The 288,358-nt window shown below is 36.8% G+C and overlaps 24 protein-coding genes, 1 long non-coding RNA gene and 1 other non-coding gene across 39 annotated transcripts in view; 15 read left to right on the top strand and 11 right to left on the bottom strand.

The window, feature by feature from the left end:
- Positions 1–9,925, top strand: part of LOC140746494 (fatty acid synthase-like) — a 21,857-nt gene extending 11,932 nt beyond the window's left edge. Inside the window, exons 18-39 of the mRNA XM_073078648.1 lie at positions 1–61; positions 700–854; positions 1,412–1,645; positions 1,838–1,958; positions 2,050–2,301; positions 2,383–2,814; positions 2,907–3,056; positions 3,146–3,258; positions 3,561–3,711; positions 4,021–4,192; positions 5,778–5,890; positions 6,167–6,331; positions 6,419–6,594; positions 6,857–7,006; positions 7,094–7,282; positions 7,452–7,560; positions 7,649–7,808; positions 8,010–8,160; positions 8,236–8,383; positions 8,509–8,685; positions 8,998–9,100; positions 9,345–9,925. The exon at positions 1–61 is cut by the window's left edge and continues 130 nt beyond it. Of these exons, the coding sequence (XP_072934749.1) occupies positions 1–61; positions 700–854; positions 1,412–1,645; positions 1,838–1,958; positions 2,050–2,301; positions 2,383–2,814; positions 2,907–3,056; positions 3,146–3,258; positions 3,561–3,711; positions 4,021–4,192; positions 5,778–5,890; positions 6,167–6,331; positions 6,419–6,594; positions 6,857–7,006; positions 7,094–7,282; positions 7,452–7,560; positions 7,649–7,808; positions 8,010–8,160; positions 8,236–8,383; positions 8,509–8,685; positions 8,998–9,100; positions 9,345–9,925 (4,063 nt within the window). The remainder of the gene's footprint in view (positions 62–699; positions 855–1,411; positions 1,646–1,837; positions 1,959–2,049; positions 2,302–2,382; positions 2,815–2,906; positions 3,057–3,145; positions 3,259–3,560; positions 3,712–4,020; positions 4,193–5,777; positions 5,891–6,166; positions 6,332–6,418; positions 6,595–6,856; positions 7,007–7,093; positions 7,283–7,451; positions 7,561–7,648; positions 7,809–8,009; positions 8,161–8,235; positions 8,384–8,508; positions 8,686–8,997; positions 9,101–9,344) is intronic.
- A 9,202-nt stretch (positions 9,926–19,127) lies between these two features.
- On the bottom strand, positions 19,128–37,363 carry LOC140746493 (fatty acid synthase-like). Its single transcript, XM_073078647.1, has 39 exons — positions 37,289–37,363; positions 36,450–36,642; positions 34,830–34,950; positions 34,173–34,376; positions 33,687–33,803; positions 33,238–33,416; positions 32,808–32,950; positions 32,415–32,618; positions 32,023–32,209; positions 31,766–31,928; positions 31,366–31,535; positions 31,097–31,248; positions 30,384–30,567; positions 29,927–30,075; positions 29,500–29,684; positions 29,303–29,422; positions 29,119–29,228; positions 28,434–28,624; positions 27,659–27,813; positions 26,662–26,895; positions 26,349–26,469; positions 26,010–26,261; positions 25,497–25,928; positions 25,262–25,411; positions 25,057–25,172; positions 24,376–24,526; positions 23,911–24,082; positions 23,156–23,268; positions 22,725–22,889; positions 22,462–22,637; positions 22,050–22,199; positions 21,774–21,962; positions 21,496–21,604; positions 21,247–21,406; positions 20,895–21,045; positions 20,672–20,819; positions 20,372–20,548; positions 19,962–20,064; positions 19,128–19,717 (listed from the first exon to the last, which is right to left on the bottom strand). The coding sequence occupies exons 1-39, from the start codon at positions 37,349–37,351 to the stop codon at positions 19,137–19,139; spliced, it is 6,840 nt and encodes a 2,279-aa protein (XP_072934748.1). The 5' UTR covers positions 37,352–37,363; the 3' UTR covers positions 19,128–19,136.
- A 3,706-nt stretch (positions 37,364–41,069) lies between these two features.
- On the bottom strand, positions 41,070–61,830 carry LOC140746492 (fatty acid synthase-like). Its single transcript, XM_073078645.1, has 39 exons — positions 61,744–61,830; positions 61,243–61,435; positions 60,844–60,964; positions 60,044–60,247; positions 59,428–59,544; positions 59,149–59,333; positions 58,694–58,836; positions 57,697–57,900; positions 57,099–57,285; positions 56,840–57,002; positions 56,333–56,502; positions 55,896–56,047; positions 54,206–54,389; positions 53,736–53,884; positions 53,201–53,385; positions 52,797–52,916; positions 52,590–52,699; positions 51,993–52,183; positions 51,561–51,712; positions 51,231–51,470; positions 50,859–50,973; positions 50,349–50,603; positions 49,542–49,991; positions 49,314–49,463; positions 49,104–49,231; positions 48,739–48,889; positions 48,023–48,194; positions 47,831–47,943; positions 45,617–45,781; positions 45,182–45,357; positions 44,904–45,059; positions 44,305–44,508; positions 44,092–44,200; positions 43,704–43,863; positions 43,291–43,441; positions 42,761–42,908; positions 42,418–42,594; positions 42,055–42,157; positions 41,070–41,975 (listed from the first exon to the last, which is right to left on the bottom strand). Exons 1-39 carry the CDS (start codon positions 61,804–61,806, stop codon positions 41,395–41,397), a joined length of 6,897 nt encoding a protein of 2,298 aa, XP_072934746.1. The 5' UTR covers positions 61,807–61,830; the 3' UTR covers positions 41,070–41,394.
- Positions 61,831–65,830: 4,000 nt separating this feature from the next.
- On the top strand, positions 65,831–67,143 carry LOC140746541 (uncharacterized). Of its 2 annotated transcripts, none has more exons than XM_073078695.1 (3): positions 65,831–65,901; positions 66,059–66,124; positions 66,324–67,143. In XM_073078695.1, exons 1-3 carry the CDS (start codon positions 65,863–65,865, stop codon positions 66,825–66,827), a joined length of 609 nt encoding a protein of 202 aa, XP_072934796.1. In that variant the 5' UTR covers positions 65,831–65,862; the 3' UTR covers positions 66,828–67,143. The 2 variants fall into 2 exon arrangements, with proteins under 2 accessions (XP_072934796.1, XP_072934797.1); XM_073078696.1 differs by having other exon boundaries at positions 65,834–65,870.
- A 2,036-nt stretch (positions 67,144–69,179) lies between these two features.
- LOC140745988 (uncharacterized) lies at positions 69,180–70,335 on the top strand. The gene is made up of 4 exons (XM_073077962.1): positions 69,180–69,299; positions 69,391–69,440; positions 69,514–69,545; positions 69,628–70,335. The coding sequence occupies exons 1-4, from the start codon at positions 69,207–69,209 to the stop codon at positions 70,251–70,253; spliced, it is 801 nt and encodes a 266-aa protein (XP_072934063.1). The 5' UTR covers positions 69,180–69,206; the 3' UTR covers positions 70,254–70,335.
- A 2,161-nt stretch (positions 70,336–72,496) lies between these two features.
- On the top strand, positions 72,497–80,331 carry LOC140746491 (uncharacterized). Its single transcript, XM_073078644.1, has 10 exons — positions 72,497–72,536; positions 72,720–72,910; positions 74,129–74,265; positions 74,376–74,537; positions 74,858–75,048; positions 75,586–75,800; positions 76,089–76,292; positions 77,650–77,698; positions 78,882–78,949; positions 79,030–80,331. Exons 1-10 carry the CDS (start codon positions 72,497–72,499, stop codon positions 80,329–80,331), a joined length of 2,559 nt encoding a protein of 852 aa, XP_072934745.1.
- A 200-nt stretch (positions 80,332–80,531) lies between these two features.
- Positions 80,532–114,436, bottom strand: LOC140746358 (T-box transcription factor TBX1). Its single transcript, XM_073078480.1, has 9 exons — positions 114,251–114,436; positions 92,557–92,678; positions 92,004–92,120; positions 91,251–91,492; positions 90,669–90,825; positions 90,022–90,177; positions 89,577–89,644; positions 83,674–83,814; positions 80,532–81,848 (listed from the first exon to the last, which is right to left on the bottom strand). The coding sequence occupies exons 1-9, from the start codon at positions 114,300–114,302 to the stop codon at positions 81,791–81,793; spliced, it is 1,113 nt and encodes a 370-aa protein (XP_072934581.1). The 5' UTR covers positions 114,303–114,436; the 3' UTR covers positions 80,532–81,790.
- On the top strand, positions 83,057–92,693 carry LOC140746359 (uncharacterized). Its single transcript, XR_012102761.1, has 3 exons — positions 83,057–83,233; positions 83,667–83,844; positions 92,568–92,693. It is a non-coding gene; the product is annotated as an uncharacterized LOC140746359 (long non-coding RNA).
- An 11,106-nt stretch (positions 114,437–125,542) lies between the features above and the next one.
- On the top strand, positions 125,543–136,658 carry Lnk (SH2B adapter-like protein Lnk). Its single transcript, XM_073078479.1, has 5 exons — positions 125,543–126,261; positions 127,638–127,869; positions 129,326–129,534; positions 130,587–130,772; positions 136,456–136,658. The coding sequence occupies exons 1-5, from the start codon at positions 125,578–125,580 to the stop codon at positions 136,597–136,599; spliced, it is 1,455 nt and encodes a 484-aa protein (XP_072934580.1). The 5' UTR covers positions 125,543–125,577; the 3' UTR covers positions 136,600–136,658.
- A 7,870-nt stretch (positions 136,659–144,528) lies between these two features.
- Positions 144,529–147,675, bottom strand: Rad1 (Radiation insensitive 1). The gene is made up of 6 exons (XM_073078477.1): positions 147,435–147,675; positions 147,200–147,337; positions 146,954–147,057; positions 146,263–146,488; positions 145,615–145,746; positions 144,529–145,283 (listed from the first exon to the last, which is right to left on the bottom strand). Exons 1-6 carry the CDS (start codon positions 147,525–147,527, stop codon positions 145,167–145,169), a joined length of 810 nt encoding a protein of 269 aa, XP_072934578.1. The 5' UTR covers positions 147,528–147,675; the 3' UTR covers positions 144,529–145,166.
- A 995-nt stretch (positions 147,676–148,670) lies between these two features.
- On the top strand, positions 148,671–153,141 carry Gos28 (golgi SNAP receptor complex member Gos28). The gene is made up of 6 exons (XM_073078478.1): positions 148,671–148,831; positions 149,038–149,213; positions 149,668–149,757; positions 150,458–150,609; positions 151,268–151,384; positions 151,757–153,141. The coding sequence occupies exons 1-6, from the start codon at positions 148,804–148,806 to the stop codon at positions 151,875–151,877; spliced, it is 684 nt and encodes a 227-aa protein (XP_072934579.1). The 5' UTR covers positions 148,671–148,803; the 3' UTR covers positions 151,878–153,141.
- Positions 153,142–153,471: 330 nt separating this feature from the next.
- On the bottom strand, positions 153,472–156,292 carry LOC140746354 (uncharacterized). 2 transcript variants are annotated; one of them, XM_073078475.1, is made up of 6 exons: positions 156,035–156,292; positions 155,784–155,960; positions 155,268–155,408; positions 154,508–154,696; positions 154,194–154,292; positions 153,472–153,855 (listed from the first exon to the last, which is right to left on the bottom strand). In XM_073078475.1, exons 1-6 carry the CDS (start codon positions 156,167–156,169, stop codon positions 153,595–153,597), a joined length of 1,002 nt encoding a protein of 333 aa, XP_072934576.1. In that variant the 5' UTR covers positions 156,170–156,292; the 3' UTR covers positions 153,472–153,594. The 2 variants fall into 2 exon arrangements, with proteins under 2 accessions (XP_072934576.1, XP_072934577.1); XM_073078476.1 differs by having other exon boundaries at positions 156,124–156,269.
- Positions 156,293–161,604: 5,312 nt separating this feature from the next.
- LOC140746350 (armadillo repeat-containing protein 2) lies at positions 161,605–183,395 on the top strand. Its single transcript, XM_073078462.1, has 20 exons — positions 161,605–161,915; positions 162,240–162,356; positions 164,224–164,368; positions 164,895–165,024; positions 165,373–165,505; positions 165,583–165,684; positions 165,794–165,950; positions 166,183–166,390; positions 166,621–166,723; positions 166,807–166,979; positions 167,197–167,396; positions 176,886–177,054; positions 177,446–177,560; positions 177,769–177,818; positions 178,102–178,230; positions 178,535–178,688; positions 179,009–179,155; positions 179,685–179,921; positions 181,611–181,693; positions 182,836–183,395. The coding sequence occupies exons 2-20, from the start codon at positions 162,248–162,250 to the stop codon at positions 183,148–183,150; spliced, it is 2,859 nt and encodes a 952-aa protein (XP_072934563.1). The 5' UTR covers positions 161,605–161,915; positions 162,240–162,247; the 3' UTR covers positions 183,151–183,395.
- TRNAW-CCA (transfer RNA tryptophan (anticodon CCA)) lies at positions 180,908–180,979 on the top strand. Its single transcript has one exon. It is a non-coding gene; the product is annotated as a tRNA-Trp (tRNA).
- Positions 183,396–184,223: 828 nt separating the features above from the next.
- LOC140746352 (uncharacterized) lies at positions 184,224–193,698 on the top strand. Of its 8 annotated transcripts, none has more exons than XM_073078470.1 (5): positions 184,224–184,503; positions 185,522–185,576; positions 186,057–186,190; positions 188,907–189,179; positions 193,517–193,698. In XM_073078470.1, the coding sequence occupies exons 3-5, from the start codon at positions 186,083–186,085 to the stop codon at positions 193,646–193,648; spliced, it is 513 nt and encodes a 170-aa protein (XP_072934571.1). In that variant the 5' UTR covers positions 184,224–184,503; positions 185,522–185,576; positions 186,057–186,082; the 3' UTR covers positions 193,649–193,698. The 8 variants fall into 8 exon arrangements, with proteins under 8 accessions (XP_072934571.1, XP_072934574.1, XP_072934568.1 ...); XM_073078467.1 differs by having other exon boundaries at positions 184,225–184,503; positions 186,062–186,190; XM_073078465.1 differs by having other exon boundaries at positions 184,226–184,503; positions 186,075–186,190.
- On the top strand, positions 190,221–192,883 carry LOC140746464 (uncharacterized). The gene is made up of 6 exons (XM_073078616.1): positions 190,221–190,275; positions 190,656–191,053; positions 191,371–191,583; positions 191,801–191,881; positions 192,126–192,185; positions 192,255–192,883. The coding sequence occupies exons 1-6, from the start codon at positions 190,221–190,223 to the stop codon at positions 192,390–192,392; spliced, it is 945 nt and encodes a 314-aa protein (XP_072934717.1). The 3' UTR covers positions 192,393–192,883.
- Positions 193,699–194,358: 660 nt separating the features above from the next.
- On the bottom strand, positions 194,359–198,487 carry LOC140746351 (farnesol dehydrogenase-like). Of its 2 annotated transcripts, XM_073078464.1 has the most exons (7): positions 198,332–198,487; positions 197,841–197,984; positions 196,706–196,865; positions 196,387–196,528; positions 196,026–196,155; positions 195,187–195,312; positions 194,359–194,537 (listed from the first exon to the last, which is right to left on the bottom strand). In XM_073078464.1, the coding sequence occupies exons 2-7, from the start codon at positions 197,979–197,981 to the stop codon at positions 194,493–194,495; spliced, it is 744 nt and encodes a 247-aa protein (XP_072934565.1). In that variant the 5' UTR covers positions 197,982–197,984; positions 198,332–198,487; the 3' UTR covers positions 194,359–194,492. The 2 variants fall into 2 exon arrangements, with proteins under 2 accessions (XP_072934565.1, XP_072934564.1); XM_073078463.1 differs by lacking the exons at positions 197,841–197,984; positions 198,332–198,487 and adding an exon at positions 197,509–197,721.
- Positions 198,488–201,915: 3,428 nt separating this feature from the next.
- On the bottom strand, positions 201,916–210,319 carry LOC140746349 (uncharacterized). The gene is made up of 10 exons (XM_073078461.1): positions 210,157–210,319; positions 208,979–209,110; positions 208,386–208,512; positions 207,094–207,188; positions 206,550–206,639; positions 205,622–205,740; positions 204,915–205,072; positions 204,512–204,657; positions 202,786–202,833; positions 201,916–202,620 (listed from the first exon to the last, which is right to left on the bottom strand). Exons 1-10 carry the CDS (start codon positions 210,190–210,192, stop codon positions 202,555–202,557), a joined length of 1,017 nt encoding a protein of 338 aa, XP_072934562.1. The 5' UTR covers positions 210,193–210,319; the 3' UTR covers positions 201,916–202,554.
- A 236-nt stretch (positions 210,320–210,555) lies between these two features.
- Positions 210,556–217,040, top strand: AMPKalpha (AMP-activated protein kinase alpha subunit). The gene is made up of 7 exons (XM_073078459.1): positions 210,556–211,065; positions 211,878–212,183; positions 213,049–213,348; positions 213,828–214,023; positions 214,601–214,730; positions 215,605–215,724; positions 216,710–217,040. The coding sequence occupies exons 1-7, from the start codon at positions 210,811–210,813 to the stop codon at positions 216,954–216,956; spliced, it is 1,554 nt and encodes a 517-aa protein (XP_072934560.1). The 5' UTR covers positions 210,556–210,810; the 3' UTR covers positions 216,957–217,040.
- A 2,991-nt stretch (positions 217,041–220,031) lies between these two features.
- On the bottom strand, positions 220,032–225,961 carry POLDIP2 (DNA polymerase delta interacting protein 2). Of its 2 annotated transcripts, XM_073078457.1 has the most exons (7): positions 225,782–225,961; positions 225,430–225,706; positions 224,913–224,957; positions 223,791–223,968; positions 222,623–222,786; positions 221,905–222,110; positions 220,032–221,394 (listed from the first exon to the last, which is right to left on the bottom strand). In XM_073078457.1, the coding sequence occupies exons 1-7, from the start codon at positions 225,868–225,870 to the stop codon at positions 221,277–221,279; spliced, it is 1,077 nt and encodes a 358-aa protein (XP_072934558.1). In that variant the 5' UTR covers positions 225,871–225,961; the 3' UTR covers positions 220,032–221,276. The 2 variants fall into 2 exon arrangements, with proteins under 2 accessions (XP_072934558.1, XP_072934559.1); XM_073078458.1 differs by lacking the exon at positions 224,913–224,957 and having other exon boundaries at positions 225,782–225,960.
- Positions 225,962–226,782: 821 nt separating this feature from the next.
- Positions 226,783–230,136, top strand: Arc42 (Activator-recruited cofactor subunit 42). The gene is made up of 5 exons (XM_073078455.1): positions 226,783–226,941; positions 227,057–227,440; positions 227,923–228,338; positions 228,753–228,995; positions 229,468–230,136. Exons 1-5 carry the CDS (start codon positions 226,905–226,907, stop codon positions 229,609–229,611), a joined length of 1,224 nt encoding a protein of 407 aa, XP_072934556.1. The 5' UTR covers positions 226,783–226,904; the 3' UTR covers positions 229,612–230,136.
- Positions 229,971–231,699, bottom strand: Arpc3A (Actin-related protein 2/3 complex, subunit 3A). The gene is made up of 5 exons (XM_073078456.1): positions 231,513–231,699; positions 231,265–231,441; positions 230,780–230,975; positions 230,532–230,593; positions 229,971–230,247 (listed from the first exon to the last, which is right to left on the bottom strand). The coding sequence occupies exons 1-5, from the start codon at positions 231,516–231,518 to the stop codon at positions 230,152–230,154; spliced, it is 537 nt and encodes a 178-aa protein (XP_072934557.1). The 5' UTR covers positions 231,519–231,699; the 3' UTR covers positions 229,971–230,151.
- Positions 231,700–233,780: 2,081 nt separating this feature from the next.
- On the top strand, positions 233,781–234,656 carry LOC140746343 (coiled-coil domain-containing protein 86). Its single transcript, XM_073078454.1, has 2 exons — positions 233,781–234,096; positions 234,278–234,656. Exons 1-2 carry the CDS (start codon positions 233,909–233,911, stop codon positions 234,576–234,578), a joined length of 489 nt encoding a protein of 162 aa, XP_072934555.1. The 5' UTR covers positions 233,781–233,908; the 3' UTR covers positions 234,579–234,656.
- A 3,975-nt stretch (positions 234,657–238,631) lies between these two features.
- On the bottom strand, positions 238,632–251,646 carry SppL (signal peptide peptidase-like protein). The gene is made up of 10 exons (XM_073078453.1): positions 251,466–251,646; positions 249,166–249,307; positions 244,896–245,047; positions 244,353–244,472; positions 243,801–243,986; positions 242,483–242,645; positions 241,805–241,941; positions 241,088–241,203; positions 240,413–240,571; positions 238,632–239,734 (listed from the first exon to the last, which is right to left on the bottom strand). The coding sequence occupies exons 2-10, from the start codon at positions 249,234–249,236 to the stop codon at positions 239,657–239,659; spliced, it is 1,182 nt and encodes a 393-aa protein (XP_072934554.1). The 5' UTR covers positions 249,237–249,307; positions 251,466–251,646; the 3' UTR covers positions 238,632–239,656.
- Positions 251,647–255,942: 4,296 nt separating this feature from the next.
- LOC140746341 (apoptosis-inducing factor 3) lies at positions 255,943–263,777 on the bottom strand. Its single transcript, XM_073078452.1, has 4 exons — positions 263,638–263,777; positions 263,122–263,211; positions 262,221–262,555; positions 255,943–257,323 (listed from the first exon to the last, which is right to left on the bottom strand). The coding sequence occupies exons 1-4, from the start codon at positions 263,699–263,701 to the stop codon at positions 256,016–256,018; spliced, it is 1,797 nt and encodes a 598-aa protein (XP_072934553.1). The 5' UTR covers positions 263,702–263,777; the 3' UTR covers positions 255,943–256,015.
- Positions 263,778–264,638: 861 nt separating this feature from the next.
- Osbp (oxysterol binding protein) lies at positions 264,639–288,091 on the top strand. 3 transcript variants are annotated; one of them, XM_073078450.1, is made up of 15 exons: positions 264,639–264,900; positions 266,050–266,244; positions 266,847–267,120; positions 267,437–267,605; positions 272,632–272,753; positions 273,534–273,611; positions 274,475–274,591; positions 275,993–276,095; positions 277,752–277,938; positions 278,857–278,944; positions 280,516–280,686; positions 281,142–281,330; positions 281,750–281,892; positions 283,748–283,850; positions 284,222–288,091. In XM_073078450.1, exons 1-15 carry the CDS (start codon positions 264,758–264,760, stop codon positions 284,471–284,473), a joined length of 2,334 nt encoding a protein of 777 aa, XP_072934551.1. In that variant the 5' UTR covers positions 264,639–264,757; the 3' UTR covers positions 284,474–288,091. The 3 variants fall into 3 exon arrangements, with proteins under 3 accessions (XP_072934551.1, XP_072934552.1, XP_072934550.1); XM_073078451.1 differs by lacking the exon at positions 280,516–280,686 and adding an exon at positions 279,513–279,686 and having other exon boundaries at positions 264,641–264,900; positions 266,050–266,238; XM_073078449.1 differs by lacking the exon at positions 280,516–280,686 and adding an exon at positions 279,513–279,686 and having other exon boundaries at positions 264,641–264,900.
- Positions 288,092–288,358: the final 267 nt, after the last annotated feature.

Raw genomic sequence — 288,358 nt, 5'->3', positions numbered from 1 at the left:
GCACGACCGTCGCCAGCTGCGGCTCTCCATCAGGCTGCAACGCGGCACAGGACAATTTGAGGTAACACTGGAATACAAACTGCATTCAATACTTAAATGTCAAAAGATCACGATGGTTAGAGCTGCATCTTCATGATACATATTGTTTTATTAGTTTTGACTCTTTTTATCGATGTAAGATTCATGGAGTACTGCTTCCATCTCTGGACATGGGCGTCCCAATACCAACTTAACCAACTTAACTTCATGCAGAAACGCGCAGTCCGAATCGTAAGCAATCCGAGGAATTCCGATCGGCTAGAACCTTTAAGCTTGCGGAGTGACATAGGTTCCTTTTGCGTTTTACACCGGCTTTACAATGGTGAGTGTTCCGAGGAACTATTTGACCTGGTGCCTACGTCACCACTCCTCCATCACATCACTCGTCGAAGGATGAAATGCCATCCACACCGACTGAGTGTCCTCCACGGTTCGGTTTACACGGATGTATTTGCCACGAATGTGCAAGATGTGGGATGAACTTCTTCCTGTGGTATTCCCGGAGCGCTGACATGGGATTCAAAAAAGGTGCAAAAAGAGCTCTCCTTCAAAGCCAGTGATGCATTAGGCACTGTTTTAGTGTTACAAATCGCTCCATCGCTCCACGCTCCATCATCACGGTTAGAGCCTATAAACCTCTAATATAAAAAAATATTTCAGGTTATGGACGATTGCTCAAATGTGACTTCAGGTTACATAACGAGTGTATTCGATAATAACACAACTTCACCTGTTCCGTGTCAATATGGCGCAGAAGATGAACTAGATCAGGATACTATTTATCAAATGCTGTATATGAGGGACTTTTCGTACAGGTTAGTGAAACAAACGTTTATAAATCTGGCATGGAACACTGTAAAGGTAATGGTGGCAGAATCAAGAATTAGAGTTTGGACGGCGGCGACTATTTTTACCACCGTAAAGAATTTCTCCCTTTTCGGTGGATGGATATGCCAGCATCTACATCCTTACTGACTCATTCCCTCCTACTTCTGACTTCTGCTCCGACTTCAACTTTTATTCAGCTTCAATTAGACCCCTTGTAAATAAGGAGGCAATTACAGACATACATGGTTAGAAGTGATGGTGGATTGCCTACTGATTTGCTACTACAATATTATAAAAAAATCAACCTAACCCAAAAAAAAATTAAACTAACCCAATTGACCTATTCTTTCTATGATGACACCGGATAACATCTTGACTTTGCGTTTTGCTTTGCCGTCTTATGTATTTTCGATCAGGTCACGGGTCTTGACGCAAGTTTTTTTATCAATCACAAAAAGTGCACAACGCCGCTAAAGAAGTTTTCAGTTCAATAATATGTACATTATGTATTAATTAATTTATTTATATAATGGCATAATTTTAGGGACGACTTCCGTAGTATTCAGAGTGCTAATGCCTCGATGTCGGAAGCACGGGTACTGTGGAAGGACAACTGGGTAACGCTAATTGATGGAATGTTCCAATTAAACGTGTTTAGAAATCAACATGGATCCGTTTCTCAACCAGAATACGTAAGAAGTATTACTATTAATGTACAAGAGTTCGCTGAAGATAAATCCGACTATAAGATTGTGAATGTGTCGGAGGATCACACCAGGTAAGATACGATTTAGTATTTCGTTGAAGTACCGCCAAGTGAATAGCATAATATTTTAATATTTTCTTATAAGTATCTCAATAAAAACTCTGTGGTCGACCATTTTATTAATAAATATTGTGTTGAAGGTCTACATGACTCGTTACTTTTTGATTTATATCAATCTTATTTAATTTATAAAACTTATTCTAGGTGTAAAGGAATTTTAATTGAAAACATTAGACTACGCGATCTTCAGATGAATATTGACGATGACAATTTGCTTTTAAAATCATTACAGTTTGTTCCACATTTCCAATCTGAAATAACAGATGTAAGTATTTAAGTAGTTAACATTCAAAATAATGAAAATTGAAACAATGAATCGAGTACTTAATTACGTTTCGCTTAAATAATAATTGCAGATTGCTACAACTATGCATGTGTATCTTCAAATAGTTGCTGAAAATGTGAACAAGAATAATATAAATATTTTTGAAATCAAAGACAACAAAACCGAAGTGTTAGCATTCAATGAAATTAAAAACATTGTCGATATTTCTGGCATCAAGGGAGTTTATAAATGTCTTGAAAGGGACAGAGTGTTGGAGGAAAGGGACAATTTCTTGAGTGATGTTGATGTTTTTCTCGTCTCCAATATATCTAGGGATGATACTGTAAGTTTTAATACAATACTGTACAATATTTACTTGTTATAAATGTTCCATGACCATCATTAATGAATGTTTTTTTTCTAGCTATGTCAGATATTATATCGCGTGTTGCCGCGTGAAACATTCCTAATGAACAAAGAAGATCATCAAGTATCCTCCACTGCCCGTCCTTCAGCTCTTTACCGTGTGGTATGTTCACACAACATAGGTAAAGCTGATTTGCAATTAGCGCGCTGGCGACCAGCTTCAGCTGCTGTCCCCACTAGTACCATCAGTGTGCGCTCACCCTCCGATCTCGACTTGTTGTCTACAACACAAGCTTCTCTGCTCCCACGACAAAAACTACTCGTTCTAACCAGTTATCCGCCCATTCCGGGATTGAAGGATCTTATCAAACAGTGGAGAAAGGAGCACGATAGCAAAATTTATCTAGCTATGATCAACCATAAACTTTGTGATGATCAAAACTTAGACCAAATGCCAAATATAGATTTTGCGTACAATATTTTGGATTACGTAAGTGTCAAACAGCAATATTAAGTTCTGCTTCATTATTTTATTATATGATATTTCTAAGTACTTAACATTAACGAAAAAAATATATTTAGGGTATGTGGGGAGGTGAATATTACTTACCATTGCGTCCAAATATTGCAAATAAAGAAGAAGTGATGCTGCAGTGTCCCCGAATAGGAGATTTAAATTCATTGACTTGGGTTGAAAAAGCTAAATCTGATGAATCTGGTGTCAAAGTTACGGTACATATACCATTTTTATAAAAGGCAAAATCGCATTTAGACCATTTATGCCGTATCCATTTATATTCGAATACATTAAATATTCACAGGTTCATTACGCCGGACTAAATAATGTAGATCTTAAAAAAGCAACTGGAATAATTCCATTTGAAAAAGGAGTAAGTGAAGGATTTGGAATGGATTTCAGTGGCATAACTGAAACGTAAGTAAATCTTCAATTTAAGCAATAACTTAAATAGAAGAAACATTTGAATAAACAAACTAAACAATTATGTTTACTGGAAAAATTAAATTGAGAAGCCACTTTCACAACTAAGCTGACGAAAACGAAAGCTTTAAACTGCTAACCAATGTTAACTTACTTAACGTGATGGCTTAACTTTGTTATTCAAAACACGAAGGCAATTAGACAATTTTGCGGCCTCCCATCCAACTTTTATATATCGGTTATGATCTAAAAATCTGCTAGTGTTTTTACTTATTGTTTTAACTATTGTGTTTAAGAGGGGAGCGTGTAATGGGAATAGTTCAGCAAGGGTCAGTGAGCTCCAGCCTACGCGTGAGTCCTTATCAACTGTGGCCGGTGCCGGCGCACTGGACCCTCGAGGACGCCGCCACCGTGCCGCTCGCGTACTGCCTCGCTTACTACTGCCTTGTAAGTAAACTTATTTTAAGTGTCATTGGTTCATTTTCTAAACAATCATTATTCGAAGGATTACAGTAACTTAAAAGGTCTTTCTTCGTGGAGTACCTTATCATTCTCTTTAATATGAGAAAGCTTTTTTAGGATCCTGTCTTGCAAAGGGTCCTATATCTTAAACCGTAATAGATTTTATATTATTAGACCGTATTCTTTGACCGTAATTCATTTTTATACAGACTGTTACACTTATACCACTATAAATAATATCACTGACACGCTAACAACTTGACAAATTTATTTAATAATGTTTAAAAAATACAGGCTTTAAGGCGTCAAATGCTCTCTGGCATCAATATTCTTGTGCACGGGGGAGCGGGGGCGTTGGGCCAAGCAGTCATATCCATTGCCTTAGCACATCAATGCGAGGTGTTTGCTACTGTAAGCACTGCTGCGAAAAAACGTTTCTTACTAAAATTGTTCCCTAACTTGAAAGGTAAGTAAGGCATAGTTCACTGGGTATTCCTACTATATGTAAATATGTACTTACTTACTCGTATAATAGTTATAACTTATTATTATATTTTTAATATACTCACATAATTATGTAAACATACATGCAATAAGTAACTTTTTTGTTGGGTTGAGTTAAAGGAAGACCATTAAGTTAAGTTATTTTTTTTTGTCGTGGAACAAATCTTTATTTTATATATAAAAATAAGTTATTAAATATTTAAAAAAAACCGAAATTACATAAAAATAGCAATAATATACTACTTATAATTCATATCTTAATCATAATCATATTTTAAATTAAATATATTCTGGGATGATTTCCCAGAATACTGACAACGTTACCTCGTTGGATGGCGAGGCTAATTCGCTATGTGTCAACTCTGGTACTCTGGTGATTCGTTGACTCTATCAAACGCTTAAACAAATGCTTGAAAATTAACCTAACATCAGATCCCTATGGCCCCATAGTTTCACCAAATGGCAGAAACACGTAATCTTTTGTACGTAAAATTACGAATTCAGTTCAATTTATTAACTTACTTTTATTCATTTTTCAGAGAATTTGTTCTGTAAGAATGTTTATTTTTAAAAATAATCTAAAACGTGGGCATTTTTGTATGATCTATTTTTGTTTAAAACCATAATAAGTTTTTTTGGTTCATAATATTTTAGCATGCAACTATTACCATGATTGGGACATTAAAAGAAATAATTCCAGTCCCCATTAGCTTCATACGGAATATGTAGGAGTTTATATAACTTTTTTTTCTTCTCGAGGAGGAAACCTTCAAAAGGTACCCGGTACCTTGGGAGCGACACGGAGTTATGTGGGATTTTTACCGCACTAAAACCCCCCCGGTGGCCGTCCTCAGCACTGCGTAGAGGACTCCGGGATCTCCAAAGGAACGCAACCGGAGTCCTCTTAGCGCACTGCCCCGTCAGACTCAACCCAAATGAGATAGAATCACCACACCGTCCGATGTACACGACGACATGCGACCACACATACCCCGTCCATCCCGGGGTCGTTGGCCGGGCGGTTCGAGCTCCCACTCTTGCCGCCTGCAAACTTCTGTTCAATCAATAGCAGCAATATTCCGGCCCTGGAGAACAGGGACAAGGAGTTTATATTATCTACAACTATTTTAACTTCTTCGATATGAAGCCTGTTTTTCACTAGAAAACATGGAAATCCATATGCGGGGTGTAACAGTTACCCCTATTTGACCTCCATACCTAGGACCGAGTTTCATTTATTTTTCAATTACTTACCTTGTTACGCTGAATTTCCTACCCTTCCCAAAAAAAACTGCTTCTATTAATTTAAGTCTTTATTTGCCTTTCTACCTGTATCTGCACAATCTATCTATATAATGATATGTTACCCTTCCGAAATTCGGGCGGTTTTCTAATTTGACATAAATTACGTAGCCAAACGCCCTTAATTAATATTTTCAATTTACATTACTATTTTTTCGGTTATTCATAGGGCTTCGCGATCCCTTATAAAGCCCGTGACCCAAATTTTGAAGAAATATAGCTTACCTGAAGTTTTTTTTTTTTAGCCGCTAACATAGGTAACTCGCGAGATGTGACATTCAGCGATATGGTGATGAGTAGAACTTCTGGTAAAGGAGTCGATGTCATAATTAGCTGCTTAAAGGGAGAATTAAAAACCGTATGTATTTCCATCTATATTACATTTTTGATTTATAAAAACTTGGGACTTTTTAACTAAAGTCATTTTTATTACATATTCTTTTGTTAAAAAAAAGCATTTCATGTGCTGTGAAATTTTTCGTACGTCATCCAAAATCAAACGAGCTATCTATTATATTGTTAGGAGCTTTATCTGTATTATTCATGTTTTTGATCTTGTTGATTTGGCTAAATTATGAATTCGTTGTACGAAATAAAGGTTTTTAAACTATTAATGTTTATATATTCCTTTCAGGCAACTTTAAAATGCGGTAGGATGTCAAGCTTTGTTTTCGATGTGGACACAGTGATCTGTAAGGAAAATTATGATTATGGAATGTCACATTTGAACAGAGAAAGAACATACTACCGCGTCGACTTGTTTTCCATATTTCGGGAAGGAAAAGAAGATGACATGAAGGTTGTTATTTATAATAACTTACTCAGGTTTCCAACAATGTAAGTTCGTATACGGATGTGAAGATAATATGAGTTGTAACGGTGGCAGAGACTGCAGCGGCTGGTGTGCGAGGGCGTGTCTCGCGGCTGGGTGCGGCCGCTGTCGCGCGTGACGTACGCGCCGCTCGCCGCGCCGCGCGCGCTGCGCCTGCTGGCCGCCGCCGCGCAGCGCGGACGCGTGCTGCTGCGCACGCAGCCCACGCAAGACCTGTGTGTCCAGCCACGGTAAACTAACCTGAGATAATAAGGCTTTGGACTAAATTACATTAAAACTTAATTTAAACCAGATTTATTGCAAAATTACAATGTTTCTTGCAGAAAAAGTGACGCCGAAATTTCTGTCTCCTCGTGAGATTGCATGAGGTTTGGTTTGACCCTTTCACCTCCAAATGTCTCACGTCATTTATGAGTGCTCCTAACAAAGCCTTATAAAACTTATCCAAACTCTTTTTAGAAACTACTCCTTACATATTGTTGGCTGTTTCAGGCTCCAATGCACATCTAATCTTCATCACGTTATCTTATGTGACGATGACCTAGTAGGGATACAACTATCCGAAAAATTGATTAGAAGGGGTGTTAATAAGCTAATTTTACGAAGATTTAACTCATCAGTTAATCTTTCCTACAAGTTAAGGTATTTACAGTTTCAAATATTACATACTTACGTATATTTATAATTTGTGTTCAATGCTGTTTGTAATAATTTTCTTCAATATTATAGACAATGGAAAAATATGGGCGTTCAAGTTAATGAGGCTACGGAAGATTTGACTAGTTTCAATATCACTACAATTCGGGAACCATTAGAAGGAATTTACGTGGCTTTATTGAACTGCGACAAGTCTGTCGAGTATAGATCACTGTTATCCAATTTGGATATACAAATAAGGCAATCTTATTCAGCATTAAAGTAAGTTAATTAACATATACATATTATTATTGTATTTAAAATTCGCATCCTGGGATTATGGAAGATGTTACATTACTTGGGACTTTTTACCTTCATGATCTGTTACTATGTATGTTGTGATCATGTGTGAGATTTATCTACATTCTGTTAATAAGTTCTTTCGTTTCAGACATTTTGCTGTCATGTGCACAGATGATTCCTTTGCCACACCAATATGTATTTCAAGAATGCAAGATCGCTTACCTGCTACTTTGATCAAATTACCTCAGATAAGTAAGGTAGGTAATTTCAGTAAAGAAATGTCTGGACATTTAAATTTCGAATCATAGTGTACCTTATGTAAATTCTTTTTTTTTTAATTTCCAGATGGACGATGCTAACACATCGGTCTCACATAAGGAAATATCGGTGCTGCAAGCTACAGAGGCAGTAGAACAAGCACTTTGTTCTTCAGATACGATAACAATCGCCCATGCCAATATATCACCGAAGCGTTCAATAATAACACGTATTGCAAATATAGCAGGTCAGTTAATTTCATTGTCCCCAATTAACATAACATCCTTGTAATTATTGTATTTGTAACTGAAATTTTATGAAATTGTTCTGAGACATTTCTAAAGGGTAATTTAGGTAAGATGATTTCAAGTAAATCACTAAATATAATCCTGATGTTAATGATATATTTATCGCAATTTTGGTATAACATTTTCTAATAATATTCCAGGTGTCAGCATTCCAAAAAAAATACAAAATACTACTACTTTATCTGATTTGCAAATTAATGCAGCGAGTTGTAAAGCCATTCATGCGTTTTTAAGTGACATTTATAATGTTTCATTATCAGAAGTGGAACTTCCAAATATGACCATACAAGCGTAAGTTGTATATTTTTAAATTAAAAATTGTGTTTACAAATGTTAAAAATGCTAACCTGAAGTCTCTTTTTGTAGATTCCTTGATTTAGAAAATACTTTAACTGATGTAGAATTTGAAAATGTAACTGGTTTAAATACATTTTATTCTTTCGTGGACGACGATGAACTACTTGCGACCACTGAAATCGTATTACTGCCAACACTTGTAAATGGTACTACCATGGTAAGTAATTAGAAGTGGAAACGTAGCCTAATTATATTATTACGCTGGAAGTATTCCATTAAACTGCAATTGCTTTACATGTAACGCATGGTTTATTTCACAACTGTGTACTTTTGTTATTTTAGCGCAGCGACGAATTTAACGTATCACAAACGCATTTGTGCATCGTACCAGGCGTCGAGGGGCACCACGGGCGTTTTCAAACGCTGTGCGAACACCTCAAGCTGCCTGCGCTAGCGTTGCAGCCCGGCCTTGACCGTCCATTTGAGACCGTGCGGGAAATGGCTTGCAGATATGCTAAGGTAGGTTTAGTTGCTAACTTTTGTAAAAAAATACCGCCACTATAATAATACCGGTATTGTTCGACTCGGGACGTACCACGGCTACACAGATTTCTTACATTCTACGTGTCGATGAAATAATGTGAATGTATGCTAGCTATTATATGAGTGATCAAAGCATCTGTGATTGACTTGATATGGAACTTCTATTTTATATTTTATAGTTGGTTACAGATGTCCGAGGGATCATCAGATGGACTGCATGCTCATTGGTTACGTTAACCTTACTATAAAATAATCAATCACCTTTTCTGTTGTCATGTTTCTTAACAGGTCCTCAAAGAAAAGACGGGTCTTAAATCCAACTTCTATCTATTGGGATATGAAAGCGGAGTTTTGGTGGCGTTAGAAATGGCAGCCGTGTTGGAAGAATATGGTAAATATTTATACTACATATACGTCCTTTACGTACCTACTTATATTTTTTCAACCTATAATTTCCACCATTAATCTATAATTAATAATTTTTATTAACTTATTAAACTCACATTAAAATACTAATTTATTCAGTACTTGGTAACTTGCAATTTGAGCACCAGTTAAGAAATCTAATTAATACTTCTATCATGTTCTTGTATAAGCTGTTTTCGTTATTTGTAAAATTCATGAAAATGTTTCAGGATTCAGTGGAACCGTATTTTGCATAGGTGTACCGCCAAAGGAATTTAAAAATATTTTAAAAGAACAGTTAAGTGGCTTAGATACGGAAGAATTATTACAAGATGCCGTGGTCCGACACATGTTTACTTTAATGACGGGAAACAATGCCGATGAACTAAATATTGTCCTACAAAATGTGCAATCATGGCAAAATAAGTTAGAGATAACAGTGCGGGCTCTATTAGGACGCGTGCCGCACTCAGCGCAGTATGCGCGGCAGCTGATTCAGACGGCGTACGGGCGTATAGCTACGCTGCTGCGTCATGAGAGCGAGCCGCGTGCGTTACGCTCGCGGTTGGTGCTGCTGCAGCCGCGCTCGCCGCAGCCGCTGGCCGCGCACGCCGCCGCGCTGCAGCCGCACTCGCTGCAGCCCGTCGCCGCGCACGAGCTGCGCGCGCCGCTCGCACACGCCACGCACGATCTGCGCTGCGCCGCCATCATCAACACATATCTTAGTCCGGATATTCTGGAAGACTTTAAAAACAAAAACCTCTGCGAATCCTATTTACTTAATGCAAACTCGTTTATGTCAACTCGTTGATAATTTTCCATATGCAATGTCTTAGTGTTTGTTTTTTTTTAATATTAAAGATATATTTATTAACATAAATGCTTTTATTTTTTTCATTCCTGAGATAAGGTGTTTTTATGTGTAATACCTAACATAAATAAAAGAAGATGGTAGATCCTTTTAGGTTTGACTCCGGTGGCACCCCGCCACATCTATTTTTGCATACTAAACAGTAGTATTAAGCGCTGCTGTGTTCTGGTTTAAAGGGTAAGGGGTAAGGTAAGGGGTCTCCCTTACGATACTATTCGATATAATACAACAACATGGCTGTGTTTTAAATCACTTAGATTGTATACATTCAAAAATCGAATCAAGCGGGTACGACGGTATCCGTGATTGTATTCCAGTCCGGTTAAATAATAATGGCAAGGGTTGACAATTGCAAAATTCTACCATAAATTTACAGCTTTATAAAAAATATATATAAATGTTTTGACTAAGCAATTCAAATTCAAAAAAGTCTTTGATATTGTAAAGTGCAGTCATAGATTTAGAAAGTTTCGCTATGACATCCTATATCTATGAGTGCAGTTATTTCAGAACGAAACAAAACGCCTGTATGATGTATAACCATATTGTATTTAATTTCGGAATAGTTCTTTTAAATATACACTTATATTAAATCCGTAGTATTTTTTTATCCTTAAAAGCTATGAAGTCCAATACGATGCATACGAAGGTAGCAATTTGGTAGCAACTACTGATTAAAAAAAACTCTATTTATTTGCGCAGTTTCTTCTCACTGGATAGGTGACCGGCCATCCTAATGTCAGAATGGCCGGTTACCTTAAAAAGTAGTTTATTTTTTTTAATCGAAGGTAGCAATTGGTAGCAACTAATAGCAACTAGTAGCAACTAGGTAGCACTAGGTAGCAACTTTTAGTAATTATTTCGATGTAAAATATTGGTAGTGACCAAAAAATCTTATTACCTGACAACACCTGATATGATCTTATGATGACAATTCAGTGTTTATGAAACGACAAACACTTTTAAAATGAATTTTGTGTACAAAATATACAAATCATTTTCGAAAAAGAAGGTGCGAAATAGTTTAAGGGGTTCATTTCCCTATTACTATTACTACAACAATGTGCACAAGCTAAGCCTCGATAATTCTGATAAAGCCATTGATATATTTTCGAATACTTTGCACGCATTTAAAGTTTACACTGGTTTTTCTAAGAACCACTAATTTTTAATTGTATTCTTATCTCAATATCTATTTTATAATTCTAATTGTGTGTTAAATCTAAACATCTGTATTGTATTGTGTTTTTAATTGTATTGAATTTTCATAATTAATTTATTATTCTTATAGTCAATTTAATATTGTGTTATAATCTTTTTTATGAAATTATGTAGTTATTTTATATTCTTGTCGCATCTTATCCGATTGATTTTATCAATTGTAGATATTAATGTTTTGATCTTCGATCACTAATAAGAGCTAGATACACAATCAGTGACAAAAAAATGCTTGAATAACTACTAGTCTTGAGTGTGAGGAGGGAATATCTATACGGAACTTAAAATAGGAAAAATATAATGCATAAACTGTTATTTTTTTAATTAAATAGATCCATCATTACATTTAACTTCAAGGAGGGTGATAAACGTAGCTGGTAATTTTAATAATATTCTAGAAATACTTTCTACCGATTTCACAATCTGCATTCAATATAGTTGCATACCCGGGAATACAAAGGATTAATCAGCAGATAAATACGGTACAATATACTATTAAGCCTGGGCATACTGTTCTTGATATTATATCCAAATTATTTTTAGATAAATGTAAAGCAAGATACTAGATACTGGCTAATGTTTTATTAATTATATGTAAAAATAATGGCATTTAAAAAAAATTAAAAAGAGAATAATTATTTTTAAAATTAAAAAAGACAAACCCACTGACAACCCACTGACTGACAAATTCCGTTTCTTACCGGATCTTCTCAGTAGAGGTCGCGTTCCGATCCGGTAGTAGTTTAAGAAAATATTGTAACTGACAATTTGTAAGTGCCGCCGTTGGCCTATACAAATAAATATATTTCATTTCATTTCATTTACAATCGTTGTCAGCTCGTCAATACATTGTGCGTTAGAAGAATTAGTCAGAATAATATGAATACCTTCCATGCATGGGGCCTAATTTACAACTATTTAATAAATTAAGAACATTATTATCGTGCTTCGAATTTTCAAATGAATGAATCGATTTTTCAATGTTGTAACGTGTGTATGTAAATGATCACTTAGTGATATTAATGAACATGAAAGTGCCTTTACGTAGTGATCAAGCGTTAGCTATTTAGGACCCAAAAAAAACGAATAACTACACCCTTTACCCCGTAATAGGCAGCGTATCGACCTGCCAGCAGGCGCTTTTTAATATAGAAGTAGCAAACAAGGATGCAGTTAACCTGACGGTTAGAGGCAACCGCAACCCATGAACATCTGTAATTAGCCCCAGACCTCCTACAGGAGGTCAGCCACAGATGTGTTTCTTGGTGATTAAGTTGAACCTTCTCGGATAATCGGATAATTCTCGGTAAGGTACTTACCCTATAAACCAGAGTAAAGCAGCATTATACCAGCTATATAATCATTAATACCAGCTGTATTTTTAGGCAATCTGGTGTGGCAGAAGTGCCTCCGTAGATGATACGTAGTGGGTTCTACCACTAATGTGTATGTAATATGGACTTAAGCTTGTATTTAGGTACTAGCAGTAAGCCGTGGTAATGCAGCTATAGATAGTTTATATGTTAGGATTTAAGTACTTTTTTACTTATTATTTATTTTCATGCCAACAATAATAAACAAAATACATATAGTACATAACTCGTATAACAAACAAGGCTCGCATGGATGCCAATTATAGGCAGGAACAACGTTTTACTTAAACTTACAAGTTAGATTATACCTTTTTTTTTCTCTTAACGAGGGGGAAACCTTCAAAAGGTACCCGACGACGTGGGAGCGACGCCGGGTTATGTGGGATTCTTACCGCACTAAAACCCCCCCGGTGGCCGTCCTCAACGCTTGTTGGAGAACTCCGGGATCTCCGACGGAACGCAACCGGAGTCCTCCAAGCGCCGACCGGGCTCTGCCCTGGGGGAGCAGTTTTCGCTCCTCCCGCACCATTTGGTGTACACGACGTTATGCGACCACACATACCGCCGTCCTTCCGGGGATCGCTTACTGTACGGTTCGAGCTCCCACTCTTGCCACCCGCAACCCCGGAAGCCCCCTTTTAGTCGCCTCTTACGACAGGCAGGAGTTACCGTAGCCCTATTCTAGTCCCGGAACTACAGGGACAAAGTTAGATTACACCTAGTACCCAAACATAAAAAAGATCATTAAAGGGGATTATTAACTCTAATAACTATCATTTATAAATTTTAAGTTTAATTTAATTTATTACCGATATCCATAGACGGCAGTATCCATATACCATCGGGTGGAGTGCAGGCTTGTTCGATGAAAATAAAAAAATCTATAATATAAAAATAAATCGGGTTTTCCTTCCTGACGTTATAACTCTAGAATGCACGAACCGATTTCCACGGTTTTGCATTCGTTGGAAAGGTCTTGGGCTCCATGAGGTTTATAGTAAAAAAAATCAGGAAAAAATTCAAGAGAAAAGCAGGAAAACAGGGAAAATCATTTTTCACATACAGCGCCATCTCTGATACATAGCATGTACTACAACGGCGCCAGTACGTGGTGTGTGAGTATCCCTCACGAAAATAAGTACGTTTCATTTTAAGCAGATGGCGCCGGTGCGTTATACATTGTTTGACAGCTACTCATTGTACTCTGCTCTAGACTTGAGTAGCTCGCGAGTGAGTGATATAAAAGATATATATCTTCACCAAAGAGCTAATCATTCATCAACTCCGACGAATTTGAATTATATCTTTATATCCGCATCACATGGTTGAGTTCATAGGTCCATACGATTCCGGACATAAGATCTTCTTCAACTCAACAGTTTAATACTCGCTCGCGAGTGATATATGAGTCAAATGAGCGACTGACTGAGAGAGTCTGATTCGAGTCAAATGCATTACGTCTTAAACACTTATTAAAATCTTTTTTCTTTGCTAAGAATATGAAAATAGGGATATACAAATAGTGTTGGCTGTGAAATTTATATATAGTTTCTTGCCAGTTTTGTATTAATTATAGGAATCAAAAATGTTGTCAAAACATTTTGATCTGATTCTCTGATATACTGATATAAAATGTCGCTTATATCTTTACAGAGCTACTGAGCTAAAGTGAGTTACTGAGCTAAAAGAGTGATATATATCACTGAGTTGAAAAGATATATATCTCTCTTTTCACTTCAGTGATATATAATGCGCACCTCTACTCTGCTCAGTTAATTTCATGTGACATTTATTATTATGTGCACGTTCTTTCAAACGCAAACTTAAAACCGGTATTGAGTTCACTGTGAAATTGTGAAATTGAGGTTGAAGTTATTCGTTTCCTAAGAGTTCCATTGGAAACCATCAAATCAATCACGCGTATTGTGCAAATTTTTATTCAACTTCAACAGCAGGCATTTGTCCTTAAGGTGGTAAGTTGAACTGTGTAAATTATGTGGATCGTGCATTTGAGGTTAAATTCACCAGTCTGTCCATAGTCCAAAATGCCGAGAGGACGACGTGCGAACATCGGCCGCCGCACAAGACAACAAGTGTATTCACAGAACTTAAGCGAAGAAAGACAAAATATAATAAGAGAAAATGCCCGATTGAGACAACGCGTGAGCACACGAAGATCATTGGCATCATACGATCGCTTGGCATTCTAATATGATCCCACTGCGAACTACAGTGATGATGACAATTTAGATATTGGACCAATGACGACTGTATGCCGATATTGCAATGCGTTAAAGTTCAAAAGAGAAACGGCTAGACTGTGCTACGCAGGTGGAAAAGTCAAACTGGATCCATTACTTACACCACCACAGCCACTGAAACCATTGTTCGATGGAACTGATACCGATTCCAACCATTTTCTTCAACGCATTGTTGAATACAATAACTGCTTTCGCATGACTTCCTTTGGAGCTAATGTCATTCGAGAAGGCGGCTTCATGCCGACTTGCAAGGTAAAAGATACAACACACACAACCAATCACTCACACCAATCAATCACACCAACACAATCAATTACAACACATAACAACTACACATACACCACACACTACACCATCACACGATCAGAAGTCACACCGTATTCTTCAAAAATAAATAAATTCATTATTCTATCTTAATTGTTTGCCATCACAGATACAAGGACAAATATATCATTTGCATGGTTCCATGGTGCCAACACCAGATTAACCGCTTTAATTTCTGCAAATATATTTCATTTCGTCGATGGTGGATCAGCTGAATGTGCGGTGCAATATACAGGGAACACAACAGTTAAAGAGACGAATTATTGAATAGTTGCAAGCATTTTTTCACGCTAATAACGCTGTGGTTAATATGTTCAAAACAGCATTGGAACGAATGCCATCGGATACGCAAAAATTTGTCATAAGAGCTGATCGAACCCAAACAGGTGAACATGTGCGAAGATTAAATGCACCCATCGTTGATGATGTTGCTGCAATTATTGTTGGCGATCCAACTACATCACGAGACATTGTCGTTCAGCGAAGAAGCATCGTGAAAACGAGACTCATCGTTTGTACGATGCGTTACAATATCCAATCATTTATTGGCAAGGGCAAGACGGATACGACATCACGTTAAAGATGGTCGATCCATTTTTTTACTTAGTGAAGTTCAACTAAATTACACTTCATTTTTGTGATCGAAATGAATTCATTACTGTTGTGAAGTGAAATTTTTTTTTTCCTTTTCAAATATAAAACAAAAAAAAATATTTTTCTTCATCTTTTAATCCCCAAACGAAATGTTACAAAAAACGAAGGTGGCGAAACGGAGTTCGCCGGGTTTGCTAGTATTTTATAAATATAGAGCATTTATATAGATAAGCAATAATGTTACTGTTACATTGTGTGAGGTTACATTGTAAAGCACATTAAATATGTATGTTATTTGAATTACAACTAAGTAATTAATATTCCTAATCAAATAAATAATTTAAAATCTATTTAATTTGCAGATGATAAGGATAGAATAACCAAACTTTTACTTGCGGTTTTGTCCATATGGATAATAGAACATTTATTGTTATTTTATTACCTTTATCTTACAACTCTTATTATTCCAAAAATATTAAGTAATTTTCTGTTTAGGCTGTTCATTACACGTAATTTATATTAAACTACAGACAGAGATATTTTAAATAATAATTTTAATTTATGTCAAATAATTTATAAAATATTTCTTTATAAACTAAATAAGAACATCTATATGCATTCCGATAAAAAATCTATAGCTGCATATTATATTATATTAAATTAAAATGAAATAAAACCGGATAAGTACGAGTTAAACTCGCGTGTAAAGGTTTCCGTACAAATTTAACACTTAGTGAAAAACAGTTTCTCCCATACGTAATGTATGGGAGAACATGTGGATATAAGTATGTTTAGCAACTGAAAATGTATACATCCAAACTAGAGACGACATTCATACATCCGTTTAATGGATGAAATCTATTGTATACCAAAGTTAGCATGTTAAAAATATGTCCCAAAACAGGTTGCCAAAAACTGACCAGACAATGATTTGACGGACAGGAAAATAAAAATGGTTAGTAGAGAGTTTATTAAAATAAAATTTGTTTTTTACAAAGTTGTATTTAATTTAAAATTTACATACATGTATGTATGTTAGTTCGGGTCAAATCATGCAAGTCAAATTTGACCCCCTTCCAGCTATTCGATTGAGTTAAACTTTTGCAAGCATATGCAGATCACATGACGATGCAATATTATTGTGATATGTTCTTATGATGAAGCTGAAGGGTGACCATAGGATCTGTATTAAAACATCCATAGAGTATGAGTTCGTTTGATTTGTTTTGACAAGGACTCTAGACCTAAATGGTATCCAGGGTCTAATGATGGAGCTGCACGATAGCCATGGGATCTCTGTAATTAAAAGACGCAACTTACTTAAGTTTGGTGGACATAGAAATTCTGCATACAATAACGCATTCCTATATTAACAAATCAATCCTCTATTAACTTAATATACAATTTTTCAAATGGGCCTTCAGGGCCAAATCTGAAACTATAAGAATTAGCGAAAAATGCTGATTTTCATAAAACTAAAATTCATCGTTCGTTTTTTTTAAATCTTGTTCCCTAGCCAGGAATTTTAGTTAATTTTGAAAAAAAAATACACATCCAGTATTATTACACCATCAGATAGTGTCACATATTTATTTGATTTTGGTTTCTATTGAGTTCAGACAGTGCATATTTTGTTAGTATTTATACATAATACTAACAAAATATGCACTATATATTATTTATACAGTAATAGCGTCTCCATTCAAGTTAGAACAGAGTCACCATGTTACTCGAACAAATCAAGTGGGCATGCAATAGTAAGAATTGTACGTTTAGTAACAGACTTTACAATTTAAATGGTTTATACATTCTGACCTAACCTAAAAGCGCACCCAAATGTCTATTTGGGTGCTCTTTTCGTCGCGGCATTTTTTGTCGCTGATTGTGTATCTAGTTCTTATTAGTGATCGAAGATCAAAACATTAATATCTGCAATTGATAAAATCAATCGGATAAGATGCGACAAGAATATAAAATAACTACATAAATTCATAAAAAAGATTATAACACAATATTAAATTGACTATGAGAATAATAAATTAATTATGAAAATTCAATACAATAAAAAACACAATACAATACAGATGTTTAGATAAACACACACTATTAGAATTATAAAATAGATATTGAGATAAGAATACAATTAAAAATTAGTGGTTCTTAGAAAAACCAGTGTAAACTTTAAATGCGTGCAAAGTATTCGAAAATATATCAATGGCTTTATCAGAATTATCGAGGCTTAGCTTGTGCACATTGTTGTAGTAATAGTAATAGGGAAATGAACCCCTTAAACTATTTCGCACCTTCTTTTTCGAAAATGATTTGTATATTTTGTACACAAGATTCATTTTAAAAGTGTTTGTCGTTTCATAAACACTGAATTGTCATCATAAGATCATATCAGGTGGTGTCAGGTAATAAGATTTTTTGGTCACTACCAATATTTTACATCGAAATAATTACTAAAAGTTGCTACCTAGTTGCTACTAGTTGCTATTAGATGCTACCAATTGCTACCTTCGATAAAAAAAAATAAACTACTTTTTAAGGTGACCGGCCATTCTGACATTAGGATGGCCGGTCACCTATCCAGTGAGAAGAAACTGCGCAATTAAATAGAGTTTTTTTTAATCAGAAGTTGCTACCAAATTGCTACCTTCGTATGCATCGTATTTGACTTCATAGCTTTTAAGGATAAAAAAATACTACGGATTTAATATAAGAGGTCTAAACGCGTGTATAATTAAAAGAGCTATTCCGAAATTAAATACATTATGGTTATACATCATACGGGCGTTTTGTTTCGTTCTGAAATAACTGCACTCATAGATATAGGATGTCATAGCGAAACTTTCTAAATCTATGACTGCACTTTACAATATCAAAGACTTTTTTTGAATTTGAATTGCTTAGTCAAAACATTTATATATATTTTTTTATAAAGCTGTAAATTTATGGTAGATTTTGCAATTGTAAACCCTTCCCATTATTATTTAACCGGACTGGAATACAATCACGGATACCGTCGTACCCGTTTGATTCGATTTTTGAATGTATACAATCTAAGTGTTTTAAAACACAGCCATATTGTTGTATTATATCGAATAGTATCGTAAGGGAGACCCCTTACCTTACCCCTTACCCTTTAAACCAGAACACAGCAGCGCTTAATACTACTGTTTAGTATGCAAAAATAGATGTGGCGGGGTGCCACCGGAGTCAAACCTAAAAGGATCTACCATCTTCTTTTATTTATGTTAGGTATTACACATAAAGACACCTTATCTCAGGAATGAAAAAAATAAAAGCATTTATGTTAATAAATATATCTTTAATATTTAAAAAAAAAACAAACACTAAGACATTGCATATGGAAAATTATCAACAAGTTGACATAAACGAGTTTGCATTAAGTAAATAGGATTCGCAGAGGTTTTTGTTTTTAAAGTCTTCCAGAATATCCGGACTAAGATATGTGTTGATGATGGCGGCGCAGCGCAGATCGTGCGCGGCGTGTGCAAGCGGCGCGCGCAGCTCGTGCGCGGCGACGGGCTGCAGCGAGTGCGGCTGCAGCGCGGCGGCGTGCGCGGCCAGCGGCTGCGGCGAGCGCGGCTGCAGCAGCACCAACCGCGAGCGTAACGCACGCGGCTCGCTCTCATGACGCAGCAGCGTGGCGATACGCCCGTACGCCGTCTGGATCAGCTGCCGCGCATACTGCGCTGAGTGCGGCACGCGTCCTAATAGAGTCCGCACTGTTATCTCTAACTTATCTTGCCATGATTGCACATTTTCTAGGACAATATTTAGTTCATCGGCATTGTTTCCCGTCATTAAAGTAAACATGTGTCGGACCACGGCATCTTGTAATAATTCTTCCGTATCTAAGCCACTTAACTGTTCTTTTAAAACATTTTTAAATTCCTTTGGCGGTACACCTATGCAAAATACGGTTCCACTGAATCCTGAAACATTTTCATGAATTTTACAAATAACGAAAACAGCTTATACAAGAACATGATAGAAGTATTAATTAGATTTCTTAACTGGTGCTCAAATTGCAAGTTACCAAGTACTGAATAAATTAGAATTTTAATGTGAGTTTAATAAGTTAATAAAAAATATTAATTATATATTAATGGTGGAAATTATAGGTTGAAAAAATATAAGTAGGTAAGTAAACGACGTATACGTAGTATAAATATTTACCATATTCTTCCAACACGGCTGCCATTTCTAACGCCACCAAAACTCCGCTTTCATATCCCAATAGATAGAAGTTGGATTTAAGACCCGTCTTTTCTTTGAGGACCTGTTAAGAAACATAACAACAGAAAAGGTGATTGATCATTTTATAGTAAGGTTAACGTAACTAATGAGCATGCAGTCCATCTGATGATCCCTCGGACATCTGTAACCAACTATAAAATATAAAATAGAAGTTCCATATCAAGTCAATCACAGATGCTTTGATCACTCATATAATAGCTCACATTCACATTATTTCATCGACACGTAGAATGTAAGAAATATGTGTAGCCGTGGTACGTCCCGAGTCGAACAATACCGGTATTATTATAGTGGCGGTATTTCTTACAAAAGTTAGCAACTAAACGTACCTTAGCATATCTGCAAGCCATTTCCCGCACGGTCTCAAATGGACGATCGAGGCCGGGCTGCAACGCTAGCGCAGGCAGCTTGAGGTGTTCGCACAGCGTTTGAAAACGCCCGTGGTGCCCCTCGACGCCTGGTACGATGCACAAATGTGTTTGTTTTACGTTAAATTCGTCGCTGCGCTAAAATAACAAAAGTACAGTTGTGAAATAAACCATGCGTTACATGTAAAGCAATTGCAGTTTAATGGAATACATCCAGCGTAATAATATAATTAGGCTGCGTTTCCACTTCTAATTACTTACCATGGTAGTACCATTTACAAGTGTTGGCAGTAATACGATTTCAGTGGTCGCAAGTAGTTCATCGTCGTCCACGAAAGAATATAATGTATTTAAACCAGTTACATTTTCAAATTCTACATCAGTTAAAGTCTTTTCTAAATCAAGGAATCTACAAAAAGAGACTTCAGGTTAGCATTTTTAACATTTGTAAACACAATTTTTAATTTAAAAATAAACAACTTACGCTTGTATGGTCATATTTGGAAGTTCCACTTCTGATAATGAAACATTATAAATGTCCCTTAAAAACGCATGAATGGCTTTACAACTCGCTGCATTAATTTGCAAATCAGATAAAGTAGTGGTATTTTGTATTTTTTTTGTAATGCTGACACCTGGAATATTATTAGAAAATGTTATACCAAAATTGCGATAAAAATATCATTAGCATCAGGATTATATTTAGTGATTTACTTGAAATCATCTCACCTAAATTACCCTTTAGAAATGTTTCAGAACAATTTCATAAAATTACAGTTACAAATACAATGATTACAAGGATGTTATGTTAATTAGGTACAATTAAATTAACTGACCTGCTATATTTGCAATACGTGTTATTATTGAACGCTTCGGTGATATATTGGCATGGGCGATTGTTATCGTATCTGAAGAACAAAGTGCTTGTTCTACTGCCTCTGTAGCTTGCAGCACCGATATTTTCTTATGTGAGACCGATGTGTTAGCATCGTCCATCTGGAAATTAAAAAAAAAATGAATTTACATAAGGTACACTATGATTCGAAATTTAAATGTCCAGACATTTCTTTACTGAAATTACCCACCTTACTTATCTGAGGTAATTTGATCAAAGTAGCTGGTAAGCGATCTTGCATTCTTGAAATACATATTGGTGTGGCAAAGGAATCATCTGTGCACATGACAGCAAAATGTCTGAAACGAAAGAACTTATTAACAGAATGTAGATAAATCTCACACAGGATCACAACATATATAGTAACAGATCATGAAGGTAAAAAGTCCCAAGTAATGTAACATCTTCCATAATCCCAGGATGTGAATTTTAAATACAATAATAATATGTATATGTTAATTAACTTACTTTAATGCTGAATAAGATTGCCTTATTTGTATATCCAAATTTGATAACAGTGATCTATACTCGACAGACTTGTCGCAGTTCATTAAAGCCACGTAAATTCCTTCTAATGGTTCCCGAATTGTAGTGATATTAAAACTAGTAAAATCTTCCGTAGCCTCATTAACTTGAACGCCCATATTTTTCCATTGTCTATAATATTGAAGAAAATTATTACAAACAGCATTGAACACAAATTATAAATATACGTAAGTATGTAATATTTGAAACTGTAAATACCTTAACTTGTAGGAAAGATTAACTGATGAGTTAAATCTTCGTAAAATTAGCTTATTAACACCCCTTCTAATCAATTTTTCGGATAGTTGTATCCCTACTAGGTCATTGTCACATAAGATAACGTGATGAAGATTAGATGTGCATTGGAGTCTGAAACAGCCAACAATATGTAAGGAGTAGTTTCTTAAAAGAGTTTGGATAAGTTTTATAAGGCTTTGTTAGGAGCACTCATAAATGACGTGAGACATTTGGAGGTGAAAGGGTCAAACCAAACCTCATGCAATCTCACGAGGAGACAGAAATTTCGGCGTCACTTTTTCTGCAAGAAACATTGTAATTTTGCAATAAATCTGGTTTAAATTAAGTTTTAATGTAATTTAGTGCAAAGCCTTATTATCTCAGGTTAGTTTACCGTGGTTGGACACACAGGTCTTGCGTGGGCTGCGTGCGCAGCAGCACGCGTCCGCGCTGCGCGGCGGCGGCCAGCAGGCGCAGCGCGCGCGGCGCGGCGAGCGGCGCGTACGTCACGCGCGACAGCGGCCGCACCCAGCCGCGAGATACGCCCTCGCACACCAGCCGCTGCAGTCTCTGCCACCGTTACAACTCATATTATCTTCACATCCGTATGCGAACTTACATTGTTGGAAACCTGAGTAAGTTATTATAAATAACAACCTTCATGTCATCTTCTTTTCCTTCCCGAAATATGGAAAACAAGTCGACGCGGTAGTATGTTCTTTCTCTGTTCAAATGTGACATTCCATAATCATAATTTTCCTTACAGATCACTGTGTCCACATCGAAAACAAAGCTTGACATCCTACCGCATTTTAAAGTTGCCTGAAAGGAATATATAAACATTAATAGTTTAAAAACCTTTATTTCGTACAACGAATTCATAATTTAGCCAATTCAACAAGATCAAAAACGTGAATAATATAGATAAAGCTCCTAACAATATAATAGATAGCTCGTTTGATTTTGGATGACGTACGAAAAATTTCACAGTACATGAAATGCTTTTTTTTAACAAAAGAATATGTAATAAAAATGACTTTAGTTTTTCGTTTATAAATCAAAAATGTAATATAGATGGAAATACATACGGTTTTTAATTCTCCCTTTAAGCAGCTAATTATGACATCGACTCCTTTACCAGAAGTTCTACTCATCACCATATCGCTGAATGTCACATCTCGCGAGTTACCTATGTTAGCGGCTAAAAAAAAATACTTTAGGTAAGCTATATTTCTTCAAAATTTGGGTCACGGGCTTTATAAGGGATCGCGAAGCCCTATGAATAACCGAAAAAATAGTAATGTAAATTGAAAATATTAATTAAGGACGTTTGGCTACGTAATTTGCATTTGGTGAAACTATGGGGCCATAGGGATCTGATGTTAGGTTAATTTTCAAGCATTTGTTTAAACGTTTGATAGAGTCAACGAATCACCAGAGTACCAGAGTTGACACATAGCGAATTAGCCTCGCCATCCAACGAGGTAACGTTGTCAGTATTCTGGGAAATCATCCCAGAATATATTTATTTTAAAATATGATTATGATTAAGATATGAATTATAAGTAGTATATTATTGCTATTTTTATGTAATTTCGGTTTTTTTTTTAATATTTAATAACTTATTTTTATATATAAAATAAAGATTTGTTCCACGACAAAAAAAAATAACTTAACTTAATGGTCTTCCTTTAACTCAACCCAACAAAAAAGTTACTTATTGCATGTATGTTTACATAATTATGTGAGTATATTAAAAATATAATAATAAGTTATAACTATTATACGAGTAAGTACATATTTACATATAGTAGGAATACCCAGTGAACTATGCCTTACTTACCTTTCAAGTTAGGGAACAATTTTAGTAAGAAACGTTTTTTCGCAGCAGTGCTAACAGTAGCAAACACCTCGCAATGCTGTGCTAAGGCAATGGATATGACTGCTTGGCCCAACGCCCCCGCTCCCCCGTGCACAAGAATATTGATGCCAGAGTTCATTTGACGCCTTAAAGCCTGTATTTTTTTAAACATTAATAAATAAATCTGCCAAGTTGTTAGCATATTATAGTGTTAGTGTTATTATTTATAGTGGTATAAGTGTAACAGTCTGTATAAAAATGAAATGTCTATCTATTACGGTTTAAGAGATAGGACCCTTTGAAAGACAGGATCCTAAAAACCTTTATCATATTACAGAAAATGTTAAGGTTCTTATCCACGAAGAGAGACCTTTTAACTTACTGTAATCCTTCGAATAATGATTGTTAAGAAAATGAACCAATGACACTTAAAATAAGTTTACTTACAAGGCAGTAGTAAGCGAGGCAGTACGCGAGCGGCACGGTGGCGGCGTCCTCGAGGGTCCAGTGCGCCGGCACCGGCCACAGTTGATAAGGACTCACGCGTAGGCTGGAGGTCACTGACCCTTGCTGAACTATTCCCATTACACGCTCCCCTCTTAAACACAATAGTTAAAACAATAAGTAAAAACACTAGCAGATTTTTAGATCATAACCGATATATAAAAGCTGGATGGGTGGCCGCAAAATTGCCTAATTGCCTTCGTGCTTTGAATAACAAAGTTAAGCCATCACGTTAAGTAAGTTACCATTGGTTAGCAGTTAAAAGCTTTCGTTTTCGTCATCTTAGTTGTGAAAGTGGCTTCTGAATTTATACTAATTTTATTTTTCCAATAAACATAAACGTTATTCTTATTTAGTTTGTTTATTCAAATAAACGCTTTCTTCACTCACAGCCCCACACTAGAATTCCCTATGTCGTAGGTGCCATGGACACACACATAGACAAATACACAAACACCCAGACCCAGAAACAGAAATCTAAATTCATCATTTAGATATCTGTCTGGCCGGGGATCGAACCCGGGACCCTTTGCGCGTCAGACAGGTATGGTGGCCGCTCCACCACGCGGGTCGTCAAATGTTTCTTCCATTTAATTTATTGCTTTTAATTGAAGATTTACTTACGTTTCAGTTATGCCACTGAAATCCATTCCAAATCCTTCACTTACTCCTTTTTCAAATGGAATTATTCCAGTTGCCAGTTTTTTAACATCTACATTATTTAGTCCGGCGTAATGAACCTGTGAATATTTAATGTATTCGAATATAAATGGATACGGCATAAATGGTCTAAATGCGATTTTGCCTTTTATAAAAATGGTATATGTACCGTAACTTTGACACCAGATTCATCAGATTTAGCTTTTTCAACCCAAGTCAATGAATTTAAATCTCCTATTCGGGGACACTGCAGCATCACTTCTTCTTTCTTTGTAATATTTGGACGCAATGGTAAGTAATATTCACTTCCCCACATACCCTAAAATATATTGTTTTCGTTAATATCAAGTACTTAGAAATATCATATAATGAAACAAAACTTCATATTGCTGTTTGACACTTACGTGATCCAAAATATTGTACGCAAAATCTATATTTGGCATTTGGTCTAAGTTTTGATCATCACAAAGTTTATGGTTGATCATAGCTAGATGAATTTTGCTATCGTGCTCCTTTCTCCACTGTTTGATAAGATCCTTCAATCCCGGAATGGGCGGATAACTGGTTAGAACGAGTAGTTTTTGTCGTGGGAGTAGAGAAGCTTGTGTTGCAGACAACAAGTCGAGATCGGAGGTTGAGCGCACACTGATAGCACTAGTGGGGACAGCAGCTGAAGCTGGTCGCCAGCGCGCTAATTGCAAATCAGCTTTACCTATGTTGTGTGAACATACCACACGGTAAAGAGCTGAAGGACGGGCAGTGGAGGATACTTGATGATCTTCTTTGTTCATTAGGAATGTTTCACGCGGCAACACGCGATATAATATCTGACATAGCTAGAAAAAAAACATTCATTAATGATGGTCATGGAACATTTATAACAAGTAAATATTGTACGTTATTGTATTAAAACTTACAGTATCATCCCTAGATATATTGGAGACGAGAAAAACATCAACATCACTCAAGAAATTGTCCCTTTCCTCCAACACTCTGTCCCTTTCAACACATTTATAAACTCCCTTGATGCCAGAAATATCGACAATGTTTTTAATATCATTGAATGCTGGCACTTCGGTTTTGTTGTCTTTTATTTCCAAAATATTTATATTATTCTTGTTCACATTTTCAGCAACTATTTGAAGATACACATGTATAGTTGTAGCGATCTGCAAATATTATTTAAACAAAACGTAATTAAGTACTCGATCTATTGTTTCAATTTTCATTATTTTGAATGTTACCTAAATACTTACATCTGTTATTTCAGATTGGAAATGTGGTACAAACTGTAATGATTTTAAAAGCAAATTGTCATCGTCAATATTCATCTGAAGATCGCGTAGTCTAATGTTTTCAATTAAAATTCCTTTACACCTAGAATAAGTTTTATAAATTAAATAAGATTGATATAAATCAAATAGTAACGAGTCATGTAGACCTTCAACACAATATTTATTAATAAAATGGTCGACCACAGAGTTTTTATTGAGATACTTATAAAAAAATATTAAAATATTATGCTATTCACTTGGCGGTACTTCAACGGAATACTAAATCTTATCTTACCTGGTGTGATCCTCCGACACATTCACAATCTTATAGTCGGATTTATCTTCAGCGAACTCTTGTACATTAATAGTAATACTTCTTACGTATTCTGGTTGAGAAACGGATCCATGTTGATTTCTCAACACGTTTAATTGGAACATTCCATCAATTAGCGTCACCCAGTTGTCCTTCCACAGTACCCGTGCTTCCGACATCGAGGCATTAGCACTCTGAATACTACGGAAGTCGTCCCTAAAATTATGCCATTATATAAATAAATAAATTAATTAATAATGTACATATTATTGAACTGAAAACTTCTTTAGCGACTTTGTGCACTTTTTGTGATTGATAAAAAAAACTTGCGTCAAGACCCGTGGCCTGATCGAAAATACATAAGACGGCAAAGCAAAACGCAAAGTCAAGATATTATCCGGTGTCATCATAGAAAGAATAGGTCATTTTTTAGGGTTAGTTTCATTTTTTTATTTATTATATTTTATTACTTAAGTTGTTTTTCGAAATTTTCTCGAGTTTTCTCGAGCAATCTCGGAGTGCAACCCGTTAATTTTTTTTATAATATTGTAGTAGCAAACAGTGGGCAATCCACCTGGTGATGGTACGGCTCAGTAGCGTAGTGGATCAGTTCTAACCATGGATGTCTGTAATAGCCTCCTTATTGACCAGGGGTCTTTTTTTTTTTTTTTTTTTTTTTTTTTTTGTTGACGAGGGGGAAACCTCCAAAAGGTACCCGATGCCTTGGGAGCGACACAGGGTTATGTGATGTGTGGTTGGGAGCGACCAGGGGTCTAATTGAAGCTGACCAAAAGTTGAAGTCGGAGTAGACGTCAGAAGTAGGAAGGAATGATGTAGATGCTGGCATATCCATCCAACGAAAAGGAAGAAATTCTTTACGGTAAAAATAGGCGCCCCCGTCCAAACTGTAATTCTTGATTCTGCCACCATTACCTTTACAGTTTTCCATGCCAGATTTATAAACGTTTGTTTCACTAACCTGTACGAAAAGTCCCTCATATACAGCATTTGATAAATAGTATCCTGATCTAGTTCATCTTCTGCGCCATATTGACACGGAACAGGTGAAGTTGTCTTATTATTGAATACACTCGTTATGTAACCTGAAGTCACATTTGAGCAATCGTCCATAACCTGAAATCATTTTTTATATTAGAGGTTAGGCTCTAACCGTGATGATGGAGCGTAGAGCGATGGAGCGATTTGTAACACTAAAACAGTGCCTAATGCATCACTGGCTTTGAAGGAGAGCTCTTTTTGCACCTTTTTTGAGTCCCATGTCAGCGCTTTGGGAAAATACCTCAGGAAGAAGTTCATCCTACATCTTGCACATTCGTGGCAAATACGTCCGTGTAAACCGAACCGTGGAGGACAGCCAGTCGGTGTGGATGGCATTTCATCCTTTGACGAGTGATGGGATGGACGAGTGGTGACGTAGGCACCAGGTCAAATAGTTCCTCGGAACACTCACCATTGTAAAGCCGGTATAACACGCAAAAGGAACCTACGAGTATATCACTCGGATTTTTTACGATTCGGACTGGGCGTTTCTGCTTGGAGTTAAGTGGGTTAAGTTGGTATTGGGCGCCCATGTCCAGAGATGGAAGCAGTGAATCCTCCATGAATCTTACATCGATAAAATAAAAAGAGTCAAAACTAATAAAAAAATATGTATCATTAAGATGCTCTAACCATCTAACTATCGTGATCTTTTGATATTTAAGTATTGAGTACAGTATTTATTCCAGTGTTACCTCAAATTGTCCTGTGCCGCGTTGCAGCCTGATGGAGAGCCGCAGCTGGCGACGGTCGTGCAGTATGGGCTGGGTATGCAGCACCACGTCGCGCAGCCGCACCGTCAGCTGCCGCCGCGGCACGCCCAGCGTCATGGCCAGCGTGTCCCACACCGCCACCAGCACACCGGCGAACGGGTACAATATCTTTCCTACGTACGTATATGTTCCTTTAATACTGAGCAAAGTACCTTTTATATTACTTATGATTAAGCCTAACGCCTTTTATTAATAATCAATTAATGTCTTTCTTCCAAACACACTAATATACAAATTTGACATTTTTTATGTTTTGATCAATCATGGGCAAAAAAGAAAACTATTTATGTATTTTTTTTATTTTTAATACAAGATTTTACAGACAATTTCAAAGTACTCAACAGAATTACAATAAACACATGTCAAGATCTAATATTTTTTTAAGATTAAAGTTTTGAAGTGGAGGTTTAAAGTCTCATTAGCTGACTACATCGTTCCATAAAGCTTAAGTCAGAGATGCAACTATAACGTAACTAGATCTAATATTTTTTTAAGATTAAAGTTTTGAAGTGGAGGTTTAAAGTCTCATTAGCTGACTACATCGTTCCATAAAGCTTAAGTCAGAGATGCAACTATAACGTAACTGAAATATTCTTTGGGTACATACCCTTTACAACGTTCCCTTGTAAGTAACGATGTTCAACATCATGAATCGATAAGACGAAATTAGTAGCCGCTGCTGTTTCTCTATGAGCTGCTACGTACAGTGGCAATACCCTAAATAGAAAAAAGGTAATTATTATTTTGCTTTATGTGTCATTCTTTTTAACACTTATCTGTTATGTTATTACCATTTCTCATGATGAGCCCATTCAACTAAATGCGATAGCATGGGAGTTCCTGTCGACACTGGAAACTCAATCTTTGGATATAGAGCCTGTAGGCGTGGATTGTAACCTTGCATGTACAAACTGAAAAACGTAGAAAAAAAATTAGTGAATGTTACTTCATTTTTAATCAGATGAAAAATGTTATAAATATTACTAACTGTCCGAGAGCTTCGAGTACCAAACGAACGTTGTCGGGATGTCCGCGGCGAGTAAGTGGTATATTCTTGCAGGAGCTGGGCAGAGATCGCTTGAGGATGGCCTGCAGCAGCCCGTGTGGTGCAATCTCTATAAGCACTGCATTAGCGGGGATCAGGCGAGAGGTTTCCTCGAATAGCACCGGATTCTAAACAAATTATATTTGCTTAATAACTATTAGTCAGTCAGAAGAAAAAGTAAAATCGTGGAAGAAAAAAATGTGTGAATGGTCATGGTGAATCAAGGTTAAAGCTTTCTCTTTCTAAGAAGGAAATCGCATCCAAAAGTGAGTTGACGATAATGACCGCTATCGGTATAGTATACATTAAAATAGTTAAGAACTTGTAGTAAACACAAAACAAGCTAGATATAGAACAGATCACTACTCACCAAAAGGTTATTAGTATGATATTCTGCTGAGGAATACTTCGCACTCTCCTCCCCCCATTTGTCCATTGGGACGGACGTCGACACCCACCTCTCGCTGCGCGCCTTCGGTGATTTTATCACATCCTTTAAGTATTTTAGTAGTTCCGGTCCTTTAAACGAAAAAAGTAATACGTATATATAAATATGCATATCATGTTTGTTATCCTTAGAAATAGAATTTGAAATCTCGATTCAATTATTGCAAGCTTATACCACTTTACTGTTAGGTTAGGTTAGGTTAGATTAGGTTAGGTTAGATTACAATTCAGCTTTCAAGTAGATTCAAAGCTATTTCGAAGAAATTTCTTGTTTATTAGCTAGTTTAACTGGAATACTAAAGGAATTTGGATACTGAGATGTAGTACAGAAATACTGGACTAGGTTATGAGTTCTTTTTACTATTTTTAAAAAACTTTACCTGCTTCGGCGATATACCGAGAATGATAAGCAATATTCGCACACGGTACTTCTTTGGCAAATATGTTCTTAGCAGTTAACTGCGCAACAAATTCACGCATAACGTTTGCAGGGCCTGATATTGTGCAGGAGTCAGGGCCATTGTGACACGCCACTTCTATCTCGGGAGGGCACATTCTATAAATCTAAAAAATATTTAGAAACATTTTATTTTTTTATTTCACCAATGTTATTCCCTTGAGAGGTATAAGTCTCTCTCAAATGCTTCCTTCGTTCTTTAGGACTAAAGCATCAGGACCTGCCTGCAAGCTTTAGTAAGCCTGACATACACCTGTATGGTAGAAATTAAGAACTAAATTCCTTAAAGGGTGACGGAAAACATTGTGAGGAAACTAGCACCCATAAAAATTTTTTAAAAATAGCTTTTAGGGCTGTGTCTAGTCTACCAGTCCACACTTGAGCAGCGCGATAGACTACGACCGCGTTTTCTTGCATTCTGAAAGGAGATCCATGTCCAGCATTGGAAGTAATGGGTTAAAGACACTTATGCCACGTCCATTATTATGAAGTCCAATCTTAAGTTGTCTTCCTTTGATAGATGATTTAAAGGTGGAATTCCAGATGAGCTAGCTTATATTCATCACAATTTTTATCACAGTATCTATCTGTATTCTGCACCATTCTGCACATTCAACAAAAAACAGTCATAGGAACCTGCTCATAGCCAATGCCGACGGCAGCCATGGATCCTCGAATAAATGGCGTTTGTACGGAGACCAGACCTCTGCTGTATGCAGATAAAATCATCTCTTCCGCCGTGAAGCACCCATCAGCATACGCGCATCCCAATTCACCTACGCTGTGTCCTATATTAAAAATATTTCATGTATATTGTTAGAGTTCTTTAAACTTGAATAGGATATCAAAGCAGTCGCCTAATCCTTCTCCTTCTGAGAGGAATTACCAGTTAGAAAGATATTTACCAATAATATTGTCGGGGACGAGTCCTATCTCTCGGAGAACGTCAGTCAATCCTATTTGGATAGCAGCTATTCCCACAAAACAATTCAGGATGTTGTCGAAGGTAGTTTTATCTTGCGATGTGATAATGTTTACGATGTCAACTCCTCTTGGTTCCAGAACTACCCGGCATCTACAAATTATGAACATTTGATATTATATAACATTTGTTTTCAATGTATTAATTTTGATTTGTTCATTCAAGGGATATTAATGATATTATATATTCAAAAGTTTCCGACGTTAACGAAATTATTTAATGCGTTTAATTAATTTACTGTGACCATATATTAACAGACTAGTGGAACGTCATAATAAAATTTTGAAATAAGATTACATCAGAATCATAGAAATGGATGTTACCTTTCGATGGCAGCAGCGAACACGGGAATGCGCATGAGCGCCGTCCCCATGCCGGCCCACTGCGATCCCATGCCGCTGTACACGAACCACAGGGGACATTTTACGTCGTCGAAGTAATCCGCCTTTTCAAATAGACTCACTGTTTTGTTTTCTTCATTTGTATCTGAATATTAATAATCCCAATTAAGTTCCCATAACAATTAAAAGAAACATACAATAACTCATACTATTCTTATTTTAGTTTTTTACTTGCTTACCAATAATAATGAAGCCTCTTCCTAAATGTCCCGATATTCTAGTTTCATGCAAATGGTGAAATAATGTCAACTCTTCAGGATCAATAGGACGAGACTTAAGATCGTTTAAGATTTTGGTAACCGCTGATTCTTGCCGCCCTGATACCGTTACTAGGTACGGAATGTTCGACTTGTAGCGCGACAGGTCCTGGAATAAAATACTTAAGTAAAATTCTAAGAACTAAGGTAAGGAGTCTAATAAATCCAAGCCAAATGCGCTGATAAATAAATGTTTTATTTTTATTTTGCATCAATATACTGGAGTAGTTTTTTTTAGTTTTTGAAAAGAAACAGTTCCAAAAGTCCATTGTTTGAATATACTGTCCGCAATGGCTTTGTTAACTGAATGTAACCTTGGGCTTGTAGCGGCCGTGCAGCAGCACATGCGAGTTGACTCCGGTGACGGACATGCCGTTGACGGCGGTGTACTCGCGGCCGAAGCGCGTGTGGTCGCGCACCACGCGCATGCGGCCGTCGCGCAGCGCCGCCACGTCGCGCCGCGGCGACTCGCAGTGCAGGTTGGCGGCCAGCTCGCCCGTGTGGTAGCCCAGCAGCACCTTACAATTACACCAGAATAGTAAGACACTCCTAATTATGATAATGTATTCCAGGATTTACATAAATACCTATAAAATGTGTTAAGATTTTACCAATGTTTTAAAGGTAATATATTATAATTAGTTATAGACTGTTCTTTTGGAAGTGATTCCAATTAAATCGGAGGAGAATTTTACGGTTGAAATTACCTTGGTAATGGCATTAATCCCGGACGCGGCCTCAGCATAACCAATGTTGGACATGACGCTGCCGACTAGGAGCGGATCCTTACGGTTCTTACAAAATACATTTTCGAGAGAGACCAATTCTGCTTTGTCAGCTTCTGGAATACCTGAAATTCATCAAAATATGGTTAATAAATCTGACAGTTTTCTCTGTACCTGTGATCAGCTTCAGAACCACGGTTCACTCCTGCACTGCGCCGCAGTGACCAGTTGCCAAAGAGTTACGTCTTTTTATATCTTTAAATAAGTTAGGCAAAGTCAAAACAATGCACGACCTACCATTTATCTTTTGTTTATCAATCGAATTTCTATATTTGTTTCAATTGTTTGCTAAGTAATGACAATTGAATTTCGATTGCTAGGCGAACATAGGTTTTCATGAACATAAAAATACCTGAACCGAAAGCTTCGACGTATTCTATTTCTTCAGCAGGAATTTGAGCCTTGTCATAAAACGATTTCAGAAAACGAATCATATATGAAGGATCGCGGTAGAAGCCGTATTTGGGGCCAGTCTCGTCGTCTGGTATCGATGTAAATTCTGTCTTCACATGAACTATTTCTGCGTAAATCCTAAAATATTCAGTAATTATTAAATTTTCACATTATTAGAATTTAATTATCACTTGATTAATCCTTGAAGGAAAACATCATGTGGAAATCTGCACGGTAGAAGTTCTTAAAAATATAACAAATGTCTTATGGGTGTGTGAATTGGCCCTTTTCCCAGCGCGATGGACCACGGCCTGAAAGTCCTTTCACTCTGTAGTAGATTTGGAGGATCCGTAAGGAGGACAGTAATGTGACTTATGTAATAATATTCGAAATATGTTTAAAAATTACCTTCGAGCATATTTTGCTTTTTGCAAAAACAATACGTTAATAGCCTCGGACTTGGCGCAACCGGATGCGTCTTCATCAAACGACTTAGTTTTTCCGTCCTTACTCAACTTCATAATTCTGTAATGATAGAAATACATGAGTACTGAATACACGGAAAAAGAATATGCACAGTGATACCAACTCCGCCAGTTCTTCTTAAGTTTAAATTTAAAAAAATATTTAAGGATTTAAGGAGTTTTTCGGGAGCTACATCTCTTAAGGATATTTTTGGGGATAAAATTTTAAGTTTCTTAAAGGTTACGTTAATTAATTTAAGTAAGTTAGTTAGGTAATGAACTAAACTTATTAAATATTTTTACTTATAATGGGCTTTGTGTAGTAATATACGGTAATCTATGATTTACGTTACTGTCAATTATAATATCACTAAGATGTAGGTATATACGACGTTCATTTATTTCATTTTCTGAATAAAATGATGTTTACCTGTTGTAATGTATGGAAGATTGCGGATGCAGGCAAAGATTGGCGCCACCCACGATCGCCGCCTCACACTCGCCGCGCTTAATGTCCTCGAAGGCCAGCTCCACTGCAGCAGTGGAGCTGCAGCACGCATCGTCAACGGACATCGAGGGCCCCTTCGCATTGAGCCAGTACGAGATACGGTTTGCAAACATAGACTTATTGCACCTGTAGGAAAGTTGTAGGGTTAAGTACGTAATATTGGATTAAGGCACTTATGGAATTATCATTCTTTGTAAGTCTGTTGCTTGTATTTTCTGTATTTGGATACCAAAGCAGAAATATCGTTATCTGAATTGTTTGTCTGTATATGTTTTGAATATAAAGTCAAATATGAATTCAATAGAAAATTCGCAAAAGGTAAGTCGTGTAAGATATAGAACATTGGTTTAGCGAATGTCTTCCAAGTGATTCTCCCACTAGCCCCTTCACCCGATCTTCTACAACACCTCAAATATGATCATATGTGATTTATAACACGCATTATTTTAAGATTCATTTACTAATGATTTTATCAAAAGTATTTGCTATATTTGCTTCAAAAAGATCATTAAAAATGTAGCATAACAGACCAAAAGCCAGAAAAATTCGAATATACCTAATAAGCTGCCTTGAACTCACCCTGCTATACCAAATCCAGTTCTGGAGCTGGCTACATAAAAACATGCTTTTTCAGTTTCGGAAAAACATGTGCCAATGTACACGCCGACCTTTTTCCCATACAGTTGTTCCGGACTCACACCTGAATGTTACATAAAAAACTTGAGTACCTATCTAATCTTATTTTATTTTATAAATTATTTGTTTGTCGAGTAGCGAACAAGAAGTACAGGAAAAGTTTATTGCTCTGATCAAACTTCCAAGCGTGTCTAAAATTTTATAATTAGACAAAAATACTGGTGTAGATAGTGTAAGATAAGTAAGGCTTAATGGAAACGAGAAAGGGAAGGACTCTCAAAAACATTGCCAAAAAATCTTCTCTAACTGTCAAAATTTGTTTGGATTAAAGAACAAAAGCAGTGATAGCCTAATGGTTACGAAATGCGGCCTCTCGAAGGGGTCCGAGGTTCAACCTCTGATTTTTCAAAGTTATGTGTGTATTATAATTAAATATCACTTGCTTAAATCGGTGAAGGAAAACATCGTAAGGAAACCTACATACCTGAGAGATTTATATAATAATTATAGTTCAAAAAACTAAAAAACACGCTTTTATGATAAAATCAACTAAAAAGTAGAAAATAATTTTCAATCTAAGAATCAATTAAGGTTCCATTTATCAGGTTCGAAAAGCACCCCACACTTTTTCCACAATTATACTATTTACTGTTCCTTAATTGATTCTTAGATTGAAAATTATTTTCTACTTTTTAGTTGATTTTATCATAAAAGCGTGTTTTTTAGTTTTTTGAACTATAATTATTTATTAATTTTTAGTATTTCTCGTTATAGCGACCACCATTATTCATCGTTTGTAAAAAAATCAAGTGTCTATCTATTACGATTTAAGAGATAAAGCCCAACGACAGACGAACAGACCGCAGAGGGTTTCGTTTTAACCTTTGAGTACGGAATCCTAAAAATCATTCTACAAGAGGGCATTATAGATATGTTTCAGAACATTTGAGTTATAGGGAAATAACATTATTATTTTCTAAACTAAAAATCACGATATAAAAGTTACGCCTATTGAAACTAAATAGCAATAATTATTTGCAATCTAAAGTTGCGATGAACTTTGCTGAAGGTGTTTGTAAAATCTCGCCTCGAAAATCGTTAATCCAGAGGATGTTGATAAGGACAATGGTACAAAACTATTAATGTTTAAAATATTGAATTGTCATCGGTCCTTAATAAGTATGCCAAATTTCGAGTTAATCCGACGTTTTGAAGGGGGTTAAAATCATGTTCAAAGATTCCGTTACATACTAACATACCAACATACGTCTGAAGCTAATAAAAGCGTGTTAAAAAGGTACGTGAAGTGTACCAATACGCCCTAAGCCAGCGCTTTGGACTATGGCCTAATCCTTCTCATTCTGAGAGAAGACCCGTGCCCGGCAGTGGGACAATAATGACTTGACGACGACGGAAAAATATTTTTTTTATTATTTGAGTAATAATAAAACTCTGCTCGAATTGAAGTACCTTAGAATTAATATAACTAAAATGGTTACTTCCTTTGTTAGCTGTGATGACTCACACAGAATATACAGACAGTGCGTATCATGCTCAACTTACCTGCATCATAGATAGCTTGAAAAGCTTGTTCGAGGATCTTCCGAGACATGGAATCCATGCTGTTGCCAAGGCGGAAGTGCACCTTGAAGAACTGGGCGTCGAAAAACTGCAGCTGCGGTACATTGCCCATGTACTGTGCCACCTCCGGATGCTCATAGTTCCAACGAGAATCTTCCGACGTTACGGGGTTTTTCTGAACATTCAGATATGTAAAATTGGTCAAATCGTACACCCATTTTTTATCACTTGTTTAAACCCAATAAGTGCTTATCGTAGATGTTTAATGTGATAGAACTAAAAAGCGAGTTTAAAACAAAAATAGCAGTTCTATTATAAGTTAATCAGCAAATAAGTTGAAAGAGTTTAATCGTCTTATGTACGGTAGGTACAGGTGACCTCGAACCTAGAACACAATATTAATTAATAATAATTAGATAGCTGGGTATAGTAGGTACGCGCCAATCCGCTCTGAAGTTGTTGCGAACAGATGTAGGCATACAATTTGCTACGGCGACGTGACTTATTTCTATATTCAGAGCGGACTAGCGGTTTTGCGCGACCTATACAATAGTTACTTTTAATAGGGCTCTTCTATTACTAGTTTTATATAGTAAAGCATTTGTAAGTTTTCTAAATCTGCAAGCGAGACCGCTTATTCTCCTCAACATATGTATTTCGATTAACAACAAATTACAAGGTAAGCATTTCTGCACATTAATTAATTGTTTTATTGTAAGTACCTAGTTGTGATGCATTTCATTTTTAAACTTCATTTGGAAATTTGGTAAAATGGGAGACTTGTTTATATGTGTTGATAACTAACAGTGTTGATAACTAACTTTGTTATACAGAATGTCGGCGAGATCCTTGACATGGGCGGAGTTGGGGTACAGCCCGGACATGCCGGAGATGACCACGCGCTCGCCCGCGTCCGCGTCCGCTCCCGCTGCCGCCACTTGCTCTTGGGCCGAGAATTCCTGGGGTGTTGGGGCCATTTTTTTCTAGAAAAATAATTCACTCTGAGTTTATTAATTCCGGGAGGTACACTTCTACAAGACGTTCTCACCCTATTCAGGTGTAGTAAAAAATCTGTGACCAACCGCAGGACTAATCCGCTCCAGATAAGCTTATTATTTAATAAGTTTCTATTGTAGACATTTAACAGCATATGGTTTGCTACTTCTATACAATAAAACGAATCTGATATCCAGGTACACAGTATGCCACATAAAAATATTGTATGTGCTGTGCCCAAGTCGAACATAAAATGGGTTAGAAAAACGGTTTTTACATACATAATTCGTGTTCACACAAACCAATATTAATCACCATACGTAACTTTTGAGGGGTAAATTGTAACCAGAATTAATAATATTTCTCCCTGCTGTTTTATGATAGAAGTAAGAGAGGGCTTCGTTCTTGAGACTCTATCAAGATGTAGAAAGAAGTAAGCGCTCACGTTTTACTTACATTGTATCTTTTTAAAATTCCAATGAGTGTCAGCTTCCGCGATTAAGACCGCACTGGATTGAAACGGTTGAATTTCCCTTATTTATAGTAATGCTTTAGAAAACGATTTACGAATGAAAAAACGTGAATTTGTTAACTAAATTAGTCGGAAATTCATTTCGATTAACATACAATCATATGCATTTATTTATTTATATTTAAGTAGTAGATAACTTACCCGTTACTCGTATACATAAATTAATTTAAGACACTCGGTAGTGCTATTGACCACGTTTAAACCCACCCAAATCTATTGTTATTGATCTGCTTTATAACAATAGGCGTGTATGTATGTTTATCATTTTATTACTTGTTACATTTAATTTTAATATACATAGGAATGGTATATAGATTTTTCATCATCGTTATATTGTTACAGAAACAAGTTGTTTCTTAGAACAAGGCCTTAACACAATTTAGCTACATAACTATGTACTTTAATTGAATTTTTAACAGTCTTTTATTAGCTTGGGTTGTATGTATGTATATATGTAACAGAGTAACGGAACCTTTGAACCCGATTTCTATCCACTTTGAACGTTCAGGTTAATTCAAAATTTTGAAAAAATATCAAAAACCGATGACAATACACGATTTTAATAATTTTGTACCATTGTTCTTATCAACATCCTCAGGATTAACGATTTTCGAGGCGAGAGAAAGGGCCTTAGAGAAAGTTCACGCAAAGTTACTAGATTGATTTTTAGTTTTGAAAAATACTAATGTTATTTCCCTATAACTGAAATGTACTGAAACATGTCTATAATGCCATCTTGTAGAATGATTTTTAGGATTCCGTAGTCGGAGGATAAAACGAAACCCTCCGCTGTCTGTTCGTGAGTCACAGGGCTTTATCTCTTAAACCGTAATAGAATTGTACCGTACCGTAGTATAATTGTGGAAAAAGTGTGGGGTGCTTTTCGAAAACTGATAAGTGGAGCACCCCACGCTTTTTCCACAATTATACTATTTACTGTTCCTTAATTGATTCCTAGATTGAAAATTATTTTCTATTTTTTAGTTGATTTTATCATAAAAGCGTGTTGTTAAGTTTTTTGAGCTATATTTATTTAATTTCGTTCGAATCATTTTATAAATTCCTTGTCTTGAAGTCATTATTTAAGTTCATTATTTAAGTATCTTATATATAAAATTCTCGTGTCACAATGTTAGTTACCGTAGTCCTCCAAAACGGCTTTACCGATTTTCACCAAATTTTGTATACATATTCAGTAGGTCTGAGAATCGGGTAGGTACTATCTATTTTCCATATCCCTAACTGATAAAAGTCGTTTACCCTTAACATTATTTTATTTATATATCAACACAACGTTTGTCGAAGTACTTAGTTAATTATAAAACATGTATAAAAATAGCATTAACAAAAAATGCCTCAACTTTTTTTGGAATAATAAATAAGAGTTGTAAAGAAAAAAGTGCAATGTAATAAAAGTTTTAATACCTTTTAAAAAAAAAACATTATGTTGTAACATCCACATCCACATAGACAAAACCAAAATTAAAAACTAGTTTGGCCATTCTATTCCCGTCCTCTACGAATTAAACCGATTTTAATTTATTTATAGGATTAGGAATATTAATTAGTTGACATTTAAATAGCATTCATACATATTTAATACACGTTTCAGTTTGAATAACCTGACACCATATAACAGTAAAATTGTTAATGATTTTTTCAGTTTAGTCAAACAAGCCTTTTTTCGTGGAGAAACCCCGCATGGGTTCCTCTCAACCGCGAATATACCGGTCTCCGGCTAAAACCTCATGGTGTTCCTTAGTACGCCCTTTGTCAGGACTGCACGTGCGCTAAAAGCATTCTTCCGCGGTCCCGACAGCGCGTCAAACAAGCGTGCAGTTCACCTGATGGGGCGCCACTCCCGCCCATGGACATCGATAATAATTAATCAACCAGGTAGTCTTAACTCCCATAGATGAGAATTATCTCTCATATTATTTTATATTATCTCGTATTATACGCGTACCAATAATATTATATTGCAGCTCATATTGGAGTCCGTCGTGTTTTACCCCATATCACATCCTTCAAACCAGATAATAGCATACCTTTTATTAGGCAAAAATTGATGTGACGGTGGTGCCACTAGGAAATCCGGAATTTATGTCTTAACCACGTGTCTAGTTAATTGTTCACGGTTAAACTTATATAAGTCATAAAAGATTTAGTCAAGAACGCCGCTTAGGTAATCATATATACTCCAAGACATACACCCCTCACACCTATTTCTGTATGATACTCGTATAATAGCAGTGTTAAGCGCCGCTGTGTTCTGGTTTGAAGGGTGCTGTAAGGGAGACATAATTTTCCGAGGTGTTCCAGCTTAGTCATCAGGGGTAGCGGCATATTTGTGGCAGTTGACCGTAGGTAGGAATCTAATCTTAACTTATCTGGGGTGGATTACATATGTTCATGGGCGGCAGTAACCACTTACCATCACTTAATTCTTGCCAGGGGCTGCGGTTCGTCTCGGAAGGCACCTATGCCGTATCAGTTTCTGCTTAAAAACTGCTGTGTTAAACGCTGCTGTGCCTTGGTTTTTGGTTAAAGGGTTGCGTAGGCAGACATACTTATCCGAGACCTTTCAACTTAGCTCGCAAGGGTAGTCCGGTAGGACTCTGATTTTATCTTAATTACAGATGTCCATGGGCTGCAGTAGCCTCTAACCATCACACGAACTGTATGCATATTTGGTAATTCTACATTAAAAAATCATTTCGACGGCATATCTGTATAAGTTTTCGTAGGAGGTATTTCAATGAGTCCACATATATATGCATCTATATAAATTTTATTAACCTACATGACATTAAACTATGTGTAATCAACAAAACGCACTTATAAAATTAAATTAAAATATCTCTTGTTTTTCTTTATAATTTTGGTGATACCATAATATTTTAAATTCATTACTTTCCACATATTTATACATTACAGTCGTGGTTCATGTTATTGGTACATAATAATGTGCAATAAAATAACAAACAATTTTTTAATTCGAAATAAAGTCAATTTTAATACATTTAAAACATTTTAATCGTTAACAATAAAATTAAACATGTTTATTTCGGATCATTAAAATTAGTCATTTCATTAGGGTAGGAATGGATGAATCAGGATCCAGATTTCTAACCGCTGACAAGGCTGGTACTCCCCCTTTTATTAACAATATCAAGTAGTAAGTTTAACTCGTTCATATCCTAACTATAACAGACTATGTGTCTATAAAGTACTACAGTCAACAGAAACTTAAAACCTCACGTACCATTTGAAAGGCATAAAACTAATAGTGTAAAAGCAAAATTAATAAAACTATGAAATGTAACTTGTTCCCTGGACCTTAGAATACTTATTATATATCGTCACTATATACGTCATAATATAATTAAATATAGAAATTTATGAACAGTTCTTCATAATCGAATTAGCATTAAGTAGGTAGGATTCGCAGAGGTTTTTGTTTTTAAAGTCTTCCAGAATATCCGGACTAAGATATGTGTTGATGATGGCGGCGCAGCGCAGATCGTGCGCGGCGTGTGCGAGCGGCGCGCGCAGCTCGTGCGCGGCGACGGGCTGCAGCGAGTGCGGCTGCAGCGCGGCGGCGTGCGCGGCCAGCGGCTGCGGCGAGCGCGGCTGCAGCAGCACCAGCCTCGAGCGCAGCGCACGCGGCTTGACTTCATAACGCAACACTGCAGCGATGCGCCCATAGACAGCCTCGATCAGCTGACGCACGTATTGTGCCGAATGCGATACTCGCCCTAACAAAGCGCGCACGGTTATATTTATTTTTTCTTGCCATGAAGTAACACCGCGTAGCGCCAGTTCCAGATCTTCGTTGCCATTCTTAGTCATCAGATCGAATATGTGACGAACTATCGCATCTTGTAATGCTTCGTCTGTCTCTAACTCATTAAGGTGTTTTTTAATGTCTGTTTTCATTTCATCTGGATTACCGATGCAATATACCACTCCTGTAAGACCTGTTTAAAAACATAATAATTTGTAATGAAGTACATTATTACATAATTAAAAAAATATTTAAGTAAACATATTTTTTACCGTTGTCTTCCAGAATCGCAGCAATTTCTAAAGCTACTAATGCACCAGATTCATAGCCTAAGAGGTAGAAGGTGTTTTTCAGATTAGCTTTTCTCAAAAGTATCTGTGGAGCGATGAAAATAAAGTAAATGATGATATAAAGTACTTATATACTAATATGAAATTAATTACATAGTGTAAAGGTATATGCTTATTGTAGCTCATAACTTGAAAAAATAAATTGTATGTTCTCAAACCGAGGTACCCGACGACGTTTAACGACGGCACCTATCCAGTATCCGATTGTGACCGAAATCTTACCTTTGTAGATTGGTTCACGCACCTAGTCATTTATTATTCTTCGATTTTAAGTTCACGTTTTACCTTCGCATATCTGTGAGCCATTTCCTGCACAGTCTCATGTGGCTGATCGAGGCCGGGTTGCAGCACTAGTGCGGGCAGCTTGAGCCGCTCGCACAGCGCGCGGAACCGCTCGCGATGTCCCTCCACGCCCGGCACAATACACAGGTGCGTATAGGACATGTCAATCTCGTCATCACGCTGAAAATACCTTGTTGATATTGAAACTACTAATTATTTTTATTTGAATTGTGCTTAAACGTGGGCACAAAAAATGAATAGCAGACTACTTACTTATTAATAATGAACTAATTAGATAGCTACATGATTTTTATATTCATAAAATTACAAAGGTAAAAAACCTTACCATCATGTCACTATTTATCAGTGTTGGCAAAAACAACATTTCAGTGGTAGCCTGAAGTTCATCGGTATCCACGTAGGAAAATAGTGTTTTTAACCCTTTTTCATTGTCATATTCTGCCAATGTTATTGTTTCGTCAATGTCCTTTATTCTGAAAGTACAAAATATAAATTAAAAGGTGGTAGAACCCTTTGTGGTTCGACTCCGGCGGCACCACCGCCACACCTATTTCTACCTAATAACAGCAGTGTTAGGCGCTGCTGTGTTCCGGTTTGAAGGGTGTGGTAAGGGAGACAGACTTTTCCGAGGAGTTCCAGCTTAGTCCTCAGGGGTAGCAGCGCATCTGTGACTGACCTCGGATAGGAATATCTAATCCTATCTGAGGTTGATTACAGATGTCCATGGGCGGCAGTAGCCACTTACCATCAGGTGGACTGCATGCTCGTCTGCTACTCCTATAATATAAAAAAAAAAAAATATTTAGCGATATCCAGTTAATGCTTACATTTATTAGCAGTAATAATATGATGTACCTTTGTATAGTTAATGTTTGAATTTCTTCCATTGTTAAGTATATATTGTAGGTATCGCGCAAAAATACCCACACGTCATTACACTTTGTTGAGTTCATGCCCAAATCATATAATGTAGTTGTAGCTTCAGTATCTTGTGTCAGAGTGACTTCTGAAAAAAACATGTAAAATAGAGTAAGTATTTATATAGAGTTAGTGCAAGCACCATCAATAATTAATCATCTCATTAATAGTAGTCTAATTATGTAGGTGAGCCAGGTGGCAAAAAATACTAAGAAAAAAGATGACAAAAACGATCGGAAAAACTGTAATTTATGAGGTTTTTGTCGACCCTGAAAAACCGCTCGGGTGGTGCTACCCCAATTATCCTCCACACTACGCCACATAAGATAGTTAGATCTAGCTAACGGTACCTGCTACGGCAGCAATTTGCTGTAGCAGCGAGCTATGCGCGGCGGGCGCGGCGTGCGCCACCAGCGCGGGCAGCGCGGCGGTCAGCGCGCGCTCCGCCGCCTCCGCCGCCTCTCGCACCGACACACGCCCGTCACCCACTTCACAAACCCTACCGTCGATCTGAAAATAATTATTATAGAATTTCGTTCTGTTTTTCTTTGTGATAAACTTATTTTTGAATTAGAACTATTAGACAGAAGCTTATTTTTCCATTAAATTAGAATAATTTTTCGATGTATAGGAGTTATGACCATGTCATATCATTCCGTAGCTACCATGGCTGACTGCTTTTCGTTAGGTATCTGTTTGTTATCTAAGTGTAATTTAAAAAAATAGAATTATGTTTACTTCTAATAATTCGGGAAGTTTTATCATAGTTCCTGCAAAGTTGCTCAGTGATCTTCTCATGCATGTTTCTTCACCGGTGGAACTCACTGTATTTATAACAGCAAAGTATCTAAAAATAAAGTTTTGTCAATATAGAAATACAACGTGGAATTTATATTCAGTTGTATAAAAAACATACAGATATCAAAATAAGTATATAATTTTATAACTTACTTCATTTTTGGGTGTAGGGTTCTTGCCAATATATCCATTTTTTCTATAAAAGTCGCTGGCTCAAGACTAGATGTATGTATTTTTGTTATAATAATATAGATGCCCTCCACAGGCCTAAGTGAACTTTCAGTAAATAATTTAAGAACATTTTTGGAGTCGTTAAATGTTTCACATGAGACTTGAACTCCAATACTCTGCCATTGCCTAATATAATGATAGATAATTTATAACATTAATATTTTCTCAATTTATATAATACGTTAGCTACTATTGATTTATTGATTTTATTAGAATCTAGCTGTTCCCCGCGGTTTCACTCGCGTTAAAAAGCAATAACGCTGGTGAAACTGCGGAGCACAGCTAGTTTGAAAGTATAAGTAATCTAAGTTACTGCTTATTACATCAGCTGCCTGTCAATAAAAGACCCGTCAAAATCGGTCCAGCCATTTCAGAGATTAGCCAGAACAAACAGACAGGCAGACAGACAAAAATTGTAAAAAATGTTATTTTGGTGTATGTACCGTATGTATAATCATATGCATGTAGTAAAAAGACACTCCAATTTATATGCATAGATAGATATATAACATAAAACTAACCTTATTTTTAGAACCAAATCTTTCGGTGACAAAGGTTCATGTATCAATAAACGTATGTGACGAACACCGCGACTGATAAGTTTATCTGTTAGTTGTTTTCCAAAATGTTCATGATCAGTAATCAGTACATGATATTCATCACGAGAACATTGGAGTCTGAAAACGAACCAAATTTTAATGTAGTTTAAATGTTTGATATTGAAGTTATTTTTGATCTTGTTGTTAAAAAAAATAATGTTAAATATTAAAAAAAAAACAATTAGGAAACGGGGCCTAACATTGGTTGTACGCATAGACTGTGCGTGGGCTGCGTGCGCAGCAGCACGCGTCCGCGCTGCGCGGCGGCGGCCAGCAGGCGCAGCGCGCGCGGCGCGGCGAGCGGCGCGTACGTCACGCGCGACAGCGGCCGCACCCAGCCGCGAGACACGCCCTCGCACACCAGCCGCTGCAGCCTCTGCAAATATAACAAACAGAATTTAGTCCCAATGAATCATCACTACCATATTATCATCGAATCAAGTATATCCCTGCATCTTGTCAACTGATTTATAAACGCTGAGTAAATCTCAATTCGAATTGATTGTAGAACTCACCTTACAACACGGTACAGTACGTTCCAGACTTCCTTTAGTTTTGGAGATCCGTACCCTGCACTGGGACACATGAAAATTGCAACATAATAGCATATTAAATTATAAAAAAATATTACGTACCTTCATCGTAGCATGTCCTTTTTCATTTAGTATCGAGAATATGTTAACAGGAATATAGGATCTATTCTTAGTTAAATGATACATCCCAAAGTCAAATGTTTCTCTGTGTGGTATCTGGGCTACATCGATAATATATCCCATACTTGCTAAGCATTTTAAGGAAGCCTAAAAATAAAAAAAAAGTATTGAGTTTTTCGATAGATGTATTCACATACGGATAAACCCACTGACGTTCACATTTCCTTTTTAACCGACTTCAAAAAGGAGGTGGTTATCAATTCGGCCGGTATCTTTTTTTTTATGTATGTACACCAATTACTCCGCCGTTAGTGGACTAGACTAGCTGGAAGTTGGTCCCATTTAAATAAGGTTAGGATCCATCGATTGGTTCTGGAGAAAAAGAGGGGAACTCCTCCACCCATGTAAATATAACAGCCATAACTTCGCCGTTTATGAACCTATTTTAATGCCTTTAATTTCGTTTGTGGACAATTGCTACAAGTTGGTCCCATTTAAATATGATGAGGATCGGAGTGGGTTCTGGAGACAAAATATGTAACTCCTCAACCGATGGGTATAATTGAGTTTTGTTTGAAGATATTTGGTGTAGGTTCTAATGAAATTGCAAAACCAGTTTATCATTGACTATTTAAGGGTCTGATAATGTGGCTCGGAGTGAAAATATGTAACTCCTCAACCGATGGGAATAATTGAGTTGTGTTTGAAGATATTTGGTGTACGTTCTAATGAAATTACAAAGCCAGTTCATCATTTACTATTTAAGGGTCTGATAATGTGGCTTGGAGACAAAATATGTAACTCCTCAACCGATGGGAATAATTGAGTTGTGTTTGAAGATATTTGGTGTAGGTTCTAATGAAATTGCGAAGCCAGTTCATCATTGACTATTTGAGGGTCTGATAATGTAGCTTGGAGACAAAATATGTAACTCTTCAACCGATGGGAATAATTGAGTTGTGTTTGAAGATATTTGGTGTAGGTTCTAATTAAATTGCAAAGCCAGTTCATCATTGACTATTTAAGAGTCTGATAATGTGGCTCGGAGACAAAATATGTAACTCCTCAACCGATGGGAATAATTGAGTTGTGTTTGAAGATATTTGGTGTGGGTTCTAACGAAATTGCAAAGCCAGTTCATCATTGACTATTTAAGGGTCTGATAATGTGGCTCGGAGACAAAATATGTTACTCCTGAACCGATGGGAATAATTGAGTTGTGTTTGAAGATATTTGGTGTACGTTCTAATGAAATTACAAAGCCAGTTCATCATTTACTATTTAAGGGTCTGATAATGTGGCTTGGAGACAAAATATGTACCTCCTCAACCGATGGGAATAATTGAGTTGTGTTTGAAGATATTTGGTGTAGGTTCTAATGAAATTGCGAAGCCAGTTCATGATTTACTATTTGAGGGTCTGATAATGTAGCTTGGAGACAAAATATGTAACTCTTCAACCGATGGGAATAATTGAGTTGTGTTTGAAGATATTTGGTGTAGGTTCTAATTAAATTGCAAAGCCAGTTCATCATTGACTATTTAAGAGTCTGATAATGTGTCTCGGAGACAAAATATGTAACTCCTCAACCGATGGGAATAATTGAGTTGTGTTTGAAGATATTTGGTGTGGGTTCTAACGAAATTGCAAAACCAGTTCATCATTGACTATTTAGTTAGGTTAGGTTGGAACATATAAGACAATATAAAACTAAGCGAGCAGGGCGCGGCGACGCCCTGCGAGCGGGCGGTTCCAATCAATGTAAATTCAGACCTTACCTTAACTCATGATCACGTTTATACAATTTTATATTGTATTAATATAAATGTTTTTATGTCATCACTAAAAAGGGTGAAAAAAAATTTTTAACAAAAAATACAACCGACTTCTAATGTCACTACAAAGTAAAAAATAATTTAAATAAATGTTGGTTTAGTACATATTTCTGAAGTCGGCGCTCATATTAGACACGCTGTTTACATCGTTATCCAACGAAATATATTGAGCGCCGACTTCAGAAATACGTACTAAACCAACATTTATTTAAATTATTTTTTACTTTGTAGTGACATTAGAAGTCGGATGTATTTTTTGTTAAAAATTTCTTTTCATAATAAAAAATGTATTTCGATTTAAAATTTATTTACAAGTATTAGAAAAGTGTATTTTTTTCTTCGATTTCGTATAAAAGCTTACGTTTTTAAGTTCTCCATTCACACAGCATATTATAATTTCTACACCTTTCGACTGTGTAGCGTTTAGTACCATATCACAGAATGTTATGTCCCGTGAGTTGCCTATATTCTCCGCTGAAATTAATTTGTAATTTCATGAATTACACACGAATGCTTTCATTTTATTTTTTATTGCAATTATGTAATTTTGTACCTTTTAGTCCAGGAAATAGTTTCAGCAAGAAACGCTTTTTGCGAACATCGCTGACGGTAGCAAAAACATTGCAATCGTTGGATAAAGCAATCGATATGACAGCCTGACCTAACGCACCCGCGCCTCCGTGCACCAACACATCCATGCCAGGGTATAAGCCACGATGGAAAGTCTGTGGAGTCACACGAGATTTTCTTATACTTATATTATTATCTCCATTGTAATTTACTTATTGACTTACTAGAAAATCAATACGTTGAACCAAGTAAATTTCAGTTGATAAAATGCACTACTTTGTTGCAAAACATGCAATATGTAACAACATAATGCATTCATATGTAAGAGCACATCATATTTGACTGCAAAGTTTTATTAAGTTGGTAAGTACTTCTTCAATTTAAGGCTTTAAATAAAATTGTTTTTGCTTTTTTGTACATGTGGTCGATATGAAAAATGATTTGTTTATTTGTTTTAATTAACATATTCATTTATAATGCTGAAACATTTCCAGTGTATTTATAGTATTAATCACAACAGTGGTTTTTAAGGAAGAGGGTTAAGGGAAATGCTCCAAAACAGTGGCTTAACATGGTTTCGTAACTTGTCCTTAAGAAGAGTCCCCTTTGAAAAATTAGTTTCCTATGAATTAGAATTTGAGTCTGGACTTCCTGAATCCCCTTCCCCTTGTATTCCCCCAAAGAGCACAGTATACTCACAAGGCAGTAGTACGCGAGGCAGTATGCGAGCGGCACGGTGGCGGCGTCCTGCAGCGTCCAGTGCGCCGGCACCGGCCACAGCATTTCTGGGTCAGCTTGCACGCGAGAACTTACAGCACCATTGTACACGAGACCCATCACACGTATCCCACTATAAATTAAAAATACCTCATTTAATTCATTTAGCAGGTAAAATATATAACAACAAATTATGAAAGTTAGGTAGAGTGAAGAAACAGAAAATAGTGGTATTATTATGATTTGCTAAGCTTAGTTTTAAGCCTGAATTTTATTTTTAAAAACTAGAGAAAGAATATTATAATTTACATTTGAAATCATTCAATTTCAAAATACGCCTTATTTACCTTTCAGTGATGCCGCTAAAATCCATTCCATATCCACTACAATCTGTTTTTTGAACACAGTTCTTGTCAATGGGAATTAACCCAATAGCTCTCTTTATATCCAGATTATTGAATCCAGCATAATGGACCTACACGACCAATGAAATTACTAGAATTAGAGTACGTCCTTCAATTTTAAAACATTTTTTTACTTTAATCAAGGATAGATACCTCTACTGTAACGCCAGTTTGTTGTTGTGGATTCGCCTGTACCCAGCGTAAAGAATCCATTTGACCAACGAGAGCACTTTGCAGAATTTTGTCATGATTCACATGACTGACATCTTGTAGAGGCACATAATATTCCCCACCCATCTCACTCTAAAACAAAATTTCACATGTCAAGGTATATAGAAAAATATTTTAAATTTGTATTAAATTCAAATGCTTCCTACTTACATTTTTCAAAACGTTGAATATTAAATCTACATTAATTAATGACTCTGCGTCTATTCCTTTGCTGTCTTCATCATTGGACATAACTAAGCGAACTATGCAACCAGGCTTTTGTTTGAATTGTCTTACGAGGTCCTTTAATCCCGGGACCGCTGGATATGATGTCAGAATCAGAAGTGTTTGTTGGGGAAGCAGAGACTCCCGCTTCTGAGAGACCAGAGCTAAGTCGGACTGTGAGACTACGGTAACGACACAAGAGTCACGAATAGTGTTAGTTGTGTTCGTCAGCCGCCACCGAGCCAGCTCCACATAAGCAGTGTCGAGACAGCGGTGTCCACACACAACACGGTATGAGGCTGGTGAACATGCAGTATTAAAGAAATTGTGGACATCCTCTTGTATATTTATCACAAATGTATTATTTTGTAGCGCTCGGTATAATGTTTGACCCATCTGCAATATATTGAAAATTAAACCTTTCTAAATTAATGTCTTTGAATATGAGTCGTATAAGTGAAAGTTTTGAAAAGATTTGTTAGCATCTTTATTTATAGTCTCTTTTAAATTTGAAACAATATAAAAAATATTTAAACTGAAACAAAGTACTGTTGCTAGGTATGCGCAATTCTGAAAACATTATTTGTATTTTGAAAATGGTATAGCACGATGTTTTATTACCTGGGGTCTCTCTCTCAACTCGGGATTCTTACTAACCTTCATTGTTACCTGATTATCCAGCTTAATCACTACAGATATCAAAATTTTTGAATATTCTTTAATATTAGATTTTATTAAATTATAAATACTTACGTCATTGTCGGTTGACAGATTAAAGCACAACACAAGGTCAACCTTTGATAAAATCTTGTCTGGCTCTTCCATTACATGTTTCTTTTGTAGACATTTAAAAGCTCTGATGATTCCAGGAACATCTTCTAGGATCCTCTTAATTTTAGTGAATTTAGATAACGTATTCTCATTATCATATATGCCTATTATATTAACTTTATTTTTGGCTATATTTTCAAGAACAATTTGCAAATAAACTTGTAAGATGGTTTCAAACTACAAATAATAAAAAAATATATTATTACATTATTAATCATCGAGTACATTGTCAATAATGATTTTATTACGCAAATTTAATTATGATTTATAATGTTTTAATATGTATACTTATAATTAGAAATCAAAATTATTTTACCGGGCCACATTTAAAATTGAAACGACCTATTATAAGCGAATGTTTTGATTTCTTTACTAATAAAACATAGCATGTGCTATTAATATAGCTGTAATTGAGTGAAATAAATCTCTTACATTATACTTATTACCAAAATGTTGTATAAATCTCAGGGCTCTTAGCTTTATTGAGTTTGCAGTAGACAACGGTATATCCCGAAATGTTATATTTTCCATTAGGACCCCTCCGCATCTGGAATAAAGAAAAGTACTTACATAGATATACGTAGGCATGTAGGTATATATCTTTTATGCATAATATGAGTATGCAATAAAAAATATGCAAGTTTGCCTCACCAAATTTAACGACATCGTGGTTTTTTATGATGCACGACATCGCAACGTGCTACGATGCGTCACCGTCTCAAGTAAACATATTACGCTAGGTATACCATAGAAGTAGACTGCACTAAGTATGCAAAGTAAACATACTATTATTAAAGCCCTTACCTGGTTCTATAATGAGTTTCCAAAACAGTCGCTGTCATTATGTTATGTTTATGTTTATCATGTTCTTTGGGGTCGATACAAAGTTTACTTATAAAATTTGGAATGGAATAGGATTCATGTGAATGTCTTAAAGTATTTAATTGGATCATTCCATCAATAAATGTCACCCAGTTGTCGCGCCACATTATACGAGCTTTGGTAAGACTGGAATTAACACTATGAATGCTTTGAAAACTATCCCTGAAACAGAAATAGGCAAGAACGTTGGGTCAAATATTGTTTTGTATTGAAAGTATAAAATTCCAAGTTCATATTATGTATGTAGCTTACTTATAACAAACGTCTCTTAAGAAGAAATTATTATATATTTCTTTTGAAGAGATTTCTAAATCATTTGTCTCAACTTCCTCATTTAATAAGTTATTAGAACTTTCTTGGTATATAAAACCAGAAGCTACTTTCGAATTGACATCATCCAAAACCTGTAACAATTTATTTTAGAATTACAAAAGGATTTTTTTTGACGTAAATAAAAGGTTTATTAAATGTAAATTTAATTCTGACAAAATTATTACAAATGAAGTTGGGTGTACTTACCCATGTTTGAAAAATATTAGGCTAAAGTGTGTTCGTACATGAACGATTCGACAGTAGTCTCTGAAATATGTATCATTCCAACTTTTTTCATCAAAAATTATTTTAGGGCAAAAGCAAAAATATACAGTTTTAAAATAAAAATAAAAAGTACCAGTGTAGTTATACCTCGAAGCGTCCTGTGGCGCGGTGCAGCGCGACGGCGAGGCGCAGCTGGCGGCGGTCGTGCAGCGCGGGCTGCGCGTGCAGCGCCACGTCGCGCAGCCGCACGGCCAGCCGCCGCCGCGCCGCGCCCACGCACATCGCCAGCGTGTCCCACACCGCCACCAGGACCGCAGAGAATGGGTATAACACTTTTCCTGTGTAGATAATACATGCATAAATTCATTTGAAAGACGATAGAAACGTTATAGTTTGAGTTACCACCGCCAAGACAATTTCTAGCGTGAACTCTACATTTCGGTTTAAAAATGTGGATGCCGCGTGACGGACAATGGAAGCGACTATATTAGTTCTATGGAATGACAACAGGACAATTGACTTCAAGTAGAGCCCATATTCTTTATAGAATTGGTTACAGTTGTCCATGGGTATTGGACATGGACAACATATTACAGATGGTATGCTTATTTACTTCTATATAACAAAAAATACATAACGTACTATGTGAAGATAGGAAACAATTTATGTTTAAAATCTGGAAACTATTGAAACATTGCATACAAAGGACTTAAAAAATATTCTAAAGTTTCAGACTTGACATACCTCTTATCACATGGCCTAATAAATAAGCGTGTTCATCATCGTGTAGAGATATTACATATTTTGCAGCCGCTGCAGTTTTGCGAAGCGCTGATGCATATAGTGGCAAATCCCTATAATATATTATTTAGGTTAAAACAAATGAAAAAAAGTTTATACATTTCGATAGTAAAAAGAAATTTATATTTATAATCTCATTATAAAACTCACCATATTTCATTATGCGCCCATTCAACTAGATGTGACAGCATTGGTGTTCCCGTAGATACAGGGAAATCAATTTTTGGATATAGGGTTTGAACTTTTGGATTAAAACCTTCCATATATAATCTGAAAAATGTTTATATTATGGAGATTGGACGTAACAAAGGAATACACAGTCTGCTACACCCTGTTAACATCAGATAAGGTTATATGAAAGTTAAGTTGTAACACCGCCTACAAGTATATCTCCCTTACCCGTGTACCTCCCTTCAAACCAAAACAACAGCGTTTAACTCTGCTATTATAAGGTAGAAATAAGTGACGCGGTGGAGCTTCCGAAGTTGAACCACAAACGGTACTACTTTTTAATGTGTTATAATTACTGTTAGATTAATAATAAAAGTACTAACTTTCCAATGGCCTCCAAGAGAAAGACGGAATTGTCGGGATGCCCTCTCCTAGTGAGCGGTATATTCTTGCAAGTAGCCGGCAGCGAGCGGTTGAGGATGGCCTGCAACAGCCCGTGAGGAGCCACCTCTACCAGAATCGCGTTAGAGGGGATGAAGGCGCAGGTTTCTTCAAATAACACTGGATTCTATGAATACAAAGAATACAAATAAATTATATTTTAACGCAATTACATAATGCAATAAGTTTGGGAGGTTATAGAAACAGTATACTTCTTCGGCGGGCTCCACTACCACAAGGGTTCATATGCTGGATGAGGTACCATGGCTACGAGGCAACCATTGCAGTCCTCAGGATTGACTACACATTTGTGAACGGCTTCCCTATTACCGTTTCCCTTAGATGTGTTTGCTAACGTCCTATGCCGCGGCGTGACGTAGGGAATACGGGTCTAATGTGTTTTCTACTTCCATCTTAGTCGTATCAAGTTTTAACAATGAAGTACCGTAGTGAAAACATTACGGAAAAAATACTAACCAGAAGATTATTCGTGTGATATTCGGCCGAAGAGTACTTAGCACTTTCCCGTTTCCATTCATACATAGGGACGGACGTCGACAGCCAACGTTGGCTGCGGACCTTCGGAGTTTTAATCACTTGTCCCAAATATTCTAACAGCTTGGGCCCTTCGAACATAATAAAAAATACGTAAATATAGAAAAACGAATGATATGTGTAAAAATATTAAATAACACGACTTCATTTTTATTTTTTGATACAGATCAAAGACATTCATATAGTGCTATTGTCCGGACGTAGAGAGAGAAAGTATCATCCACAAGTTATGGCCAACGGTAGAAAGTCTACCTAAATTAAAGTTTTTGTATGAAAATCGTGACTGTGTTTACCCTATATTTTATCTCTTTGATAAAGATTCACAAAAACATTGATTTTAAATTAATGAAAATGTGTGGACGATTTGGAAGTGATACAATCTGATTTATTACCTGCATCAGCAATATATCGTGAATGGTAGGCAATATTAGAGCACATTACTTCCTTCGCAAAAATATCTTTTGATTCTAATTCCTTTACAAATTTGTGGACTGCATCTATGGGTCCAGATATCGTGCAGGAGTCAGGACTATTGTGGCAAGCCACTTCGATCTCTGGAGGACACATCGTAATGATCTATGACAGAAAAAAAAGGAATGAAACACAAGAAAACAATGTTAATCTCTTTGATATAACAAGTGATTAATTTAAAAAATCAAAAACCCGACTGCACCAAAGAGGCTGAAGTAGAATTTCCAAAAGCAGTGAAATACGTATTTCATTATTTTTATCCAGAAAGCCAATACAAAGTTTCATAGTAGGTGTCTGCTTCAAAAACAAAAGATGTTCAAACGATATTATCCTATTTTATTTAACCTAGTGCTCATTTACGCTATATAAAGAACCTATGTGTAAAATTCCAGCACGCTTAAGTACAGCGGTTTTCATTTGCGTTGATCTCTGGCTCAGCAACTCACTCATTTAGTCAGACAGTCATCTCGATGTGTATATATGTACTAGCTGACCCGGCAAACGTTGTGTTGCCATATAAATAAAAAAATGTTAAGGGCGAACAACCCTTATCACTTAGGGGTAAAAAAATAGATAGTGGCCGATTCTCAGACCTACTGATTATGTATATAAAATTTGGTGAAAATCGGTGAAGCCGTTTCGGAGGAGTACGGTAACTAACACGAGAATTTTATATATAAGATATATTATATAATGTATGAGTAATCTACTCTTAATTTTCTTTATTTCCTCGACACCCTACTCGATAGGTTTGGTTATTTTTTTTTAAAACGTGTTACTATTTCGCGAGAATAATTCACCATTTACGGTCTATAAAATATATAACTTCAGTAATTCAAAGTTTCGGTCATTATTTTACCTCGTTAGAGGTAGAATTTCATTATTTTTATCCAACAATCCTGATACAAAATTTCATAGTGTTTGCTTCAAAATTGACGGTTGTTCAAATTAACTTTTAACCCTTATTTAACCCTCTACGGGGTTGATTTTTCGGAAGGAGATAAATAAGTGCGTCCTTGTTCCTATCCAGAAAGCCAAATACAAAATTTTATAGCAGTTGCTTCAAAATTAAAGAATTTCAAAAAAACAGTTTTTCCCTATTTTACCCTCTTAAGGGTAGAATTTCCAAAAGGCCTTTCTTAGTACTTATTCACGCTATATAGAGAACCTATGTGCAAAATTTCAGAACTGTAAGGTCCTTAGTTTAGGCTGTACGTTGATTTCTGAAAAATGAAAAAGTCATTTAGTTAGTCAGTCAGTCAGTCACCTTGCTGTTTTATATATATACAAATATGTTTTTATAATCTCCGTTTAATTTCCTTTCATTTGATACCCTACTCGATAGGTTCGGTTAACTTTTTTTTTAAAATGAGTTACTATTTCGCGCCAGAAATCCGCCATTTTGATTTTTTTTTACTAACACCTATCTAAGGACACTCGGGTCATTGATACAAATATAATGACACCTTAACTGTTGAAATTCATCCAGCCGTTTGTAAGATCGGATCAAATAAAGAAAGACAAACATACAAGATACGCGCGAAAAACATAACCCTTCCTTGGCAGTCGGGTAAAAAATAATTTTATTTGAAACTTTTTTCTAAAGCACACTTTTTGGTATCCAATTCCGACAGCAGCCATGGAGCCACGGATGAAAGGCGTCTGCACGGAGACGAGTCCACGACTGTAAGCAGACAGGATCATCTCTTCTGCAGTGAAGCAACCGTCGGCGTATGCGCAACCAAGCTCCCCCACACTATGCCCTGGTAACATATTGGTTACAAAATCGGTTAATTTTGACCAGTCTTCTACTCAAGTAATATGCGTTATAAATAAATAAATAAATTTTTCATCCGAATGCTGTCAAATCGAAAAACGACTACCAAAAAAATTGTACTACCTACAACTACGACTATACGTTGTTTTAACTATTTTCCTGTTTTATCCGGAGTAGAAGACGTTATTATAATAAAATGAAAAAATGAAACTATAAATGGAAATATGAAAAAATATTTTACAGTAGAAATAAAAATAACAAAATTTCTTACCAATGATCTTATCAGGCACTAGTCCTATCTCACGAAGAATATCAGTCAGTCCTATTTGTATGGCAGCGATACCCACAAAGGAATGTAGAATATTGTCAAAAATAGTTTTATCAGGACTTGTTATAATGTGGACTATGTCTAGACCTTTTGGTTTTAACACACGATGACACCTGGAACATAAAATATACGTACAAATGTATATCATATAAATGACACTCCATAACGAGGTTCGAATTCAACCCTATGAGCGTAATAGAAATAAATTATACTTGCTTAAACTATAAAGGAAAACACGGCAAGAAACCTGCACGTTTGAGTGCTTTTAAAAATGTTTTCAAGAGTGTGTTAAGTGTACTTACCAATATCAGTCAGCCAGCCTAGCCAGAGCGGTGGACAATGGTCTAAACGCTTGAAGAGAAAGGAGTTGTGAGCCCAGCAGTGGGACAGTAATGGCTTGACAACAACTACAACATATTTCTATGTTTTTGTAGTATTGGAATGATTTACCTTTCGATAGCAGCAGCAAATATGGGTATGCTCATGAGTGCGGCCCCCATGCCGGCCCACTGCGACCCCATGCCGCTGTACACGAACCAGAGAGGACGCTTCACATAATCGAAGTAGACTACTTTCTCACTTAAGCTAACAGTTTCATTAGCTTTATTTTTATCTAGAAAAACGTTATAAATCATTTTTACTTTCATTCGTCCAATTAAATGAATTTAGAATATTATTAAGTGAATTTAGAATATTAGCTGATTCTTACCTAAAATAATGTATCCTCTTCCTAAATTTCCAGATATTCTTGAAATATGAATATTATTTAACAACGCTAACTCTTCAGGATCTATCGGGTGAGTTTTTAAATAATTAAAGACTTTTTGTACTGCCGTCTCTTGTCGTCCGGATACCAAAACTATATGCGGAATGTTAGATTTGTAACGAGACAGATCCTGAAAAAATACGTATAATACAATGATACAATTGATACTATTATTGATTAAATATTTTACTCTTTAAAATTTTACAACTTTATATCACAGTTTTCTAACGCACCTTGTTATAGACGTTTCATGGTAGAAATTATAATATAAGGAAAAAGCGTTGTGCCCCCTCCTTGCTGCTTTCTCTCTCTTTGTATATCTCTTTCTACTATATATATCTGTGTGTAACACTAACAAACTAATATGTAAATTCAAACAGACATCATGTTACACGCGTTGTTGATATTTGGAGGTGTAGCTCGCCTCAATGTCTTGCCATTTCAACAAGTGGCATATATTATCATCGTATATATGCAATAAGTCGCCCACGGCGGCTTTAATATAGTCAGTTATTAAATAATCTCAGTATGTTAAATATACCTTGGGTTTGTATCGCCCGTGCAGCAACACGTGGGCGTTGGTGCCCGTGACGGAGAGTCCGTTGACGGCGGTGTACTCGCGGCCGAAGCGCGTGTGGTCGCGCACCACGCGCATGCGGCCGTCGCGCAGCGCCGCCACGTCGCGCCGCGGCGACTCGCAGTGCAGGTTGGCGGCCAGCTCGCCCGTGTGGTAGCCCAGTAGCACCTACCGTAATACACAGCAGCGCGTTAAAGGTGGCAAAACGGGTCGATGAAGACGCACCGTTACACCGCTTTCTCCTTACAACAGCAGTATTGCTATAGTATTTAAAGGTGGTAGAACTTTGTGGTTTGACTCCGGCGACACCACCGTCACACCTATTTCTGCCTAATAATAGCAGTGTTAGGCGCTGCTGTGTTCCGTTTTGAAGGGTGTGGTAAGGGAGACATACTTTTTGGAGGCGTTCCAGCTTAGTCCTCAGAGGTAGCGGCGCATCTGTGGCCGATCGCAGGTAGGAATATCTAATCCTATCTTGGGTTGATTACATATGTCCATGGGCGGCAGTAGCCACTAACCATCAGGTGGACTGCATGCTCCTCTGCTACTCTTATATTATAAAAAAAAAAAAACACTGTATTCTCTACGAGTACTTATATGCTGTACTCTGCTTTGTAGAGTGTAATAAGAGAAACCCGTCCGAATGTGGTCTTCAGGCGTATTTACTACCCACCTGTATTTTACCTCTAATGTTTTTTAATTTTACTCCTATTAAACCTAGAGATTAGGTTAGGTTAGCTAGGTTATGTCAGATTAGGTTGTTTCCTCTTGTTAGCTACGAGTATTTTGATTATGTAATAAGTAGGGATAATCATAAATGTTCAAATATGCTACTTATGTTATTAAATGATACCTATAGGCTTTTTACTCGTTTTTACTGGTTTATTTTTTCATTCTAATAAGTGTAAAGTGAGCTGTACTTTTGTAAAAAAAAACTTTTAGCCTTTTTATTATAATTTACCTTAGTTATTGCAGTTATACCAGATGCAGCGCCTCCGTATCCAAGGTTTGACATTACGCTGCCAACCAATAACGGATCGCTTCGACCATTACAAAAAACGTTTTCTAAAGCCATTAATTCTGATTTATCTGCTTCAGGAACCGCTATAAAGTAATATTATTTTAATCATAAATAACTGTTAGATATAAGTGTACTACTTAATGGTGGTATCATAAAGTTCATGACTTTGATATCTACCAAAGGTAACATTCTACAAAAACTATATTGCCTACAAGATTACTTTAAATTAAATAAATCAACATTTATTTTGTGAAATCACCAAAATTCTAAATGTCTCTGTGATTCTACGAGTGTTTCGATGGCGACCTTGTCCTGCTTACTTTCTTGAGTAATATTACTATATGTAAGAGTGTAAATTTAATTATGGTTGTGTACAATTAAATTGATATAATTACCCGAACCGTACGCTTCTACATATTCAACCGCATTTACTGGTACCTTAGCTTCTTTGTAAAATCCTTTTAGAAAATCTGAATAGATGTTTAGATTACGACAGAAACTATATCGGATACCCGCTTCATCTTCTAATATTGACTGAGCTGTAAACTCCGTTTTCACATGTACTATTTCTGCGTAGACTCTAGAAATTAATTACAACATTAGGATTTTTTTTTAAGTCATTATTAAATTTTAAAAAGTTAAAACCTTTTGGTGAAATACAGAGTATATCTCACCTAAGAGCATTTTTTGCTTTTTGTAAGAATAAAACGTTAATTGCTTCAGATTTCGCGAAGCCCTCGGCGTTCTCGTCAAACGATTTTATTTTACCTTCCTTGCTTAGCTTCATGATCCTGATGAATAAAAGTATCACAATAATAAATCAATTTACAATTATTTTACTTGGAGTTGTACGTAATTTTTGGAGTTTTGATGAAAACATTATTCCTTATGACTAAAAATCGATAGATCTCTTTTATATTACAGGGAGGTATTAAGCCTACTTTGTAGCAAGGCATTTGCATATTCTAAAGTCTCTACATTGCGTTTTGGAGTAATTCCACGATAGCTCATGTTGACCAATTATGTCACTGAGCTAATTTACATGATAATTCTCAATAATTGACAACGCAAGTTCTAAAATGGGGCTTGCATCGATTACAAAACACAGTAAATTAAGAAGCAAATCATTAAACCATACAATACGTTTATCACATATAATCCCTGGAAAATTAATCGACTGTGGGGACGATATTCGAATTGTTTGAGATATACTTCGGCTACCTACGATTTAAAGGAACATTTGTAAATAAGGGACAGGTACAATAAAATATCCATATATGGAACCCTTACCTTCCATAATGTACTGAAGAATGAGGATGCAAGCAAAGATCCGTGCCGCCTACAATAGCCGCGTCACATTCACCCGACACTATAGCATTGTGGGCCAGCTCCACCGCGGTCAGAGAACTGTTGCAGCCCTGGTCTATGGACATCGAGGGGCCCTTCACATCTAACCAGTACGAGATACGGTTCGCAAACATCGTCTTGCTGCACCTATTATTTAAACATAGCTTTTATGTATTTCCACATAAAGCGTTTATAATGTACTGAATGTTTTATATGTTGTATAATACAAGTAGTATGCGATATTATATTTTAGTATTAGTGCCCTATTCTGTAACATGTGTTTGCGACCCTTGGCCAGCACGGTAGACTTACTCGTACACATCTCTCACCTAAGAGGAGACCCGTGCCCAGCACTGAGACAGTAGGGGGTAAATTATAGCACAATGTGCTAAAGAATTTGACATGGCAGAATTGACGGATATTAACAAATGCGGCGTTAAATTTAATTTAATTTAGTCGTGGTTATTGGGAAGTTATATTATAGATTTCCTCTTCTTTCCGGATATCTTTTTTTGAAATTACTTAACTCGTAATAATTTTTGATTTATTAACGAAAAAATATATACTTAAAATTTGCAAAATGCATTATTTATGTGCTGAAAATCCTTGAAATACATTTTTCTTTACGGCATTCTGAATCGAATAATGTATAATAATATGAGATTTTTATAGCTTTATCTCTATTTTTCAAACATGCGACAAGCTTTAAAAATCCACTTATTTGAAGAATAAGAGACTCTTACCCCGCCATACCAAAACCATTTACTGAGCTTAGAACATAGAATGCAACTTTCTCCGTTTCCGAAAAACATGTTCCTATGTACACTCCAATTTTTTTCCCGCACAGATGCTCTGGACTTATACCTGTAAATGAAGCGAATATTTTTGGATATATTTATATATAATATGTGATGATTTTCTGTATAGTAGGTGCCACGGACACACAAAAAATACAAAACTAATTGTGTATTTGTCTTTGTGTACATCCCACAGGACTGTATTTGTTTTGTTTAGATATAGGTCTGTGGTACACCCCGACCCATAACAGAAATCTAAATTCATAATTAAAATGTCTGACTAACCGGGGATCGAACCCGGAATTTATTACTACATACAAAACATGTTATATCAGTGCTATATACCTGCATCATAGATGGCCTGGTAAGCTTGTTCCAGAATCTTCCGTCCCATGGCGTCCATGCTGTTCGCAAGGCGGTAGTGGACCTTAAAAAACTGCGCATCAAAGAGCTGCAGGTCCGGTATCTTGCCCGTGGGGTGCACGACCTCAGGGTGGTTATACGTCCACCGAGGATTATCAGAATTCACTGGGTTAACCTGATAAATAATTTAGTGTAACATGTGATACAAAACAAAACAACCATTTAGGCTGTATTAAAATGGAACTGGCGTCGAACATGAAGTCCATCCGATTGTAAGTGGTCAGTTGGTCACTGCCATCCATGTACATTTGTAACCAACCATACAGAACCGAGGTTATACCTGTCACCTGTAGAACAGTGTTGCCACTTTTGACCAAACCGCTTGTACTCCAGTTGTTGTGTTTGGTCATAGTAGATAGCCAAGTACAGATTCATTCCTGTTGAAACATAGAGAGTAAGTAATTAATATATGACTGAACTAACCTTGTTATACAGGATATCAGCCAGATCCTTGACATGGGCGGAGTTGGGGTACAGCCCCGACATGCCGGAGATGACCACGCGCTCGCCAGCGTCCACTCCCGCTCCTGCTGCCGCACCCGCTTCCATAGGCTGCCCGCGTTGTGATGGCGTCATTGCAAACCTGCAACCTGCTTGTTAGCCATTTTAACACAACAAATTATTTATGAAGTACTTTTACGCATATATAGCTAAATGCATACATGGTTCTGCTTTTACAATTACAAATTATAGCATATGTGGAATATCTTCACGACCGTTGTTTAAAACTGTGCATTATTAATGAAAAATGAGTTGTTTGCTATTTTGCTTAAATATCTCTTACCTCCCATTTCATGAGATATTTTTTCTAATAACTGACCTACATAAACATAAACATAAGCAACTTAAAATTGTAGCAAGTTTATTTTTCCAAGCGTGATGCATAGCGAAAGTTTACACACTTTAAATATTGTATTTAAAGTATGAAAATATAGTGTACGTCTATTAATACTCACTTTAATTATAATGATATTGCTTTTTTTAATTTTAAATTAAAAAATCACCAATAGCAGTAGTTCATTTGCAAAGTCGCTCGTCGAGGCTATGACACTTATATACTAGGTGTTCTTATATAACCACATGAGAATAATTCGTCGAGTTCTACGTGACATCGATAAATATTTATTTAAGGGTTTAATAAAATACTTTAACACGCGTTTATAAACATATAATATTAACATACAATTACATCGTGTTTTTTAATCGAAAGATCTTTATTAAACATACAAAACTGAAGTGTTTGTTCACTGTCTTCTCTTGTCGTAATCTATTTTCATTGCGATCCTACTTGCACGTACTCGTAATTTCAATAATCATGACCCTTTTACTTGCTTAACTTCATTTATGTTCTATGCAAAGTGAAGGAATTCTCGCATACTACCAGGGTAAAAAATATATATATTTTTACCCTGCCCTGCCTTTAAATATAATTCCTTTAGCTATAGCCTTTAAGAATTCGATAATTTTACTGGCTGTACGTAGTTTCTCGTGTACAACTTTTAATTGATAACTATTAATTCAATTTATAAAATTACAAATGAATGTTATAACATCCGACTTAAAAACCACTTAAATTTGAAAAAAATACCCGCTGAGCTAAGCTGCACTCCTACTCGTTTGCTGCTGTCCAAGCAATAAATTAACGATGATGTAAAAATAAAATATTATTTCATGGAATATTGTTTTCTGGTTCACGTTTTGCTACCCAGTTTTGTACCCGTTTTGTACCCAGAGTAATAAAATTAATAAATAAACTGAAGACAAAAAAATACATTTATATTTGTTTTTATAGAGTATCCAATTAAAATGATAATATAGTCGATTATAAAACAGTTTCGATAAGTAACTGGGATCAAAGAGCATTCGTGTAGCTATTGTGTTTTAGACTTAATTTAACGCAAGTGCCTATATTAGAGTAGGTACTATTCCGTTCCCTAAGCATATCAATATATATACTAAAATAAATATTTTTTCATTTATTTATAATATACCGATAAGTATTAAGTAAGTCCCAAAAATGTAGCCCGTCTGTTGCTACTGTTTAGACGTTTGCTGCCTAGAGTGAGAGTAGTATGCTGCTCTTAGACGAATAATGTACTCTTAAACGAGTACATTACTCGTAGTGTCATCGTCATCAACCCATTACTGTCCCACTGCTGGGCACGGGTCTCCTCTCAGAGTGAGAAGGATTAGGCCATAGTCCACCGCGCTGGCCAAGGGCGTATTGGTAGACTTCACATACCTTTGAGATTTTTTTTTTTTTTTTTATAAATCTCTCAGGTATGCAGGTTTCCTCACGATGTTTTCCGTCACTGTTTAAGCAAGTGATAATTAATTTCTAATACGCACATAAATTTGAAAATCAGAGGTGCGTGCCTAGGATTTGAACCTCGGACCCCTCGGACCACTAGGCTATCACTCGTAGTGTGTATGTGTGTATTTAATGGAGTTGTTTGTCGTAAGTAGTTCTAACTGAAAGTCTGTGGCATCGTACATCCTATATGTGGAAACCATTACCAAGAAACCAAAAAAGGTCAGGCATAAGTTACTATTAATTTAGATACTTTTAAGATTCCATGTTTCATTATATTAAATGAACTTTTACCAAAAACTCACCTTTATGGCTCTCTTCTGCAAAGGAATCGTAAGGGAGAAAGATTAAAACACATTTGGACACACCTATAACCAACATTATAATAATTAATTTGATATAAGTAGGCTTTTTGTACTTAATTAGATAATATGCATATTATCGATTAAAATTAAATACAAACATATTTTAACCGTAATACTAATGTTAAATATAAATTTATTTTAATTTTAAATTATTTACATGTGAAGTTAACTTATTTAGAGCGGTAGTGAGCATTTCCTTAAACTTGTTGAGGTAGGAGATGACAGGCCACATCATCGGACGGTCTTCCGCCTTGCACGTGAAACACGGCTCAAATCCATTTGGACTTAGCAGCGACTTTTTCACCAGCAAGCTGCCCTGGAATTTTTTATATATATTTGAGCCTAACGATAAAGCAGACGTGCTACCTGATGGAAAGTAGTCAACGTCAGGAATTCAGAAATGTATTTATGAATAATTAAATATAATAATCCAATAAACGAATTTTACTTGTTGTAAACCTAAAAGTTACTAAGTAGAAACTGGTTTTACAATTTTTATTTTCTGCAACTTTTTCTTATTTGCTTTCATAATAATCTTAGGTTATTCAATCGTATAACCAAAAAATTAGACACAAATATCGCTTTAAAAAGATTTTTTTTTTCGAATCAATAGAAATTTCCAAATAATGCAAATGGCATTGCACCAGTTATTTATTAAGCACTTGCGTATACACAATCTGAATAATTAATTATTTGATTATCATTATTTTAACTTTATTTTAAGTATAAATACCCATCCGACATCGTTTAAATAATCTAACGCTATCTTTAAAAGAACCTACGAGTATATAATTCATAAAAAAATACGAACCTTTACAAATACAGCAACAGTCAGTAATATGAAAATCAAAATCAGCTTTCGTCTTAATTTCATTTTCGTAATAAAACTTAGCGAGCAGATATAGGACTATGGTACCTGCATAACACCCACTGGTGAACCAATGCATGACTTTTCACGTCGATTATTACCACAAAAATGCGATCACGTAGGATTATTAGATAAAGTAGCTTATCTAATTAATGAGAGTCTGTTCACACGTAACGACAACTGCACCACACGGCAGCGACAAAATGTCGCCAAGGTGTGATCGCGTTGGGTTTGCGCTGTACTGAAGGTGGTAGAACCCTTTGTGGTTCGACTCCCGCGGCACCACCGCCATACCTATTTCTACCTAATGATAACAGTGTTAAGCGCTGCTGTGTTCTGGTTTGAGGAGTGTGGTAAGGGAGACATACTTTTCCGAGGCGTTCCAGCTTAGTCCTCAGGAGTAGCGGCGCATCTGTGGCCGACCTCAGGTGGGAATATCTAATCCTATCTGGAGTTGATTACAGATGTCCATGGGCGGCAGTAGCCACTTACCATCAGGTGGACTGTATGCTCGTCTGCTACTCCTATATTATAAAAAAAAATAAAAAAAACTTGAATTGTACTTGCGTTATACTTATACATATGTGTATTTGCTGTGAGTACTCGACTTCCCATACTCATTTTGCTTGGACTAGTAGCGTGGATGTTACGATGTAGTAGGAATGGTAATGGTGGGTAAGGATTCTAATGCAAGGATATAGTATTATCCACACTGCCGATTAAGGCAGCAAAATGTAGTGCGTGTGAATGAAAGTATATGTTTTATACACATTTGCACTCGCCATTTGCATTGTTTTTCAGTTGTGGTTATGTGTGAATAGGCACTATTAAACAATTAGCCTCTTCTCAGTTCTTGTAAACGTGACCTTGCAGAGTAAGAAAACGAATCGGGTCACATAATGTACTTCCATTTGCTGACGCGGGATTCTACACATCAATTATGAAACGTGATTGCTCGATCAAATCGCGGTAAAATGTAGCGAGCCATACACGGTAGCATGTCTCGGTACGTGGGGATTATAATTATTTCGTTTGTGGTCGGTATTGATTAGCAGTTTAATTTTTTTATAGTCAAATGTTACTTTAAATTACAAGGAATCCTAAAAACTTATTAATTGTAGGAAAACCATTACCCAATTTATTATTTATTTGATGAAAGTTAATGTTTAACTTGTGCTCTGCGTTTGTTTCCAGGTTTGGAGACCAATGCTATGTGCTCCTTCTCCGCTGCGGGTAACAATAGATTGTGATTCAAAAGAGGTAAGACTTAAAATTTTTATGTTTTATGTTCGGTATCACAGAACACCGAAATAAATATTTTTAAATTGTGTAATTAAAAAGTACGAATTAATTGTATTGCTAAGGTTTACTTGATATAAAAATGTGTAACTGTACTTACTACTCATCATAAAAGAACTTTCGAAAAACTATTTTTAACTTTAACTCCAATTTCTTTCAGCGCTATGCCGGGACAAGGTCAAAAACCGCTGAACTATTTCATCATAAGTCACAATTCGACGTAAATTCATTTTGCGACATGATCCACAAAATTATTCCAAAAGCTGTCAAAGATGGAAAGTTTATAGTTGAATCAGCAGAGGATCAAGTCGGATACAGCGATACACAGACATTAAGAGCCGTTGCTCCCCCGCAGACGTTTATTCCGACCCTGGGGTTTTCAAAATTAAAAGCACCAAAATTGAGTGTTCCTAAAATAAAGGTTCCAAAATTAGGAATACCTTCTCACAATCCGCTAAAACCTCCAAGTGTCGGATCAGCCATGTCTTTCCCCACATTCAAGAACATAGTGGAGGAAGAAACGAGCGCTGAGCGTATGGAAAAGTTTAAAAAAGGTGTTCAAAAGATGTTGCACGTGGTCAAGGTACTCGGACAAATTGACCAATATTTATCGGAAAGAACTAGAATTGTCGTAGATAAACTGTCAAAGACGTTCGCCGATTAATTGTTTTAGTTTGTGTTTTAAGTTTAAGTAGTTATGTATGTTTCGATTGAGGACGCAACACCGATAATAAAATGCCTTGTAAGTTCGAGCACGTTGCTTAATGTAGATTCTCTAGGCCTTCTCCAGTTGTGAGGTCTTCAAGTTAATGGCATAAACTTTCAAGATAGCAACTCATTTTATGCTCAACTCAAACCTCATTGTTTGCGTAATTTGTATATAAACCACTGTGATTACATATTTAGCAATGCGTGTTTTAGCAGATCAATAATACGTATATAATTGTACATTAAATTATGTTATAAATTGCTTTGATACAATTTATGTATAGGTAATAAAAGTAATATTTTTAAATAAAGTATACAGATCGTATCGTGTATTTAATTTATATAAAATAATATAATTGTTTTTACCTACAGAGTGTGACTTACTTTTGTCATCACATTTTACTTGTATTATTACCTAATACTTAATTGATGACATTGCATAACATATTATGTGATCGATAATTAATTAAGAGGCTTAAAAATAAACAACATATCAAAAGTTATTTGAACATTTTAAATAGTTATCTTTATTTTTTATGTAAGCATACATTATTATTAAGTATATTAAAGTTTACATAAATTACCTACTTTTTATACACAAACACACACACATGAGTTTTATTGTATGTATGTAAAATTTTAATGTAATAAAAGTTTTTTAAATCTTATAAATTCTGCTGTTGTCAGTGATCCTTTTTTCTTGAGGTTTAACAATTTTTCCAAAATATTCTTCTTTTCATTCAAACCTGATAATTTCACTGGTTTAACTTTTCCAATCGAGGTTAAAGTTTTCTCCAGAGCCGATTTTTTCCCTAGCTTTGGTAGTCGGAGAGGTTTCAGTGGGTTAAGTAGATTTGGCAGAAGTGGTAAAGGTAAAAGGGGTGGTGGTAAAAGTGGAAGTATGGGTAACGGTAGAAATGGTAATGGAGGAATTAAAGGAGGGAGCAACGGAACTAGCCTTCGTTTTCTCGTTAAAGGTGTTAGAGTAGATTTAGTTACCATTGTCTTGTTAGATGGAGATATATTCATGGACGCTACAGGAATACGGGGCGGTGGATTCATTAATATTATTTTTGAGATGTTTTGATTGATATCCATAATGACTGGAGAGAGATGGCAAAACTTGTTTATGTTAAGAGAGTTCGATAATGGCCTGAGATATCTGGACATTTCACCCTGTTTATGCTCCTGTGTTATGGCACTCTGAAAATAATATATATAAGTAAATTTATTTACACTTGTAATTAAACATTACATTACATATGCACATTAAGTGTCATATTTAAAATCGACGATGCCCTTGCACAATTATAAAACATAATTCATAATATTTATAAAAAATCTAATTGACGTTCGCAAATGATATTCCATATGTTTTAATGAGGTCGTACGAACTATGATAACCAGGTCTTTCTCACCCATTTTCATTAGAAATAAATTAGCGTTGCCTCTTTCGTATTCCTAAGGAAGATTTTTTGGATTCCCTAAAAATCTTCCTGGTTAACCCTCGTCTGTTAATTTTGAGCATGATAGTACATATGTATCTATAATATCTACCTATGTACTATCATACTATCAAATAAAATTGAATACTTACATGCAATTATTGAAACGCAGTTGAACATTTATAATCTTAGATTAAATACATTGTAATTCTGTTTGGAGGCTTTAACTGCATCTGTCACAGTGTCGGTTAACAAAAAGTGGGAACACTTACATGAATGTTACAAAATACAAAGATAATAACTCGTATCTCAAATTCGACCATCTTTCGCTTTACTCTTTCCACAATCTCTGTCCTACAGTTTTAATCGTGTTTATATTGGTAATGAAGCCTTTTGAAAAGATAGCCGATTATCTTTAAGATCCACGAAGATTAAACACGTAATAAGTACAATGTTTCAGAATAAGTACTCGGTACTCGGTTCAATATAAGTAATAATATTATATATAGTATTGCATAATAGTATTTAAGGAATACGTAATATTAATGATGAGTAATAATGTTGTAATATATGAGTGCTGGTCACAGTGATTTCCTGGGTTTGATCTCGATCTACTACCGCTTAAAACAATGTTATACCTGGATTCTGGAATGTTCAATAAAACCCGTGTAATAATGTAGGATAACCGGACGTGATCGTTTTAATATCATTACTTTTTCCCCTAACACTATCAGCACGTTTCATCTTATCAAAAAAGTTTACCTCACACTTACTGTAATCTGATTCGATTACTTCCATAACACGTATAAAATACTACGAATCTTTAAATACTCTACAATTTTTAGCCGCGAAACACTAGTGGAGTTAAATTAGTTATGTAAAGGACGAAGATGGGGGGCCATAAGATTTTTTGGTCCTCCCTCGGTATACTATTATTTACTTCGACTTATGTAATAGCATGTGACGAAAAGGGGTTGTGTTTGGTACGCTTTTCATAATATGTTTCCGAACTACTTTATTACGACTTTCTTTTTAACTTTTTATTATCATAGAATGTTCTCCCTTTTTTATCAGTTGGAGGCTCTCAAGGAAATGAAAGAATCCAAAAAAGCTGTGCTAGCCGCGTAGGTATATTTTTATACATAAATACTCTTATTATATGAGAACTGTTAATATAACAAATGTATTCTTTTTCAGGCTGTTAAAACCCTTACTGGAAGCAAAACTTGGTAAGTTTTATTGTTTCCTTCTGAATATAAAAAATATTTATTAAGCAAACCTAACGTTTTCCAACCTTGCTCTGTGTTTCAGAAAAAGAAACATTACCCTGTGCCAAGCCACCACCGCCGCCACCACCTCCAACCACCATTTTGTTGATGCCGGCCGCTCCTCCTCCGACCTGTCTTCCAGCGCCCGCCTTGCCACCACTGTTACTAGCTCCTGCAGCCCCTCCACCGTCTCTCTGCTTGCCACCCTTGCCTCCACCCTTCCTTCTTCCTGCGCCACCTCCACCGTCGTTGATGCTTCCACCTCCACCGCCGTTGATGCTTCCACCTCCAGGTTGTGCGCCGCTCCTTCTGCCAGCACCACCTCCTGCACCTCTATGCTTGCCAGCACCTCCACCTGCACCTTTATTCCTACCGACACCGGGCGGTTGTCCATTGCTACTCCCGGCGCCACCGCCCTCACCTCTTTTGTTGCCTGCACCTGCTCCGTCACCATTCCTCCTCCCCGCGCCGCCAGCACCTGCACCCGCTCCTATAGTGATATCATTAGTTCCTCCGACACCCCCGCCGTCTTACTGTCCAGCGCCACCGCCACCTGGTCTACCTATGAGCGCCTATATGGTATCACCGCCGGTTCCCATCACACTGGAACCGAAGCCGATCGAGTTACCACCACCACCACCTTCGTGCGCAAAGTGCTACTACTCTTAGCATAAGTCATGATTGTACTCGTATATTCAAAATGGTACAAAACCTGTAACTTATGTTAAATAGGTGATTAAATGGCTTGGTAAATTCGTACCGTTAATTAGACGTACCTTTAGCTTAGAATTATACTTACTTATTTTGTTTTTTTCCTTGTTATTAGGATATAATTCTAAGATTATTGTCAGTGTTATACATTACATATTAAATTAATCATATTTATTACTTGTCAATTGTAGGCTGTTTTGCTTTCATAATAAATACGAAATCTATACATTGTGTTTTACTGTAATTATGTATCAAAGTCCTTAATATATTATTCGATTCACTACGCCCAATTACTTGTTAGGCAAGCTATAATTTCCGAACCTATATTTTGCAAATGCAATTCATTATAAATGTATGCTACTGACATCAGCCAGAAACTATCAAAATTTTCAGACTAATATGTCTGTGTGTTTACATTACACATTGGTATAATGTAATTCACGATAATATTAAGAAGACCTACTCATAACAAAGCAATTACTAAAAAGTATAATTTTTGTTAAGACAAATAAGTATTTTAGTTTCACAAATTTAGAAAATGTTCTGGTTTAAAGAATGTGGTAAGAAAGATACTTCCGTTGCACTTAAACTTATTATTTACGAGGCATACTGATTTAGTATTCAAGGGTAGCAAAAATTTGTGGCCGATCTAAGGTTGTACTCTAATTCTATTTGGAGAAGACGGCCGCTTATCACCAGATGGACTGCAGGCTGGTTTTCTTTGTCTATAATACAAAAGTCTACTATAAGAAACCCGCGTATAGACACTAGTATGAAAATATTTAACCGTGTATGATATAAAATAGCGACACTGAAACTGAACGTTGTATTGTCTACATATTTTGTTTGTGAGCTCGCCAATATGATTACCAATGCCATTGCTGCTTTGTTTAAATTCAAAGTTGCAAGCAGCATTATTGTTTTAGCTTGCTGGCCTATTAATGGTAGGTAATATTCATCCATATAGTGCTGGTCATCATAATTCCTCATCATCATTTTTTGTAACTCATTTTATGTCTCACTGACAAGTACACCCCGCGTGATCGTGACTTACCACCACTTAACTGAGTGGCTCGGAGGGTACTTCACATGTGAAATAATGAAGGAAGGTTTGGGTTTGTGGCCTACTCTTGTCGGATATTTCAAGTCACTTTCAGTAGCCACTCCACCTACTCCTGATCACGCTAGACATTACTTAGCTTTTTTGCTCGATTATACTTATTTTCCCTACAAATTGAAATGAACAAAAGGTACTTAGAAAGAATTTTGAGGCGTGTCGATAGATCTATTTACTTTTTTCATACCGATATGAGTAAAATATTATTTCTAATATACAACTGATTCCTTGCACTCGTACCCAGCTATTTTACCGCAGTAACGGACTTATGATTGACCACAACTAATTATTATGATCGATGTCATATTGGGATCGAAAAAGATCTCTCTTAATGACAGTTATTAGTTAACATAATGGATTGTTTACCCGAACGCTGTTTACATAAAATGTGTTAAAATATATACAGATCGAGTGAAATTCGCCCGACTACTTATAAGACATGACCTATTTGTCACGTTTGCCTGCGATTCAGCCGCTCTCCAATACATCCACCCTCACCGGTTTCAAGGAGTACTGACTTTTCAAACTAATGGTACATTCGAAAAGGTACGCAATTCTTAGAATTACAAGATTAAAGACTTATTGACCACATTATAAAGTCAAGATAGGTTAAGATGGTCAAGTTCTTAGGCACTAACAACAATAAATGTAGATGTACGATGACGATTAAAGTTAATAAGCAAATAATAAACAAACTAATAAAAATAATAAAAATTGGTAGAGCAGTTTGCTTTCACCGGCAAGTACCATGGCTACAACTATTTCTAGAATAATTATGAAATACTTCTGTTTTTCAGAGCAAGGATGTAGATGCAAGTGGACTTACATATGAGCAAATCACCTTACTCGTCAGAAATGGCAGTGAATTTGTGATCATCTATGTAGAGTTGGTTAAAAATAGGGACAGTAGTAAACTGTTACCATCAGGTAGACTGCAAGCCAACTGTCTGTTACTTAAGTCATAAAAAAACTTTTTCTAATCAATTCACAGCCAAAACCGGAATACTTTTCTAATTGGTACAAATGGATTGTGGTGGGAACTCTATCACCGGAGGCCCTGCAAGGAACTCGATATGACGCTGATATGGTCCTAATTGAAACTCAAAACAATAAGGAGGAGGAAGGTAGACATGTAATATTTAATGTAAATATCATAATTATGTATAATTGTATAGGTGGATACCTTAGTTACCGACTAATAGTTACCGAATTGTAGATATAATGTATTTTGTAATAAAAAATACTACAAATAATGATTGTAAATATCTTAAATAAGAACATCTCAAACTGTGTTTTTTTTATTCCAGAAAAAGCAAGTATTTTATCTGATGATGACAAGATTGCCGTGCAGGATATTTTTATACATCCAAGGGAGGGGATATCGTTGCACCCTTGGGCCTATTGGACCAACACTTACGGCCTCCATGTGATAAATGATAGACAAAGGATTCTTCGAAGAATGGATTTAAAACAACATCCATTACGAATTGCTGCGCCGGTATGTTAAATATGACATTATGGTGTGTTAAAAAATGGGTAGGATTCCAGGAAATCTGAGGTCAGTCACAAGTGTTTTGCCCCTGAGGGAAGTTTGTATACCTTAATAAGTGACCTTACCACAACTTCTAAAATAAAACACGATACGGTTTAACATTATTATTATTATTGACAACACAATAGTGGACGTCCTACCCTGAGGGGACGGCCTGAGGGGGGCCTCCAGGAGTGGGGTGTACGGGTCTCGAGGTCTCCCTCTTTACCCGGGCAATTCTCAGAGGGTCGACTGCCCCCGGTGCTATGTTCCGCCGTTAGGCGAACTTTCGGAAATAATTGTGGGGGGAGGGGGGTGGAGTGTCTTCGCGCTGCCCCGAGTATTATTATTGATTTGGCGGTAGTGGTCTAGTTAATTGTATCAGGTGTTACTTTGCGGAAATCCATGCTATTAAGTTAAGATTAATACTACTTCGAAACAATCCGCTACACATATCTATGATGGTATATATTTTAAACGTTTAACGTTAAGTCTTAACGATTAACCGTCGTGAGTCAACTTACTCTGATGATGCTCCATTTTGGAGTGAAACACGTGTTGGTGGTGGTATGTATGGTGGTGTATGTGTGGTGATTTTTAATATTTTGCATCTGCACGCATCCTTGGAGGGAGGGTGGTACATACTGCATGGTTTAAAATATATACCAGCATACATATTTGTAGCGGAGTGTTGCGAAGTAGTTTTAATCTTAACTTGATAGTGGTCTAGATTGGAACCACAAAAGATGTTATCACGTTTCAATATACCTAAGATATTTTTGAAATTTAGTCTTCTATTGTAAATAGCAATATAATTAAAGAGAAGGTGGTAGAACCCTTTGTGGTTCGACTCCGGCGGCACCACCGCCACACCTATTTCTACCTAATAACAGCAGTGCTAGGCGCTGCTGTGTTCCGGTTTGAAGGGTGTGGTAAGGGAGACAAACTTTCCCGAGGCGTTCCAGCTTAGTCCTCAGGGGTAGCGGCGCATCTGTGGCCGATCTCAGATAGGAATATCTAATCCTATCTGGGGTTGATTACAGATGTCCATGGGCGGCAGTAGCCACTTACCATCAGGTGGACTGCATGCTCGTCTGCTACTCCTATATTATAAAAAAAAAAAAATTGGATATAGAATAGCAATTAATTAGATTACGATTGTCTATTTGGATATCACAATTTCAGAAGGGCTATTATTCCAAGGAGACGTATGGTGGCACATTTCAAGACTATGTGGAGGATATTTCTACACCAGAAAGAGACCCAGGAATACGAAGTGCGTATGGAGCAGCCGCACTTATCGTGGAATCGCTTAACGCTAGGTTAATTACAGTTATGAATGTTCATATTTACAGTTATGAATGTGGTCAATTACTGCAAGAATTGCGTATTTCATAAGGCCTTCAGAAGGTAACTGGAAGCGAACTTTCAGAGAGGTGTTAATCGGTACTGAGTTGTGGAGCGCGGAAATCAACAACAGCAGCATGTTACTGATGCTGGAGCAGGGCCGCGCGGAGCTGGGCGGCGGCGTGCTGCGCATCCTGCACAACCGCATCACGCGGCTGGATTACGCCATGTCTATATGGCCTTTTCGGTATCATCTATATCCTAAACAGTTAAATATAGCTATGTAAGTTCCACTGTATATAGGTAGACTTACAACACTAGAAAGATCGCTGAAACGCAGTATATTTTGATGGATGACAATCTATTTGTGTTTTAAAGTTGCTATATCAACTTCATACACAAGTTACTCTTAAACTTGGAAAAAAACACAATTAAGTATCACTGCGAATAAATTACATAATAAGTAATATGTTAGTAAACATATATTTTATTATCCTTTTATCTTAAACCTAGTTATTTACTTTGCCATTTTACATTTGTCCATGACATAAAATGTGTTGCAAATAGTGTGGGCTTCACATACGTGTCGGAGCGCGAGAGCAGCAGCAACATGTTCGTGGAGCCGTTCGCGGCGGCGGTGTGGTGGAGCTGCCTGGCGCTGGTGGCCGTGCTGGCGGCGGCGCAGCGGCTCATGGCCAACACGCCGGTGGAGAAGGAAGGCGCCTATATATCCGTCCTCGCTACTTATTTGCAACAAGGTGCAATTAATACTTCAAGTCTACATATCGTGCTCCTAAATCATACAGGACGTATTGCTCAACTCTCACCTATTTGTGCCTAATAACAGCAATGTTAAGCGCTGCTATGTTCAGGTTTGAAGGGTGTGGTAAGGCTGACGTACTTTTCCGAAGCGTTTCCAGTTTAGTCCTCAGGGGTAGCGGCGCATCTGGGACTGACTTCAGGTAACAATATCTAATCCAATCTGGCGTTGATTACAGATGGGCGGCAGTAGCCACTTACCATCAGGTGGATTCTATGCTCGTCTGCTACTCCTATATTATAAAAAAATGAACGTTCGTATTTGATACCTATCACGCAAAAGAACATAGGTGTTCTTACTAATCTTTATCATCAATTAAACTGGACCTGTGTCTATCAGTAATGAACGGAGAAAATAGACTCTTTAGTTCAGGTAATCTTAAATTTTCAGGCATTTTGCTACTATCTGGAAGTTATTTCTGATGTCTGAAACTTCAAATATCATAATTGTGTCTTATTATAAACTTGTATGACAGATGCTAGCGCCGTTCCAGAGGGTACATCAGGTCGTCTGACTTTCATAGTGTTATCAATATCATCGATGCTAGTACATGCATATTACACATCTGCTATTGTGTCTGCGCTCATGAGTACTGGAAGAAATGGACCTGATTCGCTAACATCCTTAGCAAACTCCAAGTATGCCATATCGTCCGAAGACTATGATTACATGAAATATTTGATGTTCGATGTAAGTTATTAAGTTTAACTAATAGCTAAGAATATTTACATTATTGAGCATTATGGGTCTCTGATGTGTTTTGGTTATAAGGGTTTAGTTAGTGCTTGTACGAGGCGTTCTACCTATTTCTTACTTTGAAGGATTCTAATCGTATCGAGATTAATTTTAAATGTCCAAGGACAGTAGACTTTAGCCAGCTCCTTTTAGGTCAAGCAAACGAAAGATCTTCTACACTAAGAGAAAAAAAATTGGAACTAATTTATGTATATTTAACAAGTAATAACAATATTTTAATAGGTAGAGACGAATAGAGATGACCTAGAATATTTAAAGAAGAAGAAAAAGACATCAAAGTTCTATCAAGGCATAGAACGCGGTGTTCAACTTATACAAGAAGGGAACACCGCTTACCACACTGAATACAATCAGCTCTACCCGAGAATGAAGTTCTTTACCGATGACCAGATCTGCAAGCTTCAGTATGTGGATACCATTCCAGAGGTATATAATCAATTCACTACAAATTTAAATGCATCGGGAAGTTATTTAAAACCATTTTTTAATTTATTCTATTTATCTATTCCTTTTTTATCTCTCTCTTAAACTATATCAATTACATGTTTTGTCACTATTTACAGAGAAAGATCGATGCCTTTTGCGCTTTTAATTGTATGCTTTTATTGCGCATTGGTATTGAATTTAATTATATACTAGACAATAATATTTTCACAGTAACTAATTATTTGTAGACAATGACATGGGTAACAACAACAAAACGGGGTGAATGGATAGAGGTGTTCAGATCGACAGGACGTTGGCTACACGAGACTGGTCTGGCAAAGCGCCTCGTCTCTCGCCTAAGAATCCAGCCTCCGCCCTGCAGAGCCGCGTTGTTAGCTGAACGAGTCAAGTTTGGAGACGTGGTCCCAGTTATACTGATATCGATCCTAGGAGCTGTTGTATCATTCATTATATTGGGAGTGGAAATATTTTTCTCGCAGTGGAGTAAGAGAAGAATTATATCTACAACAACAAGAGAAACTAGTGATCTGGTTGTAGAAAGAGAGATTTTCGTAAACACTGAAAATTTGATTATTGATTAACTTTTTAGCTAATCACATCGATTTAATTTTCATTTTACATTGCACAATATATTCGATACCTTGCAAAATATATATTATTAGGTATCTACATACACACATAATTGTTTGAAATACTGTATATTCAATATTTTAATCGATACTTAATTAAATCTGACTCTTAATCTGAGTATCTTAATAATATTTAAGACAAATAAAAAAATATGTAGATTAAATAAGCTTGAAGTGAAATTATTATATCATTGTTTATCAATGCAGTGGATTTTTCAGTTTCGTAATCACGCGTCGCTTGCTTTTATCGATCACTTTTATCATTTTATCACTAAAATCTCATCTCTTATTTAGCGATCACGTTCTGAACCTGATTAATCAACTTATAGTACTTAAATACCAGCAAACTAACCCATGTCATCTCATTAGATGATTATTATACAACAGTATTGTTCATAATTTTGAAGTTGTTATAGCAGTTAGAAGTTGTGATGTTAAGAATACTAATAATTACTATAAGCGTCTTAACCCCAAGTATCCGTGATGCAGCAGCTACTACCTGTCATGATTTGCATCAGTCGCAAGTGAGTTGTTCTCATTAAGTTGTTACATTACACATTAATTAATTTATTTTGAGTTCTCTAGGTTAAAATTAATTAAAAGATTTGAAAAAGAGAATAGACCAAAATATTAATCAAACGAAATAATTATCATAATTTTTTAATACATTATTATATTTATATTTATGTCATGTAATTCTATTCCAGTTACTCTCCCTGAATGAACGAATGAACCAAATGATTGATACAATTTCCGGTAAGTAGACACGCGAACCACAGTTTTCAAGGGTGGAGTATAGCTGTGCATTCTTGTATAATGTGGGATCTTACAGTTTAGAAATTAATAATTATAGTATTATTTAGTAACTAACAGTAGTATTTTTTTTAGCTTTGCTTCCAACGCCGTTAAAGAAATCTACATCGCCCGTAACGCCTGCTCTGACACCGTCAACAGACTACACGCCGACTGCTCCTACCTACGAGTCGACTTACTATAGTTCTCCACCGGCGTATACATCACCAACGCCAACTCCATACATAATGTATGTCTCTCCTCCTGTCGCACCTCAACCAACAGCCGTTGGTATTACACCACATGTACCACCAAATTCGTTCAAACCTCCGCCTCGTCATTACTCCTCGGTAGAACCAAACTATCATCCCGAATATTCATTTCCACCAGTCTCGAATCTCTCGCCTCGCCGGGTAAGGTCACAGTACCAATACGACCATTATCCACTACTACCATACCAAAGTTCAATACCGATGGCACACTTGCCTCCTTCCTCATACCCTGTTCCTTATTCCTTTATGCAACCGCCATACTCACCTAACTATAACAGTCAGTATAGTCCTGAACTCTCCTACGCAGCACCACCACGTCCCAATATTCCGACATGCGCACCGAGTCCTCCACCTCCCCCTTTACCGGTATATTCGTATGTGCCCCCAAATACGTTTATGCCTACATACTCAAACCTACCTGAACTACCCCCACCGTTATATACTTAGGTCTTACGATGTTTAATGATTTAAAAAAGTTATTTATTTTAAATTGTAAAGCAGAATATTTATAGAAGTACTTTATTATTATGTCTGTCACAGTAAATTTTCTTAGAAATGACATCACAAAACCGCTAACATGCACAATGTCAATATTAATGTAATGTCATAATTTATATGTAAAGTTTATTGACTAGTTTAAATTATAAATAAAAATTATATTCAATTACATTTTGTCTTTTACTGAAAAATATTATATTTATTATAATTTATTGTTAAACATTCAATTTATGTACCAATACATACCGTTACAAATATAAATTGCACAATTATTTGAAAGCCAGACATGTCCTATCAAAGTGTGAAATAATTGTTGCCATTGCTTTTACCCAATTGTTTCTTAATTAATGATAATGTGATATATAAAATACTTGGAGAAAGATATGAGAAGCACATCGACTTCAACATGGCACCGTTCTACTTAATTTTAGCACTTCTGATACAGGTAAATATGTTAAAATGTTTATATCATTGTTATTTTAAAATTAAATTTCCGTCAATAACACCTTTTTATGTATATTTTAGTGTTCATTAACGTACGCTGATGTACAATCACCGAAAAATGAAACAGAATCTATAGAAATAATCGCAGAAGCTGATGAAATTGAAAGTAGTGCCAAAGACAACGATAAAATTTTGAAAAGTACAGGAGTCAACGATGAAAAAGTCGAAAAGGTCGACATTGAAAGTGATAACCCTAAATCAGACACTGAAGATGTATTAATAAAAGATTTTCGTACAGCGACTAATGATTGGGTCGATACGTTTCTCGGGTCGAGTTCTAGCTTGAGTCCGTCTTCGTCTGTTTCATTAATGGCCCAAGCGACTAATTCGAATAAATCACCAGAAGAACAACTGGAAGAAATTAAAGAAGTAGCAAGCGAAATTACTATGGCCATCCAAAGTGAAGTGACAAACCTTCTTTCATATGCATTAAATCTAGTCGACAAAGATGTAGAAGATAACAATCGTCGCAAAAGACGATCTATTGAAACACCAATGGATAGTTCCCAGTTAGTAATGAAACTACTGAACCACATAAAATCTAACAATGAATATCAAAATATTGCTATAGAAAAGATGATGTCTGCCCAAGAAATTGCTGATAAATATGGAATAGAGTTCAGCCCTGATCCTGAAATTTTATCTGACCTTGCTTTTGCTGCTAATGAACAGGCCAAAGAGTTAACATCGATTTTACTAGATGCATGTGATATACAAAATTCGTCATGTAGTATAGCAGTGCAGGATGAGACGGTTAATATTACTGGGAATAGTGTACCTATGGATAATGCAACTTGTTATGTATTTTCAACGGAGTATCCTGATTGCGACACAAAAACTAAGTTGAAAAGTAGTATTTCTGAAAGCCACGAGCATCAATTCCAAGTAGCACCCACTGTACCTTCGAACCATATCCACCACGGAGATAATCATGCCGGTTTCAATTATTACAGCTATCCTTATGAAACCCAAATAGCATCTCCCCCAGTACAACCTTCTTACTCTACCGTTAGTCCAAAACCAACATTTTACGACTCCATATCATACAATCCTAACGAATATTATGGACCATATTGTTCTATGGACCAAATGGCATATCCTATGTATCCATTTGAAGAACCACTCGATCTACAACCAGAACTGGTCGGAGAAGAATATGAAGAAATAGTTTCGTCACGAGTGATCATAGAACAAGATGAAGAGCCTGGTTCAGCAACTGTTAACCACGTAATGACTTACACTGTGTCAGAGAAAGCACACTTTAGGACACCACAGATTGAAAAGCTACCCCAACAAATGCAGTACTATTTTTTCCTAATGTGATCAACAACATAGTTTCATATATACTATTATTTTAAGGTACATATATGATATAATTTCATTATAGGTATATTTTCCTTATCTAAAATAGATATACTTACTTATTTTTATAAATGTTTTGTCAAATAGAGAATTATCCTCTCATCCTGTAAAAATATTTATTAGGGAAACTAGCACAATAGTTTTAGTAAAGAAATAAAAGATTGTTTCGCGTTGAATATTGTTTAATATATTTAAATAAATATCCAAATATATTTCCTGAAGTTTACAATTATTTATATGATCCTTTTCGATACACTCAATACTTCTTGATGCCTAGTAGCACAATCCCTCGATATTTTTATCCAATTTTAAATTAAGCAATAAATGTAAAGGTAAAGTTTAACACAAATGAAAATAGATTAATAAATTTAAATATTTTAGATTCGTACGAAAACGATAAAAATCACATATAAGGGTAACTTTTATATTTAATGCACCGTAAGGTAGGATAAACACTAAACAGCTTAAAAGTATATAAGTACATACATAGCAATTGAGTTACCATATAATTAAGAAGACGTCGCTGCCGCTATAATCTATGCTTTGGTATTCAAGGGTGTTAATAAGTAACTGGTTGACCAGAAAAACCAAGAAGGACAACGCAATCCAATAAATAAATATTTTTAATTTTTATTGATAAAAGCTATAGTTATATAAATTATCATTACGGTTATGTGTACTTATTCTAACACTATTTCTGATCTTTGCTTTTCGCTGGCATTATACCATCTGGTAGGTAATATATCGTCCATAAGATCGTCAAGGCATATATAAATCTTTTCATACAGGCTAATTAAATTGCGTTTAACATTTAGAAATAAGGATATATCTTATAACATAATAAATTTACATATTTTTTAACATAATTTTCATTCTTAATTATGATATATGACTAAATATCCCTAATCATACTCCTTTATAAATTTGGTTATTAGAGGTTCAGTAACAAATTGCAATTAACAATCTTCGAACTGCGTTGTGAATGCAAATTTAAATATAGTATAAGGTAGCAAAGGCCGTACAATCCCATCTTAGAATCCTTTCTCCAACCACGCAGTTAGTGTTGCGTGCACTTTTGGTCCGCATGCGTGATACCACAGACCTATATAAAGTGACAAACACATTGTTTCATATGTTCTTTTCCCATAACATAAGCTACACACGCGTGCAATTCGGGAAAACTGCCGCAAGTTTAATCACGCATGCGGATGGAACACGCACGCGAACAAACCCGCGTATCAAGGAAAATACCCTTACAATATTCAATGGATAATATGAAAAAGAAAAATAACATTGAATAATAGTTAAGTAATTATAAATACTACGAAATCGCAGAACATCATTTCACCTTACAACCGGGTGTTGTCTGTACAGTACTACTATATCACAAACCTTTTTCATTACGCCCCTAAACCTTAGATTATCTGTGAGCGTAGTATGCCGTATATGCAGTGTTAGGTCCGGCGTGAGGTTGATATCTGCAAAAAATAAACATTATAAGAATTACCCTTTTTTGTTACTATCTATTCCGTACCAAGCGCGAATAAGTTGACAAGTGGAAAATGCACAATTTTATTGCATCTACTCGTATGTGCAGTATTTGGTGAGAATTATTTAAATGTTTACAAGTGGCATGTGTATGGGAAAAATACCCGTTAACTTACCTTTTTACTCGCCATATTGGTAATTCAACAATCTTAATGTTTATTATGTTAAAAAAATAAAAATGTGTATATATACATATTTGTATAAGTAGGTCGTATCAATATATTCACGCCTGGTACCATAGATTAGTAAAGATTACTAATCTATGGTACGGTTAGTAATCTTTACTAATCTATGGTACCAGGCGTGAATATATTACCATGGTATCTACGCCTAACAAGAAAATGTGCCTAGTTTTGAGAATTGAAATAGTTGCGTAAAAAAGTTTTGCCACGTCTCCGTGCTAAAATGTCCCTAAAATATTTGAAATAATTATTTATTTATTACGTAAAGTACGTAATTATTACGTAAATTAGTTATTTATTCGTAATTTTTCTTTAAAATGATTTTATTTGTCAAGGATTCAAAAAAAGAACTTACTAAAATAAGCCATTTGTGGCTTCATTCAATTTCAAGGCGGCGAAGTATCTTTACTAATCTATGCCTGGTACCCTATTTTTCTACATTCATAACAATACGGAGTACTTAGTGTTAGTTTAAGCACAATACGGAACTATGATTACATTATATTAAGTAGAAGGAGTGAGTATAAATCTTAATATAAAGTACCTATCACTGCACTTAGCCACCCCGTGTAACAATTAATATTATAAAAAAAAATATTTTCCATACTATAAACTCTGTGCTCAAATAATAATTATAATTAAGACGTTATTGTAAACATAACTTAAAATAATAGGTTCTGAAAATGGTTTTGATTAAATTATTTATTAATCAATCTGGAACAAAATAAATATCATGAATTGTAAAATATATATACCTCAATAAAAAAATCTGAAAAAATATTTTAATAATTTATTGTTTTTTTTATGTGAAAAAAATTTCATTTATATGTAACAATGTATGTAACACTGGCCGGTAATAATAATGCAGTGTATTTAAATTTCTTTTTTAAAACAAACGAATGCTCGGAAAAATTGCGTCGTAATATTAATTATGCATCGTGCGAAATCAAAAATGACGCAGTAACTTTTGTGTAGCTTTTTATTTATTTTAGTGGTTCTTTTATATTTCATTTCAATGATTTTCGTATTTAAGGAATAATTTTATGAAAATAAGAAATTAAATGACGTGTTTCGTTATCCAAAAGAAACAATTTACTAGCAATGGAGGTCAACCGATATTTAAAGCTATTCAGGTAAGAAACTTTTTATTTCTAATTCTAACAATATTACATGAATAATTCTCGTAAATATCTAAAATACAATAGCATTTTTAATCAGCTATTGTTTAAAGGAGTAGGTATATGAAAAAACGTTCGGTTTTTTATACACAATTCACTTCACCAATCCTTTATTCCTAATCGCCTTTTCTAATTATGTGAGGGGTTACATCCATGCACATTTTGATGGTAGTGATGGCTACATCACCACCATCACCACTACTGTCTTCTGATTTGAAAGGTGTGGTAAGGGAAACAGAGATACTTAGATAGGTACACAAGAAGTGCTACTGGGGCCAAGACCAGGAGTCTTATCTAGAGTTATAGATGCCCATGGGCAGCAGAGACCACTTACCATCAGGTGGACTGCATGCTCGTTTGCTATTTCTATATAATAAAAAATATATAGGTCTTACCGCACGGTATGCGCGTGGGCAGCGTAGAGCGGCCCGCTGGCGCTGGGGTCTGCGGCGTAGGGCTGCGCGAGCGGGTAGGGCTCCGCCGGCGCCGGCTCGCGCCTCCGCGGGGTGCTGCGCTGCGGGCTTTGTTCAGGTGGGCTGGCAAAAATACACGTATATTAAACAAAGGTAGATAGTATTACACGAAATATAATTAAGTAGGCAAATCTATAGCTTAGTGTAATGTAATGTACTATGTGTAACACTATTTTATTCTTATAGCTTTTACACAATTTGTGTCGTTAACAACATCAATTGTCTTTTGTAACTAAATTTAGATACTTTTAAATCTAGGAGTTATAGAATTTTTTTAGTGCATTTGTATTGTATCATACTAATTAATCGACGTGACACTTTAAAAATATCGGTTTTTGCCATACAATTGCAGTTGTTGAACTTAGTAAAGGAAAGGGTAAATAAAGGTGGGTCTGAAAGCCTTATTTGTATGGGTATGGTAGAGTTTTTAGTACACAAGTATTTTAAGAGCTTACAGGTACTTTACAATGAAGACACATCTTTAGATTCAACAAAATATTAATTCCTATAAAGATATAATATTCAAATAAACACATTTAAACACCTAACTATTTTCTACTCTAGTTTGCAACGTTAATAGTTAGTTTTAGAATTCCTCGTACCATATACCAAGTGAGCAGTTAACTTTTTCTTTGAACATTTATTCATAAACGATTTGTTGATGCGGCGTAGGAGATGTTTATACTGAGTTTCCCACCAGACCACTGCATTGGCTCCTGCCTCGTAATAAATCTCCGCTGTTTATTCTCACGCTCCAACTGCACTGTTTATATTAGTTTTATAGCCGAATCTGCATCTTGCCCGCCAATCAAATTGTTATGTGTTATGTATTTTCCGTTGAGGTAACGAAGGTAGAGGCGTGACTAAATAAATTGCGATGCAAATATACAGGGTGAATTTTTCAAATGGGCATATAAGCAACACTATCAGATAGTGGAATAATATAGAGGTTGTATTTATTTTCCAAAATGAACTCGTTCTATTTCCGGCTAGGGAAAAAGTTATTTTAAAAAACTAATGATGCAGTTTTCGTTTTTAGCAAAATCGGCCTCGTAACTCCTTTCAGCATTTTTCGCTAATCCTTATAGTTTCGGATTTGGCCCTGAAGGCCCATTTGAAAAATTCACCTGTATAGTCGTCGGCTTTAAAAATAAAATCAATAAACCCTAGATTTTTATTATTCCGTCTTGTTAAGCGTGACAGGCTAACCACATTTAGGTACTATTTAAGTCGTCTAGTATGTGCAGATGTAAGTTGGTACCTAATCAAAGTAAATTCATTTTAATAAGAATATTCGGTCGCTAGCTTAACCTATTCATCAATAATATATTGTATGCTTTGACAATTAAGGGACACATAATCAGAAAATCTACATGCCTAAGATTTCATAAAGATCCATGAAGAAGTTATTATACTTAACCAACGTGTCCCTTACTTTCATTCTGACGAGGGATCTAAGTGTAAGCCAATTCGGGTTAGTGACAAAATATATTTTTTACTGAAAATATCTTTCAAATTGTAATACCCATTAGGTTGCTATGATAATATTTGAATAGTTACCTCCCTATATTTAAAACAATGTTTTGACGATAAACAAACTCTATCATTAATTATAAAAAGCAGAAACATTCGTCCATGTGCATAAATAAACAAGATATTTGGGATCGGAACAAAAAATCGTATCACGGAGTTCTCTGACTTCCTGGTACAATCGATTAATAACTTCGGGACAAGTTATGAACGCCATTTGTCGCTCGGTGTCAAAATAAGAATTAACGCGAAGTAACTCGACTCCGCCTTGTGGGCGGGCGGACATCATTATTGTTATTAGTGTTATTCTTATAATTCTTAATTATTGTCCTTTTGTACTTTGTCTAACATTATGTGATTAATCTATATATATAAAAGCGAAAAGATACTCACGTTCAAAACGTATTAATCAAGGTTTTGACTAAACTACTGAAGCTACAATCATGAAATTTGAAATATAGCTTCATTTTATGATGTAGATGCGCACTAAGAACGGATTTTTTGATATTCCACCGATAAGGGGGTTAAATGGGGGTTGAAAGTTAGTATGAAAGTCCGTCAGTTTTAAAGCAAACTGGATGAAAATTGGTATTTAGCTTTCTGATTTAAAGTAATAAAAATCTAATCTAAGGGTTTTTCCAAAATCAACCCTAAAGGTGGTTAAATAAGGGTTGACAGCTTTTTTTTAATTTTTCCATTTTGGAAGCCAGCACTATAAAAGTTAGCCATTGCTTTACTGGTTAGATATAATAGAACTTTAGTTCTACCGTTTTTGGAAAATCAACCCTTATGTGGGTAAAATAAGGGTTGTAAGTTTGTATGGAATTCCCCCAGTTTTGATGTAAACTCTATGAAAATCAGTATTTGGGTTTTTGATTAAAAATAATTAAATACTTATTTCACCATTTTTGGAAAATCAACCCTTAAGTTGGTAAAATAAGGGTTGACAGCTTATTTTAAAATATGCCAATTTGAAAGCTAGCACTATGAAAGTTAGCCATTGCTCTACTGGTAAGATATAGTGGACTTTTAATTGTACCGTTTTTGAAAATCAACCCTTATGTGGGTTCAATAAGGGTTGTAAGTTTCTATGAAAGTCCTCCAGTTTTAATGTAAACTGTATAAAAATCGGTATTTGGGTTTTCGATAGAAAATAATTAAACACCTATTTCATTGTTTTTGGAAAATCAACCCTTAAGTTGGTAAAATAGGGTTGACAGCTTATTTTAAAATTTGCCAATTTGAAAGCCAGCACTACGAAAGTTAGTCATTGCCTTACTGGTCATTGCCTTAGTGGTACTTTAATTCTACCGTCTTTGGAAAATCAACCCTAATGTGGGTTAAATAGGGGTTGAAAGTTTGTTGGGAAGTCCGCAGATTTTGAAATAAAGTCTATGAAAATTGGTATTCAGCTTTCTGATTGAAAATAATAGAACACCTATTTTACCGTTTTTGGAAAATCAACCCTTAAGTTCGATTAATAGGGAATATAAATTTATTTTAAAATCCGTTAATTTGGAATCAAGGATTGTAAAAATAGCATTTAGCTTTCTGGTTCAAAATAATAGAGCTTCTTTAACACCGTTTATGGAAAATCTACCCTTAAGAAGGTAAAATAGGGGTGGAAACTTCGTTTAGAAGTCCGCGGCTTTTTAAGCAAAGTCTATGAAAATTGTTATTTGGCTTTCTGATTCAAAATACTAGGACACCTATTTCACAGTTTTTGGAAAATCAACCCTTAAGGTTGTTTAATAGGGGATGGAATTTTATTTTAAAATCCGTTTATTTGGAAACAAGGACTGTAAAAATAGGATTTAGCTTTCTGGTACGGAATAATAGATCTTCTTTAACAACGTTTATGGAAAATCTACCCTTAAGAGGATAAAATAGAGGTAGAAACTCCGTTTAGGATTTCGCAGATTTTAGAGCAAATTCTATGGAATTTAGTATTCTGCTTTCTGATTGAAAATAATAGAACACCTTTTTCACCGTTTTTGAACCTTTGAAAATTAACCCTTCAGGACGTTTAATAGGGGGTGGAACTTTATTTTAAAAACCCGTTAATTTGGAAGCTAGGACTGTAAAAAATGGTAATTGGCTTTCTGGTTGGGAATGATAGAACTTTTTTAACACCATTTATGGAAAATCTACCCTTAAGAGGGTATAACAGAGGTAGAAATTTCTATAAAAGGGTGTATGCATTATGCCTTTCTGTTTACACATCGTTTCAGCATTATTATTTCAGCATTTTTAGCAACTCAACAATCAACCCCATTAGGGTACTATTAGTAAAGAAAGTTTCTTTAAAAACCGTTATTGAAGTTACTCCCTTTGGCGTGTCTGAAAAAAGAACATGGAAGAAAAAAGCAGAGAAGTTTAGTGTAGGGCGAAATTCCACGGGCCGTCGTAACATATATTTTTAACATGGGAATGTATTGCGCGTGCTTAAGTGCAGAACAGCGGTTTTTTAAGGTTCCGTACCTAAAGGATAAAAACGGAACCCTATTACTAAGACTTCGCTGTTTGTCCGTCTGTCCGTGTGTCACAGGGCTCTATCTCTGGAACTGTAATAGATAGACATTTGAAATTCTTACAGAGGATGCATAGCTGTGGCCGCTATAACAACAAATAATAAAAATAAAAATAGTTGAAAACAAAAAGGGGTCCCCATACAACACAAACTGCTATTCGATATTTTTCCAACTAAGTTTTTAACCGTTAAAGGTAGACAGTTCAAATTTTCACAATGTGTGTACTTTAATGGCTGCTGCAATATTAAATACTAGAAATTTAAAAAAATGAAAATTTTGGTTGTACGGAAGAACCCTCCAGGTGCGGGTTTGACTTGCACTTGGCCAATTATTAGTAACGCGCAGACCCGCGGGCCACAAGGGAAAGTCGCGGGTCACACACCACCCGTGGGTGGTTGGTGTTGAATATTGTCTTTCAGAAATTTGCTGATAAATTATCTATTGATGCATATGTACATAGGAATGTTTTTGAAATTCTACTAAGGAGGTAAAATAAGTGTTATAATATGTATGTATATATACGTGAATCTTTTAGGTTCGAAGTTAGAAACGTTAAATTTCAGATAACGTCTATTCAGACAAATACACGACAACGTTGAAGGGGTGCAAATTTCATATATGACAATGCGTAAGTTTATTCAATTTAGCTTACATTTTGGTATACTGATTAGGTACATCGCAACTACTTTGGACACACTGCGTGCCAACATTTTGTCCTGCCGTGGGGTAGGGTTGTGGTGGGTATTCGTGGATTAGTGATGGTGATGTGGTAAATACATAGACCTACAGGCTAGACATAGGCTACAGTATCCCCTCCTGTCGTACGAGACTAAAGGGGGACTTATGGAGTTGCGGGCGGCAAGAATGGGATCTCTAACCGCCCAGCCAGAGACCCTGGAAAGAACCGCTGTATGTAAAGCCCCATATAACATGGACGGTTCCTATGGAATAGTTTAAATAATAATTATTATTATATCCTACATGAAACTTATATTTTAAAGAAAGTTTCATTACAGTCTACTAATTAGAGTTTTTGTGTATGTTTCTGAAGAAAGCTTGACCAATTTAGGTACACAGTGACGAAAAAAAAGCTTTTATTAATTAAATATTAATGCTACTTTATCGTTGAAATTGTTAGGTACAAATTTACGATAACAGTTGTTTGTATGTCATATAATATTGTTTTACGCGGGCGAAGCCGCGGGTTCTGCTAGTATAATTAAATATTTGTATTGAACATGTAAAAAATAGTTGAATATTCTTTTACATGAGAACAATTGTATAGTCCGTATATAGATTCAAAGTCCAATTTATTATAACAATATCTGTTTAACTTACATAGACATTTTTCTCTAAAAACTTTACCAAGTAATATGAGATTTTTTTATTAAATTAAAAACTTGAATAACCGAAAAGTAACATTTCACTAAATTCACCTTCATTTGTGAAAATTATGTTTTATTCCTCTTAGAATCTATTTTGTGCGTAAAACGAGTTGAGCGGGAAATGTCCGTAAACGTCGCGTCCGCCATAACTGTCGCGCGTAACTCTTTACTCTACGGTTTGGTCGTAAAAGTAAATTGTAACCGGCTGGTAAAATGTCTCCGTCGACTCATAATGGGCCCGTACATAAAATATAATCGCTTGCAAGCCACTTGATTCATGGCTAGTCCTGTTGTGACATCGGGGACGGTTTAGATAAATGTGGTTTCGCTTACAACATAAACATAAATATTTTTGTAACAGAAGCCGAAATGTTCTCACCAGTCGTCCGGGTCGCAGTCTCGGAAACCTTTCGCGAATGGATTGCTGGCTATTTTCAGTTGTGTTATCTGTGAAATAAATGTTTTATTATTGAAAATCTTACAGAAGTAATAAATATAGTTAAAAAAGTAGATTTTACGAATAGACGCATTAACAGTAGGTAGATCTAACTGTCGATTAGTGACTTTATACCTGAGTACTTAGCTATAGCGTTTGTTGCTGTTATAAGACTTTTTTATAATAAGCAGATCGCGGATGCGTTGCCTCTCCCGAGGACTAAGATTTTAGCCTCATATGTAAGTCAACATCCAAACTATATACCAACGTAGAACTGCTTCACGCTAGAAATGAGTGTGGCGGCAATACCTCCCCAGTCGAATCATTAGGAACCAGGTTTCAAAGTACAATTCTACTCTACTGGAAAAAATTGTCATCCAAAACGGACCCTGTGGTTTTGGTAAGCGGTGACGGCGGTGAAGCCGGTCTCGGGGAAGATGAAGGTGCGGTAGGGCACGGTGCCCGGCGCGGCGCCCTGCCCGTCCGCCGGCAGGTACACCACGTGCAGCCGCGGCTGGTACCGGTGCATCGAGTTGAGGATTATCTGTGCGAATCATCAATGTAAATTAAAGTTCTGCACACGATACTACGTTAAAATAGCTTTTTTTATTAGTCTCTCTGTACTCGATTATGTTGGATGAATCGATATGGGTATGTCTTTTATAAAGAAATACAGATAGGTAGGCACATATTACTTTCTTTGAAGTGAGTGATAGTGATTTCTTGTTACTCAAAAAATATTTCTTACACGTGAAATTTGTAGGTATCTTATACTTATATACCTATACAGAAGAATATGTGTACTATGTATTTTATGTACCTATACCTAAGTAAGTACATGTAAGTAATCTCCATTTTTGTTCATGTTGTTCATGTTTTAGTCTCCTATACTATTTGACTGTTTATTAGTTAAAATTTCTCTGTTGGGCGTGAGTGTTTATGTGTTCAATTTATCTTATTTATTTTTAGTGTGTCATCCTTAGTATGGTATATATGTAAGTGAATCAAGGAAATATTATGTAAAGTTTAGCTCACGTGTCCATTATCATCAAGCTGGTTGTTAGTCAGTTTGAGTTTGTCGAAGGATACAAGCTGTCGCATCCAGTGCGCGCCGGCGGCGGGCGAGTCGGGGTGCACGTGGATGCGCGGCGGCGATACTGGGTCCGCCTTACCCGCTACCACCCAACTGGAGCTGTTGTAACAACAATATTGCGCTAGGAGATACTTATCACTAAAATTATAATAAGACAATTGGATACTCATAGGCTATTTGATAGGCGTATTAGAAACAAATCTATCCAAATTTAAATGACCAAAGAAATAGAACTCCTAACGTTTTTGTTGTTGGCAATACAATTTTATGTGTTGTGTTTATGCTATTATTTAGGATTTTATTGTAAAAGCTATAACGATCTATCTATTACGATATATAATTCAAATTAAGTGAGTGATTGTTAAATATTTTTTGAAATATAGCTTACACTTTCGAAAAACAATGTCTTTGCAATAGCCTTACATAGTACCTTTGTAAATATTAAATGTACAACAAAACTAACTACTGTAATATTACTTAAACTTAATTTAAAAATGTATACTTGACACTGCCACTTAACAAACCTGTGAAAAGCATATCGATATCTCTTGTCGTCAAGCGGCACAAAGTCCACCAGCAGTAGGTAGTCGGCGTTGGGCAGCAGGCCAGACAGGCGGGCCTGTAGGGCCGGGAACATGCGTCTCCCGGCCTTCGTCACTATCATCTCTGTGCCAAGCTCGTGGAAGCTTCGCCAGAGCGCCGATAGCTCGAGGGAGGCGCTGCAACGCGCCACCGCTGGGTGTAGAGTCACGTTTTGGTTTGAGACCTGATGTACCGGGGAAGCATTGTTTTAGCGTTTTCTTATAAGATACGTTTGTTTAATGATTAAATATCTGTTTGTTTATGTTAACTATCGTTTGGTGGACAATTTTTGTATTGTAGATATAACTTGTTCATGGGGTACAATTTAAAATGTAAGTATTTTTTTCCTTTTGTTCATAAAATTATTAACACACACACTTAAGTATTTAAAAAACTTTAGTTTAATATAATGTGTAGCACTTTTTGTTGTTGATGTATCTATTTATTGTTACTATTTTCAATCAATACAATTGAAACAGTTGTACGTTGTACTAAACTTCTATTAAGATTGAAACACTTAATTTTTTATGTAATCAAGTAGACGAGTTCAAGATTTGTCCTGTTTCTCAAATGGAGATCGTCTGTAGCATCATTAGATTATCTTCCAAAAAACATCTTCAACAAATGTAGAGTAGTTACACGTTATTATAGTTGAAACTAGTGAAATAAACAGTAGTAGTATCAAGTTTAGGGACCTGCATGCGAGGCGGCGGCGGCTGCGGCGGCGGCGCGGCCTGCGCGCCGTGGTCCCGGCAAGTGCTCTCGCTGAGCGCTTGCAGCGGGGAGTACGTGCTCCGCGTGCATACTGCATTCTGATGACAAACATTACTTAACTCTAAACTACGAGCATTTTGATATACCTACTTAGACCATATATAGTATAGCGATAGGTAGGTAGAAACTCCCCCTTTCTCTGCATGGACATTGTAAGATGACTCTACATTGAATTAAGATACGCGTCTGTCTACGATCTATCCATCTAAAGCGTAACAATGTTGAATTTCTGGTCCTAAATGACAAGATTTGATACCATTACTTAGGCAACTTTTGAAAGTTGTTTGTACTATTTATTGTTAAAATACTAGTAGTAGTGTTACTAGTTGAATGACAAGTAAGCAAGAACTATTGCCTCATTTCATTTTCTTCCTATAGCAGCGCTTAACTATGGCTGCGTCTCATGCATGACGCTTGCATTCATGTTATAAATAAACAATATAATCCATCGTAGAAAGGTAAATATGTCAATACATCTCGAACAGGATGATGCAGCGGAGGCAGCACGGGCAGCTGGTCCTGGTCGCGGCTCACGCGCTCCGCCAACGACTGCAGCGACTGGAAGCCGCCGCGCGAGAACTGACTCGACACCACGCCTGGAACAAGTGCACGGGTTGTGAACACTGTTTGCACTGACTTGTTGCAACATTTAGATATTCGCGAACAATCCGTCCAGTGACTCCATGAATAATTAAGAGTATGCAAACGCCGCGCACCTATGATAGATTATCCTTTGATTCGCTTTCATCTAAATTGATCGGAAAACTGTCGAGCATAGTGGAGAATACTGAAAACACACGAGCACGTAAGCTATTTACATACTCGTATTCACGCCCATTCGTCAGTAGTTACTCGGCGAGTGTCCAAACGTTGCAAAAAGATAGAAAGTTTTCATTTCACTCGTTATTTAGCAAATTTCAAAGAGAAGAGTTGGTTCTCCGAAAAAAACTTTAGCACTTTACTTAGAACTTAGAACTTTTCAACTTTAATTTTAACTTTAGAGCGCTAAAGCTCTCTCCATCTCCAATTGTCAGGAAATCTGTCATGTTTATTTTGCTTATTATTTTAATTTATATGTCTTTAACATCTTTGGTTTAATTTTTATGAAATTGTTGTTAAATTAAGGAATCAATGAAATTAAGAAGTTATTGTTTTAGATCGATCGTGTTAAATAGGTTTTGTTTGTGAATTTAATTGTTATATCGTTTGTAAAAAAGAATCTAAAGATCTAAAACGTCTCCATGTATAGGCAAAATGTAATTGTATAAATTAGTTATTTTTGGTACAAATAAAGAAATGGGGGAATAGCTGCTCTACAAAAAGACTCACCGAGTAAGACCCGAACAATCTGAAGAAATCATGGAAGCATTTGGCGTTTCAGGTAAGCTACAATACCGTTATATTTCAGAATAGCAAACTATGCCATACGTACGTAAATTTACGTGTTATATTATATTTATGCAAAATATCTCATACTTAGTATATATGCTAAGGAATTACAGTATTCGTAAAATATTACAATAACACTATAGGTAACAAAATAACGTATAGAATAATGTGACGTTAATACCTAAATGTATGTGTTAATTTAGCTATAAACCGATTTCTAAACTCTATTATAAGAAGTGTAGTACAAAATTTATACCGCTTCGGAATGTTAGGTTCTATAATATAAGGTAGAGTTTCTATGCGCAAGTAGGTTCTTATTCCGTGGATATTATTTTAGTAGTGTCTGTTACTCTCTCATATACTTAGCATAACAATTACATCAATGCAACCCCTTAGTAGAATATCTTCCATACGATATAATACTGTCAAAGAAACTAAAGTAATCGAGCTAAGCGGTGGGAATTTTATTCAAGTTCAGATTACAACATAGCGGCAGAACCATAGATATATTATCCTACTGAAGTTAGTATAATATATCTAAGGGCAGAACTATGTCGACTACATAGCTATGTAAAAGGTCTATAAAATTGAATATTACACATTATTCTAGAATGCCTTTTACACCTCATCATTTTATAAAGATTTATCAAAAACTTCGTGTTTATAATTCCTACAGTTATACATTGCACAAAATGATACGCACCATATTCACGTTATTATATTGCACACGTTATCTTCCAGCTTTTCAAACACATTATTTTATTCTATTAGATATTTTCTAATACTGTAACTCTTTCGTAACGTTAACCGTAAAGTAACACATCACCGAGCCAACCGATATCTCACGTACCGGCGCTACGTATCTGAGCCGAGAAAACTCAACCGGACACCGAAATAAAAAAGTAAATAAACAACCCCATAAAAACCGTAAGCGTCCACCCAGGAGCGGACATCTCACTCAACTAATTGGTATAATGGCGGGAAACTCAAAACGCTTCTAAAATTGCCACAATAATTTCATCGCGCGATGTCAAGACGGGATTATAAATAAGACGGGTGATGAAAACTATACTTACGTAGAAACGACAATGATCTTCGTTTTATTTTCAGACACCATTCTGTTTCACTTTCATTTTGTTGTGGCATACAATGGACCAGTTAATGATTTGATTAAAAAACCTTCGTAAACGAATTTTAAAATTAATCTATATATGTGGTGTAAGTATGGCGTGTCTTTCCTAATGGTTTAATTCACTTATACTAGTACCTACTACACACCGTCGTACTACAGTTTTGATCGTAAAGCGTCTGATTAAAGCAAATAATTAGAGTTGGACACTAAAAGTTAAGATTTTTTATATTAGTTACGAATCGTTGTAGCACGATGAATGTGCATCGAGACATTTACATAAACTATTTCTTTAGTTTTTATAAATGCAAATAGCACTGCACAATGCACAATGAGTGTACTTATGCATAGATTTTGTATTATCTTTATTTCCATTATCTCATGTAGACAGTCGGAAACAATAAATTCATAATGATGTTCGTTGAATTAAGCATAATTGTCAGATAAAGAGTTATTTGTTAGCCGCGAAACTCGCAAATGTGTCACACTTGTCGGTAAATCACGAAAATATTCTACTACACGGCGAGTAATTTGTGAATCCATTCTTTATATTAACGTATGAAATATGGATCGTTACATTTTTACACCGGATATCTCAATCTTCAATTTTCGTTATATTTTTTTGTCATTTGCAGATTACTTATTGTGTTTTATACAATTTACGTTCACCTTCCAAAAAAACTTTATTTTTAACACTTCACGGAATGTGAAATGTTTAAATTCCTTTTAATATAATCTACTAAGTATTCATTGTAGGCAGATGTTAAAACAATCTACGTGAAAATTTTGAAATGAGTCTATTTCATTTTGTACCCTTTAGTTATAGTTTAAATACCAAGGGTTGTCACATTATTAGGGAGAGTCCTGAGGTTACTGAGGTTTCCCCCTCGTCAACTAAAAAAAATAAAAGGAGAGTACTGAGATTTATGTTATTTCTAGTTTAACGCGGTTTTATCAGGGATTTAACATTTTTTCTATCGTTGTATTACTTGATACTATTGTTGATATTATTATATTTGTTTTTCATCAATGATAACACCGAAACTTACGTGGTTTTTAACATAGGCGAGGTTAAATCACAATAGGTTGAGGTTTGTCGAAAATCGTTTGTACATTGCAACATCTAGAATGTTGTCAAAAGCCTTGTGTGATTATTTTCCAAGTATTTTTCGTCTTATATTATAAATCCGTAAGTATTATTTATTTCTCTTTGCATTATATTTCCTAATTTTTATGTGTGTATTTCACTTTTATGTTCAATATACCGTGATAACTTGATATTTTTTTTCTGCAGCACGGGCAAGACTTCAGACACGTCTCCAAGAAAATGTGAGGACATTCAATCTTCATTACCTTACTGCACATTTTTGCAGAGACATATAGCAACTAAGTATTTGAGGTGTTAACAGACTAAAAAATAAAATAAGCAAAACAATGAGTAACGACGCAGAAGTAGAAGTTTTACAAAAGGAAACTTCGAAAGGAGGCTCACGCAGAAGGACCTGATCGCATGGCGCCCACCAAACAGCCACAACTCACCGTAGCTATGATGAAAAAGATTCTACGATGGGCCAAAGAACATTGATACATTGACTTTTGATGATTGGAGTCGAATAATTACAATATGTTAAGTAGACCGGTTTGTCTGTAATATAAGTTTTTGGTGATATTTGTAATATTTGAAATACTTTATAGGCATTATTTTCCAACAAGACGATGTTACAGATTATAGTCGACAAAGGTTCATACGTCAGACGAAATCCTGGGGTTCAATTCCACTCAGAGTGCCTTGTAGAGATAGTTGAATACCCTGAAAGTGTAATGGTGTAACTTGTCGTTTCAGCTAATGATAGCGCCGTACGTCGTAGAAAGGACCATGATGCAAGATAAATACGATCGTGTGCCAGAAAACCTTCTATTGCCTCAGTTCAAAGAATGGTTCTCTGTAAATAAAAAGTACATTTTTATGTGCGAATCAGCATCTTGCCATAAATCCAAGAGTGTAATTGCATTTCTGGCTAAAAAAAATAATACTGTTATGCATGGCCTTTGAACTTACTATAGATAATGTATGTGGACCCTTTAATTAATATGTGAGAAGTTCACCAAAAAAGTGACTAAACCCAAGCTCGAGATGATCGAAACCCTCCTTAAAGACTGGCATCAGGACATTGAAACCCAGCTTAATGCCCAATCATGCACAGAGAGTAGGCCTTGGCGTAGTAGAAGTCATAATTATAGCTCAGGATAACATTACTAAATATTTAGATTAATATTAGAGTTACTGCAATAGATTTGAATTCATTTCAAATGTTATTAAAAAAATAACTAAATTGTTCTGGATATGAAACTTTCTGTTTTTATTATCGCCATTGTAAGTATATACTTGTAATTTAAAAGTACCTAGGACCCTGCAACCAAATATTTGTATCAAAAATTCAGTTAAAGAAGGAAATACTAAATTCTAAAAACTGTCCCTAATAATATGGCCACCCACTGTAATTTCATCATCTTTCATTCACGTTCAAAACCCCCAAACATATGAATTTTCTGACAAGCTTTTCTCACACTATTAAAGCAATATCATTAGTTTCTAACATAAAGATTTCAAATACTAAAGTGAGGCTCTTTTACTCACACACCCCTATTTATACAGGGTCGTGTTCTTCATTGTGCGAGAATGAGTCGGCCTAGAATATGAGAATTTTGCATGTACTCTCGCATGTTCCGGTATATATAAAATCACATACGAAATAACATAAACTTATCGGGAAGATTCTAATCAGAACAACCATAATAATTTCGCGTTTTACACTAATCAAATCAATATTGAAGTTAACACCACCCCCACATCCCTACAAACATTCAAACTATGGGTAGGGTGACCATAAAAACTTATAAGTTAGTTCATTGGATTCAATACATAAAAAAAACATTCTGTAAAAAAACAAGTTTATAAAAGCGTTGGGTGTCTGCCTAAACCTCTATTAAAGGAGACCCGTGCCTAGAAATAATGTGTTAATGATGCCACACCAAATCAATTATATATTTATTTAAAATCTATAAAGCAATAAAATCTCAATTGTACCATTAAACGTATGTTGATCTGCACAGGCAGATAATAAATTCGATCGGCATGGGACAGGTCTGGGCGCGCGGTGTCAAGGTGGCTCATCAGTTCCACTCCAATTGTTGCAATGTTCGCCACTTGCCAAATGAGTCCATAAAACTAATTATAGCTTTTTGACATTTGCCTTAGATTGGTGAGTCGACAAATTGGTTCCTGGTTAACTGTCTTTGTCTTTCATTTTCAGTTTGATTTCGTACACCATTAGCCTGTCTTTGATTGTAGACATAATTCGTGTAACTATAAGTAATTAATAAAACAAGACAGCGTAATTTATGAATTAATTATTATTATAGATTAACCTTATTTTGTTTTTAAGATCAGGATAGAGAATAACGTCAGCAATAAAATCCAGTAGTGGTAATTAAAATACAGCCCGATGACGCATATATACATTGCATTTGTAGTTATATTCCACAATAACTATGATATTTATTATTCTTGGTAATGCAAAATGTTAACTAAAAAGGTAGCTTTCTTTTTTACGATAGGTATATCTTTATACCTGGATATCTAAAGCGCTAAATTAGTTATCATATAACAACTTAATGAAAGCATTATCAATAATATATTAATAATGTACGTCGGCAGTTTCGTTTAAAATCAATATCACGTAAATATGACTAATTACTTTATAACAAAATAAATATTCTCACAAGACTAATAACAATATAACTGTCGACTCAGGTGTTGGTAGCCAATTACAATAGTTGTTCTAATATTAGTCGTAGATGCAACAAAAGGAGAGAGCGGCCGCTTCCTCAGCAATAAATCCGCATTGATTGAGCGCTATAAATCTAACGTGCGCGAGCGCCGCTTCTACTGCGGTGCCGGTGTAGGGTTGCCAACTCAGCAGTATAGATGGTAAGGAAAAGAAACTAGTGTTTTTGTAGGCGACGCTAGGGTAATCTCCAACTATTTATTATGTATATGTCACAGTAATACTTTTCACAACTTTTTAAATTACAATGTACAATTTTGTTACAAAAATAATTGTAATTCCTATTGTATCTTTAGCTAGAGTTCAATTATTAAAATACCAGAATTCTGAAGAAGCTCCTACGCAAAGTCACTGATCACTGTAGATAAACAACTCATGTAGACTGCTTGTCGCTAGCCACCAGTGGTTGCAGTTGGTGCTTCAACCGCGCCCTAAATAATCTCAATCGATACTCTCCCTTTATTGAAAAGTTTTAGTAAATATCTACTACAATATTACTACATCGACTAATCTTGAATTAAAATTATCATACATAGTCTGATTCATAATTAGGTGTCCAAAATGTAAACAAAGGTGTTGACCTAACAAGAAAATACGTTTTAAATGGTAGCTTCTTATTTTTGACGATATTAAAGTAATACAACAATAATAAAATATTAATATAAATAAATTAAGAGTAATTCACATTTTCTAATATTTATATTACCTAAATTTCGTTCCACATAGTAATAATAATAAAAAAACAAGGTTTATGGTAGAAAATTAAAATGTGATAATGGTAACACAATCGGAATCCAAAACATTTTTAAGTTTCGAAGCTGATATTGTTCATTTTCGTGATTGTGTTCGAACTCGAATGTTTTCTCGTTTTCAAAGCGCGTTTGTTAAATTGTGTATAGTTATTAAAGTTTTTGTATTTTTTTTAATTTGTTAAAGTTTTTGTTTCTTGTTAATTTTGACAGTGACATTTGTTTACATTTTGGACACCTGATTATGAATCAGACTATAGAATTCGAGCTAACCTGGTTAAAGTTAACGAATTAATTTCTGTAACTACACAGTTAGGTAGGTAATTGGCAACCCTACAGTAGCGCAACACGTGTAGTGCCACATTGGGCTCCTCGTGAGACACGTTTGATTTACGCACCCTCGCATCGCTCCGAGTAATAGCAACAAACTCATTTTTAATGGGATTTTTTCACCACAATGCTTTTAATATTTGTTTTCCTTTGATATGACTCAGAATTTTAGATCGGGAAATAGCTTTAATTTACAGTTTCTTTATAACTCAGACGAGTATTTCATAATTAGTTTGGTTATTACTCACATCTCTTTTTGGTACTTTTATTTGTAGGTTCCTAAGTACTAATAAAGTTCATATGTTACTGAGACATCATTACTATCTTAGCACGTGGTTTGAGACGATGTCGGTGATTAGGAAGCCACCTTGGCCAGCTTCTTGCTAATTTTATAGCAAAACTTTTATATTTAACTTTTTTATTTTTTTTTTATTTTATAGTAAATCTTTTAAAATTACAAAATTTGATTGCGAGCCAAAACAGATTCCTAAATGATGAATTTAGATTTCTGATTCTGGGTCTGGGTGTTTGTGTATTTGACTGTGTGTGTGTGCATAGCACCCACGATACAGGGAATCCTAGTGTGGGGCTGAGATTGTAGAAAGCGTTCTGCGAATCGTAATTTTATATATTTATCATTATTTCTGAGCCTAAGGTAAATACCTAAATTTACTTATTTCTTTCATCCTTCTAAAACGAGATTTAATGAAATTTATCTTCACGAGTCACATCGCGCACGTATATTTCGGGGTTCAAAGCCCATAGCCGTAAATACTGAGTTTTTGGAATGAAATATATCAAGAATATATCACTTGATGACGACGATTACGTATTTTCTATTATAGTTCATGCCTACTCATATTTTACTTATATGCAAATAATATCTTTTCAGTTTTATTAATTCTACCTACCCATTAGCAATAACAAACGTTTGTTATTTCGCAATTCGTGGTTTTGGCAAACAAACATTTTGTTCCAGTAACTCGGTGCACTTTCGCTGCAAATTCGTATTTGCTTACAAATAGATAATGAAAGTAAGAGCGGTTCGGCCTAACAAATTAGCAGCGTGAAGCAATCCCTTTGATCACTTCGAGTGTCAGCATTGCCGGCGTTCCTCATTAACAAGCCGATCGACACACGTCACAAAGAACGGGAATGCATCTGTCATGGGATGCAGTGACCCTGCTGATTATAAGGGTACTAATATCATATGAACGCAAGGATAATTCAATAATGTCATATTCTTAAGGTTTTAAGGCGTTAAGTTCCAATTTAATTAATAGGTACATAAATTAGTTTCGAACAAACTGTTAGATTGTTAGGCCCATGATAAAATCGTTCACATTTGACTTAAGTGTACGAATTGTTGTGTGTATTTTTAATTATATTTATGCAAAATAACGCTGATACTTGTACTCTTTATACATATAGTCGGAAAATACGCCATATATAATATGGCTAACAAAAGTCCCGAGACGCTATTTTCTACTCCATAAAAGAGACGAACAAAAGCTTTTTCATTACGCGCTACCTCCATTTGTACTTAGGTACAAAGTAATAATGGACGTATTAACCAAGAAAAGGTAATAATGGAAAGTATGTAGACACTTTGCTTCAAACTTTCAACGTAGGATATAAGTTCAACTGTAAACATCTCATGCGATCTACATTCAAGTTGTGTTAAAAGGTAAACAGTTAAACATGACCATTCCTAATAAAATACTGGCAGACGTATTTCCTGTTTGAATTCAGTTAGCGATGTTGTAACACGGTGCAATTGCAGATATGTTCTAGGAAGGCGGTGGAGCGAGATGTCGGTGTCGTGCGGCTGCGATGTTTTGACTGCTGATTGACTGATGCTGCCAACGATGAGCTATTTTGAGGCTATTTGGATCGACGTCCGCGATACCTATCGATAGTATATTGCATAAAGCGATACTAAATGGAAAAGTTCAATCCGAGGAACTATTAATAATTAATATTTTGCAACTGGTTATTGTGTTGATAATAATTAACATCTTTCTTAAATAGTCTGTGAAAATTTTTTGTTGTCTGTAAAACACAAATAATCTATATATATAAAAGAAAGTCGTGTTAGTTACTCCACTTATAACTCAAGAACGGCTGAACCGATTTGGCTGAAAATTGGTGGAGAGGTAGCTTAGAACCAGGAGACGGACATAGGATACTTTTTATCCCGTTCGACCGCGTTTCCTTGAAGTCATTTTATAACTCAAGAACGGTTGAACCGATTTAGCTGAAAATTGGTAAAGAGGTAGATTAGAACCAGGAAACGGACATAGGATACTTTTTATCCCGTTCGACCGCGTTTCCGTGAAGTCATTTTATAACTCAAGAACGGCTGAACCAATTTGACTGAAAATTAATCGAGAGGTAGCTTAGAAGCAGGAAAAGGACATAGGATACTTTTTATCCCGTTCGACCGCGTTTTCGTGAAGCATTTTATAACTCAACAACGGCTAAACCTATTTGACTGAAAATTGGTGGAGAGGTAGCTTAGAACCAGGAGACGGACATAGGATACTTTTTATCCTGTTCGACCGCGTTTCCGTGAATAAATAAGAGTTGAAAGTTTGTATTAAAGTCCCCCAGTTTTGATGCAAATCTATATGAAAATTGGTATTTGATAGGATTTCGATAGAAAGTAATTAAATATCTATTTTACGATATTTGCAAAATCAACCCTTAAGTTGGTTAAGTAGGGGTTGGAATTTTATATTAAAATCCGTTAATTTGGAAGCAAAAACTGTAAAAATTTGCATTTGGCTTTAGAAGACACTTCGTTTAGAAATCGGCAGATTTTGAGGCAAAGTCTATGAAAATTGGAATTTAGCTTTTTGATTCAAAATAATAGAACACATTTTTCACCGTTTTTGGAAAATCAACCTTTAGGGTCGTTTAATCGGGTATGGAACTTTAATTTAATATCCGTTAATTTGGAGCACTAAGAAAATTATCATAAGACATAATGAAGCATCTGAGTCACTGTTTGTTTTTTTAGATCAACCCTTAAGACTGTTATAAATCGCCTTTCTATACTATACACACCTGTTTCAGCATTTTTAGCTATTCAACAACCCGATTAGAGTACTATAAGTAAATAAACTTTCTTTAAAAAAAACCGTTATTGAAGTTATAGGTACTTCTTTTCGCGTGTTTGTAAAAAAAATAACAAAAAATACAACCGACTTCTATGTCACTACAAAGTAAAAAATAATTCGAATGAAATATATTGAGCGCCGACTTCAGAAATATGTACTAAACCAACATTTATTTGAATTATTTTTTACTATGTAGTGACATAGAAGTCGGTTGTATTTTTTGTTAAATTTTTTTTACCCTTTTTAGTGATGACATAATAACATTTATATTAATACAATATAAAATTGTATAAACGTGATCATGAATTAAGGTACGGTCTGAATTTACATTGATTGGAACCGCCCGCTCGCAGGGCGCTGCCGCGCCCTGCCCGCTTAGTTTTATATTGTCTTATGTGTTCCAACCTAACCTAACTAAATAGTCAATGATTTGCAATTTCATTAGAACCTCCTACACCAAATATCTTCAAACACGACTCCATTATTCCCATCGGTTGAGGAGTTACATATTTTGTCTCCGAGCCACATTATCAGACCCTTAAATAGTCAATGATGAACTGACTTTGCAATTTCGTTAGAACTTACACCAAATATCTTCAAACACAACTCAAATATCCCCATCGGTTGAGGAGTTACATATTTTGTCTCCGAGCCACATTATCAGACCCTTAAATAGTCAATGATGAACTGACTTTGTAATTTCATTAGAACCTACAATAAAAAATAACACAATAAAAAAATAATTATTAAAATCGGTTCACTAACGGCGGAGTAATTCGTGTACATACATAAAAAAAAGATACCGGCCGAATTGATAACCACCTCCTTTTTGAAGTCGGTAAAAAAATAACAGAGTGCAGAGAGGTAGAGTGAATTTTATTTAATTGTATTTTTTATTTTCCTGTTCTCCTGTGGCCATTTCCTAATATTTACCAGTAGTTTATGGACATAATACATAAATTACACGAGTGAAACCACGAGGTACAGATAGTCACTCATAATTAGGTGGTACGAAGTTCACCGGGTCATCTAGTTTTGGATAAAATTCAAAACATCATTTTATATTTACAAGATGCCAAGTTGATAAATGTACGTCTCTATTTATAACTTTTAAGTAAGTCTGATAACGTGCCTGCGGGTAGAGCAGAGAGAATGTCTTTTAACACCCTTTGGCCAACATTTCAAGTTATACAGTTGAATGTTAAATAGGTAGTAATGACCAAACTTCCAGATATCTTTTTAACCGACTTCAAAAAGGAGGTGGTTATCAATTCGGCCGGAATCTTTTTTAAATAAAAATTCTCTCTATCATTAAGCCCCGATACACATAAAAGCGTTGCAGTGCCTTATCACCAAAGTTGCCGCCAGTCGCAACGCAGAAATTTGCGCCGTGTACCCTCGTGATACTTTTATATGTCTTCCCTTAGCAAGTAAATTGTCTTAAGCACTTGATTTTTTGGCAGCCCTTGCCACCTGGCGCCTAGATCGACCGCTTCTCTCACCCTACCCTTTAAGCCGGCTCTGCTTGATAGCTACAATGTACTAAGCCTATTACGAAATCGAATAGTTTGCCAATTAAAAGATGAGAGAGAAGGATAGATTCAATTAGGTACCTAACAACTTGGCAACGGTCAATCAACAATCAAAACAACTTTAAATTCATCGCCACCTCATAAAGTTTTTGAAAGACCAATCCTAGAGTAATTTATCTTTCTATTATGTGTCCTCAGCGATATTGTATGAAACATTTTGTTAGCACTGTCGCTTATTTTAACAATAGATATATATTGTATAATATATTGTTAAATTATTAATCGTGCTCCATTCTTAAGATTTGTTTATTAATGTTTACCCCTAAACTCTTAAACTAAAAATCTTAAAACTATTAATGCAACCTTCTAATGTCTAATTTTCCGACCTTGTGTGACCATGTTCTAACCTTGATGATGATCCATCTTACGGCAACATACCCGTTACTTGTGTGTATTTGCTGGTATGGTTTATTTTATCTCACATTGGTTAGTACATTTGTGTGATCGTACATGGATGCTGGTGTAAGAAATATGCACATACATTTCCAACATCCTTCAAACTCTATCTTTGTTTCAACATTTACTTCAGGGAAGCCGTTCTCGTTGTTCGATGCATTGATATTATGCTCAAATAGTCTGTCCCGGTGCTAATGGTGATTTGTGTTGCAGGCCTCGTTAGCTACAAGCGATCCCGCACGCGCTGCATCGTTGCGGTTATTTCTGTGCTTACTGCTTATGCAACAGCTGAGCCTTTTAGTTAAAACTTGTTTAACATACTCTACAATGTATCTATGATACATTCGTTAGCATTTACGTAATCATACGTTTCAATCTAATCTCTAAATTACTTACTTGTGTATAATAATGGTTAGAATTTCTTTCAGGTAAATTTCTTAATGAAATAGTGATTCGTCTTTGACTAAATCTGGTATAAAAATTAAGTTAACATACGAAGTTTTACTTCTCTGGCGTATTTTTTTGCATTTCATCAAATTCTAATTGAACAAACAATCAATAGACGACAGTAAATAGGCACTGCAAATAGATTATGTGTTACATTGGCGCACGCTACTTCGCTCCACGTTAAAATACACTCTATTTTTCTTAAATGAACCGAAATATGTTGGGAATAACTCCAAATTATAAATAAATACAAATTAGTGAACATTCTGATGTCGCAAGGATTCAGTGTTTCTGAATGAATTTCAAACATTACCCTTCTCTAAGTAGTCATTACACCGAAAGTAGAGTTATGACGCGGGGCGGGAAGCGACGACCTGCGCCGGCCGTAAATCAAAACGATCTCAAGGGAGCGGCGCTGTAATAATTGATTCTGAAACTTTGAAAAACTGGAATAGGTTAAACTTAAATAATTTCTTCCCTACAGTTTTGCTGCTTGCTATCAAATTGTTTTCATATACTATTCAGAATGCTTAGGTACTAGGTAACGAAATATTTCGAAGTAGGGTACAGAAACTGATGCAAACTGCATAGATGCTTATCCAAAATAAATTACAAAGAGCTTAAACTATTACAGGTCTGTACTTATTTAAAGCTATCTATTACATATTTTAATGCGCTCAAGCTTAGCAATAGATATATTAAGGAATATAGCGTGTAAAGCGTGTGTAAGTAAAAATTATTTATTTATATTTTTCTATGAATATGTTGGTTCCTTTAAGATTCCATAATTTTAACTTAACCATATCTACGTTGTACGGATTATACCGTAGCCATTTAGACTTTAAGTGCACAACCCTATTCAGCCAAAAATTGTAACAAATCGAGTGTGTACGCAGGCGGGTGTCACTTTGGTGCGTCGAACTAATTGCCCTAATTTATCCGGGCGCGTCACGGAGACGATGAGGTACGGGGTATGCGCGCGCGCATAGTTCAGATTACAACCAACATCGGTGATTTGTATGCGTGAGGGTGGCATTTATTGTTTTGCTCTCGATTCCGAATACAGTAATACCTCGAACTTACACGATAGGTGGGACCGAGTGATAACCGCGTAAGTCGAATACGCGTAAGTCGGGGTATGCATGTAGGTATCTATATACCATCATATCGTATGATTTCGAATGTTTTGTGTCTTGTTGTGTTTGTGTTGACTTCGCTCAACAAATACACATGTTTACATGAATAATTGTAAGGTTAGTAAGCTTATTTTTTATAATCGGGAATTGCGCGACACACAAACCATAGGCGAATCGACAAGATTTGAAAATCGCGTAACTCCGAATTCGTGTTAGTCGGGGTATTACTGTATTTATAAATATTTTGTCTGCGTTGCAAAAATGCAGTAATTTCACAGTAAAATATTATAGTATGTATATAGACTTAAGTTTTACTTTTAATTAAATGAGATTTACTTGGATACACTTGCTAAAACATAAACGGATATATATTTAGGTTTTTTTTTTATATTTCATGTTTTTTTTTACTCAACCGAAACTGAAAACAACAAAAAACGATTCTTAGTCATCAATTGAAATATATGTAGCTAGCATTAAAACTTTCAAATGCTATTCTAATAGATTTCGTTAAAATATGAAATCATTAAATATTATGGACCATTTTCATAATGGATAATATAAATTAAGGTTTAAAATATTATAAACAACCACAATGTTTATCTTAATCGCAAAGCTGCAAAAACTACGGCCAATATGAGTGTTCTCACCGACTCGCAATCAAGGGCCACATGTTTATGATAAAACTGCGATCCTTATGAGAACCGTTTACGTTACGGCTCGCCCGAGTATTAGTCACATTCAAACTAGCTACAGTGTACGGGGTTTCTTAGCCACTTATTGAATATTACATATTATTCATATATTTGTGAAATTATTAGTATTTAGGTACCATTGTGTTTGTCTTTCGCCATCATAGACGATTTGAAAACATTCTAAAACAAGTATAAATGTACTTTCCTCCACCAATGCACATTATAAAAGCGTATGAGCAGAGCATCTTTGTTATTTCCGCTACAGGACCTTCCCAATTTGAAGATAGATCCATGTTAAGCAGGACATAAAGATTGGATAAAGTTAACCGTATAAAGTTAATAGTATGAAATGTAAAAAAAACATTTAAAGAAAGGTAAGGATAATGAAAAGGATTCTGAAGAATTCCAAAAAATAACATCAACAAAATCACAAACAAACATTTAAGCGGACAAACACATTGCTACTTCAAAGTAAGTACTTTATACAACCGCTACTCACTGCGGACGTTCAAAATTAAATATTAGAATAATAAACAAACGACCGAGAGGAGGTTTATTTTACTTACAGCGCAATATCGCCGCATGCCGAAGACGTTCCACCTCACACAATGCGTTATTCCAATAGTAACCGACAAGTTTATTCCAAATTTCACCTCCATTACGATTATAATTTACGTTACGATTCCGATCATATTATCTTAAACAAACTATGAATATTTTTATCGATGTTTATACTCAGATCCTCGTTTATAATGGAAAGATACAGATGCGTTTGTATTTTTTTCTGAAATAACAAACAAATACTTACTTTAATGAAAACATAACGTGTTGTTTTAATTTCGTATTAAATGTGAGAAACATTTGTTTAGTAAAATCATACTTATATATTTATGATAGGTATAATAGTTATTTATCGCAATTTATCGTATTATAGCCATTTCTAAGTAATAAGTAGAAGTATAAGTGTGTCAAAATAAATAAAAAAGTGTTGTTGTAATTAAATTTGAAAAACAAAGAGAGTAATACAAAATGTATTCAATTCGGTGCGGCCTAAAATAATTTCCCAATAAATCATAAAGAAACTCCACGTGACAGTTAAGTCTAAATCCGCCGTGGGTTAGGGTTTCCATGTTCTGAAAAACCGGAAACAGTACCAGAGAGAATCATTATTTTCATATTATAGTCATTATGTACATACATATTAACATAGAATTTAATTCACTGTCCCACAGTTGGTTTCAGGTTTCAGATTCAAAACGACTTATACCAAAGCCTACCGCGCTAGCAAAACTACCTAAGTGCAAATAAATTTGCGCCGCACATTACTTCCTATTGATGGCCTTAGTTATATGTAGATGACCAACTTTGTATGAAAACGCTACTTACCTAAGTACAGAATAACACTTATGATCATAACACATAAAAATATCGATCCCAGTAAAATCGAGCATCTGGTCACCTTCCGGCCCGCTTACGCTAACGTATCATGAATTTATGCCTCCATTGTTTGTTTTCATTTGCAAGCGTTCGTAATACCAACGGATTTTTTGTTTCATATCTTTTCAACTGAAAATAGATGTTTATTTTGTATCGCGTGAGAATTTGAAAGGGAATGTCAACGTGTCTCAGCGATTGAGATCTCGTAGGTGGTCCGATTAAATTATGAGCTCGGTAAGTGCTACGTAGTTTGGCCACTCGACATTCATCGATTATGTATATATATTCTTATAGTTTTTTTTTTTCAATTCATAACCTCGTATAATATTATAACCTCAGGTACCTACATCTATGGTAATATGCCAATGTTATCTACATGCCTATTAAGTATTGAGTTCTATAATTGAAATTTTCAATCTGAATTCTACCAATTTATATTTTTAATTCTAGTTTAGTTAGCAATGTCACTGATATGATTTGTTTAACAATGTGAATCTTCATACGAGTAACATAACGAACGGCTGCTTACTCAGATATTTTATCTAAGGTCCACTTTCAAATGTCTTTATCTCATATCCACAACAGAAACTGAAACATACAAAATTATTTTTTAAACCGACACTTACAACATTCGCTACACTATTTGTACCAATAACTTATGTTTTAAAAAGCCATGTAAAACATTGTAAAACGTCATTTTACGACAGGCCAATGACGATTAATGACCTAACGAAATTAGGTGATAAGATAAGACACGTGTAGAGCTGTAAGGGAGAAAGTCTGCAACATGTTATTTTTTCACCCCTTACTCCAGCTGTTTTTAAATTGTTATGACAAAAACCTGAAAATGAAATTTAGATAAGAAATCGGAAATACATTTAATGCATTCGTGGTACAACTGTTCATTTTTACAATATTCTGTGCATTCGAAAAATAATAACCAATTATAAAGGTACTCTCAAATATTCAGGTGTATTTTAAGAAATGCTCTCCATTGATTTAAATACGCGTGAAGTTATAGGCACAAGAAAATTTATATATAATTTACGTATAAAAAGAATTTATTAGTACATATTCCTTTATAGCTACGGGTTTGATCGATCGTCTTTCCGTATTATTTAAGCACGTTATAATTTTAATATTTTATTCCTTTTGCAAACATTTAAAACATATATTAATTGAAAAGTAGGATTACTTAATATATAATTGTTGCCTATTTAGTGGTTTATATGGCCAATAAAAAGGTATTATCATAATTTCACACAGGTATGTTATTCTACCAAAAAACTGACTGAACAACAAAGCAATTATTAAATCAACATTGGCAACTTTTCAATCCTTCTGCAGGTAAGTTTCGTTACATGAAAGAAACGAAGCCGCTACGTTGACCAAAGTTGTTTGTTTTTGGTGAACTAGATTTCCTTTATACTTGCACCCACTTGATTTTTCTATGGATTATGATAGTATTGATTGTTTTTTCGTGCTTAAAATATACATGTGTACCTAATCTAAACTGTTTGTACTGCATAAAACTACAAAAGTGTAAATTTTAATTATAAGTACCTATAAGTCATAGTACTTGTATTTTTTCACTAAGGGGAGTCTCTTCGATACAATGTTATTGTATTTGTACCATGTTACTATATTGTATTGAACTAATATAAAGCAACTATAAAATTGTACAAATACTATGCAAGTACCCGCGAGACTCTTCACGCGTACATTGTAGCACTAGCACACTTATATTTGTTTATGAGAATTCAACTTATATTGAGGGCATAGATATCTCACCGCTGTGTAGTTGAAGGATTAAATGGCTTAAACGGCTGACAATTCTGTGAGCCATTTAATGGCTGACATGGTGTAATTTATTTATTTATTTTTAATTTAAAGTGGGTTTTTTTTTTCCCTGCGAACACATCATCCCGTACAAACAGACTATTAAGCAATTCATCTCGTAACATTGTATAATACGAGTGTTTACTTTTAAAAGATTTTAAATGTAATCATTTTAAATGTGTCAGCCATTTAATGGTTGGCATGGTGTAATTTACGCGGAACATGCGCAGATGAGTGGTGCAAAAACACGAAATCGAAGGAAAATTGCGGAGAAATATCATTTCATTCGATAATGATCTAAAAACTTTATTTTAATATTTTTCAAACACGAAAATAGATGACAGTGACAATATCAATAGGCAAAACTGGTTACATTTTCGTGTTAGGAGTGAGTTATCTTTACTAATCTATGATTGAGGGTAAAAAATGCTATGCTCGTCCCTCTAAATGTGCGCAAAGTATTATAAAAAATGGTTAAACTATTTCTACGATTACGTGCAAACCAATTGTTAAAGAGCAATTTTTCATATCAAACTTATCTTGGGAATATTGCTGTTATTTCCATTTCATTTGACCAAGCGGAAATATTATATTTTTATTACATAAGTTTTATATTGAATATTAACTAATTGGTGTCCAAAAGTGTATAGAATAATAACTTACGGTCTGAAGTGAATAATTACCTAATAATTGAATAATTGACCACCCACGGGTAACTGGTAGAGAATGCCATCAGGCATTATGTTTGCCCTGTTGTTCAATTCTTTTTAGAGGTGATTCAATAAATTTTAAATAAATAAATAATTCAACGTATACCCGCTCAAGAGCAATATAAATCTCACAATACCGTTAGTTCACCCTTCACGAGCTTCTCGGCGGGACACTTATCTGACCTAAACACGTGTGGGAACGACAATGATTTGCATTTGCAAAATTAATGTCTCCTTTCTAGATAAAGACAAAATACCTGAGGCATGTAACCTTATTAAAATAAATAAAAATGATATGTTCATAGTAATTAGGGGCGTAGGAGGCCTAATGGCCTTTAATCCTCCAAAAGTGACATAACTAATTGAAGTCACAGAATCGTATTTTTGAACTAATGCGCTTACTAGAAAACTATCCTGTCTATCCTCAAAGGTGCAATCAATTGCAGCATCAAAGATTATCAATTTAAAATTTTCAAACAAAACAAATGTGTTATAATGGATTCACGTGATAATAAAGATTTCTAAGTAAAAGACAATTTTCTAAAATCCTAATAAAAGTGAAATAAAGCTTCAGCGGCAGAATACAGCGACTCCACATTTGTTTACTCTCAAGAGCCCTGCCACATTTATAATTAAAATTGACATTTGTACAGAAACCGATTAGCGTCCGTTGAATACCTTAATATTCTTGGACTGCACCGGTAATTAGAATATTCTCAAGCGTTAGAAACATGAAGTTCTCATGAGCGGTCCAACGGCTAATTACCACAAAAAATGTCGCCCACCCCGTAGCTCGTTAATCTAAATTGACATGTTATGTACCACGCATTCTTTTCGACTGTTCCTGTTGTTTCAAAAAGATTAATGGCTCTCGGATTGCTCGCCTAAGGTATTTGCAATGGCCATATGTTCCCGAATGGTCATTGTATCCTTTCGATTAAATTTTAACTTAATTAGTTTTAGTTTACCTAATTTACCTTAGAAATCCATAGATTCGTTACTTTAAGTACTGTGAACACCATAGATAAAACGTAACGACAATATTGTAAGTTTGTGTTCATATCACATCACTAAATAGTCGTCTGATTGTAAAATATAGACAATTAATATATTTTTTCTAATAAGAATTAATAATGACAATCATAAAATACTACACAAGTTTACACAACATACAAATACAAAATAATATAATTTCAGTAGGTATATACCTTTTTTTTTTTTTTTTTTTTTGTTGACGAGGGGGAAACCTCCAAAAGGTACCCGATGCCTTGGGAGCGACACAGGGTTATGTGGGACTCTTACCGCACTAAAACCCCCCCGGTGGCCGTCCTCAGCGCTGCGTAGAGGACTCCGGGATCTCCAAAGGAACGCAACCGGAGTCCTCTTAGCGCATTGCCCCGTCGGGCTCCGCCCAGGTGAGCTTATCGCTCACCGCACCGTCTGGTGCATACGACGGTATGCGACCACACATACCGCCGTCCTTCCCGGGGCCGTTGGCTGGGTGGTTCGAGCTCCCACTCTTGCCACCCACGACCCCAGAAGCCCCCTTTTAGTCGCCTCTTACGACAGGCAGGGGATACCGTAGCCCTATTCTTGTCCCGGAACTACAGGGATACAGTAGGTATATACCTATTGCGCTTAAAAATGTTTTTCGTACATAGTAATCATAAATTCATTCTTCAAAAGTGTATGAAATTATGTTACTTTTACTCATGAATATTTTAAAAAACTTTCGTGCGATTATTTTAGGTTTAACGCACGTTAAGATTTCCTCTTAGATGTTTTCTTGTTTGTTTTGGTTGTTCTTGTTTATTATAAAGTATGATATTGAAACACATACCTACCTTGGACTGCGTTTCAACAATTACTAGGTATTAAAAGTAAGACAGCAATAGAAGTAGGAAGTTGACTCAAATAATAATGAAATTAATATTGAACGGAATAATTCCATTTGCACATCGATGACATAAGACCATTAGCATAATCATTGTAATTTATTAATATAATTTAGCCAGCCATTTAGCTACCCAGCAATGTCACAGAAATCACACGCAGATCGCAGCCTCGTCAATCGTCGCGGCGATGCGCGCGCTCACTTCTGTCGACGGATAGATGAATGAACGCTATCAGTGGAACGCGCGCAATCCGCACCGTATAATGTGTATTTGGTTCGTAAGTTTATAAATGCTTAGTACTTATATATACTTATCTTTTAAAATAATCTTTTTTTAAGTAAAATTAGCAGATTCTATTATTATATAGGTAGAAAAATTTAGTGAATAAGAAGCAGAAACTCACTAACTTAGCGCTCTTTATACTTATTTAAGAGGTTGGTTTTGATAATTCGTTTGGTATTGCTTAAAATTCATTCCTGGATTTCATTAGCGGATAAAGTTAAGAGACTAATAACATATTTAAGAGGTGTCTACGTTTTACAGTAATTTCTTGATTTAACGTAACACTTACCTAAACTAAATTAAATGTTATAATAACTAGACAATTAGTATTTTTAATATAAAGAGTTTTTGATAGGTCTAATTTTAAGGTACCCATGTGATGCACCAACAATTTTTTCTCTATTTTCGACAAGGTTCAATATTATTAGCTTTTGCTTTTCTTTAATAGGTATTATACTTAGCATAAATCTGAGCAATATAACACACATATAGATAGAAACTTTATAAACTCTACTTTGGATTTTACCTTTTTTGGATACTAACAAACATAAATTCGTGCACAAACGTCTCAAAATTATACCTAAACTATTTTTTAGATCTCGCTCTAGCCGTAAATTCAAGCTCACACCCTATTTATGAAAAACTGGTATGCCAGGCCCAATAATACCAAGCCATTTTTATATTGGTAATAAATAGATAATATTTACGAAAGTTCATACTTGTCCATCGACAAGATTAATTTTATAGAATAAGAAAAATAAAATAGTATGCATAGAAAATTTACATTCGTTAAAAAAATATATTTAGTATACATCGCAACAAAACTTACGTATTTCCCTTCATAACAAGTATCTTACTGTAAGCACTTTATTACATAAGTAGACATTACAATATAATATTTTAAAAATCACTCTATCGTTATAATTTTTCTCTTGGCATCACCTTGGCTACACATTTAAATAATGTTATTAGGGATTTTTTATAAAATATAAGTACACTTATTTAAAAAGATACCAGATGCCAATAAATAATTGTACTTGTGGTACGAAATATAACATAGAAAAATTTAAATTGAACATGACGATATAGAATTAACTTGATACGGACTTAGAAGATCTGATAAGAACATGCATTGTGAAATAAGAAATGGGCGACCCCTAGGATCGGGCACTGACCGTCCATCTGCCGCGGCTGGTGCCACTCGTCGCGCCACTCCTGGCCCTCCATCACATTCCTCGGTGCCGGTCGATTATTTTTTCAACGCGACGCGATAAATCAGTTTTCTGTGTGTTAATCTTGTCGGTACATGCAGCGCGCGCGCATGCCGCGGCGCGAGGAGAACACTTCTGTCGTCGGCGCGTGTCGGCAGCCCCCGCCCGCCCATCCACGCCCACCGCCCAATCGCACTCGGCCCGATTCACCGCTCGTCTGCTTCCCGACATATTTATTTTAATGTGAATTATTATGTACCGCGCCGGATACCTGGATGGCCTGTAGGCAATGTCTGAACAATATTTAGCCATAAGTTATCGTTAATGTGCATTTTAAACAAGCCTGTCGACTGGTTCAGTTTAATGCATAAGCCACTTACAAAAATAAAGTTTAACCAGACTGCCTAACATGCATATAACTACCTACCGATATCTTCAGAATGGATGATCTAGAAAAGTAAAAAATTGTACACCTTCTCTTTCAAACGGAACAACAAGCCCTACATTTACAAGCCCTACATTTTTACCGGTAGGTATAATAAGTTTTTAAACCCTAATCTTATTTCAATAGATTTCTAAGGCATAAACTTTATTATATTTACAAATACTACATTGCTGCCTAACCCCATCCTCAGAAGAATGTGGCGGATATTTATTAGATTAGTTAAAATCTATCTATCTATTATGTTGGGCAATAAGCCCAACATAACTCTGAACTATTTATGCTTCGATAAAAAATAATTAAAATTATAGGTTTATACCTACCTACTCGAAAGATTTTAAATAAATAGGTATATTACCTAAATGTCCATATACCTACATTATTCCAAATGCTTACATTTGACGCGTGTTTAATTATTTTTCTCGGGGTAGGTAAAAATCTGAATAATCGGATAAAATACCTATTTTTTTTTGTATTTGTATTTATTTCTTGAACAAAATATTAAAATTATTTACAATATTATAATAACTTAAACTAAATTAACACTTTCGGTGCTGCAAACATACCCAACAGAGTTCATTATATGGCACATACCTGCTCCATACAAATAAAAACGACGTTTATAAACGTTCAACACTGCTCACATGTACTAAAACACACAATCTGGAACAACCGTCAGTACACGTCAACGTTATTAAACGTTCCTCACACGTGTTTTTTTTTAAATTACTAATACAAAGTAACAATGGATTATGACGTCAACGCCTAACGGCGCGGGTGACCCTGAGTTACTCTCGACGTCTCCAGGCAACGGCGCGGGTGACCCTGGGTTACTCTCGACGTCTCCAGGCAACGGCGCGGGTGACCCTGGGTTACTCTCGACGTCTCCAGGCAACGGCGCGGGTGACCCTGGGTTACTCTCGACGTCTCCAGGCAAGGGCGCTGGTGACTCTGGGTTGCTCTCCACCTCCTCAGGCAACGGCGCGAGTGACCCTGGGTTATTGTCCATCTCTTCTGAGGGTGATACAGGAAATTCCGCAGAATTTAGTGAAACAGTATCCGCGTTTGCACTATTTTCTCCACTGTTGTCTTGGTCCGGTGTATGCTTCCTTTTTTTACGTACTCGACTGTCAAAAATACTTTCAGAGCTGTCAGAGTATCAACTGTTTACGTTGATTTTGGTATCGAAAATATTACTTATCAGCTTTATTCAAGTCGAAAGTTATATGTAACTAATATCTCAGATAGGGCGAATTGCACATAAATCAATTATATAACTAATATGCACAAAATATTCATAAAAAACTTACTTTCCTCGTGAAATTGCACGTTTCAAAGCGTCAACGGCGATAGGGCCTCCCGCCAGTGACACACAAGGCGACTGAGTATGGCGAATGTTGCACGGGGAGACGTAACTAGAAGTTGTGCATGTGTGCGTAGGTAGCAACGTGTGCGTGATAGTCCTTCACAAATTGATCAACAGAATTTTGTAGTATGGCGGTAGTGGTCTAGGAAACTTTGGCGATACGGCGCAATGACGTAACTACCCTATAACCTTAAGAGCCGCTGGCGCTATTGGACGTAGCGTCAAAAAAATACTTTTTTTTTCTGACGTCGGTGCACGTTGTGCCATATCACATACATAGATTTTGACGTGATAAAACGTTGCACCACCGAAAGTGTTAATAAAACAAATAAAAATATTTACAGTAATCAAAAAATAACTAAAAATAAGTTATTTTTTGATTACTGTAAATACCTATGTAGTTTGAACATTTTAATACTCTATAACCATTAACCTTCCATAGGTATTTATGTATTTATTTTATATGTAAATCATATACCTATTACGACTAGTAGGTACTAAATTCTTATTTTTTCTTCTTTTTTATTTTTCTTTATGAGTTTCTTTTAAACCTCAGGTTTATATTTTACGGCTATGTACTAAAATTGAGCCCACCTACAAAACAAGCATCTAAATTCACGTGGGCCGTGTTTATTTCTGCATCTATCGGTCAACGCTTACCTGTAAACAACTTGCTACACCTAATTCGCTGAAAGGCCGATCTATCAGCAGCTCCTGTAAACAATCTGACTGTACTGCACTGTGTCTGCTGCGAGATACTACCTACTCCTGAGGTAAACATTGGAATCGAACAGAACCTGTGTACAATAACAGTAAATCTTAAAAGCAGTAAATTAACCAAAGTTTTGTGTCGGAATTAGCCAATTTTAAATAGCTGGGTTGAAATTAGGTACAACTTCTATCCATCTCCTATATGTAGAAGATATATAATATGTTTAAGAGTACATATGTTGAAGGTAGGATAGTAGAATAGGTAGGTATGTTTTATTATTTACATACATTCGCGAGAAAATTGATTTATTTTAATGTTCCTAAACGTGCAGGATCATGTCGACTGATATGCACTTAATCCGAAACTGATTGCGAAATGTTGATATGTAGGTAGGTAGGCAATTATGGCCATTTTTTTCAATACGAATAAGAAGGTATAATAGCAAGGAGTATAACGAGGTAAAACGCACAAAAACAACTTTTAAAACTGTAATAAAGATACTAAAACAATCATTATTTTTGTACGTATCTAAAGAGCTATGTAGAGTCATTTATGGACGATGGGCAAAACGTGCTTGTAGGTACCTACTTTATGATACCTATTTACTTTTCTATTTAATGTTAGTAGACGAGAATAATATAATTTGGGCACCCTAAATCTTGTAGACTCTCGTATTTACTTTCTATTTTCCAATTAAATTGCATTTACCGCGCATTATATGTATTTATGCAGGGCATTCTCATCTCAAATTTCGTAGAAAATAGTCCCACCGATTCAAAACACATTTTTGTGTGTAATTTCGTTTTATTCGAAGTATCGAGGAGATAAAGAACCAGACGAGAGTGGAGAAGTTGCATTTTTCATAAGTATTCATTTTTAGTAAGTAATAAATACCTATAGGCTACCTACTTCCATACATGATAATGCTTTTCGTATAAATAGCAGTAAGTATGCCTTCCACTCAACCGTATCAGTTCCTTAGTAATTCATTTCTTTTAACTTTAGACTTTAGTTATTTGTTCACTGTCATTTTCTTTAGAAACGAGTGCAACACTGATTGTCATCAAATTGTTTACAATATTTTTGCGAATGATCTTAATCTGTCTTGGAGTATCTATTATTAACTCCAAAGTTAATTTGCAGACAATCTACACTTAGGTACCTAATCATATATTTAAATTAGGTATACAACTATTTTCTATCTATTGTTTCGGTTCAACTTAGGTACGCTCGTTATTATTAATTAATCTATCAATTATTTTCGTACTAAAGATCGAAAGTTGACGAATGTTGATCGAAACGTCAAGTTTGATAAAAAAGATGGATAAAATCATAGATATATTCTACGTCAGTAGGATAATATATCTATGGATAAAATAAATTATTATTAACTGACGTTAGAATGACTGATTCTGTTCCGAGAGAATGATAGAAAACTTTGTCCTATAATTGCTTACAAATCTTCGCTCTTATCTAAAAGCTTGACGTGGACTAGAACGAGCTATTTTGTTGTAGTCTAATTTCCTTGAGAAATTCTTGTATTATCCACTTAAAGGATTTCGTAGCCATGTTCTACGACATCACAAAAAGGATGGAATGGTGCGTGCTATGTCATGTCGATTCCACATTAACGTGACTAGTTACCTATTTTGTATTTTAGGCACTAGGTAGTAGGTTGCAGTGTCCATTTATAATAAATCAACAGGCAATTTTTAGTCTACTGTCTTGCTACTCCCAAACTATTATAAATTGGTAAATAAGTTTTATGTAGAGTTTTAATTTCTCCTTTAATTCGTGAAATAATCACACAAGGCGAATTTGATTACCAATTTAAAATGAAAGGATAGTAAATGGAAATTAATACATATTATTAAAATTGAACAATTTGTAACTAGGCACAAATTATAAGTCGAAACGCGTGATTTAAAGCAGGATAGGTATATACCCACTCTATTTCATTTATACCTGATTATATTAAATAGGATAGAATTCCTACCCCAGGTTTGACACAAAGGCGTTGAGCTAATTCTATAAAATAATTTTAATAAAAAATTAGGTACCTATCTCTTCCCTGAAAAACCATAACACAATAGCGCTTTCCGATATTGAATACATAAATACGATTTATGGAACTCCTTTCCAAATTTCCAATTTTTCCAATTATTGCACATGAGCTTTATATCAGAATGGAAAAGGTCATAGTTATCTTTGCTAGCTGAATGCGGCCTGGTAGAGTTCTCACAAGTACTTATAAATAATAAAACAAACATGAAAGTGTAATCAGCTACATAATTATTTATAAACATATTTTTAATAAAGATAATATGAATATTAAACCCTGACAACACTCTTCCCGTATGAGTGGGCGGGATTAAATATAACCATCTCTATCTCTCGCAGTTAACGGATGTAGAGAGAATGTGACGGAGTGCGGAGAGGCGGAGCTTCATCTCGGCTAAACAACATCCCACGCACTCTCGGGTTAAGGAATGAAATTAAAACGAATAATCAGTTAATAGGAAGTCAAATGACTCACTGAAAGTGCCCACTCGACACAAAGAGGGTATAAACAATTTATGTGTGTAATTAATGGAAGGAAATTAATCTTCGATTTGTAATAATAATATTACCTAGGTGCTTGATGGTATACATACATATGTGAATAATTGAACATGTTTAAAATAGGTTTTTAACTTTCTTTTTTGTTATATTGTAGTAGCAAACCTCGCAGTGCATCTGATGGTAAGTTGTGATCTTATATAACGGCTCCTGACTGATGCCGATCACACATGCGTTGCCGCTAAGACAGTCGCCTCAACATTTTGTAAGCCAGCGTCCATACTATTCCAACGAAATGCAAGAAATGCTTCTGACTAGAAATTAGTGCGGCAGCGGTACCAACACGATCGAACCATTCTATTTCTACCACCTATCAAAAGCCCCAATCGATAATGACACAGGACGATTCAATTTCAACTTCAACATACAAGTATGTCGTCTACTTTGCCGTGTAGTTCGCATCCCTTCTTATAAAAATATTTTTGGTGAAGCAATTTCCAGCAGTAGGTACTAAGTTAATATCATAGGTTAGTAAAGATTACTCACTCCTAACAAGAAAATGTAACCAGTTTTGACAATTAATATTGTCACTGTCATCTATTTTCGTGTTTGAAAAATAATAAAAAAATAAATTTTTTAGATCATTTACGAATGAAACGATATTTCTCCGCACTTTTTCTCCGATTTCGTGTTTTGCACCACGTAACTGCGCATATTTGCATTGTTCCGCATAAATTACACCATGACAGCCATTAAATGGCTGACAGAATTGTCATCCGTTTAAGACATTTAATGGCTTCCTCCAATTACAAGGCGGTGAGATATCTATACTTACTTACTATGGTTAATATAAGCAAGGAAAATAAAGCAATCCTATTGATAAATTTCACCCATGTCTACGAGTAGCTTAGCTACCTGATAGATAGATTGATAGCTTAGCAGGGCACCCCTACTTGTACTTACTTATTTAGTAGGTAAGCTTTTCTGATTTTTACGAACATGTTGACTATAAAAATTGTCAGAATTCTAAACAGCCTGCCTACTCTTGTATGTTCAGACAATGTTATAAGACAAGCAAGTTGATAATTCATTTTTTTTATTGTTTGTTTTAGATTAATGAAGATTTTTCTTAGGTAGAAGTTAATGTAATAAAGACAAGTTGAAAAACCAACAACGTTTGCTTTCCTATTACTTATTTTTACTGTGACCAACCAATAACCCGTGACCAACAAAATTTTCAGAGACTTAATCTAAGAATACTTAATAATATTTTTTAGAAAACGCATTCTTACGTAAGGACTTATATTTTCAGCTTCAAGTTAGTAGGTAGATACAGATCAAACGTTTAACCATTAACCGATTCTTTCAAAGCTGTGGGCTAGTAAAAATAGTTCCGGTCGATCCCGAAATACCGAAGACCACTCAAATGCGTCATCACTATCAGGAGTCGAGTCGGTGTCGGTACAGCGAGGCTCGTAAAGCGGGCGGGCTCGTGTGTGTCAAATTTCCGATAATCTTATTTTGGCGCGCATCAGACGCATCGATGACGGAAATATGGGAGACATGTTGCGAACGACGCGCATGCGCGGCCGTTCACCTGAACCGCGACGATAGTTTTACGACACTTTATATTTTGCATTGATAAAAATAAAGTTAGCACCTTGAGCCGATCGAGAGAAATCGATATACAGAAATGTAGAGTTTATGATTACCTTTCTTATTTTCACAATAAAAATAAATTTAAAAACTAAAACCCAAACCAAAATAGCGTTCTGAAATGTATTGACGAAGAAAAAATTCTTATAGTGGTTCATGAGATAACCATTGTCGTATGCCGCTTTATTCGACAGGTTTATCCTATATCTTACTTTTCTTAAATTCTAGAACATAGTTGCAGAACTATAAACTCGGCGACGCAGCGAAGAAATGATACTGATTTGCTTCAATTCTTAGATATAACTAATGTTAACTACCCACACAACTTATCAGTATTTCACTACAATCACTACTACAATGATAATACATTTTTTAGATTTCTATATTATGCATAGCAATCATGTGGACTGCACTTACGATCAGGTGGACCTGACGGTAAGTTAAATGTCGCCCATGGACAGCTGTAATCAAACCTAGATACAATACGAACCCCTACTTGAGGTTGGCCATAGATAGGCGTTGCTTTGAACACTAAAATAAACCATCTGTCTCTCCTTTACCACATAGGTATCACTTTTAAAGATAGAGGTAGAAAGAGTTGTTCGACCGAGAATATACTACGTCTATTTCTATCGTGAAGAAATTGTCGTGTTTGTGGAAGGGTGTCACTTAGGTACATATTAAGGGACCAACGTAGTCGTAGTAGTGGTGACGCCATATGATTTTCTAGCTTTGGGTAGAATCTTTGTTTTATAAGGGGTTGTACCTACATATGTCCATGGGCGGCGATTAACATTTTGTTAAGGTAAAAGTTGTGTTTCTTATGTTAGCGCCATACGTCTTCACTGGCTCGAATAGGTACTTTCGCACTCCATATTTTTCTGCACGTAAACTAGCTGAGGTGGATTCTGCGAGTAACCCCATTTGCATAACAATAACCCATACGGATGTGACATGGAGTCGTAGGCATGATGTTTGCCTTGTTCCTGTTGATTTTAAAGACCCGTCCGTTGTGAGGCATTGTACATGTCACGTAGGTTTTGAAGATGGTAAAATCCATTGTGGTTCGACTCCAATAGCACCACTGTTACACCTACACGTATTTCTACCTAATAACGGAAGTATTAAACGCTGCTTAGTTCCGGTGTGAAGGGTGTGGTAAGGGAAACAAACATTTTAAGGCGTTCCAGCTTAGTCCTCAGGGGGTAACGGTGCATCTGTTGCCTCAGGTAGGAATTTAATCCTATCTAGGATGGACTAAAGTTACTCTATTACATGTAACATAAATCAGTTTAAAATCTCGATGTAACTACAGTTGATCTGGCATCGCTGAAAATCCTAGTACCGTGAAGTTTAGATAACAGCACGATTATACTTCTTGGCCTACTATTATATAGATGACCGCTAGTGGCGCGCTGCTGCGCTATGTATCACACGTTAATTCGACGATCTCAAGTATTATAGCACTTGGTTAGCAGTCGTTAAACCTTGTTAGGGACCTTATGGATAATGGATAAAACATTTGACACGGTTCGGCCACGTAATCCGTACGTCTTTCCACGAATTCGTATAGCAGAGTAGCGTAGTATAGTACGGTCCAGGCCTCCCCCAGTTGCAAGAAGTGGGCAATGTCCAGAAATAAGAGTTAGAAAGGTTGGAGACATAGAATTCATAATATTTTGAAAATTTCTCGAGTTCCGGGAATTCACGGGCAAATGTGGTCTTAAAATCCCGTGGGTCGGTAAGAAAAATATGTTGGGAAATCAGAAACCCTACTCCCGTCACATACAGTTGATAAATAATAGTACAGTACAATATTTTTTAACGAATCGCATCAAACGAATCACAATCCACCTGATAGTTAGTGGAAACTGTCGGCACTGTCGCCCGTGGACATCTACCAACCTCACAAACAAGGTAACTGGAGTCCTATCTGAGGTCGCCCGCAGACGCGTTGCAACCCCTGAGGACTAACTTGGAACGTCGCGTTCCATTATGTCCCACTTTCTATAAGTTTTCGCAATTACCGATCAATACCTACGAATAAGGAGAAATATTTAAAATGCATGTTGCGGACAAACCCAGTTTTATTGATAGTTTATAGATGGTTGGTGGTAAATAAACAAAACGTCAGTGTTGCGTGTTTATAGTTAATGTTTAGTTAGTTAGGGTTACCATATTTTTTATTTTTCTATTAATCCAAGAACGGAGAAAGACTATAATTTATTTAACTATTATAACCACATTGAAGCAATGGCCATAGGTAGTCAACGAAAATAGTTACCTACTCTGCAATCAAGTTACGATAATATATTGAAATGATTATCAATTTATAGATACGAATACGATATAATATGTACGAATACATTGTACCAATCTTTTTTAACCGACTTGAAAAAAGGCGGAGTTTTCCCAATTCGACCGAATATATGTTTTTTTTTATATTTGTTCGCGGATTACTTCGTCGTTTATGAACCGAGTTTGATGATTTTTATTTTGTTAGAAAAAAACATTTCCAAGGTGGTCCTATTATAAGGAAATCAGAGGCTAATGATGGCAGACCAGATAAATCGAGGGGAACTTTTAAAAATCATCTGGACGACTAATGTGTTTGTAAGTGTTTTTATTAAGTACCTATTATTATATATTGTATTAATACGAGCTGACTCGGCAAACGTTGTGTTGCCCTTATCACTTAGAGGTATGAAAAACAGATAGTAGCCGATTCTCAGATCTACTGAATATGCATATAAAATTTGGTGACATTCAGTAAAGCCGTTTCGGAGGAATACGGTAACTAACATTGTGACACGAGAATTTTATAAATAAGATAAACGTTAGTATGTCATAACTAAAGAACTATGTACTAAACCCACATATTGCATTTTTTTTACTTTTCATTGACATAGAAGTCGGTTGTTTTTTTGTTAATTTTTTTGTAATAAGTATTTTTTTGTTGATTTATACTCATTTCACTTCTTGCGCATTGACGGAAAAAAATCTCCTTACGTGTATACGTCAGTAGACACACACGCTTTTTCTTTCGAATGGGTTGTCCCGTTAAGACAAAACGCATAGTGTCTACGGTGCATTTCTAGCGCGCTGCATCCGGACTGCAACGGGCGCAGCGACCGTTGACAGACAAATGCTCGGCAGGAAGATGGCGTCGTTAGCGCTGTCGTCGGCTCCGCCATAAATGTAAATAAAGGAAGCGAGCACCCACTCGATTTTTCTTCTCTTCCGAAATGCACTTTGCTGTTTGCTCGGGGATCGTAAACGTTATTTTAAAATTTATTTTACGAGTATGTCTTCATGAGACATTTTTGACGATAACGCCATGAATTGAAAATAATTCGTAACAAGAAAGAAATTCATTTCATACGGTAGAAATTAATCTCCTTGATTTTTGACTGCGGAAAAACAATGACCACAAATCAAATTTCAACTGCATTACATTATATACCTAACTTATGTAGGTACCATAATATTTAGGTACCTTAAGTACCATATTGTACTACTTATAATATTCTGTTGCTCAAGTCTATAACCATGTATAAAAAAGAGTAAGGAATGTTACACAATACTTGTATCTGAGTAACATCAGCACATAACATATAAGTAGGTACATAGATAGTAAATTGTTTAGGCGACTAATTTGGTACTTATATTTTGGAAAAGTACCCAAAAGCCACACATTCCGATATCAAATTACTAACAGGTCGCAGCCGCCCGAAACTACGATTTTAATTATTTACTTTTTTAATTCACTTTTGCGTGTCTATTCTTATCTCTTAGCTTCTTAACTCTCCATAAGTATTCTACAAAAGCTATCTCCACGTGTTTAAAGTAAGTCTAGGCACATAAAGATTCTTTTGTATATAAATTTAGATTTATATATGTGGTATAACTTGGGATCTCGACTGGAGCTGACTGCAACGTATGCTTGCTCTACACGCCTGTTGTCCTCTGTTTTCTCAATATATAAGAAATAAAATATAAATATAAATAGACAAATATAAAGCCTATTACATGCATAAAGCTAAATCAAATGGTATCGTTCAGTTACAATTTCAAAATTAAATATTTCTAAGTGTAGAGGAGATATCTGAAACGCAACAATTAAGTACAGTGGACAATGCCATCTATTGTTACTAGGGTCAACCTAATTAAACAACTCCATCTATTAACGAATAGCATAACGTGTGATGGATAAACTCTTTGTCATTTTTAAGGTAATCAGTAAAATCACGATATAAATTGTAAGAATTATATTCTATTGTTGTAAGAGTTTCTTTACATTTTCTTTTTATTATATTTTCTGTTAATTTTTCAATATCTAAATATTTTAATATTGCATTATCTGTATTTTTTATTGTGGCAACAAAAGTTGTTTTTGCAAGCGAGGATCTTGTAAGCAGCATCGTGAATCTTATTTTGATTGCAAAATTGTCATAGATAGTTATTACTTAGTAATCGGCTAATTATCAACAAAATAGTGTTTATTCCTGAGTCAGTGACCCGCCGGCCAAGTGGAGCTAATAAGGAGATTGCTCGCCATGGCCGGCCCGTCCGACGGCGATCCCGACGGATGGGTCGAGTTGTGCGAGCGTCAGGCCAAAACCGCCGCTCAGGACTTCGCCAAGGCGTGCATACAGTACATTCAGACCGGCGTCAACGATGCCACGGCTCGACCACACGTTTCCCACAAGGAATTTCTTAAGAAGTTCGTCGATTGCTTCTCGGAACATTTCGATATTGAGTTCGGCAAACTGAGAGCGCATCACAAGCTCCCCAACGGTACTCATACGGGCCACGATGATAGTGACTACTCTGAAGACACAGACTCGCCGAAAACACAGCACAGGACGTTCTTTAGAAGATTATCTTTCAAGGGGCTCAGACGCGGAAAAGGTTTATTTCACAAGCAGCATTCAGATGATGCAGATTTATCCAGTATGAACAAAAACAAGACTAAATTGGCTAAGATAGTGGTAGAATGCAGAAAAGAAGGGTCTGTAAATTATTTAACTCCGGAAAGCTTAGAGCAACCTGGAGGTCCACAGAAATGGGAGAAATGTAGACTAGCATTAGTGAAGACTGTAGGAGGCTATATGTTAGAATTTTATTCACCACCCAAAGCACAAAAGCCCCGTAGCGGTGTGTTCTGTTTCCTAATATCAGAAGCTCGTGAAACCACAGCGCTTGAAATGCCTGATCATGAAAATACATTTGTATTAAAGGTAAGCCATTGCATTTTGCATCAATTGTAAAATTGAGATATTTTTTATATATTTGAATTAGCAAACCAGCATGCAGCATCATGGACATCTGTATCGACTACATGCAGCCAAAATCCACACCCATCCACTGAAACTTGAAACCGCATCACGCATGTATTATCATATCATCAATCATATGGCCTCTACCACCATTTTGCCATATTTACCAATTGTTTTCTTTCATATTTTGAAAGCAATTAAATTAGATTTCAGATTGACTATCGAAATTGAGAAGGTCTCATTATAAAAATGCAAATATTTTGTAAGAAAATTGTATGGACTTAAAGAAATCACTGCCTGGTACTTTCATAAGGTATAGACATCAGATTTAGAGAAAAATCAGTATACAGTTGTGCAAAATGTATTGTATGCCAAAGTCTATTGTATTTATTCACCCGATGGCACACTTTGTGCATGTAACCAGGTCTGTGTATAATACAGGAGCAAACTGAAAATCTGTATGCCAATTTCCAGTTAGTGTGCCTGACAGTTACCATTAACTGATTGTCAGTTCTTGAAATTCATACTTTAATGCCCACAGTTGTGGACAGTTATCGTGTTGACTAAGGTATAAAGTTATATTGAAACACATATGTCAGTATACATCCAACATATTTATCTTTTTTAACTTTGGTCTGATTGAATGTGGCACCAAAATTAAAACTAAGTAATGGAAGCTAAGACGTCAATACACAAAAATTAAACAGTACTGAAGAAAAGACATGAAAATGTTATTTGATTGACTCATTGCATTTGAAGTTCAAACTAAAGCAATATAAATTTACACATAATTATAAGACAATACAAGAACATTAATGTATTATTAGTCATTGCACATGAAGATTTCTCAGAAATGATAAGGGTGGCGGGTTACAAGGCTAGGACTGACAACATCTTGTGTATTCACAAATTGTTTGTCAGTAGTTTTATTATTAATATTACCTATACCTCATTTTATACCTGTTATCTAATTTTCCTAGATATGCAATAACATGTACTAGTGGTCTACCAATGGTTGAAATTCCACCTAAATCAATCAATAATGATTTTTGGAAAATGTTTATACAATTTCAGGTAATTCAGCTTGAATCCATAGTTCCAACCCTTAGCTCACATTGCTCCTTATAAGAAAACTTCTAGCTATCAAAGCTAAGCTAATCAAACAAAATAAAGCAATTCTATTGGTGAATCACAAAGCCATAGCCTAGCTACCTGGCACATTTCTGATGAAAAGGCTTCCATAAGGCCATTGATAAATGACAAAAAAGAAAATACCAGAACATATACTAAACTGCTTCATCTTCCTATATTTATACATTGTTTTATATTATTTGTAGGCGGACAACAACATGGAGTATGTGATAGAGGCGGCGGACGTAGACGACATGAAGTCTTGGCTGGCGACGATCAAGTACTGCATGCGGTCGGCGCCGACGACGCAGCCGCCGCCCGACGCGCTGCCGGGCCTGCCCGAGCCCGCGCCGCCCGACCTGCCGCCGCGCCGCGACCTCCCGCCCAGCGCGAGCAACGCTGATCTAGCCACCGATACGCCTGATGACGCTGAGTTAGGTCAGTATGACGCTCATGCTTCATAACCTGCAATGCTGATCTAGTTACCGATACGCCTGATGACGCTGAATTAGGTCAGTATGACGCTCATGCTTCATAACCCAGCACCAGCAATGCTGATTTAGTTACCAATACTGATGATGCTGAGGTAGGTTAGTATTCAACTTCACATATTTTTATACCCAGTATAATTACATTGGCAGTAAATGTGTGCTGTATATCTGAGTATGGTTTGACCGGGAAGGTACCAGCACTAAAATCCCACCGGTGGCCGTTCTCGGCACTGATTTGAGGGCTCCGACTAACCAACTCCATAAACATACACCATAAGAGACTGTTTGATGAGGAGACCACTTTCCATCAAGAGGAAAGTATGCAAAGTTCTCGAATTACTATTAGAATTTAGATTTTATTTCGCAGTAGTGATCTATCAGTGTTTACTTTTTTTATAGCAACTTTCTTTACATATTACATCATGAACAAACAGGCATAGATCAATTTCATAGCTTAAAAAAGAACCTCCTAAATTCCCTTTTGCGGTTTTCCCTGTAGTGCTGTATGAGGTGGATCATTCCGCTAACATTAATTATTTTTCCCATTATTGTTTGTTTTGTGGTTAATATAATAAAAAAATATTCTCTTCCTCAATATTCTACGTTATTCATAAATGTACAATTAAAAAAAACACAAATAGCCTGTGGCTAATTATTATAACAGTGTCTACTAATGTGAAACTAGTAATTATTATTATAGAAAATTAGTATTATAGAAACAAAAAAGCTGTTAAAAATAATTATCTAAACAGAAAAACCATGTCATTCTGACAATTCAGACAAATTCAAGGACACTTCATATGTTAAAATCTGTCAAGATTTTTCCTTGTAGAGCGCACTAATTAATGAGATATACATATCGTTATCTACTTATGTCGCTCTAATACATTATGCACCGCAGTCGGTCCAAAAGTATGTAGGACCCCATTGTTATTTAAATAGACAAGATTGTTGAATGTTATTGTTTGGTGAAGGAAAACATCGTGAGGAAGCATACCTAAGAGATTTATAAAAAAAAATCTCAAAGGTATGTGAAGTCTATCAATACGCACTTGGCCAGCGTGGTGGACAATGGCCTAATCCTTCTCATTGTGAGAGGAGACCCGTGCCCAGCAGTGGGACAGTAATGGGTTGATGATGATGATCATGCTTAAAAATAATTCTCTGAGAATGCCCCATGTCACAATCCCACTCCCACAATTCAGACGAATTCAACGACACCTCAAATCATAAAATCTCAAGCTTTGGCGCACTAAAGAATAAGACATACACTCCAACAGAAGAATAAGACATACGCTTAACCTTCGAAGTCTGGTAAAAACATAGATTAGTAGGTAAAAAGAGCATCGTACCCTAATACTGTTTTAAATAGAAAAGATTGTTGAATGTAACTGTTTGCACAGGTTCAATAGCGGAAGAGTCGTGTTCGTCGACCGCGGCGGGTGCGGCGGCGCGCGTGTCGCTGGCGGAGTGGCCGTGGTTCCACGGCACGCTGGCGCGCGCGGCCGCCGCGGCCTGCGTGCTGGCGGGCGGCGCGGCGGCGCACGGCTGCTACCTCGTGCGCCAGAGCGAGACCCGCCGCGGCGAGTACGTGCTCACCTTCAACTTTCAGGTGCGTACGCTTTCTACACACTACACTTTCTGCACTCACAGCCCCACACTAGGAGTCCCTGTGTCGTGGGTGCCATGGACACACACATAGACAAATACACAAACACCCAGACCCAGAAACAGAAATCTAAATTCATCATTTAGATATCTGCCTGGCCAGGGATCGATCCCGGGACCCTGTGCGCGTCAGACCGTATGGTAACCGCTCCGTCTCGTGGGTCACCGCTACGCTACGAGTGACGTGGGATCATTACCATTACTGCCCATTATCAGTAATTAATCTATTATAGTCCGCGTAAAACTCGTAGTCCGCTCTGAATATAGAAATGAGACTCGTTGCCATAGCAAATTGTACAATACCTGCTCGCAACAACTTCAGAGCGGACTAGCAGTTTGACGCGGACTATACGAAACACAAAATTGCCAAATACTGGGCAGTGGCGTAACTTTACCAGAGGAGTCCCGTAACAAATTCATTGCATGGAGCCCTATGAAATTTTTGCTCAAAAATACGTACTTTAACAATTAACATTTTTTTTTTTGATTTATACTTTAGTCACTTTTGATTTCGCAGCCGTGGCATTTTTCCACCCACTGTTTCTGGGGCATATTTTGGTAGATTTTACTACCATAATATTCCTATTGCTGAAAATGCATCTTATCTCAAAGTATTAGGGACTTAGACAATAGTTGTACATTCTGGCCAACTGTAAATCTGTTGACTACACACACCTTTGAGAACTTATAAGAACCCTCATGTATGTAGGTTTACTCACAATGTTTTCCTCCACAGTTAAAGCAAGTGATAATTAATTTGCAAACCTTGAAATCTTATATATATAATTCTAAAACGGATTCACCGATTTTCACCAAATTTTATATGCATATTCAGTAGGTCTGAGAATCGGCTACTATCTATTTTTCATACCCCTATGTGATAAGGGTTGTTCACCCTTAACATTTTTTTATTTATACTGGGCAACACATTGTCATCGGGTCAGCTAGTATTGTTATAAATGTAAGTTTCATTCATATGTTTTATACGTGTTCCAGGGTCGCGCGAAGCACCTGCGCATGACGCTGAGCGAGGCGGGGCAGTGCCGCGTGCAGCACCTGTGGTTCCCCAACGTGCACGACATGCTGGAGCACTTCCGCGCGCACGCCATCCCGCTGGAGTCGGGCGGCACCGCCGACGTCACGCTCACCGAGTACGTGGTCTGCCACGACGCCAGACAACAAGTGAGCCCCCCCGCGCCGTAGCCGGATGCACTGCTCTCATGCTACCCGCCCGTGAACTACGTCACACGTTTGGCTTTGTCGTGCCATATCTAATAAAAAGAGTAGGTGTGTTTGTGGATGTATACAAGAAGCTATACTTCTCTGGGGTTGTAAATACAAAAAAAATATTACAGCGCGCGCAATTGCATCCCATGTAAAAAATGTGTGTTACAACGGTTGGTTTTCACAATAGCGCGCAATAGAAGTATGATTTCTAAAATGCGTGCCAGTCAAATATTGATATTTTTTAAATTAAGTATCACTAGCAATGTTAACTATGATGCCTATTATAGAATAGGTAATGCGACAAGGACAAGAAAAGTTTAAAATGTGTGACGTAATTTATGGATGACCGTAAAAAAGTACGGCCCTGTAAATACCACTATGAAGGCTTTGATAGACTTCGGACTTCGCTATCGATACAATACGTATCAAATTTGATTTGCCGATAATGGTGCTAGGAATCCTGAGCAACTTACAGTACTGGTTAATCCGGCGCTGCGTATAGGCCGTGCGACCCGAGACCTTAGTCTTAGTAGAACGTCCGTTTTGCAATGCAAAATACAAATATAAGTGTATATATCAATTGATATTTAAATATATTTATTCAAGTAACACAGTAGCGTTCTATTGGGACGACCCCATACGCATATGCCAAGAGTTTCTATCACAACTACACTATTCTTGTGCCATGCGTAGATACGCTTTAGATGTATACAGGAATAATAATATTTACGCTCGAGTAATATAATATTATTATTTCTAATACACTTTATACTTATTAAAACAAGTGTTCGGATGTTAGTAGTAATTGTGAGTGATTCTATCTGGGTCGATGAATGCTTGAGCTACTCTTGTGATTGGGTGCAATATGACCTTATTGACCATAGATGAATTGACTGAATAGACTTCTAATGCCAAACGTACACGTCAGTAAAATAAATCTTATCCAAACAGTTCTCAAAAGCGTGAAAATAAGAGTAGAAACTACGTCACCTTATGTAATATCATGAGGTGTCGTTCGACTAAACAAATTGGAAGAGTAACGCATTAAATAATAGCGCATTTGTTCAAGTCAAACCAATCAGGATGGTAATGTCATTAAATACAGCTAGAAACTATCTAGGAGCACAAACAGCACAAACTTTTTAGGAGTATATATAGTTACTTCACCTTTGGATATGACACGTTTTATATAATTTTTGTTTTTTGTTTTGTGCTTACATTTCTCTTATTTCAAGTAAATAGATCACTATTGTCCTTTTTTTTCGTTATGTTTTGTAACATATAACTTCTTAAACTACTACTTCGATTTAAATGTACTAAAATTCTATCAACTTCAGTGTTGATTCAAAATAATTATCTCAAAAAAAAAAGAAATTATATTAATATTTATAACGCATTCAATTATTCAATATGACCTCATTTAATGGTTGGGTATTTCACACACTATTTTCGATATTTTCCCTAAAGTGCGGTTTACGTTGCGGGCTGATTCAATATTTCGTACTTAGAGTGAATACGATTCATACTTTTTTGTATCTTATTTTTGGCATAACCCATTATTAATTTTTAAATATTTTAAGAATTACTTAACACTAGACCTAACTTTCTTCAGTAAAGGCCACTCCTAGAAGGCCTCCTTTTCAAATGAATGTACTCGAAATGAAAATATAGATCATTGATTACAATAGAATTACTATTTATACACTTGTTGACGATATGTTTTTTTTTTTATTAATAACATATGTAAAAAAGTAAGATGATACTAATATCGTTACAAATAAACACTTTTTCACTTCGACTAAAAATATCAAGATAATGTATACAATATTTACCAGTGTGAAGTACCCAGTTTTGAGTGAGATTTACATGAGATTGGACAGAAATACATTTGATATTAAATACCTCAGGTAGGTATTGGCGAATTGGTTTTCTTTAAGGTGCTAAAATACATTATTTTCATGTATAATAATAATAATAATACATTTTTATTCACGGAATACATACACACATGACTAAAAAAACAAGAAACAAAACATAAACATAAAAAAAACAAGTTCTTATAATACTTTAACACTTTTCTATCTCAATATCCACTTTTCGTACATAAAAATATAAAGATTTTCTATACAATTAATTTGCCCATGAAATTTCTAAGTTCCGAGTTCGGCTGGACGGCTAAAAGTAAAGGTGGTGTTTTTGGATACATGATTGTGTCCTCTCATAACGAGAAGAATGTAAAGAAGCAGAATATCAAATTTCTAAGCGTCTATGAGCAGTACCGTAATAGGTGTTGCTACGTATATTGAGCTCTTGGAATAGTAGAAGGGATAGTTTGTAACAAACAGCAATTGACTGGGGATTTTAAGAGCAGTGGCTCTAAATCTGCCAAGCAAAGCATAATCGGAAACTGTACGTACCTATGTACATGAAATAGTAGAGGCTTTTATCTCCCACCGATCAACCAATGAACCTAAATTTTGATAGTTAGATGTACAAACAGTTAGGTATACCAATAAAGTCATACTGGGTGATTTTTTCTCATGAATGTTAAGGGCTAACTCCTAAAATATAAGGAATAGCAATACTACTGAAAGAAATATTATCGAATATTGATTTATAAATGATAAATGTGGAAATAAAAGATTTCAATTGTCTATTCCTTTAGTTTGTCTAACCTTTACCAAAATATGCAGGCTTAGTTTTTATCAAAACCGAAAGTTTTTATGCATTGATTATCCCTGTCGCAAAGCTTATCATAGCCAGGATTTTAAAATGGAGCTTTACGACGATATATTTAATAATGCTAATTAATTATTATAGTAAAACTGAAATGTAAAAATCATTATCGATTATATGTGTCACTCTTGCCATTTCACTGTTTGCTCTACAATATATTAATGTGTATGTCTTGTTGCTATTGGTGTTGTAGATCAGTTTAAGCTTGTATATATTTTAAAGTGCTCGGCATTCTTTGTATTTAATATACGTTTTCATACTTTGATTATTTCAAGAGACTAATACAATTAATAATTATCTGTGCTTGTTATAATCTTACTTAATAGAAGGCAAATTCTAAAAGAAATTTAAATGTATGAGAGTGGAGCTCTCCTGAATATGGTACCTTGAAATTCTTAAAGTTAAAATATTGAAGTATTTAAACTTATGGATGTTGCGTGCTTATATATACATATTTTACTTTAACGAGTGTGCTCAATATTTATAGTTAGTACTGGTCAATTTTCTCTATGATACTTGAATGTGAAATTGGCACAAATAAATCGGAATTTTGAATACATTCGAGATTTTTAAGTAGAATATGTATAGCATTTAGTTTTAGAATGGTTTGATAAATTTAAATATTAGACCACCTCAAAAGGTAGATTACGTTATTAGTTAGCTAAACGTAATATTTCTTGCAATATTATTTAGATAGTGGTTGTTGATTGTTCAACATGCATTTTATTTGTGATTTGTTTGTAATATATTTTCCTAAGTAATGTTGCCAATTTTATTTTAGTTGTCACTGGTACGTTTTCTGAAGATGTTTCATTCAATTACCTTATTTCTTATTTGTATTTTTAATTGATCCCAATCACATTTTAAATTTTAGATTTACCTTATGCTTTAAACCCGGTCCAGATTTAGTTTTATATGCATTAGAAGTTGCCAAACTTCATGATATTGAATTGAAGTTGAATTATGTATGGTTTCTGTAATATATTTTGGAATCGAATTTTTGTTTCTTTAACGGACTGTTATGATAGTTTTAGGGTAACTTTATATGATAATTAATTATTAACATTGTATTGTTAATTTTGTACTATAGAAACTCATGTTCTTTGGAGCTTTAATCGTATTTCTTGGTTGTAAATTTTATTATTAAATCTTATTTAGTTGAATGGCTTAGTTTTTTTATTTGCTGGTTGTTATTTTTTGTTTTTATGCTTGTGTTTTGCTGTTTGTATTGTGCTGTGATATTGGTAAGTGTTCTTTTCCTATTTACTTTTTCTTCGCTTTATATAGTATTAATTTCTTCTGATTATTTATTCGTTTATGTCTAGTCAGCTATCATAACCCATTAAATCGGGTAAATGAACAATTCATTCAGTAAATTAAAAATATACAGTATATTAAGTCACAATATTTACCGGTCACTTTTTTAAATGTTAATTTTAAATGTTAAATAATTACAGTACGTAAATACTTATGATCTAAATATGCAACTATGATTGCCATATATTTTTTCAATTCTTACTATACATAAATACTTTCGTACAACAAATATATATGAATAAATACAAAGAATGACCGACTCGGGAATGCCTAATTTTCTAAAAAAAATAATAAACAATATAAAGTACATTTATATCGATGTAGACTAGTACACAAAATTATCATAGTAATTATTACTTACCATAGTACCATATTATCACTGTAATTGTTCTTATTTGTTATTTTATAAGTTGTGACCAAATGCAAAAAAATGAAGCGAGAATGCAATTCACCTGATACTGTAGCAGTCTATGGACATCGTAACGCCAAATAGAATAAAAGTTTTACTTATCATTGCATCGTTTCCCCCAGGTCTAAGTTGGAAGCCTCATTGTTTTGAGGATTAATATCCGCATTCAAATCAGAACACAACAGCATTTGAGGCTACAAGTGCTGTAGTAGTTTAAATGAAATATGATTTTATTTTTATATTTGGTTCTCATTTATTTGTAACATTTGTCAACCCACATTGCACTATTCACAGTACAAGTCATCCACAGCCATTCATATGGCCCCTCTGTACAGTAGTGTCGTAGCTAGGAGCTGGCCTGACGAGCAATCTTCAGGACGAAGGCGTTTTGCCTATAAGAAAAATGAACTATAGTCCGATTCATAATTAGGTGTCCAAAATGTAAACAAAGGTTCTACCGTACCTTAAAGGTAACAAGAAAATATGTTTCAAATTATAGTTTCTTACTTTTGACAATATTAAATTAATACAACGATAATAAAATAATATTCTAAATAAATTAAAATCAATTCACATTTCCCAATATTTATATTAATTCAATTTCATTTCATATCATACAGTAATAATAATAAAAAACAAGATTTATGGTAGAAAATTAAATTGTGATAATGTTAACACAATCGGGATCCAAAACATTTTTTGTACCACCATCTTTTAGTTTCGTAGTTGATATTATTCATTTTCGTGATCTTGGTCGAACTCGAATGTTTTTTAAATTGTGTGCAGTTTCTGTTTTTTGTTGAGTTTGTGAAAGTTTTCGTTTCTTGTTAATTTGTTAGGGTTTGCAATACCTGTAATCGTATTTTGATAATGACATTTCTTTGTTTACATTTTGGACACTTAATTATGAATCAAACTATATTTTATCTATATTACAATTAATCGGCGAAAACAAAAACAGTACACACATTTAAAAAACCAAGTCTACGAAAAGTGGTCAAGTTTTTTAAACTTGATTGAAAATAGTATAATTGGTTTTTAGAAAGTTTTTCTTCAATTTCAAATCTTGTCATTGGGACTTATCATCCTAGCTACGACGCTCCACTACAGTTCGTATTAGGTGGCTTGATTTATGTTGCGTTTATGGCCAACTGTAAAGGTCGTGTTGCTTTCCAGCTGGCGGTGTCGCACGGCAGCGACGTGCGCATGCGGCGCGCGGAGCTGGAGGCGCTGCTGGCGGCCAGCGCGCCGCACGACCGCGCCGTCGACAACCAGTACGTGCTCTGCACCGTGCGCCCCGACCGCACCGCGCACAACTAGACCGCACCGAGCATCGCTACCGGCGCGCCGCACGACCGCGCCGTCGACAACCAGTACGTGCTCTGCACCGTGCGCCCCGACCGCACCGCGCACAACTAGACCGCACCGAGCATCGCTACCGGCGCGCCGCACGACCGCGCCGTCGACAACCAGTACGTGCTCTGCACCGTGCGCCCCGACCGCACCGCGCACAACTAGACCGCACCGAGCATCGCTACCGGCGCGCCGCACGACCGCGCCGTCGACAACCAGTACGTGCTCTGCACCGTGCGCCCCGACCGCACCGCGCACAACTAGACCGCACCGAGCATCGCTACCGGCGCGCCGCACGACCGCGCCGTCGACAACCAGTACGTGCTCTGCACCGTGCGCCCCGACCGCACCGCGCACAACTAGACCGCACCGAGCATCGCTACCGGCGCGCCGCACGACCGCGCCGTCGACAACCAGTACGTGCTCTGCACCGTGCGCCCCGACCGCACCGCGCACAACTAGACCGCACCGAGCATCGCTACCGGCGCGCCGCACGACCGCGCCGTCGACAACCAGTACGTGCTCTGCACCGTGCGCCCCGACCGCACCGCGCACAACTAGACCGCACCGAGCATCGCTACCGGCGCGCCGCACGACCGCGCCGTCGACAACCAGTACGTGCTCTGCACCGTGCGCCCCGACCGCACCGCGCACAACTAGACCGCACCGAGCATCGCTACCGGCGCGCCGCACGACCGCGCCGTCGACAACCAGTACGTGCTCTGCACCGTGCGCCCCGACCGCACCGCGCACAACTAGACCGCACCGAGCATCGCTACCGGCGCGCCGCACGACCGCGCCGTCGACAACCAGTACGTGCTCTGCACCGTGCGCACCGACCGCACCGCGCACAACTAGACCGCACCGAGCATCGCTACCGGCGCGCCGCACGACCGCGCCGTCGACAACCAGTACGTGCTCTGCACCGTGCGCCCCGACCGCACCGCGCACAACTAGACCGCACCGAGCATCGCTACCGGCGCGCCGCACGACCGCGCCGTCGACAACCAGTACGTGCTCTGCACCGTGCGCCCCGACCGCACCGCGCACAACTAGACCGCACCGAGCATCGCTACCGGCGCGCCGCACGACCGCGCCGTCGACAACCAGTACGTGCTCTGCACCGTGCGCCCCGACCGCACCGCGCACAACTAGACCGCACCGAGCATCGCTACCGGCGCGCCGCACGACCGCGCCGTCGACAACCAGTACGTGCTCTGCACCGTGCGCCCCGACCGCACCGCGCACAACTAGACCGCACCGAGCATCGCTACCGGCGCGCCGCACGACCGCGCCGTCGACAACCAGTACGTGCTCTGCACCGTGCGCCCCGACCGCACCGCGCACAACTAGACCGCACCGAGCATCGCTACCGGCGCGCCGCACGACCGCGCCGTCGACAACCAGTACGTGCTCTGCACCGTGCGCCCCGACCGCACCGCGCACAACTAGACCGCACCGAGCATCGCTACCGGCGCGCCGCACGACCGCGCCGTCGACAACCAGTACGTGCTCTGCACCGTGCGCCCCGACCGCACCGCGCACAACTAGACCGCACCGAGCATCGCTACCGGCGCGCCGCACGACCGCGCCGTCGACAACCAGTACGTGCTCTGCACCGTGCGCCCCGACCGCACCGCGCACAACTAGACCGCACCGAGCATCGCTACCGGCGCGCCGCACGACCGCGCCGTCGACAACCAGTACGTGCTCTGCACCGTGCGCCCCGACCGCACCGCGCACAACTAGACCGCACCGAGCATCGCTACCGGCGCGCCGCACGACCGCGCCGTCGACAACCAGTACGTGCTCTGCACCGTGCGCCCCGACCGCACCGCGCACAACTAGACCGCACCGAGCATCGCTACCGGCGCGCCGCACGACCGCGCCGTCGACAACCAGTACGTGCTCTGCACCGTGCGCCCCGACCGCACCGCGCACAACTAGACCGCACCGAGCATCGCTACCGGCGCGCCGCACGACCGCGCCGTCGACAACCAGTACGTGCTCTGCACCGTGCGCCCCGACCGCACCGCGCACAACTAGACCGCACCGAGCATCGCTACCGGCGCGCCGCACGACCGCGCCGTCGACAACCAGTACGTGCTCTGCACCGTGCGCCCCGACCGCACCGCGCACAACTAGACCGCACCGAGCATCGCTACCGGCGCGCCGCACGACCGCGCCGTCGACAACCAGTACGTGCTCTGCACCGTGCGCCCCGACCGCACCGCGCACAACTAGACCGCACCGAGCATCGCTACCGGCGCGCCGCACGACCGCGCCGTCGACAACCAGTACGTGCTCTGCACCGTGCGCCCCGACCGCACCGCGCACAACTAGACCGCACCGAGCATCGCTACCGGCGCGCCGCACGACCGCGCCGTCGACAACCAGTACGTGCTCTGCACCGTGCGCCCCGACCGCACCGCGCACAACTAGACCGCACCGAGCATCGCTACCGGCGCGCCGCACGACCGCGCCGTCGACAACCAGTACGTGCTCTGCACCGTGCGCCCCGACCGCACCGCGCACAACTAGACCGCACCGAGCATCGCTACCGGCGCGCCGCACGACCGCGCCGTCGACAACCAGTACGTGCTCTGCACCGTGCGCCCCGACCGCACCGCGCACAACTAGACCGCACCGAGCATCGCTACCGGCGCGCCGCACGACCGCGCCGTCGACAACCAGTACGTGCTCTGCACCGTGCGCCCCGACCGCACCGCGCACAACTAGACCGCACCGAGCATCGCTACCGGCGCGCCGCACGACCGCGCCGTCGACAACCAGTACGTGCTCTGCACCGTGCGCACCGACCGCACCGCGCACAACTAGACCGCACCGAGCATCGCTACCGGCGCGCCGCACGACCGCGCCGTCGACAACCAGTACGTGCTCTGCACCGTGCGCCCCGACCGCACCGCGCACAACTAGACCGCACCGAGCATCGCTACCGGCGCGCCGCACGACCGCGCCGTCGACAACCAGTACGTGCTCTGCACCGTGCGCCCCGACCGCACCGCGCACAACTAGACCGCACCGAGCATCGCTACCGGCGCGCCGCACGACCGCGCCGTCGACAACCAGTACGTGCTCTGCACCGTGCGCCCCGACCGCACCGCGCACAACTAGACCGCACCGAGCATCGCTACCGGCGCGCCGCACGACCGCGCCGTCGACAACCAGTACGTGCTCTGCACCGTGCGCCCCGACCGCACCGCGCACAACTAGACCGCACCGAGCATCGCTACCGGCGCGCCGCACGACCGCGCCGTCGACAACCAGTACGTGCTCTGCACCGTGCGCCCCGACCGCACCGCGCACAACTAGACCGCACCGAGCATCGCTACCGGCGCGCCGCACGACCGCGCCGTCGACAACCAGTACGTGCTCTGCACCGTGCGCCCCGACCGCACCGCGCACAACTAGACCGCACCGAGCATCGCTACCGGCGCGCCGCACGACCGCGCCGTCGACAACCAGTACGTGCTCTGCACCGTGCGCCCCGACCGCACCGCGCACAACTAGACCGCACCGAGCATCGCTACCGGCGCGCCGCACGACCGCGCCGTCGACAACCAGTACGTGCTCTGCACCGTGCGCCCCGACCGCACCGCGCACAACTAGACCGCACCGAGCATCGCTACCGGCGCGCCGCACGACCGCGCCGTCGACAACCAGTACGTGCTCTGCACCGTGCGCCCCGACCGCACCGCGCACAACTAGACCGCACCGAGCATCGCTACCGGCGCGCCGCACGACCGCGCCGTCGACAACCAGTACGTGCTCTGCACCGTGCGCCCCGACCGCACCGCGCACAACTAGACCGCACCGAGCATCGCTACCGGCGCGCCGCACGACCGCGCCGTCGACAACCAGTACGTGCTCTGCACCGTGCGCCCCGACCGCACCGCGCACAACTAGACCGCACCGAGCATCGCTACCGGCGCGCCGCACGACCGCGCCGTCGACAACCAGTACGTGCTCTGCACCGTGCGCCCCGACCGCACCGCGCACAACTAGACCGCACCGAGCATCGCTACCACGGCTGTCCTGGGGTACATTGAGGAGTGGTCGCTTTAGACAGACAACGAGAGATGTCAAAAAGCCCAATGCGGCGAAAAAACATTTTTCCTATATTGACCGCGCCATCGAAAATCAGTTTGCGCTGTGCGCCGCATAGACCGCACACTACTCAACTACACAATACAAAATTGAGGTCACTAAAAGTCAATCTCGCTCCAACTTCATCAAGGAATAGAGACCGATTCTGGTCAAATATATTAAGGTTTTTTTTAGGTAATATCGGAACTGTAGAAATTATTTTATTTTTTATTAAAATTCCCGACATTATAAACCACGCTGTAGAAATGATGTGCGTATATTGTGTTGCCAATTTTTAAAGAATTAAAATAAACTCACAGTACAAAGATATTGCTATAAAAATACTGCTCTTTGCCCCCATTTGAACTAGTTTATGCAGGATAATCATTCAACTAATAATTGGCTATTCTTGCCTGTTTAGTATTGATAGCTTCATGGAGACGCATACACAGAAACAAACAATTTATTGATTCTGTATAACTATACTTACAAACTGCCATTATCTATGTAGGTATACTTGTGAAAGTAGCTGAAGACGCTCATATATTAGGCAATTATTCAATTTACAACATATACTTTTGGTGATCTAAAATAAAATAAAAAACAGATTATTTTCGTCGTGTATGTTCTAAAAGTATTATTTAAAATATCATTTCTGTTTTATCAAGTAGCTGTATTTGTACACCACGGTCTATATCGGCTCCATAAAGTGCCAACATCACAAAATATTTGTAGATACTTTCATATAAATATTTTAGCTGCGTCTATGTTTCATTTAATAATAGGTAATCATAAACAAATATATTATGTACCTAAGACAAAATGTAATGATAAATTGAACAAAAATAATTAATTTAGGTAATAAATTGTGTGGCATGATATGTGTCGTAACGGATTTGTATCATTTGTTTGAAGTACATATTATTGGAATGTAAATGTTTAAAGATTATTCATTACTTTTAAAATTATATCTAAAGCGTTCTTCATTCTTCACTATAGCAAGTTATATTTTTTAGGTTTAAAGAAAAATGATGTAAATATTAGTATGCAAAGGTATTATGCAAGCACCATCGCAGTAAGACGTTCAGATAACTTTTCTGAAACTTAGGGAACCATCATAAGAAGGGTAAATGTTGTATTGATGTGTATCTTTGTATAGTTAAGAACTCGTGACACGATACTATTATTATACTTCATCATAATGTTCATTGTCCATCAAAGAATATCAGTCGGTACAGTGACGGATTCAGAATTATCGTTTTAGGCTTGAATCAGTCAAAGACAGGCTTTAAATAAATGTCGAAAAAACAGAAAAAAAAAAACATAAAATATAAGTATGCAGTGTCCAAAATAAGTCATGGTCGAATTATATTAAATTTTGCTTTTCCCGTAAAGGTCCTGGTTTAATGCACAATTTCAGATTTTGAGGGGCCACTTACAATTTGGATCCGACACTGAACCGGTACACGTATCAAACGCATGTAAAGCGCTCGTCACTGGCGAATACTCCAACAATAGGACCGTATCTAGCAAATTTAATATAATAATACTGAATGTATAAGTCTTTATTGTTACATGTTTTATATATATTACATATCCAACTTAGCCCTCCATCCAACACAGTCGTATCAATATGTTAGTTAAACGCTTTTTAATTGATTCTCGAGTGCTTATTTTGTATGTTTTATCCTTTTGTGCAATATATGATAATGACAAGTAGGTATTAAATTATAAACTTAGTTATAAGACGATATAATAATTTTCAGCAACTTAGTATTTAAAATATAATTTTACAGCTGAGTTTATGAGGAGCAAACATTTCAAGCTAAGATACATCAAATACGAGCTAGCAAGTTGGCGAGCTAGTTAAACTAGCTTCATATAAACAGGGCTACCTTTGTTTTTAAGCTAGCAAGCCGGCTTGTAACACTGCCTTGAAGAAAACACAGTATGGATAAAGGCTTATCTTTGTTTTAATCCGAACTACCTGTACATAGCATTTATTTAAATAATTAACTTATTTTAGATATATTATTAATCATAATTTTCGATTTCAAGGTGTTTAATAATATTTTAGAATGTTACTGAGCTTAGTTCAATTATTTTAGCTATTAATTAATTATCGTCGATGCTACACTCTTTACACTTATTAGTTTTAAGGCAAAACCACACTACGGTCATATAAATAAAAAACTGCTTATATTTAGCGAAGTTGTGTCTGATTTAAAATATGTTTGCCAAATAACATTATTTATAACGCCGACCGTATAGGAATTAAGCGTTTTATTTATAAAATCGTAAGTATTAAATCATGTAAATAAACTAATGGAGGAGTTGCCTCTAAAGATAATTTGTATCTGTAATAAAAATTTGTATGAGGACAACAAAAAGGCTACGCGCGAGTTATTGATTTTGTTACAAAGTGGACAAATCGCCTCCTCTTAAACGTGTGAAGCCCGCAGATATTTTTGCCAATCATAATTATAAGTCTCCGATGCAATTGATGTGCCAAGTTCCGGCACAGATTTCACAACAGCATGATGATAGATGAAAATTACACTACGCCTTATAGCATCACAGGTAAATTTGCATTATTTGTGGTCATATATGTCCAAACACCATTTATGCGTATGAATAATTTATACTCTATTAACACCTTAGAATCCGTGCCGGAACTTTTATCTATTGTAAAATCATTATTACACAAATACAACATACATAAAAAACTAATATGAAAAAAAAACATGGGCTAGATAATTATTTGAACGTAAGGTATAAATGTTACATACTTAATAATGGTGTCTATTTAATGAATTGATCATATTAGAATAATCAAGAAACTAAGTTTCTAAGAAATTGGACTATTTATTGTCTAGTCATGCTGTACATAGGATACAGGGGTTAGCGTATTGAATCCGATTTTGGATGCGTTTGTAGTCTTAACTTATCACTCGTATCTGTAATTAGGATAACAAAGTAACTCCTGCGAGCCAATGATTCGGTGAAGGGAGATTACTTACCGTAATAATTTAAATCGAAGAAAATATTCACACAATGTTCTGTAAGAAGTTTCAGGACTATATCGAAAGCGTTCCTTGATAAATTATTAATTTAAAATAATTTGATAGTCGAAAACTCAAACGCTCGACAATATAAACGACGCGCGTTAACATTAATTAAGTGCATTTTTCTAATCATGCGGGATTAAGTACGTTTCGTAACCTTATATTTTCCTGTCATCCAAGCCACACACACGCGGGACGCGGATTGGCGCACGCATGTGGGTGAGACACGTGACATAAACTCGCACGACAAGAAAAATGCCGCTAAGTTCAAACGTAATGCACCCGGGCGTAATAACGAAGAGCATCACAAAATCTCAATTCACTCTAGCCCCGACGAATCCTCAGGGTCCCGGGACAATGGTTATCACATCTAAAACCCTTTCTGAAAGTATAGTAATTAGCATAAATATATGTAATTCGAGGCGAAAATTTTGCGCCCAGTAATAAAAAATTGTTAATCGTAATGTATTAACTAAATTTACATGTTGTTGGAATTGAATATTGATGTATTAGAAATAAATTGTAAAATATAATCATGATATTACACATTGTGTTGTTTAGGATGTTTGTTGTGTTCGATGTAATAAAAGTGTGGACAATATCAAGAATTTGTAGTGTATCAATAAATGAAATATTTAGGCTAACCGCCCATTGGCTGCTTTCGCCTGGACGATAGTGTAGGTAGGTCTTATCGCTTAAACTATTGAGCTTAGCAAATTTAAGCTACTATCGCTCCGCCATTCAATTTGTTCTTTGAGCGATCAAAGAACTGCACAATTGCATGTTTTAGTTTATTTAAAAAATCTGTCAACGAACAATCATCTATGCATCTATATAAGTAAATAAGCTACTAAATAGTCGCTGAGCCACTTTTATTAGTCGCCTTAACCACTACTTAATCAATCTTATAGTTGCTCAAACGTTCGTAGACAATGGGCGGTAGCCTTAACAAAGATTGTGAATCCATTTGATATGAAGTATGTAATAAAATTATGTACATACAAAATGCATTTCTGCAAGGTGCAATACATTTATATTGCACATTGCAGAAAATCTGTAAGTACTTATCACACATACATTATGTCTTACTCTTTTTGTATTTAACATAAATATTTTGTCATCCAACAACGATTCAGTAGTTTGATTTAAATCAACATTTTATTTTAATTTTAATGGAAGTTATTGTAAACATTCCTTAAGTTAAGGCGTACTTTTGAATAATGAAATATAGACATACGTATTTTCAATTTTACTATTTTTTAATGTAATGGAACTCCCAATTTTTATTTGGAGTTGAAGTAATGCAATTCGTCATTAATAGCACATTTTTTTATTACATTTAGAAAGTACATTTATTTTTAATTATAAATCATCAAGTAAAGGAACTATAGTGAATTCGGAGAACATTTGTCGCTGGTCTTCTTTCTCTAACTTTAACTGCAGCAGTAGAAGCCCGTTGGAGCTACACCTCATTACAACCTGTGACAACACAAAGTCTTATATAACGTCATGATGAAATTTATTTTTAAATTTATGCAGTGCAAGAATTTAAAATAATAACTTGCGACAATTCTAATATACTCGTATCTATAAAATATGAATTTGTTAAACATTACCATAACAGAAGACGATTCTTTACGCTGAGACGCTAATCAAATTTTCGAAAAAAAATTATAAGTAGATTATATTATGTCATATTATCCCTTTTGAATAGTTATCAAAAAGAGTGCGAGAAAGACTTAAAATAATATCTGAATTATATCTGTTTCACTTAAATAGTTTCCTTATAATTTCATTAAAAGTATGGTACCTTGGAGGAAATCGCGAGTGCTTTCATGATGAGTCTAATATGATATAGCTGGTACTTGAGCGTGATTGGCTCCTCACAGTGGAAACTTTGGATCATTTCTGATGACTTGGGGACGTCGACGCAGGATCTGTCCTGTAATAAGAATGTTTGTAGAGGTATCGTTACTTTCATCATAAGAATCCATTATTGCAAAGTAGATGAATTTGTATATGACATAGCAGTGTTAGTCCACTGGTTTGGAATTTCGTCTTTTGGAGTAAGAGGTTCGAATCCCAGGTAAGCCACCTCTGATTTTTTTAAGTTATATGCATATTAGAAATTAAATATCACATGCATTTTGCAGTTATTTAGTAGACCGTTTCGTGCCCGACTACGTAGGACAAGGGTGGCGTAACTGTTTCGTGGTGTCTTTGCTACTTCATCGCTACACGATCGCTGCATAAAGACATCGTGTAATCGCACCTAATCGTGCAACCTGCATGCCACATATGAGTAAGCTAAGATGTGGGTGGTCAGGTCGAGGCTGTCTCTTGAGAACTTAAGACCCTCGAGCGGTCCCAACAGGACCATCACTCGTAGCAGCAGGTGCGTTTCTTACTGTTGCAAATCACACAGCCTACATTGGTTGTACTTGTATCGTTAACCAACCTGCATGCCATACGAGAGGAAGCTGAGGTGCGGGTGGTCGGGCGAGACGCGCAGCTCGAGCGTGTCCCCGGAGCGCTCGAGGCCGGCCAGCAGCCCGAGCAGCGCGGGCGCGCGCAGCACGAGGCGCGCCGCCGCCGCGTCCGCGCGCAGCTCCAGCGCGCTCTCCGCCGTCTGCGTCGCGATCTCGCAGTCCGTCATCACGTTGAACACTGACTGCGGCTGCAACCTGAGTCACAAGCTGATGTTGATATCATGTGTATGCACTTTCTAAATATACTAATGGTGTGTCTATTGAAATATATAAAAAAAAATGTCAATAACAGCACCACCTATTGAGTCTGGAATTATTCTACTACACTACTTAAGACCAGCATCAAGCTGAAATTAATTTGCAAACATTTTTTTACATTCAATTTGGTAAGCATACTCGAGCACTACCTACCATAGAAGCCAGATACCTTTAAAGTAATATATTCTACAACTTTCTAAAATTTCATAATAATCACTAGTAATACTGTAGTACACCACAATAAAATCAGTGCCATAATGATTGATTACAGTTGACACACCTTTTTTAAGTAAAAATGAGTAAATTAAGAATTGCAATGCGAGTGTAATACAAGCATACTACAACAGAAATTTAGCTAAAGGCTTAATCTTATATATTTCTATATTAAAAATTAAAAATTACACCAATAGCAATGGTGAACCTTCACTCCTGTAGTACATCTTCAAACTGGATTCCTCTCCCGACCCAAATATGTTCAGGCACTCCACTAACACAGCAATGCTGATCTGAAATGTTTATATAATTTAATAAACAAAAAATATAAATATAATGAAATTTAAAATTTGGATTAATTCAAGTCTTGTCTGTTATTAGCATAATTACACTTTTCTTGCAACAAATATTTGTAAAAAATTATGCAATAATTACTTTAAACATGACATCCACATCATCTCGCACATGATACTCTGTGAAGTTGTCCGCTGGTACATATGCAGAAGCCTGCACACATTTCCCCTCTTCTACTGTGAATTTCAAACCCTCTGACATAGCACAGAACACGGCACACTAGAACATAAAGAGGATTATACAGGCAATATACAACAAGGTTGTGCAAGAAACCCAGTTTATTATAACACGAAATTAATAAATTGATATTACATACTTCTTGAAACTGGATAGCTTTCAACAAACTGCATAACGTTTTTCCAGAGCTCATAGATGCTGTGAAATAATATTGTGATGTGCCTTCATCCATTCTGAGTATCAAACATTGATCTCACCAGCATCAGATACTGATCCTTACTCACTTCATGATCCACTGTTTTCTCTAATATTACAGCTATTCTAGCCGCCAGAACATGTTTACATGTAACTTGAGTTTTGGCCACAACAACTTGGTGCTTAAAAGCTAAACAAGGACAATAATTTATTCGAGGGAAAATTCTATAACAGCGATCGTTCTCTCCTCTGACTTCAATCAACCTCCGCGATGTATTCGGTGTAGAGTATGTTTCGAGAGTTAAATACTTTTCAAAAATGTTAAGAGCTCGTACTAAAATTGGGCCGAATACTGAATGTAACACAAGCAGGTCTTCATCTGAAACTATATAAAAGTGATATTTTAATTTATTTATTTTCTAAGTAAATTATTTACAATATTAACCTAATAGAAATACAAAAATTAATTATAAAACAGGATGACTTTATGCAGCAATCTTGTAGCGATACTGTCGCAATATTATAATATTAAATATAACATCCATAATTAACTTTAAACTACTTGAACATTTTAATTCATTCCAGTACAACGTACGTACATACATTCTTTGTTAATATTTTCTGCTACACGCACTTCGATGTGATTTAAAAGATCTTCTGCAACCTTTATTATTTTCGATGGCTTGGAATTACTACCATTGGACATTTTTCATAAGGACACAATATAAGAAAATAATCAATGCCACAGTATTGTTTTTATTCTTTAAGTACTTCGTTTATCTAAAACCAAGGAGATCAAAACATTATAAAATAATCTGCACTTTCAAATAAAGATACACGAGTACATGACACGAATATTACCGCTTTAATTTCTGTCAAGTTGCAAAAGAATATGACAGTCGTAATTTGTCAAAGTCAATCCTGTCGTTCCTGTCCATCGTGTGGTTTTTTTTTTCAAAATTTTCAGAAAGTTTTATATATCCAATTTTCTAAACATTAAATTGTCATATAACAAGTCTTGTTATATGACAAAAGATGATGTTATACTATACTGAATTTTCCCAAATATTTAATTTATATAATCCAAGCATTCCAGGAAAAACCACAGATCAGACAAATGAAAAACGAATGGCCATAGCCAATTTAAAACATCTGTGGACATGAGACTGACGGTGATGTCAGAATTTAATTCGATTGTCATTTTGTCAAGTTGTCACTTGAATTTGCTAGTTTCTTCTTTGTAAACAAGACGATATTTATTTAATAATACAGTGCATATATTTAAAAGAATACGTATATTATAAATCATAATAATGTCCACTACCAGCTCTTCATGGGAAGGTACATACTTATCGAATATAAATGTAAATCTCGAAAAAATATACATAGTTAAAAGTATGACGTTGCAGTTGCAGTAAGAGATCTTCGACAATCGGGTTATTCAGACGCTGTTATTAAACTATAAATAATACGTAGTGTTATAATGTTACTTATAACTTATCATATTATAACTTAAACCAGTGATTAAAACTTTCAACACATTGCAGAGCTAAGAAAACAAGCTCGTCTCCTAGAAAATGACATTGATGTGAAGCTGGTAGCCTTTAGCAAGTTGGGAGTGAGCAGCGCTTCCACCGGCTTGAGCTCGGAGAGCGTGCCGCTCATCAACAGCGATGATATGTTTGATACTATGTCGATGGAATTGCAACAGCTACTGAATAAGGTAACAGGAGTGCACTTACATTATCTCGTTTTCATCTAAATAGCATAGGAGGCAGATGCCACTTCCGCTTCCAAATCCAATCCACAATAAAATGGAGGATTCTACTATTCTATAGTATTTTTTATTTCATCCCTATTTTATGAGTGTAGACTATGTTCAAAATTAAAAATGAATGCTTAATTAGCATGGTAGCACTAATGGCATTAGAAGACTCTACTGTTAGCATTTGTTATCACGTTTTGGTGACTTCTTGTGTTCAATTGTGGCAATCAAAATGTTGTCACAGCTAATATCTCTGTCATCATTCATGTGTAAGCCAAATGTAGTATTAATGTAAAAGATTCACTAAAATTAGACTATGCTACATAATACATATGAACAGCTTTTTTTGACATAATTTCAGAATATGTTAATTTGAAAGTAATATTGAAATGTATCAATTTTTGTTTAATAGCTATCATCAATCAATGACAAAATGGCCGACCTAGCACCAAGTGGTACAGCCACAATGCACACATTGAAGAGACACAGAGAAATACTTATGGTAAGAAAGCAACTATTATACATATATTATGTACATAAATATTGCATTTATTTTTAATTCTCTTATGCTGTAATTTTTGTGGGTTGATTTGACTCCTTGTGGTTTAAATTGTGTTAGCATTGTTATCTAGAATTCTACTGTATTTCAGTTTGATGGCTTTGATAAAGTAGAGTTACTAATATGGGATATTCTAGTTAAGTACTCAGATGTAGCAATACAACTGAATCCATGTATGTTCTATTAACATGGAGATTTATTACAGTCAATCATGGGTGGCAGTGATCAATTAACATTCAATGGAATCCGGTTTTTTGCTGTTACCAATACATTAAAAAAAATCATAAATATTAATTACCCAGACAAAAGTAGAAAATTAATGATTTTTCATGTTTATTGAATACTTAAGTTTACTGCACATATAAAGTATCTGAGAATGGTTTGCAGGTTTTGGTAAAAAGTTTATGGTAAGAGAAACTTATACAAGTCATTTAAACTTGGTTATTAAGGAAAGCAATGGATCTGTGGCTTTTCTAAATCCTATTGTTACCATACTTATTCTTAACTGGGATTGATTGTAAATCTCCATTGATGGTAGTTGTTGCTGATCATCAGATAAACTGTTTATATGCTTGTGTTTGTTAAAGAAAAAGAAACTTATTTCCTGCTGTCATTAAATAATGTAACAATATATGTGTTTCAGGACTACCAGCAAGAGTTCTCGAAGACGTCTGCCCGCGTGAGCGCGCGGCGCGAGCGCGAGGAGCTGCTGCGCGGCGCCAGCCCGCCGCCCGCCGCCGCCGCGGGGCTCAGCCGCCGCGACCAGTACGCCAAGGAGGCCAACCACTTGCATAGGTATCACAACAGCTTCATGCTGCCACAGATATGAGGTACCCACGGAGCTGTATCCTTACCATGAGTTTTTACGTTTTGACAAATATGATTGTTTTGGTATTTGTTTACGTATTTGCACATACAATTTCCAATCAGCGCCCCTAGCGGATTGTATAAGAACTATAGTGTCAGTTATGTAATATTAAATGTCTAAATTGACAAAATGGCGCTTTATGTTTTGTCTCTCTTTTTTGTGAATATGTGAGGTAGACAAAAAGTTTACGTAATATTGTGGATGTTTTGAAAACTCATGGTAAGGGTACTGTAGGCCTGTGGAGGTACCTAAGCTCCATCAATAGGATGTGTCAAATACACCAACAAGATTGTTTAATATTAATTAAGATTACATTCAATAGATATCAAGCAATCATATTGATGTGGATACGACAGACAACCATAACTGAGCTACCCCACATGTCTTGATAGAAATGCACCCTAAATGTATATTTTCTACTATCTTTTTATGAAGTTGTATCCTATCAGATATGGCACATAGAGGTCAAGTGTACTCCTAGGGGCAAAAATAAAATTTAATGCTAGTATGAACCCAGATAAAAGTAATGGTAATGTTGCCAACTTTCTATGTGAAATTCATAAAATATGTTTGCTTTTTTTCCAGTTCACACATCCTGGTGGACGAACAGATAAACATAGCGATGGAGGCGCGCGAGCACCTCACGTCGCAGCGGCAGACCTTCAAGCGCATGCAGACCAGGTTTAACGACATCACCAACAGGTACTCATTCTAAAAATTATGATATTAAGATGCCAATATACCCAATATAATATATACACAATATAATATACATGACAAATAGGAATAATTAAATTACGTACAACTACATTCAAGACACTCCACGTCACAACTAGGCCATTTAAAACTATAAATACGAATTATTATATACATACTAAGCCAAATTGCTGCATTTTACTCATGCCCGGAGAGTGGCCGTGCTCCGATTCTCAGTTCTCCACTTGTAAATATGCAAGATGTTGAGAAAATATCAATAGCGTGAGTCAGCAGCGTCATCGTTTGATGAGTTGCGGAAAGTCGCTATGGCGACTTATGGCGTGCTGCAGTATCGCTGAATGAACGCTAAATTTTCAGGTTTCCAATGCTGAACAGCCTGATCTACCGCATCAACGCGCGCAAGCGACGCGACTCGCTCATCCTCGGGCTGGTGGTGGCCGTCTGCACCTTCCTCATGCTGCTCTATGCCTTCCACTGAACACACCAACCCTGCAGAAGCTTTAATTCTGGTTAAGTATTTACAAGTGAGTGCGCGAGGCACATTGAACCGGAATTCAAATAGCTCGCATTGCGGTGAAAAACCATCGAAAAAGACAACAACCAAAAACCAACAATTTTCTGTGATTTGCGACAAACTGTTTGGTTAAGTTTTTAACAGTTTAATCCTCAAAATAGCCGCTACGCTATTAATTTGGACTTAACGGTTGGGACTCTTTGGACGTAACCAGTTAGAATTTGCGAATTTCCATATTGGCAATTAAAAATTGAAAGTATATATGACAGTTACATTGCAGTAAGTTATGACTGTAACTATATATATATATATATAATAAATATATTTGGATTTGTCATCAACACACCCAATCTGGATTGGAATTCTACCTGATCGCGGCCTACAGATGTATTTCTATCCATATAAGTGGATATTTCTTATACACCCTTCAAGTCAGGACACAATAGGAAAATGTTGGTATTATAACAAAGAAATTATAACTTCCTTTATCATATAGTTTTCATAAAATCATCTTAATCAGATCAGACAGGCATAAAAGACTGTTGAATTGGATCATTATATACACTCAAATACAAATAAAAGTTTGTAACATTGATTGAGAGCATGGTTATTGGTCACGAAACATTCACATAACTATAACAACAAATGAAATTGTATATTTAAATGTAATTTATATAATTTTATTAAGTAAGGTATTTTTGCTAATCATTCCTATATAACTTTTTTCAATAGGTTAGAGAATCAAAAAATATTAGTATTGCATTTATGACAGTGTCTATAGCAGTGTTTCTCAAAGTGGGCGATAACGCCTTCAATGACTGCTGGAGGTCTACAGGATTCACTCCTGCATATAATAATTGAATTGCTTGGACGCTGTATAGGGGGTTATGGCTGACTTTTATTCTGATGAACCTTTTAAAGTATTTACTTCAAGTGGTTCAGGACAGAAAATTGTTAAAAGATCATCTTGTTCTTGATGACAAGGTCATTGGTAATTTAGAATACCTAAAGAGCAAAAATTGACAATTTAGAGGGCACTAAAATTAAAATATTGAAGTGGGCGATAAACGCAAGACTTTGAGAAACTCAGGTTTATAGCACTGTTAACTACTTTTGTGTAACAACTGCAATAATTAGATTAGCGTATCCTAGCTGTAATAGTTGTAAGTAATATGTAAATACTTATGTTTTGAATCGTTGTACTAAATAAAATTATTTATTTTAAAAATACATTTATTTTACGAACCCTTAAATCAAATGGCTAATTAATAAGCTGTTTGTAGGAATCTCACATATACATAGGAATCTGGAAATAACAAAGTCACATGAAGCATAACAAAGAATAACTTTGTGATGCGGTTTTATTTCCTCCCCTATCAGATGGACATGGAAAGCATTAAGCTTTTATCTTGTTTATTAATATTTTATCTTCGGCTTTCAATTGCACAATTTGAAATATTTTTGTACTTTTAATATTTACAAAAGATATTTTGGACTTCATTGATACTTGTTTTCTCTTAGTAATATTTGCTAGACATTACGAAAAGCTACAAATATAAAGTCATGCAAATGGCATAATGGTGACATACAATCATAGCAATAACATTACAACGAATGCTAAAAACTTTACTGCTTGTTACAAGCATATCTTGATAAGAACTCCAATAGGTCGGAAGCCCTTTCATGTTCCAATGATCACTTCGCTAATTTTCTTGTGGATGGCTTCTCTGTGTGCTTTGAGTGTGCCGCGCTGTGCAAACCGCCGCGGGCATACCTCGCAGTGGTACGGCTTTTCTCCAGTGTGGGTGCGAAAGTGTTTCTCTAGATCACCCTTCGAAGCAAATTTCTTGCCGCAGGACTCTAACGGGCATGCTATTGACTTATTGTGGAGACGGTTGTGAAAATAAAACTTTTTCCATGTCGCAAAATCTTTCGCACAGGCCTGCAAAAAATATTTTTACACTTTGAGTTTTAGATACTAGAATTAAATTTAAAAAATTGGTACTATAGATAAAACACATCAATGAAAATTAATCAAATATTATTTCTACATGCTCAGTGTTAATTAATATGTATTCAAATAAAACAGTAAAAGTCCAACAATATGTAGCATGAAAAGTGCAGTATCACTTCCATTTTTTTAATATAAAAACAGGGTAAAGAGCACTCTGTGTACATGATAAAGAGGTTCATCAGAAGGACACACTAAACTACTTCAATACACTATACGAAAAATTATTACATTAATAATTAACCCATTTATATTGAAATGTAACTCACCTCACACCTGTAATATCCTTGTATTGGATCACGCCTTTGTTTTGTTGTCACGTCATTTAGCTGAGGCCACTGTGTTGTCATACGTGCTTCCAGGTATGACTGAAAGTATTAAGTACAGAAGATTGCAACTTGCTGGCATCAAGAATTGACATTTTTCAAGTTATACTCTTTTTGCACATTTGAAAGATTATGAGAGCACATTATATAGAGTTGGTCACAGGTGTCTATGGGCAGCAGTGAGCTAGCACATTTATTGAGGAAAAAGTACAAGATCGTTTTCTACTCTTATCTTATAAAAATATATATTTAATTACCTCAATTTCAGGTGTTAATGTAAATAATTCACCCTTCACAGCTTGTGACATGCTAGGATCCCCATCGCTACCAGTGTCGAGTGGGTTTTCAACAATTTCTGTTTTAATATGAAGGCTGCTATCAGCGCTTGTAGTTTCTCTGCTCCACACACCATCTGTTTGATTCTCTCCTTTGCATACCAGCAATGGCTGTAATGAATATTCCAGGCTAATCAAAAACAATATTAATACTGCCTCACAAATAATATGTTATAATTCATTATCTAAGAGCACTAACATACACATGTAGCTGACATTGGATAGGATATTATTCATCTGAGTGTGACTGCTGATAACCTTATACTATTTCACTGTTGGCATGGGTCTCTGCTAAGAGTGAAGGGTGCTGGTCACCACCGCACAAGACGTGAATCAGTATACACACCCCTTCCTTTAAATAAGGGACTTCCTTTAAATAATTCTCAGGTGTGTAGGTTTCCTCACAAAGTTTTAGCAAGTGAACCCTACCAATACACACTTGGCTCTACTAAAGGTCTATGGTTCCACCTACAATAAAGGTACACACTTGAATACTATGGTGGCCTAGGGTCAAAAAAGCCTCCCAAAATAAACATCTCTCACAATGAAGATGGTTTTCATTCTGAGAGGAAATTCATGCTCAGTAATGGAACAGTAATGAGCTGATGATGATAATAAATCAATGTAGATTGAACTAGAGAAGTACCTCAATATTGGATTATATAAATAGATCTCTACTCACAGTATCTTCTGATATGTGGGGATCCCTATCACATTCAGTGCTTAGTGGGTCTTCAATTCTTTCTATTTTAATTTGAAAACTGCCATCAGAACTTGCATTGTCTTCACTCCCATTATTTACCTGGTTTTCTTCTCTGCATGTCTGGAATGAATACCTTTAATTACAAAAACAATACTAATACTTCACTAATAAAATAAACATCACTGTCCTATTATTATTAAATGTCACTAGTGAAAAATAGAGTTCCACAACAAAGTTTTATTATACAGATAACTATTTTCTTAAGTTTGTATAGATTATATTATCAGACAGTATTGTTTAAGTTACATTAAAACTCTTTTAAAGCATGTGTAATGAAGAAAACTGTTAATGATAATTGTATTCAAAAGACAGATGACCAGTTGAAGTGGCGCCAACTAGAAGAGACCTATGGCCATCAGTGTATATCAAAAGTCTGATAAACAAATGAAATGATGAAAGGCAATTAAGATTATCAAACACATGATGATAAATTACCTGTACGACTTGTTTTTGTTTGACTTTGCCTTGTTGACATATTTCTAATCCATTGCTGGCTAGTGCTCTCATCTGCCTATCATGTGCAGTAGCCACCTGCCTCAGGTATTTAACGTCACTCAAAAGTGATGAACAATCCTTACATATCATTTGTGGCAATTTATCTGATATAAATACCTACAAATCACAAAAACTGTTACGTTTTCTATAACCACATATACATTTATTACAAATTATAAACAATCCCTTACCCTTACGCCTATGATTTCAAAAATATCTATAAGTAAACCTTTGATTTTAAATACATTAAAAATTCCCCGTTTACGTAAACATAGCCTACACGATTCTGTAAAAGGAACAGTTTCTTTTTTTTCTTTCTTCTCCATGCTTTTAAAAACTATTATAATTTTGAGATCAAAAATACACGTGCAGAATTACAAATAAATATTTCTTATTGCTTGGCTTTCGTCTTGCCCTTGATTAATGACTTGAGTTGTCACATTAGTGTTTTGACATATGACATCAAACGTCTTTTTGATGTTTGAAAGTGTAACACAGACATTAAAAGACGACTAACATCATAGAGTAAAGTATTTTTATACAGGTTAATAAAGCTTTAAAAATAGGGAATATGCATGTGATTTAGATTTGCTTGTTATTTTTTTCCTCGGTACATTACGGTCCTGAAATTACATCTAAACCATTATTTTTTCTTTATTTCGTGTTAAATTGTTTAAAACTTTAATCAAAAATCGTAAATTATGCGCGCGAAATTCAAATTTGCAAAACGCATTCCCATTGGTCGAATCGAAAAATGACGTCACATAGCGTGTTACGATGTTTATCGGTGTCGATATTCAAACTGTTTGAGAGAAAAATTGTTTTTGTCTATATTCCTACAGTGTTATTTATTACCTAGTGCGATTTTTCTACATAGTATTATTAGGAATAATCAAGAACAATGATTGAAAGTAGTTTTGTCAAAGCACAATCGGACTATTTACCTAAAATATGCAAAATGAATAAACTGGTTTTTATGCATAGGTCAATTCGGAAATATTTAACTGATCATAACTTATTATGTTAATATTCTTTTTTTTTCTTTTTTTTATAATATAGCAGACGAGCATACAGTCCGCCCATGGACATCTATAATCAACCCCAGATAGAATTAGATATTCCCACCTAAGGTCGGCCACAGATGCGCCGCTACCCCTGAGGACTAAGCTGGAACGCCTCGGAAAAGTCTGTCTCCTACCACACCCTTCAATCCGGAACACAGCATCACCTAACACTGCTGTTATTGGGTAGAAATAGGTGTGGCGGTGGTGCCTCCGGATTCGAACCACAAAGGGTTCTACCACCTTCAACCTATCACCTATCTTCACCTATCTTTATAATATTAAAATAGATTTTGTGTGTTTCAAATGATAGTGTTTGTTGTAGAAGTCGATAAGTACCTAACGAAGTAGATGATCAATGCAATATTTTAAAATTATTTACCTAAAATTATTGTTTGTTACAGTAAATACAAATGTTAATGCGATTTTGGAGATACTATATCTGTTTCCTATAATCTTGCACCACATTTTTCGTATTTTCGCATCTTTTGCAAAAGAAAAAACACTATATAATGTATTTATAGTAGTGGTTTTGCACAATAACTCTTGGAAATATTTAAAAAGTGGTTATTTAGCCTTTTCCCATGATGTAAATAGCGATGAAACCTGAAAACGTTTAATAATACCTTTATGTGCATACAGTTATCATCAATATTAATACAAATCACGCTACGTGACGTCATTCAAAGAGCGCGTAAAATGGCGGCGTTCAAATGTGTCAAATTTTATTGATACTTTAAATAATTTTTAAAAAAATATTTCAATCACTAATAAAATTGTTTATATTTTTTACTATGTTAAAACGATGTGATAAGTGGTTTAAAATAATAAAATAAAAATGTGCATATTCCCTATTACAATTTTTCAGCCTAATGTAACAAAATCTATATTTGAATATGGCGACAACCGACAAATCATATGCAACACTGGTGATTAAAGTAAAAGGTACTTTTGGGTTAGACTGGAATTCCTTAAGGGCAAAGAAAATATAACCGCCTCGAGCCCACAGGACTGGAACACGCATAGTAAACAAAAGATGAGTAAAGGGACCATTGTCGCCTCTTAATATAATGAATGCAATAAGATAATTTGGCAAGTTATCACCATTTTAAGTACCTGCACGTAATAAATACACCATAAATCAATTTAAATGTCATTTCATTTTATAAAGCCTAGTATTCATATTATTATGTTCAAGATTGGTTTAAGTGGTAATTGCTTGAATTTTAGCTTCTTGTCGTCATCGCCCGCATAAAATAGTTCTATACTATACATACCAATATCTTAGTAATTTGTTAACTTGAACACAGTAGTTTTCAGTTTTAACATGGTTTTAACTTGTAGAGCTAATACTCATAACGGTACCTACTTAGTGCAGTTGTCTCCCTACTGGCGGATTTGACGTCAATATTGTAGTCTCGGTTAATTGTAAGTAGAGCAGAAATTTATTTTGTGATATCGACTCTCGTTTCTCGAATCGTGGAAAGAGGAAAATACTCCCTTTAGAATAAAAATCAGGTCCGTGACAGAAACACAGAAGTCGAAAGGCAGATTTCACCATCGTTATATAGTCCGCGTAAAACTGCTAGTCCGCTCTGAATATAGAAATGAATCGCGTCGCCATAGCAAATTGTAAGACTACACCTGCTCGCAACAACTTCGGAGCGGACTAGCAGTTTGACACAGAATATATTTATGTTAATTGTAAGTGTATAATGAAGGCAGTAAATTAAAACCTTCCATTTCCTACGGAAGGACACTTACGCTACGGAAGCTATGGAAAGAAATAAAATATAGCAAAAGAAAGCGCAGATCACTGCCGCTCAAACAAAAAGAAAAAAATAAACAAAATATGTAACAAACGTTACCCTAGTAGATACTATTTACCTATAATGGGTTAAGACTAATAAAATAGTAGAACTGATCATGCTCTCCTTTAGGGAAAGAGGAATAAGTTAGGACTTCACGGTTATTTACCTATGTATTAAAATTAAATAGCTTACAGACAATGACATTTTATTAGTAGTATATCTATGCTTACAAACACATTTTTGCATTATTCTTTGATGTTTAATATATTATTATTACGTATGTAAAAATGTCAGCAAAGCGAAACCGTGTCGGTCAAATAAGAAATTAAAAATAATTATTTGTTACATAAATACGTACGCCTTGTCATGTTTGTCAAAATACCAGTCACGAAAAGGCCGCAAGGCAAATTATTGGTCGTAATTTTGGATTATAATTTGTTAAAACTATTTCGATGTTGTGAAGTCATGCGACATCGCGTTAAATAGTGGAAGAACTCTTATATTTCTGTTGTTTTCTACAAGAAAGAATATAAAGAATTTATTTACTATAAATATGGCATTGGAGGTAACACGAAACAAACCATTATGAATTTAAGAATGTTGATTTTAATTAATTAGTATTGCTGCTAACAAATGTACGATAGATTAATTATTTAAATTTAATTTGCTAATTGCTGTTTTTCTTTTTGTAGAGAAGTTGCGAACCAGCTTCCTTCCGCTCATGACTGTCTGTACTACTCTGTACCTAATCAATTTACCTTAAAATCCATTTAGAAATATTTTGGTATGTAGGTTCTTGTATAACTATTAACTAACGTATTTTAAATATTTCTTAAACACGAACAGAACGGTGTTAAACGCAAATGTACTTATGTCTAATTTTCCCCCTTTTCTTTTGGTGACTTCCCTCGTTCCAACATTTTGCGTATTTATGCACAGTGTATCCATCCGTCGATATTAAAATTCTAAGGCATTTTGTCATTCAAAATTCAAAGTTAGAAGTCGCAATACACTTCGATACGATGATTTCAGACGCGGAGAGAAAGCGGGCTGATCAGTGTCCATCCGTACTATCATGGACTGTGGGAAGCTAGTGTTAAAACAAGTAGGACTAAATTGTAGAGCAAATAATCAAATAGACTCCCTACATATAATATATCCATATAACCATCAGCCTTTTGAAATCCACTGCTAGACATAAGCTTCCCCTGTTACACCACACTCAACCAACCTATGCCTTCTCGATCCAACGTCTCGCTGCCTTCTCTTCATTTAATCTAATTACAAAAAAATATGATCGCTACGTACCTGTATTTAATTTGCTTATTCTTCTCAAAGTGCCTCTCCGACTAGCGAAGGTTGGCTGTCAATTCTGCAAATATCCTTGGATCTTTAGCAAGACGAAATAGTTGGGCATTTAATTTCCAACTTAATTTAATTTGTAAATACTTCTACGTAAACGTGTCTTTTGTATTATTTACTTTCATTTATATGCTTTTGATGCAATCCTCTGTTCTCTGCTTACACATATCAGTGAAATGATATATATTTATTTTCTAAAGGCCTGCGGAGGTACTTACAAACTGTCAGTTACAATATTTTTTCTTATACTACTACCGGATCGAAACTGAGTCTGATCGGAAGAGAATTAACAGACCCACGTAGCCGAGTGGTCATCATACCGGTTGACGCGCAGAGGGTTCCGGGTTCGATCCTCCGCCAGATATACATCTAAATAATGAATTTAGATTTCTCTGAATAGAAATCTAAATTCATTAAACATCAACCTTGAACATCAGCCTCCATCTACAGAATTGATTGAGGCTGTTATGTTTTTGCCTAAGAATGTATCCATGCCACCTTTAACATAGGGAATAGTGAATAGTAGGGTTGTGAGTGTAGAAAGCGTCTTATTCGTATAATTTTAATAGTTAGGAGTCTATTAAGTTTGGTCGTCTACTTTGATTCCGTTTAACACTGTTTCGCGAATGTTTGTCTCCGGTATCCACGGCGACAGATGCCACACCTTGAGTGCCGGATCGATTGCAATAAGCGCTGACGATGCGATTGTAACGGTATTCGCATTTAGCTATTCCAACCATTTTCATTTTTATTTCTATAGTAGAATATAGCTATAGTACATGGACAGGCCAATAACTCTGTAATTTTCTGAACGACCTGATTATTTCCACATACAGTTAGTCGATCAAACCATTTCGTTTAATTCAATGATATTACTGATGATTGCTAGATTTCGTAGTAATAGCATAAATATAACCCACTGCTGTATGGATTAATAGTCGATTTTTCATATTGAGTTTCGTAGCTGTTCAATATTCTCTACCCTACCAAAATTATGTGAGCTATAGGTATATCTTCATGCATCGCTCAACTTAAACCAAGGTCGTTGATAACGTATCAATTACGTTATTAGGTATTATAGGTACTGTAACTTTTTCAAAACATCAACATTACTAGTGACAAGGGAACACAAATCATAGGTAATTATGTAAACACATCACTTAATCATCATTTTGCTGCATGTAAGAAATTCAAATTTAGTCCTCAGAGGTACCTCCTTAACCGCCTTCATAAAATGTTTGTTCTACTTATAGTTGGTTGAATGCCCTCCGCCATTAAGTGACTACTTTCACGTAAGCACGTGTGCTACTTCCGTTACATCAAATACAGCCGTTTAAGAATATACTAATTTACAATGTATTTCTTACAAATAAATATGACAGTATCAACAGTGCACATCAATTTAGTAACTAAACTTTAGGCGCATTATCTAAAGCAATTAAATTGTCATTGTCCCAATAAATGCTTCACGAGGAAAACAATGCCTACACGTTCATAGTAAGCCAGTAGCGCCCGCCCCTCGTAGCATTCCGCCCGCTCTGATTCGCGCTACGAGAGCTTGCTACGAAAGTGTAGCAATTTGTTTCTTAATATCAAAATTTTCTTGTTATTAATTTAATATTTTTGAATTTCGGTTTTTTAATTTAACTTGAATCGATTATAATGTAATGGGTTGTGTATTGTACGTCAAAAATTATGCTTTTCACTTCATGGAATCTGTTTTTAATCGAAACATTGTAGGTAGTCAGGTATTTGTTATTTGGTTTTATGGTATTTTATTAGAATTGTAAACTATCATATACTTCAGTTGAATAAAATAAATCCTGAACATTTGCTAGGTAAGTTTTAGATTCTACAAGTTAAGTAGACGACTAGATTTTTTTATTTATTCTGTCAAGTTTACTTGTTTTGTTCGTATTAAATGGATGATTGTCGAAAAAGTTACTATATTGTCCAGGATATTATTATATTGTATCATTATATACTTGACAATCATAATGAGCTATAAATAGAATTAAATCAGTGGTATTTTTCTTCTCAAATTTGATCTATCATTAAATATCTTCGGTATATGTTTTAGCTTTTGGTCAACCAACATCCCGATTGAATTATCCGGTGCTTGTTTTTAATGAGGTATCGGTAAGAAGTGGTAATCATTACAGCTTCAAGAATGAGTGAGAGAGGGGCAAGACGTGGCGCCGGCGCCCCATTCTACGCGCCGCCGCGACGCAAGACTTCAGCTGAAATCATCAGCGAAGCGCGCGCCGCCATCTGTGCAGGTAATCACATATTTTATTCCTAAACCTAAAACGTAAAAATGTCGTATCCAAAACCTATTTCAAAGCCCGGACTGACCAGTAGTCCTTTAGTTTAGTTTTTCATCAGATAACCGAATACTCCTCTTCATCTAGCAAAACTATCTTTGAATAATACAAATTACATTAATAGGTATGTGTTTCCACGAAAACTTTCTAGGTAGGTTCCTATAATAAAAGTGAAACTTTTGAAGTATCTTTTTATGAGATAGAAATTAGGTAGGAAATATATCTGTAATGTAAGATGAAAGTGGATTTACGAGTATAACTAATTTCTTGAAGTCATCTGATTAATATTCATGTATAAAGAAGTAGGTACGTTGTCGTAGTGTCGCAGGATCGTAATTTTGCACACCTCAACCTGCCAGGCGTCGCGGCGGCGGTGTGTTATAATGTACAACGGAGTAAATAACGCCAAGTCACGCAAGTGCCGCCGTTTTATATTTCTTTATAACCATATAGCTTACGGGAGGACTTACATTTTTGTGTTGCTTGATTTATTTAACTAGTCTTGGGTCAGCGGCCGAAATTGAACCAAAGTTATTATTTCTCAATATTCTTTCAATCATTTGACACTAAAGCTCACCTATAAATTATTATTATACAAAATTAAATAAAAACTATTAAATATATTGATACTTAAAATAGGTGGGTACTTACAAAAAGGGTTCACTAAATATCTATGAAAAGTTCTAAATTCTAACTAAAGCAAGAGTACATAATACACACATACTACTACTTACTTGTAGTACATTAAACCCGTGTCCTTGTGTATATTTGTAACTCTTGCTATAAGACAGAAATACGAAATGCAAAATGGTACATTTCAGTCTAAGCACTAAGCTAATGTACCTTTATAGTTAAAATAAAAGGAAATAAAATGTCTTTAGTCTTTAGAAAATTATTCTTTTAATTTCATGCATGTTTGGTTAAATAATTATCACTTGTGGATACATGGTTGCCATGGTTATTGGTTACCGGGATAATGGTTGCGTAGATATCACTTTTTTGTTTTATGTTTTATTACGCATCTTCGTAATAATTGGTAGTAGGTACAGTATTATTTGAGATAACTCTTTTAGGAGCTTGGAAACGTTATTAAATTACTTAAAGCACGAAGTATAAGTATTAACATAAATCAATCACTGTCTATGTTTTGGCTGCAAACCACTCTTCTTAGAGCCTTGAATATAAAAAGAAATCAATAGGTAAGTACATAATCGGTGGTTTTGGACATCTACGAACATTCTACTAATAAGTAGGTGTATGCATTACGACTTCTAAATAGGTTTAGGCCAAATTGTATACGACCACGTCAATCGTCTGAAGCTGAAACATAAAAATATTTTATTGTTTTACTTTTGAGTGTTTTTATTAGTTTTGAGCGCGATATTTCTGCTATATTTTAGATTTTAGTTTTTAAAGTACTCACGGTTTTTTTACCGACATCGTAAAAGGACGTTACGGTCGTCCTTTATTATGTTTTCTTATTATATATAAAATAATGTTGTTATCATAGATTAGTAAAGATACTTCGCCGCCTTGAAATTGAATGAAGCCACAAATGGCTTATTTTAGTAAGTTGTTTTTTCGAATCCTTGACAAATAAAAGCATTTTTAGAGAAAATTTACGAATAAATAATTAATTTACGAAATAATTACGTAATTTACGTGATAAATAAATAATTATTTCATATATTTTAGGGACATTTTAGCACGGAGACGTGGCAAAACGTTTTTACGGAATTATTTCAATTCTCAAAACTGGGTACATTTTCTTGTTAGGAGTGAGTAATCTTTACTAATCTATGGTTGTTATATGTTATAACAGAAATGAACACGAGCAGTGGCGGCGCGGCGGCGGGCGAGCTGCGGCCGCTGCGCACGCGCCGGCCGTTCACGCCGCGGGAGCCGCAGCGCACGCTGTTCACGGAGCGCGCGCGCAAGCGGGACGCGCGACCGCCCAGCGCTTTCGAGTAAGTTGCGGGTTAGAAAGTATCTTATTGTCAAAATAATTTTTGACAATAAGATATTTGGATGACTGTTAATTGCTATGTATTAGATGCGCTTCCATATAGATGTAACATTATTGAAATATCTTTATTTATCTTAACACTCGTAAGATAGTACCCATACAGATCTTAATCGATCTAAATAGATAAACTTGGTTATCCGTTAATTGCTAAATATTAGGCGCGCTTTCTTATATATGATAGTATGACCTATACAGATCTAGACAGACCTATACAGGTCTTAAACGATCTAAACAGCCAAGCCAATTCGGATGAGTTAGTGAGATGTTTAGACGATAGCTAGTGGCCAAATTATTAAGCATGCTTCCAATACCCAGGAGAGAAATTGAATACAGTCAGTGTGTGGAACAACGACAGCACCACTACACATAATTATTTATTTCTATTTTTATGAATCGTCATCAATAGGTATCTTTATCAAATGCATTTATTTAATTACCTATATATTCCGTTTTCTATCCTTTTACAGCTTAAAGAACCTCACCCTATCGGAGACAGGTGAGGATCTCACGGAACCCGATCTGACTAACCCCGATGATCATGTCATCAATGAATTACTGCTCGCCGAGTCGCAGATCAACGCCCGAAAGAAATATGGAGTGAGTAGTCTATCGCAATAAATCTCATTATCTTAATGCACAAGCATGCATGTTACTTATGTTAAATCATATGTGAGTAAATGGTTTAACTATTTCAATAATGTTACTTAACCCAGTTTTTCAGTAAAATCGTATGATATTGTTAATTAGCCTAATAAGTTATCGTCCTTGCGGTGTTATCACAACCACAACCCACGCAACCCATGTGAGTCATGTGACCGTGTCGTGGAAAGAATGGACACGTGCAAATTTGATCGCTTTGTGATAAAAAAAAACATATTATGATAATTTAGGTGATGCGATCTTTGAACATATTGTTTATTTAACTTGTCTTAAATTACTAATCAGGTGCGCAATCAATCGCGTCCAAGCATCGAACGCTCTGGTGATGGCTGGGGCGGCTTCCCCAAGCTACCTCACCTCAGCGGTAGAAGCAAACCTCTCCACAGACGTAACACAACGGGACAAGTCGCCGATGGAGGCAAGGGATTGCTTACTTCAGTGAATAAAACTATCAATTGTTTCTTCCTATTTAAATATTGTTATCTGTTTCTATAGTTGCTAACACGAACGAAGGACTCGCTCAAACCATTTCCATAACTCGTCCACTAGCAGTCGACAACGGCGAAGAAGACACATTCAAGGAATATGCAGCAAAATGTTAGTAACTGTTAAAATCTGTGTAATCTCTTACTACTTACTAACTGGATATTTATAAATTATGCTTTCAAAGTGTATTTGCATTAAGTATAACTATTATTTTTCTTAGCTTTGTGCATGGAGTCAGGCAGTAGAAGGAAGCAGTTTGCGGTCGGCAAGTCGTTGTCATACGACAGTGGCGCCTCCATGGTCGGGCCGCTCGGCGACGTTGCTGTCAAACACCTCGCCGTGCAACTACCGACTACATTGCACGATAATTACGAAAAGTAAGAATCAAGCATTTTGGACATTCTACTGCCAATTTTCGTGTTATAATTTAACCCAGTATTATTTTACTGGTAATAACGATGGTTAATTTTAGAAGATAGACAGCTGAATCTTTTGAAGTCAAAGTTGAAACTTTATACTTAGCTCAATGCATCAAAAAGACATGATTTTTGGTTTATAATTTTTTTGAATTTGGTGGTTCAACACTTTGAAAATTTTACAATTTTGCAGCATGAGTTTATTGGAACTTGCCGAAGCATTGTCGCAGCGTGGATGCAACATTGATCGTACTCTTGCACTGATGGAGGTGGTCCAGAGTATAATAGAGAAGAATCAGCCCGCTACCAGTCTTCGAGACTACGTTCTTCGTGCACTGTATACTCACATCGACAATGAAGACGAACAAGTCCTTGTGGCCATTGCTCGGGCTATGCTCACTGTACGTACTTTACTAGGACGTATTAAATTCAAAGATTAAGTTTATCTATTTCTTGTAAGTACGGTAATAATAATTGTTCTTTTTACTTAATAATTGCTGTTACAGAATTTAACATTTTTATGATCTACTTAGGTATATCATTCTAATCGATTTACAAAGGTTCCTTTCAAAGAAGGGTCAAATCTATTCTAACTGAAGTTTGATTTACGATTGCTTCATTTCTGTTTCAGATGCGTGTCACTGGCTCTCACCTAGCCGCTGCATTTAAGCTAGTATTTAAAATTGCGAGGAATGACAAGAACGACCACTTTTTCAAAAATAGCAATCTGCTCGGTAATAATACAGTTAAAATATTTAAAGTACATGTTATTGATTTAAAACAAAAGCTTGTTGGCTTATGAAGATGACATTTTCAGAGTTGGTGGTAGAGGGTTGTGGTCGTGCGGACCCGGTGTCCGAGAGCGAGTGCTGCGTGTACGCGGCGGGCGCGCTGCGGTTCCTGGCGCTGGAGCCGCAGCTGTGCGCGCTCGCACACCGCGCCGGGGCGCTGCATCTCGCCGCTTTGCATCTCAAGATACTAAACAATGCGGTAAAGTTGAATTCACATATGAAATACTCTTCAAATTCTTATAGTTTATTTGCTTTTAATCACACTATTGTGAAGTCATAGTTAAATTTGGACCATTCACCATGTTTCTTCACCAATCTGCATTCATCAACGTGGTGGAGTATGCTCTAAATCTTCCCTAGTTATATTAAGAGATCGTTGCCCTATAATGAAAAAAATATGCCTGATAATCTTACAGAAGGCAGATCATCCCCGTCAAGTGTCGGATCAGGCGACTCACGCGCTGTACCAGGTGACGGGCGCGCTGCGCAACCTCGCCGGCGGCGGGCAAGACTGCGTCAGCGCATTTGCCACCAGCGGCGCTCTCGCCGAACTCGTCGCCGCGCTGCAAATACACACCGACCGAGACGTGCTTACTAACGTCGCGAGGTGTTTAAGGTAACTTTGGATATAAATAAAGTCTCGCACAAGGCAGATCTCGATTCCGGCAAAGATCGGACCAAGCTACATAATTATACGGTGTAGGTACCAGGTGATAGACGCGTCGAGCAACATTGCCGGTGGGATTGCGCTGGAAACAGACATATATACATATGTATGACATATGTATATGACATATGTTTTTTCTTCTGAGGGTAGGTGTCAAACTACAAACAGCTGTTATTTTTCTCTGCAATATTTAATTAAATTTATTTGGTTTAAATAATCATAAATATTTTCTAAAGTTTTATTTTGATTAATTGTTAGGGCAAAGTCATTTTAGCATAATAAATGCCTAATTTAGTTAATTACTAAAGTAGTTTTACCTGCACCATCCCTCAGCCACCACATATCACTACATATTGTGTATTTGTCACACATTTGTCACATATTGCAATTTATTCCCAATTAGCTTGCACTATTGGCATACATAAAAATGGCAAATGTCACTGAATTGGAATTAAATTGGAACAGAAGAATGGCAGATTTTGAAGATCGGCTTAAAGCTGCTACTACTCCAACTAATCCAACGGTGGTACAACTTGCACAGGATTTCCAAGCATTCAAGGACCTTGTTGGAAACATGCTGAGTATGCTCCGTCAGCAGGTTATGGACTGCACCAGAGTAGTGGATGCTATGGACATGAGGCAGCGTCAGAAAGTGTTGCTTGTCAAAGGAATTCCTGAAGACCAAGAGCTGGATGTCCAGTGTGAAGTTTTAAAAATTTTCCATGACAAATTAGGTCTTCCTCATATTTCTGAAACTTCTCTAAAGCGGTGTCATCGGCTGGGAGTTCCGGGTAGTGACCGTGTTCGTGCTGTCTTGGTGCATTTTCGAGACCATCACTCCAAATCTGAAGTGTGGAAGTCCAAGAGTAAGCTCAAGGGAACCAATTTCACCATGTCAGAATTTTTAACCCGCATCAGACATTCAATTCATACGAGGGCCCGGAAGCATTTTGGCATAAGGAATGTTTGGTTGCTTGATGGAATAATCCATATTAAAGTTCCTGGCGGTGGTCGGGAGAGGATTGCCACGGACGAAGAACTGCATTCACTAATTTCCAAGTTTCGATTAACTGACACTTCTCCGACTACAGAATCAAGGTCTGGGGGTTCTGGGAGTGAAAAGGCAGGTGGTCGTGCCCCCTTGCAGACATCAAATCGCGTCCAGGATGCCCGGCGTAAATTGCCTCTTGCCGGTATGTCAGGAGATGACCTCAAGCGAAGTAGACGTGCGGCCCCTAGGAAGTGAGTTTGTCTCTTGTAGCACATAAACAACTTACTTTTTTTATATTTTCACTCTGTGGGTGTAGTCTAAAAGTTGCAATTCCATTTACCGTCATATTTGTATTATTATTAGTCAATCTAAAGTTCAAAACAACAATATTATAATTTCATGTCAAAGTAATTGTCAAAATTACAGAACAGCCTGCCTTTGCATGGGAGAAATTTAAAAACGAATTACCATCACTTAAATTCAGCGGCCCACTCTCCTCACCCAAGGGGATCGAGGCCGCCACCGAGGTATTACAAACCTCTATACAGAATGCCCTGGCGGCCTCGACCACCCTGATTCCTGTGGAGGCGGGTCGCTATTCAACACCTCTCCCAGCTCGTCTGAGCGAGGCCCTCGCTAAAAAGCGTAGACTGCGTGAGCTCTGGGCGCGCACCCGATGCCCCCGGGTCAAGCGTGACCTCAATGCGTTGGCCGAGCGGCTGTCTGTTGAGATGGTGGAGTTGCGAGGTGCCGCCTGGGAGATGAGGATCGACCAGGCGAGCGAGACGCAGACGTCACTTCATCATTTGAACAGACAGCTGACTCGAGCTAAGGTCCCCGTCACCCCCCTCCTAGATGGCGAGGGGCGACGGGTCCACGCAGCAAAGGACCGCGCGGAGGTGCTTGCGGAGTACATGCAAGTGCAATTCTCACCGCACCCACCCGCACCGTACGTCTCCGCGCACCATGAGCAGGTAGAAGGTAGAGTAAGGGATTTCCTTAGGCGTCCGACACCGGCACTCGAAGGGATTGAGTTTATCTCTCCTACAGAGGTAAGGAAGGCGGCCTCACGCCTACCCAGGCGTAAGGCTCCAGGCCACGACGGAATCCCCAACATGGCGCTTGGTATGTTGTCCCGAGGGGCCCTGGTCGCTCTGACCCGGGTCTACAACGGCATTCTCCGCACCGGCCATTTTCCGACCATCTGGAAACTAGGGAAGGTAATCGTCCTCCCGAAACCGGGGAAAGACCGCCGTCTCCCGGGTAGCTACCGCCCCATAACCCTGCTGTCAACCACAGCCAAGCTGTTTGAGAGGCTGGCGTTGAAACGACTGCGCCCGTTCCTTAATATAAGGGACGAGCAGTTCGGATTCCGCGCTGGCCACTCTACAACGCTACAGCTCACGCGGGTTATCCATCATTTGGCATCCGAGCTTAATTACGGCCGTCACACCGTCGGCGTCTTTCTTGATATAGAGAAGGCGTTCGACCGTGTATGGCACAGTGGGCTCGTGTGCAAAATGATGGATACACCTGCCCCGGCGGGGCTGACACGGTTGATAGCATCGTTTCTAAGTGAGCGGCAGTTCTATATTTCGGTCGAGGACGTCGCCTCAGACCCTAGGCCCATATGTGCGGGGGTGCCGCAGGGAAGCTGCCTCTCGCCGTGGCTCTACTCGCTATACACCAACGACGTTCCCACCCTTCGCGGTCACCTGGAGGAGTGGGAACGAGACGTTATGCTCGCGTTGTTCGCAGACGACAGTGCGTACTTCGCGTCATCCCGCCGAGCTGAACTAGCTGCCGCTAGGATGCAGCGCCTGCTCGACCTACTACCTATGTGGCTGGATAAGTGGCGCATGGCTGTCAATGTCGGTAAGACAGTCGCAATACTTTTCAGCCGCAAGCGTATTATGCCGTCGCCGCTACGTCTCCGGGGAACGGAGGTAGCTTGGCAGACCCATGTTAAATACCTAGGATGTAGCATCGATCGCTCGTTGCGTATGACCCCGCAGGTGGAGCACTCGATCCACCAGGCCCGAGTGGCCCGAGCGATGCTCCGACCGGTGCTTACATCCAGGTTACCGTTACGAACGAAACTAGGTATCTACAAGACCTACATTCGTTCCCGACTCACCTACGCGGCGCCGGCATGGTATGCGTTGGTCTCTAGGTCGAACCGGCAGCGTCTCCAAGCGCAGCAGAACCTGGCCTTGCGAGTGATCGTGGGGGCTGGTCGCTACGTCAGGAACGACGTGTTGGAGCGCGACCTTAAAATGCAGTCCGTGGAGGAGTTTGTGGTCCGCCTCGCTCGCTCGAAGTACGAGCGGGCTGAGGCCGGACCACACTCCCACCTTAAGGGGTTCGCGCCCCTTCACGATCGACCACCTGAGGGGCGGCCGCTTCCGCGGGAGCTCCCAGGGTTGGTTTCTCCCTCCGGCCATCAGGAGGGGGACTGCCAGCCTGGTAATTTGACCGAGTCCTGTACCCCCCGCTAAACAGCGGGGTTGGTATAATTTTAATGTTGTCTCATTATATTATAATATTATTAATAACACTGGTCAACAGTGGTTTTGTTGCCCTTGAAGTGAGAGTGGTTTTGAATACTTTTATGTTATTAATTTAAGAAACTAAAAACAGTTTTTGAATATTGGCTCTAGTTTTTTTTTAATTCATCAATATTATATTATACAAAAAAGGCAGTCAGTATAAGAACAAAAACAAGTATAATAGTAAAAATCTTTTTTTATTAAATATTCTTATAAATTATCAAGTTTTAATATTCAATTAAGGTAAAATCAAGTGACAAATAACAAAAAAACATATGTATATTTATGTTAAATCTCTGAAAAATATATTTTATATGCTTGTCTTTTATGACCTTTTTCAGGACAATCTCTTTTTAAAGACCAGCAGTAATCTGCCATCATATGGCTATTCCATCTTCACTTATACCTCTCCTCCATAACTTTAAGGTCTTGGTGGAAGCGCTATCCCTGTTCTTCACTATAATCTCTCAGATTCTCAGGAAATCTATCTCTAAATGACTGTGGAGATAGCAATTTTATACTCGCGTGTGCTCCTTAATTCTTAAAGCTCCTCAACATTTTCTGTACTATTTCTTCGTAGTTTGTTGCTTTATTACTACCTAAACAACCTTTAACATCCGCTACGCAATAGTAACAATCATCAAAATGATTTTTCGGCTTCATCCAGATCATTGGAATACCAAATTCTAGTCCGCGGCGTTCTCCTTTTTTCCGCAAACGTAACGACTCAACATAAGACTGACAAACTTTATGAGGAACCCACGACTTATCTTGTTTTTCAATATGTAAACCAAAATATTCTGTATGTACCTCTTTGATACAGTCTGTAATATTTCGCGTCTGTTTTATTGTTATTTAAACATCACAAATGTAACAAAAAACGTCTGGGCTATATTTGCATTTTCTTCGCGTAGTATTCATATTTCTAGAACAACATAAACATTAATATTATATCAACCAAAATAAAAAAGTACTTTACTACACGGAAACATAAACAAACAATACAAAAACACAATATGGAAATGTTTAATAAATCAAGTATTAGCAACTTACCCAAAAGCGCGTTGTGCATCTTTTAACCTTAAGAAAACACTGATTTCGACGGTATTTACGCGAAATGAGGGGAGGGGGAGTCACGTGACGTTTATGTAGCAACCTCTGTACTGCATAAGAATAACTATTAACATTTATGAAAACACAACTTTTATGATATTATAATTTGGATGACCTGGAATATCGATTTCAGAGGAAACATAATTAAAATACAAAAAATGCCAAATTAAAAAAAAACAAGAGCCATTTCAGCAATTTTATAAATATATTCGAATTTTGTAAGTTTGAAAGTAAATAAATCCAAAGAGATATCCAGGGCAACAAACAAAAAGATATTTTTTGTTGACCTGTGTAATATTATATTATTATGAAAGAATATTAAAATCCGGGGGGTATTCACCCCCTTGAGAATTTGCCCGGGCAAAGAGGGTACCCTCGAGACCCGAATAATCCCTACCCACCCCCATATTGCAAACGCAGACGCGGCATATGAGAGACCGGTGGGTATGAAGTCCCATCTTGCTTGCTTGCCTTTGCATGTCATCTGTCATACGTCACTGTTGTCACCTGTCCATATTTGTAATTTGCGATCCGTTTTAACTTCTGTTCTTTTTTTTTTTATCATAAGGCAATTTAAAAGTTGTTTTGTTTTTACATAATTGTATTGTACATTTATAATATTATTGTTCTTTTTTTTTATTTAACTATTATTACTTGTGACAATATTAATGCGATAATTAGGTATGTCTACTTAATTAATCAAAGACTTCCATTTGCTATACTATTGTCATAGACAATTTTATTATAGTTTTAACCTTAGCACAGGTTTGCTATACTCTTTAGCACAGCCTGTTATATATTCATATGTTTTTTTTTAATCTCTTATTGTCTATTGACTGTTCTTATTACTTGTTATCGTAATATTGTAATTATCTTTATTTGTCATTTTTATGTAATTTACCTGAAACGTTATTTAACTTCAAAATATTCTAAAACATCTGATGTAAACAGTCAACTGTGGGTTTGGTGTTGGTTTATTTGACTTGAATTTTTTAGTTAATTTAGATTATAAAATTTAGCTTTTTTTATTTAGTTTTTAGTTTGTTTTGATTTAATTCTATAATTTTATAAAATATTTTATTGTAATCTATCACTTTATATTATTATGTCAGGAGTTGATGAATTCGATGAAGATAATTATCAGTCACTCAGTGATTCCTCGGACACTTTTGATACTTGTTCTAGTTCTTCGGACGTTAGTTTAAACTGTAATTTAACTAGAGTGTTTTCTTCCCAACAAAACTATTTAAATGTATGCCATATTAATGCACAGAGTATTCCGAGTTATTATTCCGAACTTGAGGCTGCTTTCAACGTAAATAATTTACATGCCATTTTGATTTCGGAAACCTGGCTAAAACCCTCCTTACACTCAACCACATTTTCACTTCCGGGTTTTGTGCTGATTCGCAATGACCGCACAGAGAAAGGGGGTGGCGGTGTAGCGATTTATTTAAGATCCTCTTTTAAGTACAAAATTATTGCCTCTTCGCCGTCTTGTTACACTGCTTCACCTGAGTATCTGTTCATAGAACTAGATGTCATGGGCACTATGGCGATTCTGGGCGTAGTATACTGTCCTCCATCCATCGATTTTTCTGACAATCTAGAGTCAGTTTTAGAGACCCTGGGATCTGAGCACACACACTGCTTAATAATGGGAGACTTTAATACTGACATGTCTAAGTGCACTCCTCGTTCCCTAAGACTTAAATCCTTAATTGAGTCGGTTAATTTCTCAATTCTTGCCTTATCAGCAACTCATCATAATATCAACACTGATGACTCATGGATTGATCTTATCATAGTCGCGTCTCCGGAGTGCATTGTGTCTTATGGTCAACTTTCTGCCCCTGGCTTTTCCCGGCATGATCTTGTCTACACATCTTATAAAATTAAGTCTCCCAAACAAATTCCTGCCGTATTGCAATTGCGAAATTTCGCAAGAATGGATGTGGGCAAGCTCAAGAGAGATGCCTCTTTGATCAATTTTTCCCCTTTAACTGATGCGTCAACGGTGGATGATAAAGTCCTTTTCCTTAACAACACCATTCTTTCACTTTATGACGCTCACGCTCCGTTGCATGAGGTGAAATTGAGGCGTCCTCCTGCTCCCTGGTTCACTAACGACATTCGCGTAGCAATGGCCAGACGAGATCGTGCTTTTCGCAAATATAAGAAGGAGCGCACTGAAACCAATTGGGTAGCATTTAAAGCTGTGCGTAATCGATGCAATCAGATGGTACGAATAGCTAAACGCCGATATATCCACTCTAATATTTCTCTCTCGTCAGCCGCTGGTATGTGGAAATTTCTGAGGTCACTCGGTGTGGGTAAACCCTCTTCGTCGGATTGCTGTTCCTCTCTCTCTTTGGATGACTTAAATCGTCATTTTACTTCCACGGTTCCTATGAACAATACAATCCGTTCCCACACTATTGCTTCCATTGCTTCTATGCAATCTTCTTTTGTCCCTGCCTTTAAATTCTCTCCTATTAATCAGGAAGAGGTTAAAAAGGTTGTCCTCAGTATCCAATCCAGGGCTGTAGGATGTGATGAAGTGAGTAGGACTATGATTTCCAACGTAATTGATAACTTTCTTCCAGCTATTACCCATATCATTAATTTTTCCTTGTCCTCTGGTCAGTATCCCTCTATCTGGAAGAAAGCCTTTGATCGTCCACTTCCTAAAGTATCCCATCCTACGCTCCCTAACCATTTTCGGCCTATATCTATTCTCCCGTTCCTCTCTAAACTTCTGGAAGCCTGTGTACATAAGCAAGTCTCTATTCATATATCGAAATATAACCTGCTGAGTATATATCAGTCTGGGTTCCGCTCCGGTCACAGCACCTCCACCGCTTTAGTCAGAGTGTGTGACGACGTCAGAAAAGGGATGGACGATCGTAAACTGACGGTGATGGCGCTTGTTGACTTTTCTAACGCTTTTAACACAGTCGACCATGATATTCTCCTCGCTATTCTTACTCACTTACAGTTCTCGCCCTCTGCCCTGAATTGGTTCTCTTCATATCTTCGCGGGCGCCAGCAGTCCATCTGTATGGGTAATGCCTCCTCGGACTGGGCTTATTTAGATGCTGGCGTCCCGCAAGGCGGTATTCTCTCTCCTTTATTATTTTCTTTATTTATTGACTCCATCACTCCTTTTATCAACTGTTCGTATCATCTGTATGCTGATGATTTGCAACTATACGCTCAAGCCGATGTTGATAATCTCCACAGTGCAATAGCTAAGATAAACGATAATTTGAGTGCCCTCCGGAGTTGGTCAATGCGCTATGGGGTACCTGTCAACCCTGCCAAATGTCAAGCTATCGTCATTGGAAGCTCTAGACTGCTGGCTAGGATCGACCGGAATTCTTTACCTGCAGTCATTTATGACGGTACGCAAATTCCAATTTCGGAGTCGGTGAGGAATCTTGGCCTGTATATTGACAGCTCCTTCAGTTGGAGTACGCAGGTTACAGAAGTGTCTCGTAAGGTCAATGCTACCTTGCGATCTTTATATCGCCTAAAGCACTTCCTTCCCATTAAGACCAAACTAATGTTAGTGAATACCCTAATTTTGCCTATCATCGATTATGCAGATGTGTGCTACTCAGATCTGACCGAAGCTCTTTTCAATAAACTAGAACGCCTTCTCAACAATTCTATCAGGTTCATATTTGGCCTTCGTAAATATGATCACATCTCTCAGTTTCGCAGCCAACTCAAGTGGCTTTCTATTCGTCAGAGGCGTAATTCTAGATAATTTAAGAGCCGATATTCCACTGCATTCTAGCGGTTTTTTTCATTTCTCATTTTCTGTTCAGGCGGTACTACTTTGGAACGCCTTGCCCGTGCATATCCGCAAAGCCCCCAGTAAAGCTGTGTTCAAAAAGCTTGTCCGAGAACATTATCTGAACTCCTCATCTAATTCTTAAACGACTTTTGTTACTACCTGTGTTTATTTAGTTATATATATTTATATATATGATAAATAGTATGTATTAGTTTATTTATGTGTATCTGTATATAGGTATATTACAATATATATTTATTTTATTGTTAAAATATGTATATTTCTTTATTTTTAATATATATTGATATATCTGCTGTTTCTATTATTGTCTATCGCTCTTTGTTACTTTAGCATAACACCTGCTGCAAATTCTCCTCATCCACCCAGGGTTGACTGGTAGAAAATGCCATCAGGCATTATGTTTGCCCTTTTGTGCATTTCTTTTTAGAGGTGATGCAATAAAAATTTTAAATAAATAAATAAATATACCTAATATGTCGATTGTGGATTTGGTAATATGCATAGACGGCAGTGAACGCTTAATATCAGGCGAACTGTACATTTGTCATATCTGCTTTATAATATAACTAGCTGACCCGGCAAACTTTGTACCGTCTCAAAATCTATTTATCAAATATATTTCATATAAAATATAGCCTATGTTACTCGTGGATAATGTAGCTTTCGAATGGTGAAAGATTTTTTAAAATCGGTCCAGTAGTTTTTGAGCCTATTCATTACAATCAAACAAACAAACAAAGTTTTTCTACATATAATATTAGTATAATAGTATAGAAGTATAGACAACAGAATTATTAATCCTAAATCTACCTTAATTTTGCGTATCAATTGATGGTTGCTTTAATAAAGTTCTAGTGAGAATCAATGATATTATATCATTGGTAAGAATGAAGTTATTGTCAAATGTCGATACTTGGTAGGTAAAACATTACATTGATTAATCTTATTGCTAACGGTTGCAGCGTGGTGTCGGCGGAGGCGGTGTGCTGCGCGTGGCTGTGCGGCAGCGCGGCGGCGGCGCGCGCGCTGCTGCGGGCGCTGGCCGCGTGCGCCGCGCGCGCGCCGCTCGCCGTGCGTCTCGCATACACGCTCGGCAACATGGCCGCCGCGGATCATCGCGCCAGGACGCACGTAAGTGGTTCGAAGGGAACATATTTTAGACACGTCTTGAGAGATATAAAAAGTATTGTTTGTTACGGAAAAAACAAAAGGCTATGTCAGTGCGTAAATTATGATAAAAATACGATACGATACAATGCGATTCGTCATCATACCACACGGCATGATAAAATTAACCAATCATCGCGCGAGGACACTCGTAAGTTTTTTAAGTACAATTTCTATAGACGCAAATGAGAGAGAAAATATTGTAATAATTACAACGGAATCGAATATGCTAGAGAAGCGTTAAATATGATGTGATATAATACGATACGATGCTACACGATACAACACGATATGACTGCACATGGCATGACACGATATAATAATAATAAGTAACAATCCATTATAATATTTTTAGATATATAAGGAGAATGGAGGCGTGGACGTGCTACTGACTATCCTGGAATCCTACACGAAGCGGAACGACACTGACATTAGAGATATTGATGCAGATCCTGATTTGCATTTAATAGGTGAGATCAAATTCGTACATTCAAACATCACAAAAAATGTATTTTGTTTCAAGCAAAGCATAAGCAAATAAGTATTTGAAAACTCGCAAGGTATTTTAGATTTTTTCGTCTAAATATTTATACGAATCAATATTTATTGGTACAGATATATCACGATCACTTCATTATTCATCTAAAAAGTGTCCTTTATTTTTTTTTTATTTTATAGGTACTGACCTCGGCGGTTCGGACGGTTCTAATGAAGATGTGCTCATAAAGGTAAATATTTAATAAGTATTTAAGAGTTTAATTTATGTTCATGTCAATTCCATTGCTATAAATCATTCAATTTTTAGATCCATGTCGAGTGCAAACGAATAATCATACGTGCATGTACGTAGTGATACGTGTGTAGACGATACTCGCCATTAATATTCGTCTGTTCTCGGCGTAGTGTTGTAAAAAGAATTATACGTCGATCAGGGGTGATGTTTACAATTATACTCATCAATATTCGGCAAATTATTCGGCGCACTAAATGTAGGTACCTATGTAATGTCAGACGGTGCGCGTGGTGGCGAACCTGTGCCTGTCGGAGGCGGCGGGGCGCGCGCTGGCGCAGCTGCACGCCGGCCGCGCCGTCGCCGCGCTGCTCGCCTGCCTGCTGCTGGCTGAGAAGTTGCCGCAGAAGGTTAGTTATACACCACGGCACGTGAAACAAGGGAGTTGTTTTAGGAAGGTGTAAGGGATTTCACTCTCTTCCTAAATAAAAATAAAATATAATGTTCATTTTTGACAGAACTATCCCTTAAAATGCACTATCGATGAACATTGAGCGCGGTCTGGTAAGAATCTAAGCTTATCTCGGGTAGCCACTAACATGCTCGTTTGCTACGTCCATTAAAAAATCGTATACTTATTGATTAGGTAGGTAATTTATACATCAATGCTCTAAAATTTCATGTTTCTGACTATACCTAGTTTTACAATCATAGATACCAGAGTCAGCAGACGACGAGCAAGGGGGATGGCTGGAGCGGCGCGAGGAGCTGGCCACTGCGGCGCTGGCCACCCTCAACAACGTCACTTTCTACATGGAGTCACCGTTAACTGACACGTTAGATGAAGTTCTAGACAGCGTTTGTAAAGGTATACTGATAAAAAAACGATAAAGTTGTGAGAGATCATCTTTAAGACGTTAAACAGAAGTTTTGGATGTAATTAAAAAAGATAATTCTATTGTAATTAGTTGACAATCCATTATTAAAGTTTGCTGTTCTATTTTCTTCATCCGCTCGATCAATTTTGATATTTTTTTATATGATCCGATCGATCGGGTACGATATCAGTGATCATCGCTGATATTGGACCCGATCGATAGTTGCAGGTTGTAAATATAAGATATTTCACGAATATTTCCCTAATATCCCCGAAAGCAGATCAAATAAAAATAAAGCATATCTGTACAGCGACGTGTCGTTGGGTGCGGGGCGGTGCGGGCGCGGCGGGGTGCGAGGCGGTGCGCGCGCTCGGCAACCTCACGCGCAGCGCGCGCGCCGCGCAGCTCGCCGTGCTCGAGGGCGCGCTCGACGCGCTGCCGCCCTTCCAGCGACACGGTAGCTAATACAATGCTTTCATTATTGTATCTTTAGGTCGTCGTCAACCCATTACTTCCCTCTCAGAATGAGAAGGATTAGGCCACAGTCCACAACGCTGTCCAAGTGCGTATTGGTATACTTTATTTACCATTTAGATGCGTGCCTGGGATTTGAACCTCGGACCTCCCGAGAGGCCAAATTTCAAGGTATAGGTATCTATATATATTTTTTAAATTAATTTTGATTTTTTCTTTTGGGAATTGGAGACCACCTACCATGTCACGTGACTATAATGAGAAGCAGTTGTGTGTCGGCGCTCTGTTTAGAGCTTGTTTAAATTAAAAGGAGATATAGTAAAATTTTAAATGCGAATAGGAGTATAAGATATGTAGCGATGTTTGACAAATCGAATCAATATGATTCGAGTTGCCAAAAATCATCATATATTTAACGCTACTATTCGCATTTAGGTATGTTAATATGAGTTGCATAGTTGCATGTTATGGCGTCCTGTTTCACTCTAAACATTTGAACTTCCATAATGCAGAAGAGCCGAGCGTCCGTTGCGCGGCGGCGGGCGTGCTGGTGAACGTGTGCGGAGCGGGCGCGGGCGCGGGGGGCGCGGCGGGCGCGGCGGCGGCGCGCGCGCTGGCGGCGGCGGCGGCGGCGCGCGACGCGGGCTGCGCGGCGCTGCTGGCGCGCGCGCTGTGGAACGCGCACGCGCACCGCCCGCTGCCCGCCGCGCACGCGCACCACGCCGCCGCCGCGCTCACCGCGTTCATAGGTAGGTTACACATTGTCCCTATAGTTCCGGGACTAGATAGGACTACGGTATCCCCTGCCTGTCGTAAGAGGCGACTAAAAGGGGGCTTCCGGTGTTGCCGGCGGCAAGAGTGAGAGCTCGAACCGTCCGGAGAGCAACCCCGGGAATGACGGCGGCATGTGTGGTCGCATGCCGGAGTTCTCCAACAAGCGCTGAGGACGGCCACCAGAGGGGTTTTAGTGCGGTAAAAATCCCACATAGCCCGGCGTCACCCACGTCGTCGAGTACCTTTTGAAGGTTTCCCCCTCGAAAATAAAAAAAAAGGTAGGTTACACATAACTTTTGAATGTAATAGGTACACCTACCTAAGTTGCAGTAGAATTTCATTTACAGATTCACGAAACGATTTGCATTTTAATCGAAATAATAAGTACCGATTTACCAATACTGACGTGTATAAATAATTGGCCAAATACGAATAGAAGTCGCACATGGAGGCTTCCGTACCATCACATGCCCATTATTTTTAGTCGTATGAAACAACGCAACAACAACAAATAAAATTCTTATTTGTATGTAATATTACTTAAATTGTTGACGAAACCACTAACTATGTACCTAAACCACAAAAATATTTACTCAAATACTCTACCTACTAAGTACTACTCACGCCTTTCAATCTGATTCTGTAAATAAATATAAACAAATAAATTTATCAATACTGTATTATCATCTTTGATAAGGAGTATTATCATTTATTTTGCGTAGGTATAGGTATGCAATAATAAAGGAACAAAATCCAGTTAAGTATAAGTCTATACCATTACCTACTTCAGAAACACCGTCTAGTCCACTATATAATATTAAGCTTAAAATATTTATATAGACCGGCACGACTCTACAGTTATTCCAATGTTATTAGAAAGAAAGTTGCTAATCTTGTTAAGTTTGTGACGTAAATGTAACGCACAAACATGTAATATTATATTTTGAGCGTACACTCACAGGACTCCGTGGCGCAACGGTAGCGCGTCTGACTCCAGATCAGAAGGTTGCGTGTTCAAATCACGTCGGGGTCAAAATATTCTTTTTAATGTGAAAAAATATTTTATAAAATATCTATAATAATTTATAGGTAATTCCAATGTTTTGGTGTAGAAAAGAAAATTTAACCCATTATTTCTTTATAAACTTAGCCATTATTAAACAAATTTATAAACATTGCGAATACAATATTTTCATTTCCGCAAATGAATAATAATATGTTACTTCGATTATTTAAGGAAAATGGACTAGTAGGATAAACGTAAATTTGACAAACCAATAAATTTAATAGAAAATGTAAGGAGCTTTTGTATTAGGTACTAGGTATTCGATATTAGATACCTATAGTTTTTAATTATATATTTATGTTGGGTAATGCTAATGACTGAATGATGATGGAAGCAATAATTAACTAAAATACCTCTAAATATTAAAAAAAAATCATATTTATAGATCCCACGTAATATATAGTGTGGACACAAAAATACGCCCAGAGCCAGAAAAAAATCTGAATCAATTTTTCAGATCTATTATTAAGTTTGGCTGGGGATCGAACGCGGAACCCCGGAATGATGAACGCAGTGCTATAAATAGTTTTTTGGTATTATAACTTATAATACTTTATTTTTTTAATAATAATAATAATTGATAATAAGATCATTTCAGATGACGATTCAGTTTTCGCTGCGTGCGCTATGACGCGCTGCGGCGACCGGCGCGCCAGCGATCCGGAATTATCTAAACATCATGTTAGTATCATGTAATAATATTGAATAAGCAAACAAGCATGGAGTCCACCTGATGGTAAGTGGCAACTGCTATGCGATTAGTATCTGTAATTAACCCCAGATAAGATAAGTCAGAACTAGCTGAGGTCAGCCACAGATGCGTTGCTGCCCCTGAGGACGAACTGCGATGGTGCCTCCGGAGTCAAACCACAATGGATTGTATCACCTTCAGTCTACAGTAGTCTATATAAGAACGTTTTTCCTTGGCTAGACATAATTTTCACGCCAGCGCATGGTTTTATCATTTAAGTACATGGATGCATGCATGCATTTACATTCATGAGAACCGTACATATTTTGAGATTTAATAAATTAGACACTTCCTGTTAAACGTTATATTTTTGCGTAAAGTTGTCTATTTTCAAAATAGTCCGTGTAAGTTCAATCATATAATACCAAAAACTTAAGAGGTAATTTACTTATTAACTACCTACTAAGTGGGTATATAGGTACAAAAAAATACAATAATAAAAGTTTTGCAATTACTTCATTCTACATAATTATAATGACAATGATAACGATCTTTTCAAATACAGTGAAACCTGGTTAAGTGAGACATCAAGGGACCTGCAATGTCGTTTCACTTATAGAGGTATTCCACTTACCCAGTGTCTCAGATATACAGGTATAAATAAATATCTGTCTCATTTACAGAGGGTTCCATTAATAGAGGTGAGAATACAGGTTATTTCAGTTATACAGGTGCGATCATTAAATAAAATAACGTGTTATCTGTATGATAGTAAAGCGAAACTAAAACTGAAGGTAATTGAAGCTCAAAATTTGTACTTACGTACTTGGAATTACGTGTGGAATTTGTGGGTAGAATAAGAATGAGTAAACAAACAATGTTATCTCAGTTATAGAGGTTTATGCATATAAAATTTACTCGCTGTCTCAGTTATAGAGGTAACTATGATGATAAATCGAAAGAACAAATCCCAGATATAGAGTTTTACCTCGTCCCACTAACAGAGGTAATTCAGTGCCAAAGTGTTGGGACCTCAGCATGAGTTCCAGTTATGGAGGTTTCTCACTTATCCAGGTCCCACTTAACCAAGTTTCACTGTATAACATTTGATAACACCAAAAATTATCAACAGGTGACATTCGATTTAGGTAACAACAATAACCTGGACACGAAGAAGGGTTATCAACACTCGCACTCCTCCCCGTTAGCAGTCAGAGCGTATAGCATTGAAGAGGAACTGCATCTTGAGCAAGCCTCCGACGAGGACGGCAACGGGACCGGCTGCTCTGGAGAGGACCTCGGGTTTGAGGAGGGTGAGATCGAGGAGTGCGAGTGCGAGCCCTGCAGGCGGCTCGCGGCCTGGGAGGAACTCGTCGCGATAGCTATACCCCTGTTGGAGAAGCTGAAACCGCCCCGGGCTGACGCTTCAGTGGGCACTGATCAATAGTTTGCGTATTGCGTAAAAGAGACGTTATTTAGAATTTTGTTGAAAGTTATTAGATCTACCTACTGATACGCGTAGTTATAACTTAGTTAAAAGGGAGAAGACATTTTCTACTAACGTTCTATACGGCCTAGGCTCTAAGAGTTGACATTCGCAATTCGCTGTTCGCAATTTGCAATCGCTGAAATTCATCAATATCAATATTCACAGCAAGAAACTGTCAATATATGGGACAATTAACGTTTACGTAACGTACGTAACGTGAATATCGACTAAATATTTAACTTAACTTCGTTTCTTTTTAACAGAAAAAGGTGTTAAAAGTTATAGCTTTAGAAAAATATACATAAAGTTGGGTGGATGAATATCAGCAGTACTTATGTGTATTTAATTAAAAAAATATGATTGCCATAAAAGTTTCTGATTTTATATTAAATGTTTGTACTAAATCACGAGATAGTGAAACATGAATTATAATGATACCTATGTAATATCACTTGGGCACATAATAATGTATGTATACGACGATAGATACTTGTTACGATTGATATCTGTTAGAATAATGTTATGATTTAATCATTACGTGGTAGTGATTGTTTATATTGCATTACTATAGGTACCTATCGATCTTGTGACGTGTAATAACAATTGCTAATTACAATAAAATAATAATGAAGGCAAAGTATATATTTTTTTATAATTATATTACCTACATACATATAAGAATATCTAAATATACCTATGTATAGTATGCCAACACGTGTGATTAATGTTAATACTTTTAATTTTAAACACTTACAAACAGTGAACCGTAAATACTAATTAGACTGAGTCATATCTGAAATAGTACATTACAATACGAGGACGAAAAAATTTTTTCTGACAAGTGTGAGTTTGCAGGCCGAGCCGCAGGCGAGGACTGCAATCACACGAGTCAGAAAAACATTTTTCGTCCGCGTGTTGTATAAAATTTTATATTACGGGGTCGGAAATGGGGGTTTTGCGCACGCGAAGCGTGCGTAAAACGTCCATTTACGCACGCCGTGATATAAAAATACTAATTAGTCTCGAAAAAGTAAAGTCACGTAGCTAAAAAAATCCAAAATAGTAGGTACCTACGAGTATGTAGGTACACACTTCCTTGATTCAGTGGGTCTAAGGCTCTTGGCTCCTGCCGACCCGTTCCACTAGCCTTGTTCGGAACTCGTTCTCGTAAAAATCTTTTCGGCATTACATTTAAAAGTAACATTTAATAATTGCGATTAAATAAGTCGAGCGACCTTGTATATTATGTGAGCGCAGAGTTGAATGCCAACTACAGCAAGAGCACGACGTCAGTTTTTATCCTGAACTTTCGTAAGTTAATTTCGTAATTTTTTCCACAAGTAGCTGATATTAGGCTCCTTTATATTTACAGACATTGAACGTGTCAGACACAGCTCGAGTCAGTCAAAATCTATACAATATTTTGACAGACACGGCTCGTATCTGCACGCCCGTGCTACGGTAGATGTAAATATATGTATATTTTACATACTGTATAGCAGAATACATTTTTGTATGCCTCGACACGCGTCTGACACACTCTATGTCTGTGGATGTAAATCAACATATTTACTCGTAATTTACAGACCTAAAGCACACTAAAGTATCAAGAATATAAAAAGGAATTGGGAGTAACGGATTGCTTTAAATATACAACAATTGATACACTACCCACAAGTTGACTACTCGTAACAAAATTATTGTAAAAGTAGAGTATTTATAAAAAAGATGGACATCTAGTTATTAATTATAATCATTAGGGATATTTTAGCTAATTATAGTACTTTACATTCAAATGTTCTCAAGCTATATAACGTCTACAAAACGTTTGTTATCCCCAAACATCTAAATCTGCTCTATCAATCTGTGCAACCACACTGCCAAATTAAAGTCTCAGAAACAAACTACAAGGGGAGCTACTCAAGCAACGCACCAGGAAGTCCTTTCTTGGTGTGGTGGTAATTTGTGGAAAGGCCGGAAACAGACGACACGTTGGTTTGGCAACTCGAGTGGCGCAACAAGCAATGCCACTGCAGACCTTCGTGGCCACCGTCACACGCCCCCACATACAGGCGGCTTGCAATATTGTAGCTCACAAAAACACTATTCAGTTTAACAGCAGCCATGTATACGACACTTGTGCAGATTTAAATAATAATTTATATAATGTAATTGGAAGCTAACCCTTTGTGATTAAAGTAGTATTGTCTTCATGCCAAAGTGGTAAATTAGGAATATTAGAACGATTTAAAACGCTTTGCAAGTTTTAAGTGACATCCTCCTGTATATGTGACAGGAACACAAACTTGTTATAAGATATTCCTTACAGTGTATGCCGGTCCAATCGACGAGTGTTTACTCTTTAGACAACATCTAGTCAAAAGGTATGTTTGTTTTGTACTTTTACTACAACTTAAATAGGTATTATAAAGCTAACGATATTGTTAGTTTGTTTGAATGATCTAACTATTTTTTGAAACTGGAACTAAGTAATCTTTGGAATAGAGTCGTAGTTTTTGTCCCATTATGGGACGTTGAAAAATATTTTTGAATTTGAATGGCAATTAAGGAAAGATTCAGGCTATTTCATATCACGTCTTATTCTTTACAAGACGCTATTTGCAAACGCGAGTCAAACCTCGAGTCACCGCTGGATATATTATTTATAACCATGTTAACTTCAAGCGTATTTCTCTATTGTTGGCATTGTTTCATCTTGGACAACAACGTATACACTTTAAAAATGTCTATTAAATAGCATTAGCCAAATGATAATAGCTATTATACAATCATTAACTTTGCCATTAAGTGCAAATTTTGTAATGGAGTTCTGCTAATGATGTTAGTTATATTTATGATGGAAGTAAAGTGAGGTATTCCAGCTTGAACGATGGCGCGGCGAAGCTTGGCCGCGGCGCTGGCGCTGTGCCTCCTCGCCAACGGGTTCTGCTTTCCTCACATGCATCGCCGGAAACGAGCTGACGGTGACAACGACCAGGTGAGATATTAGCATTAATATTTGTTAATGTAATCACTGTGATAAAGGTGGTTGAACCTATAGTAGTGCGACTCTATAGGCACCATAAACCTATTTCTGGCTTACCTACGGCAACTTATAACAACAGCGTTAGCCCGCAAATACATGCGATCCAAACATTCCATTGGGTGGACTCTAATCCTTGATAAGTAGTGTTCACCCAGATGGGGATGATTATAGATATCGACAGGCACCAGCTGCTCTCTACTGTGTATAATGTGTACGTTTTTTTTTTTTTTTATTTCTGAAGGTTGCAATTGTACATATACACAACTCTAACAAACCTTTTAATTATTTTAATAATATTTTAAATCAGATAGATCGCATCACTGAACATTTTACAATCCGAGATAAACTCCTATCTTAATGTAATATTTGTTTACTTATTGCTATGGTCAGTATTTTCCAGTATAAGTATCAGATTGATTATAAATTTGCTGGCTAGTTGCTTCCGCGAAGTAAAAAGTGACCTTAAGTGACTATGTCATGCTAAAACGGTAACGTACCTACAAAGTAGGGTCGCCACTGTTACTATAATATAGTATTGTGTACATTTACTACATTTTAGTCAATTTTATTATCTATTATAATGTTATCTATATATTTTCACTGTTAATGCTTGACTTGGCTCTCCCCCGAAAATGTTTCATGGTCATAAAGCAATTTTATTAATTAGTATATCATCTCATATTAAATAGGAAAGTAATACAATTCATAGTATGGTAGTGTTTTAATAATTCGTAAATATAAACATAACGATCAAATCAATCACAGTTTATAATACTGAAATAGTATATAAAACACATATAATTTTTTGTTTATTATTAGTACTTAACTAATAATAAACAAAAAATATTGCTTATAATATTGTGTGCTCAGTAGAAATTTAACAGATTTTTAATAAGAAATATTACGCATTTTTTAAATTAAGATTTATTTTATCTTAATATAATACTATGGAAAAAAATATTATTACTGTTTTATATAGATCATACAGTGAGGCAACATTTTTTCTTTTTGTTGAACAATAGTGCTACTTAATAGAACTAGTGGCCAAGATAGATTTTGTTTTCCTTAAGAGCGTAATTTAAGAGTAGGTAAGTACATCGCTGGCTACCTGTTATAGTTTAAGTACTTTTTATGAATACATAAACAGAACAGTTTACGTGTTATGTTTATTTTGATAGACCAAATATAGAACTAAATATTAAGTGCATCCGTTAAACCGCTAGTGCTTAATTTAAGAGGACATCGCTGGCTGCCCTGTCTATTTAAAGTAAATTTTTGTAGAAACGAAAACTGAACAAATTATGAATTTTATTTATTTATGTAGAACAAATATAGAACCAATACCAATATGTAGTGCTTTGGTTAAGCAGTAGGGCATGGTCAATCGCTGGGTACAGATAGGCGGCTTTCTTTGGCCTATTTCTTACCTATATTTGAGGTTACATTATAGTATATATTAGCTAAATCATTGTTTTTTTTTCAAAGTACCTAATTAGTATGTAATAATTAGTATATTTCTGCACTGGTTTTTGTCAGAAATACTATTTTTCATCAAAAACATCTGGCAACCCTACTTCAAAGTAAGACTAAAATTAAAATGTTAAGTGGAAAGCGGCCAAGGTGTTTTGATTCGTGTGAAAGGAATTCAGTTTAAAAGCGATTACGAGTTTTGTGACCCTTAAGTGCTTTACAAAAGGACAATATTAATTTACTCCCATGGTCCGAATTTCACATTAACTAGTTAATTCTTGCTACAGAATATGTGTCACTGCACCGCATTACTTGGTTATTAAAATTGCAGACCACATTATTGCTACACAATTAAGTGAACTATGTACGTAATGATTTTGGGTATTTCGGCTCGCATAACAGCCGAAATACCCAAAATCATTAAGACACTGACAATATTTTAAATATCCAAATGGGTGTTAGAATGATAATGAGATAATGACTAAGTTCTGATTCGACGGTATGATTTTAATTAACCTGATACTAAAAAAAGACCGAAATCGCCCGGCGGAATATTGTTTGCACATGAATGATTTACTTACATAATTCATATTTTTGTGATTCATTTAACGACTTACGATATCATTTTTTCCAAAGGTTTAATATTGTATAATGATATTTTTTTCTTTAAACTGAGTGCAGTCCGTAAATATTGCATTGTATAGCTACCTTCACAAATCGATAGAATTGGATACACTTTTATTTTGTTAAAAAAAGGCTCAGTCTTATCTTTTTGATCAGAGTAATTGGTTTTGTATTTAATAAGATATCATAATTTTATTGTTATTGTTAATGTTGTAGTTCTATAAATATAAATTGTACTATACTGTTGTATTATACATAATTATTTATATATATATATTTCTTATGTGCGTGTGTATGTCACTGAACTCCTCCTAAACGACTGGACTGATTTTGATGAAATTTGTTCTGTGTGTTCAAGGGGACTTGAGAATGGTTTAGATTCACAATTTAGTCCGTGGGAAAAAGATTTTTTAATTAATTTTTAATTCGTAAGTAGTTGTTGATTTTGGAAGGGTTGTTCACCATTAACATTTTTTTAATTATATGGCAACACATCGTTTGCCGGGTCAGCTAGTAGTACTATAACTTTTTAATCGATTTATTATATTGATAATCTAATTATACTGTTCACCAGAGTATTACATCTGAAGATCCTCCAAGTACGACAGAGTCAGCGGTCCCAAGTACGACAGAGTCAGCGGTCCAAAGTACGACAGAGGCAGCGGCCCCAAGTGACGACACTCCTCTCTCCAACGAGGTGGTGCCTTCTTTCCCCGACGACGACGACGATGACGACGACGACGACTTCGAGTCCATGAACACCAGCTCCTCTGGAGACAGCGGCAGCAACATCTTTAGTTTGCTCAGGATTGCCGGGGCTATATTGCCGAGCTCTAGCAACTCTAGGGTAAGTTAGAATGTGTCATTTTTATTAATGTGATGTCTATACGGTTATCGGTAATCTTACTATGACATGTATTCGAAATACCAACATTTCTTATTCATCTTGGAATAGGTACTTTTCTAGACAATTATAATATGTAGGTACCTACGTGTAGCACCGTGCTGTACCTACCTATAACAATGCAATAAGGTTAAGTCACCTAATGCCGAGGGGTTCTGAAATTGGCACCAAATTCCGCTGTATTTACAAAAACAGCTTTTATAAACTATTTACGAACTCATTTTTACTGAAAGGTATGTTATTTAATAAATAATTTATCACTCTATTGTCATATAGCCATCGTAATAGTATTATATGTATGGTTTTTAAAATAATCGCATAGTTTTGCATTAGTGCCTATCTCAAACGTATGCATCATACATTTTGGGCCTTTTGCACGTGAATGTCACGATTTCTCAAATACTTTAATTAAAAATCACAATTACATATAAATGATTTGGTAGTAACTCAAATCGAGTCTCTCCAACTAAGTTACATATGTAAGTACAAATTTTAAAAATTATAATTATTACACCTAGCTACATTTATGCTACCTATCAACAATATTGGATAAATGACGTCAACGTTATCCGTTAAGGTCGGTTAATTACTTTTTTCCGTAAACTGTTCTTTAATACATAATTAAGCATTAAGAAATATAGTAATTACCTACTTCTGGAACAAATCACGGACGTGACCTTCAAGGATAAAAAATATCACTCCGTATTAAATGATATGTAAACAACTAGGCGACCTACTGGCAGACATTTTCTCTAATTTGATTTACCCACAGTTTTATTTGGTACATTTTCCTTATTCACACAAAGAAAGGCGGTATTCATATTAACATAACATACCATAAATTCAATAAATGAAAAAAATACAAACAATAACGATTTCGTAGAAAGTAGAACGTTGTGTAGCATCGAAGTCATTCGAAGTTAAAACTAGAGCTTTTGAAACTTTTAATAATCGTCTTGCAGTTGTGTCTTGTGACATATTATTATGATATTAAGGTTAAACAAACTTGTTACTCGTAAAACACGAGTTTTGGTGCAAGGTTTGTGCTTTTTATCGCCAAAATGACTAACATTCTTATTTCAAGAACATAATCTAGTGGCTAAAAATGAGATAATCATACTCCTCGTATCTTATACTACTTTGTTATAAGTACACGTATCACAGGAGATTTATTTTTTGTTTCACGTTTTCCGCACGATTGACTCTCACAACAACAGTAACAATATGGACACTTTGAAGTGATTGTAACTAAAAATGTGCACTTATTGTGTTTTGCACTGTGTTTTTAATCTGAGTTATTGAAAGTAACAACTTTAAAGAGGCTGTCTGGTAAGTAATATTCCTAAATATTAATTGCATGTGTTTTTCGCCTTACTTCTTAACTGCTTAAACTGTAATACAATTAATAAATTAATATAGGTCTTATAATTAAAACTGTTTTGTATTATGTAACTTCACAGGTACTACGTAACTTTATACAACAGATACTTAAGCTCAACCCGCCTCTACTACGTCGACAATTTATCAATGACAATGAGATAGAGATCGACTACATACCTGATTTAAAACCTCCTCCTCCGTTTCTTAAACAAGAAGAGGGGACAGATAACAGTAACAGTGAGTCTAACAGCGAATCAAATGAGTCCGACAACGCAGCAGAGGAAAGTGTTGAGAACAAGAAGGAGAGTAATTCTAAAGAATCAGAATCTAATGATGCCAGTGTTGATGATGATTCTGATTATTCTGATGAGCCTCTTGGAGGTGGTGATGGCCAGGGTGGCGGCATTTTAGGGCTCCTAGCAGGACTAAGTGGCGGTGTAAGTAAAACTTAACTATTCTTAGAATATCAAAACTTTTTTTACAGTTAAAAGCTTAAGGAGCAGTTTCTGAACTTAGTGCTTTTTTTACATAAGTAATATTCCGTATTTAATGGAGTACCCACCCGATATAAATTACGAGTACGTAGGTACTTCCAATATATTTACCTAATTAAAATTTAATCTGTTATTTAATCTTAACAGCAAAACAATTGATAAGAGTAAATAATCTCCGCCACACACTCTTTTTTCCTTATAATACTTGCTATATTTATAATGGCTACACCTAATAAAAATTTTTAACTATGGTTTTGCAGGAAGATGGTCAATCTGATTTAGGTTCATTACTGGCAACTATAAGTGGTATTGTGGCAAATCTCAGTGTAAGTACATTAAATCTTCATATGTATAAAATAAAGTTTTACTTGAATATAAATAATTTATTCAATTTAACATTATGTTTCCAGGGCGATGGAATTGATCTTAATGCATTAATTGCATCTGGAATTGGACTTTTTGTTGGGCTGTTGGTGAGTATACATTTATTGGTGCCACAGGCACAGCGGTCATATTAACTGTGTTAGACGCAGAGGGTTCCGGGTTAGAACCCCGGCCAGACACCAGATTTAAATTCCAATTTAGATTTTCAATTTGAATATGTTTCTGGGTTGGTTATTTATGCAGTGTTCATTTATTTTGTTGATATAATAATAAAATACCTAAATATTAATATTTTTAATGTTGTAGTCCGAGGGTGAAGAGAACCCAGGGGCCGTAATAGCCAGCTACCTCCTCACGTCCTTGGATACCATCACAGGTGGCGGTTCGGTATGTATTAGTAAATAGTCAATACTGCGGTATTTAAAATATTTAAGCGTCCAATACACCATTTATAGCTACAATCGTAACGTAACAAATGATGTTATTCAGACGGCCAAGGGCCACGGTGACCACTTAATCTTTACCTACTCCTAGATAATTGAACCACATATCTTTTTAATAAATTTATTTCATCTCATATAATAATAATAATTTTTACTAGTTTTCATGTATCATTAATTTCATTTTACAGAAAAATAACGGAGCCTTCTTTGGAACATTTTTATCTAAACTCGTGAAGGGGTCGAGTGCGGTAAGCTATTTTATATTAAACATTACATATTTGATAAGATCACATGATAATTATATTTATATCTTGTAGGCCGGCGACCCAGAAAGCTCGGAGGAGGACGGCAATAAGATGACAATGGCTGATTCCGCCGGATTTTTCTCCAGCTTGATCGTATCGTTACTTGGGAACATGTCTAAGGGCAGCTCGGGTGGATCCCATCCTTGGTGACAAAAATAATCTTCGCCCATTGAAGTTCGATGTTGACACGAAAATTTTCTTCGGAAAAAGTCCACTATGTTGCACAGATAAACGAATCGCTTAATCCTTTCCAAATCATTATACTTTAATTGACCTACGTAATATAATATGGGCACATTTGTTTGCAATGAATGATAGTTATAGAATGTGGTAAAGCCAGTATTAAGTAATATGTAAATATATTACTGAAAACAGGTAACAAGTGTTTTTACAATATTTTTTAAATACAGGTCTCCAGTGAGTGGTATGTAATAACTGTAAATATTTAAAAATAAAATATAAATATAATGCTATAGTCTTATTTCATCCGTTGCTTTATTACTACCTGTGTTATTACTAAAAACTTGTTATTTTAGTCCTATATGTATTTAGTTTCTAATGTAATATAGAAAGAACATATACTCGTACCTATAGATCGCAGGATGGCTAGCATTATTAAAATTGTCCTTAGGGACCCCACGATGATTATAATATGATGAACATCAGATTGCATTGAAGCAGCGTGGTAGGTATGCTCCAGACTTCCGCCAAGGGTGGCGAGAAATTACGCGTCGTTAACCCATTACTGTCCCACTGCTGAGTACGAATCTCCCAGTGTTAAGTAGGTAACTTGTAACGACACCCACATCCGACAAAACCTTTGTTTTTTTTATAATATCATCCATCTGAGTGTAAATGGCTACTGTCGCCCATGGACATATGTAATCGACCCTAGATAATATTAGATTCCTATCTAAGGCCAGCCACAGCGCCGCTACTCTTGAGGACTAAGCTGTAATGCCTTGGAAAAGTATGTCTCTCTTACCACACCCTTCAAACGAGAAACCTGCAACGCGTAACACTGCTGTTATTGGGCTAATAGGTGTGGCGGCGATGCCGCCGGAGGCGAACCACAAAAAGTTCTACCACCTTCAAATATAAAAAAAAATGTCCAGCTAAATGAATACCTATGACAATAAACTACATAGATACTGTAGTCGTTGTCGTCCCACTACTGTCCCACTGCCGGGCACGAGTCTTTCCAGTGTTCCGTAAGTTGTAACGACACCCATATGTGACAAAATGTAAATCTTTAATACGAATGTACGTTACAGATCCAAGACCCAGCGGACGCGCCGTCGCCCCTGTGGACGCTGAAGCTGGACATCCTGCGCGCGGTGGTGCAGTTCGCCACGTCGCTGCTGGGCATGGCGTCCTCCGCGGCATTCTCCTCCTCCGCCGGCTGATGTGCCATACTTATGTGATGTGTGATGAGTCAATAAAACTAAATACTCTATGTACTTTTTTATTTTTAACATTTATTAGGTATATCGAGTGTGAGAGTGAGTTATACTGATAACGCAGTCGTTATATCCCATTGTACTGTTATTTAATACAATGACAGGTCCACATTATACTCCTAGAATACATGCCTACCTATTATTAAGATACCTAGGTAGTAATCAATACGGTAGGTAGGGGTAGGTAGGTATTAATAAATACAGTTAATACAAACATACAACAAGTATCCGATCAACAATAATAATATATTTTATATCATGGCGTGCGTAAATGGACGTTTTACGCACGCTTCGCGTGCGCAAAACCCCCATTTCCGACCCCGTAATATAAAATTTTATACAACACGCGGACGAAAAATGTTTTTCTGACTCGTGTGATTGCAGTCCTCGCCTGCGGCTCGGCCTGCAAACTCACACTTGTCAGAAATAGTACATTACAATACGAGGACGAAAAATTTTTTTTCTGACAAGTGTGAGTTTGCAGGCCGAGCCGCAGGCGAGGACTGCAATCACACGAGTCCGCGTGTTGTATAAAATTTTATATTACGGGGTCGGAAATGGGGGTTTTGCGCACGCGAAGCGTGCGTAAAACGTCAATTTACGCACGCCGTGATATAAAAATTTTTTCGTCCTCGTATTGTAATGTACTATGACAAATACACTAGTTAATCTATAGACATTTTTGGTTACTTCCAAAGATTGATCCGGATTTCAGGGATTTAGGTCATTTTGAAAGACATGTCCATTCACTTTACGAAGTTACCTTCTCCGGTTATTTTGGTTGTAGAAATTATAATCTTGCATCCATAACTGCTGATACTGTTAATTCAGAAATCTGTAAATAAAAAAATATCAAATGAATGCATAGAATAATGAAACGTGATTGAAATAGAATAAAATAAATCATATGCAAATGAATGAAATACTCGTAGAATAAAATAAATCATATGTAGGTTGTTTTTATAATATAATATAGGAGAAGAGCATGCAGTCCACCTGATGGTAAGTGATGATTTCCGCCCATGGACATCTGTAATCACCCCAGATATGATTAGACATTCCTACTTGAGGTCGGTGATAGATGCGCCGCTACCCCTGAGAACTAGGCTGAACGCCTCGGAAAAGTGTGTCTATCTTACCACACTCTTCTCTTATTAAGCAGAAATAGATGTGGCGGTGGTGCCGCCGGAGTCGAACGACAAATGGTTCTACCACCTTCAAAGTATATTCCGTTCATATCTACTTAGGTAGGTACTTTATTAAAAAGTATATAACGCTATACGTGTAAGACATTCAAAATTAATTATCACTTGCTTAAAACGGTGAAGGAAAACATCGTGAGGAAATCTGCATACCTGAGAGATTTATAGAAAAAAAAAGTCTCAAAAGTATGTAGGGGGACAATATTGGATTGATGAAGACGATGACGTCGACGATCTGCATCACCTGCTACTGTTATATTAAAAGTGATAAATGGAACTTACATTGACATGTGGCGGGGTAGAGAGCACGTACAGCACGGTGTCGGCCACGTCAGCCGCGTGGAGCGCCGGCCGCCCCGCCCCGTGCGCGCCCGCCATCGCCGTGCGCACCAGCCCCGGAGATATGCTCTGGAAGGTGACACGATCACCGTCAGAATGCTTGCCACTTACCGGGGGCTAACCAATGCATGTCTAGGAGAATGTAGCTGGTCTTGGAGAAGATATGTTTTTAGGGTTCCGTAAGGAAAATACAAAAAACGGAACCCTTATTCGATCACTCGTACGTCTGTTCTTCTGTTTCGTCAAAACGTATGGAAACATGTTACAATATAACTTAGATATTTAAGAGGAGTCCTGCCAGGAAATGAAGCCTCAATTATTAGTTATAGTCTGGAAAAAGTTGAATAAACTTTTTTGAAACGTTTTTTTAAATTCAAAATTCAACCTTTTGGGAAACTTCCTATACAACTATAAATGTGGTAGGTACCTAATTCCTGCAAGTTGGCACCACCTGTTATCAACTTGCAGGAAGTACCACATGAATTACAACTATAAATGTGGTAATTCCTGCAATTTGGCACCACCTGTTATCAACTTGCAGGAATTACCACATTTATAGTATGTAATTTTTTTTTATTAAAATAAAAAATAGTGTGTGTTTGTGTTCAGTAGATAACTACAATGAAACATAATTGCGATTAATTTATTACTAATCACGTATTTAAATTACAAATTTAATGCAATGAATATCATGACTAATAGTTTTAGTTATGTAATTCGAAAATAATTTAATTATTTACATTGTTTTGATTTCCGATTTTTCTGAGAAAACAAAAACTTACCGTCACTTTAATCTTGCTCTTCATGTGAGCTAGTTCATTCAGTAGGCTCTGAGTGAAGGCTGTGATGGCGTGCTTCGAGGCAGGGTATACGTTGAAGCCGGTGTGTGCAGGTATGTAGTGGCCAGCAACGCTGCATTTATTAAGAATTAAGAATTAAAGAATTAGTAAAATAGTAACAGAAGAATATTTAATAATAATATAAATTTAAGTATTAACGAAAATAAATATAATGGTAGGTATAATAAGAATAAGTAGTCGGTTTATTGTTCTTATGTTAATAATGTTTATGTAGCAATACAGCTAATATTTTGTAAACTAAAACATTTTAATTAAAATAATCATCTTAATTTTCAATAATTACCTGTTAATGTGGATAATATGGCCGTTAAAACCGCGTTTTGTCATGGAGTCCAATGCAAGCCTTGTGCACATAAACGTGCCTTTGACATTGATGTCAACGGTAGCGAAGAAGTCATCATCACTGATTTTCTTATTGGCAAGATCTGTAAGATAAGATAAAAGATAGCTACTGCTTATCTCCGGACATAAACATCCTTTAGTTTGTTAGTGCCTGCTAATTTAGTGACCTGTGAGTGCCGCTGTAGTTCTTGCCTTGGGCCACAGAGATTACTATTTCTATTATAAAAAAATGAGAAGTGTAATAAAAAAATTGTAGGTACCCGTAATATTCCCGTCATGAAACACGCCGGCATTGTTAACTAGAACGTCGACTCCGCCGAAAGTATCTTCAATCCACTTAAATGTGGCCTTTACCTCCGCCGCATTCGACACGTCGCACTGCCTCGATGTTATGTCGCCGTTCACTTCGGATTTCAATTTCTGTAATTTTTTCTAGATTAAAAGAGAGAAGTAGATATTTCGTAGTGAATTAAGTATATATTAAAAGACTGTCATATTGTACCTTGGAGTTGATCTTAATGTAGCCATAAGTTGGATGGTCGAACTATTCAGTAACTGAGTACCTGCTAGTAAACTGAGTAAACCACTCGAGTTTGGAGTCATATGATTTCTTTTTACGAATCCAATTGTGAGATGGGTAAATAGCGTAAATAGAGTTTCATGGTGTAGGCAGGAGATGGATAATGTAACTCTTCAGTGTCAACTGGTAACCGCCCAAATCTGGGCTTAGCTATACTATCCGTTTTTAGTGTACCTATGTTAAAAGCGAGTTTTTAGTCTAAATATTGTTATATTTATCACAACTTTCACCAAGTGTCCGCATATCGGTACAGACAGCTAGACCAATGTGGCGCAGTGAATGCCGGACCGGTTTATCGAGCAAGTGTCAACGTCCAAATTTCTCTAGCATCAATGTTATGAATGTAGGCCTTATATAGATTCTGACTGTTGAGGCATTTTACGAGTTCATGGCCCACACAAATTCCTTAAATCCTAGTGTGGAGCAATATGTGTAGAATTATTTTAGCATTTATAATTATTACTTAAGAGATTTGTAACTTACATCGACGAGTTCTGGTCTGCGGGTCTTTGAAGGTGGTAGAACCCTTTGTGTTTCGACTCCGGCGGTACCACCGCCACACCTATTTCTGCCTAATAACAGCAGTGTTAGGCGCTGCTGTGTTCCGTTTTGAAGGGTGTGGTAAGGGAGACATACTTTTCCGAGGCGTTCCATCTTAGTCCTCAGGGGTAGCAGCGCATCTGTGGCCGACCTCAGGTAGAAATATCTAACCCTATCTGGGGTTGATCACAGATGTCCATGGGCGGGAGTAGCCACTTACCATCAGGTGAGCTGCATGCTCGTCTGTTACTCCTATATTATAAAAAAAAACTTACATCGACGAGTTCTGGTCTCCGGGCGAGCCCCACGACCCGCAGGCCGGCGCGCGCGAGGCGCACGCAGATGGCCGCGCCGATGCCCGCGCTCGCACCCGTCACTACTGCTGTTTTACCAACCCAATCCCTGCCCTGCTCCATTTCCTTTAGTATCCAAAATATCTCATCTAAATATCCTAATTTTTAATTCAAAACGTGTCTTTATACATATCCCTTAGTATCGATATAAAATAATACTATGATTCACAAGTATGTGGCTAATAATCTTAATGTAAACGTATTATACTGTCAACCAATAGAAATCGAATACTTCACAATAGTATAATCACATAAGTATAATTAAGGAATTCCAATAACATTTTAACGTCGGATTTCATCTGGGCATCGATTGAATAAACGCAATATGACTTACTGATTGATAGAAAGTTGGGCAACAAAAATTATTGAAAGAAACAACACTTTGATGAAAGCTTATAACAATAGGCACGAACCTTTTACTTTTTCTTCGATACTTTTACTACTAAAACCACTTGCGCATTCGTGTGCACTCTACAGACACCCGAAGCAGATTGCCAATCACTACAGCACGCTACGGTAGTCGTGCTAACAGTGATCTATTAGCACGCTCGTAGAAACCTCGACGGCCACATTTTGTAAATACCTTGTGTAAATACTCAGGTGGTATGCAACTATACCTATAATAATAACTTCAGACTTCAGAGTTATCAGTAGTGATAGGCATATAAACAAACTGATTTAATAATAATATTTAATCAAAGCACTTAATCTGACTCATAATTATTTAGACGCCAATATCAAAATGATTATCTACATTGTTTATGTTTTTATAAGAGTTTTATTATTCAATTAATAATATAGACACTGTTCCCATTCTGTCAGCGAGCAATAGGTATCAACAAGGTCATATTTTTATGTTATTTACCTATATGCAATTAAAAACATGAGACTACTTGGCACTATTTTAAATTGCAATTGTTTCACCTGATTAATAATGCTTATACGCAATTTATAGGTACATGAACGAACAATAAAATACAGCCGCTAAAGATACTATTATTATGTGTGCAGCACCCCAACCGGGCAAATATTAGAATGATTTTACCAACACAGGGAAAAACAAACACACTATAAAATTGTATATTTTATTAAGGTAATGTTAATAGAAAAATCTCCGACATGATGATTCTTAACAAGGCTAGAAATATTGAATTAATCGACTATACAACTACTATACAACACCCGGCACTTCCACCCACATATCGGATCGACACACTCATAGGAACATTTGCACCTTATTCTAGAGCTGGTCACTCACATATTCACAGTGTCAACAAGTGGAGTCGAATATTTGCCGGTTTTTACAATATTTATTACATGTGGCAATATCGAAATCAACAATTCAAACTCATATGAAGACCCGAATTTAGTTGTACCGTTTTCCACATCTACTCTGTTTTTTTACAACATACAATCCTTGTTGAATATTCATAGTATCGGCGTCGTAGCCAGGGGTTACCTTGACGGACGGCAAGGGCACAAACTTCAGGGAGAACGCATTAAGACAATGCACAAAGGAATAATAAGTCTTACCATCCTTAGACAGTTGCATGTTCGCATGCGTTCACAAATCTTTGTTAATATTTGAGTGACCGGCATAACGTATGCTACAAATCGATAGACACACCTAACGTTTCAACTGAACAATAAACCTACATAACTGGGTAGTCGCCTTTTCACTATTTAAATGGCCGTTTTTATATACCTAATCGCACTAACATTTGAAAATTATGAAATGAACTTCTTTAACAATGTTTCTTAACGATTTATTTTTGTCACTATATATAAACTGATATTGCTTTCTGGTTTTAACTTTTAATAAAATATAGAGATTTAAGTTGACAAGGAAACTACCCATTATTATTTCGCAACAATTAATACAAATCTTTTAACTGCGTAACTCTATGCTAAATCGGTAAGATACAATGTGGAAGGAATTTATAGCTTTACTCCAAGTGATACCAGTACCACTCATAATTTCATTTTACCTTCACCATTGCTGCTGACCGAAGAGATATCTTAAAATAGCTACGTATAACTAATTCATTCACAATCTCGTAGTAAGAAGAGCAATTATCTACAAAAATAGAATAACATAATGAAAAACATTAGAATACACAAGGTAAGTTAGGGTAATATCGGCGCCAGTGGAAAACGTTAAGTAATTCGGCATATATAACAATGCCAACATTACATATACCTCACTATTTACCTTCCATTTTGTCAATGCCTATTTTTACATAAGACCAATTTACCTAGAACTCAAAATTCGCTAATAATAATAATTTTTCACAATTTTTTTATTGAAACCACTGTCTTATTAATAGTTTCAAAAAGATGAATTGATAAACAAAATTGAAAAATCTTATCTGTTTTATCTTCGCATATTTACATTATTACAAATTAGCGTACAATATAAAGTTTTACCCTCGTGCCGATACTACGCTAACTTACCTTAAACAGTCAATTTTCCTCACCCACACAACACAAAACCGATAGAATAATACTGAATGCGAAAGCCGCGTAAATTCACACTAAAATAATTTCATGGCAGATTGTTTTTGAGATCAACGTATAATTGCTCTTCAAACATTCGGACTCATCATTAAAACTTTGACCACTTATCGATGCCTACGTCTTATTCTAAGATAACATATAACCAGCCTTTACTACTCTATGAAATCTGTACAAGCTGACGTGTGGCCCGCGAGGCACGTGAACGCCGTGTATGTCGAAATTATTATCAGTTACAAAATATTTTTAAGTTATATATAAAATTTATGATATATAATAGCGATAGAATCTTAATCAGGATTACTGAGTTTTTGTTATTTGAGGGGACACTTCGCAAGTGATGTGAAGCCAGTGACAATAAGAGTGTCAAGAGTTTTGCCCGTATAATCAATGCCGTCTTTTATTGAGATAAATTAAAAAAAATAAAGATTTTCTAAAAATACTACATAATAAAATACATTTAAACAGTAGAGAAAAAAGAACGAATCAGTAAATATTATTCAAGTTCTTGAATTAGTTTTAGAGGTAAAACGATCATGTGTCATCACGATCAATGTTTGTGGGAGATATTTTACTCAGATTACATCAGATAATAAAAAAAATAACAAAATGTATATAATTTTGTTACTTAGTCAATGGATGCAAAACCTAGAAACATAGTGAAATAAATTTTGTAAAAAGAAATACTATTCCAATTTTTTTTTTTTTTTATATTTAAAATCTTTTAAAAGCAATAAATAATAGTGTAATTCTAGTAAATGGGGCTAACTTCTTTCATCAGATCATTCGCGTTGAGAGTTACCTCATGATGTCGCCCACGCTAGCATTTATTCGAAAAAATATTAACGAAGTTATACTTCTTTTGGAGTGTTTGAGAAAATAAGAGTTAATTTTGACAATCCAACGTACCAGTCGTTTTGCAATATAATATTGTTTTTTAATATTTTTACTTTCTCGTGTATACGCGCCCTTATATTGTTTCTTACATACGCCAAAGAGGCATAACTTCTTCCTGCGTAAATAAGCATTTGCTTTTTACTTTAGAAGTTACATAGTTACTTTAGAATAAGTCGATTAAAATAAAAATGTTTTTTTTAACTATTATAACTACATATATATTTATAGCCAAGCATATAGAAGTGTCTTACCGTGTAGCATATTGATAAAATATACGGAACTTTATATTAACAGTACCTAAATAAACCATGTAACAAGATATACCGTACTATAACTATATTGTAAAGTTTGTATTCCAATATACGAGGGTGAATTGAAAACTTTGAAACTTGTTCTTTATTTATGATCGTCTATATTGATGATGATCTTTATTTATGATGATTTGATCGTCTATATTTAGCATTAACAAAGATGTACGCACCTGTAACTGGCATGCATACCAGTCTACGTGTTTAGAATAAGTTTGTATAATATATATTGTATGTAATGCTATTGGTGTGTCTTTAATAAATAAATAAATAAATAAATTTATGTTCCAAAATATAATTTCTATCGAATATTTATAACGGTAAGTCATGAACTCCATTTTACTTTATTTTGTCTTATTATTTATTTATATTTTGGATAACTGCGTACATTCATGGACGTTCAGTAACAAAATAATATTTGTAATGCCCGACAGAAACAGTCATATAGATCTTACAGTTGAAAGTAAAAATAATATTAAGTAAAATACAAATCGTATCCAACAAAGCTTCCAAAAATTGTATTCAATTCACCATCTTTACATATTTTAACCGGGATTTATTGTATACTATAATATATTTCTGTTTTATTATCGCCAGCGAGTTTTATTAAGCGACATGTATATAATGAAATCTTATTGTATGTGAGTACCAATCGAGTTTAGCACCGCAACCGAATGTGCCTATAACAATTATAATCTATTCCAATAGTACAAATGTAACATATTAATTAATTGTCAAAAAATTGCACTTAAAAATATCACTTACTCAACACTACAATATGTATATTATTTATCTATATTTTAGATCAACTCTTTGTATAAATGCGGAAGAACGAAATGAACTGATTGAATTTGATTTAAGTACATTTGAGTATAATATAACTTGTGTCCAATATTTTAGAGCCAATATTTTATATTTCACTGAAACAAACTCTGCACTTTTAACTTCGGCACGTATTGTGGTTCTTCTTTGATGATCTTCACCTGAAAATATATATTTTTTAAATAACTAAAGATTCAAATTAGGATAAATGAGAGAAACGCGATACATCATGAGTCAACGTCGATTGAAGTTTATCTTATTAAATAACATTTTTGAAGTTATTTTTAATGGACTTATATAAGATAGTTGTTTTGTTTTTTACATACCTCATCATAGACAGGAGTTTCCGGTATTTCGAGTGGATCTTTTAAAACCTATAACAAAAATACACTCGAGTCAGACAACATGACCAATACATATTTAACATTGAAACAATGAAGTAGACCAAATACTTTTACGGTAAAAATATTTTCTATATCCATATAAACTAATGGACCTGTTTAATAAAATTATCAAAGTAGTTTCAAACTCGATTAACGTTATTGAATTCAAACCCAATTTTTATATAACATGGAAATAGCTAAGAAGCTTGCAGTCTACCTGATGGCAAGTGATTTCTGGCGTCCATGGATAGCTGTAATGAACCCTGACAGGATAAGAATTTTACCTGAGGTCCGCCACTAATGTGTTGCTACTCCGAACGCCAAGTTTTAACATCTCGGATAAGTATGCCTCTCTTACCACAATATTCAAACCGGAACACTGCAGTAATAAACACTATTGTTATTACGCTGAAATAGATAAAACGCAGCATAAAGCCGCGCGGCCCCACGACAGGAACGCCTGCAGCAAGTTACCGTGGGCGGGCGGCAGGGTCTACTTGGGCGGGCGGCGTGCGCGCGGCGGGGTCACATTGGGCGGGCGGAGTGCGCGCGGCGGGTTACCTTGGGCGGGCGGGCCGCAGGTTACCTTGGGCGGGCAGGCGGATACTTAACTTGGGCGGGCGGCCGCGCTGCGGAGGCGTGCGTGCGGCGGGGTCACATTAGGCGGGCGGAGTGCGCGCGGCGTGTTATCTTTCGGCAGGTTACCTTGTGCACGCGGGCGGCGGGTTACCTTGGGCGGGCGGGCGGAGGCTTACCTTGGGCGGGCGGGCGGAGGCTTACCTTGGGCGGGCGGCCGCGGCGCGGCGGCGTGCGCGCGGCGGCCAGCACGCGCAGCTGGTGCGCGCGCAGCAGGTGCTCGGTGTGCGGGGCGGGTCACCCTGGGCGGGCGGTGTGCGGGGCGGGTTACCTTGGGCGGGCGGCCGCGGCGCGGCGGCGTGCGCGCGGCGGCCAGCACGCGCAGCTGGTGCGCGCGCAGCAGGTGCTCGGTGTGCGGGGCGGGTCACCCTGGGCGGGCGGTGTGCGGGGCGGGTTACCTTGGGCGGGCGGCCGCGGCGCGGCGGCGTGCGCGCGGCGGCCAGCACGCGCAGCTGGTGCGCGCGCAGCAGGTGCTCGGTGTGCGGGGCGGGTCACCCTGGGCGGGCGGTGTGCGGGGCGGGTTACCTTGGGCGGGCGGCCGCGGCGCGGCGGCGTGCGCGCGGCGGCCAGCACGCGCAGCTGGTGCGCGCGCAGCAGGTGCTCGGTGTGCGGGGCGGGTCACCCTGGGCGGGCGGTGTGCGGGGCGGGTTACCTTGGGCGGGCGGCCGCGGCGCGGCGGCGTGCGCGCGGCGGCCAGCACGCGCAGCTGGTGCGCGCGCAGCAGGTGCTCGGTGTGCGGGGCGGGTCACCCTGGGCGGGCGGTGTGCGGGGCGGGTTACCTTGGGCGGGCGGCCGCGGCGCGGCGGCGTGCGCGCGGCGGCCAGCACGCGCAGCTGGTGCGCGCGCAGCAGGTGCTCGGTGTGCGGGGCGGGTCACCCTGGGCGGGCGGTGTGCGGGGCGGGTTACCTTGGGCGGGCGGCCGCGGCGCGGCGGCGTGCGCGCGGCGGCCAGCACGCGCAGCTGGTGCGCGCGCAGCAGGTGCTCGGTGTGCGGGGCGGGTCACCCTGGGCGGGCGGTGTGCGGGGCGGGTTACCTTGGGCGGGCGGCCGCGGCGCGGCGGCGTGCGCGCGGCGGCCAGCACGCGCAGCTGGTGCGCGCGCAGCAGGTGCTCGGTGTGCGCGCGCGGCGACGACACGCGCGCGCCGCACGACGGGAACACGCACGCGTACTCGCCGCCGGCTGGGGACGCGCACGAGATATTATAACTTATATTAAGAATGTCATAATTATTATTTATTTCAAGTGTCTTCAAGTCGATCTCTTTAATATATGAACGATACACATCTACGAAAGCGGTTGATATGGATTTAAAAAAATATGCATGGACACCTTATTTTATATATCTACACTATTATAACAAACAATGTCTTCTACACTAGTAACTTGGCACGATTATACATATAGAAACAAAAACATATACAGCGAGCAACACATACAATTCTCGTCGTCGTCGTCGTCGTGCTTGAGCGCGGAGGGGTGGTCGTTGGCGAGGTGCAGGTGCAGCAGGCGCTCGGACGGCAGCCGCGCCGGGCACACGCCGCACGCGAACGCCGCGCCGCTGCCGCGCGTGCGACCCGCCGAGTGTGCCGCGCGCCTAACGTGCGGGAGAGATGCATTAGTCAGGTGGGATAAAATAATAAAGTAATAATTAAAACAGTTTTTTTTAATATTCATAACTAACTTAGCTTTAAATTAATCAATATTTGATGAGTAATTTTTGTAATCAGAAAAAGTACTGATTGATCAAAAAAAGGTATTTTTGTGAATTCTGATAATATCAGATGATGTGATGTCTTTTTAAAACTATGTAAATAGGACTACAATTGGCAGCATATCTGAGACTTTATATAGCCGGTCGCTAATCGCTAAGCGGTCGCGAAACGGTTGCGACAATATCACTGGCTGTGGACCTACGTAGGTTTTGTCTCTACCTCAAAATTACAGGATCGATTTGTCGCGTTTTACGACCACACGACTAATAGAAACTACATTATCGCTTAACACACCATAGCGCCAGCGAAAAACCTCCAAAAAGATATACGACCTTCTCATTAGAAGTATATACGAGTAGTGTGTAGTCTTGTATCAATATACATACATTCACTACAAGGCTTTATAAAATAGTTATTTAAGTACGAGTCACCTGTGCGAGTACATGTGGTTGCGCTGCGTGAAGCGCTCGCCGCACACGGTGCAGTCGTACGAGCTGTCCACGGGCCGCCCGCTCATGTGCCGCTTGCGGTGCTGGTTCAGGTTCGTCACCTGTTTGTACACAACTTTATACATTAGCATGCTGGGCTCCACTTGCCATGTAATACAATGAAGATGATGACAATGAATGGTGATATTGAGTGATGTAATATTTTCCATTACATGAACTGAGATTATAAACTTGGGATACTGATAAAGTTCATTGCTGGACAGACTTTAGATGATATTGGTATATTAGTTGCATTCAAAAATTTAAGCGATGGAAAATAACGACAAATGCGATGTGTTCATCATGTGTGAATGTACGCATGTATTTACTGAATTTATAATGTTAACATTACGTTACGTCAAGTGAAGGCTCAACATTACACAAACAGTCATAAAATTATATCGCTTAGCGTACCTCGGTATTATAATCAATAACACCGGATAAAGCGTAAACATATACATATTTTAAATAATCATCATATTTTTTATGCTATAAACGTGATATTCAACAAATATTTTATTTTGAGATAATTTGTAGTATTTTAATCAAAATAACGAACGTCTGCAATATTTATATTTATAAAAAAAAATACAATTATTTAAACTCTATTCTAATTTTCGTCCATAACAAAACGTAGTGTTTTTAAAACTGAATTTCTTGGAATAATTATTTCATTCTTTTTAGATTTGACAGCGTGATTTTTTATTTAGGTATAAGTACATATTTTTTATTTATCAATTTTGTCATCCGAATCTAGAATATTGTTAAAATTCCAAGTATGTATCAGGCATGTCGTGTAAAAGCAGACAACCAATGGGGTACACGCGAGACCCAATGCAAGTTAATAAAAAGGTGTCAAATATAATCTTACCTGAGCATACGCCTTATCGCAGCCGGGCTCTGGACAAGCGAACGGCCGCTCGCCGGTATGAAGACGCACGTGGTTGTTCAAATTCGTCACCTGAGACAAGAAAAAATTATAAATCATAATATAATCAATCTTAATTTAAAAAAAACGTTTTTTAATCTTTGAAATATTAAACTTTCAAATATGGAATATTTTTATGTAACTTAGTCACTGTAGCAGGACGTGCCCATAGACTTTTGTAATAGACTCTAGAAAGGAACAAGAGAGGAGTGATCAGTGAGGACAATCCTTAATGTGTTGTTACTGGTGAGAACTTAGAATGCTTGACATTGACAGGATTAAAAGCGGTAGCACCGCCGCGGTCGAAATACGACGAATTAACAATAAAAGCTTATGCACTTAAGTAGCTAAAAAGGTTGTGCACGCTGTTTGCCTGTAATAGGTTCTGCATGTAGCATAACAGCTTTGTTTTGTATTTATTGATAATACATTTCGTGTAACAATTTTTAGCAAACATTGTAAAATAAATAAACAACTCTTAATTTACCTGCGTGAACGCCTTCCCGCAATCCGAGCATTTGTAAGGTCTCTCATTTGTGTGTATGCGGAGATGAGCTCGCAGGTTGTTCGACTGGGAAAATGCTGCGTACATCCCAAATATAATATTATTATTATTGTTATACCTACATAACACACATGTCGTCACTGTAAAGGCTTAAAGTGTAACACGCAAAGAGCTATATGGCCTCTTTATCGTTATACATAATCATAATTAAATATATTCGTATTTTGAAGAAGATACATGATACATACCAATATTGTATAATAACTTTATTAATCATTGTGGGCCTTCCTAGAGCAAATAGGTTATAGGAAAGACAGCGTAAGTATTCGGCCTTTAATATAAGTTAGCGAATCAAACTTGATTGGTTAGGGTAATTAACTTTTTAGAAAATATTTTGGGGGGTGAAAAAAATATAAATTTTGTCAAGGGCGTTCATAAACCTAGGTACGACGCTGCCCTGCTTACCAGGGTGTCAGGATCAGTGTCATCATAAGCAATTAAGCATAAACAGAAAATACTGCAAGGGGTTCACCTGAATACCGACTTGTTAAGCGATGCCCCCTTACGCCCATGGTAACACTGACAACCAGATGGATAGCACGCCAGTTCTTACTTGCATTACATAAAGCCAAAAAAGGTTATATTTTTTGGTCATCTACCGATATTGCTTTGCTTTGGTGACTTTCATTGCAACACATTTTTTACATCTCAATGGCAATGCTGTTCTTTTGACATCATTCAATTTCATCGATATTCTAACTTTTAATTGTCGCGCAGATTGATAAAACACTTTAAAGTTTTTCTGTTGATTATGGAGATACTAAGTAGAGGGCTTTGTCAATATTCATTGAACAGACATGCAAGAAATTATAATATTTCTAGGAAGTTGTATTCTGGCTTGTTGGCCTGTCAATCTGGATGGGTCCAAGTTCGAATCCCAGGTTCGATTTTTTTAAGTTTATTTATTTATTACTAATCAAACCACTCCTAACATTACACAATTATTAATATGATAAGAGTAGTAAAAACAATGATACATCAATTAAATAAATGAAGAGATTTTAATATTTTTTTTAAATAACTTCACCTGAAGGAATTAATAATGAGGAAACCTTTATACCTTAGTTTAAAAAAAAATCTCATTGTATGCAGTCTATCAATACTTAGCCACCATGGTAAACTACGGCTTAAATCCTCACTGTCAGAGGAGATCCGTGTCCAGCATTGGGACATATAGTTTGATGATGTCTAGTACTTTTGTTGTTGTTGTGTACCTTTGTTGCAGTAGGTGCAGACGAAGCGGCGCTCGGCGCGGTGGTTGCGCATGTGGTTCTGCAGCTGCATGTTCTTCTGGAATGATTTGTTGCAGACGCTACAGTAATAACTTGTGTCATGGCTCTCCTGCAAACACCACTCCTGCTTTATGCCAGCTAGACACTCTATATTAATGTGGTAATTTATATTAATATGATAATAAAAGGTAGTACCATTTCAGATCAAAGAACCATTTGTTCCACTGTCACACCAAAGCTATACATTTTTATGCCTTATAAAAGGAGTATTTAGAGCTGCTATGTTCTGGCTTAAAAGGTGTGGTAAGGCTGTGGTGTTTCATGTTAGTTCTCAATGATAGTGTGTCTCAATTGGCCAAACTCTAGGTAGGATTAATCTTATCTAGGGTTGATTACAAACATCTATGGGCAGCAGTAGTTACTAACAGCAACAGTAGTAGATGTAAGTAATGTGCTTTATATAATGTACAACTAAATTAAATTTAATCATCAGAAGTTTGATAACAGGTTTGACCTATATGTCTATTTTTCATAAATTACAATTTTTGTTAAATAAGTAGAGAGTTTATTTCTACCTCTTCAGTAGTGGAGGACTGTGGCTCAGGCTCAGGCTCAGTCTCGGTGGCATCTCCGATCGTGACCTCTGGGACCAGCGGCTGACACTTGAAACAATGGTACACTCCCTCCTTGCCAGTTTCAAACAGTTGCTGTAACATACAACACATAATGTTAGGACATATTTTATTTACATATTCTCAAGAAACAGTTTTTATACCAGAATGTCAAAAAAATTTGATTATACCTCCAAATGAGGATTTTCAAGAGAATGCATATAAGTCACATGGTGATTTAAAAATAATGCCCATGGATAAACAAACATCATTTTAGGCAATTACAAAGCAAGTAGTAGTAGTAGTAGTTATTTAATAATTATTGCCAGTTCATACATGGCTTGCCTTTTTATTAACTTATTTTCTTCATGTCTAAATATCAAAAAATACCATGTTCCTTAAATTATTTTTAAATGATCTTAACTTGTATTATAACTTTATGATTTATTGGATCTTTCCCAATTCTGGGCTACAAGGTGAGGACTTCTCTAAACTAATAGGCAAGTTCTAGATTTAGTCCAAAACTGGTATGAATCAATAATAATAAACTGTGAATAAATCAAGTATGTTTTATTTCCAGAAGTGTATTCATTTATACATATAAAACACATTTTGTTTTTTCATACTTATAGCTATTTAATATTTTACTAGCTAACTATTTTGCTGGTGTTCCAAAACTTGCTAATAAATAAAACATTATGTAAGGCTCAAAGAAAGATACAACAAAACACAACAACACAGTACCTAATTCTATAAAGGTCAATATAATATTGTTTTAAATATATTTTAAAGCTATAGTACTAATGAACAGTGTTCCGTTTCTATGCAGTATTCATGTAAAAACTATTGTTTTTTACCCAGCGTTGAGCCAGACATAAAAAAAACAGAACGACAGACGGAGGCAATAAAAAAAATAAGGCGGGCAGGTTTCGAACGCAAGTTTTTTTATTATTGCTACGGAAAGGTGCCACAAAGAAGTATCTGCGGGCCAAAGCCTTTCAGATACAACTATTTTTAAAGCAATTGTACAGCGAAATACAACCAGAAGTGATATTTTAGTAACAATCTCCTAAAGAAAACAAAAAAATATTGACGAAATACAATTAAACATAGACTCCGAGAGCCTGTTTTTTGTTACTTACGGCAGCGGGTTTTAAGCAGTTTCCACATTTATCCATTGTAAACACAATTTAAACACAAAATTCAAATAAACTTTGTTTGTAATCCTATAAATAATACTATTTTTCTCATTATACGACAGCTAGTCAGAAAATGGACAGACAGGTATAGTGGTGGCGGGGTGGGGCTGTGGGGCGGGCGATCACCATAGACTAAGTAAACAACTAGATTAAAAAAAAATGTTAGACAATACCATTTAATATAACGCAAATGTTCAGACGTAAAGTACTTCGTATAAATGTAAATATAAGTATTACGCATATTTTATAATTTTAATTTACTTTCCCAATGTATATAATTAAATCAAATCTCTATCAAAGACAATTGACAATGACACTACTGAAGTGCTGACAATCTGACAACAATTTTTCTTGTTGACATTGACAATTTGACATATTGGTACGGGTAAAAAGAATCACATTTCACGTCTCGTACATACGTTTTTGTAGAATAATTTGTTTTCGTTGAATTGTAATTACCGTAGGCCAAAACCAAGTGACCGTAACGTGCAATGTAACTTTTAAAATTATAAACGTAATAACCTAGCTTTGGTGCTGCCCGATATGAAACTTCGGCTGTGATTTAAGAAGTACCTGAAGAAAATTAAGTCGCACATTATGTCTGAGAAGCCTGTAGTGTTAGGAGGCGCGCAGCCTATCGTGAAGATCGGGCACTACACCCTGGGCGCGACCCTGGGCGTAGGTACCTTTGGCAAGGTTAAGATCGGCGAACATCAACTGACAAAACACAAGGTCGCCGTCAAAATTCTTAATCGACAGAAGATCAAGTCTCTAGATGTAGTGGGTAAGATTAGGCGTGAAATACAAAACCTCAAGTTGTTTAGACACCCGCACATAATCAAATTGTACCAGGTGAGTCATACTTTGTATTTAAAACGCAATTACAATTTACTTAAAAATCTTGGTCAACATGACGTTTTGTGTCGTGATATTGAAAACATATAATTATCATATATTGATATGATACAATGTGGTAATCTATTGTAACTCAATGTATGTTGAGAATGTTCATAATGATTCAAGTCAAGGATGTTTCAAAGCCATGTATGCATTAGCATTTTATTTATCACTTGATTTAATGTCAAAAGATTTTTATTTGAGAAATCCATAAATTTTAGTTATATGAGTAGTATACATAAAGATGTAGATGATGTAAGCAGAGCAAATTACACTTATAAGCATTGTGAATTGTGGCTTAATTCCTTATATTTTAAGGAAAATACTTCAACAAAAGGGATTTTTTGCCAGTTAAACTTCATGCATGAGAAACTAGTCTAAAGGGTCCTACAAACCAACTGCATTTGTAATATGTTCAGAAGTGTACAGTCTGGATTCAGGGCAGTTACTGAAATTAGTACACAAAAGTATTCCATTTTGTGTATTTTACATTGTACCAAAAACAGTGACATGTTATTTTTTACCATGCTTTTATTAGCTTGGGTTGTATGTATGTATGTAATGGAATCTTTGAATTCCATTTTTACCCACTTTGAACGGTCTAATTAATTTAAAATTTTGAACAATTGTCAAGAACTGATGACAATACACGATTTTAATAATTTTATCCCATTCTTCTCATCAGGATCGTCAGGAATCAGGAATAACAATTATCCTTGTGTGATTTGGAGTGTGGTTTTTAGTTTTTAAATTATAATTATTTCCAGGTGATTTCAACCCCAACTGACATTTTTATGATAATGGAATATGTCTCCGGCGGAGAGCTATTCGACTACATAGTGAAGAGGGGGAAACTGCAGGAACACGAGGCACGCAGGTTCTTCCAGCAGATAATCTCTGGAGTTGACTACTGCCATCGGCACATGATCGTACACAGGGACTTGAAGCCAGAGAATCTGCTCCTTGACCATAATATGCATGTAAAAATAGCAGACTTTGGCCTCTCCAACATGATGATGGATGGAGAGTTCTTGAGGACCTCCTGTGGCTCTCCTAACTATGCAGCACCTGAGGTAAGGGCTAAAATTCAAAGGGTGACATGTTAAATATATTTTAAATATCTACTAAACAACCTTTAGTAGTAATAATATATTCAGCATTTTGACTGACAAAGATTAAAGTTATAAAATTAGTAGGAAGTAAATTAAATAAGTAGGAAATTAATAAAGCATTAATTGTAGTCTATTAAATTCTAGAAACAATCTCAAATAATCAAGCTATTATAAATTTGTATAAATAAGTTGCATTGTTGTGCATTTTCTTATCAGAAGTCATAAAAAGAGTTATGTTACGTGTAAAAAGTATTTATCTTAGATTATTCATATCACAAAAAGTTCATAAAGAAACCAAAATAACCCATTAACCGGAATAACGGAATGAAGTAATGTACTATTTATTCAAGATATATTTTATTGTAGAATACTTTGAAATTAATTTAATGTTTCTTAATTTATTTTTGAATTATACTTAATGCATGATGCTACCAGCATAGATAATTATATAAATTATTGTCATAAATAATGGTATTAGCTGATGAAATAGGGGCGTCCATTCATTATGTGAAGCTTTTATGGGAAGGGGTCCAACCAAAAATACTAATCTAATCTAATAATAATTCTAATCTTACCTTGGGGAGAGGGAGGGTCTCGTCAAATATCATTTTTTTTCCACAAGAAACAAAGTAAAATTGCAAGAAAATAGTGTTAAATTAAATAATGCATATTTCTTCACTCAAATTTAACTAGACCTAGTCTTAACTATTATAAAATTAAAATATAAAGCAAGTTAAGTCACAACATCTCACCAGAGAGGGAGGGTCATAAAATCGCTAAAAACGTGTCACGTAATTAATGGATGCTCCCATGCTGATAATTACAGGTCATATCTGGTAAGTTATACGCCGGTCCAGAAGTCGACGTTTGGTCTTGCGGAGTTATCCTCTACGCCCTGCTGTGCGGCACCCTGCCCTTCGACGACGAACACGTACCTACGCTGTTTCGAAAAATCAAATCTGGAATATTCCCTATACCCGAGTACTTAAACAAGAGTGTTGTGAACTTGCTGTGCACTATGTTGCAAGTTGATCCAATGAAGCGAGCCACTATTGAGGATGTCAAGAAACATGATTGGTTTCAAAAGGAACTACCTGAATATCTGTTTCCGTCGCCGGTTGAACAGGTAAGTTGTGACTATAATATACATGTATTTAAAAAACTAAAGTTAGATTTTCGATTTCATGTGATTGGTTTTAAACAAATTCTAACATGTTTTGACAGTGAAGTGAAGATTCAGGAGCAAAGCTTAATACCTGTGAATTCTCTAAAAAAATTAATCTGCATTAGGCCAGTGTAAACTAGGACCCTTTCCGTTGTGAGAGAAGAGAGCAGGACTATAATCTCTCACGATATTTTTTTTATCTAAATTAGCGACTTACAAGGTATCTACCCCTGTGGTGGAGTGGTCACCATACCGGTCTGACATACAAAAAGTTCTGGGTTTAATCCCAGGCTAGACAGAATTCGTTTGGATATCTGTTCGTATGTGTATTCGACTTTGCATTGTCCATCCACGACAGATGGAATTCTAGTGTGGGATAGTCACTGTAGAAACATATATTCTAAGTGATAAAAATATCATTTTTTTGTTGATTGTACCAGGACAGCAGCGTGATCGACACGGAGGCGATAACGGAGGTGTGCGAGAAGTTCAACGTGAAGGAGCACGAGGTGCACAACGCACTGCTGAGCGGCGACCCGCACGACCAGCTCGCCATCGCCTACCACCTCATCATAGACAACAAGCGCATCGCCGACGAGGCCGCTAAGGCCGAGATTAAGGACTTCTATGTTGCTAGTGAGTTGGTTTACTTGTAACATATTTTGTGTGTGTTAAGTGTTTAGATATTTATTTAGAAAAAATGTTAGTGTTTTAAAAAGTGGTAGATTAGGATTTAGAGGTAGATGAATTCCCTTGAAGTATTATTATAATTATCTCGAATCTTTTATAATAGCATGAGAGATGCTACACAATGGATGGCGCCACACATTTTTCAATTCCGCTAACGAATTTTCGTAAGCCCTTGAGTTTAGTATTATAAATATACAAGTTGCAAAAGTTAATGAGTTAAATGCAGTCCATCGTCAGTGTGAAAGTGAAATATTTTAGTATGCATATGAAGAAATGCATTTTTAAACTTTAGGTAACCTTTTAATTTCCAATTTGTAAGGTATTTTTTGTTATGTTAGTTGTGTACATCTATGTGTGTTTATGTACTCTTATATGTTAGCTGTCTTCATTTCTAATTGAAATTCCATGTTATTCTTTTTTGGCCTGTGTTATCTATAAGTTTTGTTGCATGTAATTTTGTTAATGAAGCAATAAATAAATAAATAAGTGAGGTGTAAAGTGCAATGTGTGTTGTGTCGTGCAGGCAGTTCCCCGCCGGCGGCGGCGGCGGAGAGCGCGCGGCCGCACCCGGAGCGCATCGCGCCGCTGCGCGACAAGACCTCGCCCGCCGCGCAGCCGCTGCACGACAAGGCGCGCGGCACGCCCGTCAAGCGGTAACACGCTATACAGCAGCACACTACACGCGACATCCCCAGCATTAACATTACGCAAAATACCAACACTCTCCATATGTACACTTCAAGAGGGGTGTAAAAAAGGTGGTAGAACCCTTTGTAGTTCGACTCCGGCGGCACCACCGCCACACCTATTTCTACCTAATAACAGTAGTGTTAGGCGCTGCTGTGTTCCGGTGTGATAAGTGAAGGGTGTAGTAAGAGAGGCAGACTTTTCCGAGGCGTTCCAGCTTAGTCCTCAGGGGTTAGCGGCGCATCTGTGGCCGACCTCAGGTAGGAATATCTAATCCTATCTGGGGTTGATTACAGATGTCCATGGGCGGCAGTAGCCACTTACCATCAGGTGGACTGCATGCTCGTCTGCTACTCTTATATTAAAAAAAAAAAAATAAGAGCTCTCCTTCAAACCGGCGATGCATTGGCGACTCCTCTGGTGTTGCAAATGTCCATAGGCGACGGTGATTGCTTTCCATCAAGTAGCCCGCCTGCCTTATTGTTAGGTTACATATAAAAAAAAATGTACTAACCCACACTACACCCGCGACTTGCACATACACTACGCTAACGACATCGCCCACACTCGTAATATGACGTGCACCACAGGGCACCACCCATGCTATACACATCAGCCACACTAAACACTAGTCACTAACAGAAACGTGGCGTATGTTTGTGCCTGTGGCAAATTTTTTGAGTTCAAGAAAATTTCAAAACTTATATTTTGATAGATTCCTAAAATTACACACACACACTAATGTACTTACAAAAAGTTACCATCACACATTGAAAATACTGGGTTTGTGTCGAAAATTATCGTCGCATTTAATTTATACAAATTTAATTTAATTCGCAGGGCGAAATGGCACTTGGGTATTAGATCTCAAAGCAAACCTAACGACATTATGTTAGAAGTCTTCCGAGCCATGAAGGCACTTGACTACGAATGGAAAGTGATCAATCCCTATCACGTCAGGTGAGTTTCCGACCAAGCTACATTGGTACTTGGTAAAATTACTAAATATATTTATAAGATACTTCAAAAATAAAATAGTTTTGTTAAATATTAATTTAAAATGAATGTATTCATTTTACAGCTGTCCTCCCTTAATAAGTAATTTATTAAATACACAAATATGGCGTCAGAATATTTACACATTACAACTAAAATATCACTACTAAAATCACGCGATGTGCCTAATCTATAATAATAATATGAAGCCTAATCTCATTTTCATTATCCTATTGTATATATAACAATGGAATAATCCTTTGTATTTGACAATGGGATTATTCCATTGTTATATACATAGTTATAAAGTAAATTAATAATAAATATAAATAAATAGTTTCAGGCGGAGCGGTCACCATACCGGTCTGACGCGCAAAGGGTTTCGGGTTCGATCCCCGGCCAGACAGATATTTCAATGATGAATTTAGATACCTGTTCTGGGTCTGGGCGTTTGTGTATTGTCTTTGTGTGTCCATGGCACACACGGTACAGGAAATCCTAGTGTAGTACTGTGAGTGTAGAAAGCGTTTATCAGGGTAAGTTGACTGTACGACGGTTAATCGTTAAGTGACGATGTCAACCTAATTAGGTTGACCATCGTATCATATACCATCGTGTCATATGTGTAGCGGATTGTTACGAAGTAGTTTTAATCTTTACTTAATAGCATGGATTTCCGCAAAGTAAGGCCTGATACAATTAACTATCTAAATTAATTTTAGATTAACCTAACGATTAACCGTCGTAGAGTCAACTTACCCTGATGATGCTCCGTTTTGGAGCGAAACACGTGTTGGTGGTGGTATGTAAATGTATGGTGGTGTATATTTTTAATTTTTGCATCTGCATGCATCCTTTGATACCATGATATACCATCATACATATTTGTAGCGGATTGTTGCGAAGTAGTTTTAATCTTAACTTAATAAATTATTTTTTTCAAAATCAGAGTACGCACCCTGAACAAGATGACAGACAAGTACGTGAAGATGTCGCTCCAGCTCTACCAAGTGGACTACAAATCGTATCTCCTGGACTTCAAGTCTCTGTCCGGGGAGAGGGAGGACCCTGAGGAGGAGCTGCCTTCGCCCCTGGGGGCTCCAGTGCCGGTCACCACGCCCACGCACAGCCAGGGGCATCACACTATGGAGTTCTTCGAGATGTGCGCGGCGCTTATCATACAATTGGCGCGGTAACTTGTTAAACGCCCAAGTATGTTGTATATTGTTATGTCTAGTCTGTCGGTGTCCAGATTACTTCCTAATAATGTTCCAAATAGGCGTCGACAGGCCTGCAAAGTCCAATTTTTAAAAAAAAAAAAAACTAGTTTCGTACGTGTCAATTGATAGTTTCAGTATTCACAAACAAAAAGTATTCAGTGAAGAAATGATATGTTTTATCAGTAGCCACTGAAACTAGTTTTTTTAAAGTGAACTTTGTAGGTATACCAAATGCTTTTTCTGATATAAAATTAATTACCTACGTAACGCTTCGTTTAGTGAAACAGGCTAAAATAACAATATATATTTCACGGATCTTTCAGTTGCCGACTAGACATATTTAAATATATAATATATTTGACAAAACTATTCTTAAACACAAGAAGAGTTTCCGAGTCGGTTTCTTAGCGAGAAAGATGTATGCGTTTATATTGAAACAGACCCTGCTATTGCTAGCTTGATTGATGAATTAATACGACGTGACCAGCGATTGTATGGCGAAAATATTGGCGTAGCTTTACCATTTATTTGCTAGACACTTGACAAGCAAAGAATTGAATTATTCGAGAAACTCTTCTTGTGTGACGAAGTATTGGAATATAAAAAATGTAGAACTGTGAATTATGTTAAAGAAATAAATAAAAAATAGTAATATTAATTAATTTTCTATTGTTCGTATTACCTACAGATGCATTTGTGTCTGTTGTATGGGGCATAGAAGGGTATATTTATGTTTTAAAATCGTAACAGTCCATAAAATCGTAGTAATAATACTTACGCAATTATGACATCTTTTCTAAGGACATATGGGTATTTATTGTTTGAATGAAGCGGTTTCTGTATATTTTATATTCTAATACTACTACTTCTCTCCTCTACAGTCTCGCTTCCAAACTGTTTGTTTAATGTTGTTGTTATGATACTAGCTTTATTAAACTCCCCGATGTCGTGTCGCTCATGAAATGCCTTAAAACGTTGACGGAAACTGGTAATACAACGAATATACTTTTAGGTGTGTAAATATTTTATTGAATATTGATATCATTGTGTCGTCGTCCAGTCTTTAACAATTCATAAATCGCCGCTTCTATTAAATAAAAAAAATATAAGTACTACTGGGTTCCCGCGGCATTGTACTGCATTTTTTTGTCGCGTTCGGTTAAAAACGCGCAATTAGCGAGTTGTTCATACTGTTCATATTTCATTCGTAAAAATATAATGGACAACAGTATGTATACGTTTATCAATTATACATTTACATTGGTACTTAGGGTCGTTTTGTAATATAATAACAACGACGATGAACGAAACTTAATACAGTGCCCAACAACAAACCTAATACGTCAGAGTTTATTCAATTTGGTTTATAAGTCCGATGAGTGCTCACTCATAATCTATACTATCTATACTTCTATACTAATATTATAAAGAGGAAAACTTTGTTTGTTTGGTTGTAATGAATAGGCTCAAAAACTGATGGACCGATTTTAAAAATTCTTTCACCATTCGAAAGCTACATTATCCACGAGTAACATAGGCTATATTTTATATGAAATATATTTGATAAATAGATTTTGAGGCGGTAGAAAGTTTGCCGGGTCAGCTAGTAACTTATATAGCGATGTACGTATCTTTGCAGTTAAAACGTCGTGTGAACGGTACTGTGCACAACTCATTATTCCCCATTTATTCAATAACATTTGTTCCGTACAAAAAACGTGCAGTATAATGCATTGTGAACCGAGCGTTAACTCTACATATTGCCGTTCTCGATGAGCTCATTATTAATAAAATCACTAGTAATAGAAATAAAAGATTTCGCCATCATTTTAAATGTTTCATGAGTGTCGCCATAGTTAAGCACTAAACCTCCTCCTTCGACCCCCACGCCGGGCTGCGACCCGCGACTGTAATTGCCGAAAGCAATGGTCCAATTAATTGTTATATGAGATATGCAATAACTAGTTAATTCTGCGTCTTATAATGAAGTTGTTAATTAAATTATAAAATGTTTGGCGGTCAGTATAAAGGGTTTGGTTAGTGTTGCCAGATGTTCTCAAATTCGTACGTCTTAAAAATTTAATGTTCAATGATTAAGGTTCATAGTTATTTTTTTGAGTTCTGAAATTGTTCAGCTTTTTGACACAATGCATAAGTGCAACATTTTTTGACAATATTCAAACTAACACTAATAACATAATACAAATTACAATAATGTATATTTAAATGATATATGGTTGTTTTTTTTCGGAGTGATGTTTTTTAACTTCTACAGATTTCACTAATTACCTATCCCGATAGTGTATAATGGGAACCTGGCAACACTAATATTGATACAGCGCACAGTAAGAATGAATATGTAAATATTATTATGAAGTTTATAATGTGATCAATACTAGGATGCATAAGTGCATGTTGTTTTACCAAAGAGATAATAAGTGCCTTTCGTATCACATAAGATATTCAGATTGTGGTTATAGCAGGTATTGTTAGACAAGATTGACTATGTATTTTGAATGTTATGATATTGTACTTACTTGAATAGACCTAGGTTGTGCTTGAGGCGAACGAAACTTGTCGCTTGAGCCGGGCAATAAAATAGTATTAGGACTAAAGTAGATAATGAATTTAAATTAATGCCTACTATATTGTATCACCACAGACAAATTTTGTCGAGAATTATATTTGCATACATTATTCGATCCCAGAATTTTTATTTATATATAAGCTGTTATTCGGCCAAGTGTGGCCATCCAATAAGCTTGCGCTATTCGCATGTTCAGAGAAAGATTCAACAACAACGGTGAAGGTTACTTTGCAAATAATGGAATCCATCTTAATTGTTAATATTTATGTAGTAGTTTAGCATAATACATATTATTGATCTTATTTAAAATAAACATGTGATGTACAAATAAGAGTTGTACAGCTTAATTTGTGACGGTGCAATGCCAACGTTTTATTACATCATAATAGTGAAATTCCCAATAAATTAACCTTAGGAAATAGACAGATATAGTTTTATTCAGATCCCAGAAATGAAACGACATATTAAACAGAATACTGTAATTTATTACAGATCTAGGGGTTTAAATAAAAAAGAGCTAAAATAATTTCGATGAACTTACGTGGATGCAAGAACGACATGCAATTTGGGGACACATAAATAAATAATATCAACTTCTATCATAATCGTAAACAATATAACAATTATCTAGCGACGTCTATTTACTGTAGACTAGTCACACCGTAATGTTCTATAGACTGCCGCGTGGCGACCACACCCACTGCATTGCACGCTACACGATGACACGAGGAAATGATTTTAAACTGTTTGTTCCATCCATCCGGCCAAATCATATTACATTCTACGGGGCCAAGGAAACAATGGAAAAAAACTTCTATCGAAAGGAGACGTCAGGTGCTTGGCTCAACCGGCGAGTATGTAGCTAATACTGGATGTGTTTGTAGCCGTGGCTCAGGTGTGAGTGGCCGTCGCCGCCAGATGTGTAGCAACTATAGTCCGATTCATAATTAGGTGTCCAAAATGTAAACAAAGGTGTTGATCAAGAAAATACGTTTCAAGTGGTAGTTTCTTATTTTTGACGATATTAAATTAATACAACGATAATAAAATAATAATCTAAATAAATTAAGATCAATTTACATTTTCCAATATTTATATTAACTCAATTTCGTTTCATACAGTAATAATAATAAAAAAACTCATGTCACAAAATTAAAATGTGATAATGGTAACACAATCGGGATCCAAAACATTTTTTGTGCCGCCATTTTTAAGTTTCGTAATTGATGTCATTGTTTTTTTACGTATTTTTTTATTCATCTTCGTGATCGCGGTCGAACATGAATGTTTTTTCGTTTTCATAGCGCGTTTGTTACATTGTGTGTAATTATTAAGTATTTGTTTTTTGTTGAGTTTGTGAATGTTTTTGTTTCTTTTTATTTTTTTAGGGTTTACAATACCTGTAATCGTATTTTGACAACGACATTTATTTGTTTACATTTTGGACACCTAAATATGAATCAGACTATATGTAGCGGCAACCGGCAGACGTGTATCCATGGCGGGCACGTGTGTAGCCGGGTCTAGCAGCTATGTAGCCGTGGCTGCCGGATGTGCACCCGCATGTAGTAGCTATGTAGCCGCTACCGGCAGGCGTGTAGCCGTGTGTAGCAGCTATGTAGACGGGGCAGGCACGTGTATAGCCGTGTCTAGCAGCTACGTAGTCGCCGCGGGCACGTGTGTGCGGCTCACAGTGCGGGCGCGGGCTGTCAGGCGGCGGCGGAGGGTGGCGCGGGCGCGGCGTCGTCGGGCTTGCTCTCCAGCGAGAAGGGCGGGATGCGACAGTCGAACGTGTAGCCGTCCTCGCGCTCCATGCGGAACGTACCCCTGCGCAACGTAAACAGTCAACTATTTAGTACATATTAGAGATGTTCAAGTAACTTATAAAAAGTTTGTCAGAGGGCTAAGACTCGTAGGTATATGTCTCTCTCTCCCTTAGATCATAATCACGCTACACTGATATTATACATGATAAATGTTTAAAACCACGCTATCTAATTAAAAAGTAGAAAGTAATAATTGTTGTAATCTAGTAACTTTACCATTAACTTTCTCTAAGACGCTCTAACATCGCCTTAAAAATCGTTAATCCTGATGATTCTGATAAAAAATGTGACAACATTATTAAATTCTTCAATTGTCATCTGTTCTTGATAAGTGTTCAAAATTTTGAATAAACTGACCATTCAAAGTGGTTAAAAATCCAATTTCAAGACGATTACACACGGTCAAGGAGATAACAGCACGGCAAAAAGGTGTTAACGTAGAGCTTCCAAAGTCGAACCACGAACAGGTCTACCACCTTCAAAGATTCTCGCGAATAGGGAGCGCACTGACCACATGTGTCCGCTGGGCGCCTGCAGGCTGACGTGGCTGCTGTACTGGAAGGCGGGCGCGTGGCGCGCCAGCAGCGGCTCCTGGCCGACCACGCCGCGCCCGCGCACCGTCTCCAGCGTGCCGCTCAGCGAGAAGATGCGCCAGTGCCGCTCGCGCAGCTGCACCGCCGCCGCGCCCAGGTTCTCCAGACGGATGCAGTAGCGCCACTGCACGTAAACACAATTCAACTAAATGTACATAGTGGTATAAAGTAGCCACTTGTCGCAACTTGAAAAGAGATGGCGCCACAAGACTGAATCACGCTATCGAAGTTTTCTAAAATTCTTGTAAATACAAATTTCAAACTAACTGTTACAACAGCCACCTCTTAGACCCGATATAGTTGTCTGGAGGAAGATTAATCGATTGTTAAAATATAATTGTTTTCTGTTTATTTATTGTAGCTATTATTGATTACTTAAAAAATACTGGAGATTTTTGACTAAGCTTTTCGTATTGATATAATAATTGGCTGTCTTAGTTTTTAGCTGTAAAACACGTAACGATTTTTTTACCCGTGAATTACTACTTTTATCATATGCAAATTTGACAAACATTTTCAACTTTTTTATAGAATCACAACAACATTACCTAAGACAAAGACAAAACAAACAAAGACCAAGGCTCAGCAGAAAGGCATTACTTAATAAATTGTTATAGATTGAAAGATTAGTCTCACCCAATAGACAGCAGAGTTCTGCGACTCCCGGCTGCCCATGTAGAAGGGGATGACGGTGACGCGCACGCCCTCTGTGGTCTCGCGGTGAACGTCGCTGAGCTCCAGCCACGGGTGGTTCTTCTTCTGCCACGCTCGTAATGTCTCTTGAGCTATGAATGGTGGGTCTGGAATATTAGAAAACACAGTTTATTCAACGTTAAACTGTTACCGTGCCACTGCTGCACTGACCAAGTGCGAATTAGTAGATTGCTCCCATTCTTGAGATTTTTTTTAAGAACTCTAAGGTGTATATGACCTACTACACGATGTTTTACTTCAGCATTTAAGGGTGATAATAAATTTCTATATTTCCTTGTAACTTGGTTCATATTAGAGATACGTAACCTTTGACTACCCCATTGAAATGACGATTTTCTAACTTCGAGAAGAATATGTATTTTTCCCATTTTGATTTATTTTACATACTTTCTCATGTCATTATTCTTTGCTCTTAATAGTTTGGTTAATAAATTTTGTGTTTGGCACGAAAGTTATATGACAAAAATTCATTAATGTGCCAAGACCAAAATTAATCACGTTACATTGTACTTAGTCTATAATTATATATTAAGAGCATCATAGGACTCTTAGGCCAAAAGCTGTACAACTAATATATTATATCACAGGTATTGTACAGCCCAGAACTCCACAGTAACTTACATCATACTTAAAGAACAAATGAAACATTATTAAAAATCAGCTTCGGACTATAAGTTTAAATAAACTTGTACTCTATTATTATAATTTTTTTCTTATGAACTGCTTTTGTAATGAATCTCATCAAAATATGTAAAGTAGATACTCGTAAGAGTATGTAGCAATCTATATATCTTTTTTTTTTATAATATAAGAGTAGCAGACAAGCATGCAGTCCACCTGATGGTAAGTGGCTACTGCCGTCCATGGACATCTGTAATGAACCCCAGATAGGATTAGATATTCCTCCCTGAGGTCGGCCACAGATGCGCCGCTATCCCTGAGGACTAAGCTGAAACGCCTCGGAAAAGTCTGTCTCCCTTACCACACCCTTCAAACAGGAACATGGCAGCGCCAATACAACTACAGCAATATATAACATACATGCATATTCATATATGTAATGCAATGGTGGTTAACCCTCAAAAGTTACCTTTATCAGGGTTATGCATGAGGAACTTATCGAACAGCTCATGCTGCAGCGGCACTCGCTCCACCGACGTGTAGGGGATGATGTCGTCGTGCGCCACGTAGTCCAGCCCGGGGATCGCGTACAGGCTGCGGCTGGACTCCTGGTTGCCCAGGAATGTCACCGCTTCTGTCTGTGCCCGCTAAAAAGTCATATATTTTCAAAATGTATTTGGAAGACAAACTAAATTATATTTAGTGGATGATTTATTTGTTCTATGTTATTTTAGGGCGCTTTTTTGTCACGCGTGCGTCCTACCCACGCTCATGAATATCTCACTGCAGTCTTTTCGCAGACCCGTATGCGTATGAAACGATAGGATGCAATAGTATGTGTGCGGGTGAGACACGCGTGCGAACTTTAACACGCGTGACAGTACCGTACTGTCATGCATGTTAAAGTTACGCCCTTAAACTAGTTAAAACTAGATTTTAGTAATGTAGTATGGTCACTATATCCACACATATGTACTACACAACCCATGTTCTTCACAGGAATTAAATACCAACTACAAGACACATATATTAGTCCAGTGTTTGTAGCGGAGTCATCTTAGTCACACTATTTATTACTTAACAAGACCAGCACATATATGTGGATACTCCAATATGATTCTTATAGAATATATAAGAAATTATTAAGTAAAGAGAATAATGTAAGAACAGTTATGTCTTATTATAACACCATGGATTATATCAAATATCAAGTATATGTAAAATATCTCTAAAAAGCAATACTCAATTCTAAGCAACACCATATACATTGATCTCTAACGATGACAATGACGTGAGTCATTCATGGTGTTTTAACAAATGCTCTACACAGTCTACTATTTATTCATAGAATACCACAATTACATTGTTCATATTCATAGTTAGTGTAACAATGATAATTTTAAACAAAAACAATTAATTTATCAACAAGATCAATTACAGTTAATCATGTTATGAATTAATTAAATGTGTAACTCATGAAAGATGTAATGTATTATTGAATTGATTATAAAAAGCCAATCTTGCAATTAATACGAGCACATGATTAATAATTGTTAAATAATCACATATCATTCCATTTATAATGATGTACCTTTTTCTTCCACTCGGGTCTCATATCGACGTTTGTTTGCACAGTCAACAATAAATTATTTTTTAGTATCATAAGTAAAACATCTTCGAAAATACCTAGATTTAGTGTTGATTTCAAATCAGAATTATATAATTTAAATACATAAGCAATGAAATTGGTAATAATGAAAATCATGAACAAAACAATAAGAATTAAATGTGATAAAAAATAAACTGTAAATAAAAAAAATAAATGCATAATAATACTAAAATTTTGAAATAGTTCAATTGATATTGTATTAATTTAAGAAGAATTTATTCTGAAATATTATAGTATCTGTATGATGCGGCCTCTTTCATCTGTAGGTGTAAAAATGTATCAATAATGGATGATAGCTATTCATTATTCTTAACATGAACTGCAGCAAAAACTTGGTGACAATGGCATGCTCTAAGTAGGTGAATGCTATGTGAACTTGTAAGTAACAAGACAAATATGGAGTGGCATTGTCAAGTTGACCCTGTGCAAAGATACTTACTATATATGGTGCATCTCTTGTGTCTATGAGGACCTGGTAGAATGTATGTGTTCTTCCCTTAACTTCTTTGCCGACATTTGACAGAGAATCTCCTGAAGAGTCTGCCGAGTTAGATTCCGAGCTCTCCTTCTTGTTAATAGCATCCCTGTCGTAAACTCTCGCTAACCACGGAAATAATATAACCCCTCTGTACCCAAATACTCTGTGTAAAATAAGCTGTCCTGTGTCGTATTTGCCTGAAGTTTTTGGCGGTTCTAATTTACCTACTTCTGCCAATCTGCAAGAACAATGCAAATTTTAAAGGTTATATACGTAACGTTACATCAACAGAACGCAAATATTACGCACTTACCTAGTGTAATGAGCTACATTTGTTAAAATAATTCTAGATGCTGTTAGCCTTAATGGATTTGTAGGCACAAATCTCAACAATATCTCCATTTTATCATTGTAAAATAATATTTTTTTCGTATTATCAATAAGTTTTTACGTTTTGTTTGACAGATGTGACAGTTGACGGTTGCAAAATTAAATGTTGCCATTATCAAAACTGAAACATACGTTTACGAATGTGATTACTCTTTGATTACATTTTTAAAATACGAAAACAAATATTAAAACATTAAAAAAAGTATTAAAAAAGTTATAATAATATTTAAATTTGAACATTACGACAATATTGGCTGTGTCTTTACTCGTTACATTTTATTTTATTAGCCGTCAGATTAATTATCATGTTTGTTTTCTTTCGGTACGTTTACATACTTTGGAATAAGTTTGTCAAACTTTGTTTTTAAATGACAAAAACATTAATACAATACTACTTTTTTAATACATATAGATATATCTGCTGTTTCTATTATTGTCTATCGCTCTTTGTTACTTTCACATAACACCTGCTGCAAATTCTCCTCATCCACCCAGGGTTGACTGGTAGAAAATGCCATCAGGCATTATGTTTGCCCTTTTGTGCATTTCTTTTTAGAGGTGATGCAATAAAATTTTTAAATAAATAAATAAATAAATACTGTAGGTAAAAAAATGTTACCGCAAATCTTCTGCAATTTCGGTTAATATTGTAAGGGTTGCAACTCTATTTCTGACATTTTTACCTTGACAATGACACTGACATTATCATTTATATTCCACATTACTAGCAATGCTATGAATATACCATAAATTTCACTATATTTAATTTCTCTACTTTGCTGTAATAAAACAACTTTAACTCATTGATTATTGTATTCGTTTATTATTTAGTAAAATAACTACATTTAGTTGTATACATTGGAAATATTATATCGTAATCGTTTTATGTATCAAGTGGAATACACATTTTGACACTAATTAAATGACAATTGACATATTCCTATACAAATTGTCAAAAATTCAAGATTGGAACAGGGTTCAAAGTACCCGTTTATTTTGTTTTTGTTATTTTTTTTTATTAATTACTTGATTTTTAATTTCTCAAAATGTTGAACTATTTACTTAAACCCATACAAGTTTTCGGTAAGTTTACAGAAAAACACGAATTATCCAACGAATACTCTTAAAACGCCTGTTAATTAGTAAATAAAACATCCTAAAATTTAAGAACATAATATAAGACCACATATTTTTACAGTATCTACAACAACGCGAAACTCAAGATGCATAGCTTCTCTATCCTCATTACCAGATACGTACCAGATGCTATATAAAACTTGCCGTGACTTCGCGGAGGGGGAATTGAAGCCCAACGCTGCTAAATATGACCGGGAACATTTGTACCCGGGAGATGCCATTAAAAAGATGGGTGAACTTGGGTTAATGGCGATAGCAGTTCCTGAAGAGCAAGGTGGCGCTGGGCTGGACTACCTGGCCTATGCTATAGCTTTGGAGGAGATATCCAGGGGTTGTGCCTCCGCTGGTGTGATCATGTCAGTGAACAACTCCTTGTATCTGGGTCCTGTGCAACACTGGGGCACTGACAAGCAGAAGGAGAACTTTGTCACACCTTTTTGTAGTGGTTTGTAATAAAATTTATCTTTGATTTTTTATCAGACTTTAGATCAGATTTAGGTAATGACTTGCTTTTATTTATCTACAATGCAATAAACTTGACCCTTGCTTCCACAAATACCACTTCTTATCTTTATCAACAGCCAACCTGAATGAAAATAAATATGTCTGAAAATAATATTATTTTTGTTAGGAAGATCCATCCACCCATCAACCTTTTCAGGTCCATTACATGACCTAGGCCTACCCTAGGTTATACCAGTTAGTCCAATCCTCTATCCTGCATCTGTGATCTGGTTATCTACTTCCTTCTTAGTACTATCAAATAACATTAAGTTTACTGCACCTCAAAGAAACTGCTTACATAAAATTTGCTTGTTATTTGGAGCTTGTTGCTTGTTAGCTGGAGATTTATAATACATTTTTGTGGTTCTGGTTGCTGATGATGGAAGCTGTTATCTTCCTTTATCCTTCACATGGTGATTTTAGGGGAGAGTGTTGGATGTTTCGCACTATCTGAACCTGGAAATGGTTCTGATGCCGGGGCTGCTTCAACCACTGCCAAGGATGCTGGTGGCAAATGGATACTCAATGGCACAAAGTGTTGGATTACCAATGGATATGAGAGCAAGGCATCTGTTGTCTTTGCAACCACTGATAAAAGTTTAAAACACAAGGGAATATCAGCTATTATAGTCCCAAAACCGACTAAAGGTCTCGAACTAGGCAAAAAAGAAGATAAATTAGGTATACGAGGGTCATCAACATGCTCACTAATATTTGAAGACTGTGAAGTACCCAAGGAGAATATTTTGGGTGAACCAGGCTTTGGGTTCAAGATTGCCATGATGACATTGGATGCTGGGAGAATTGGAATTGCATCTCAGGCACTTGGCATCGCACAGGTAACACTCACTTTTAATTCCAATCATTTGTTAGAGAACCACAATTACAGATGTGAATTAATAAGCCATAATTTGTAGCTTGATTCAAGTGCAAGATAAATCAAATGCATCCTTCATGCACTGCACCGTAGTGCACAGGACTGCTGATGTTGGATTTTCAAAATAAATCAATTATATTTAAATCAATAATATATGCCTATAAAGTTATCCATGACAGCCTATGCAAGTTCACATTTATTTAAAGATTCTACAAATGTAAAAGAAATAACATTGGTTATTATTATATAAATAGCATGTCAATAATTATATGTATTAACGGGTTTTACATCCATGCACTTTGCATTTATTTATTTGAATTCATAATATGTTGTAAAAATGAATACACTCTAAAATTTAATGTTTTAATAATTTCAGGCATCATTAGATGTAGCTGTGGAATATGCATCTAAAAGAATGGCATTTGGCAAGCCAATAATGAAGCTGCAGTCTATTCAAAACAAGCTCGCAGACATGGCTTTGCAGCTGGAGTCAGCTAGGCTGCTGACATGGAGGGCAGCTTCACTCAAGGACAACAAGAAACCATTTACAAAAGAAGCAGCTATGGCCAAATTAGCAGCGTCCGAAGCTGCTACATTTTTGTCTCATCAATGTATACAGGTAGATATTTGATTGGTAGACTTCATGGTATGATTCTGGAGACATAACCACCTATTTTTGACATTTAACAAAAGTGTATAAAAAATCTGTAGGTATGTGGTAAGCCACACCCTTCATACCACAATACAGGAATGACATTTAAATGCAGCATTCCAATGACATTTTAAGGTAATACATCTATGCAGCTTTCCAACTTATTTCAATGGGGTAGCAAAGCACCTGGCTGCCCTTGCAAATCGAATTCTATATGCAGTTGATTATAATCATCCATGGGTGGCAATTGCTCACTATCATGTGGACTGCACATTAACTACTTGAAGTGATAATTTTTTAAAAGCTTGTCTCACAAACCTAGTAGATCTTAAAATAACCAAGTTGAGTCTGTCAAGAAATGTCATTCCCATTATTTCCTTTGTATGCTTGTTATTATCTGTTCGATTTATTTAAATGAGTGTTATATTTCAATGTGTAGATCCTAGGAGGTATGGGGTATGTGTCTGACATGCCAGCTGAGCGCCATTACCGCGATGCAAGGATCACAGAGATCTACGAAGGCACATCAGAAATACAGCGGCTTGTTATTGCTGGACAGATCATCAAAGAATATGGTGTGTAGTGTTAAGAAAACCTGTTGTCATATTATGATGATAGAAACATAAGACTACAAACTTCAGTGTTTTTTAATAATACTCATACTTTTGGATGCCATGTATAAATTTAAAATAAAAAATTAATGTTTAAATCCCTGGCAGGTGGTGAAAATAATAGGAAAACCATTTATATTCTGTACTTGTATGTCTTATGTAACAATAACTTTATTTTTTGTTATAAAAATCTTTATGTATCATATTATGTAGTTATATTTATTGTATGGTAGCTCAAATAGGTCATTATTAAGTAAATTGCCATCACTGCCTCAGATGTCTGACATAGATATTTTATAAAACTTCTTGATTATGTACAAAAAAACAGGAGTAATGTATATTATATTTTATTAATGAAGGTTATTCCTTATAAATTGTATGATAAAAATCAATTTTATGTATGCAGAAATGTGAAATATACATTATATTTTAAGAGAAGTATAGTATTTGGAAGATTTTACACAATTTAAAATTAACAAATAAATGCTTATTTAATACTTAAAGGATTTGATTCACTGGCCCGGCCCGGAGAGTGACTTGTCCATGAATTTCCTCTTTGCAAAGCAGAGCCACCATTTACTTGGTTTCCCATCTTCTGTGGCAAATACCTGTATAATATACAAAACATTAGTTGTAAATTTACTAAATACTAAGCACTGATATAGCTAATTCATGTTCACTAACATATGTGAATGATATGTTAGTGATTGAAGATAATATGGAAATAAAATTACCCATATTCAACATATTCATATTCATGAATAAAAATTAATTATATAAATTGAAGTGTAATTGAGTGATAAATAATGAGCATTCATATTCTAAACAAGTGTTGAATATAATTCAGCTAATTAAAAACTAATTTAAAAATATAAATAATTTGATACAATACCTTTTCACACACTCTGTTACCAGTCTCATGTCTCAATTGTTGCAAGTACTGCCTCATCAAATCTGGGAAATAAATCATTTATTTGTTTTCATTTATGTTCATTTATGATAAGAAACAAAAAAGCATACAGTCAATAAACAAGTTAAATACATGAGGATAAACATATTCATAATAATTTCTAAGCTTTTATACAAAAATTTAGAAAAAAATAAAGAAAATTGAGTATTATTAATGTATTTTGTACCAACCAGCCTCTTGTGGACTAGATGGCTTAGCATAAACAGAATTGAGTGGGAACCCTGGCTCTCCAGGGATGTCAAACTTGGATATAGCCAGCATGTACATCTCCTGCTGCCCTTGGTTCTTGTTGGAACACTTCTGCAACCTTTTCAGGCATTCAGAAATGTACAACGTCAGGTAGATCAAAACTCTGTCCGCATCAGACTGTAAAATCAAAATATAGCAATTAAAACCAAAATAATCCACTGAATACAGCAGTATACAGCTGAATAATACTCTATTGTAAAATTAAACTCTCAATTGTTACATTAATATGCAATATGATGGTAAGGAACTGTAACATTGTTAACAACTACTATGGTCTTACTAACTTATAGCACTTTTACAATCTACAATATACACAAATTATTTGAAGCACACATCTTATGTCTGCAGTCAAAGAACTGCATTTAAAATTGTGGATCTATTACAAAGTTTCTCTACGATTACGTACCTTAATCTCATAGAATCTGAAGAACACATTAGCCTTAAAGTAGTTGAGCGCCTCGTCAATAATATCCAGTTCAATTTTAGGACTTATTGGAGCGGGTCCCCTGTATGTTGTCCGAATAGGCAACAACGCCAAGTTGCCCACTGACTTGGTATTCTCCACCAACGTAGAATGGTAGGCCTAATAACATACATAATATTAATAAAAGTCCACTATCAGAAATATTAACTCGTAAGTTATGATTAATTTACCGGCATTCTTTTAAGCACTTGATGAAGACACGCCCCAGATATAATCCTTAATATTTGAAAATATTCACTAATTTAGTGTGGTTCAATTATACGGGAAAATAGAATTGAAAATACCGAAATTAAATGTTATCGCGTATGTGTACGTGAATCATACACAAAATTCGCTCACACTCAGGAAATCATCAACTGTCATTTTTGACATCTCTATTAGACCATCATCTTACTATTTTCTGTATTGTTGTTAATCTATGGCACTTAAATGTTTTAACTAAAATAAATTAAAGTAATATAAAAAAATAATAAGTAATAATATAACTTTATTTTAAATTAAATATAAAAAGCTACATCTAAATTGCTGTCCCTGGGATGAGTTCCCAGAATGCTGGCAACATTCCCTCGTTGGATAGCGAGGCTAATTCGCTGTCCGAGGTATGTGCCAGCTCTCTGGTCATTCGTTGACTCTATCAACCGTTTGGACAGATGCTTAAAAAATAATCTAGCATTGGAACCCCACGGCCCCAATGTTTCAACACCAAATGGCAGAAATATGTAGTCTTTAATAAGATCTGCATATTTCTGCAACTTGCGAATTTCAGCGTCGGTCGCCACGACACCGGCTGCCCTGGAAGATATGTGAATATGAGAAGGTGCCAGTGTGTCCACGCAAGTAGCGTCCCACACAAGACACCTTCCATTCTTCCAAGGAATAAGGGTTAAACCATCAGGCTTCTTGCCATCACTACGTACTAAACCATTCGGCTCTAATTGAGCCGGTACGTTAGCAGTGACAAGAGCCCTCCGGATAACGTCATTTAAAGCCGCGTGGCGTGATAGACGACCGGCGCTGCGTTGACAAGACAGGCCGTGGAGGCCCAAACGGTCGACTTGAGCTCCACAAGGGCAACAATGTGGATGATTTAAAAAAGTACCTAGTCGAAGGCCCACTGCTGTAGAAAAAGAAGTATTGTCCAAAAGCGTTCCTAAATTAGCAGAGGGAAGTGCTTGCAACCAATATCCCGATTCTCGAACAGAAACTGCAAGGAGACGAGCTCGCTCGACTGGATTTTGACTTTTATTTAAAAGCTCAGAATGAACATGGTTACAGAGTGGCTCGTCCCATTGCCTTTGAGAACTTAAGGATTCCGGAAGTGATTCGCCAGAACAAACTGCTAACCAAGATTCCTTGGCTTCTGCACAGTAAGATATTTCCGAAAGACCTAAAGAGGAAAGAGTTAGTTTCTGAAATAATAATTTTGTACTGTGTGCAGAAGACAAAAAAGCTGGCAATGCAATAGAAGAAATTTTCCTAATACCAAGACCCCCATACCGAATTGGCAAAGAAGCTTGGCACCAGGAATTTTCATTTAAAGAGCAATTTAGAATTTTAACTAAACAATCCTGAATTAAGGAATCTATTAAAAATAGGTGAGACGTATGTTTCCAAATTGGAGAACATCTCAAAAAATATGTGAATTTTGGAACAAATAAGCAAAACCGGATAATATGATAAGCCACATGTGAATTAATTTTGCTAAGTCGTGAAGAAATATTTTCAAAACTGGAAATTTGTTCATCAAGAAAAAACGGTATAGACTCTTCTAATACAGGTGAACCCAAAAGGCGAAGAGACTCTTTATTTAAAAGTTGAATATTTGGAGCCAAAGTTTTAAATTTGTCAATAATATTTTGTTTTTCCAAATCGAGAAAAGAGTCTGGTATATAAAGCTCACATTTAGAAAAATTTAAATCTAAACCTAAATTTTGAAAATTTTGAATTAGAAATTTTAAATCGTCAAAAACTGTCATTGCTTCGCCTCCAAGTGTACCGTCGTCTAAATACCACAGATTCAATTTTGAATTTAGTGCCGAAATTATAGGTTGTATAGATAAACTAAAAATTGCAGGGCCAAGTGGATCACCCTGTTGACAACCTACAGAAGAAAGAATTAAATTATCCCGAAAAATTAAATTAGAAGGTGAATCGTAAGCTTGCCATAAAAAAGGGTAAATTTGAGGAATAATTTGATTAGCTTCTGCCAAAAATACATCACGTCTAACAGAATTAAACGCGTTTAATTGGCTAGTTTTCAATTTAAAAAAAAACCTTTATTTCTGATATTCTTTCAGTAATGAAAAAAAATATAGTAAATTTAATTTAAATTTTATTTTTATTATACCCATTTCTTATACCGTAAAAATGTTATTACCAAGCAAGATGTTTCATTTTAATTGTCAATACTCAATGTCAAATTGTCAATTGTTGAATTGTCATTGTCAACAGAAGTCTAAAAAACGTGTTCTATAAGTTATCTAAAACTTTTAGGAAATATGAAATAAATAATTACGTAGTAAAATATATATTCAGTTCTATAAATAAGAAAGATAAATATCTTAGAATGGCTACGGAAGTAAGTGATAAAGTGAATTCAATACTAGACAATATTAAAAAGAGTCAAAACAGTGTGGATTCAGAAGACTCGTCAGAAGCTCCAATATTGATTAAACCAAAAAAAAGTACTTATAATGAATCTGATGTACGGGGCAAGCCGAAGTCTGGCAGATTCTGGAAATCCAAGAAAGAAAGGTATTTATATACATAATACATAATTATGAGCTTGGCATATGGCATTACTTTAATTTTGCCAGATGATTTGAGCAAGAATTCCTTTTTGATACTTGTTGTATTATATAGAATTCCGATTTTTATTAACATAATTAGTATTATTTTACTTCTTCATTTTTTTATATTAAGTCTTTAAATTCAGGTTTTCAACAATTAACAAAACTAAGGGCTTGAAACAGGACTTTCAGAAAAAAACTGCATTGAGGCTAGAATTAAAAAGAACGAAAGAATTGTCTAAACAACTAACAGAACAGATAAAAGAGAAAGAAGTCAACCGCAAGGAGCGCAGGCGGGAAAACATTAAACGGGCTGAGGAAAACAAGCGCAAGTCAGAGATTGTGCAAGTTATCACCAATCCTGCTAAACTGAAGAGAATGAAGAAGAAACAGTTGAGATTCATAGAAAAAAGGGACACTAATAAAGCTGTTGAAAGCAGCAAATAAATCAACTTAAGTTTTATTTTCTGTTTTTGATACTTTTATGTTCGTTACTTAGAAATAAAAGGTATTTATCATATGAAAGTTGTACATAATAATTTTGTCACAACTAAACTTAATCTTGAATAAAATTTAATTGATAATTCATAATCATCTCATTACACATCAAATATTTATTATATATTTTTTATTAAGATTGGAGTAGCAAAACAGCTTGGAGTCTTTAAATCCGATGGTAAATTGTCACTGCAGTCCTACTTTGTGTGGCATAGTATGTGACAGGTGGCACCAAATGAACTGCTTTACACTAGTAATGGATGTGACAGTGATATTTTCCTAGTTAATTGACCTACCAATTATCAGTATGTGTGAAATACTTGAAACCTACTTGTAGAAGTTATAGGAAAACTCTTCCATGAATGTGTCCTTACCAAGTCTTAATTTATCAGTACTTAATGTTATTATAGAACTACTAGCGGTGCCCGCGGCTTCGCCCGCATTTTAAAGAAATAATATGACACATAAAACGGAAAATTTGTGCCTGCATTGGAATGACAGTGGTGCCATCTGTCGAAAATTGGTCTTACCAACTCCCAAACACTCGTGGGCTCTTGGACTTTGCTAAACTTTGCTAAAGATCGTCACTTGATCAAATGCATAGTTTCCGATTCTATAACTACTTACGAATTAAAAATTAATTAAAAAAACCTTTTCCCACGGACTAAATTGTGAATCTAAACCATTATCAAGTCCTCTTGAACACACGCAACAAATTTCATCGAAATCAGTCCAGTCGTTTAGAAGGAGTTCAGTGACATACACATGCACATAAGAAATATCCGTGTCATAATGGAAAGTATTTAACAATAATATTTCTTATTTTCATGAATTGAAAATTAAGAAGAAAGTACCAGAAAAAATGGGTAATGTTGTACTAAGAAATAAAAATACGAAATACTTCATCTAATATTTTTATTAAGTATTGTTACCACATTTCACACATACATATAAAAATATTAAATGCACTTAATATTCGTGAATAAGTAGAATGTCATGTGGGGGCAATATTTACAACTTGTGGTGAGACATTATGACAGTAATTTTAATTACATAACATCAATTTATGTACATTAAACTTTGAAAAATTGTTCACATTTTATATATCTTTTCAAAAAAAGTTTACTTACAAGATTAAATTGACAAATTTAATGAGAAATTTTTACAAATTAATTTTGGTATTAGTGTTTAAGATGTTATTGATCTTCGTAATAAAATTAAAGTGAATATTCATAGATGTAAATGTTTAGTTATTTCCTAGTATAAAAACAAAATTCAGTATGAAATTTAGCAAATACCAGATTGAGTGCCACAAAAATCTATCTCTGTTTTTAATAAATAAAGTTTATAAAGGAATATCGATTTCGACATTGTGGCACTAAGTGTATGTTGTATATAAATTTCATCATTTCGAGTATAAACATTTAATTAAAATAAATTGTTTGAAATGTTTCCAGCAATACATATACATTGCAAGATGATAATATAATGTCGTAATTTATTTATTCTATTAAAACATACAATTGTAATAAGCTTCAGCCAATCGCAACATTTATTGAAATTTACAATACTGGTATATTTACAATTGTATCCCTAATTTTACTCATTTTCATTTATGAATTGAAAATTCACAAAACCATTACATTATAGCGGGAACTTCCCCAGTTTCCAAAATATTTTGCATAAAATATAAGCCTCAAGAAATCTTCGTATGTCAACAAAATACTGCATAATGTTAAGTTTAAATTTATCTTTGCGTACTAAACTTAGCAATAACAACTATAAAGTATAAAAAAGTAGGTATCGAAAATCAATAAAAAATTCTATAAACTCATATCACTCATACCAAATACACTTACTTATGATGCTTAACACTACATAATATATTTAACGTTCTCATTTAAATTCAATCAAATAATTTACAACAACAATACAGTTGTTATAATAATAACAACAATAGTTAGCCTAAGTTCAAATCTAGACTATATTTTTATAATTAATTTTTGTCTATAATACTTCTTTTAACGCATAGAAAAAATCTTTATTGAAAACATCAGTCCAAGGCAGTGATAACAAAGTTTGATCGTACAACTCAAAATACACCTTAGAACTAACAAAACGCGTATTTAGCAAGACGTGCAGAAACAAACGAGGTACATATATTGGCGATAACAGATGCCAAAGATACATTTATTCGCTAATGAGATTCATCTACAAAGTATGGCTAACTTTAAAATTTAATGTCTTCTATTATTTATCAATACAATAAGATGGTGAGAAGCATATTCGCAAATTGAAAAATAGCTAACTTTAATTAGAAATAATAATGAAGTCGGTTAAAAATAGGCTGCGTTGAGTTTGATATACAATATAAAAATGCCCCTGAGAGTGTATGTCTACATTATCAACATATGTTAAATAGATTAAATTGGACATAGGGAGTAGAACATATATCTCAAGGGAAACATATAAAAATAATCAATGAAACTTGTATAAGGGTTTTGGCACCTATTACAAAATGTCAGAATCATACGCGTGTGTTGCTTTATTACAGCAAAGGAAGTGACATAAATATAGTCCGTTGTAGAAAATATCCCTATCCCTATTACCAACCCTTCCTTTGGAAATTAGCTTTAACGGGAGACAGAAGTATAAAACGTTTCACCAAAAAATCTTCAAACATTTACTGATTACACACAAAAATAAGTAAACTTGTAAAATATTAAGTTGATACCTTCACTATAAAAGATAAAAGGCGGTGTTTTTCAAATTGCTATATGAGTATTTAATGGAGTATAGTTCCGGGCCACGGTAGCGGCGGACTAAGGTAAGCTAATGGAGGTCCTCAATGTAGAAAGTTGATTTGATTTTACAAAATTACAATTGTGTCATAGACTTATTCACCAACAAATACACAAGATTTCGACCGCCACTTCCGACCCCCCCCCCCCCCCCTCTTAGTCCGCTAAAGAGCCACGGCTGAAAGAGCTACCCAACATGGATTACAGGCAATACATTATTAAAATAATTCAAGAAAGTTGTGCACTGGTTTTCATCCTTAGTTTAATCAAAACTCTTTAAGTTACACCTTGTCCTGTAACTTTCCTTTCCATAATTAGTTGTACATATTGTAATGTAAAACAAAAACATAATTATCAACTAAATGTAACCTAATCATAACACTAACGCTGTCTTTAAAATAATGTTAATTTTATTACAAACACATCAATTCGTATTACAGCCCTAAGGCCTAGGAGACAAATTATTTTTAGCATCTGCGTTTTGCTTTCTGGTGATTGCGATGCTGCACAACGTTTTGTAGACTTGCTGCGTTCGGTATCGAAAAGACGCATTTTAGCGACTCCGTAGTTTACGTTCAGTTCAGTGCTACATCGACCGTCCAAAAGTAGCTACGACCAGCGCTCAAAACTTTGCGGCGTTTGTTCACTGCTTCCAACTTCTGAAAAACAGCTAAATTGTCAATCTCCGATGCTATCTAGCGTGTCTGCTGGAAACCTTATAGCCTAAAATGCAGGTCAGTGAATTATTGGAGTATGAACAGGAAAATTAAATACCGTTAAAATCATTACCTTTGATCACACATTAATTACAAAACGTCGTAGAACATACAGGTGTCGTACATACAATTTTAGTAATACGCTTTCGTTTAACATACAACAACATTTTTCATAACTACTCAACGTACGTAAATTATTGTGACCCTCGAAAAAGTCAACATTGCGACTACTGGCAGAAGTTTCACAGCATTTATGAGTACCTGGTCACCGGTTTCACATAACGAAGTGTTGTACCAACTAGGATCATCCTATTGTGGTTCATTATTTATTTAACATGTTACATGAAACACAAATTTACTCATTAGGATATGAACACAGTTAACATAATATTATTCAGGAAATGTAATACAGATTCTATTGGCTTTCATCAGTAAGTCTTGTTGTATCTTATGGTGTACTAAGCCATATTTTTTTTAAGCTACACTAAGGCATTAGGTTACCTGTAATGTTGGATATAAGCTGTGAATGAATAAATAAAATCAAATAATAAGTAATTGTGGTTATTCTATAATAATTGTGGGTAGTCATCAAAGGTCGAGTGGATAAAAAGAAAGTTCTAACGGGAGCATAGGCATTGAAACAGGGCACTTTACATTTAGGATCAAATTTAGGATGACATTAGGTACTCATAACATTAAAAATAAGTCATAATATAAGACTCCCATTTTCAAATTCAACAAGTAAATGATGTCAGAGAATTGATCATCTTCTCATTCTCATTTAAATAGGAATTTGTTACGTAACATTCATATAGAGAACTTGAGTCAGTACATAGAATTAACATACTATTATACATTTATATTATAGAATGAACTCTGTTTTCACATTTTTGTCATTTTTAAAGGCCGAGGATACCATTAGCCTGCAGATTTGGGCTACCCGATACTTACAGGCAAAAGTTATTCTCATTGGGTTCAGATCATAAAAATAAGTGTCATTACAAATTAATTAAAAGTCTACTGTCACCACTCAGAGAGCCGTGTGCATTTAACTACCAACGCAGTTACGTCAGCAGAGATCACGCGTACAATAAAAAAGTTGCATACACTTAATCTAACACCGAAAAGCCACTTTTACTAAGCAAAAACACTGTATACACATAAAAAAGATAACGACTTCACATAAATATGATGTAATTTACACTGTAGACGACATTCGATATCGATCGTATTGTTCTGTTAACAAGGATCATTACACGCATATAAAGCATCGAGTGGTGAGCCTACTTCACATATTCTTTATTTTTATGATCTGAAGAAGAAGTGTACCATTCAATAAATTACAAATTAGTCGTGTTCCAATTGAGACGGGCGCCACATTGAACCGTTCCACTTGACGACCGCATATATAACATGACGTCACAATGTTGATAGTCGGAGCCTATCCACAGGTTTGTGGGGATGCTGGTGCAAAGTGGTTGTCAAGGGTGCGTGGCGGAGGGCGACCGCGTCACACGTCGAAGTCTGCGCCCGCCTTGCCCGACGGCGGCGCGATGAAGGGCTCGCTCCACATCCTTCTTAGGTCACCCTGATGGACAAATTTATATTTTAAATTCATAATTCACGTAATAAAAATAAATACAGTAATACCCCGACTTACGCTACCCCGACTTACGCGAATTCGGAGTTACGGAATTTTCATATCTCGCCGATTCTCCTATGGTTTGAGTGTCCTGCAATTCCCGATTATAAAAAATAAGCTTACTAACCCTACAACTATTCATGTAAACATTTGTATTTGTTGCGCGAAGTCAACACATTCGAAATCATACCATACGATTGTATGTTACATGCATACCCCTTAAGCGGTTATCACTCGGTCCCACCAATCGTGTAAGTCCGAGGTATACTGTATTTAGAAGCACAATATTTCTAAAACTATACCACTATTCTAACTAAAAACAAACTTATATGTTATTCAGGTATACTACAATAGTGATGGCATTGATATTAATAATATTCGAGTAATATTTGTTCTAGCCAACAAACAGTTGCAATAAGAAAGTCTGACAAAGAAGGATGTCATATACAAACATATAACCTGGCTTCAAACGAAAGATATAATAAATTCGCTTATTGGTTAGTCACAGCATAAGATTCTAGCTATTCCAAAATTAATTATTATTGTCTAAGTGGCTTATTTAGTGTCATACTTTAAACTGAATAAATTCCTAACTTGAAGGTTAATGCGCAAGTGTGAGAGTACCTTAACGTATGCCATGGTGAGCAGCGGCAGCAGCGTGAAGGGCACGAGGTAGAGCAGCGCGGGCTGGGCCGCCTTGAACACCTCGGCCGACACCGTCGCTGTCAGCAGCCCCAGGAAGTAGCCCAGCAGCGAGCAGTGGAAGTACGTCAGCCGGGAGCCCTGCAAACACACGATGATTTAAGGCAGAGCTATGCTTCGCGTTTACTAATTATGAGTAGATGATATAGTATTTTTTTTAGAAAATTGAAGCAATAAACAAAATAGACACGCCCACATGATAGTAAGTAGTCACTGCTGCCCAGGAACATAAGTAGATCTCTATATAGAACATGGGACTCTTAACTGAAGTTTGTTACGGATCGTTTATCACTTATGAGAACTAAGATAATCCTCCTTATTGTAAGGTCATTTATAAGTCACCCATTCATATTATTACATATTAACCAATAATAATTGGTCATTGTCATTGGTCAGTATGTCCAAAACCAATTTTAAACATAATCTGACCTATTTTGATATCTTGCTAACCATGTAATTATTTTGTTAAGCTAATTTAATAACAAAAAAACTTTTAAATACTTTCTATCGTCAAATAAGCCATAATTCGCGAGCGGGAGACATGAAAGATATATTTATTGAGATTAGGTAATATATTTACATACTATGTATACTTACCATAGATCTGGGCCCGGGAACTTGTCCCATTTGACAAACAAGATTCGCCTTCTTGTATGCATCGTATCGAAGTACAAAACACAATAATAACCCAGGCATGACAATGTCACCAAGACCTGAAAAACATTGAAATATTTAGTTATTTTTATTACCTAACTTCCAATGATACAGAAATTATTTATTCAGCTGAGATTAATAAGCATCAGGTAGTATTTGTAGCACTTTTGCTACTTTATACGACTGCTTTTGTAGTAGTGGTGAAGTATTGATGGACGATCCGTGTGGTGTAGCGGTCACCATACCAATCTGACACCCAAATGGTTCCGGGTTCGATCCCCGGCCAAACTGAATTTAGATATCTATTCTGGAATAACTTAATTTAGATATCTATTCTGGATGTAGGTGTTTGTGTATTCGTCTTTATGTGTGTCCATGGCACCCATTATACAGGGAAAACTAGTGTTGGGCTGTGAGTGTAGAAAGCGTTTATTTCTTTTTTTTACTGTATCTAATTTTACCAAATAAAGAATATTCTATTCTATTCTATTGATAGAAGATAATGCAATTAAACACAGTTAGAGCTTGTGTAAAATTATGTTCAAACTTTAAACAAACAAAAAATAAATTGAATGTTGTCGCATGCGGTGAACTAGTTTAACTTGGTGTAGTCTTACACTAGGAGGTAACGAGATGATATTTGGAAGTGTGTGGTGTTACCCAGCATGGAGAAGTGTCCCTGGTGGTGCATGGAGGGGAACACGAGCTTGGCGGGCAGCGACAGCTTGGGCGCGTCGCGCATGGCGCCGCCCAGCTGCAGCCGCCGCGCCACCACGTTCATCGGGTTCTCCGCCGGCCTGGTGCAACACACGAACATTAAGGGTGGCAGAACGAGTATTGGAATGATACCACCGCCATATATACTTCTAGCATGATGCCGTAAATAAGTATAGATATCTCACCGCCTTGTAATTGAAGGAAGCCATTAGATAGCTTAAACGGCTGACAAATGTATCAGCCGTTCAATGGCTGTCGCGGTGTAATTTACGCGGAACAATGCCGACATGTGCAAAAACACGAAATCGAAGAAAAAGTGCGGAGGAATATCGTTTCATTCGTAAATTATCTAAAAAACTACATTTTTTAAATATTTTTCAAACACGAAAACAGATGACAGTGGCCACTTAAAGATGGACTGCATCCTTGTTTACTATTTACATTATATAAATGTATATGCAGTAAGAATAAATGCTTTTGTAGGTAGGCTTCCAGGCAGTTTATAGTAAATTACAAAACTAAAAAAAAGTTGCATCATATCTTAAATGATACCTAAATAGATGTCTATGTTGTTAAAGTCCATCCTTATAATTTAATAATGATTACTTGACAAATGATTACCTAGTAGCGACTTTGACCATGACGTTGGTGGTGAAGATGTACGAGGAGAAGAACACCCAGAACACGTCGTAGAGCAGCAGGCCGGTGAGCAGCAGCGTGGACACCTTCAACGACGGCAGACGGATCAGTGCGATAAACGTCACGCACAAGCCCATGCCCATCGCTGCAATTGGTACTTAATGTTAGTAGAGTCTAGGCAACATACATAGATAATATACTTACTGTGCTCTTATTTATTTGTATATTTCTGAAGCATATGTGACCATATTTATAAGCATTGTTATTAACAATTTCAACGAAATTAAATCAACAAATAATTGAAAATCGTGTTACCTTACAAGAGCATATGTGCAGATTAAAGTTGTGTGACTAACCACTGCTTTATTCGCCACATTGGGTATTTTACCGCCGCTTGTCTTTCTGGCGAATAGAACGATCGCTCCTCTCCAATCCAGGACCAGCTTACCTACCAGGGAACTACCACGCGTGCTGCAGCTCGGGCGCGGAGTAGCGGCCGCGGCGCGCCATACGCACCGTCCATCAGCAGCCAGTGGCCGGTGAGCACCCACACGGCGACGATGGCGGCGGCCAGCAGCGCGGCGGCCAGCTCGGGCGCGGAGTAGCGGCCGCGGCGCGCCATACGCACCGTCCATCAGCAGCCAGTGGCCGGTGAGCACCCACACGGCGACGATGGCGGCGGCCAGCAGCGCGGCGGCCAGCTCGGGCGCGGAGTAGCGGCCGCGGCGCGCCATACGCACCGTCCATCAGCAGCCAGTGGCCGGTGAGCACCCACACGGCGACGATGGCGGCGGCCAGCAGCGCGGCGGCCAGCTCGGGCGCGGAGTAGCGGCCGCGGCGCGCCATACGCACCGTCCATCAGCAGCCAGTGGCCGGTGAGCACCCACACGGCGACGATGGCGGCGGCCAGCAGCGCGGCGGCCAGCTCGGGCGCGGAGTAGCGGCCGCGGCGCGCCATACGCACCGTCCATCAGCAGCCAGTGGCCGGTGAGCACCCACACGGCGACGATGGCGGCGGCCAGCAGCGCGGCGGCCAGCTCGGGCGCGGAGTAGCGGCCGCGGCGCGCCATACGCACCGTCCATCAGCAGCCAGTGGCCGGTGAGCACCCACACGGCGACGATGGCGGCGGCCAGCAGCGCGGCGGCCAGCTCGGGCGCGGAGTAGCGGCCGCGGCGCGCCATACGCACCGTCCATCAGCAGCCAGTGGCCGGTGAGCACCCACACGGCGACGATGGCGGCGGCCAGCAGCGCGGCGGCCAGCTCGGGCGCGGAGTAGCGGCCGCGGCGCGCCATACGCACCGTCCATCAGCAGCCAGTGGCCGGTGAGCACCCACACGGCGACGATGGCGGCGGCTAGCAGCGCGGCGGCCAGCTCGGGCGCGGAGTAGCGGCCGCAGAGCGCGCGCGCGCCGGGGCCGCCCGCGCCGCCCGCGATGTACTGGCACAGCGGCGTCAGCAGGAACGCGAGCGCCGCGCACGCTATTACTGTGGACCGAACGTACGTCATCAAGGCACCGCGTATACTTAAAAAAGAACAAATAGTAATGTTCCCAGCACATTTATTGACTATATAACCTTCGTTTATATGTGCATTAGAATTGAACTGATATACATCATCAATTTTGTATAGAAAAATATTATTTTCTCTGACACGGCCTGTCCTTGGAATCCAAAATATCTCTACCTTTACATGATGTATGTTTAGAGGGATAATAATTTATCTTCATTCCCAGTTAATAGAGTTGTGGTTACTCTGTGCTTCATACAATTGCATTAAAAATTAACAAAGTATCAAATAGATTTTACGTTTGTGTGTTGTTTTTATTAGACAAAATGAATCAATTAACTTACTGGCAGTGCAGATGGCAACCAGGGTCTGCATAGAGTCGAAAAAGAAGAACATGATGAGCAGCGCGACCGACGAGCCCAGCGGGAAGCACAACGCCTGCATCGTGTTTAGTGTTTGTACATCTGCAACAACACAACAATATGCCTTAAAAGATACCCTTATATAATACTTACAAAAAAGACTTATGCAAATTATGTGTTTACCAAAAACTGTACACAATTAACAAACAAATAAAACAAAAGCATTGCGACGACTTTCCGTTACTTCTCAAGAGATGGCGACATTAGTATCTCTGAATCACGCTATCGAAGTTTTCTCAACATCTTGCATGTATACAAGTTACGAAATGACTATTGAGAGCACTGCCACTATCCAGACAAAGATCAGGTAGTCTGTAACTCTGTGTCTCCCTTTGGCAAAGTTTAATTATAAACAACAAATAAACGATACCTACAAGTAACTTACGACACAAAATCACATTCACAAGATAAAATACTCCTCAACATATACTTACCTCATCCTGCGTCAAGTACTTATAAACTCACTGTTATTACACGAGCTGGTGGTGCAGGGCTTACCGCCCAGCAGTGAGGCCTCTCGCTCCTTCTCCGCTCTCTCGCGCGCCTCGCGCTCCATGTTCAGCGAGCGGAAACTGCCGTACACTATCAGCAACATTGATATCAAACATGCAGACACCCTGGAAACAATCAAATCATCATCAGTCTCAGAATGAAGGATTAGGCCATAGTCCACCAGACTTCACATACCTTTGAAAACGTTTTTTTTAAATTGTCAGGTATGCCAGGTTTCCTCGCGTTTCACTTCCTTCACCGTTTAAGCAAGTGATAATTAATTTGTAATAACGCACATTACTTTGAAAAAATCAGAGGTGCGTGCCTAGGATTTGAACCTCGGACCCCTCGATCAAGAGTTCGAGTTTCTTAACCACTAGGTCATCACTGCTTAAATCAAATGAAATAATAAAATACCTGTCTACCTACCTGTCTGTATAATATACTTTTTTTTATAATATAGGAGTAGCAGACGAGCATGCAGTCCACCTAATGGTAAGTGGCTACTGCCGCCCATGGACATTTGTAATCAACCCTAGATAGGATTACATATCCTACCTGAGGTCGGCCACAGATGCGCCGCTACCCCTGAGGACTAAGCTGGAACGCCTCGGAAAAGTAGGTCTCCCTTACCACACCTGTCTTCCCATAGTCGTACAGTCATTAGTGAGCAACTGCTGGATAAGTGTCTTCTCTCAGAGGGAAAGAGTTTTAGGCCATGGACCACCGCGATAGCCAAGTCCGAATTGGTACACTTCATACACCTTTGAGAACTTTTTTAAAAAAAATCTCATTTTTTGCGAGAGATTATTTTCTTTGGCCGTTAAAGCAAGTGTTCATTATTTTTTAACGCGCATATAATTTAAAAAAATAGCGAGGTTCGTGTTCGGGATACACACCTTGGACCCCCAATTGGGATACCAAGATTTAACTGCTCGACTATCACTGCTTCTTTATTCTTGTCATCATATATTTTGTTTAAAGTATTGTTCAAGGTATGTCGTTATTCCTTGGTTCACAAGCAAAGTATCTTAAAGTGAAAGATCACGAAATATTTTCACATTCTAAAGAAATTGAGTAAATATTGTTTAAAATAGCTAAATCTTCACGAACTACGAACGTGTGTAAGACTTAAACAAAAATATCCATGCGTCAAAAGATATCATTTTCCTTATAATCGGGTGCAACATATGCCGGTTTTTTTCAACTACTATACATAATTATTTTCCTGGGTGATATTTATGTCATAGGTACGTTAAAAGTACATAATTTTTGCCCGAAACTCACGCGACCCACGCCAGGGTCCACGGATGGAAACTCGTAAACTTAGGATACACAGATAGTCCGTATTAATAAAACCCTTTCAAGCGAATAAATCAAGGCTACAATTGAAAGTAATTGAAATTAACGCTAGCGTGCAGCACGCGATAATAGTAGTTTGCGTCAAAAATAGATAAAAATAGAAATATTTTAGCAATGCAAAATGAAATCTCTTGATTGATTTGATCTGGTCTGTGAGGCCGTTGACCTATTCGTCACAGTATATCTGATCAATCAACTTACAAAATGTTGTTTGCGTAAATAAAACTTAGTTGTGTCAATATATTTATAAATTATTTTTTTATTTTCCTCACACAACTATGCATGTAATCGTTTTATAATTACATTATAATTGTAACTGTGACAGGCAATTTTAATTATTTCATGACAAAAAAATGTTATTTGGCTATTACAAACTCCAATTTATAATTATATTATGGAATTGGTCTTTCAATTTTTAATTAGCAAAGATTAGTTGCACTTATATTGAACTAGATGGCGCTACCTGTTCCCTGAATCGCGCTAACACTTGTACAATGTAGCTTGTATAAGAGCTCAAGAGAAAAAATATATAAGGATGTAATCAATCCTAGATAGATTTATTTTTGCAAAACGATATACTATGTTAAACATAGAAATCGTTAGATACGCCTAGAGATGTTATATTAGGGTAATTTTTAGGTAATCCTAGAGATGTTATATTAGGGTAATTTTTAGGTAATCCTATTATTGAATATATTAGCTATCGTATATTAGGATACCATAACTATTATGGGATATTAGTCACATATTAGTGAACCGATCACTATTAGCTACTCAATGTAATATTGATACCTGCGTATCGTACATTAGGATAACATACCTATTATGGGATATTAGTCACATATTAGTGAACCGATCACTATTAGCTACTCAATGTAATATTGATACCTGCGTATCGTACATTAGGATAACATACCTATTATGGGATATTAGTCACATATTAGTGAACCGATCACTATTAGCTACTCAATGTAATATTGATACCTGCGTATCGTACATTAGGATAACATACCTATTATGGGATATTAGTCACATATTAGTGAACCGATCACTATTAGCTACTCAATGTAATATTGATACCTGCGTATCGTACATTAGGATAACATACCTATTATGGGATATTAGTCACATATTAGTGAACCGATCACTATTAGCTACACAATGTTATATTGATACCTGATTCTCTTGATTAAATACAAGATTCTCGAGAATATGCACGATATTAATCACGTAGAATGTCTATTATAGAAGTAAACAGGTGAAGGTGATTAAATTTTCCTTCATGCTTACATTTATTACGCTCCCCTATTACGCTACCTTCGCCTATATTGCCATAACGAAGCGACTCGCCTGCTCGCCTCGCTATTACGCGACACTATTATTTGACTAATTTCTGCTAACCTATTACGCTACATTCGCCTATATTGCCATAACGAAGCGACTTGCCTGCTCGCCTCGCTATTACGCGACACTATTATTTGACTAATTTCTGGTAACCTATTATGCTATATTCGCCTATCCTAATATGAATGTACATGACTTATATTATGATACCTGTACCTGCTACTAATATATAAGTCACACCTCTAGAAACGCCTAGTAACTTATAAAAAAAGAAATTGAACTTAATTCAAATGAACATGGGTATAATTATGAGAATGAGATGAATGACAAAAAAGTAGTTAGATAATCTAACTCAGATTCAATCTAACTTAGATTCAGATGCAGATCTACAAATTCTAATTATAAATTGTATTTAATAGCCATAAATTCCAATGATTCAATAAAATATAGCATGTGATTAATTATAGGTAGGAAGTAAATTTTATGTGCGGTAGATCACAGATGTCCATGGGCGGCAGTAGCCACTTACCATCGAACTGCATGCTGGTTTGTTACATGTTATAAAAAAAAGACAATTACAATTTCATTTTAACCAATCTAAATGATCTAATAACAATAGATAGCTATTGCTATACCAATAATCGCAAGACCTTTTCAATTAGTAAGTTAACTCAATACAACACACATGTTCGATCAAATGGACTTTGCAATATGCAATTGGTCGATTTATCTCATTTGACCCAATTAAACTGGAGTATTTTCATCTTATTTATCGTCATGTAGAATTAGATAGTAGCTAATGACTTCAAGTATTGCAAAAATATTTGAAATTCTATCTACACATTAAGAATTTTTAATGTTTGTTCAAGTTGTTTTTAAAGGTTTTTTTTTCAATATTGGAGTAACAAAAAGCTTGCTCTACCTGATGCTACCCATGGACTTCTGTGACCTACTACGTATATATACTTTTTTTTTCGAGGGGAACCTTCAAAAGGTACCTGGTGCCGTGGGAGCGACACAGGGTTATGTGGGACTTTTACCGCCCTAAATACTCCCGGTGGCCATCCTCGACGCTGCGTAGAGGACTCCGGGATCTCCAAATGAAGGCGACCGGAGTCCTCTTTGCGCACTGCACCGTCGGGCTCCGCCCAGGTGAGTTTGTATCACCACACCGTCTCATGTATACGACGGTATGCGACCACACATACCGCCGTCCTTCCCGGGGTCGCTAGCGGGCGGTTCGAGCTCACACTCTTGCCGCCCGCAACCCCGAAAGCCCCTTTTAGTCGCTTCTTACGATAGGCAGGGGATACCGTAGCCCATACTCTGGTCCCGGAACTACAGGGACAACTATATATACATACTAGATATAGAATAACTTCTACCTGAAGCTAATTTCAGATCCATTGGCACTCCTGAGGTCTAAGATGGTTGTCTTATTTGGAGCATATGTAAGTCAGCTGACTTCCAAACACTTCAAACTATAAACAGACATAAGTGTAAACAATACAAAAATTTAAGAAGGATCTGTACTTACTTTGAGGAATCCATGATTGAATAAGCCCATTTGTACTCCTGATACTCCATATTAGCCCCAACCTGTGCCATTTTATAGATCTAATAATATCAAATTCTCCGTTGTGCTTTTCCTTTTGAAGATCTAAGGAGGTTGGAGCTCTCTAAAATAGAGTAAAGGTAATTTAAAAAAAAACATCAATTGTTAAGGATGATAAATTTTATGTTTATAGTTTGGCCGCTATGAGAATGCATTCCTTATAGGTCCTGTACAAATTAGCTATATAACTATAAAGTGACCTCAAGTATATTAAGAAAATTTTAATATCATTTATTTCCTGTACAAACAGAACACCCCACCAGAAACATAAATAAATAACATTAATATTTTCCTCAAATGATAAGAAACATTATTATTTCCTTAAGTAACAAATTTTGATGCTAAATTTAATGTTAATAAGGCTGTGTCAACCGATGATTTTTGTACAATAGTTTGGATGCCAGGTATATTAATATTAATAATTATATGATAAAATAATTAGTACAAATACTTATTGGTCCTAATATTATATAGATAAGTAAATAACAATAAATTATGAATAATAAATATATATTTTGAGTTCTTTGAGTGATTAATCACAATTTATAATATTTTGTAATACATATAGTTGAAGATGGTCAAAGATACATATTTTTTCATTGAATATTCCCGAATATATTTATTTCAAGCTGTAGTTATATACAAAAGTTTAAAATAATACAAGCAAATTTTACTACACTCTACACTATCTCTAGACATATCCAACTGACACTGATAGACTTCAGGTATGCATTCTCTCAGTGGCCGAAATATAATCATTATAAAAATGGAGAATCATTATATTAGGAAAATATTACAATATAGATTTACTGTGAATATTTGTATACCAAAACAAGCACATATTCTAACATTGTCCATATTCTCAATAAACAATCATCACAATATATTTGTATCAAAACAAATTTCCACATAAGTTACGAAATATTATCTTTTATACATAAAATTAAGTCAAATTTAACATACTTGAATTCCTAAAAAAATGCATGTGAACGCAACACAACTACCAGGCAACAGCAGCTTCAACCAAATGAATAATCAAACAAAAATTCAACTTTATCTCATCACAGTGCAGTAACAAGAGAAACTTTATAACAATAATATTTTTAAACAGTGAGGCATCCACATAGCTGCTCACTGACCAAAACAATGACCAGGAAATAAAACAAAAGTGTAGCACAAAATCTAATGGGTTTATCAGAAACGGTTTCACTTCCAAAACTTTATTATAAAAAGTAAAATAGTTAGGTAACACAAATACTTGCAACCATATTCAATTGAATGAAGGAAATGGTCTTTTATTTATGAATGGATCATTATTTATAAGTTAGGATTGCAATAAAATATAACTTAAATTTATTTCTTACTGTACTTTCAAGCACATTTGCTTTTATAGAAGCAATATGGAAATATTTGATAGCCCAAGCTAAATGGAAAACTACTAAAGTACTATAATAGTAACCCTATTTTATTTAAATGAATGTTAAAAGAAAATTAAAAGTTATAAACAGTTATTTACAAAAATTCAAATATTTTTACAAGCATATTTATTATTTACATATAAGTTATTATTTGAATAATAAATGCAATGTAATTAAATCTAATTAATACTATGAATCGAAAATTGTTACTGAAACATTTTTTTAATAAAATGAAGAATGATAAGGAAATATATTTTTGTAAATAGAAATTAAAAATACGATAAAATAACACTCAATACAAGAAAATTACAAGTATTTTTTACTTCTAAGCAGCCAAATTTAAATCCCGTATAAATAAAAACAACATAAACTGCCTAAGATTTGTATTGTTAAACCATAAAATATGTTCGGGCTTAATCAGGAACATCTATTTTAAAGATATAGGAAATAATCACAAGTAGGTCATATGTTTACTAAATATGAAGAAAACAAAATAAATTGTGAATGAAATATTTACGGATAATCCACTGCACCGACTAAAATATTTTTGTCAATAACTTCACGAAATTTAAGTTGAGAATAAGTAGAGCACGAAAATAATGTAATTGAAGTGAAAGGGTGTCTCCTCCAGAGTAGGTAACAGTATGTGGCAAACAATGCGCTCTCGTTTGCACCGCTTTACACAATATTTTCACTCTTTAATAACGCAGATTTATTAACTTATAAGTAGTTTTAAAACAACGAAATCAAAATAAAGCTTTCACATAATACGGAAACAGCTATCAAAGAGATTAATTAACTTACCAGTAAAGAGAGACGCTCCAATAACCACACAAATATCACCCCCTAACTGCCATTTGTTTATATTTTAAACCTTATACTAATTTCACATTTACTTAATTGTATTTCCTATAAATTATTTACCACAAAACTACTGATCTACTCCAGACAGCAGCCATAATATACCATAGTCAACTCAAGTAGAAATAGAGTAGACAAAGCGTCAAAGAACAATACTATCATGATTGTATTTTATGAAAAATAATAGATTCGATTGCTATTACTTGTTTCCTCTTAATAAAATAAATCGCAATCCTTATTATTTGAATCATAAAATTAATTTCAAAGTTACATCCCCTAAATATTGCCTGTATAATTTTATCATATACGATTCAAGATTTAAAAATTAAAGGGTAATCTATCTTTTGACGTTGAGTGACTTTGACAAATCGTCAATTGGACAATTGACATTTGACGTATTCGTGATGTTGTTCCGTGATTTCCTAATTTTGTGAAATTCGTAAAATTTACTTCTTACTATTATTGTATAAAATATAAATATAACAGCAATCAATTTACTATACAAAAGGTTATTTCTTCGTTATAATCACTGCATATAAAATACCAATATGAGGTTAACACAGATTTTATTTCGGCGTGATCATTTTCCCAACGGACACATTTTTAGAGGCAAAAACCGCCTGGTGAGGAGAGTGGAACCAACACATCTTCGTCGTCTTCAAGAAGACTTTGCTGTAGAAGAGCGAAATATGTTGTATTTGAGGCATCCATACCTTACTGAGGTACATGTTTATTTTTTCTTTTTTTAAGCCTTTTCTTATAAAAGCTGTTGAGTATGCTCAACACTACCTATTGTACTAGTGGTGCCTCTAGTATTTTACCACCTTTAAACATTTTTTTGTAAACATTATGTAATTTTAGGCTGAAAGCAGTGGTCATGCCAAAGCTCTAGGGAAGACCGAGCTTAAGATGGAAAAAATCTTAGACAAATCAAGAAGGCTTTTCAAAGAGGATGTCACACTTTATGAGCGGCTACAACATCTTCGTGTTGGAGAAAAATGGGAATAAACATACAAATTTAGTGTAGTCTTAAAGTAACATAATAGTAGAAAATAAAATAAGTTAATAGATTATCTGTCATTGATTTATTCATTTCTAGCATAAATTAGTTCTTGGGTGTTAGATGATGAGTGTGGAGACTGGCTAATTTACATATGAGGTGACCATCAAAGTCCTCAGATATTTCAATGCAGGAGTTTCTTGCGCCGCTTCTCCATAGTTTGTTGACTTTCAAAAAGTATTCTATATGAATCAATTTTGAATAAATGAGATTTGAATTTGAATTCGTCTGATTGTAGAACTTCTATATAGTAACAGTAAGCTACTTAACATCAGATGGATTGCATGCTCGTTTGCCACTTAGATTTAAGAAAATGTTCATTCTAAGTTTTAATTTCAGCATCTTTAACTTTTATTTCAGACAGAATTATTTCGCTTATATAAGTCTAACTATTGAATTACCCAACAGCAGACATTTGTAAATTAATAAATTATTGATGGATTACAAAAAAGTGCCTTAATAAATTTCAATACTGGTTAGTAGGAAAAGTAAAAGAAAATATGCACTTTGAACATTTATTTAAAATAAAGCCAGACATACAAATAATAACTAACAATACTAACATTAAGGTACATATACAATACTTCATTGTAATACACAATAACATTATAATTATAAGCCTGCTTATCTTCACCTATTTCAACTATAAGCACCAAATAATATCACAATAAATAAATATATTAGTGCTATAAATATTAAATATTTACCATTCAGATATATTTACCATTGGTTTTTGTCATCTGGCAAAATCTAAACACCTGAATTATATAATGTAATTTTCACATCCGACTATTCATTATAATAGTTTACAAATAGAGTTAGCAAAATGTGACATTATTTCTTACTTTCTTCTTATAATAATATAATATGATATAATAACACCGTTGGATTGTGTGATGATAAGTAGTTTGTCTTAACTCTGCAGCTTTTTCAATAACAGCAAGTCTCTTGATATCTCAAATCTACTATCCTAGTTTGCCCAACGACCAATAATATTGTTTGCAGATGGTTTATTATGCTTAAAAATCTGGTATCATCGTTATACATAATCTTACAAATTAATATGTCATTTACATAAATACACATAAATATGATATATTAATACTCTAATACAACAAACATCTAACGAATTTATGTATGTCCAGAGAAGTGTTATAATAATTTATATTATATTATAACATCTTATGTTCTATATTAAGTACTATGTCAAATGTTCGCCATAAATTGCATAATAACTTTCGAGTAGCTTGTACTTGTAAGTTGAACTTCAGTTTGCTTGCGCCCTTCAGAATAAAAATAGTACTTTTAATGCAACCAAAATTATTTAATCGAAGAATCTAAAATGCATCCTTGAAAGCAGACAAAAGATTTGTTGCATACAATATTTGAATGTAGCACAATGGTTTCATGTGGAAAGGTCATTCATTGCCTTGACAGAAATTTATTATTTAGTTTCAGACATGCAATGGAGACTTATAAGAATGCAATGAAGTAAAAATAAATAAGTACCAGTATATTGGTAAATTGTAAGAAAATACACTAATTTGTATCGATTCGCGTTGTCATCATCATCATCATCATCAACAACCCATTACTCCTCTCATAATGAGAAGGAGCAGGCCATAGTCCACCGCGCTGGCCAAGTGCGTATTGGTAGACTTCACATATCTTTGAGATTTTTTTTATAAATCTCTCAGGTATGCAGGTTTCCTCACGATGTTTTCCTTCACCGTTTAGCAAGTGATAATTAATTTCTAATATGCACATAACTTTGAAAAAATCAGAGGTGCGTGGGATTTGGACCTCGGACCCCTCGATCGAGAGGCCAAGTTTCTTAACCACTAGGCTATCACTGCTTTTTTATATAACTCGCGCGCTTTTTTATATCATTCGCGTTGTATAAAAATTAAAATCCAAATAATTGATGATTTATTAAGATATTCTACAGTATCTAATGTTCTGAAACCTAAAAGTTAAAACTTATTGGTCCTTATAAAGTTCTGCATCATTTACGAAATCTATCGTGATTTTAAAGTACCTCCACAAGTGCACTTTCAGCGTGAATGCAACATTCTACAAAGCTGTGTATATACAGTGAAACTTGGTTAAGTGGGACCTGGATAAGTGAGAAATCTCCATAACTGGAACTCATGCTGAGGTCCCAACACTTTGGCACTGAATTACCTCTGTTAGTGGGACGAGGTAAACCTCTATATCTGGGATTTGTTCTTTCGATTTATCATCATAGTTACCTCTATAACTGAGACAGCGAGTAAATTTTATATGTATAAACCTCTGTAACTGAGATAACATTGTTTGTTTACTCATTCTTATTCTACCCACAAATTCCACACGTACTCGTAATTCCAAGTACGTAAGTACAAATTTTGAGCTTCAATTACCTTCAGTTTTAGTTTCGCTTTACTATCATACAGATGTTTATTTGAAAAATGTCAAAACGAAAGCTACAATCGTTATCATTACGTGAAAAACTGAAGTTAATATCCGTTTATGAAAGTGGGAAGACACGCGAAGAAGTTTGTGCCGAATTTAATGTGCCAAAATCTACTCTTTGTAGAATAATTCAGAGTAAACATAAAATTGAATCACAATGTTCTGAAGGACAAGGAAAACTAAAACGTGTACGTTTATCAGAATATCCTGAACTTGAACAGTGTTTGCTAACATGGGTTAAGCAACTTCGTAACAAAAACGTTCCGGTATGTGGACCGATGATTAAAGAAAAGGCACAAGATTTCGCGCGAAGGCTCGATATTCATAATTTTTGTAGCAGCAATGGTTGGATGGAAGGGATTAAGAAAAGAAACGGTATAGTTTTCAAAGCAATTTGTGGAGAAAGTAACGCTGTTGATGTTAACAAATGTAGCCAATGGATTGAAGACCTACCAGTTCTATTACGCAATTATTCTGCTGATGATATTTTTAACGCAGACGAAGCGGGTTTATTTTATAAGTGTCTACCCGATAAAAAGCGAAGCAGTAAAAGCACTAGAAACTTTGCACAGTTATTTTGAAATGTCATCAATTGGTGACCAAAGCATATTTGATAAAATTTATAATATCGAAAAACATCTGATGGCTGATACTTCCAAACGACAAACTAAAATGACAGATTTTTATAATTGATACATTCTGTTTCCATATTCGTACATACATATTACGTGTAAAAACGTGCTTGAATATTTTTGTTGATTACATTTATATGGAACCCTCTGTAAATGAGACAGATATTTATTTATACCTGTATATCTGAGACACTGGGTAAGTGGAATACCTCTATAAGTGAAACGACATTGCAGGTCCCTTGATGTCTCACTTAACCAGGTTTCACTGTATTTGTTATTTGAATTTTTATATAGTCATTTAATAATACTGTACTATCATCGAGAAATACTATAAGTAGGAATCTTAATTAATGAATGTTTTTCGTCCAAGCAAAAGGATCATCTTTAAGATCTTTTTTATAGAGAGATTTGCCTTGATATAATAGTTCTGCAAATTGGGACACGACTGGATCTCGCATGCAGGACGCAACGGCGTTTACTTTGTCCGATTCATCAAAAAAGAATATAACAAACTTCAATTCATCAACATCTCCCTCTACTTGGATGCTGGAGGCTTTGCCGCAACCCGCATACCTAATCGATTTTCCAAAAAGCATCGTCCAGAAGTAAGGAACTGTTCTTAAAGGTTTTTCTTTCTTTAATATATTTAAGGCAGCAGTTCGACCATGATATTGTGCCAATCCAACATGACCAATACTCATTTGTTCATTATTTTTAGCAAAAACTGGCGCGAACGCTATATCGCCACCAGCATAGATATTTTTAATGTTTGTTTCTAGTTTATCGTTAACGTTAACCGCACCATTTGGCTGAAGTGCGATACCGCTATCTTTGAGGAAGTCGGTGTAAAAAGTAGTTCCCACGCCCAAAATAAGCATATCAGCTGGTAAAGTAGTTCCATCGGCGAGCTCGACAGATTTTATCCTACCATTTTCACCATTACATTTTACAATGGTATTTTCAAATTGAAACTTGACACCCTTCTGTTCGAAGAGCTTACGTAGGCTGTGGCCAATTTCATTTCCAAAAATTTGACCTAGAGGCGCGGTGTCTTTACCGACGACAGTCATCGATTTAGCTTTTGCAACACACGACGAAGCCGTTTCTAGTCCAATAAAACTGAGTCCTAACACCACCACATCTTTATCTCCTTCTGAACCCAATGTCGCTAGAATATTAACGGAATCTTCGTAGTCTCGAACCGTGTAGATATTTTTCAGGTCAATGCCGGGTATATCTGGTACGCGCGGTTTAGAACCGGTCGCCAAATAAAGAGCGCTGTAGCGGATTTTTGAATTATCACTGAGATGGACGAGTTTTTCTTGGGGTTCTACTTTGGTAGCTTGAATACCTTTCAAAATTTCAATTTTCGCATCATCATAGTACTGCTGGGATCGAGCTTGTAGTTTTTCGATATCCGTGGCTGTGCCTATTTTAGATACCTTGATCCTGTCATACGGCAAGTAGTTTTCTTTAGCTATTAGGATGATGCGTCCTGTGAATCCTTCGCTCCTAAGAGTTTCAGCGCAGGTGGCGCCCGACGGGCCGCCGCCCACGACGACTATGGCGGCGTCATCGCTGCAACAGCAAGGAGAAGATAGTCCTACTTCCTTGATACGTTTATTCGATTTCAAATCACTGACTTTAGCTCTGACCTGAAAAGTAAAGAAACAAAATTCGTTAATTTAAATGTAACTGCTTATTTACCGTTGACGTTTATATATCAACGAACTTAACTCTTTTATCTTTAAATATATTTGAATACAGGTGTGTTATTTCGAAATTACATTTACGTTAACTCTCGATGTATATGCGTATGAATCAAGAAATTTCTAGAAGCCTGTGTCTGTCTGACTTAACCTTAGACTACTCCGATATTGTGGAATCTGTTACGAAAGGTAAAAACTTAAAAAAATATTTTTTTCTTTACCGAAAATAAAAAAAAATGTATCCTTTAAGGCAGACGAAGTTGCAAACTGCAACGAACACTAAACCTAAAATAGAATACTTTTTGTAATTAGCAACATTGCTCACTATATCTATTGATAACGACCTTCATGTAAGGCTGCCATCTAATCTACCGGCGGCGGACAAAAAATTAAGTAATTCAAGGAATATAAGACAAATCGCATTTATTATATTTTTATTCATTTGAACTTGTCTTCGATTTACTTAGCAATGTTTAACGAATAAAATCAGCATCCTTAACCTTCAGTGAAACAAATGAGAGTGCCCGGAATGTGTATTCAAGCTAATTATTCAATTGTTTTTGATATCGGATTTTCCTCTAGGAAGTTCACCAAACTCCAAAATCGTGTACCTACTTAAATCTGTGTACAACCTTTTAGGCAGCATTTGAAAAAAATAGGAGTTTTCTCCGCCAATTCGACTAAAAATCTAATTTCTTGTGTATTAACAGAAAATCCTTTATTTTTAAGGGCAGCAAATTAAGGCCCTTTTGAACGAATATCGTGAATCCGCCACTGCAGAGTTTCACACAGATACTTTGAAAACGATGTAGGCACGTCAGTGAACAAATCCGAGTAAACCTGGACAGATGGTCACCCTATTTTCATGGTACGTTGGTGTCCTTATTAACACTAATAACGAATAAGACATCTGGTCAAGGCCGTCAACATTTTGTCAATGATAGAGATATATTGTATAAAATATGCAACTCATGTTTCACATGAGGTACTCGACCTACTTATGTTGAGAATTACAATACAGATCTAGAGATATTTGTATCAGACTAAAATTTTGATCGTGGGAATAATACTAAACGTTACAGCTAACGACAAATTTTCAAGACCGTTTTAATTCTTTGACGTGAAAACATTGGAATGTTAATCATTAATTATTTTCAAGGGTCTTCGGATGATTTTAATTATCACATAATATATATTTCCACCAAATCGCACTCAAGCGATTGTCTATTTGCTAGGCATCCGTTGTGCCATATTAGTTCATTAGAGAAATAGATACCTATGAATATTAAAGCTAGGTGCACGTCTAATAATTGATTCTAAACCTGATCTTGGGATATTTTTTGTATCATGCTGGTGCATGAGCATGCGTGTATGCCACGCATGCGGGTAGCGTAGGCTGCACTGGATTACGCGTGCGGGTGGGGCACCAACGTGACAGGAAAAAGCGCCCTAAACTATTTCATTAGATAACATGATAAGTAAAAAAACATATTCATTTAGGATATCATATCTATGTCACGCCTTAAATAGGTGTAGCCTTTGTTTTATAAATTGTTAATAAGTACATCTTTACGATTTCTCACTTATATAATCAAATCCATGTTTCATGGCATTAAATTCCATACTTTTTAATTTGTTATGAAAATATCATCATCATCATCAACATTGCCCCACTGCTGGGCACGGGTCTCCTTTCAAAATGAGAAGGATTAGGCCATAGTCCACCGCGCTGGCCAAGTGCGTATTGATAGACTTCACATACCTTTTTTGAGATTATTATTTTCTTTGTATAAATCTCTCAGGTATGCCGGTTTCCTCGCGATGTTCTCCTTTACCATTTTAGCAAGTGATAATTAATTTCTAATACGCACATAACTTCGAAAAATCAGAGGTGCGTGTCTGGGATTTGAACCTCGGACGAGAGGCCGTGTTTCTTAACCACTGGGCTATCACTGCCTTATGATAATATAAATTATGTTTATTGGTTTATTATTTAATTACTTATCCAAATTATTAAATTCTTAAAAATATATTTAGATCTTAGAAATGTCAACTGCGTTTCTTTATTATGATTTATCTTTCAACATTCAACGCCTCCACTCGCCGTACTCGTTATAATCCTTGTCGCTGTATGGTATAAGCACAAGTCAACTATAGTTATTCGCTTCATTAACTTTGATCGATAGACGTATATGAAGCAATAAATAGATTTATTGCACAATTACCGAGTAACTTTACAATAATACAGATTATTTGCCGTGCCCCGCGATTTCATCCATGGCTTTTAAAATGTCGTAGGTAACGTGATGTTATAAAGACTTTAGCAGTATTTGGTCTATAAAAGATTATTTGTAATCTGATTGCTACGGTAGAGTGTTCAAGTAAATAAACAAACAATTCAGTTCTCTATCAGTATCAGTAGTATTAGTAAATAGTAAATAAGTCAAGGTTCTCTTTCTTAGCAATCTCTCCCAGCCATCCTATGCATGGACAAGATAAGAAGGGCAAGAGATGAAAGTAAGATAGTATGTGTGAAGTTAGGGTGGGAATATTCCTTCCTATTCAATATACAGGAAATATTAAAATCCTTACAAATACACGATATGTTTGAAAATTGACGAGTTTGAATTTTTTTCTTTTAGTTATTGTTTTGTTTTGTAGGTATAGTTAAATTTAGAATAACAGTGCCGATTTTGGTAGAACCACAGTATAAGTATACATCCTTATACTTTCAAAAGCCTTTCGAAAGTTCCAGATATATACTATTAGAGAGGATTTAAGGAGTACATGTCCCGAATAAAAATAAACAGACGTGATCAGACTCATAGAGTCTGCGAACTAAGCCGTGCGGAGAAGTTAGTCACAAAAAGCTGATTGCTACGATTTTAAAAGCTGAAAAGAATAATATTTCTGTCCGCAAGTCATATTTAAAAATAAACGAACGACGTGTCACTCCTTTGCAGGATGGTGTTAATTGCATGAGAACATTTTATTAATCATGGGTTGTGAGTGTATGAGCAATCCTAAAATAAAAGTAACTGATGTTACTGATATGAAAAATATTTTCATGCATTGATTCTATTAAGAATTTTACCACTTAGGCAATTACTGATGCGGTATTGGGGAGAAATGACATAAACTCTAGAAGGTATGAAGGGTTTTTTAGAAGTACAAACTTTTATTAAACATGACAAGTCTCACAATATTTTTACGTTTTGTAGTTAAAAATGTGCACATAAAAATATGTCTGACGTCAGCGTAGGTATAGACGGCTCATAAGTTGAGAGAATGACGTAATTATTCTCCGCAACGCACATTCCGCCTATATCGTGGTTGTTAGCTATTCAATAGTCGCTGCGGTATTTCTATATTGCTTTTATTTGGGATCCTCGCATGAATTGAGAATTTTCGGTCCTCATCCTAACAGCTTATATGGTAAATATTGGTCATTATGACGTGTTCATATAAACATTTGTATATTACGCAGAATCTTTTCCGTTTAAATACATCATACATAACCATAATGCCTAAGTACCTATTTATAGCATCGTAAAAAACTCGTGCATATGAGGTAAACATGTTAGTCAGTCGATTTGTTACTAGCATGCAGTTATTTTGCTAGGCAACCACGCGGCGGATTGGTATACCATGACTCGTGAGCGATACACGATATACTTAACCCCTTAAAATACTACTAAACTGTTTATATGATACTTCAGACTACCACTCTACGCAGTGTAGATATGGTAGTATAGGGGGTGGGGTCCAAAAGCAATGGTGTAGTCGAGGGTGTCTAGTTTTTGAATTTTTTTCTCGCCTATACTGGTCTAAGATCCGAAGCTAAATCGAACTGGACCGAGCTGATAATAGAATGAAACTCATTTTATAATGAAATTAGTACATTGGGTAATACATTAAAAATGGGTTTGCTAAAAAATCCTGGACAGGATAATTTTAATTATTTTTTGAAAAATTAAAATTTAATTGAAAATTAAATTTTGCAACATCAAGATAATAAGAAAATTCTATTCTGAGTGAATGTTAAAAACATACAGAATGTGCAGGCTTTGGGTTGCCTATTATTTACGTGGACGAACTACTGGGTTGTCAGGTATAAACAGGTATTTCGCTGGCAACTACTTTCACTCATGATATAATATATAAAATTTTATATTATATACATAATAGATAAAATTTTATATCAGTAGAAGCGCTGTTTTATTGTGAACACGTTGATATAGGGTTGTCTGCAAAATGATAATTAATTTTTCAAAAAATAATTAAAATTATCCTGTCCAGGATTTTTTTAGCAAACCCATTTTTAATGTATTACCCAATGTACTAATTTCGTTATAAAATGAGTTTCATTCTATTATCAGCTCGGTCCAGTTCGATTTAGCTTCGGATCTTCTACTATACTAAGGAGGGTCCAGATCCTCTAACCCCTTTCTCTCCTCCCTTATATACGCCCAAAGAGGAACTGTTTGCAATGCCATCCTCACAGTGAATCTGGCTGCTTATTAGCAAACAAATGATATTAAAGACTTGAGAAAATAAAACCAGTTAAGCCGTTATTTACTCATTCAGTATTATTTTAAAGAGTTCAAATGACATCACCTGATTTACATATTATCAGCGTGAAATATTAAAATGGATCACATGGTTTAATTTGTACATAGTCTACAGAAGTTTCCATAATAATTGACCAACTGAGAGTTGAAACTACCAGTAGAGATGATATTAAACCATAAAAAACAAACCAATCTCTAAGTTATATGGTTAAGTTAATTAATATGAATTTCTAAGAATATAAAATACTTTAAGTTATAGTAACCTTTCTTACCTTGACTTCTCCTTTTTCTGTTACGGTGACCTGGTAGCAAGGCAGGGAGTCAAAGCCAGGGAAGTCTTCAATGTCACCAGTTTTCAAGTTGAAGCAGGCTCCGTGCCAGGGACATCTTACCCTGCCATCTCCGAGCGCACCGGATACCAATGGAGCACCATAGTGGGTGCATTTTGTTCCAACAGCATTGAATTCACCCTTCTGTTTCACTACCAACACTTTGCCATCCTCACCAATATCAAATACTTTCATCTCATTGTCCTTCAAGTCTGTAGCTTTGCATACAACTGATTCCACATACTCGCAACTTGAAATAGTGCGTGATATAGTAGCACCTGTGAATATAAGAATTACAATGCAAAAATCATTAAAACTGACTTATGTAACTGTAATAAACTAGCAAGTATGGAGGTGGTAGAACCCTTCATGGTACATAATTTCCAAGGCACCACTGCTACTCCTATTTCTGCCTTATAACAGCAGAGCTTAGCTCTATTCTGTTTCGGCTTCAAGTGTGTCATAAAGGAGAGATATATAAATGACTTTCTAACTTAGTCCACAGGCATAGTAACACATCTGTGGACTAATTTAAGCAGTATTCCCATCTAAGGTATTACCCTGTTATCTCTGTTATCAAACGGGTGTCCATGGTCAGCAAAGGACACTTATCAGATAGACAGCATGGTTAAATGCTAATTTGTATAAAAAATATAAAGGCTGGTCCATAACGGCTAGCCTGGCTTATAAAGAGTCGTAGTTTCATTCCCATCTAAAGATATATCCTTAAAGATGTAAGACAGATCTCATTGAATAGTAGGCCTTGCTTTGTGTGCACTTTTGGTATCAGATACATAAACTACAAGATTTTAATATGTATGTAGTGAATTGTAGTGTTACTTACGTTCATTGTTCTCGCTTTTTCCTTGACCACTATTAGGCGAATATGATCTGGAGTATGAACTACCCATTATAACCTTTGGTAATGTTTGACCTTAGGAAAAATAAAATAAATATTAATCGTAATGAACAATTTGTGCTGCAGTTACTAAGATTGATTCGGGGTTTCCGGTTCGATCCCTCGCAATCCGCGCATGTAAAATATTGAATAAGATTTATTTTCTGGGTTCAATGTTACTTGTAACTCTTCACTCGTATTTGTCTTTAGATATCAGAAAAATACAAAGTAATACTGATGTGCGCTATACTATGAGTATACAGAGTTGAGTTCCCATAACCAACTACCAATCGAAAATCCATAATTTGGCCATAATCGAATTTACGCCAATCAGCCATGCACTAATACGAAACCATTAAAAAACTGATAACACCTTTCAATTCAAGAAAGGTTATAAAGAATTCCAAATCGATTTAGTAATAAATTCATGATATGAAGCACTAATAGAAGAGAAAGGATTACCTTGAACAACCCGCCGTACAGCCGCCTTACCCACAACAAGACAACTGTTGATTACAGTAAACATTTCCGTTGCTTTGACTGTTTCGTTTGACAGTTCAATTTTATCATCTGTGAGAAACCCATAGAGTCAGAAAAACCATAGTGGCCAATATTGGAACTATCAGCTGTCAAAACATTTTATGAGGACAATTTTGATATTGCCACAATTATATTTCATTTTCCAATAATTACATTACTGTTATTTTTATATACTTCAACTGCATACAATTTAAATAAATATACCATGCAATATTGCAATATGTATTCAAATATTTTTATTGTTCAGAAATACTGATCAAGTTGCATAATAATAATATTAAGATTACAAATAGCAATCTGATATGGCGTACGTTACGTTAGTCAAATTTAACTGATAATCAGTTAAATTTGACTAATATTCTTATACTTGCAAATGTTAAATGCCTCTTTTTATTCCAATTATTAATTGTATTGTGTATAATAATGTTACTTAAATTTAACTTCAAGAATTATCCACAACTAGAGCTTCTTCAAAATATTTGAATGACTAAATATAATGTGCATATTTATGTGCATTTTTTTGTATTGTGCTAATGTGCTTTAGTTGATTTTATAAATGATTTTTTATCGAAATTATATACATGGTTCTCCTATACGTCGTGGAAAATGTATAGAACGGTAACACCATTCATGACAAAATGTCAACTGTCATGATTAGCGCCCTCGCAGAAGACGTCAAATGCCGACAGTCGACACCCAACTTATTAAAAGTGACTGAAGGTGATTTATGTACATTTCTGGAATGATTAAAAAATTATACCTTGCTTAAAAATAAGAGTTTCACAAAATATATATCAAAAGAGCTTTTGAGAATGTAAATAAAATTTAAAAAGACGATTTCGTTTTTTAATTGTTTATTTTAAATTCTTTGTGAATTGATTAACATTGGTAAAGATTATTATGACAGGACAACACTGTATCTTTTTTTTGTTGCAAACTAACAACACGGGAACACGGTGCTGAATTGATGGATGACGAACGTGGCTAAATGTCTATAGTATTATGTCCTTTTCGTCTACAGAAACTCATTAAATAAATAGAAATGTCGGACGTAATCGTGCCCAAGGGTCAGCCGGTGGCTGGCGATCCAGAAAAAAAGGGATGGCTCTTCAAATGGACGAATTATCTAAAAGGATATCAAAGGAGATGGTTCGTGTTGTCAAATGGTCTTCTATCGTATTACAGGTACAGTATAAAACTCTGGATAATTTTTAATAGAAATCTTATAAGACGTTTCAATTGGGGGTTTCTTTACTATATCCTCAGGGGGTCGATATGTGCGTAGGAAATATTTTTTTAGAAAATATCAAATAATTTTCATAGTCATTTTTCTAAACAAACATGTTATGCCAAATGTAATGATGGGTCAATAAAAGTTATGTCAGCATGGTATGGCTTAGAACGTTTTTATGGGGAACACGGTACAAGAATTAAGGTACTACACATCTGAACTATTTCACTTACATAAATACTTTTACTGTATCATTTTTATATAGATGCTTCTTTATTTTTATATAGATGTTTTACTAAATATATAACATTCTACTTGTTCATTCTACATTACGTAGTATGTAATATTCTGTAAAATGCATACATTAATAATAAACATACAATAATTATCCTAGTAAGTAGAATTTAGGTAAAATATTGAAAGTAGTGGGAAATATTTTAAGTTGTAATTTTAGATAAATTTATAATGGTATTTCTTCAGATAGTTAATTGTATCAGGCGTTACTTTGCGGAAATCCATGCTATTAAGTTAAGATTAAAACTACTTCGCAACTTAACTTAATTTCTTCAGATATTAAATTTAATCTTAGGAGTCATTTTCAACCCATTAGTGAGTCCATTTGTGATATAGAACGCCTGCGAGAGTTTTAAGGCTATGGTGTACCATAACAGACAAGGTTTATTTGGTAGATTTCACAAATTCTTTATGATTCGGTGGAGAAGGATTCGGCTAAGGCATTTTTTAAAGAGTGAAAGCAAGTTATAATTAATTTCCAATATGCCACATGATATCAAAATTCTAAAGGCTGTTCTTATATTACAAACATTTTCCATAAATATTATTATGCACTTTATTCAATAAACTAAAGTCTGTGATGGCTTAGTGGTTAAAATTCAGCCTGTCAATAAGAGTGCAGGAAGGAGAGTTCTATAAAAAAGTTCTTAAAGGTGCGTGAAGTGTGCCAATTGCACTAAACAAATTAGATTGGTGGACTATTTCCTAAAAACCTGCTCCTTCTGAGAACCAACCAGTGCATCATATCAGGACCATAATCATTTGATGTAAAAAATGAGCTATATAAAATGTATTCTTAAATGTTGCAGAAATCAAGCAGAGATGGCACATACGTGTCGCGGGACAATATCCCTGCTGGGGGCTTTGATCCACACGGCGGACTCATGCACATTTGTGATCAGCAATGGTGGCACTCAGACATTTCACATCCGAGCGCACGATGAAGTGGAGCGACAAAGCTGGGTGACCGCACTGGAGCTCGCTAAAGCGAAAGCTATGTTAGTGTTAGTTAGTCAAGTGTATTTGAAATGGTGGAGGCTATTCTACATCTATATGGTATTTGATTGTTTTACAATTATATTCTGGCTAATGTTAGTGTATTCCACCACCATTTCTGCGATGTAATCAGTAGTTGTAGTATTAATATAGAATAAGACATGCTATTTTATTACCTATTTAAGAAGTACATTTTACTTAATTGTTCAGCTTTTATACAATAATCAAATTGCTTATTATACACATTCTAGCACTTTACTTATTCATGTAAAATGACATTGAGCATTTATTTAAATTTGAAGCAAAAACTCACTTTAAAAATCATACAGCTAATTTAAACCACAAGTAAGTATTATAAAAAAGGTGTGGATCTATATTTAAACCATCTTGGATGTAATATTTTCATACAACACAAAATAATTGTGGAAGTAATAAATGGGTTTTGCAAAGCATTTTGAAGAATGATAAACATTGTTATGTCTCTTCAATTTGAAATTTTAATAACTAATATTTAATATTGCACTGTAGTATTTAACTGCAATATTGGCACAAAAAAAAACAAAAACCATGTACTTAATGAAGCCATGTTAATCACTGTTTAATACTACAGTCGGGCCCAGGAGTCGGACGACGACGAAGACCAGATATCAGGGGGGGTGGTGGTGGTTGGTTCTGGGGATGGGGAGGGGGAGGACGCTGGGGGGATCGCCCGGGAGCTGGCGGCGAGATTCCACGACCTTCGGACTTGTTCCGAGTTGGTGGCGCGACATGGGGCGGCGTTGCAGCGATCCCTCGTCGACCTGGAAATACCACCCTCTGATACCACAAATCAAGTGTCTGAGCGTGCCACGCTCTTCCGGATATCTTGTAATGCGATGATGAATGTAAGTTTGTACATTTTGTAACCTTCGGCGTCAAACCTTATATACATACATATTATACTCTACATTTTTGAGAAAATTAGTATAAGGTCAGGTATATCATTTACAATATTTCATCACTGAATACGATTTGATTGTAATCACTTACCTTCGGCCGCCAAAATGTAACTTTTTCAAAATAGCGGACTTGTATGTATGCCATGTCACATACAAAAAAATGCCACTTTTCCGAAAAAGTAAGTTCAGTCTTCAATCATAAGAACAACTACTACAATTGAAATGCTATTAGTATTACTATTAAAAATCAACTTTGTTTTAGGCCTGTTCAGAGTTCATGAGCACGGCAGCGGCGTCAAGCGCACGATTGAGTAGAGCTCTGCAGCACGAGAGGGAGCAGAAGATCCGTTTGCAAGAGGTGGTGGAGCAGCTCGCGAGACAACACGACAGCCTCGAGAAAACTGCCATGGGACAAAATACCTCGCATAGTGGTAAGATTTATTCTTTCAAAGTGTTATGCTGAAGTTATGCTTCTTTCCGCATGTTCGGCGTCACAGTTTATTTTTCGTGTTGGATGAAGTTGCTCCCGCTAAGTAACACATAATATTATTTTATTAATCATGCCAAAGAAGTATAACTCCTTACGAGCGTACGTAAGTACATTTCCGCTTTTTTATAGATTCTATAGCATTATATATTCATAGATGTAAAATCTCCATCAAGTGTAAAGTACTCAAGACCAACCAAATGATGGGGACAAAATTAAATTATTCCAAATGTTCTACTATTTTATTCTCAAATTAGTGTGAACCAAACAATTCAGCTGAATGTTGTTTATCTTTGCATTGCCCATATGTTCCTTTTGTTATTGATTAAAGAGCAAATGTTATAGAGGTCTATTGCTTTGCTTTCATATTTGTTATAACTTTCCACCGAGACTAGCTTTCATGTATTATGTCTTTTAAATTTATATTATCATACTCAATATTATTTAAAATAATTTCCTTACCTCATAAGTAGTTAAGATAAATAAAAGGGTAATAAATAGTGATAAAATGACATCAAAGTTCGCCCCTCCCGGATTAACGCAAGGCCACACCGCCGAACTCGCGTCGAGCCTACAACATAACTATATTTGTAGGAAGAGGATGCGATATGCGATACGAATCAACCTTGTCTTGATAAAATCACGCAGTTTTTGGATATTGTTATCTCTGCTTTTATTTTATACGATAGTGATATAAGGTTCTAGCAAGAAGATTCCTATAGACTAATGTCTAAGAAACAAGGTAAGGTAAGTAATATAAAGGTAAGGTAGGTAATATTTTCCTTTTGGACATAATCATGGACTGTATTGTATTATTATCAGAGGCGTAGTTTGGGTTCTAGACGCTTGACGAAAAAGAAAGGAAATGAAATATATATTGTGTGATATGAATGTAAAAACCATAGGTAAAAAAGCTTATTTTTTTGTCACATATGTTACTAATATTACCAGTTCATTAATTTACTCTTTGTGCTTCGTATAAAGATGCGATACCTATGCGAAATTTTGTATTCCCAAAAAAAGCCGTCAGAGGCAGGCAATATTTTTATCTTATCAGATAACTAATCTCAATTTAGAGATTACGTTATCACTCGAGCTTTAGCCCGAGGCAGTGTAAGGCTTTTATCCTCGTCAGCGAATTTTCATTTATGAACAGCTACTATAAGGCTAAGAACTGACGGGGCGGATTTCAACCGCACTCGAGGCGGATTTCAGCCGCACTAGGTGCGGTTGCAACGATAACTGTTTTATATGCGTGATATAATCGCCACAGTTATGTATGGTTATGTCATCGTGTAGTTGCGAGAATACGAAAGATACGCTCTCTCGCAATTTACTTTCTGCTTAGAAATAACGTCGGATGAATGAAAATAGTTTTTCTGCTGTTAGTTAGCGCCCGTAGCGATAGCGGATGACCGTAGTAAGCGGGGTTGTACAAGTAATTTGCCGATGCAGCTTATACAACCACGTAAACGGCGGTATAAACCGCGCTGCGTAAATTATAATAATTTGATTTTTTTTCTGCATTTTCACATTCTACGTGTATTGGGTTACCGCAGTCACGCCGAGTGCGGTTGAAAACCGCTTGTGAGCTCTAACTTTTTATATGCAACATATTATAAATATGCAACTGTAAACTTTTCACAATTTCATTAAAAATAACTATAAATTGCACGTGAGTGAAATTTAATATAACATCCATAATATGGATGTTATATTAAATTTCACTTATATAATTATAAATTAAATATTATATTATATGAGTGAAATGGAACGTGAATTGTAAATTGCAAAACACGATTATTACATTTAGCATAATCATTCAATCACAATCACAGATATGGATGTTTAATTTTAATTATTTCCATAATCATGTAAAAAAGGCCTAACCACAGAGAGGGTCTAACTCATAGCATCTAATATGGCCTCTAATTGATAGTTTACGGAAGATTGCTATTTATTAGGCGTACGGTATCATTATCACTGCAGCATATTCCCTTTTAATTCTAAGCAGAGCAGACCTCTGGAGGTTTTACAAATCTTCCTTTCCTAAATACATTTCTTTTTATTTATTTTTTTTGTAACATTAAATTTACTTGTGCTTCGAATATATTTTATCTTTATTTAATACACATCGTGTTATTATTAATTTAATTTTAAAATGAACACCTAAAATATCATTTGGATTTGTTTAAAAATAAATATTTTCGTTCTTTATTTTTAAAATAATAATATGTTCGATCGTTCGATGGATGAATAAATTAATTCTTCGTAAAACGGAACGCACACTTGACGAGTTGACAACTGGTTACTGTCGGGCTGACGAAAAATCAGAAATAGATCAAATAAAATACATACGTATTTCTCGTATAAAAACAGTTTTGAATAAAAATAAAGTGAAATTTAAACAGTGCAGTTAATATAGCGTCATGTGGAATGTGTTATAAAAATTGATTATTTATTGTGGTACGTAAGCCAATTAGTGTGGATAGTCTTTTTGTAATAGGTTTTAATTTGCAATTTTCCCGTCTTTTAGAAATTGCCAAGGTTACTTTGCTGTTACGAACATCGTTACATAGGATCGGTATGAGGTTGTTTTGATCTAATTATCGTTCGCTTTCTACGTGTGTTGATGAGTTCACGCCACAGGAGTACACGACTCGTGGCGGTGATGTAGTGTAGTATGTGCTTAGTGATCTTGGCCTTGTGTATCTAGCGGCTTGGCAAACAACTATTGTATCTACGTTAGGTTATTTGCAATGACGAATAGTTAGCGCCGCATTGCACACGTCATGGGCGGTAAGTTAATAAGAGAGTGGCTGCGTCCCACTCGCTAATGTTAGTGCAGAATGCTAAACTAACTTAATTTGCGAGCTTCCAAATCTCATCCCAAATATCCACAGCACTTGGCTTGATGTTAGTTCCATGTAATAGTCACATGCTCTGTCATATACACGACATTAAGTGTTGTGAAACTTGTAAACAATACAACAAAGCAGGCAATGCAGATAAATGTACGAATACTCATAAAAGCAACATATTTCGCAAACACATCTCACAATAATCTGTAACAGTTCCATAGAACTATACTTATTTTGTTATAAATGTGCTTAATATTTTGTTCTAATATAGGAAACATGTGTGGTGATGAGCATGTGTGGCTATAGGTACATGTAAACACATAAATAATAATAAGTATTTTTACATCTTTATCCACAAAGCTAAATTTAATACACTGGTGGCAAAGACATTACACAAAATGGTACCAATATTATTCATAGTAATGCAACTATTTAGCAAGAGTTACTTTTATTGTGTATTACTTGGCAGAAATCCATGTTACACTGTTACAACAAATTACTTTGCACAACTTAGCATTTAGCAATATTTGCAAAGCTAGTCACACAATTGACGATTTAAGTTCCTTTTTTTGTTTAAACAGTTTAATGTTATCAGTATTCATGATCACTACTTCTCATTGGAACATCATTATCAGAAATGCATAACTGCCTTACTGCTGGATATAGGTCTTCTCTTAAAGTGAGAAAGTTATTGGCAATAGACCACTGAAATTTCCTAGTGTGTGTCGGTACACTCACACACTCACAAGAACTTTTTATAACTTAGTTTTTCTTGTTTTTTGTCAATTAAACAAGCAATTATAAATTTCTAATATGCAAATTACTGAAAAGACAGAAGTTTCTAGTACCTTTGAACTCTGGATTGAGAAGTCACATTTCTAACGACTCTTCTATCACAGCCTGGAACATAATGGTGGAGCATATTTAGGCTTCCATTAGCTCTAGATAGAAGTCTCTCAAATTGCTTAACGTCGAGGAGTGAATGATAAAGAAGATAATAGCAAATAAGAATGAGACTGGTATTTTTATTCAAGAGTAGTTTTAGTTGTTTAGTCTCTGTACAGAGTTATTCAGATGCCAGTTAAATCTTTTTTGTAGGTATATGTACCACCCATACAATAATTTATCAAGAGGGAAATGACGAGTGCGTTTCAGTGGTGCATCAACTACATAATCAACATATTTTATCCAACACCAAGCAATCAAAGTGATGTACCAAATTATTGACAAACAATTAGAATAATAATTATCTGTATTGTTAATGTGCTTTATTTAATCTGTTGAGTTGTGTTCATGTATCATGCTTTGTTTATAGTTTTCTAATTATCTTGCGGTTGTATTCATTAAGGGCTCAATATTTATGTATCAATGTTGATTACATTGTCATATTATTCAAATTTGTCTGTATTACTTCATGAACTTACAAGTAATGTTCTAATGTATCTATTTGTGTCGTGTGTAGCGCAAGAATCATTCATTAAAAGTTCATTGTAGGAAAATTGTTGATGAATAATGTAGGTTCTAGAAGATATTTTACAATTTGCTTCACGTTTTCCTGTATTAAGAATTATACAAAAACAGAACAAGGATTATAGAAAAGAGATGTATACAAATTGTGTGTAATTTGTGTGATCATTGAATGCATAAGTTTCAACAAATTATTTATTTGTCATTCATAATCCATTAATAAAAATTGAAATGTACCTAATTCATTATTTTCTACAGTTGTTAACTCAAATATCTCATCACGTGTTCACTTATGATTATGACATTTCATCATTGAATATTTTTTTATTGTATCACTAAGGCTATCAATTGTTTCTTGTATATGCTGCTAAAACTCAATTTTTCAAAATGCTGATTTCTAGGTATAAGATACATGCCCTTTGAAGAGATATATCTTATCTTGTTCATTTAATTATGTATCTAACATATACTCTACTATAAATAGAACAAATAATGTCTGTCAATCTAATGATTGTCTTTTCACAAATTGATGTATATCTTAAAAACATCTGATATTTAACCGGACTTTTATTATATTACATTATATAATACAAAATATTGTAGCAAATAAAAATATAATACAATAATATACTGTTTGTACAGGGGGTAACGGTAGTGGACAGGGCAACGAAACTGAAGATGAAGATCACGAGTTCTTTGATGCAGTGGAAGAGGGCGTTACCTCAACCATGGATGACAAAACTTCATTTGTAATTAAAGTGCCTGTAAGTATTACTCTATACATATTACTCTTTTGTATTCACGTTAAAATAAGATTTTTAAACATGTAAGTCTATGTGAAAATCTGGTCAACATTACTTTCATGTTCATGCTAACATAGGCAAAAAATATATTACTATAAATAAGCATTATAACTTTTGAAAATCAGTTTCTTTAAAATCGTAAACTAATTCCAGTAAGGCTTAAATCTCACAAAGCGAAAAATGCGCAAAATATTTCATTATGGATCATACATCTGCACAAATATGTAAAATATTCTGAAGTAGTCATGGAATTTTGATTTGCATATCTTGTTGTGATTCCGGTGGTACAAAATTTTATTGTTAGTAATCTCAGATTCCACTTGATTTCAGCAGCTATAGCCAGTTCCCTCCCTCACATTTTATATAATAGGCTTATGACCTTATTTATTGTCATTCAATGGAATGCCTCTCATTATGATTTAAAATTCAGCTGACCATGACCTTCACAGTAATTGTAAGTTTAATCATTACCCAAATCAACTATAGATGATGGTATGATATGATATTACATTACAATAAAAATACCTAATAAATTTTTATACATGTTCATTTTAGTTTAGTTCATTCTCACTTACTCCATTTAATAGCCTTGATGATTAAATCAAATGACTGTGCACACTTGTTCAAATAAATGGACCAGTGAAAACTTATTGTTTGTCATATTATAGTTAATCATTACATTCAATGTTAAACTATGTGTCATTATTCTATATGTTAAAAATTCGTAATTGTTGTTTGCAGGTAAATAGAAAAAACAAAGAGAAGAGTGGAGAAAGTTCTGACGAGTCTGAGGGCGAAACTGTTACTGAAACTCAGCAGGTAAGAGCTTAGGTATTGATGAGTAAAGTTTTATTGTTTTACTTCTGGTATTAGTCATGAAATGACGACGGATATGACTATTTCCCAAGAGTAGCATAAGTAGATAACAATAGTAATAACTATCAAACACAATGGCATTATCTAGTCAAACATAGATTAATGTATGTAAGTAATAGTTATATTAAAATTATTCAGATTTTTTAAAATTTACTATTGATTTATATTGTTGTATGATATGCTTGCTTTACATATTTGAGGCTAGAATTTATTGACAAAAGTTATTCGTTACATTGTACCTATGAAATCGAGAATATGAGGCTAATAAGCCAGATAAATAAACACAATTAGTACATGTAGTCGCCGTGACGGATCTGTAGCAGTCAGTAGTAGTGGGGATATAGCCGCGTGAGGCCGGAAGGCTCTAGAGTAAGTGTAATTGGCGATTCACCGCGCCGTTGATTTTGGTACTTGTCAATCGTGTTACTAATTGGCTGATAAATGCGTCGCGCGACAAAATTATTGAATAAAACTATTTCGAGCCCTTAAGTACATTAGCGGGTATAAATCAGGCAACAAGAGTAATAAAAATATATATTATAATAAAAAATGCATATATAATAGCTGGATATATTCTACAACATACACAAACATATAAGGCTCGATAACTTCTTTTGATAGTTCTGTTACACATGATTGTTTAAACTAGCGAAAGGATTAGCAATCTTAGCAATCGAGAGCAGGCTGTACTCCACTAGTGATATCTGTGGGGTACTGAAGATCTATTGTGGTATACTTGGGAGCGTAGATTTCCCAAGTGTTGTGTGTGTGTGTGTGTGGGGTACTGAATTGTGTGGTGGTGTCAGGTGATATTCGTGGAGGACCAGGAGCGCGCGGAGGGCAGCATGGGCGGCGCGGAGCCCGGCGAGGACGCCGCCGCCGCGAGCAAAGCGCCCGGCAAGGAGCAGGACATCGTCGTATGGGTGAGTCAGCTGATCAGCTCTAATTATTACCACTGTATTCGGTGACATATTAATGCATTGATGTTTAAAGCTCAATTCAAAGTTGGTAAAACCAGTATATGATAGGGTAGTGAAAGCCTAGTGGTTAAGAAACTCGGCCACTCGATAGGGGTCCGAGGTTCCAATCCCAGGCATGCACCTCTGATATTTCAAAGTTATGTGCATATTAGAAAATTAATGATCACATGCTAAACGGTAAAGAAAAACATCGTGAGGAAACCTGAATACATAAGAGATTCTAAAAAAAAATCTCAAAGGTATTTGAAATCTACCAATACGCACTTGGCCAGCACGGTGGACTATGGGTATGGCCTAATCCTTCTCATTATGAGAGGAGACCCGTGCCTAGCAGTGGGACAGCAATGGATTGTTCATGATGATGAACCTTTTTTCTAAGTGAAGTTGGTTACAAATGTCCAGGAGCGGCGAGGAACACTTACCCGCCCAGTGGAATGCACAATACTAACTTACAAGAAGTTGGATGTTATTTGTTATAACTTAAAAACTAAAGTTAAATCTTTTTAATTCTTAAATGCTAAGTAAAAATTAGGGATAATGTAGTGTAATATAAACTGTTGGTTCATATTCACACTCACAGAAACCGATTTGATAACCAAATGAATTCATTAATTAACCCATTAGTAACCTAATTGATAACGATTGTCATGATTCAATGTACCTTTTACAAATTATCAGCTTCCTATTACAAAACATAACTATAAAAGAATATTATAAATGATTATACAAAATTTAATTACTAGAATTTTTTCCGCATTCCGTGACCAATTAGAGCAATGTGACATGGAGATGAATTTAAGGAGATTTTCAGTGTGACCAATGCTTACAATAGTAAGACGTAACGTAATACAACTCTTTTTATATCATTTGATTAAGAAATTACAGTTTTTGTATTATAAAAAGTTAAACAATATAGATATTTAGCACTATTTTAAAAAAATGGAATATTTATGTCGAAGATACTCGCCGAGTACAGACGAATATTTAGGTATATTTGGTAGTAGTCAAGAAGCCATGATCTATCTCCTTATGGAGTTGGTTTACTAGCGAATCAAATGATTATGCGTCTATATTCTTGCGTGGCGTTTACATAGCCATCAGTGTTCGATGGATTGTTCGTTAATCTAAATAAGACATTATGCGTATATATTCATACGCAGCGTTTACATAATCGTCGTTGTTCGACGGATTGTACATTAATCTATTATATTCGATTTATTTATTCACAACTTACATCTAACATTACAGTATAAAGCCTAATGCGTTAGTGTAGCTTAAAAAGAACAACAATTAACGTTCAAAAAGGATTTTAAAGTGTTTGGCTAAGGGTGTTGTGTGTTGCAGCCGCACGTGTCGCAGGCGGCGGGCGGGCGCGCGCGGCGCACGCGCGTGCCGGACAAACCCAACTACCCGCTCAGCCTCTGGTCCATCATGAAGAACTGCATAGGTAACTGCACTGCGCGTGTTTCACCTAAGTATCGTCACACTGTAAACATCGCACGCTCATCCGTCTTATACCGTAGCTTTCAGCAGAGGGAGCGGGACCATGCCCCGCTCCCACCATATCGCTGTCCGTGGCGTGGAATTAATAAGCTCAATAATCGTGGTTCTAAATAATCCGACTAGTGGAGCGGTCACCCGGGTTCGATCTGTTCTAAGTGATCTGTTCCGGGATCTAGGTATTTTAGATAGTCTAGGTATTCTTGGTCTTTTTGGAGCTTTAAGACACCCATGACACAACTGCCGCGTTGTAACGGATGAAGTGTGAAACAGGCTATTATGTGATAATGGGGGACCGAGGGGGTCCAGGGACATTCAAAAATCACCAGGGCAAATATCCCTCGCCCCCCCAGAAATGCAAAAAGCATCGTTCGCAGGCGAAGATATGCGACTTACTGACGACGCCACTGAGACGTACAGTATGCCCGCATACGCACGCCGTTTCATTCCACCATTTAAATCCTAAAATATTACAATACAACCATTTACACGAAATTTGGAATGACCACGACTTAACAGTCGTATTGTCTTACATACATATTCAAGTAGCACATCCGAATTCATTATATTATATGACATTGCTTGTTACTTTACATTTCTTAAAACTTCAAGTTCAATAGCATGACTAATGTGCTAATTTCAAGGTGTATTGGTTATAATACGAAAATGTATTTATTTGTGAGTGTCAGATCTGGCTGTTATTTACATTTAAATAAGTTTGCATAACTTAGTTATGTTCTGTAACGTCTAAATACTTATGGAGCTACAATATATTTAAAAACATACAAAAAATGTTAACGATATAAGGATAAACATGTTTATTTTTCTAATTAAAGACATAAGAAACGAGTTAAAAAGAGTCCATAATTACAAAACTACTTTTAATTGTTTAGAATGGTGTTTTGAATAGACTTTAAAAGAGTTTCTTTCAGTTTTTATTTGTAGAAATAATATGTGTTACGGTTGTTAGTAACTCTATATACGATAAAAGAAGAAAATGAACACAAAATATTAATTTATTTGGAGTCATCAATTAATACAGTAATTAAAAAAAAAAATGTTCAAATGATTTAATATGAGCAATGTTAATGATAGCGATACAATCTCTTACTAACCACAAGTAGTATTCGAATCTTCAGATTGATTACAGGTGTTTATATGGCAATACATGCCATCATCTAAACGACATACTCATGGGCGTCTCATGGATTATTTTCAAGGTGCATAGCCGTTTGGACCGTAACGTGTACTACCGAAATGGTCTTATATAATGTTACAAACTTGTTCTTGGTTCTGGGTTTTTTCATTGACATACCTATTATACACATTTCACATGGAAATGGATCCCCCTGGACCCCCTTACCGGCCAGGCGCGATCGTAGCTCTTAAATGTATATTGTAGTATTTATTGTAAAGTCCGGCATATCTTCTCCGCCTACCCCCGCGGGAGAGAAGAATTCATTTAGGATTTCTCCTCTAAAGAAAAATACTGACCAAATGCGAGTCGGACTCGACAGCTTTTGGGGGGTAATGACCCCCCTTTTTGACCTCCCTGAGTATGTCCATGGGCAATGGGAAATTAATTTCATAAAACTGTGTGCAGGCAAGGAGCTATCGAAGATCCCAATCCCGGTGAACTTTAGCGAGCCGCTGTCGATGCTGCAGCGGCTGACGGAGGACTACGAGTACTCGATGATCCTGGACCAGGCCGCCAAGTTCACGGACCCCGCGCAGCAGCTCGCCTACGTCGCCGCATTCACCGTCTCCTCGTACGCCACTACTGCCTGCAGGTCAGCTGATCGAATTGCATCATATTGTATGCAGCCATTAGTATAAGATCATTTGCATTACTTTTCACTTTGTTTGGTCATAATATTTAGATGTATGCTTAGGCATTTAAGTAGTAACATATTTTTTTTTTTTTTTTTTTTATAATATAAGAGTAGCAGACGAGCATGCAGTCCACCTGATGGTAAGTGGCTACTGCCGCCCATGGACATCTGTAATCAACCCCAGAAAGGATTAGATATTCCTACCTGAGGTCGGCCACAGATGCGCCGCTACCCCTGAGGACTAAGCTGGAACGCCTCAGAAAAGTCTGTCTCCCTTACCACACCCTTCAAACCGGAACACAGCAGCGCCTAGCACTGCTGTTATTAGGTAGAAATAGGTGTGGCGGTGGTGCCGCCGGAGTCGAACCACAAAGGGTTCTACCACCTACAATAATGTTGTGATATGTAAAATAGGATATGATAATAGTTTAATATACTAAATCATGTTATAAAATATAAGTTTTAACATCCATTATACACATACATCCACCCAAAATCTACATATGTTTTAAGGTTATAGAAAAATATCAACGCAAACAATTGTTTCATAACTTCTATAGCTATTGAAAAATACGCAATAGGTCTCTTTTTGTTCCACTTTTCAGTTATTTCTGTTAAGAGAAATATTGATAATTCCTGTCGGAACTGGTTTAAAAATTTAAATTAAATCGCCACATTTCAAAATTCCCACATTTTCAACTTATGTAGTGAATGGGAAATGTCTATACGGAATAAATAAATAATTTTTGAATGAAATTGAGATGTGAGTACGAATCGTAAATCAAATATGTAGGAATAATTACCAATATGTAGGAGAGCTCTGAAGGTATGATTTACAATGTTGATTCAATAACCAGTGTTATGTTAATTTTTCAGAACAAATAAACCCTTCAATCCTCTGCTGGGCGAGACGTTCGAGTGTGACCGAATGGCGGATTTAGGGTGGCGGTCAATATCCGAACAGGTAACAATATTAGTCACGTTGCACGTAAATTTTATGTTAAAAAAACTTAGCCTTCTATTATTAAAAAGATGTCCATTATTTACATTTCTTTTTTCAAGTTAATGCCAATGAAACAAGCAGTTACATTGTACTTATGAACACAGAGCCAGTTTCACGATTACTAATATAGTCTCAGATAGTAATTTGTAAATTTTGTACTCTGTTGTAGTAAAACTGAAAGTGAGTTAAATGTTAAATAATTAATGTGTTAAAAAAGGTTTACTCAGCATTGTATTTATTAAAATTAATGTTTGCAAAGCTTTATTATTGATAATTACTGTAGTCTCTTCATAATTGATGTGTTACGTATTTAACCTAATATTACCTAAAATAGCCTTTTCTCCTATCATCCAGCCCTATTCAGCACCCAGCTCATACAACAACATTTTCATTTCCATTCTACAAATCCCAAAATAAAACCCTGCAACGCCTCTCCTACCCTATTGCCTGTATTCGTTACCAAAATCCTAAATTACACAAACCTTTTTGGACAATGTTTGGAATAACAAAATTTGGGTTGCGTGGTCAGGTGTCGCACCATCCGCCCATGGTGGCGCAGTTCTGCGAGGGGCAGGCGGGCTGGCAGTGCTGGCAGGAGTTCACAATGACCACCAAGTTTAGGGGCAAATACCTACAGATCATCCCCCTGGGCAGCGCGTCCGCTATGTTCGTTAACTCCGGCAACAAATATACCTGGAGAAAGGTATTTATGTTTTTCAAAATTTATGCATGCGATTTTTGGTTTTAAGGTTAGGTGTCTGTATATAAGAAAGACGCGGTCGAGCTGTTCTATGAAGCTTCACGAGTCAAGGTGACACAATACAATGTATAATCAAATGCATTACCAAAAATGACTCTTAATTACAAAGAAATTAACTACTTGATACTCAATACAGTTGTCACACAGTCCTATTTCGTTACTTCTAATACGGCGGGGACATGCAAGCAATGCGCTTGTTTCTAAGGATCTTCCGTGTAGGTGCAATGCGGGGCGGGGACGTGCGGGTTTGTGTGTGTAAGTAAGAGTTACAGAGTGTTCCGAGCGTGTGTGTGGGCAGAGGGTGCGTGCGATACGAGGAAGCGACATGTTGGTGTAAGTAAGTCCTAAACGGGTTTATGCGACACGGGACCGGGATATGTACGCACACGCGTGTGTAAGTAGTTTCCGGGCAGCTGCGCACGTCACAGGGACGGGGATTTGTGTGGGTGTGTGTAAGTAGTCGCGGGCGAGTGCGTACGGCATGATGACGGGAAACATGCAAGTGTATGCAAGTAGTTCCCAACCGGGTGCGTGCGATACAAGAAAGGGATATGCGGGTGTGGGTAAGTCTCGAGTGTGTGGGTGCGACACAGAGACGGGGATATGAAGGTGTGAGCGAGTAGGTCCCTAGCGGATGCGCGCGATACAGAAAGGGGATATTCGGATATGGGTAAGTGCGGATGCGACACGGGGTGCGGTCATGCAGGTGTAAGTGGTTCCCGAGCAGGTGCGGATAGGGTTGGGGCGTGCGGGTGAGTGTGTGTGCGCGCAGGTGCTGCACCACCCGCCGACGTCGGCGCTGCACTGCGAGGGCGGCGCGTGGCACTGCGCGCAGCAGGTGGCCGTCAGCAGCCGCTTTCGCGGACAGTTCATCTCCATAGACCCCGACGCGCTCTGCTGCGTGCTCTTCAAGGCATCGGGCAGCACTTACTATTGGACTAAGGTATATGTGTGCCACCACGTAATAAGCAAGTATGAAGTCACGTGATAGCTCCTTAGTATGTCACCAGGTTAGTCATCTCTAGGAAGAAATATTTTTAGTGGGACACATATACACAATATACACATTAAATGTAGAATGGTGGTTTCGTTTTTCCTTTTCCCGTGAACATTGTAAGGGATTAAAATCACAAAGAAGCAAAATCTATCTGTGGACTCACTCTTCTACAGTGACAAACAAAACTTATCTAGTGGAAATTGTTGTAAACTTGGTAAACATATTAGATGAATGAGTAACTCAATAAATTTTCTTGACCTGCTTGCATTTGATTTTTTATATATTAGATTATGGTCAAAAATATGACATCAATTTTGTGTTAAGTAGTAAACAATCATCTAAATTATATTCTTATTTTTGGAATAATACATAAGAACGTATATTTTCGGTGTACGTTAAAGGTATCGACAACGGTGCACAACATAATAGTGGGCAAGCTATGGGTGGACAATCACGGCGACATGGACATCAAGGGCGAGGCGGGCCCTGCGGCGGGCTACGTGGCGCACGTCAAGTACCTGCCCTACGGCTACTTCAGCAAGGACACGCAGCGGAAGGTCACCGGCGTCGTCAAGGACCCGCAGGGCGTGGTCAGTATGCTAACAGGCTTCTACCTTTTAAAAAATCTATGAGGCTATTCATTGAACTGTCACCAACTGTTGGCTTGGGAATGTTTATTTTCGTTTTATCGCCATGTTACAGTTTGTTGTGCTAGTTAATATTATACTGGTACCTTTAAATGTCGTAATTTAATGAATTACGCTATTAGGAAGTACCAAATCGAATAAATTATTTATTACCTTTTCTGTAATTTTTTAATCCATTTAGTAGTATCGTAGCTTGATTGGATAAGAATTTCATAAAGTATTTTTAATGCTATACAATTTTAATATTTAGCCAAATGTTTAGTATTACTTTGTAGTACATTAATGTATAACAACTTTGAACTCATCCTGAATTACAATTAAAATTTTTATTTTTTTAACCATGTGTTACATGTGTGTTACAGCCGCGCTACGTGCTGCAGGGGCACTGGGACAGCCGCGTGGAGGTGGCGCCGGTGACGAGCGCCTCGGCCGACAACACCGTGTGCAAGACCGGCAAGTTCGTGCTCGCCTGGGAGCGGGTGCCCGCGCCGCCCGACTCCGACAGGTGAGTGACGTCACAGTGGCGCCGGTGACAACACCGTGTGCAAGACCGGCAAGTTCGTGCTCGCCTGGGAGCGGGTGCCCGCGCCGCCCGACTCCGACAGGTGAGTGACGTCACAGTGGCGCCGGTGACAACACCGTGTGCAAGACCGGCAAGTTCGTGCTCGCCTGGGAGCGGGTGCCCGCGCCGCCCGACTCCGACAGGTGAGTGACGTCACAGTGGCGCCGGTGACAACACCGTGTGCAAGACCGGCAAGTTCGTGCTCGCCTGGGAGCGGGTGCCCGCGCCGCCCGACTCCGACAGGTGAGTGACGTCACAGTGGCGCCGGTGACAACACCGTGTGCAAGACCGGCAAGTTCGTGCTCGCCTGGGAGCGGGTGCCCGCGCCGCCCGACTCCGACAGGTGAGTGACGTCACAGTGGCGCCGGTGACAACACCGTGTGCAAGACCGGCAAGTTCGTGCTCGCCTGGGAGCGGGTGCCCGCGCCGCCCGACTCCGACAGGTGAGTGACGTCACAGTGGCGCCGGTGACAACACCGTGTGCAAGACCGGCAAGTTCGTGCTCGCCTGGGAGCGGGTGCCCGCGCCGCCCGACTCCGACAGGTGAGTGACGTCACAGTGGCGCCGGTGACAACACCGTGTGCAAGACCGGCAAGTTCGTGCTCGCCTGGGAGCGGGTGCCCGCGCCGCCCGACTCCGACAGGTGAGTGACGTCACAGTGGCGCCGGTGACAACACCGTGTGCAAGACCGGCAAGTTCGTGCTCGCCTGGGAGCGGGTGCCCGCGCCGCCCGACTCCGACAGGTGAGTGACGTCACAGTGGCGCCGGTGACAACACCGTGTGCAAGACCGGCAAGTTCGTGCTCGCCTGGGAGCGGGTGCCCGCGCCGCCCGACTCCGACAGGTGAGTGACGTCACAGTGGCGCCGGTGACAACACCGTGTGCAAGACCGGCAAGTTCGTGCTCGCCTGGGAGCGGGTGCCCGCGCCGCCCGACTCCGACAGGTGAGTGACGTCACAGTGGCGCCGGTGACAACACCGTGTGCAAGACCGGCAAGTTCGTGCTCGCCTGGGAGCGGGTGCCCGCGCCGCCCGACTCCGACAGGTGAGTGACGTCACAGTGGCGCCGGTGACAACACCGTGTGCAAGACCGGCAAGTTCGTGCTCGCCTGGGAGCGGGTGCCCGCGCCGCCCGACTCCGACAGGTGAGTGACGTCACAGTGGCGCCGGTGACAACACCGTGTGCAAGACCGGCAAGTTCGTGCTCGCCTGGGAGCGGGTGCCCGCGCCGCCCGACTCCGACAGGTGAGTGACGTCACAGTGGCGCCGGTGACAACACCGTGTGCAAGACCGGCAAGTTCGTGCTCGCCTGGGAGCGGGTGCCCGCGCCGCCCGACTCCGACAGGTGAGTGACGTCACAGTGGCGCCGGTGACAACACCGTGTGCAAGACCGGCAAGTTCGTGCTCGCCTGGGAGCGGGTGCCCGCGCCGCCCGACTCCGACAGGTGAGTGACGTCTCAGCCGCTGCGGGGCACTGGCACATCCGCGTGGAGGGGGCGTCGGGGACGAGCGGACGGCGAGATCTGTAGAGTCCGCACCAAACTGCTAGTTGGCTCTGAACTTAGAAATGAGTCGCATCGTAATAACAAATTGCAGTTATTAGTGGGACGCAGACAGCGCGGGACCCTCCTGGAAACCGTCCACTGCCCGCTAGCTGCGGAAGTGTCCCTTACGTTACGGAGTATATGCTAACTAAATCTGTGCGCAACAACTTCAGAGCGGACTAGAAGTTTGGTGCGGACTATAATCTATTTTATATGGCTTTACGTTTACAAGGACTAATTGATTAATTGTCCCCAGGTGGTACAACTTCACGTTGTTAGCGGCGCAGCTTAACGAGCCGGAGGAGGGCGTTGCGCCCACGGACTCGCGGTTGCGGCCTGATCAGCGGCTTATGGAGGAGGTAATAATGAATTTTTTTAAAGTAAATGTGGATATAACAAAATGTATGTGTAATTAATTAATTTTCATAAAATTTGAATGTTAATATTATATAATTAATACGGTTTGTCGGTCAGGTACTATCGCTACAGCTATTTCAAGTGTATATTTATGAATGTTTATTTTTGAAAGATTTTTGATTTCATAAGAAAATTTTAGTAGACTTTGATTGATGTTGTTTTGCTATAAACTGGTTTTTATTTATATGGGGTCTAAATGTATTAACACTATCAATATAATTCGAATGAGATTTCGATAACAGCTTCACCTCGGATATAAGTGTCGCATTGCACTACTCGATATCATATAATTAAATCGGTATTCGTATTGTAGGGTCTATGGGACGAGGCGAACGTGGAGAAGCTCCGCTTGGAGGAGAAGCAGCGCGGCGCGCGGCGGCAGCTGGAGGCGGCGGCCGAGGCGGCGGCGGCGCGCGGCCTGCCCGCGCCCGCGCCCGCGCCGCGCCCCGCCTGGTTCGCGCGCCAGGCCGCGCCCGCGCACGCGCACCTCCGACACCTCTACACGCACCGCTACTGGGACTGCAAGGCGCGCCAGGACTGGGCCGCCTGCCCGGACATCTTCTAGCGCGCCATTTAGCCGGCCCGTTACCTGGCACGCGGTATCACGCGCACGTGCCTCCACCGCTACCGACGCGAGCGGACCTGCCTTCTGTCCCGCGAGTTTGCGCCCGCCCCGCGTGGTTGCGCGTCAGAATCGGGCCGCCTGCCCCGATATCTTCTAGCGCGTGGGCCGCTTCCGCACCGTTGCCTAGCACGCGGTATCGCGCACGTGCCTGTTCCGCTACTAACGCGAGTTGCGGACCTCCTTTCTGTCACGCGAGTTAGCGCCCCGCCTGTACGAATTGTACGTGCCGCTCGCATCCTACTTTCATAATTTTTTTTTGACGCCCACACACGCGAGGCATCGAGAGACTACCGGCGAGTTAAATCACGTGCATAAAACATGGGCGCCGACGTAAACTCGCGTGACAGGAAGGAGGCCCTCAAACAAAGTTTGTTTTCGACTACGGTGACAATCCTTGCTACATTCAGATACGAGTCTCAGTAAAACTGTTTGTTTTTCGACTATAGTGACGATCCACAATCATTTTAGTGTACATTGATCGTATGTGTACCAAAACGTTCGTGACGTGTAATGGTTGGACGTATTGCATTGAGGAATTGCAACAACGATTATGAAAAAAATAAACAAGTAAAGTGTAACAGATTAATCTAACATATTTATTCCTTTTTCACTTAAACTATAATATATATAAACAGCATAACTCAAATATAGCTTAAAACCTATGTCAAATATTAAAATATATAACGCTCCCTCAATACGGAGTCGCGCTAGTTCTACAAAATCTGGCATCCTTTTTATTAATCCTTAAAATATCGCTTTTTTTTTCAAAGTATCATAACATTTTCGTGAGAAATGATATTCTTATCTCACAAAATGTTACATAATATAACACTAGCACCATCTACGTAAAATTTAATGAATTTGCGGCGATTATTGACGAGCACAGTCAAGTTACAGCCGATAGTGCGTGAAGCGTGCGAGAAATAAGTTATTTTAAGAGTCTCAACTGTTTGGGGTGCGCGAAACAGTCTCGGGATCCGACGTACGTATTATAAGGTAGTTGAATGATTTATGAAATTATAAATATGTTATTTAATCCCGGAATACGACATTTTGAATTTTTAACGCGAAATAAGTGAAATTACAATACTGTAACTTTACAACTTTGATTTAGCGTCTAGCTATCGAACGGCCTGAGAAAGCCATTTCTAAACATATACATGACGTCGTGAGAACTAATTTTAATTAACATGAAATTCTTAAATGAATTCCGCAATATAACAACGAAGTTAAAGTGTGCTTAGTGCATTTGGTAAAGTCGTATTTTATAGATAACATAATTAAATATGTGTACTTTATTCTTCTAAGGTTGAGGTTAACTGTTCGGACATTAACGTAATATGTTTATCAGTCCAAATAAATTACAAGTAAGTTCACATTTTGTTTATAAAGTTGAGCTCGTGAAAATATCTGTTATATTGTCAAAAATAATGTTTTTACGTCGAAAAATTTAAATTTGCGATATTCGAGAGATGAAATGAATCCACTTCTAATCATATAAGGAAATTATATTATTTTGAAACAAGAAGTAATGCCTCTTTCTTTCTAACAAAACAACACACTTCCACCTCTGTGCCAACTGTTTCTTTGGTCGGAATATTGTTAACCTACTAGCATGAAATGATCTGTATGTAATAATTATTTTAACCATGCATTGAAATTCAGTGCTATATATTTTCGGAATGCGGCATGATAGTGATATAAGTTTTAGAATATGGTTCGTTGGCAATACCATGAATTATGATATCCATTTCTCGACGAATGTTAACGACACAGCTATCGTTGTGTGACCTGAAGTTCACAATCACAATACTTTGTGCTCTCTTTGTGACTTGGATTAAACTATTAGGCCTTTACAATGCGAAGTACTCGTAGTAAGTAAAAAATTAGCATTTGAGGTAATGTGGAAATTTCTTCTTTTTATGTATTTTTGAAGGCATGGCCATATGAAATCTCAGTAGAAATTCTTATGTCTAATTGCGTGTAAATTTTATGGGAGTTTGAAGTTAAAATCATTATTTGCCTGTGTAACAGTAGCAAAATTAAGTAACTTCTGATTTCACTTAAAATTTCGTATTTCCTTCAGCAATATTTTACCACATGGCAAAATTGGCTGCATTAAAAGCTCACTCGATGCGAGTTAGTCTTTAAAGGTGTAATCACATTTTGAATATTACTTTTATCACCATATCGATAAGGTGGATGGTCAGTCTAGAAACAGTTCAATTACTTCGGTTTTCCCAAAATAATTTGAAAGAAATCATAAGAAAGCTGCACATGGGGTGAACTAACATTCGTATTCCTATTACTTAGGTAAATTATTTCATAATTAATAATCATTATCGCATACAAAAGCACAAGTTTCTTATGTCTGATTCTAATAAATGAAAAAGACGAAATATCTTAGGTCACAGATCGCTGGGGGTCTAAATATACACCAAATATTTACACAATTGTTCCAAAAAAAATAAGTACATATGATAATTGTATATAAATATATTTATATCACGGCGTGCGTAAATCGACGTTTTACGCACGCTTCGCGTGCGCAAAACCCCCATTTCCGACCCCGTAATATAAAATTTTATACAACACGCGGACGAAAAATGTTTTTCTGACTCGTGTGATTGCAGTCCTCGCCTGCGGCTCGGCCTGCAAACTCACACTTGTCAGAAAAAAATTTTTCGTCCTCGTATTGTAATGTACTATTTTACACATTTAACAGCAGTACTCCAGTTTATAACAAATTATATTGACTACGATGGCTGATTACTAATCATTGATTAGCAGCCCTTTAACATTGACGAACGTAGCTTTTTGGACCCAAGTTGTAAGTTCCAGCAGCCGTCTCGGCCAATGACATCATTGCTTCGTCTCGTTATCAGTGACATTATTTTATAGTTCTATCTCTTAAATAGTCACAGATTTCATATGAAATGGTAAAGAATGCATATTTTGCTTTTTTAATCATCAAAGTTGAGCTGCAGCGTCACCGCAAAAAAGTTCAATAATGGTTCGCTTTTTGATTTGTCATTTAAAACCAAAAAAAATGCATTTAGCTTGCATACGACAACTCGGCCCAAATATTTATTTTTTGTATTGCTGACCGTGTGTCAGAGTTACCTCATAAAGATAATATTTCATAAACGTACACGTTGGATTATATCTCTAAAAATTACTTACTTGTAATGGCGACTGGTAAGTAGCATGTCGGCACTCGGATCCGTTAATTTGCTGCACAAGCTATAAAACTTGTTTGTAATGCCTTAACGTAGGAACAGTGGAGAATTATTAACTTTGTAAGTGTTAAAAATGAACTCAAGTTTTTATCAAAGTGTATTCATGTGACTCATGTCAGTTGTTAGCTGTTTTGAGGAGCGTACTGCTTTTGATATTGACTTGTAGTGGTCTAGAGTATTTTGTAAGATCTATTAGAAATTGTATATTTCAAGTGGATGTAAGATAATTTGTTAATATTTTTATTATAATAGAATATTTGAATACAAAGCCATAACATCTGTATCATGTTGATAATGAGAATAAAATATGTCGCAGAAATATGTTGTTTTTTTATTAAATTTGTATTGCCAACACTATCTCCGGAAAAATATATTTTGAGAATTTGAAACATCAGGTTTAAATAATAAAATTAAAAATATATATTTCAACATTTTATTAAGAAAACGGAAACAGTGAAAAAGTACATAACTGTAAATTGCAGTTGGTTACAACATTTTTATATAAACAAACATTACAGATTATAAAGTCATTACGTTATTACTTTGTCTCCTTTTATACCATGAGGGTGATAGTAATAAAATTAGA

The sequence above is a fragment of the Epargyreus clarus genome, unplaced genomic scaffold (genome assembly GCF_041222505.1).
Source record: "Epargyreus clarus isolate Ecla_fem2 unplaced genomic scaffold, WU_Ecla_fem_2.2 ptg000012l, whole genome shotgun sequence".
Classification (NCBI taxonomy): Eukaryota; Metazoa; Arthropoda; class Insecta; order Lepidoptera; family Hesperiidae; genus Epargyreus; species Epargyreus clarus.
Note: the sequence above shows the minus strand (reverse complement) of the source record. Positions and strands in the feature narration are given on the sequence as shown.

Excerpts from the sequence above, each read along its gene's own strand:
- LOC140746491 (XM_073078644.1), top strand. The coding sequence starts at position 72,497 with ATGGTCCTAATTGAAACTCAAAACAATAAGGAGGAGGAAG. Across the intron at positions 74,266-74,375 it reads GTGGAATCGCTTAACGCTAG|AGAGGTGTTAATCGGTACTG; the intron begins GTTAATTACAGT and ends GCGAACTTTCAG. Across the intron at positions 75,801-76,088 it reads TGAAATATTTGATGTTCGAT|GTAGAGACGAATAGAGATGA; the intron begins GTAAGTTATTAA and ends ATATTTTAATAG.
- LOC140746541 (XM_073078695.1), top strand. The coding sequence starts at position 65,863 with ATGTCTCGGTACGTGGGGATTATAATTATTTCGTTTGTG. Across the intron at positions 65,902-66,058 it reads TTATAATTATTTCGTTTGTG|GTTTGGAGACCAATGCTATG; the intron begins GTCGGTATTGAT and ends GTTTGTTTCCAG. Across the intron at positions 66,125-66,323 it reads TAGATTGTGATTCAAAAGAG|CGCTATGCCGGGACAAGGTC; the intron begins GTAAGACTTAAA and ends AATTTCTTTCAG.
- LOC140746351 (XM_073078463.1), bottom strand. The coding sequence starts at position 197,679 with ATGGAACGCCTCGGAAAAGTATGTCTCCCTTACCACACCCTTCAAAAC. Across the intron at positions 195,313-196,025 it reads AGAGCAAGATTAAAGTGACG|AGCATATCTCCGGGGCTGGT; the intron begins GTAAGTTTTTGT and ends GTCACCTTCCAG. Across the intron at positions 194,538-195,186 it reads CTACCCCGCCACATGTCAAT|ATTTCTGAATTAACAGTATC; the intron begins GTAAGTTCCATT and ends TTTTATTTACAG.
- LOC140746464 (XM_073078616.1), top strand. The coding sequence starts at position 190,221 with ATGATATTAAGGTTAAACAAACTTGTTACTCGTAAAACACGAGTTTTG. Across the intron at positions 191,054-191,370 it reads TAGCAGGACTAAGTGGCGGT|GAAGATGGTCAATCTGATTT; the intron begins GTAAGTAAAACT and ends ATGGTTTTGCAG. Across the intron at positions 192,186-192,254 it reads TCGTGAAGGGGTCGAGTGCG|GCCGGCGACCCAGAAAGCTC; the intron begins GTAAGCTATTTT and ends TATATCTTGTAG.
- POLDIP2 (XM_073078457.1), bottom strand. The coding sequence starts at position 225,870 with ATGGAGATATTGTTGAGATTTGTGCCTACAAATCCATTAAGGCTAACA. Across the intron at positions 225,707-225,781 it reads AATGTAGCTCATTACACTAG|ATTGGCAGAAGTAGGTAAAT; the intron begins GTAAGTGCGTAA and ends TTGTTCTTGCAG. Across the intron at positions 221,395-221,904 it reads GCGCCCAGCGGACACATGTG|GGGTACGTTCCGCATGGAGC; the intron begins GTCAGTGCGCTC and ends TACGTTGCGCAG.
- LOC140746493 (XM_073078647.1), bottom strand. The coding sequence starts at position 37,351 with ATGTCCGGGCTGTACCCCAACTCCGCCCATGTCAAGGATCTCGCCGAC. Across the intron at positions 36,643-37,288 it reads CCGACATTCTGTATAACAAA|AAAAACCCCGTAACGTCGGA; the intron begins GTTAGTTATCAA and ends CTGAATGTTCAG. Across the intron at positions 25,929-26,009 it reads ATATATCTAGGGATGATACT|CTATGTCAGATATTATATCG; the intron begins GTAAGTTTTAAT and ends TTTTTTTTCTAG.
- LOC140746349 (XM_073078461.1), bottom strand. The coding sequence starts at position 210,192 with ATGGATAAATGTGGAAACTGCTTAAAACCCGCTGCC. Across the intron at positions 208,513-208,978 it reads AGTCCTCCACTACTGAAGAG|GAGAGCCATGACACAAGTTA; the intron begins GTAGAAATAAAC and ends TGGTGTTTGCAG. Across the intron at positions 204,658-204,914 it reads CGACGACGACGACGAGAATT|CCGGCGGCGAGTACGCGTGC; the intron begins GTATGTGTTGCT and ends GCGCGTCCCCAG.
- LOC140746341 (XM_073078452.1), bottom strand. The coding sequence starts at position 263,701 with ATGTTTACTGTAATCAACAGTTGTCTTGTTGTGGGTAAGGCGGCTGTA. Across the intron at positions 263,212-263,637 it reads TGTACGGCGGGTTGTTCAAG|GTCAAACATTACCAAAGGTT; the intron begins GTAATCCTTTCT and ends ATTTTTCCTAAG. Across the intron at positions 257,324-262,220 it reads CAGAAAAAGGAGAAGTCAAG|GTCAGAGCTAAAGTCAGTGA; the intron begins GTAAGAAAGGTT and ends TTTACTTTTCAG.
- LOC140745988 (XM_073077962.1), top strand. The coding sequence starts at position 69,207 with ATGGGGGGCCATAAGATTTTTTGGTCCTCCCTCGGTATACTATTATTT. Across the intron at positions 69,300-69,390 it reads ACGAAAAGGGGTTGTGTTTG|TTGGAGGCTCTCAAGGAAAT; the intron begins GTACGCTTTTCA and ends CTTTTTTATCAG. Across the intron at positions 69,546-69,627 it reads CTTACTGGAAGCAAAACTTG|AAAAAGAAACATTACCCTGT; the intron begins GTAAGTTTTATT and ends TCTGTGTTTCAG.
- AMPKalpha (XM_073078459.1), top strand. The coding sequence starts at position 210,811 with ATGTCTGAGAAGCCTGTAGTGTTAGGAGGCGCGCAGCCTATCGTGAAG. Across the intron at positions 213,349-213,827 it reads TTCCGTCGCCGGTTGAACAG|GACAGCAGCGTGATCGACAC; the intron begins GTAAGTTGTGAC and ends TGATTGTACCAG. Across the intron at positions 214,731-215,604 it reads CGCGGCACGCCCGTCAAGCG|GGCGAAATGGCACTTGGGTA; the intron begins GTAACACGCTAT and ends TTTAATTCGCAG.
- LOC140746492 (XM_073078645.1), bottom strand. The coding sequence starts at position 61,806 with ATGTCGGGGCTGTACCCCAACTCCGCCCATGTCAAGGATCTGGCTGAT. Across the intron at positions 58,837-59,148 it reads TGTAGAAGCGTACGGTTCGG|CGGTTCCTGAAGCAGATAAA; the intron begins GTAATTATATCA and ends ATTACTTTATAG. Across the intron at positions 49,232-49,313 it reads AAACTGGCGTTACAGTAGAG|GTCCATTATGCTGGATTCAA; the intron begins GTATCTATCCTT and ends TTGGTCGTGTAG.
- Rad1 (XM_073078477.1), bottom strand. The coding sequence starts at position 147,527 with ATGGATGAAGGCACATCACAATATTATTTCACAGCATCTATGAGCTCT. Across the intron at positions 147,338-147,434 it reads AAGCTATCCAGTTTCAAGAA|TGTGCCGTGTTCTGTGCTAT; the intron begins GTATGTAATATC and ends TTTATGTTCTAG. Across the intron at positions 145,747-146,262 it reads TCCTCTCGTATGGCATGCAG|GACAGATCCTGCGTCGACGT; the intron begins GTTGGTTAACGA and ends TTCTTATTACAG.
- Arc42 (XM_073078455.1), top strand. The coding sequence starts at position 226,905 with ATGTTGAACTATTTACTTAAACCCATACAAGTTTTCG. Across the intron at positions 228,339-228,752 it reads AGGCACTTGGCATCGCACAG|GCATCATTAGATGTAGCTGT; the intron begins GTAACACTCACT and ends TAATAATTTCAG. Across the intron at positions 228,996-229,467 it reads TGTCTCATCAATGTATACAG|ATCCTAGGAGGTATGGGGTA; the intron begins GTAGATATTTGA and ends TTCAATGTGTAG.
- Osbp (XM_073078449.1), top strand. The coding sequence starts at position 264,758 with ATGTCGGACGTAATCGTGCCCAAGGGTCAGCCGGTGGCTGGCGATCCA. Across the intron at positions 272,754-273,533 it reads CATTTGTAATTAAAGTGCCT|GTAAATAGAAAAAACAAAGA; the intron begins GTAAGTATTACT and ends TGTTGTTTGCAG. Across the intron at positions 281,331-281,749 it reads TCAAGGACCCGCAGGGCGTG|CCGCGCTACGTGCTGCAGGG; the intron begins GTCAGTATGCTA and ends TGTGTGTTACAG.
- LOC140746358 (XM_073078480.1), bottom strand. The coding sequence starts at position 114,302 with ATGGAGGGCCAGGAGTGGCGCGACGAGTGGCACCAGCCGCGGCAGATG. Across the intron at positions 92,121-92,556 it reads TGCATCATCCTGTTCGAGAT|AATGCAGTATGCACGCGGAG; the intron begins GTATTGACATAT and ends GTTTGTCATCAG. Across the intron at positions 90,178-90,668 it reads AGCTTGATGATAATGGACAC|ATAATCCTCAACTCGATGCA; the intron begins GTGAGCTAAACT and ends TGATTCGCACAG.
- SppL (XM_073078453.1), bottom strand. The coding sequence starts at position 249,236 with ATGGCACAGGTTGGGGCTAATATGGAGTATCAGGAGTACAAATGGGCT. Across the intron at positions 241,942-242,482 it reads ATGGTCAAAGTCGCTACTAG|GCCGGCGGAGAACCCGATGA; the intron begins GTAATCATTTGT and ends GTGTTGCACCAG. Across the intron at positions 239,735-240,412 it reads TCACCATGGCATACGTTAAG|GGTGACCTAAGAAGGATGTG; the intron begins GTACTCTCACAC and ends TTTGTCCATCAG.
- Arpc3A (XM_073078456.1), bottom strand. Across the intron at positions 230,976-231,264 it reads TCAGATTCTATGAGATTAAG|TCTGATGCGGACAGAGTTTT; the intron begins GTACGTAATCGT and ends TTGATTTTACAG. Across the intron at positions 230,594-230,779 it reads ATCTAGTCCACAAGAGGCTG|ATTTGATGAGGCAGTACTTG; the intron begins GTTGGTACAAAA and ends TTTATTTCCCAG.
- Lnk (XM_073078479.1), top strand. The coding sequence starts at position 125,578 with ATGGCCGGCCCGTCCGACGGCGATCCCGACGGATGGGTCGAGTTGTGC. Across the intron at positions 127,870-129,325 it reads GCCTGATGACGCTGAGTTAG|GTTCAATAGCGGAAGAGTCG; the intron begins GTCAGTATGACG and ends CTGTTTGCACAG. Across the intron at positions 130,773-136,455 it reads GCCACGACGCCAGACAACAA|CTGGCGGTGTCGCACGGCAG; the intron begins GTGAGCCCCCCC and ends GTTGCTTTCCAG.
- LOC140746352 (XM_073078473.1), top strand. The coding sequence starts at position 186,083 with ATGGCGCGGCGAAGCTTGGCCGCGGCGCTGGCGCTGTGCCTCCTCGCC. Across the intron at positions 186,191-188,906 it reads CTGACGGTGACAACGACCAG|AGTATTACATCTGAAGATCC; the intron begins GTGAGATATTAG and ends ACTGTTCACCAG. Across the intron at positions 189,180-193,516 it reads CGAGCTCTAGCAACTCTAGG|ATCCAAGACCCAGCGGACGC; the intron begins GTAAGTTAGAAT and ends TGTACGTTACAG.
- LOC140746354 (XM_073078475.1), bottom strand. The coding sequence starts at position 156,169 with ATGGAGAAGAAAGAAAAAAAAGAAACTGTTCCTTTTACAGAATCGTGT. Across the intron at positions 155,961-156,034 it reads TTGAAATCATAGGCGTAAGG|GTATTTATATCAGATAAATT; the intron begins GTAAGGGATTGT and ends TGTGATTTGTAG. Across the intron at positions 153,856-154,193 it reads AAGGATATTACAGGTGTGAG|GCCTGTGCGAAAGATTTTGC; the intron begins GTGAGTTACATT and ends TATTTTTTGCAG.
- LOC140746343 (XM_073078454.1), top strand. The coding sequence starts at position 233,909 with ATGGCTACGGAAGTAAGTGATAAAGTGAATTCAATACTAGACAATATT. Across the intron at positions 234,097-234,277 it reads TGGAAATCCAAGAAAGAAAG|GTTTTCAACAATTAACAAAA; the intron begins GTATTTATATAC and ends CTTTAAATTCAG.
- Gos28 (XM_073078478.1), top strand. The coding sequence starts at position 148,804 with ATGTCCACTACCAGCTCTTCATGGGAAG. Across the intron at positions 148,832-149,037 it reads TACCAGCTCTTCATGGGAAG|AGCTAAGAAAACAAGCTCGT; the intron begins GTACATACTTAT and ends AACACATTGCAG. Across the intron at positions 149,214-149,667 it reads TGCAACAGCTACTGAATAAG|CTATCATCAATCAATGACAA; the intron begins GTAACAGGAGTG and ends TTTGTTTAATAG.
- LOC140746350 (XM_073078462.1), top strand. The coding sequence starts at position 162,248 with ATGAGTGAGAGAGGGGCAAGACGTGGCGCCGGCGCCCCATTCTACGCG. Across the intron at positions 177,819-178,101 it reads ATGAAGATGTGCTCATAAAG|ACGGTGCGCGTGGTGGCGAA; the intron begins GTAAATATTTAA and ends ATGTAATGTCAG. Across the intron at positions 178,231-178,534 it reads CTGAGAAGTTGCCGCAGAAG|ATACCAGAGTCAGCAGACGA; the intron begins GTTAGTTATACA and ends TTACAATCATAG.